At 39.9% G+C, this 280,874-nt stretch overlaps 2 protein-coding genes and 1 long non-coding RNA gene across 4 annotated transcripts; 1 reads left to right on the top strand and 2 right to left on the bottom strand.

Annotated features, from left to right (window-relative positions):
- Positions 1-114,837: 114,837 nt before the first annotated feature.
- LOC140210386 (natural cytotoxicity triggering receptor 3 ligand 1-like) lies at positions 114,838-121,893 on the bottom strand. The gene is made up of 5 exons (XM_072279304.1): positions 121,839-121,893; positions 121,345-121,653; positions 117,978-118,262; positions 117,489-117,585; positions 114,838-115,678 (listed from the first exon to the last, which is right to left on the bottom strand). Coding segments are annotated over exons 1-5 (747 nt in total). The 3' UTR covers positions 114,838-115,677.
- A 3,559-nt stretch (positions 121,894-125,452) lies between these two features.
- On the bottom strand, positions 125,453-138,334 carry LOC140210234 (uncharacterized). Its single transcript, XR_011889184.1, has 3 exons — positions 138,304-138,334; positions 126,604-126,912; positions 125,453-125,649 (listed from the first exon to the last, which is right to left on the bottom strand). It is a non-coding gene; the product is annotated as an uncharacterized lncRNA (long non-coding RNA).
- Positions 138,335-161,848: 23,514 nt separating this feature from the next.
- ogfod1 (2-oxoglutarate and iron-dependent oxygenase domain containing 1) lies at positions 161,849-275,962 on the top strand. Of its 2 annotated transcripts, XM_072279335.1 has the most exons (13): positions 161,854-162,365; positions 166,993-167,141; positions 167,979-168,025; positions 177,617-177,717; positions 182,759-182,875; positions 183,883-183,974; positions 184,756-184,884; positions 217,548-217,661; positions 218,238-218,317; positions 222,455-222,759; positions 248,594-248,722; positions 264,850-264,908; positions 275,506-275,962. In XM_072279335.1, the coding sequence occupies exons 1-13, from the start codon at positions 162,215-162,217 to the stop codon at positions 275,665-275,667; spliced, it is 1,635 nt and encodes a 544-aa protein (XP_072135436.1). In that variant the 5' UTR covers positions 161,854-162,214; the 3' UTR covers positions 275,668-275,962. The 2 variants fall into 2 exon arrangements, with proteins under 2 accessions (XP_072135437.1, XP_072135436.1); XM_072279336.1 differs by lacking the exon at positions 264,850-264,908 and having other exon boundaries at positions 161,849-162,365; positions 275,506-275,651.
- Positions 275,963-280,874: the final 4,912 nt, after the last annotated feature.

Here is a 280,874-nt window from a genome sequence, read left to right as displayed (position 1 = left end):
AAAGGTACTGACTGCAAACCGATTGGAAACATCTTAATATAACTCCCAACATGATCCTGAGATGTTTCACACCATTTATATCACTCAGGTGTTTAAGACAAAAAAGTTGATTTCTCTGTGAATGCAGTGCTTTGGCATTAAAAGTATAGCTTCAATTTTACTCTAAAGTACTGAAGGCAAACCTTATGGAAACATCTTAATATTACTCCCCACATGATCCTGAGCTGTTTGACTGCTGTTATATCACTCAGGTATTCAAGACAAAAAAGTTGTTTTCTGAGAGCATAATGTTGTTTAGCAATGAATGAAGTATACATTTCAATTTAACTCAAAGGTACTGACTGCAAACCTTATGGAAACATCATAGCATAACTCCCCACATGATCCTGAGATGTTTGACTCCTGTTATATCACTCAGGTATTCAAGATAAAAAAGTTGATTTCTCGGTGCACAGAGTGCAATCGCATTGAATAAAGTATACATTTCAATTTAACTGAAATGTACTGACTGCATCCTGATGGAAACATCTTAATATAACTCCAACATGATCCTGAGATGTTTCACACCATTTATATCACTCAGGTGTTTAAGACAAAAAAGTTGATTTCTCTGTGAATGCAGTGCTTTGGCACTAAAAGTATAGTTTCAATTTTACTCTAAAGTACTGAATGCAAACCTTATGGAAACAACTTAATCTTACTCCCCAGATGATCCTGAGCTGTTTGACTGCTGTTATATTACTCAGGTATTCAAGACAAAAAAGTTGTTTTCTGAGAGCATAATGTTCTTTAGCAATGAATGAAGTATACTTCCATTTTACTCAAAGGTACTGACTGCAAACCTTATGGAAACATCATAGCATAACTCCCCACATGATCCTGAGATTTTTGACACCTGTTCTATCACTCAGTTATTTAAAACAATAAAGTTGATTTCTCAGAGCAAACTGTTGTTTAGCAATAAGTGAAGTTTACATTTCAATTTTACTCAAAGGTACTGACTGCAAACCTTATGGAAACAACATAGCATAACTCCCCACATTATCCTGAGATGTTTGACACCTGTTGCAACACTCAGTTATTCAAAACAAAAAAGTTCTGTTCTCAGAGCATAATCTTGTTTAGCAATGAATGAAGTTTACATTTCAATTTTACTCAAAGGTACTGACTGCAAACCTTATGGAAACATCTTAGTATAACTCCCCACATGATCCTGAGATGTTTCACAGCTGTTACATCACTCAGGTATTCAAAACAAAAAAGTTGATTTCTCTGAGCAATCAGCGCTTTAGCAGTGAATGAAGAATACATTTCTGTTTTACTCTAAAGCACTGAATGCAAACCTTATGGAAGCATCTTAATATAACTCCCCACATGATCCTGAGATGTTTGACACCTGTTGATCACTCAGTTATTCAAGACAAAAAAGTTGTTTTCTCAGAGCATAATCTTGTTTAGCAATGAATGAAGTATACATTTCAATTTTACTCAAAGTTATTGACTGCAATCCTTATGGAAACATCTTAGTATAACTCCCCACATGATCCTGAGATGTTTGACACCTGTTACATCATTTAGGTATTCAAGACAAAAAAGTTGATTTCTCAGAGCATCCAGAGGCTTCAGCATTGAATGAAGTATACATTTCAATTTAACTCAAAGGTACTGACTACAAACCTAATGGAAACATCTTATATAACTCCCAACATGATCCTGAGATGTTTGACTCCTATTATATCACTCAGGTATTCAAGATAAAAAAGTTGATTTCCTCGGGGCACAGAGTGCAATCGCATTCAATAAAGTATACATTTCAAATTAACTCAAAGGTACTGACTGCAAACCGATTGGAAACATCTTAATATAACTCCCAACATGATCTGAGATGTTTCACACCATTTATATCACTCAGGTGTTTAAGACAAAAAAGTTGATTTCTCTGTGAGTGCAGTGCTTTGGCACTAAAGTATAGCTTCAATTTTACTGTAAAGTACTGAATGCAAACCTTATGAAACATCTTAATATTACTCCCCACATGATCCTGAGCTGTTTGACTGCTGTTATATCACTCAGGTATTCAAGATAAAAAAGTGATTCTCGGTGCACAGAGTGCAATCGCTATTGAATAAAGTATACATTTCAATTTTACTCAAAGGTACTGACTGCAAACCTTAATGAAACATCATAGCATAACTCCCACATGATCCTGAGATGTTTGACTCCTATTATATCACTCAGGTATTCAAGATAAAAAATTTGATTTCTCGGTGCACAGAGTGCAATCGCATTGAATAAAGTATACATTTCAATTTAACTCAAAGGTGCTGACTGCAAACCTAATGGAAACATCTTAATATAACTCCCAACATGATCCTGAGATGTTTCACACCATTTATATCACTCAGGTGTTTAAGACAAAAAAAGTTGATTTCTCTGTGAATGCAGTGCTTTGGCACTAAAAGTATAGCTTCAATTTCACTCTAAAGTACTGAATGCAAACCTTTATGGAAACATCTTTAATATTACTCCCCCACATGATCCTGAGCTGTTTGACTGCTGTTATATCACTCAGCTATTCAAGACAAAAAAGTTGTTTTCTGAGAGCATAATGTTGTTTAGCAATGAATGAAGTATACATTTCAATTTTACTCAAAGGTACTGACTGCAAACGTTATGGAAACATCTTAGTATAACTCCCACATAAACCTGAGATGTTTGACACCTGTTGCATCACTCAGCTAATTCAAAACAAAAAAGTTGTTTTTCTCAGAGCATAATCTTGTTTAGCAATGAATGAAGTATACTTCCATTTTACTCAAAGGTACTGACTGCAAACCTTATGGAAACATCATAGCATAACTCCCACATGATCCTGAGATGTTTGACACCTGCTTCTATCACTCAGTTATTTAAAACAATTAAAGTTGATTTCTCAGAGCAAACTGTTGTTTAGCAATAAGTGAAGTTTACATTTCAATTTTACTCAAAGGTACTGACTGCAAACCTTATGGAAACAACATAGCATAACTCCCCACATTATCCTGAGATGTTTGACACCTGTTGCAACACTCAGTTTTTCAAAACAAAAAAGTTCTGTTCTCAGAGCATAATCTTGTTTAGCAATGAATGAAGTATACATTTCAATTTTACTCAAAGGTACTGACTGCAAACCTTATGGAAACATCTTAGTATAACTCCCCACATGATCCTGAGATGTTTCACAGCTGTTACATCACTCAGGTATTCAAAACAAAAAAGTTAATTTCTCAGAGCATGCAGAGCTTAAGTTTTGATTGAAGTATACATTTCAATTTTACTCAAAGGTACTGACTGCAAACCTTATGGAAACAACATAGCATAACTCCCCACATTATCCTGAGATGGTTTGACACCTGTTGCATCACTCAGTTATTCAAAACAAAAAAGTTCTGTTCTCAGAGCATAATCTTGTTTAGCAATGAATGAAGTATACATTTCAATTTTACTCAAAGGTACTGACTGCAAACCTTATGGAAACATCTTAGTATAACTCCCCACATGATCCTGAGATGTTTGACACCTGTTGCATCACTCAGTTATTCAAAACAAAAAAGTTGTTTTCTCAGAGCAGAATCTTGTTTAGCAATGAATGAAGTATACATTTCAATTTTACTCAAAGTATTGACTGCAAACCTTATGGAAACATCTTGGTATAACTCCCCACATGATCCTGAGATGTTTGACACCTGTTACATCATTTAGGTATTCAAGACAAAAAAGTTGATTTCTCAGAGCATCTAGAGCTTCAGCATTGAATGAAGTATACATTTCAATTTTACTCAAAGGGTACTGACTGCAAAACATTATGGAAACATCATAGCATAACTCCCCACATGATCCTGAAATGTTTGACTACTATTATATCACTCAGGTATTCAAGATAAAAAAGTTGATTTCTCGGTGCACAGAGTGCAATCGCATTGAATAAAGTATACATTTCAATTTAACTCAAAGGTACTGACTGCAAACCGATTGGAAACATCTTAATATAACATGATCCTTAGATGTTTCACACCATTTATATCACTCAGGTGTTTAAGACAAAAAAGTTGATTTTTCTGTGAATGCAGTGCTTTGGCACTAAAAGTATAGCTTCAATTTTACTCTCAAGTACTGAATGCAAACCTTATGGAAACATCTTAATATTACTCCCCACATGATCCTGAGCTGTTTGACTGCTGTTATATCACTCAGGTATTCAAGACAAAAAAGTTGTTTTCTGAGAGCATAATGTTGTTTAGCAAAGAATGAAGTATACATTTCAATTTTTACTCAAAGGTACTGACTGCAAACCTTATGGAAACAACATAGCATAACTCCCAAATGATCCTGAGATGATTGACACCTGTTACATCATTTAGGTATTCAAGACAAAAAAGTTGATTTCTCAGAGCATACAGAGCTTAAGTTTTGAATGAAGTATAAATTTCAATTTAACTCAAAGGTACTGACTGCAAACCTTATGGAAACATCATAGCATAACTCCCCACATGATCCTGAGATGTTTTGACACCTGTTGCATCACTCAGTTATTCAAAACAAAAAAGTTGTTTCCTCAGAGCATAATCCTGTTTAGCAATGAATGAAGTATATATTTCAATTTAACTCAAAGGTACTGACTGCAAACCTGATGGAAACATCTTAGTATAACTCCCCACATGATCCTGGAGATGTTTGACACCTGTTACATCATTTAGGTACTCAAGACAAATAAGTTGATTTCTCAGAGCATACAGAGCTTCAGCATTGAATGAAGTATACATTTCAATTTTGCTCAAAGGTACTGACTGCCAACCTTATGGAAACATCATAGCATAACTCCTCACATCATCCTGAGATGTTTGACTCTGTTATATGACTCAGGTATTCAAGATAAAAAAGTTGTTTTCTGAGAGCATAATGTTGTTTAGCAATGAATGAAGTATACATTTCAATTTTACTCAAAGGTAGTGACTGCAAACCTTATGGAAACATCTTAGTATAACTCTCCACATGATCCTGAGATGTTTGACACCTGTTGCATCACTCAGTTATTCAAAACAAAAAAGTTGATTTCTCAGAGCATCCAGAGCTTCAGCATTGATAGAAGTATACATTTCAATTTTACTCAAAGGTACTGACTGTAAACCTTATGGAAACATCATAGGCATAACTCCCCACATGATCCTGAGATGTTTGACACCTGTTCTTTCACTCAGTTATTTAAAACAAAAAAGTTGATTTCTCAGAGCAAACTGTTGTTTAGCAATAAGTGAAGTATAGATTTCAATTTTGCTCAAAAGTACTGACTGCAAACCTTATGGAAACACCTTAATATAACTCCCAACATGATCCTGAGATGTTTCACACCATTTATATCACTCAGGTATTCAAGAGAAAAAAGTTCATTTCTCTTTTAATGCAGTGCTTTGGCAGTAAAAGTATATTCTTCAAATTTATTCTAAAGTACTGAATAAAAACCTTATGGAAACTTCTTAATATAACTCCCCACATGATCCTGAGGTGTTTCAGAGCTGTTATATCACTCAGGTATTGAAAACAAGAAAGTTGATTTCTCAGAGCAATCAGAGCTTTAACAGAGAATGAAGAATACATTTCCATTTTACTCTAAAAGTACTGAATGCAAACCTTATGGAAACATCTTTGTATATCTGCCCACATGATCCTGAGATGTTTCACAGCTGTTACATCAGTCAGGTATTCAAAACAAAAAAGTTGATATCTCTGAGCAATCAGTGCTTTAGCAGTGAATGAAGAATACATTTCTGTTTTACTCTAAAGCACTGAATGCAAACCTTATGGAAACATCTTAATATAACTCCCCACATGATCCTGAGATGTTTGACACCTGTTGATCACTCAGTTATTCAAGACAAAAAAGTTGTTTTCTCAGAGCATAATGTGTTTAGCAATGAATGAAGTATACATTTCAATTTTACTCAAAGGTATTGACTGCAATCCTTATGGAAACATCTTAGTATAACTCCCCAGATGATCCTGAGATGTTTGACACCTGTTACATCATTTAGGTATTCAAGACAAAAAAGTTGATATCTCAGAGCATCCAGAGCTTCAGCATTGAATGAAGTATACATTTCAATTTAACTCAAAGGTACTGACTACAAACCTAATGGAAACATCTTAATATAACTCCCAACATGATCCTGAGATGTTTCACACCATTTATATCACTCAGGTGTTCAAGACAAAAAAGTTGATTTCTCTGTGAATGCAGTGCTTTGGCACTAAAAGTTTAGCTTCAATTTCACTCTAAAGTACTGAATGCAAACCTTATGGAAACATCTTAATATTACTCCCCACATGCTCCTGAGCTGTTTGACTGCTGTTATATCACTCAGGTATTCAAGACAAAAAAGTTGTTTTCTGAGAGGCATATGTTGTTTAGCAATGAATGAAGTATACATTTCAATTTTACTCAAAGGTACTGACTTGCAAACCTTATGGAAACTTCTTAGTATAACTCCCCACATAATCCTGAGATGTTTGACACCTGTTGCATCACACAGTTATTCAAAACAAAAAAGTTGTTTTCTCAGAGCATAATCTTGTTTAGCAATGAATGAAGTATACATTTCAATTTTACTCAAAGGTATTGACTGCAAACCTTATGGAAACATCTTAGTATAACTCCCCACATGATCATGAGATGTTTGACACCTGTTACATCATTTAGGTATTCAACACAAAAAAGTTGATTTCTCAGAGCATCCAGAGCTTCAGCATTGAATAAAGTATACATTCAATTTAACTGAAAGGTACTGACTGCAAACCTGATGGAAACATCTTAATATAACTCCCAACATGATCCTGAGATGTTTCACACCATTTATATCACTCAGGTGTTCAAGACAAAGAAGTTGATTTCTCTGTGAATGCAGTGCTTTGGCACTAAAAGTATAGCTTCAATTTTACTCTAAAGGACTGAAGGGAAACCTTATGGAAACATCTTAATATTACTCCCCACATGATCCTGAGCTGTTTGACTGCTGTTATATCACTCAGGTATTCAAGACAAAAAAGTTGTTTTCTGAGAGCATAATGTTGTTTAGCAATGAATGAAGTATACATTTCAATTTAACTCCAAAGTACTGACTGCAAACCTTATGGAAACATCATAGCATAACTCCCCACATGATCCTGAGATGTTTGACTCCTGTTATATCACTCAGGTATTCAAGATAAAAAAGTTGATTTCTCGGTGCACAGAGTGCAATCGCATTGAATAAAGTATACATTTCAATTTAACTCAAAGGTACTGACTGCAAACCTTATGGAAACATCTTAATATAACTCCCAACATGATCCTGAGATGTTTCACACCATTTATATCACTCAGGTGTTCAAGACAAAAAAGTTGATTTCTCTGTGAATGCAGTCCTTTGGCTCTAAAAGTATAGCTTCAATTTTACTCTAAAGTAATGAATGCAAACCTTATGGACACATCTTAATATTACTCCCCACATGATCCTGAGCTGTTTGACTGCTGTTATATTACTCAGATATTCAAGACAAAAAAGTTGTTTTCTGAGATCATAATGTAGTTTAGCAATGGATGAAGTATACATTTCAATTTTACTCAAAGGTACTGACTGTAAACCTTATGGAAACATCATAGCATAACTCCCCACATGATCCTGAGATGTTTGACACCTGTTACATCATTTAGGTATTCAAGACAAAAAAGTTGATTTCTCAGAGCATCCAGAGCTTCAGCATTGAATGAAGTATACATTTCAATTTAACTCAAAGGTACTGACTAGAAACCTAATGGAAACATCTTAATATAACTCCCAACATGATCCTGAGATGTTTCACACCATTTATATCACTCAGGTGTTCAAGACAAAAAAAGTTGATTTCTGTGTGAATGCAGTGCTTTGGCACTAAAAGTATAGCTTCAATTTTACTCTAAAGTACTGAATGCAAACCTAATGGAAACATCTTAATATTACTCCCCACATGATCCTGAGCTGTTTGACTGCTGTTATATCACTCAGGTATTCAAGACAAAAAAGTTGTTTTCTGAGAGCATCATGTTGTTTAGCAATGAATGAAGTATACATTTCAATTTAACTCAAAGGTACTGACTGCAAACCTTATGGAAACATCATAGCATAACTCCCCACATGATCCTGAGATGTTTGACACCTGTTGCATCACTCAGTTATTCAAAACAAAAAAGTTGCTTTCTCAGAGCATAATCTTGTTTAGCATTGAATGAAGTATACATTTCAATTTTACTCAAAGGTACTGACTGCAAACCTTATTGAAACATCATAGCATAACTCCCCACATGATCCTGAGATGTTTGACTCCTATTATATCACTCAGGTATTGAAGATAAAAAAATTGATTTCTCGGTGCACAGAGTGCAATCGCATTGAATAAAGTATACATTTCAATTTAACTCAAAGGTACTGACTGCAAACCTAATGGAAACATCTTAATATAACTCCCAACATGATCCTGAGATGTTTCACACCATTTATATCACTCAGGTGTTCAAGACAAAAAAGTTGATTTCTCTGTGAATGCAGTGCTTTGGCACTAAAAGTATAGCTCCAATTTTACTCTAAAGTACTGAATGCAAACCTTATGGAAACATCTTAATATTACTCCCCACATGATCCTGAGCTGTTTGCCTGCTGTTATATCACTCAGGTATTCAAGACAAAAAAGTTGTTTTCTGAGAGCATAATGTTGTTTAGCAATGAATGAAGTATACATTTCAATTTTACTCAAAGGTACTGACTGCAAACCTTATGGAAACATCATAGCATAACTCCCCACATGATCCTGAAATGTTTGACACCTGTTGCATCACTCAGTTATTCAAAACAAAAAAGTTGCTTTCTCAGAGCATAATCTTGTTTAGCAATGAATGAAGTATACATTTCAATTTTACTCAAAGGTACTGACTGCAAACCTTATGGAAACATATTAGTATAACTCCCCACATGATCCTGAGATGTTTGACACCTGTTACATCATTTAGGTATTCAAGACAAAAAAGTTGATATCTCAGAGCATCCAGAGCTTCAGCATTGAATGAAGTATACATTTCAATTTAACTCAAAGGTACTGACTACAAACCTAATGGAAACATCTTAATATAACTCCCAACATGATCCTGAGATGTTTCACACCATTTATATCACTCAGGTGTTCAAGACAAAAAAGTTGATTTCTCTGTGAATGCAGTGCTTTGGCACTAAAAGTATAGCTTCAATTTCACTCTAAAGTACTGAATGCAAACCTTATGGAAACATCTTAATATTACTCCCCACATGCTCCTGAGCTGTTTGACTGCTGTTATATCACTCAGGTATTCAAGACAAAAAAGTTGTTTTCTGAGAGCATAATGTTGTTTAGCAATGAATGAAGTATACATTTCAATTTTACTCAAAGGTACTGACTGCAAACCTTATGGAAACTTCTTAGTATAACTCCCCACATAATCCTGAGATGTTTGACACCTGTTGCATCACACAGTTATTCAAAACAAAAAAGTTGTTTTCTCAGAGCATAATCTTGTTTAGCAATGAATGAAGTATACATTTCAATTTTACTCAAAGGTATTGACTGCAAACCTTATGGAAACATCTTAGTATAACTCCCCACATGATCATGAGATGTTTGACACCTGTTACATCATTTAGGTATTCAACACAAAAAAGTTGATTTCTCAGAGCATCCAGAGCTTCAGCATTGAATAAAGTATACATTTCAATTTAACTGAAAGGTACTGACTGCAAACCTGATGGAAACATCTTAATATAACTCCCAACATGATCCTGAGATGTTTCACACCATTTATATCACTCAGGTGTTCAAGACAAAGAAGTTGATTTCTCTGTGAATGCAGTGCTTTGGCACTAAAAGTATAGCTTCAATTTTACTCTAAAGGACTGAAGGGAAACCTTATGGAAACATCTTAATATTACTCCCCACATGATCCTGAGCTGTTTGACTGCTGTTATATCACTCAGGTATTCAAGACAAAAAAGTTGTTTTCTGAGAGCATAATGTTGTTTAGCAATGAATGAAGTATACATTTCAATTTAACTCAAAGGTACTGACTGCAAACCTTATGGAAACATCATAGCATAACTCCCCACATGATCCTGAGATGTTTGACTCCTGTTATATCACTCAGGTATTCAAGATAAAAAAGTTGATTTCTCGGTGCACAGAGTGCAATCGCATTGAATAAAGTATACATTTCAATTTAACTCAAAGGTACTGACTGCAAACCTTATGGAAACATCTTAATATAACTCCCAACATGATCCTGAGATGTTTCACACCATTTATATCACTCAGGTGTTCAAGACAAAAAAGTTGATTTCTCTGTGAATGCAGTCCTTTGGCACTAAAAGTATAGCTTCAATTTTACTCTAAAGTAATGAATGCAAACCTTATGGACACATCTTAATATTACTCCCCACATGATCCTGAGCTGTTTGACTGCTGTTATATTACTCAGATATTCAAGACAAAAAAGTTGTTTTCTGAGATCATAATGTAGTTTAGCAATGGATGAAGTATACATTTCAATTTTACTCAAAGGTACTGACTGTAAACCTTATGGAAACATCATAGCATAACTCCCCACATGATCCTGAGATGTTTGACACCTGTTACATCATTTAGGTATTCAAGACAAAAAAGTTGATTTCTCAGAGCATCCAGAGCTTCAGCATTGAATGAAGTATACATTTCAATTTAACTCAAAGGTACTGACTAGAAACCTAATGGAAACATCTTAATATAACTCCCAACATGATCCTGAGATGTTTCACACCATTTATATCACTCAGGTGTTCAAGACAAAAAAAGTTGATTTCTGTGTGAATGCAGTGCTTTGGCACTAAAAGTATAGCTTCAATTTTACTCTAAAGTACTGAATGCAAACCTAATGGAAACATCTTAATATTACTCCCCACATGATCCTGAGCTGTTTGACTGCTGTTATATCACTCAGGTATTCAAGACAAAAAAGTTGTTTTCTGAGAGCATCATGTTGTTTAGCAATGAATGAAGTATACATTTCAATTTAACTCAAAGGTACTGACTGCAAACCTTATGGAAACATCATAGCATAACTCCCCACATGATCCTGAGATGTTTGACACCTGTTGCATCACTCAGTTATTCAAAACAAAAAAGTTGCTTTCTCAGAGCATAATCTTGTTTAGCATTGAATGAAGTATACATTTCAATTTTACTCAAAGGTACTGACTGCAAACCTTAATGAAACATCATAGCATAACTCCCCACATGATCCTGAGATGTTTGACTCCTATTATATCACTCAGGTATTGAAGATAAAAAAATTGATTTCTCGGTGCACAGAGTGCAATCGCATTGAATAAAGTATACATTTCAATTTAACTCAAAGGTACTGACTGCAAACCTAATGGAAACATCTTAATATAACTCCCAACATGATCCTGAGATGTTTCACACCATTTATATCACTCAGGTGTTCAAGACAAAAAAGTTGATTTCTCTGTGAATGCAGTGCTTTGGCACTAAAAGTATAGCTCCAATTTTACTCTAAAGTACTGAATGCAAACCTTATGGAAACATCTTAATATTACTCCCCACATGATCCTGAGCTGTTTGCCTGCTGTTATATCACTCAGGTATTCAAGACAAAAAAGTTGTTTTCTGAGAGCATAATGTTGTTTAGCAATGAATGAAGTATACATTTCAATTTTACTCAAAGGTACTGACTGCAAACCTTATGGAAACATCATAGCATAACTCCCCACATGATCCTGAAATGTTTGACACCTGTTGCATCACTCAGTTATTCAAAACAAAAAAGTTGCTTTCTCAGAGCATAATCTTGTTTAGCAATGAATGAAGTATACATTTCAATTTTACTCAAAGGTACTGACTGCAAACCTTATGGAAACATATTAGTATAACTCCCCACATGATCCTGAGATGTTTGACACCTGTTACATCATTTAGGTATTCAAGACAAAAAAGTTGATTTCTCAGAGCATCCAGAGCTTCAGCATTGAATGAAGTATACATTTCAATTTAACTCAAAGGTACTGACTACAAACCTAATGGAAACATCTTAATATAACTCCCAACATGATCCTGAGATGTTTCACACCATTTATATCCCTCAGGTCTTCAAGACAAAAAAGTTGATTTCTCTGTGAATGCAGTGCTTTGGCACTAAAAGTATAGCTTCAATTTTACTCTAAAGTACTGAATGCAAACCTTATGGAAACATCTTAATATTACTCCCCACATGATCCTGAGCTGTTTGACTGCTGTTATATCACTCAGGTATTCAAGACAAAAAAGTTGTTTTCTGAGAGCATAATGTTGTTTAGCAATGAATGAAGTATACATTTCAATTTTACTCAAAGGTACTGACTGCAAACCTTATGCAAACATCATAGCATAACTCCCCACATGATCCTGAGATGTTTGACTCCTGTTATATCACTCAGGTATTCAAGATAAAAAAGTTGATTTCTCGGTGCACAGAGTGCATTTGCATTGAATAAAGTATACATTTCAATTTAACTCAAAGGTACTGACTGCAAACCTTATGGAAACATCTTAATATAACTCCCAACATGATCCTGAGATGTTTCACACCATTTATATCACTCAGGTGTTCAAGACAAAAAAGTTGATTTCTCTGTGAATGCAGTGCCTTGGCACTAAAAGTATAGCTTCAATTTTACTCTAAAGTAATGAATGCAAACCTTATGGACACATCTTAATATTACTCCCCACATGATCCTGAGCTGTTTGACTGCTGTTATATTACTCAGATATTCAAGACAAAAAAGTTGTTTTCTGAGAGCATAATGTAGTTTAGCAATGAATGAAGTATATATTTCAATTTTACTCAAAGGTACTGACTGTAAACCTTATGGAAACATCATAGCATAACTCCCCACATGATCCTGAGATGTTTGACACCTGTTCTATCACTCAGTTATTTAAAACAAAAAAATTGATTTCTCAGAGCAAACTGTTGTTTAGCAATAAGTGAAGTATAGATTTCAATTTTGCTCAAAGGTACTGACTGCAAACCTTATGGAAACTTCTTAATATAACTCCCAACATGATCCTGAGATGTTTCACACCATTTATATCACTCAGGTGTTTAAGACAAAAAAGTTGATTTCTCTGTGAATGCAGTGCTTTGGCAATAAAAGTATAGCTTCAATTTCACTCTAAAGTACTGAATGCAAACCTTATGGAAACATCCTAATATTACTCCCCACATGATCCTGAGCTGTTTGACTGCTGTTATATCACTCAGGTATTCAAGACAAAAAAGATGTTTTCTGAGAGCATAATGTTGTTTAGCAATGAATGAAGTATACATTTCAATTTTACTCAAAGGTACTGACTGCAAACCTTATGGAAACATCTTAGTATAACTCCCCACATAATCCTGAGATGTTTGACACCTATTGCATCACTCAGTTATTCAAAACAAAAAAGTTGTTTTCTCAGAGCATTATCTTGTTTAGCAATGAATGAAGTATACATTTCAATTTTACTCAAAGGTATTGACTGCAAACCTTATGGAAACATCTTAGTATAACTCCCCACATGATCCTGAGATGTTTGACACCTGTTACATCATTTAGGTATTCAACACAAAAAAGTTGATTTCTCAGAGCATCCAGAGCTTCAGCATTGAATAAAGTATACATTTCAATTTAACTGAAAGGTACTGACTGCAAACCTGATGGAAACATCTTAATATAACTCCCAACATGATCCTGAGATGTTTCACACCATTTATATCACTCAGGTGTTCAAGACAAAGAAGTTGATTTCTCTGTGAATGCAGTGCTTTGGCACTAAAAGTATAGCTTCAATTTTACTGTAAAGTACTGAAGGCAAACCTTATGGAAACATCTTAATATTACTCCCCACATTATCCTGAGCTGTTTGACTGCTGTTATATCACTCAGGTATTCAAGACAAAAAAGTTGCTTTCTGAGAGCATAATGTTGTTTAGCAATGAATGAAGTATACATTTCAATTTTACTCAAAGGTACTGACTGCAAACCTTATGGAAACATCATAGCATAACTCCCCACATGATCCTGAGATGTTTGACTCCTGTTATATCACTCAGGTATTCAAGATAAAAAAGTTGATTTCTCGGTGCACAGAGTGCAATCGCATTGAATAAAGTATACATTTCAATTTAACTGAAAGGTACTGACTGCAAACCTGATGGAAACATCTTAATATAACTCCCAACATGATCCTGAGATGTTTCACACCATTTATATCACTCAGGTATTTAAAACAAAAAAGTTGATTTCTCAGAGCAAACTGTTGTTTAGCAATAAGTGAAGTATACATTTCAATTTTGCTCAAAGGTACTGACTGCAAACCTGATGGAAATATCATAGCTTGACTCCCCACATGATCCTGAGATGTTTGACACCTGTTATATCACTCAGGTATTCAAAATAAAAAAGTTGATTTCTCGGTGCATAGAGTGCATTCACATTGAATGAAGTATACATTTCAATTTTACTCTAAAGTACTGAATGCAAACCTTATAGAAATATTATAGGATAACTCCCCACATGATCCAGAGATGTTTGACACCTGTTATATCACTCACGTATTCAAGCTAAAAAAGTTGATTTCTCGGTGCATAGAGTGCTTTGGCATTGAATGAAGTATACATTTCAATTTAACTCAAAGGTACTGACTGCAAACCTAATGGAAACACCTTAATATAAATGCCCACATGATCCTGAGGTGTTTGACACCTGTTCAATCACTCAGTTATTTAAAACAGAAAAGTTGATTTCTCTGTGAATGCAGTGCTTTGGCAGTAAAAGTAAATTCTTCAATTTTATTCTAAAGTAGTTAATTAAAACCTTATGGAAACTTCTTAATATTACTCCCTACATGATCCTGAGTTGTTTCACAGCTGTTATATCACTCAGGTATTCAAAACAAAAAAGCTGATTTCGCAGAGTAATCAGTGCTTTAGAATTGAATGAAGAATACATTTCAATTTTACTCTAAAGTACTGAATGCAAACCTTATGGAAACATCTTAATATTACTCCCCACATGATCCTGAGCTGTTTGACTGCTGTTATATCACTCAGGTATTCAAGACAAAAAAGTTGTTTTCTGAGAGCATAATGTTGTTTAGCAATGAATGAAGTATACATTTCAATTTTACTCAAAGGTACTGACTGCAAACCTTATGCAAACATCATAGCATAACTCCCCACATGATCCTGAGATATTTGACTGCTGTTATATCACTCAGGTATTCAAGATAAAAAAGTTGATTTCTCGGTGCACAGAGTGCATTTGCATTGAATAAAGTATACATTTCAATTTAACTCAAAGGTACTGACTGCAAACCTTATGGAAACATCTTAATATAACTCCCAACATGATCCTGAGATGTTTCACACCATTTATATCACTCAGGTGTTCAGGACAAAAAAGTTGATTTCTCTGTGAATGCAGTGCTTTGGCACTAAAAGTATAGCTTCAATTTTACTCTAAAGTAATGAATGCAAACCTTATGGACACATCTTAATATTACTCCCCACATGATCCTGAGCTGTTTGACTGCTGTTATATTACTCAGATATTCAAGACAAAAAAGTTGTTTTCTGAGAGCATAATGTAGTTTAGCAATGAATGAAGTATATATTTCAATTTTACTCAAAGGTACTGACTGTAAACCTTATGGAAACATCATAGCATAACTCCCCACATGATCCTGAGATGTTTGACACCTGTTCTATCACTCAGTTATTTAAAACAAAAAAGTTGATTTCTCAGAGCAAACTGTTGTTTAGCAATAAGTGAAGTATAGATTTCAATTTTGCTCAAAGGTACTGACTGCAAACCTTATGGAAACATCTTAATATAACTCCCAACATGATCCTGAGATGTTTCACACCATTTATATCACTCAGGTGTTCAAGACAAAAAAGTTGATTTCTCTGTGAATGCAGTGCTTTGGCACTAAAAGTATAGCTTCAACTTTACTCTAAAGTACTGAATGCAAACCTTATGGAAACATCTTAATATTACTCCCCACATGATCCTGAGCTGTTTGACTGCTGTTATATCACTCAGGTATTCAAGACAAAAAAGTTGTTTTCTGAGAGCATAATGTTGTTTAGCAATGAATGAAGTATACATTTCAATTTAAGTCAAAGGTACTGACTGCAAACCTTATGGAAACATCATAGCATAACTCCCCACATGATCCTGAGATGTTTGACACCTGTTGCATCACTCAGTTATTCAAAACAAAAAAGTTGCTTTCTCAGAGCATAATCTTGTTTAGCATTGAATGAAGTATAGATTTCAATTTTACTCAAAGGTACTGACTGCAAACCTTAATGAAACATCATAGCATAACTCCCCACATGATCCTGAGATGTTTGACTCCTATTATACCACTCAGGTATTGAAGATAAAAAATTTGATTTCTCGGTGCACAGAGTGCAATCGCATTGAATAAAGTATACATTTCAATTTAAATCAAAGGTACTGACTGCAAACCTAATGGAAACATCTTAATATAACTCCCAACATGATCCTGAGATGTTTCACACCATTTATATCACTCAGGTGTTCAAGACAAAGAAGTTGATTTCTCTGTGAATGCAGTGCTTTGGCACTAAAAGTATAGCTTCAATTTTACTCTAAAGTACTGAAGGCAAACCTTATGGAAACATCTTAATATTACTCCCCACATGATCCTGAGCTGTTTGACTGCTGTTATATCACTCAGGTATTCAAGACAAAAAAGTTGTTTTCTGAGAGCATAATGTTGTTTAGCAATGAATGAAGTATACATTTCAATTTAACTCAAAGGTACTGACTGCAAACCTTATGGAAACATCATAGCATAACTCCCCACATGATCCTGAGATGTTTGACTCCTGTTATATCACTCAGGTATGCAAGATAAAAAAGTTGATTTCTCGGTGCATAGAGTGCATTCGCATTGAATGAAGTATACATTTCAATTTTACTCTAAAGTACTGAATGCAAACCTTATAGAAATATTATAGGTTAACTCCCCACATGATCCAGAGATGTTTGACACCTGTTATATTACTCACGTATTCAAGCTAAAAAAGTTGATTTCTCGGTGCATAGAGTGCTTTGGCATTGAATGAAGTATACATTTCAATTTAACTCAAAGGTACTGACTGCAAACCTAATGGAAACACCTTAATATAAATGCCCACATGATCCTGAGGTGTTTGACACCTGTTCAATCACTCAGTTATTTAAAACAGAAAAGTTGATTTCTCTGTGAATGCAGTGCTTTGGCAGTAAAAGTAAATTCTTCAATTTTATTCTAAAGTAGTTAATTAAAACCTTATGGAAACTTCTTAATATTACTCCCTACATGATCCTGAGTTGTTTCACAGCTGTTATATCACTCAGGTATTCAAAACAAAAAAGCTGATTTCGCAGAGTAATCAGTGCTTTAGAATTGAATGAAGAATACATTTCAATTTTACTCTAAAGTACTGAATGCAAACCTTATAGAAACATCTTAACATAATACCCCACATGATCCTGAGATGTTTGACACATGTTATATCACTGCGGTATTCAAGATAAAAAAGTTTTTTTTCGGTGCGAAGTGTGTGTTGACTTTGAATGATGTATACATTTCAATTTAACTCAAAGGTACTGACTGCAAATCTTATGGAAACACCGTAATATAATTCCCCACATGATCCAGAGATGTTTGACACCTGTTCTATCACTCAGTTATTTAAAACAAAGAAGTTGATTTCTCAGAGCAAACTGCTGTTTAGCAATAAACGATGCATACATTTCAATTTTACTCAAAGGTACTGTCTGCAAACCTTATGGAAACATCTTAATATAACTCCCCACATGATCCTGAGATGTTTGACACCTGTTGCATCACTCAGTTATTCAAAACAAAAAAGTTGTTTTCTCAGAGCATTATCTGGTTTAGCAATGAATGAAGTATACATTTCAATTTTACTCAAAGGTATTGACTGCAAACCTTATGGAAACATCTTAGTATAACTCCCCACATGATCCTGAGATGTTTGACACCTGTTACATCATTTAGGTATTCAAGACAAAAAAGTTGATTTCTCAGAGCATCCAGAGCTTCAGCATTGAATAAAGTATACATTTCAATATAACTGAAAGGTACTGACTGCAAACCTGATGGAAACATCTTAATATAACTCCCAACATGATCCTGAGATGTTTCACACCATTTATATCACTCAGGTGTTCAAGACAAAAAAGTTGATTTCTCTGTGAATGCAGTGCTTTGGCACTAAAAGTATAGCTTCAATTTTACTCTAAAGTACTGAATGCAAACCTTATGGAAACATCTTAATATTACTTCCCACATGATCCTGAGCTGTTTGACTGCTGTTATATCACTCAGGTATTCAAGACAAAAAAGTTGCTTTCTGAGAGCATAATGTTGTTTAGCAATGAATGAAGTATACATTTCAATTTAACTCAAAGGTACTGACTGCAAACCTTATGGAAACATCATAGCATAACTCCCCACATGATCCTGAGATGTTTGACTCCTGTTATATCACTCAGGTATTCAAGATAAAAAAGTTGATTTCTCGGTGCACAGAGTGCAATCGCATTGAATAAAGTATACATTTCAATTTAACTCAAAGGTACTGACTGCAAACCTTATGGAAACATCTTAATATAACTCCCAACATGATCCTGAGATGTTTCACACCATTTATATCACTCAGGTGTTCAAGACAAAAAAGTTGATTTCTCTGTGAATGCAGTCCTTTGGCACTAAAAGTATAGCTTCAATTTTACTCTAAAGTAATGAATGCAAACCTTATGGACACATCTTAATATTACTCCCCAGATGATCCTGAGCTGTTTGACTGCTGTTATATTACTCAGATATTCAAGACAAAAAAGTTGTTTTCTGAGATCATAATGTAGTTTAGCAATGGATGAAGTATACATTTCAATTTTACTCAAAGGTACTGACTGTAAACCTTATGGAAACATCATAGCATAACTCCCCACATGATCCTGAGATGTTTGACACCTGTTACATCATTTAGGTATTCAAGACAAAAAAGTTGATTTCTCAGAGCATCCAGAGCTTCAGCATTGAATGAAGTATACATTTCAATTTAACTCAAAGGTACTGACTAGAAACCTAATGGAAACATCTTAATATAACTCCCAACATGATCCTGAGATGTTTCACACCATTTATATCACTCAGGTGTTCAAGACAAAAAAAGTTGATTTCTGTGTGAATGCAGTGCTTTGGCACTAAAAGTATAGCTTCAATTTTACTCTAAAGTACTGAATGCAAACCTTATGGAAACATCTTAATATTACTCCCCACATGATCCTGAGCTGTTTGACTGCTGTTATATCACTCAGGTATTCAAGACAAAAAAGTTGTTTTCTGAGAGCATAATGTTGTTTAGCAATGAATGAAGTATACATTTCAATTTAACTCAAAGGTACTGACTGCAAACCTTATGGAAACATCATAGCATAACTCACCACATGATCCTGAGATGTTTGACACCTGTTGCATCACTCAGTTATTCAAAACAAAAAAGTTGCTTTCTCAGAGCATAATCTTGTTTAGCATTGAATGAAGTATACATTTCAATTTTACTCAAAGGTACTGACTGCAAACCTTAATGAAACATCATAGCATAACTCCCCACATGATCCTGAGATGTTTGACTCCTATTATATCACTCAGGTATTGAAGATAAAAAAATTGATTTCTCGGTGCACAGAGTGCAATCGCATTGAATAAAGTATACATTTCAATTTAACTCAAAGGTACTGACTGCAAACCTAATGGAAACATCTTAATATAACTCCCAACATGATCCTGAGATGTTTCACACCATTTATATCACTCAGGTGTTCAAGACAAAAAAGTTGATTTCTCTGTGAATGCAGTGCTTTGGCACTAAAAGTATAGCTCCAATTTTACTCTAAAGTACTGAATGCAAACCTTATGGAAACATCTTAATATTACTCCCCACATGATCCTGAGCTGTTTGCCTGCTGTTATATCACTCAGGTATTCAAGACAAAAAAGTTGTTTTCTGAGAGCATAATGTTGTTTAGCAATGAATGAAGTATACATTTCAATTTTACTCAAAGGTACTGACTGCAAACCTTATGGAAACATCATAGCATAACTCCCCACATGATCCTGAAATGTTTGACACCTGTTGCATCACTCAGTTATTCAAAACAAAAAAGTTGCTTTCTCAGAGCATAATCTTGTTTAGCAATGAATGAAGTATACATTTCAATTTTACTCAAAGGTACTGACTGCAAACCTTATGGAAACATATTAGTATAACTCCCCACATGATCCTGAGATGTTTGACACCTGTTACATCATTTAGGTATTCAAGACAAAAAAGTTGATTTCTCAGAGCATCCAGAGCTTCAGCATTGAATGAAGTATACATTTCAATTTTGCTCAAAGGTACTGACTACAAACCTAATGGAAACATCTTAATATAACTCCCAACATGATCCTGAGATGTTTCACACCATTTATATCCCTCAGGTCTTCAAGACAAAAAAGTTGATTTCTCTGTGAATGCAGTGCTTTGGCACTAAAAGTATAGCTTCAATTTTACTCTAAAGTACTGAATGCAAACCTTATGGAAACATCTTAATATTACTCCCCACATGATCCTGAGCTGTTTGACTGCTGTTATATCACTCAGGTATTCAAGACAAAAAAGTTGTTTTCTGAGAGCATAATGTTGTTTAGCAATGAATGAAGTATACATTTCAATTTAACTCAAAGGTACTGACTGCAAACCTTATGGAAACATCATAGCATAACTCACCACATGATCCTGAGATGTTTGACACCTGTTGCATCACTCAGTTATTCAAAACAAAAAAGTTGCTTTCTCAGAGCATAATCTTGTTTAGCATTGAATGAAGTATACATTTCAATTTTACTCAAAGGTACTGACTGCAAACCTTAATGAAACATCATAGCATAACTCCCCACATGATCCTGAGATGTTTGACTCCTATTATATCACTCAGGTATTGAAGATAAAGAATTTGATTTCTCGGTGCACAGAGTGCAATCGCATTGAATAAGGTATACATTTCAATTTAACTCAAAGGTACTGACTGCAAACCTAATGGAAACATCTTAATATAACTCCCAACATGATCCTGAGATGTTTCACACCATTTATATCACTCAGGTGTTTAAGACAAAAAAGTTGATTTCTCTGTGAATGCAGTGCTTTGGCACTAAAAGTATAGCTTCAATTTCACTCTAAAGTACTGAATGCAAACCTTATGGAAACATCTTAATATTACTCCCCACATGATCCTGAGCTGTTTGACTGCTGTTATATCACTCAGGTATTCAAGACAAAAAAGTTGTTTTCTGAGAGCATAATGTTGTTTAGCAATGAATGAAGTATACATTTCAATTTTACTCAAAGGTACTGACTGCAAACCTTATGGAAACATCTTAGTATAACTCCCCACATAATCCTGAGATGTTTGACACCTGTTGCATCACTCAGTTATTCAAAACAAAAAAGTTGTTTTCTCAGAGCATAATCTTGTTTAGCAATGAATGAAGTATACATTTCAATTTTCCTCAAAGGTATTGACTGCAAACCTGATGGAAACATCTTAGTATAACTCCCCACATGATCCTGAGATGTTTGACACCTGTTACATCATTTAGGTATTCAAGACAAAAAAGTTGATTTCTCAGAGCATCCAGAGCTTCAGCATTGAATAAAGTATACATTTCAATTTAACTGAAAGGTACTGACTGCAAACCTGATGGAAACATCTTAATATAACTCCCAACATGATCCTCAGATGTTTCACACCATTTATATCACTCAGGTGTTCAAGGCAAGGAAGTTGATTTCTCTGTGAATGCAGTGCTTTGGCACTAAAAGTATAGCTTCAATTTTACACTAAAATACTGAAGGCAAACCTTATGGAAACATCTTAATATTACTCCCCACATGATCCTGAGCTGTTTGACTGCTGTTATATGACTCAGGTATTTAAGACAAAAAAGTTGTTTTCTGAGAGCATAATGTTGTTTAGCAATGAATGAAGTATACATTTCAATTTAACTCAAAGGTACTGACTGCAAACCTTATGGAAACATCATAGCATAACTCCCCACATGATCCTGAGATGTTTGACTCCTGTTATATCACTCAGGTATTCAAGATAAAAAAGTTGATTTCTCGGTGCACAGAGTGCAATCGCATTGAATAAAGTATACATTTCAATTTAACTGAAAGGTACTGACTGCAAACCTGATGGAAACATCTTAATATAACTCCCAACATGATCCTGAGATGTTTCACACCATTTATATCACTCAGGTGTTCAAGACAAAAAGGTTGATTTCTCTGTGAATGCAGTGCTTTGGCACTAAAAGTATAGCTTCAATTTTACTCTAAAGTACTGAATGCAAACCTTATGGAAACATCTTAATATTACTCCCCACATGATCCTGAGCTGTTTGACTGCTGTTATATCACTCAGGTATTCAAGACAAAAAAGTTGTTTTCTGAGAGCATAATGTTGTTTAGCAATGCATGAAGTATACATTTCAATTTAACTCAAAGGTACTGACTGCAAACCTTATGGAAACATCATAGCATAACTCCCCACATGATCCTGAGATGTTTGACACCTGTTGCATCACTCAGTTATTCAAAACAAAAAAGTTGCTTTCTCAGAGCATAATCTTGTTTAGCATTCAATGAAGTATACATTTCAATTTTACTCAAAGGTACTGACTGCAAACCTTAATGAAACATCATAGCATAACTCCCCACATGATCCTGAGATGTTTGACTCCTATTATATCACTCAGGTATTGAAGATAAAGAATTTGATTTCTCGGTGCACAGAGTGCAATCGCATTGAATAAGGTATACATTTCAATTTAACTCAAAGGTACTGACTGCAAACCTAATGGAAACATCTTAATATAACTCCCAACATGATCCTGAGATGTTTCACACCATTTATATCACTCAGGTGTTTAAGACAAAAAAGTTGATTTCTCTGTGAATGCAGTGCTTTGGCACTAAAAGTATAGCTTCAATTTCACTCTAAAGTACTGAATGCAAACCTTATGGAAACATCTTAATATTACTCCCCACATGATCCTGAGCTGTTTGACTGCTGTTATATCACTCAGGTATTCAAGAGAAAAAAGTTGTTTTCTGAGAGCATAATGTTGTTTAGCAATGAATGAAGTATACATTTCAATTTTACTCAAAGGTACTGACTGCAAACCTTATGGAAACATCTTAGTATAACTCCCCACATAATCCTGAGGTGTTTGACACCTGTTGCATCACTCAGTTATTCAAAACAAAAAAGTTGTTTTCTCAGAGCATAATCTTGTTTAGCAATGACTGAAGTATACATTTCAATTTTCCTCAAAGGTATTGACTGCAAACCTGATGGAAACATCTTAGTATAACTCCCCACATGATCCTGAGATGTTTGACACCTGTTACATCATTTAGGTATTCAAGACAAAAAAGTTATTTCTCAGAGCATCCAGAGCTTCAGCATTGAATAAAGTATACATTTCAATTTAACTGAAAGGTACTGACTGCAAACCTGATGGAAACATCTTAATATAACTCCCAACATGATCCTCAGATGTTTCACACCATTTATATCACTCAGGTGTTCAAGGCAAAGAAGTTGATTTCTCTGTGAATGCAGTGCTTTGGCACTAAAAGTATAGCTTCAATTTTACACTAAAGTACTGAAGGCAAACCTTATGGAAACATCTTAATATTACTCCCCACATGATCCTGAGCTGTTTGACTGCTGTTATATCACTCAGGTATTCAAGACAAAAAAGTTGTTTTCTGAGAGCATAATGTTGTTTAGCAATGAATGAAGTATACATTTCAATTTAACTCAAAGGTACTGACTGCAAACCTTATGGAAACATCATAGCATAACTCCCCACATGATCCTGAGATGTTTGACTCCTATTATATCACTCAGGTATTGAAGATAAAGAATTTGATTTCTCGGTGCACAGAGTGCAATCGCATTGAATAAGGTATACATTTCAATTTAACTCAAAGGTACTGACTGCAAACCTAATGGAAACATCTTAATATAACTCCCAACATGATCCTGAGATGTTTCACACCATTTATATCACTCAGGTGTTTAAGACAAAAAAGTTGATTTCTCTGTGAATGCAGTGCTTTGGCACTAAAAGTATAGCTTCAATTTCACTCTAAAGTACTGAATGCAAACCTTATGGAAACATCTTAATATTACTCCCCACATGATCCTGAGCTGTTTGACTGCTGTTATATCACTCAGGTATTCAAGACAAAAAAGTTGTTTTCTGAGAGCATAATGTTGTTTAGCAATGAATGAAGTATACATTTCAATTTTACTCAAAGGTACTGACTGCAAACCTTATGGAAACATCTTAGTATAACTCCCCACATAATCCTGAGATGTTTGACACCTGTTGCATCACTCAGTTATTCAAAACAAAAAAGTTGTTTTCTCAGAGCATAATCTTGTTTAGCAATGAATGAAGTATACATTTCAATTTTCCTCAAAGGTATTGACTGCAAACCTGATGGAAACATCTTAGTATAACTCCCCACATGATCCTGAGATGTTTGACACCTGTTACATCATTTAGGTATTCAAGACAAAAAAGTTGATTTCTCAGAGCATCCAGAGCTTCAGCATTGAATAAAGTATACATTTCAATTTAACTGAAAGGTACTGACTGCAAACCTGATGGAAACATCTTAATATAACTCCCAACATGATCCTCAGATGTTTCACACCATTTATATCACTCAGGTGTTCAAGGCAAAGAAGTTGATTTCTCTGTGAATGCAGTGCTTTGGCACTAAAAGTATAGCTTCAATTTTACACTAAAGTACTGAAGGCAAACCTTATGGAAACATCTTAATATTACTCCCCACATGATCCTGAGCTGTTTGACTGCTGTTATATGACTCAGGTATTTAAGACAAAAAAGTTGTTTTCTGAGAGCATAATGTTGTTTAGCAATGAATGAAGTATACATTTCAATTTAACTCAAAGGTACTGACTGCAAACCTTATGGAAACATCATAGCATAACTCCCCACATGATCCTGAGATGTTTGACTCCTGTTATATCACTCAGGTATTCAAGATAAAAAAGTTGATTTCTCGGTGCACAGAGTGCAATCGCATTGAATAAAGTATACATTTCAATTTAACTGAAAGGTACTGACTGCAAACCTGATGGAAACATCTTAATATAACTCCCAACATGATCCTGAGATGTTTCACACCATTTATATCACTCAGGTGTTCAAGACAAAAAGGTTGATTTCTCTGTGAATGCAGTGCTTTGGCACTAAAAGTATAGCTTCAATTTTACTCTAAAGTACTGAATGCAAACCTTATGGAAACATCTTAATATTACTCCCCACATGATCCTGAGCTGTTTGACTGCTGTTATATCACTCAGGTATTCAAGACAAAAAAGTTGTTTTCTGAGAGCATAATGTTGTTTAGCAATGCATGAAGTATACATTTCAATTTAACTCAAAGGTACTGACTGCAAACCTTATGGAAACATCATAGCATAACTCCCCACATGATCCTGAGATGTTTGACACCTGTTGCATCACTCAGTTATTCAAAACAAAAAAGTTGCTTTCTCAGAGCATAATCTTGTTTAGCATTCAATGAAGTATACATTTCAATTTTACTCAAAGGTACTGACTGCAAACCTTAATGAAACATCATAGCATAACTCCCCACATGATCCTGAGATGTTTGACTCCTATTATATCACTCAGGTATTGAAGATAAAGAATTTGATTTCTCGGTGCACAGAGTGCAATCGCATTGAATAAGGTATACATTTCAATTTAACTCAAAGGTACTGACTGCAAACCTAATGGAAACATCTTAATATAACTCCCAACATGATCCTGAGATGTTTCACACCATTTATATCACTCAGGTGTTTAAGACAAAAAAGTTGATTTCTCTGTGAATGCAGTGCTTTGGCACTAAAAGTATAGCTTCAATTTCACTCTAAAGTACTGAATGCAAACCTTATGGAAACATCTTAATATTACTCCCCACATGATCCTGAGCTGTTTGACTGCTGTTATATCACTCAGGTATTCAAGAGAAAAAAGTTGTTTTCTGAGAGCATAATGTTGTTTAGCAATGAATGAAGTATACATTTCAATTTTACTCAAAGGTACTGACTGCAAACCTTATGGAAACATCTTAGTATAACTCCCCACATAATCCTGAGGTGTTTGACACCTGTTGCATCACTCAGTTATTCAAAACAAAAAAGTTGTTTTCTCAGAGCATAATCTTGTTTAGCAATGAATGAAGTATACATTTCAATTTTCCTCAAAGGTATTGACTGCAAACCTGATGGAAACATCTTAGTATAACTCCCCACATGATCCTGAGATGTTTGACACCTGTTACATCATTTAGGTATTCAAGACAAAAAAGTTATTTCTCAGAGCATCCAGAGCTTCAGCATTGAATAAAGTATACATTTCAATTTAACTGAAAGGTACTGACTGCAAACCTGATGGAAACATCTTAATATAACTCCCAACATGATCCTCAGATGTTTCACACCATTTATATCACTCAGGTGTTCAAGGCAAAGAAGTTGATTTCTCTGTGAATGCAGTGCTTTGGCACTAAAAGTATAGCTTCAATTTTACACTAAAGTACTGAAGGCAAACCTTATGGAAACATCTTAATATTACTCCCCACATGATCCTGAGCTGTTTGACTGCTGTTATATCACTCAGGTATTCAAGACAAAAAAGTTGTTTTCTGAGAGCATAATGTTGTTTAGCAATGAATGAAGTATACATTTCAATTTAACTCAAAGGTACTGACTGCAAACCTTATGGAAACATCATAGCATAACTCACCACATGATCCTGAGATGTTTGACACCTGTTGCATCACTCAGTTATTCAAAACAAAAAAGTTGCTTTCTCAGAGCATAATCTTGTTTAGCATTGAATGAAGTATACATTTCAATTTTACTCAAAGGTACTGACTGCAAACCTTAATGAAACATCATAGCATAACTCCCCACATGATCCTGAGATGTTTGACTCCTATTATATCACTCAGGTATTGAAGATAAAGAATTTGATTTCTCGGTGCACAGAGTGCAATCGCATTGAATAAGGTATACATTTCAATTTAACTCAAAGGTACTGACTGCAAACCTAATGGAAACATCTTAATATAACTCCCAACATGATCCTGAGATGTTTCACACCATTTATATCACTCAGGTGTTTAAGACAAAAAAGTTGATTTCTCTGTGAATGCAGTGCTTTGGCACTAAAAGTATAGCTTCAATTTCACTCTAAAGTACTGAATGCAAACCTTATGGAAACATCTTAATATTACTCCCCACATGATCCTGAGCTGTTTGACTGCTGTTATATCACTCAGGTATTCAAGACAAAAAAGTTGTTTTCTGAGAGCATAATGTTGTTTAGCAATGAATGAAGTATACATTTCAATTTTACTCAAAGGTACTGACTGCAAACCTTATGGAAACATCTTAGTATAACTCCCCACATAATCCTGAGATGTTTGACACCTGTTGCATCACTCAGTTATTCAAAACAAAAAAGTTGTTTTCTCAGAGCATAATCTTGTTTAGCAATGAATGAAGTATACATTTCAATTTTCCTCAAAGGTATTGACTGCAAACCTGATGGAAACATCTTAGTATAACTCCCCACATGATCCTGAGATGTTTGACACCTGTTACATCATTTAGGTATTCAAGACAAAAAAGTTGATTTCTCAGAGCATCCAGAGCTTCAGCATTGAATAAAGTATACATTTCAATTTAACTGAAAGGTACTGACTGCAAACCTGATGGAAACATCTTAATATAACTCCCAACATGATCCTCAGATGTTTCACACCATTTATATCACTCAGGTGTTCAAGGCAAAGAAGTTGATTTCTCTGTGAATGCAGTGCTTTGGCACTAAAAGTATAGCTTCAATTTTACACTAAAGTACTGAAGGCAAACCTTATGGAAACATCTTAATATTACTCCCCACATGATCCTGAGCTGTTTGACTGCTGTTATATGACTCAGGTATTTAAGACAAAAAAGTTGTTTTCTGAGAGCATAATGTTGTTTAGCAATGAATGAAGTATACATTTCAATTTAACTCAAAGGTACTGACTGCAAACCTTATGGAAACATCATAGCATAACTCCCCACATGATCCTGAGATGTTTGACTCCTGTTATATCACTCAGGTATTCAAGATAAAAAAGTTGATTTCTCGGTGCACAGAGTGCAATCGCATTGAATAAAGTATACATTTCAATTTAACTGAAAGGTACTGACTGCAAACCTGATGGAAACATCTTAATATAACTCCCAACATGATCCTGAGATGTTTCACACCATTTATATCACTCAGGTGTTCAAGACAAAAAGGTTGATTTCTCTGTGAATGCAGTGCTTTGGCACTAAAAGTATAGCTTCAATTTTACTCTAAAGTACTGAATGCAAACCTTATGGAAACATCTTAATATTACTCCCCACATGATCCTGAGCTGTTTGACTGCTGTTATATCACTCAGGTATTCAAGACAAAAAAGTTGTTTTCTGAGAGCATAATGTTGTTTAGCAATGCATGAAGTATACATTTCAATTTAACTCAAAGGTACTGACTGCAAACCTTATGGAAACATCATAGCATAACTCCCCACATGATCCTGAGATGTTTGACACCTGTTGCATCACTCAGTTATTCAAAACAAAAAAGTTGCTTTCTCAGAGCATAATCTTGTTTAGCATTCAATGAAGTATACATTTCAATTTTACTCAAAGGTACTGACTGCAAACCTTAATGAAACATCATAGCATAACTCCCCACATGATCCTGAGATGTTTGACTCCTATTATATCACTCAGGTATTGAAGATAAAGAATTTGATTTCTCGGTGCACAGAGTGCAATCGCATTGAATAAGGTATACATTTCAATTTAACTCAAAGGTACTGACTGCAAACCTAATGGAAACATCTTAATATAACTCCCAACATGATCCTGAGATGTTTCACACCATTTATATCACTCAGGTGTTTAAGACAAAAAAGTTGATTTCTCTGTGAATGCAGTGCTTTGGCACTAAAAGTATAGCTTCAATTTCACTCTAAAGTACTGAATGCAAACCTTATGGAAACATCTTAATATTACTCCCCACATGATCCTGAGCTGTTTGACTGCTGTTATATCACTCAGGTATTCAAGAGAAAAAAGTTGTTTTCTGAGAGCATAATGTTGTTTAGCAATGAATGAAGTATACATTTCAATTTTACTCAAAGGTACTGACTGCAAACCTTATGGAAACATCTTAGTATAACTCCCCACATAATCCTGAGGTGTTTGACACCTGTTGCATCACTCAGTTATTCAAAACAAAAAAGTTGTTTTCTCAGAGCATAATCTTGTTTAGCAATGAATGAAGTATACATTTCAATTTTCCTCAAAGGTATTGACTGCAAACCTGATGGAAACATCTTAGTATAACTCCCCACATGATCCTGAGATGTTTGACACCTGTTACATCATTTAGGTATTCAAGACAAAAAAGTTATTTCTCAGAGCATCCAGAGCTTCAGCATTGAATAAAGTATACATTTCAATTTAACTGAAAGGTACTGACTGCAAACCTGATGGAAACATCTTAATATAACTCCCAACATGATCCTCAGATGTTTCACACCATTTATATCACTCAGGTGTTCAAGGCAAAGAAGTTGATTTCTCTGTGAATGCAGTGCTTTGGCACTAAAAGTATAGCTTCAATTTTACACTAAAGTACTGAAGGCAAACCTTATGGAAACATCTTAATATTACTCCCCACATGATCCTGAGCTGTTTGACTGCTGTTATATCACTCAGGTATTTAAGACAAAAAAGTTGTTTTCTGAGAGCATAATGTTGTTTAGCAATGAATGAAGTATACATTTCAATTTAACTCAAAGGTACTGACTGCAAACCTTATGGAAACATCATAGCATAACTCCCCACATGATCCTGAGATGTTTGACTCCTGTTATATCACTCAGGTATTCAAGATAAAAAAGTTGATTTCTCGGTGCACAGAGTGCAATCGCATTGAATAAAGTATACATTTCAATTTAACTGAAAGGTACTGACTGCAAACCTGATGGAAACATCTTAATATAACTCCCAACATGATCCTGAGATGTTTCACACCATTTATATCACTCAGGTGTTCAAGGCAAAGAAGTTGATTTCTCTGTGAATGCAGTGCTTTGGCACTAAAAGTATAGCTTCAATTTTCCTCTAAAGTACTGAATGCAAACCTTATGGACACATCTTAATATTACTCCCCACATGATCCTGAGCTGTTTGACTGCTGTTATATTACTCAGATATTCAAGACAAAATAGTTGTTTTCTGAGAGCATAATGTAGTTTAGCAATGAATGAAGTATACATTTCAATTTTACTCAAAGGTACTGACTGTAAACCTTATGGAAACATGACAGCATAACTCCCCACATGATCCTGAGATGTTTGACACCTGTTCTATCACTCAGTTATTTAAAACAAAAAAGTTGATTTTTCAGAGCAAACTGTTGTTTAGCAATAAGTGAAGTATAGATTTCAATTTTGCTCAAAGGTACTGACTGCAAACCTTATGGAAACATCTTAATATAACTCCCAACATGATCCTGAGATGTTTCACACCATTTATATCACTCAGGTGTTCAAGACAAAAAAGTTGATTTCTCTGTGAATGCAGTGCTTTGGCACTAAAAGTATAGCTTCAATTTTACTCTAAAGTACTGAATGCAAACCTTATGGAAACATCCTAATATTACTCCCCACATGATCCTGAGCTGTTTGACTGCTGTTATATCACTCAGGTATTCAAGACAAAAAAGTTGTTTTCTGAGAGCATAATGTTGTTTAGCAATGAATGAAGTATACATTTCAATTTTACTCAAAGGTACTGACTGCAAACCTTATGGAAACATCATAGCATAACTCCCCACATGATCCTGAGATGTTTGACACCTGTTGCATCACTCAGTTATTCAAAACAAAAAAGTTGCTTTCTCAGAGCATAATCTTGTTTAGCAATGAATGAAGTATACATTTCAATTTTACTCAAAGGTACTGACTGCAAACCTTATGGAAACATATTAGTATAACTCCCCACATGATCCTGAGATGTTTGACACCTGTTACATCATTTAGGTATTCAAGACAAAAAAGTGGATTTCTCAGAGCATCCAGAGTTTCAGCATTGAATGAAGTATACATTTCAATTTAACGCAAAGGTACTGACTACAAACCTAATGGAAACATCTTAATATAACTCCCAACATGATCCTGAGATGTTTCACACCATTTATATCACTCAGGTGTTCAAGACAAAAAAGTTGATTTCTCTGTGAATGCAGTGCTTTGGCACTAAAAGTATAGCTTCAATTTTACTCTAAAGTACTGAATGCAAACCTTATGGAAACATCTTAATATTACTCCCCACATGATCCTGAGCTGTTTGACTACTGTTATATCACTCAGGTATTCAAGACAAAAAAGTTGTTTTCTGAGAGCATAATGTTGTTTAGCAATGCATGAAGTATACATTTCAATTTAACTCAAAGGTACTGACTGCAAACCTTATGGAAACATCATAGCATAACTCCCCACATGATCCTGAGATGTTTGACACCTGTTGCATCACTCAGTTATTCAAAACAAAAAAGTTGCTTTCTCAGAGCATAATCTTGTTTAGCATTGAATGAAGTATACATTTCAATTTTACTCAAAGGTACTGACTGCAAACCTTAATGAAACATCATAGCATAACTCCCCACATGATCCTGAGATGTTTGACTCCTATTATATCACTCAGGTATTCAAGATAAAAAAGTTGATTTCTTAGTGCACAGAGTGCAATCGCATTGAATAAAGTATACATTTCAATTTAACTGAAAGGTACTGACTGCAAACCTGATGGAAACATCTTAATATAACTCCCAACATGATCCTGAGATGTTTCACACCATTTATATCACTCAGGTGTTCAAGACAAAGAAGTTGATTTCTCTGTGAATGCAGTGCTTTGGCACTAAATGTATAGCTTCAATTTTACTCTAAAGTACTGAATGCAAACCTTATGGAAACATCTTAATATTACTCCCCACATGATCCTGAGCTGTTTGACTGCTGTTATATCACTCAGGTATTCAAGACAAAAAAGTTGTTTTCTGAGAGCATAATGTTGTTTAGCAATGAATGAAGTATACATTTCAATTTTACTCAAAGGTACTGACTGCAAACCTTATGCAAACATCATAGCATAACTCCCCACATGATCCTGAGATGTTTGACACCTGTTCTATCACTCAGTTATTTAAAACAAAAAAGTTGATTTCTCAGAGCAAACTGTTGTTTAGCAATAAGTGAAGTATAGATTTCAATTTTGCTCAAAGGTACTGACTGCAAACCTTATGGAAACATCTTAATATAACTCCCAACATGATCCTGAGATGTTTCACACCATTTATATCACTCAGGTGTTCAAGACAAAAAAGTTGATTTCTCTGTGAATGCAGTGCTTTGGCACTAAAAGTATAGCTTCAATTTTACTCTAAAGTACTGAATGCAAACCTTATGGAAACATCTTAATATTACTCCCCACATGATCCTGAGCTGTTTGACTGCTGTTATATCACTCAGGTATTCAAGACAAAAAAGTTGTTTTCTGAGAGCATAATGTTGTTTAGCAATGAATGAAGTATACATTTCAATTTAACTCAAAGGTACTGACTGCAAACTTTAATGAAACATCATAGCATAACTCCCCACATGATCCTGAGATGTTTGACTCCTATTATATCACTCAGGTATTGAAGATAAAAAATTTGATTTCTCGGTGCACAGAGTGCAATCGCATTGAATAAAGTATACTTTTCAATTTAACTCAAAGGTACTGACTGCAAACGTAATGGAAACATCTTAATATAACTCCCAACATGATCGTGAGATGTTTCACACCATTTATATCACTCAGGTGTTTAAGACAAAAAAGTTGATTTCTCTGTGAATGCAGTGCTTTGGCAATAAAAGTATAGCTTCAATTTCACTCTAAAGTACTGAATGCAAACCTTATGGAAACATCCTAATATTACTCCCCACATGATCCTGAGCTGTTTGACTGCTGTTATATCACTCATGTATTCAAGACAAAAAAGTTGATTTCTCAGAGCATCCAGAGCTTCAGCATTGAATAAAGTATACATTTCAATTTAACTGAAAAGTACTGACTGCAAACCTGATGGAAACATCTGAATATAACTCCCAACATGATCCTGAGATGTTTCACACCATTTATATCACTCAGGTGTTCAAGACAAAGAAGTTGATTTCTCTGTGAATGCAGTGCTTTGGCACTAAAAGTATAGCTTCAATTTTACTCTAAAGTACTGAAGGCAAACCTTATGGAAACATCTTAATATTACTCCCCACATGATCCTGAGCTGTTTGACTGCTGTTATATCACTCAGTTATTCAAAACAAAAAAGTTGCTTTCTCAGAGCATAATCTTGTTTGGCAATGAATGAAGTATACATTTCAATTTTACTCAAAGGTACTGACTGCAAACCTTATGGAAACATATTAGTATAACTCCCCACATGATCCTGAGATGTTTGACACCTGTTACATCATTTAGGTATTCAAGACAAAAAAGTTGATTTCTCAGAGCATCCAGAGCTTCAGCATTGAATGAAGTATACATTTCAATTTAACTCAAAGGTACTGACTACAAACCTAATGGAAACATCTTAATATAACTCCCAACATGATCCTGAGATGTTTGACTCCTGTTATATCACTCAGGTATTCAAGATAAAAAAGTTGATTTCTTAGTGCACAGAGTGCAATCGCATTGAATAAAGTATACATTTCAATTTAACTGAAAGGTACTGACTGCAAACCTGATGGAAACATCTTAATATAACTCCCAACATGATCCTGAGATGTTTCACACCATTTATATCACTCAGGTGTTCAAGACAAAGAAGTTGATTTCTCTGTGAATGCAGTGCTTTGGCACTAAAAGTATAGCTTCAATTTTACTCTAAAGTACTGAAGGCAAACCTTATGGAAACATCTTAATATTACTCCCCACATGATCCTGAGCTGTTTGACTGCTGTTATATCACTCAGGTATTCAAGACAAAAAAGTTGCTTTCTGAGAGCATAATGTTGTTTAGCAATGAATGAAGTATACATTTCAATTTTACTCAAAGGTACTGACTGCAAACCTTATGGAAACATCATAGCATAACTCCCCACATGATCCTGAGATGTTTGACTCCTGTTATATCACTCAGGTATTCAAGATAAAAAAGTTGATTTCTCGGTGCACAGAGTGCAATCGCATTGAATAAAGTATACATTTCAATTTAACTGAAAGGTACTGACTGCAAACCTGATGGAAACATCTTAATATAACTCCCAACATGATCCTGAGATGTTTCACACCATTTATATCACTCAGGTATTTAAAACAAAAAAGTTGATTTCTCAGAGCAAACTGTTGTTTAGCAATAAGTGAAGTATACATTTCAATTTTGCTCAAAGGTACTGACTGCAAACCTGATGGAAATATCATAGCTTGACTCCCCACATGATCCTGAGATGTTTGACACCTGTTATATCACTCAGGTATTCAAAATAAAAAAGTTGATTTCTCGGTGCATAGAGTGCATTCACATTTAATGAAGTATACATTTCAATTTTACTCTAAAGTACTGAATGCAAACCTTATAGAAATATTATAGGATAACTCCCCACATGATCCAGAGATGTTTGACACCTGTTATATCACTCACGTATTCAAGCTAAAAAAGTTGATTTCTCGGTGCATAGAGTGCTTTGGCATTGAATGAAGTATACATTTCAATTTAACTCAAAGGTACTGACTGCAAACCTAATGGAAACACCTTAATATAAATGCCCACATGATCCTGAGGTGTTTGACACCTGTTCAATCACTCAGTTATTTAAAACAGAAAAGTTGATTTCTCTGTGAATGCAGTGCTTTGGCAGTAAAAGTAAATTCTTCAATTTTATTCTAAAGTAGTTAATTAAAACCTTATGGAAACTTCTTAATATTACTCCCTACATGATCCTGAGTTGTTTCACAGCTGTTATATCACTCAGGTATTCAAAACAAAAAAGCTGATTTCGCAGAGTAATCAGTGCTTTAGAATTGAATGAAGAATACATTTCAATTTTACTCTAAAGTACTGAATGCAAACCTTATGGAAACATCTTAATATTACTCCCCACATGATCCTGAGCTGTTTGACTGCTGTTATATCACTCAGGTATTCAAGACAAAAAAGTTGTTTTCTGAGAGCATAATGTTGTTTAGCAATGAATGAAGTATACATTTCAATTTTACTGAAAGGTACTGACTGCAAACCTTATGCAAACATCATAGCATAACTCCCCACATGATCCTGAGATATTTGACTGCTGTTATATCACTCAGGTATTCAAGATAAAAAAGTTGATTTCTCGGTGCACAGAGTGCATTTGCATTGAATAAAGTATACATTTCAATTTAACTCAAAGGTACTGACTGCAAACCTTATGGAAACATCTTAATATAACTCCCAACATGATCCTGAGATGTTTCACACCATTTATATCACTCAGGTGTTCAGGACAAAAAAGTTGATTTCTCTGTGAATGCAGTGCTTTGGCACTAAAAGTATAGCTTCAATTTTACTCTAAAGTAATGAATGCAAACCTTATGGACACATCTTAATATTACTCCCCACATGATCCTGAGCTGTTTGACTGCTGTTATATTACTCAGATATTCAAGACAAAAAAGTTGTTTTCTGAGAGCATAATGTAGTTTAGCAATGAATGAAGTATATATTTCAATTTTACTCAAAGGTACTGACTGTAAACCTTATGGAAACATCATAGCATAACTCCCCACATGATCCTGAGATGTTTGACACCTGTTCTATCACTCAGTTATTTAAAACAAAAAAGTTGATTTCTCAGAGCAAACTGTTGTTTAGCAATAAGTGAAGTATAGATTTCAATTTTGCTCAAAGGTACTGACTGCAAACCTTATGGAAACATCTTAATATAACTCCCAACATGATCCTGAGATGTTTCACACCATTTATATCACTCAGGTGTTCAAGACAAAAAAGTTGATTTCTCTGTGAATGCAGTGCTTTGGCACTAAAAGTATAGCTTCAACTTTACTCTAAAGTACTGAATGCAAACCTTATGGAAACATCTTAATATTACTCCCCACATGATCCTGAGCTGTTTGACTGCTGTTATATCACTCAGGTATTCAAGACAAAAAAGTTGTTTTCTGAGAGCATAATGTTGTTTAGCAATGAATGAAGTATACATTTCAATTTAAGTCAAAGGTACTGACTGCAAACCTTATGGAAACATCATAGCATAACTCCCCACATGATCCTGAGATGTTTGACACCTGTTGCATCACTCAGTTATTCAAAACAAAAAAGTTGCTTTCTCAGAGCATAATCTTGTTTAGCATTGAATGAAGTATAGATTTCAATTTTACTCAAAGGTACTGACTGCAAACCTTAATGAAACATCATAGCATAACTCCCCACATGATCCTGAGATGTTTGACTCCTATTATACCACTCAGGTATTGAAGATAAAAAATTTGATTTCTCGGTGCACAGAGTGCAATCGCATTGAATAAAGTATACATTTCAATTTAACTCAAAGGTACTGACTGCAAACCTAATGGAAACATCTTAATATAACTCCCAACATGATCCTGAGATGTTTCACACCATTTATATCACTCAGGTGTTCAAGACAAAGAAGTTGATTTCTCTGTGAATGCAGTGCTTTGGCACTAAAAGTATAGCTTCAATTTTACTCTAAAGTACTGAAGGCAAACCTTATGGAAACATCTTAATATTACTCCCCACATGATCCTGAGCTGTTTGACTGCTGTTATATCACTCAGGTATTCAAGACAAAAAAGTTGTTTTCTGAGAGCATAATGTTGTTTAGCAATGAATGAAGTATACATTTCAATTTAACTCAAAGGTACTGACTGCAAACCTTATGGAAACATCATAGCATAACTCCCCACATGATCCTGAGATGTTTGACTCCTGTTATATCACTCAGGTATGCAAGATAAAAAAGTTGATTTCTCGGTGCATAGAGTGCATTCGCATTGAATGAAGTATACATTTCAATTTTACTCTAAAGTACTGAATGCAAACCTTATAGAAATATTATAGGTTAACTCCCCACATGATCCAGAGATGTTTGACACCTGTTATATTACTCACGTATTCAAGCTAAAAAAGTTGATTTCTCGGTGCATAGAGTGCTTTGGCATTGAATGAAGTATACATTTCAATTTAACTCAAAGGTACTGACTGCAAACCTAATGGAAACACCTTAATATAAATGCCCACATGATCCTGAGGTGTTTGACACCTGTTCAATCACTCAGTTATTTAAAACAGAAAAGTTGATTTCTCTGTGAATGCAGTGCTTTGGCAGTAAAAGTAAATTCTTCAATTTTATTCTAAAGTAGTTAATTAAAACCTTATGGAAACTTCTTAATATTACTCCCTACATGATCCTGAGTTGTTTCACAGCTGTTATATCACTCAGGTATTCAAAACAAAAAAGCTGATTTCGCAGAGTAATCAGTGCTTTAGAATTGAATGAAGAATACATTTCAATTTTACTCTAAAGTACTGAATGCAAACCTTATAGAAACATCTTAACATAATACCCCACATGATCCTGAGATGTTTGACACATGTTATATCACTGCGGTATTCAAGATAAAAAAGTTTTTTTTCGGTGCGAAGTGTGTGTTGACTTTGAATGATGTATACATTTCAATTTAACTCAAAGGTACTGACTGCAAATCTTATGGAAACACCGTAATATAATTCCCCACATGATCCTGAGATGTTTGACACCTGTTCTATCACTCAGTTATTTAAAACAAAGAAGTTGATTTCTCAGAGCAAACTGCTGTTTAGCAATAAACGATGCATACATTTCAATTTTACTCAAAGGTACTGTCTGCAAACCTTATGGAAACATCTTAATATAACTCCCCACATGATCCTGAGATGTTTGACACCTGTTGCATCACTCAGTTATTCAAAACAAAAAAGTTGTTTTCTCAGAGCATTATCTGGTTTAGCAATGAATGAAGTATACATTTCAATTTTACTCAAAGGTATTGACTGCAAACCTTATGGAAACATCTTAGTATAACTCCCCACATGATCCTGAGATGTTTGACACCTGTTACATCATTTAGGTATTCAAGACAAAAAAGTTGATTTCTCAGAGCATCCAGAGCTTCAGCATTGAATAAAGTATACATTTCAATATAACTGAAAGGTACTGACTGCAAACCTGATGGAAACATCTTAATATAACTCCCAACATGATCCTGAGATGTTTCACACCATTTATATCACTCAGGTGTTCAAGACAAAAAAGTTGATTTCTCTGTGAATGCAGTGCTTTGGCACTAAAAGTATAGCTTCAATTTTACTCTAAAGTACTGAATGCAAACCTTATGGAAACATCTTAATATTACTTCCCACATGATCCTGAGCTGTTTGACTGCTGTTATATCACTCAGGTATTCAAGACAAAAAAGTTGCTTTCTGAGAGCATAATGTTGTTTAGCAATGAATGAAGTATACATTTCAATTTTACTCAAAGGTACTGACTGCAAACCTTATGGAAACATCATAGCATAACTCCCCACATGATCCTGAGATGTTTGACACCTGTTGCATCACTCAGTTATTCAAAACAAAAAAGTTGTTTTCTCAGAGCATAATCTTGTTTACAAATGAATGAAGTATACATTTCAATTTTACTCAAAGGTACTGACTGCAAACCTTATGGAAACATATTAGTATAACTCCCCACATGATCCTGAGATGTTTGACACCTGTTACATCATTTAGGTATTCAAGACAAAAAAGTTGATTTCTCAGAGCATCCAGAGCTTCAGCATTGAATGAAGTATACATTTCAATTTAACTCAAAGGTACTGACTACAAACCTAATGGAAACATCTTAATATAACTCCCAACATGATCCTGAGATGTTTGACTCCTGTTATATCACTCAGGTATTCAAGATAAAAAAGTTGATTTCTTAGTGCACAGAGTGCAATCGCATTGAATAAAGTATACATTTCAATTTCACTGAAAGGTACTGACTGCAAACCTGATGGAAACATCTTAATATAACTCCCAACATGATCCTGAGATGTTTCACACCATTTATATCACTCAGGTGTTCAAGACAAAAAAGTTGATTTCTCTGTGAATGCAGTGCTTTGGCACTAAAAGTATAGCTTCAATTTTACTCTAAAGTAATGAATGCAAACCTTATGGACACATCTTAATATTACTCCCCACATGATCCTGAGCTGTTTGACTGCTGTTATATTACTCAGATATTCAAGACAAAAAAGTTGTTTTCTGAGAGCATAATGTAGTTTAGCAATGAATGAAGTATATATTTGAATTTTACTCAAAGGTACTGACAGTAAACCTTATGGAAACATCATAGCATAACTCCCCACATGATCCTGAGATGTTTGACACCTGTTCTATCACTCAGTTATTTAAAACAAAAAAGTTGATTTCTCAGAGCAAACTGTTGTTTAGCAATAAGTGAAGTATAGATTTCAATTTTGCTCAAAGGTACTGACTGCAAACCTTATGGAAACATCTTAATATAACTCCCAACATGATCCTGAGATGTTTCACACCATTTATATCACTCAGGTGTTCAAGACAAAAAAGTTGATTTCTCTGTGAATGCAGTGCTTTGGCACTAAAAGTATAGCTTCAATTTTACTCTAAAGTACTGAATGCAAACCTTATGGAAACATCTTAATATTACTCCCCACATGATCCTGAGCTGTTTGACTGCTGTTATATCACTCAGGTATTCAAGACAAAAAAGTTGTTTTCTGAGAGCATAATGTTGTTTAGCAATGAATGAAGTATACATTTCAATTTAACTCAAAGGTACTGACTGCAAACCTTATGGAAACATCATAGCATAACTCCCCACATGATCCTGAGATGTTTGACACCTGTTGCATCACTCAGTTATTCAAAACAAAAAAGTTGCTTTCTCAGAGCATAATCTTGTTTAGCATTGAATGAAGTATACATTTCAATTTTACTCAAAGGTACTGACTGCAAACCTTAATGAAACATCATAGCATAACTCCCCACATGATACTGAGATGTTTGACTCCTATTATATCACTCAGGTATTGAAGATAAAGAATTTGATTTCTCGGTGCACAGAGTGCAATCGCATTGAATAAAGTATACATTTCAATTGAACTCAAAGGTACTGACTGCAAACCTAATGGAAACATCTTAATATAACTCCCAACATGATCCTGAGATGTTTCACACCATTTATATCACTCAGGTGTTTAAGACAAAAAAGTTGATTTCTCTGTGAATGCAGTGCTTTGGCACTAAAAGTATAGCTTCAATTTCACTCTAAAGTACTGAATGCAAACCTTATGGAAACATCCTAATATTACTCCCCACATGATCCTGAGCTGTTTGACTGCTGTTATATCACTCAGGTATTCAAGACAAAAAAGTTGTTTTCTGAGAGCATAATGTTGTTTAGCAATGAATGAAGTATACATTTCAATTTTACTCAAAGGTACTGACTGCAAACCTTATGGAAACATCTTAGTATAACTCCCCACATAATCCTGAGATGTTTGACACCTGTTGCATCACTCAGTTATTCAAAACAAAAAAGTTGTTTTCTCAGAGCATTATCTCGTTTAGCAATGAATGAAGTATACATTTCAATTTTACTCAAAGGTATTGACTGCAAACCTTATGGAAACATCTTAGTATAACTCCCCACATGATCCTGAGATGTTTGACACCTGTTACATCTTTTAGGTATTCAAGACAAAAAAGTTGATTTCTCAGAGCATCCAGAGCTTCAGCATTGAATAAAGTATACATTTCAATATAACTGAAAGGTACTGACTGCAAACCTGATGGAAACATCTTAATATAACTCCCAACATGATCCTGAGATGTTTCACACCATTTATATCACTCAGGTGTTCAAGACAAAGAAGTTGATTTCTCTGTGAATGCAGTGCTTTGGCACTAAAAGTATAGCTTCAATTTCACTCTAAAGTACTGAATGCAAACCTTATGGAAACATCCTAATATTACTCCCCACATGATCCTGAGCTGTTTGACTGCTGTTATATCACTCAGGTATTCAAGACAAAAAAGTTGTTTTCTGAGAGCATAATGTTGTTTAGCAATGAATGAAGTATACATTTCAATTTAACTCAAAGGTCCTGACTGCAAACCTTATGGAAACATCATAGCATAACTCCCCACATGATCCTGAGATGTTTGACTCCTGTTATATGACTCAGGTATTCAAGATAAAAAAGTTGATTTCTCGGTGCACAGAGTGCAATCGCATTGAATAAAGTATACATTTCAATTTAACTCAAAGGTACTGACTGGAAACCTGATGGAAACATCTTAATATAACTCCCAACATGATCCTGAGATGTTTCACAGCATTTATATCACTCAGGTGTTCAAGACAAAAAAGTTGATTTCTCTGTGAATGCAGTGCTTTGGCACTAAAAGTATAGCTTCAGTTTTACTCTAAAGTACTGAATGCAAACCTTATGGAAACATCTTAATATCACTCCCCACATGATCCTGAGCTGTTTGACTGCTGTTATATCACTCAGGTATTCAAGACAAAAAAGTTGTTTTCTGAGAGCATAATCTTGTTTAGCAATGAATGAAGTATACATTTCAATTTTACTCAAAGGTACTGACTGCAAACCTTATGGAAACATCATAGCATAACTGCCCACATGATCCTGAGATGTTTGACACCTGTTCTATCACTCAGTTATTTAAAACAAAAAAGTTGATTTCTCAGAGCAAACTGTTGTTTAGCAATAAGTGAAGTATACATTTCAATTTTGCTCAAAGGTACTGACTGCAAACCTGATGGAAATATCATAGCTTGACTCCCCACATGATCCTGAGATGTTTGACACCTGTTATATCACTCAGGTATTCAAAATAAAAAAGTTGATTTCTCGGTGCATAGAGTGCATTCGCATTGAATGAAGTATACATTTCAATTTTACTCTAAAGTACTGAATGCAAACCTTATAGAAATATTATAGGATAACTTCCCACATGATCCAGAGATGTTTGACACCTGTTATATCACTCACGTATTCAAGCTAAAAAAGTTGATTTCTCGGTGCATAGAGTGCTTTGGCATTGAATGAAGTATACATTTCAATTTATCTCAAAGGTACTGACTGCAAGCCTAATGGAAACACCTTAATATAAATGCCCACATGATCCTGAGGTGTTTGACACCTGTTCAATCACTCAGTTATTTAAAACAGAAAAGTTGATTTCTCTGTGAATGCAGTGCTTTGGCAGTAAAAGTAAATTCTTCAATTTTATTCTAAAGTAGTTAATTAAAACCTTATGGAAACTTCTTAATATTACTCCCTACATGATCCTGAGTTGTTTCACAGCTGTTATATCACTCAGGTATTCAAAACAAAAAAGCTGATTTCGCAGAGTAATCAGTGCTTTAGAATTGAATGAAGAATACATTTCAATTTTACTCTAAAGTACTGAATGCAAACCTTATAGAAACATCTTAACATAATACCCCACATGATCCTGAGATGTTTGACACATGTTATATCACTGCGGTATTCAAGATAAAAAAGTTTTTTTTCGGTGCGAAGTGTGTGTTGACTTTGAATGATGTATACATTTCAATTTAACTCAAAGGTACTGACTGCAAATCTTATGGAAACACCGTAATATAATTCCCCACATGATCCAGAGATGTTTGACACCTGTTCTATCACTCAGTTATTTAAAACAAAGAAGTTGATTTCTCAGAGCAAACTGCTGTTTAGCAATAAACGATGCATACATTTCAATTTTACTCAAAGGTACTGTCTGCAAACCTTATGGAAACATCTTAATATAACTCCCCACATGATCCTGAGATGTTTGACACCTGTTGCATCACTCAGTTATTCAAAACAAAAAAGTTGTTTTCTCAGAGCATTATCTGGTTTAGCAATGAATGAAGTATACATTTCAATTTTACTCAAAGGTATTGACTGCAAACCTTATGGAAACATCTTAGTATAACTCCCCACATGATCCTGAGATGTTTGACACCTGTTACATCATTTAGGTATTCAAGACAAAAAGGTTGATTTCTCAGAGCATCCAGAGCTTCAGCATTGAATAAAGTATACATTTCAATATAACTGAAAGGTACTGACTGCAAACCTGATGGAAACATCTTAATATAACTCCCAACATGATCCTGAGATGTTTCACACCATTTATATCACTCAGGTGTTCAAGACAAAGAAGTTGATTTCTCTGTGAATGCAGTGCTTTGGCACTAAAAGTATAGCTTCAATTTTACTCTAAAGTACTGAAGGCAAACCTTATGGAAACATCTTAATATTACTCCCCACATGATCCTGAGCTGTTTGACTGCTGTTATATCACTCAGGTATTCAAGACAAAAAAGTTGTTTTCTGAGAGCATAATGTTGTTTTGCAATGAATGAAGTATACATTTCAATTTAACTCAAAGGTACTGACTGCAAACCTTATGGAAACATCATAGCATAACTCCCCACATGATCCTGAGATGTTTGACTCCTGTTATATCACTCAGGTATTCAAGATAAAAAAGTTGATTTCTCGGAGCACAGAGTGCAATCGCATTGAATAAAGTATACATTTCAATTTAACTGAAAGGTACTGACTGTAAACCTTATGGAAACATCATAGCATAACTCCCCACATGATCCTGAGATGTTTGACACCTGTTCTATCACTCAGTTATTTAAAACAAAAAAGTTGATTTCTCAGAGCAAACTGTTGTTTAGCAATAAGTGAAGTATAGATTTCAATTTTGCTCAAAGGTACTGACTGCAAACCTGATGGAAACATCTTAATATAACTCCCAACATGATCCTGAGATGTTTCACACCATTTATATCACTCCGGTGTTCAAGACAAAAAAGTTGATTTCTCTGTAAATGCAGTGCTTTGGCACTAAAAGTATAGCTTCAATTTTACTCTAAAGTACTGAATGCAAACCTTATGGAAACATCTTAATATTACTCCCCACATGATCCTGAGCTGTTTAACTGCTGTTATATCACTCAGGTATTCAAGACAAAAAAGTTGTTTTCTGAGAGCATAATGTTGTTTAGCAATGAATGAAGTATACATTTCAATTTTACTCAAAGGTACTGACTGCAAACCTTATGGAAACATCTTAGTATAACTCCCCACATAATCCTGAGATGTTTGACACCTGTTGCATCACTCAGTTATTCAAAACAAGAAAGTTGTTTTCTCAGAGCATAATCTTGTTTAGCAATGAATGAAGTATACATTTCAATTTTACTCAAAGGTATTGACTGCAAACCTTATGGAAACATCTTAGTATAACTCCCCACATGATCCTGAGATGTTTGACACCTGTTACATCATTTAGGTATTCAAGACAAAAAAGTTGATTTCTCAGAGCATCCAGAGCTTCAGCATTCAATAAAGTATACATTGCAATTTAACTGAAAGGTACTGACTGCAAACCTGATGGAAACATCTTAATATAACTCCCCACATGATCCTGAGATGTTTGACACCTGTTACATCATTTAGGTATTCAAGACAAAAAAGTTGATTTCTCAGAGCATTCAGAGCTTCAGCATTGAATGAAGTATACATTTCAATTTTACTCAAAGGTCCTGACTGCAAACCTTATGGAAACATCATAGGATAACTCCCCACATGATCCTGAGATGTTTGACTCCTGTTATATGACTCAGGTATTCAAGATAAAAAAGTTGATTTCTCGGTGCACAGAGTGCAATCGCATTGAATAAAGTATACATTTCAATTTAACTGAAAGGTACTGACTGCAAACCTGATGGAAACATCTTAATATAACTCCCAACATGATCCTGAGATGTTTCACACCATTTATATCACTCAGGTGTTCAAGACAAAAAAGTTGATTTCTCTGTGAATGCAGTGCTTTGGCACTAAAAGTATAGCTTCAGTTTTACTCTAAAGTACTGAATGCAAACCTTATGGAAACATCTTAATATCACTCCCCACATGATCCTGAGCTGTTTGACTGCTGTTATATCACTCAGGTATTCAAGACAAAAAAGTTGTTTTCTGAGAGCATAATCTTGTTTAGCAATGAATGAAGTATACATTTCAATTTTACTCAAAGGTACTGACTGCAAACCTTATGGAAACATCATAGCATAACTGCCCACATGATCCTGAGATGTTTGACACCTGTTCTATCACTCAGTTATTTAAAACAAAAAAGTTGATTTCTCAGAGCAAACTGTTGTTTAGCAATAAGTGAAGTATACATTTCAATTTTGCTCAAAGGTACTGACTGCAAACCTGATGGAAATATCATAGCTTGACTCCCCACATGATCCTGAGATGTTTGACACCTGTTATATCACTCAGGTATTCAAAATAAAAAAGTTGATTTCTCGGTGCATAGAGTGCATTCGCATTGAATGAAGTATACATTTCAATTTTACTCTAAAGTACTGAATGCAAACCTTATAGAAATATTATAGGATAACTCCCCACATGATCCAGAGATGTTTGACACCTGTTATATCACTCACGTATTCAAGCTAAAAAAGTTGATTTCTCGGTGCATAGAGTGCTTTGGCATTGAATGAAGTATACATTTCAATTTAACTCAAAGGTACTGACTGCAAACCTAATGGAAACACCTTAATATAAATGCCCACATGATCCTGAGGTGTTTGACACCTGTTCTATCACTCAGTTATTTAAAACAGAAAAGTTGATTTCTCTGTGAATGCAGTGCTTTGGCAGTAAAAGTAAATTCTTCAATTTTATTCTAAAGTAGTTAATTAAAACCTTATGGAAACTTCTTAATATTACTCCCTACATGATCCTGAGTTGTTTCACAGCTGTTATATCACTCAGGTATTCAAAACAAAAAAGCTGATTCGCAGAGGAATCAGTGCTTTAGAATTGAATGAAGAATACATTTCAATTTTACTCTAAAGTACTGAATGCAAACCTTATAGAAACATCTTAACATAATACCCCACATGATCCTGAGATGTTTGACACCTGTTATATTACTGAGGTATTCAAGATAAATAAGTTTTTTTTCGGTGCGTTGTGTGCGTTGACATTGAATGATGTATACATTTCAGTTTTACTCTAAAGTACTGAATGCAAACCCTATGGAAATATATTAGCATAACTCCGCACATGATCCTGAGATGTCTGACACCTGTTTTATAACACAGTTATTGAAAACAGAAAAGTTGATTTCTCAGAGCAAACTGTTGTTTAGCAGCGAATGAAGTATATATTTCAAAGTTACTCGAAACTGCTGACTGCAAACCTTATGGAAACATCTTACTCTAACTCCCCACATGATCCTGAGATGTTTGACACCTGTTGCATCACTCAGTTATTCAAAAGAAAAAAGTTGTTTTCTCAGAGCATAATGTTGTTTAGCAATGAATGAATTATACATTTCAATTTTACTGAAAGGTATTGACTGTAAACCTTATGGAAACATCATAGCATAACTGCCCACATGATCCTGAGATGTTTGACACCTGTTATATCACTCAGGTATTCAAGATAAAAAAGTTGATTTCTCGTTGCATAGAGTGCATTCGCATTGAATGAAGTATACATTTCAATTTAACTCAAAGGTACTGACTGCAAACCTTATGGAAACATCTTAGTATAACTTCCCACGTGATCCTGAGATTTTTGACGCCTGTTACATCATTTAGGTATTCAAGACAAAAAAGGTGATTTCTCAGAGCATATAGAGCTTCAGTATTGAATGAAGTCTACATTTCAATTTTACTCTAAAGTACTGAATTGAAACCTTATAGAAACATTATAGCATAACTCCCCACATGTTCCTGAGATGTTTGACACCTGTTATATCACTCAGGTATTCAAGATAAAAAAGTTGATTTCTCGGTGCTAGAGTGCTTTGGCATTGAATGAAGTATACATTTCAATTTAACTCAAAGGTACTGACTGCAAACTTTATGGAAACACCTTAATATAACTCCCCACATGATCCTGAGATATTTGTCACCTGTTCTATCACTCAGTTATTTAAATCAAAAAAGTTGATTTCTCAGAGCAAACTGCTGTTTAGAAATAAATGAAGTAGACATTTCAATTTTACTCAAAGGTACTGACTGCAATCCTTATGCGAACATCTTATTATAACTCCCGACATGATCCTGAGATGTTTGACACCTGTTATATCACTCAGATATTCAAGACAATAAAGTTGATTTCTCTGTGAATGCAGTGCTTTGGCAGTAAAAGTATATTCTTCAATTTTATTCTAAAGTACTGAATTAAAACCTAATGGAAACTTCTTAATATAACTCCCCACATGATCCTGAGGTGTTTCACAGCTGTTATATCACTCAGATATTCAAAACAAAAAAGTTGATATCTCAGAGCAATCAGTGCTTTAGAATTGAATGAAGAATACATTTCTATTTTACTCTAAAGTACTGAATGCAAACCTTATAGAAACATCTTAACATAATACCCGATATGATCCTGAGATGTTTGACACCTGTTATATCACTGAGGTATTCAAGATAAAAAAGATTTTTTCGGTGCGTAGAGTGCATTGACATTGAATGATGTATACATTTCAGTTTTACTCTAAAGTACTGACTGCAAACCCTATGGAAATATATTAGCATAACTCCCCACATGATCCTGAGATGTCTGACACCTGTTATATCACTCAGTTATTCAAAACAGAAAAGTTGATTTCTCAGAGCAAACTGTTGTTTAGCAGTGAAGGAAGTATACATTTCAATGTTACTCTAAACTACTGACTGAAAACCTTATGGAAACATCTTAATATAACTCCCGACATGATCCTGAGATGTTTGACACCTGTTGCATCACACAGTAATTCAAAACAAAAAAGTTGTTTTCTCAGAGCATAATGTTGTTTAGCATTGAATGAAGTATACATTTCAATTTTACTCTAAAGTACTGAATGCAAACCTTATAGAAACATCTTAGCATAACTCCCCACATGATCTTGAGATGTTTGACACCTGTTATATCACTCAGGTATTCAAGATAAAAAAGTTGATTTCTCGGTGCATAGAAGTGCTTTGGCATTGAATGAAGTATACATTTCAATTTAACTCAAAGGTACTGACTGCAAACCTTATGGAAATACCTTAAAATAAATCCCCACATGATCCTGAGATGTTTGACAGCTGTTCTAGGTCTCCGTTATTTAAAACAAAAAAGTTGATTTCTCAGAGAACTGTGTTGTTTAGCAATGAATAAAGTATACATTTCAATTTTACTCAAAGGTACTGACTGCAAACCTTATGGAAACATCTTAATATAAGTCCCCACATGGTCCTGAGATGTTTCACACCATTTATATCACTCAGATATTCATGACAAAAAGTTGATAATTCTGTGAATGTAGTGCTTTGCAACTAAAAGTGTATACTTCAATTTTACTCTAAAGTACTGAATGAAATCCTTATGCAAACATCTTATTATAACTCCCCACAGGATCCTGAGATGTTTGACACCTGTTACATCACTTAGGTATTCAACAAAAAAAAGTTGATTTCTCAGAGCATACAGAGCTTTAGCATTGAATGAAGTATACATTTCAATTTTACTCTAAAGTACTGAATGCAAACCTTATAGAAACATTATAGCATCACTCCCCACATGATCCTGAGATGTTTGACACCTGTTATATCACTCAGGTATTCAGGATAAAAAAGTTGATTTCTCGGTGCATAGAGTGCTTTGGCATTGAATAAAGTATACATTTCAATTTAACTCAAAGGTACTTACTGCAAACCTAATGGAAACACCTTAATATAAATCCCCACATGATCCTCAGATGTTTGACACCTGTTCTATCACTCAGTTATTTAAAACAAAAAAGTTGATTTCTCAGAGCAAACTGTTGTTTAGAAATAAGTGAAGTATACATTTCAATTTTGCTCAAAGGTACTGACTGCAAAACTTATGGAAACATCTTAATATAACTCCCAACATGATCCTGAAATGTTTCACACCATTTATATCACTCAGGTATTCAAGAGAAAAAAGTTGATTTCTCTGTGAATGCAGTGCTTTGGCAGTAAAAGTATATTCTTCAATTTTATTCTAAAGTACTGAATTAAATCCTTATGGAAACTTCTTAATATAACTCCCCACATGATCCTGAGGTGTTTCACAGCTGGTATATCACTCAGGTATTCAAAACAAAAAAGTTGATTTCACAGAGCAATCAGTGCTTTACAATTGAATGAAGAATACATTTCTATTTTACTCTAAAGTACTGAATGCAAACCTTATAGAAACATCTTAACATAATACCCCACATGATCCTGAGATGTTTGACACCTGTTATATCACTGAGGTATTCAAGATAAAAAAGTTTTTTTTCGGTGCGTAGTGTGCGTTGACATTGAATGATGTATACATTTCAGTTTTACTCTAAAGTACTGAATGCAAACCCTATGGAAATATATTAGCATAACTCCCCAAATGATCCTGAGATGTCTGACACCTGTTATATCACTCAGTTATTCAAAACAGAAAAGTTGATTTCTCAGAGCAAACTGTTGTTTAGCAGTGAAAGAAGTATACATTACAAAGTTACTCTAAACTACTGACTGCAAACCTTATGGAAACATCTTAATATAACTCCCCACATGATGCTGAGATATTTGACACCTGTTCTATCCCTCAGTCATTTGAAACAAAAAAGTTGATTCCTCTGAGCAAACTGTTGTTTTGCAGTGAAAAAAGTAACATTTCAATGTTACTCAAAGGTACCGACTGCAAACCTTATGGAAACATCTTAATATAACTCCCCACATGTTCCTGAGATGTTTGACACCTGTTGCATCACACAGTAATTCAAAACAAAAAAGTTGTTTTCTCAGATAATAATGTTGTTTAGCAATGAATGAGGTATACATTTCAATTTAACTCAAAGGTACTGTCTGCAAACCTTATGGAAACATCATAGCATAACTCCCCACATGATCCTGAGATGTTTGACACCTGTTATATCACTCAGGTATTCAAGACAAAAAAGTCGATTTCTCAGAGCATACAGAGCTTTAGCATTGAATGAAGTATACATTTCAATTTTACTCTAAAGTACTGTCTGCAAACCTTATGGAAACATCATAGCATAACTCCCCACATGATCCTGAGATGTTTGACACCTGTTATATCACTCAGGTATTCAAGACAAAAAAGTCGATTTCTCAGAGCATACAGAGCTTTAGCATTGAATGAAGTATACATTTCAATTTTACTCTAAAGTACTGAATGCAAACCTTATAGAAACATCTTAGCATAACTCCCCACATGATCTTGAGATGTTTGACACCTGTTATATCACTCAGGTATTCAAGATAAAAAAAGTTGATTTCTCGGTGCATAGAGTGCTTTGGCATTGAATGAAGTATACATTTCAATTTAACTCAAAGGTACTGACTGCAAACCTTATGGAAAAATCTTAATATAACTCCCCACATGATCCTGAGATGTTTGACACCTGTTCTATCCCTCAGTCATTTGAAACAAAAAAGTTGATTTCACTGAGCAATCTGTTGTTTTGCAGTGAAAAAAGTATACATTTCAATGTTACTCAAAGGTACCGACTGCAAACCTTATGGAAACATGTTAATATAACTCCCCACATGGTCCTGAGATGTTTCACCCCTGTTACATCACTCAGGTATTCAAGACAAAAATTTGATTTCTCTGTGAATGCAGTGCTTTGCAACTAAAAGTATATACTTCAATTTTACTCTAAAGTAATGAATGAAATCCTTATGCAAACATCTTATTATAACTCCCCACAGGATCCTGAGATGCTTGACACCTGATATATCACTGAGGTATTCAAGATATAAAAGTTGATTTCTCGGTTCATAGAGTGCTTTGGCATTGAATAAAGTATAGATTTCAATTTAACTCAAAGGTACTGACTGCAAATCTTATGGAAACATCTTAATATAACTCCCCACATGATCCTGAGATGTTTGACACCTGTTCTATCACTCAGTTATTTAAAACAAAAAAGTTGATTTCTCAGAGCAATCTGCTGTTTAGCAATAAATGAAGTAGACATTTCAATTTTACTCAAAGGTACTGACTGCAATCCTTATGCGAACATCTTATTATAACACCCCACATGATCCTGAGAAGTTTGACACCTGTTATATCAGTCAGGTATTCAGGACAAAAAAGTTGATTTCTCAGAGGATACAGTGCTTTAGCATTGAATGAAGTATACATTTCAATTTTACTCTAAAGTACTGAATGCAAACCTTATGGAAACATCTTAGCCTAACTCCCCACATGATCCTGATATGTTTGACACCTGTTATATCACTCAGTTATTCAAAACAAAAAAGTTGATTTCTCAGTGAAATGCTGTGCTTTGGCACTAGAAGTATATACTTCAATTTTACTCTAAAGTACTGAATGCAAACCTTATGGAAACATCATAATATAATCCCCACATGATCCTAAGATGTTGACACTTGTTATATCGCTCAGTTATTCAAGACAAAAAAGTTGATTTCTCAGAGCATACAGTGCTTTAACATTGAATGAAGTATCCATTTCAATTTTACTTTAAAGTACTGAATGCAAACCTTATGTAAACATTTTAATGTGAATCCCAGCATGATCCTGAGATGTTTGACACTTGTTATATCACTCAGGTATTCAAGATAGAAAAGTTGATTTCTCGGTGCATAGAAAGATTTGGCATTGAATGAAGTATAAATTTCCATTTCACTCAAAGGTACTGACTGCAAACCTTATGGAAACATCTTAATATAACTGACCACATGATCCTGAGATGTTTGACACTTGTTGTTCAAAACAAAAAAGTTGATTTGTCAGAGCATACTGTTGTTTAGTAGGGAATGAAGTATACATTTCAATGTTACTCTAAAGTACTGACTGCAAACCTTATGGAAACATCTTAATATTACTCCCCACATGATCCTGAGATGTTTCACACCATTTATATGACTCAGGTATTCAAGACAAAAAAGTTGATTTCTCTGTGAAGGCAGTGCTTTTGCACTAAAAGTATATACTTCAATTTTACTCTAAAGTACTGAATGAAATCCTTATGGAAACATCTTAACATAACTCCCCACATGATCCTGAGATGTTTGACAGCTGTTATATCACTCAGGTATTCAAGACAAAAAAGTTCATTTCTCAGAACATACAGTCCTTTAGCATTGAATGAAGTATACATTTCAATTGTACTCTAAACTACTGAATGCAAACCTTATGGAAACATCTTAGCATAACTCCCCACATGATCCTGAGATGTTTGACACCTGTTATATCACTCAGGTATTCAAGATAAAAAATTTGATTTCTCGGTGCTTAGAGTGCGTTGGCATTGAATGAAGTATACATTTCAATTTTACTCAATGGTACTGACTGCAAACCTTATGGAAACAGCTTAATATAATTCTCCACATGATCCTAAGATGTTTGACACCTGTAATATCACCTAGTTCTTCAAAACAAAATAGTTGATTTCACAGTATATGCAGTGTTTTGGCAGTAAAAGTATATATTTCAATTTTACTCTAAAGTACTGAATGGAAATCTTATGGAAACATCTGAATATAATGCCCCATATTATCCTGAGTTGTTTGACACCTGTTATATCACTCAGCTATTCAACATAAAAAAGTTGATTTCTCTGTGCATACAGTGCTTTGGTATTCAGAGAAGTATGTATTTCAATTTTACTCAATAGTACTGGATGCAAAACTGAAGGAAACAAGTTGACATCACTCCCCATATGATTCTGAGTTGTTTAAGACTTGTTCCAACACTCAGCTCTTCAAGATAATAAAGTTGATATCTCAGGGCATACAGTGCTTTGGCATTAAAAGGTGTATGTATTTAAATGTTACTGAAAACTACTGACTGTATACCTAATGGAAACATCTTAACATAACTCCCGACATGATCCTGAGATGTATGACACCTGTTATATCACTCAGCTGTTCAAGATAAAAAAGTTGATTTCTCAGCGTATACAGTGCATTGGCATTCAAAGAAGTATACATTTCAATTTTACTCAAAGGTACTGACTGCAAACCTTATGGAAACATCTTAATGTAACTCCCCACATGATCCTGAGATGTTTGACACCTGTTATATTACTCAGGTATCGAAGACAAAAAAGTTGATTTCTCAGTGCATGCAGTGCTTTGGCACTAAAAGTATATATTTCAATTTTACTCTAAAGTACTGAATGCAGACCTTGTGGAAACATCTTAATAGGAATCCCAACATGATCCTGAGATGTTTCACACCTGTTATATCAGTCAGCTATTCAAGACATAAAAGTTGATCTCTCAGTGCATGCAGTTCTCTTGCACTAAAGGTATATATTTCAATTTTACTCTAAAGTAGTGAATGGAAACCTTATGGAAACATCTTAACATAACTCCCCAAATGATCCTGAGATGTTTGACAGCTGTTATATCACTCAGGTATTCAAGATGAAAAAGTTGATTTCTCAGTGCATACAGTGCTCTGGTATTCAGAGAAGTATGTATTTCAATTTTACTCAATAGTACTGAATGCAAAACTGAAGGAAACAAGTTAACATCACTCCCCATATGATTCTGATTTGTTTAAGACCTGTTACATCACTCAGCTCGTCAAGATAAAAAAGTTGATATCTCATTGCATTGGCAATGCTTTGGCATTTAAAGGTGTATGTATTTCAATTTTACTCAAAACTACTGACTGCAAACCTAATGGAAACATCTTAACATAACTCCACACATGATCCTGAGATGTTTGACACCTGTTATATCACTCAGCTATTCAAGATAAAATAGTTGATTTCTCAGTGTATACAGTGCATTGGGATTGAAATAAGTATACATTTCAATTTTACTCAAAGGTACTGACTGCAAACCTTATGGAAACATCTTAACGTGATTCTGAGATGATTGACACCTGGTATATCACTCAGCGATGCAAGATAAAAAAAGTTGATTTCTCAGTGCATAGAGTGAACTGGCATTGAATGAAGTATACATTTCAATTTTACTCTAAAGTACTGAATGAAATCCTTATGGAAACATCTTAATATAACTCCCCACATGATCCTGAGATGTTTGACAGCTGTTATATCACTCAGGTATTCAAGATAAAAAAGTTGATTTCTCAGTGTATACAGTGCATTGGGATTGAAATAAGTATACATTTCAATTTTACTCAAAGGCACTGACTGCAAACCTTATGGAAACTTCTTAACGTATTCCCCCCATGATTCTGAGTTGTTTAAGACCTGTTACATCGCTGAGCTCTTGAAGATAAAAAAGTTGATATCTCAGTGCATACAGTGCTTTGGCATTAAAAGTTGCATGTATTTCAATTTTACTCAAAACTACTGACTGCGAACGGAATGGAAACATCTTAACATAAGTCCCCACATGATGCTGACATGTTTGACACCTGTTATATCACTCAGGTATTCAAGATAAAAAAGTTGATTTCTCAGTGCATACAGTGCATTGGCATTGAAAGAAGTATACATTTCAATTTTACTCAAAGGCACTGACTGCAAACCTTATGGACACATCTTAACATATTCCCCACATGATTCTGAGATGATTGACACCTGTCATATCACTCAGCTATGCAAGGTTAAAAAGTTGATTTCTCAGTGCATAGAGTGAACTGGCATTGAATGAAGTATATATTTCAATTTTACTCAAAGGTACTGACTGCAAACCTTATGGAAACATCTTAATATAACTCCCCACATGATCTGAAATGTTTGACACCTGTTATATCACTCAGGTATTCAAAACAAAAAAGCTGATTTCACAGTATATGCAGAGTTTTGGCAGTAAAAGTATATATTTCAATTTTACTCTAAAGTACTGAATGGAAATATTATGGAAACATCTTAATATAACGCCTCATATGATCTTGAGTTGTTTGACACCTGTTATATCACTCAGCTATTCAAGATAAAAAAGTTGATTTCTCAGTGCATACAGTGCTTTGGTATTCAGAGAAGTATGTATTTCAATTTTACTCACTGGTACTGAATGCAAAACTGAAGGAAACATGTTAACATCACTCCGCATATGATGCTGAATTGTTTAAGACCTGTTACATTACTCAGCTCGTTAAGATAAAGAAGTTGATATCTCAGGCCATACAGTGCTTTGGCATTAAAAGGTGTATGTATTTCAATGTTACTGAAAACTACTGTCGGCATACCTAATGGAAACATCTTAACATAACTCCCCACATGATCCTGAGATGTATGACACCTGTTATATCACTCAGCTGTTCAAGATAAAAAAGTAGATTTCTCAGCGTATACAGCGCATTAGCATTGAAAGAAGTATACAATTTCAATTTTACTCAAAGGTACTGACTGCAAACCTTATGGAAACATCTTAACATAACTCCCCACATGATCCTGAGATGTTTGACACCTGTTATATTACTCAGGTATTGAAGACAAAAAAGTTGATTTCTCAGTGCATGCAGTGCTTTGGCACTAAAAGTATATATTTCAATTTTACTCTAAAGTACTGAATGGAAACCTTGTGGAAACATCTTAATATAACTCCCAACATGATCCTGAGATGTTTCACACCTGTTATATCAGTCAGCTATTCAAGACCAAAAAGGTGATCTCTCAGTGAATGCAGTGCTCTGGCACAAAAGGTATATATTTCAATTTTACTCTAAAGTACTGAATGGAAACCTTATGGAAACATCTTAACATAACTCCCCAAATGATCCTGAGATGTTTGACACCTGTTATATCACTCAGCTATTCAAGATGAGAAAGTTGATTTCTCAGTGCATACAGTGCTTTGGTATTCAGAGAAGTATGTATTTCAATTTTACTCAATAGTACTGAATGCAAAACTGAAGGAAACAAGTTAACATCACTCCCCATATGATTCTGATTTGTTTAAGAACTGTTACATCACTCAGCTCGTCAAGATAAAAAAGTTGATATCTCTTTCCATACAATGCTTTGGCATTAAAAGGTGTATGTATTTCAATTTTACTCAAAACTACTGACTGCAAACCTAATGGAAACATTTGAACATAACTCCACACATGACCTTGAGATGTTTGACACCTGTTATATCACTCAGGTATTCAAGACAAAAAAGTTGATTTCTCGGTGCATAGAGTGCGTTGGCATTGAATGAAGTATACATTTCAATTTTACTCTAAAGTGCTGAATGCAAACCTTATGGAAACATCTTAGCATAACTCCCCACATGATCCTGAGATGTTTAACACCTGTTATATCACTCAGGTATTCAAGATAAAAATGTTGATTTATCGGAGCTTAGAGTGCGTTGGCATTGAATGAAGTATACATTTCAATTTTACTCAAAGGTACTGACTGCAAACCTTATGGAAACATCTTAATATAACTCTCCACATGATCCTGAGATGTTTGACACCTGTAATATCACTCAGTTATTCAAAACAAAATAGTTGATTTCACAGTATATGCAGAGTTTTGGCAGTAAAAGTATATATTTCCATTTTACTCTATAGTACTGAATGGAAATTCTATGGAAACTTCTTAATATAACGCCCCATATGATCCTGAGTTGTTTGACACCTGTTATATCACTCAGCTATTCACGATAAAAAAGTTGATTTCTCAGTGCATACAGTGCTTTGGTATTCAGAGAAGTATGTATTTCAATTTTACTCAATAGTACTGAATGCAAAACCGAAGGAAACAAGTTAACATCACTCCCCATATGATTCTGAGTTGTTTAAGACCTGTTCCAACATTCAGATCTTCAAGATAATAAAGTCGATATCTCAGGGATACAGTGCTTTGGCATTAAAAGGTGTATGTATTTCAATGTTACTGAAAATTACTGACTGTATACCTAATGGAAACATCTTAACATAACTCCCGACATGATCCTGAGATGTATGACACCTGTTATATCACTCAGCTGTTCAAGATAAAAAAGTTGATTTCTCAGCGTATACTGCGCATTGGCATTGAAAGAAGTATACATTTCAATTTTACTCAAAGGTACTGACTGCAAACCTTATGGAAACACCTTAACGTAACTCCCCTCATGATCCTGAGATGTTTGACACCTGTTATATTAATCAGGTATCGAAGACAAAAAAGTTGATTTCTCCATGCATGCAGTGCTTTGGCACTAAAAGTATATATTTGAATTTTACTCAAAAGTACTGAATGAAAACCTTATGGAAACACCTTAATATATTTCCCCACATGAATCTGAGATGTTTGACACCTGCTATATCACTCAGCTATTCAAGATAAAAAAGTATTTAAGAGAGGTATGTATTTCAATCTTACTCAATAGTGCTGAATGCAAAACTGAAGGAAACAAGTTAACATCACTCCCCATATGATTCTGAGTTGTTTAAGACCTGTTCCATCACTCAGCTCTTCAAGATAATAAAGTTGATATCTCAGTGCAAACAGTGCTTTGGTATGTATTTCAATTTTACTCACTGGTACTGAATGCAAAACTGAAGGAAACATGTTAACATCACTCCGCATATGATGCTGAATTATTTAAGACCTGTTACATTATTCAGCTCGTTAAGAGAAAGAAGTTGATATCTCAGTGCATACAGTGCTTTGGCATTAAAAGGTGTATGTATTTCAATTTTAGTCAAAACTACTGAGTGCAAACCTAATGGAAACATCTTAACATAACTCCCCACATGATCCTGAGATGTTTGACACCTGTTATATCACTCAGCTATTTTAGGATAAAAAAGTTGATTTCTCAGTGTATACAGCGCATTGGCATTGAAAGAAGTATTCATTTCAATTTTACTCAAAGGTACTGACTGCAAACCTTATGGAAACATCTTAACGTTACTCCCCACATGATCCTGAGATGTTTGACACCTGTTATATTACTCAGGTATTGAAGACAAAAAAGTTGATTTCTCAGTGCATGCAGTGCTTTGGCACTAAAAGTATATATTTCAATTTTACTCTAAAGTACTGAATGGAAACCTTGTGGAAACATCTTAATATAACTCCCAACATGATCCTGAGATGTTTCACACCTGTTATATCAGTCAGCTATTCAAGACCAAAAAGGTGATCTCTCAGTGAATGCAGTGCTCTGGCACAAAAGGTATATATTTCAATTTTACTCTAAAGTACTGAATGGAAACCTTATGGAAACATCTTAACATAACTCCCCAAATGATCCTGAGATGTTTGACACCTGTTATATCACTCAGCTATTCAAGATGAGAAAGTTGATTTCTCAGTGCATACAGTGCTTTGGTATTCAGAGAAGTATGTATTTCAATTTTACTCAATAGTACTGAATGCAAAACTGAAGGAAACAAGTTAACATCACTCCCCATATGATTCAGATTTGTTTAAGAACTGTTACATCACTCAGCTCGTCAAGATAAAAAAGTTGATATCTCTTTCCATACAATGCTTTGGCATTAAAAGGTGTATGTATTTCAATTTTACTCAAAACTACTGACTGCAAACCTAATGGAAACATTTGAACATAACTCCACACATGACCTTGAGATGTTTGACACCTGTTATATCACTCAGGTATTCAAGACAAAAAAGTTGATTTCTCGGTGCATAGAGTGCGTTGGCATTGAATGAAGTATACATTTCAATTTTACTCTAAAGTGCTGAATGCAAACCTTATGGAAACATCTTAGCATAACTCCCCACATGATCCTGAGATGTTTAACACCTGTTATATCACTCAGGTATTCAAGATAAAAATGTTGATTTATCGGAGCTTAGAGTGCGTTGGCATTGAATGAAGTATACATTTCAATTTTACTCAAAGGTACTGACTGCAAACCTTATGGAAACATCTTAATATAACTCTCCACATGATCCTGAGATGTTTGACACCTGTAATATCACTCAGTTATTCAAAACAAAATAGTTGATTTCACAGTATATGCAGAGTTTTGGCAGTAAAAGTATATATTTCCATTTTACTCTATAGTACTGAATGGAAATTCTATGGAAACTTCTTAATATAACGCCCCATATGATCCTGAGTTGTTTGACACCTGTTATATCACTCAGCTATTCACGATAAAAAAGTTGATTTCTCAGTGCATACAGTGCTTTGGTATTCAGAGAAGTATGTATTTCAATTTTACTCAATAGTACTGAATGCAAAACCGAAGGAAACAAGTTAACATCACTCCCCATATGATTCTGAGTTGTTTAAGACCTGTTCCAACATTCAGATCTTCAAGATAATAAAGTCGATATCTCAGGGATACAGTGCTTTGGCATTAAAAGGTGTATGTATTTCAATGTTACTGAAAATTACTGACTGTATACCTAATGGAAACATCTTAACATAACTCCCGACATGATCCTGAGATGTATGACACCTGTTATATCACTCAGCTGTTCAAGATAAAAAAGTTGATTTCTCAGCGTATACTGCGCATTGGCATTGAAAGAAGTATACATTTCAATTTTACTCAAAGGTACTGACTGCAAACCTTATGGAAACACCTTAACGTAACTCCCCTCATGATCCTGAGATGTTTGACACCTGTTATATTAATCAGGTATCGAAGACAAAAAAGTTGATTTCTCCATGCATGCAGTGCTTTGGCACTAAAAGTATATATTTGAATTTTACTCAAAAGTACTGAATGAAAACCTTATGGAAACACCTTAATATATTTCCCCACATGAATCTGAGATGTTTGACACCTGCTATATCACTCAGCTATTCAAGATAAAAAAGTATTTAAGAGAGGTATGTATTTCAATCTTACTCAATAGTGCTGAATGCAAAACTGAAGGAAACAAGTTAACATCACTCCCCATATGATTCTGAGTTGTTTAAGACCTGTTCCATCACTCAGCTCTTCAAGATAATAAAGTTGATATCTCAGTGCAAACAGTGCTTTGGTATGTATTTCAATTTTACTCACTGGTACTGAATGCAAAACTGAAGGAAACATGTTAACATCACTCCGCATATGATGCTGAATTATTTAAGACCTGTTACATTATTCAGCTCGTTAAGAGAAAGAAGTTGATATCTCAGTGCATACAGTGCTTTGGCATTAAAAGGTGTATGTATTTCAATTTTAGTCAAAACTACTGAGTGCAAACCTAATGGAAACATCTTAACATAACTCCCCACATGATCCTGAGATGTTTGACACCTGTTATATCACTCAGCTATTTTAGGATAAAAAAGTTGATTTCTCAGTGTATACAGCGCATTGGCATTGAAAGAAGTATTCATTTCAATTTTACTCAAAGGTACTGACTGCAAACCTTATGGAAACATCTTAACGTTACTCCCCACATGATCCTGAGATGTTTGACACCTGTTATATTACTCAGGTATTGAAGACAAAAAAGTTGATTTCTCAGTGCATGCAGTGCTTTGGCACTAAAAGTATATATTTCAATTTTACTCTAAAGTACTGAATGGAAACCTTGTGGAAACATCTTAATATAACTCCCAACATGATCCTGAGATGTTTCACACCTGTTATATCAGTCAGCTATTCAAGACCAAAAAGGTGATCTCTCAGTGAATGCAGTGCTCTGGCACAAAAGGTATATATTTCAATTTTACTCTAAAGTACTGAATGGAAACCTTATGGAAACATCTTAACATAACTCCCCAAATGATCCTGAGATGTTTGACACCTGTTATATCACTCAGCTATTCAAGATGAGAAAGTTGATTTCTCAGTGCATACAGTGCTTTGGTATTCAGAGAAGTATGTATTTCAATTTTACTCAATAGTACTGAATGCAAAACTGAAGGAAACAAGTTAACATCACTCCCCATATGATTCTGATTTGTTTAAGAACTGTTACATCACTCAGCTCGTCAAGATAAAAAAGTTGATATCTCTTTCCATACAATGCTTTGGCATTAAAAGGTGTATGTATTTCAATTTTACTCAAAACTACTGACTGCAAACCTAATGGAAACATCTTAACATAACTCCACACATGACCCTGAGATGTTTGACACCTGTTATATCACTCAGCTATGCAAGATAAAGAAGTTGATTTCTCAGTGCATACAGTGCTTTGGTATTAAAAGTATGTATTTCAATTTTACTCAAAACTACTGACTGCAAACCTAATGGAAACATCTTAACATAACTCCACACATGACCCTGACATGTTTGACACCTGTTATATCGCTCAGCTATTCAAGATAAAAAAGTTGATTTCTCAGTGCATACAGTGCATTGGCATTGAAAGAAGTATACATTTCAATTTTACTCAAAGGTACTGACTGCAAACCTTATGGAAGCATCTTGATATGATTCCCCACATGATTCTGAGATGTTTGACACCTGTTATATTACTCAGGTATCGAAGACAAAAAAGTTGATTTCTCAGTGCATGCAGTGCATTGGGATTGAAATAAGTATACATTTCAATTTTACTGAAAGGCACAGACTGCAAACCTTATGGAAACATGTTAACGTATTCCCCACATGATTCTGAGATGATTGACACCTGTTATATCACTCAGCTACGCAAGATAAAAAAGTTGATTTCTCAGTGCATAGAGTGAACTGGCATTGAATGAAGTATACATTTCAATTTTACTCAAAGGTACTGACTGCAAACCTTATGGAAACTTCTTAAAATAACTCCCCACATGATCTGAGATGTTTGACACCTGTTATATCACTCAGGTATTCAAAACATAAAAGTTAATTTCTCAGAGCATACTGTTGTTTAGCAGTGAATGAAGTATACATTTCAATGTCACTCTAAAGTACTGACTGCAAACCTTATTCAAATATCTTAATATAACTCCCCACATGATCCTGAGATGTTTGACAGCTGTTATATCACTCAGGTATTCAAGACAAAAAAGTTCATTTCTCAGAACATACAGTCCTTTAGCATTGAATGAAGTATACATTTCAATTGTACTCTAAACTACTGAATGCAAACCTTATGGAAACATCTTAGCATAACTCCCCACATGATCCTGAGATGTTTGACACCTGTTATATCACTCAGGTATTCAAGATAAAAAATTTGATTTCTCGGTGCTTAGAGTGCGTTGGCATTGAATGAAGTATACATTTCAATTTTACTCAATGGTACTGACTGCAAACCTTATGGAAACAGCTTAATATAATTCTCCACATGATCCTAAGATGTTTGACACCTGTAATATCACCTAGTTCTTCAAAACAAAATAGTTGATTTCACAGTATATGCAGTGTTTTGGCAGTAAAAGTATATATTTCAATTTTACTCTAAAGTACTGAATGGAAATCTTATGGAAACATCTGAATATAACGCCCCATATTATCCTGAGTTGTTTGACACCTGTTATATCACTCAGCTATTCAACATAAAAAAGTTGATTTCTCTGTGCATACAGTGCTTTGGTATTCAGAGAAGTATGTATTTCAATTTTACTCAATAGTACTGAATGCAAAACTGAAGGAAACAAGTTAACATCACTCCCCATATGATTCTGATTTGTTTTAGACCTGTTACATCACTCAGCTCGTCAAGATAAAAAAGTTGATATCTCTTTGCATACAATGCTTTGGCATTAAAAGGTGTATGTATTTCAATTTTACTCAAAACTACTGACTGAAAACCTAATGGAAACATTTTAACATAACTCCACACATGACCTTGAGATGTTTGACACCTGTTATATCACTCAGCTATTCAAGATAAAAAAGTTAATTTCTCAGTGTATTCAGTGCATTGGGATTGAAATAAGTATACATTTCAATTTTACTCAAAGGTACTGACTGTAAACCTTATGGAAACATCTTAACGTAACTCCCCACATGATTCTGAGATGATTGACACCTGTTATATCACTCAGGTATGCAAGATAAAAAAGTTGATTTCTCAGTGCATACAGTGCTTTGGTATTAAGAGAAGTATGTATTTCAATTTTACTCAAGGGTACTGAATACAAAACTGACGGAAACATGTTAAGATCACTCCCTATATTATTCTGAGTTGTTGAAGACCTGATACATCACTCAGCACTTCAAGATAAAAAAGTTGATATCTCATTGCATACAGTGCTTTGGCATTAAAAGGTGTACTTATTTCAATTTACTCAATAGTACTGACTGCAATCCTAATGGAAACATGTTAACATAGCTCCCCACATGATCCTGAGATGTTTGGCACTTGTTATGTCACTCAGCTCTTCAAGATAAAAAAGTTGATTTCTCAGTGCATACAGTGCTTTAGCATTGAATGAAGTATACATTTCAATTTTACTCAAAGGTACTGACTGCAAACCTTATGGACAAATCTTAATATAACTACCCACATGATCCTGAGATGCTTGACACCTGTTATATCACTCAGGTATTGAAGACCAAAAAGTTGATTTCTCAGTGCATGCAGTGCTTTTGCACTAAATGTATATATTTGAATTTTACTCAAAAGTACTGAATGAAAACCTTATGGAAACACCTTAATATATTTCCCCACATGAATCTGAGATGTTTGACACCTGCTATATCACTCAGCTATTCAAGATAAAAAAGTATTTAAGAGAAGTATGTATTTCAATTTTACTCAATAGTACCGAATGCAAAACTGAAGGAAACAAGTTAACATCACTCCCCATATGATTCTGAGTTGTTTAAGACCTGTTCCATCACTCAGCTCTTCAAGATAATAAAGTTGATATCTCAGTGCAAACAGTGCTTTGGTATGTATTTCAATTTTACTCACTGGTACTGAATGCAAAACTGAAGGAAACATGTTAACATCACTCCGCATATGATGCTGAATTGTTTAAGACCTGTTACATTACTCAGCTCGTTAAGATAAAGAAGTTGATATCTCAGGCCATACAGTGCTTTGGCATTAAAAGGTGTATGTATTTCAATGTTACTGTAAACTACTGTCGGCATACCTAATGGAAACATCTTAACATAACTCCCCACATGATCCTGAGATGTATGACACCTGTTATATCACTCAGCTGTTCAAGATAAAAAAGTAGATTTCTCAGCGTATACAGCGCATTGGCATTGAAAGAAGTATACAATTTCAATTTTACTCAAAGGTACTGACTGCAAACCTTATGGAAACATCTTAACATAACTCCCCACATGATCCTGAGATGTTTGACACCTGTTATATTACTCAGGTATTGAAGACAAAAAAGTTGATTTCTCAGTGCATGCAGTGCTTTGGCACTAAAAGTATATATTTCAATTTTACTCTAAAGTACTGAATGGAAACCTTGTGGAAACATCTTAATATAACTCCCAACATGATCCTGAGATGTTTCACACCTGTTATATCAGTCAGCTATTCAAGACAAAAAAGGTGATCTCTCAGTGAATGCAGTGCTCTGGCACTAAAGGTATATATTTCAATTTTACTCTAAAGTACTGAATGGAAACCTTATGGAAATATTTTAACATAACTCCCCAAATGATCCTGAGATGTTTGACACCTGTTATATCACTCAGCTATTCAAGATGAGAAAGTTGATTTCTCAGTGCATACAGTGCTTTGGTATTCAGAGAAGTATGTATTTCAATTTTACTCAATAGTACTGAATGCAAAACTGAAGGAAACAAGTTAACATCACTCCCCATATGATTCTGATTTGTTTAAGAACTGTTACATCACTCAGCTCGTCAAGATAAAAAAGTTGATATCTCTTTCCATACAATGCTTTGGCATTAAAAGGTGTATGTATTTCAATTTTACTCAAAACTACTGACTGCAAACCTAATGGAAACATTTGAACATAACTCCACACATGACCTTGAGATGTTTGACACCTGTTATATCACTCAGGTATTCAAGACAAAAAAGTTGATTTCTCGGTGCATAGAGTGCGTTGGCATTGAATGAAGTATACATTTCAATTTTACTCTAAAGTGATGAATGCAAACCTTATGGAAACATCTTAGCATAACTCCCCACATGATCCTGAGATGTTTAACACCTGTTATATCACTCAGGTATTCAAGATAAAAATGTTGATTTCACAGTATATGCAGAGTTTTGGCAGTAAAAGTATATATTTCCATTTTACTCTATAGTACTGAATGGAAATTCTATGGAAACATCTTAATATAACGCCCCATATGATCCTGAGTTGTTTGACACCTGTTATATCACTCAGCTATTCACGATAAAAAAGTTGATTTCTCAGTGCATACAGTGCTTATTCAGAGAAGTATGTATTTCAATTTTACTCAATAGTACTGAATGCAAAACCGAAGGAAACAAGTTAACATCACTCCCCATATGATTCTGAGTTGTTTAAGACCTGTTCCAACATTCAGATCTTCAAGATAATAAAGTCGATATCTCAGGGATACAGTGCTTTGGCATTAAAAGGTGTATGTATTTCAATGTTACTGAAAACTACTGACTGTATACCTAATGGAAACATCTTAACATAACTCCCGACATGATCCTGAGATGTATGACACCTGTTATATCACTCAGCTGTTCAAGATAAAAAAGTTGATTTCTCAGCGTATACTGCGCATTGGCATTGAAAGAAGTATACATTTCAATTTTACTCAAAGGTACTGACTGCAAACCTTATGGAAACACCTTAACGTAACTCCCCTCATGATCCTGAGATGTTTGACACCTGTTATATTAATCAGGTATCGAAGACAAAAAAGTTGATTTCTCCATGCATGCAGTGCTTTGGCACTAAAAGTATATATTTCAATTTTACTCTAAAGTACTGAATGGAAACCTTATGGAAACATCTTAATATAACTCCCAACATGATCCTGAGATGTTTCACACCTGGTATATCAGTCAGCTATTCAAGACAAAAAAGGTGATCTCTCAGTGCATGCAGTGCTCTGGCACTAAAGGTATATATTTCAATTTTATTCTAAAGTACTGATTGGAAACCTTATGGAAACATCGTAACATAACTCCCCAAATGATCCTGAGATGTTTGACACCTGTTATATCACTCTGCTGTTAAAGACAAAAAAAGTTGATTTCAAAGTATATGCAGGACATTGGCAGTAAAAGTATATATTTCAACTTTACTCTAAAGTACTGAATGCAAACCTTATGGAAACATTTTAATATAACTCCCCACATGATCCTGAGATGTTTGACACTTGTTATATCACTCAGGTATTCAAGACAAAAAAGTTGATTTCTCAGTGCATACAGAGCTTTAGCATTGAATGAAGAATATATTTCAATTTTACTCAAAGGTACTGACCGAAAACCTTATGTAAACATTTTAATATAACTCCCCACATGATTCTAAGATGTTTCACACCATTTATATGACTCAGGTATTCAAGACAAAAAAGTTGATTTCTCAGTGAATGCAGTGCTTTGGCACTAAAAGTATATACTTCAATTTTACTCTAAAGTACTGAATGAAAACCTTATGGAAACATCTTAATATAACTCCCCACATGATCCTCAGATGTTTGACAGCTGTTATATCACTGAGGTATTCAAGACAAAAAAGTTGATTTCTCAGACATACAGTGCTTTAGCATTGCTTTAGCATTGAATGAAGTATACATTTCAATTGTACTCCAAACTACTGAATGCAAACCTTATGGAAACATCTTAGCATAGCTCCCCACATGATCCTGAGATGTTTGACACCCGTTATATCACTCAGGTATTCAAGATAAATAATTTGATTTCTCGGTGCTTCGAGTGCATTGGCATTGAATGAAGTATACATTTCAAGTTTACTCAAAGGTACTGTCTGCAAACCTTATGAAACATCTTAATATAACTCTCCACATGATCCTGAGATGTTTGACACCTGTAACATCACCTAGTTCTTCAAAACAAAATAGTTGATTTCACAGTATATGCAGAGTTTTGGCAGTAAAAGTATATATTTCAATTTTACTCTAAAGTACTGAATGGAAATCTTATGGAAACATCTTAAATAACGCCCCATATGATCCTGAGTTGCTTGACACCTGTTATATCACTCAGCTATTCAAGATAAAAAAGTTGATTTCTATGTGCATACAGTGCTTTGGTGTTCAGAGAAGTATGTATTTCAATTTTACTCAATAGTACTGAATGCAAAACTGAAGGAAACAAATTAACATCACTCCCCATATGATTCTGAGTTGTTTAAGACCTGTTCCAACACTTAGCTCTTCAAGATAATAAAGTTGATATCTCAGGGCATACATTGCTTTGGCATTAAAAGGTGTATGTATTTCAATGTTACTGAAAACTACTGACTGTATACCTAATGGAAACATCTTAGCATAACTCCCTACATGATCCTGATATGTTTGACACCTGTTATATCACTCAGTTATTCAAAACAAAAAAGTTGATTTCTCAGTGAAATGCTGTGCTTTGGCACTAGAAGTATATACTTCAATTTTACTCTAAAGTACTGAATGCAAACCTTATGGAAACATCATAATATAATCCCCACATGATCCTAAGATGTTGACACTTGTTATATCGCTCAGTTATTCAAGACAAAAAAGTTGATTTCTCAGAGCATACAGTGCTTTAACATTGAATGAAGTATCCATTTCAATTTTACTTTAAAGTACTGAATGCAAACCTTATGTAAACATTTTAATGTGAATCCCAGCATGATCCTGAGATGTTTGACACTTGTTATATCACTCAGGTATTCAAGATAGAAAAGTTGATTTCTCGGTGCATAGAAAGATTTGGCATTGAATGAAGTATAAATTTCCATTTCACTCAAAGGTACTGACTGCAAACCTTATGGAAACATCTTAATATAACTGACCACATGATCCTGAGATGTTTGACACTTGTTGTTCAAAACAAAAAAGTTGATTTGTCAGAGCATACTGTTGTTTAGTAGCGAATGAAGTGTACATTTCAATGTTACTCTAAAGTACTGACTGCAAATCTTATGGAAACATCTTAATATTACTCCCCACATGATCCTGAGATGTTTCACACCATTTATATGACTCAGGTATTCAAGACAAAAAAGTTGATTTCTCTGTGAAGGCAGTGCTTTTGCACTAAAAGTATATACTTCAATTTTACTCTAAAGTACTGAATGAAATCCTTATGGAAACATCTTAACATAACTCCCCACATGATCCTGAGATGTTTGACAGCTGTTATATCACTCAGGTATTCAAGACAAAAAAGTTCATTTCTCAGAACATACAGTCCTTTAGCATTGAATGAAGTATACATTTCAATTGTACTCTAAACTACTGAATGCAAACCTTATGGAAACATCTTAGCATAACTCCCCACATGATCCTGAGATGTTTGACACCTGTTATATCACTCAGGTATTCAAGATAAAAAATTTGATTTCTCGGTGCTTAGAGTGCGTTGGCATTGAATGAAGTATACATTTCAATTTTACTCAATGGTACTGACTGCAAACCTTATGGAAACAGCTTAATATAATTCTCCACATGATCCTAAGATGTTTGACACCTGTAATATCACCTAGTTCTTCAAAACAAAATAGTTGATTTCACAGTATATGCAGTGTTTTGGCAGTAAAAGTATATATTTCAATTTTACTCTAAAGTACTGAATGGAAATCTTATGGAAACATCTGAATATAACGCCCCATATTATCCTGAGTTGTTTGACACCTGTTATATCACTCAGCTATTCAATATAAAAAAGTTGATTTCTCTGTGCATACAGTGCTTTGGTATTCAGAGAAGTATGTATTTCAATTTTACTCAATAGTACTGGATGCAAAACTGAAGGAAACAAGTTGACATCACTCCCCATATGATTCTGAGTTGTTTAAGACTTGTTCCAACACTCAGCTCTTCAAGATAATAAAGTTGATATCTCAGGGCATACAGTGCTTTGGCATTAAAAGGTGTATGTATTTAAATGTTACTGAAAACTACTGACTGTATACCTAATGGAAACATCTTAACATAACTCCCGACATGATCCTGAGATGTATGACACCTGTTATATCACTCAGCTGTTCAAGATAAAAAAGTTGATTTCTCAGCGTATACAGTGCATTGGCATTCAAAGAAGTATACATTTCAATTTTACTCAAAGGTACTGACTGCAAACCTTATGGAAACATCTTAATGTAACTCCCCACATGATCCTGAGATGTTTGACACCTGTTATATTACTCAGGTATCGAAGACAAAAAAGTTGATTTCTCAGTGCATGCAGTGCTTTGGCACTAAAAGTATATATTTCAATTTTACTCTAAAGTACTGAATGCAGACCTTGTGGAAACATCTTAATAGGAATCCCAACATGATCCTGAGATGTTTCACACCTGTTATATCAGTCAGCTATTCAAGACATAAAAGTTGATCTCTCAGTGCATGCAGTTCTCTTGCACTAAAGGTATATATTTCAATTTTACTCTAAAGTAGTGAATGGAAACCTTATGGAAACATCTTAACATAACTCCCCAAATGATCCTGAGATGTTTGACAGCTGTTATATCACTCAGGTATTCAAGATGAAAAAGTTGATTTCTCAGTGCATACAGTGCTCTGGTATTCAGAGAAGTATGTATTTCAATTTTACTCAATAGTACTGAATGCAAAACTGAAGGAAACAAGTTAACATCACTCCCCATATGATTCTGATTTGTTTAAGACCTGTTACATCACTCAGCTCGTCAAGATAAAAAAGTTGATATCTCATTGCATTGGCAATGCTTTGGCATTAAAAGGTGTATGTATTTCAATTTTACTCAAAACTACTGACTGCAAACCTAATGGAAACATCTTAACATAACTCCACACATGATCCTGAGATGTTTGACACCTGTTATATCACTCAGCTATTCAAGATAAAATAGTTGATTTCTCAGTGTATACAGTGCATTGGGATTGAAATAAGTATACATTTCAATTTTACTCAAAGGTACTGACTGCAAACCTTATGGAAACATCTTAACGTGATTCTGAGATGATTGACACCTGGTATATCACTCAGCGATGCAAGATAAAAAAAGTTGATTTCTCAGTGCATAGAGTGAACTGGCATTGAATGAAGTATACATTTCAATTTTACTCTAAAGTACTGAATGAAATCCTTATGGAAACATCTTAATATAACTCCCCACATGATCCTGAGATGTTTGACAGCTGTTATATCACTCAGGTATTCAAGATAAAAAAGTTGATTTCTCAGTGTATACAGTGCATTGGGATTGAAATAAGTATACATTTCAATTTTACTCAAAGGCACTGACTGCAAACCTTATGGAAACTTCTTAACGTATTCCCCCCATGATTCTGAGTTGTTTAAGACCTGTTACATCGCTGAGCTCTTGAAGATAAAAAAGTTGATATCTCAGTGCATACAGTGCTTTGGCATTAAAAGTTGCATGTATTTCAATTTTACTCAAAACTACTGACTGCGAACGGAATGGAAACATCTTAACATAAGTCCCCACATGATGCTGACATGTTTGACACCTGTTATATCACTCAGGTATTCAAGATAAAAAAGTTGATTTCTCAGTGCATACAGTGCATTGGCATTGAAAGAAGTATACATTTCAATTTTACTCAAAGGCACTGACTGCAAACCTTATGGACACATCTTAACATATTCCCCACATGATTCTGAGATGATTGACACCTGTCATATCACTCAGCTATGCAAGGTTAAAAAGTTGATTTCTCAGTGCATAGAGTGAACTGGCATTGAATGAAGTATATATTTCAATTTTACTCAAAGGTACTGACTGCAAACCTTATGGAAACATCTTAATATAACTCCCCACATGATCTGAAATGTTTGACACCTGTTATATCACTCAGGTATTCAAAACAAAAAAGCTGATTTCACAGTATATGCAGAGTTTTGGCAGTAAAAGTATATATTTCAATTTTACTCTAAAGTACTGAATGGAAATATTATGGAAACATCTTAATATAACGCCTCATATGATCTTGAGTTGTTTGACACCTGTTATATCACTCAGCTATTCAAGATAAAAAAGTTGATTTCTCAGTGCATACAGTGCTTTGGTATTCAGAGAAGTATGTATTTCAATTTTACTCACTGGTACTGAATGCAAAACTGAAGGAAACATGTTAACATCACTCCGCATATGATGCTGAATTGTTTAAGACCTGTTACATTACTCAGCTCGTTAAGATAAAGAAGTTGATATCTCAGGCCATACAGTGCTTTGGCATTAAAAGGTGTATGTATTTCAATGTTACTGAAAACTACTGTCGGCATACCTAATGGAAACATCTTAACATAACTCCCCACATGATCCTGAGATGTATGACACCTGTTATATCACTCAGCTGTTCAAGATAAAAAAGTAGATTTCTCAGCGTATACAGCGCATTAGCATTGAAAGAAGTATACAATTTCAATTTTACTCAAAGGTACTGACTGCAAACCTTATGGAAACATCTTAACATAACTCCCCACATGATCCTGAGATGTTTGACACCTGTTATATTACTCAGGTATTGAAGACAAAAAAGTTGATTTCTCAGTGCATGCAGTGCTTTGGCACTAAAAGTATATATTTCAATTTTACTCTAAAGTACTGAATGGAAACCTTGTGGAAACATCTTAATATAACTCCCAACATGATCCTGAGATGTTTCACACCTGTTATATCAGTCAGCTATTCAAGACCAAAAAGGTGATCTCTCAGTGAATGCAGTGCTCTGGCACAAAAGGTATATATTTCAATTTTACTCTAAAGTACTGAATGGAAACCTTATGGAAACATCTTAACATAACTCCCCAAATGATCCTGAGATGTTTGACACCTGTTATATCACTCAGCTATTCAAGATGAGAAAGTTGATTTCTCAGTGCATACAGTGCTTTGGTATTCAGAGAAGTATGTATTTCAATTTTACTCAATAGTACTGAATGCAAAACTGAAGGAAACAAGTTAACATCACTCCCCATATGATTCTGATTTGTTTAAGAACTGTTACATCACTCAGCTCGTCAAGATAAAAAAGTTGATATCTCTTTCCATACAATGCTTTGGCATTAAAAGGTGTATGTATTTCAATTTTACTCAAAACTACTGACTGCAAACCTAATGGAAACATTTGAACATAACTCCACACATGACCTTGAGATGTTTGACACCTGTTATATCACTCAGGTATTCAAGACAAAAAAGTTGATTTCTCGGTGCATAGAGTGCGTTGGCATTGAATGAAGTATACATTTCAATTTTACTCTAAAGTGCTGAATGCAAACCTTATGGAAACATCTTAGCATAACTCCCCACATGATCCTGAGATGTTTAACACCTGTTATATCACTCAGGTATTCAAGATAAAAATGTTGATTTATCGGAGCTTAGAGTGCGTTGGCATTGAATGAAGTATACATTTCAATTTTACTCAAAGGTACTGACTGCAAACCTTATGGAAACATCTTAATATAACTCTCCACATGATCCTGAGATGTTTGACACCTGTAATATCACTCAGTTATTCAAAACAAAATAGTTGATTTCACAGTATATGCAGAGTTTTGGCAGTAAAAGTATATATTTCCATTTTACTCTATAGTACTGAATGGAAATTCTATGGAAACTTCTTAATATAACGCCCCATATGATCCTGAGTTGTTTGACACCTGTTATATCACTCAGCTATTCACGATAAAAAAGTTGATTTCTCAGTGCATACAGTGCTTTGGTATTCAGAGAAGTATGTATTTCAATTTTACTCAATAGTACTGAATGCAAAACCGAAGGAAACAAGTTAACATCACTCCCCATATGATTCTGAGTTGTTTAAGACCTGTTCCAACATTCAGATCTTCAAGATAATAAAGTCGATATCTCAGGGATACAGTGCTTTGGCATTAAAAGGTGTATGTATTTCAATGTTACTGAAAATTACTGACTGTATACCTAATGGAAACATCTTAACATAACTCCCGACATGATCCTGAGATGTATGACACCTGTTATATCACTCAGCTGTTCAAGATAAAAAAGTTGATTTCTCAGCGTATACTGCGCATTGGCATTGAAAGAAGTATACATTTCAATTTTACTCAAAGGTACTGACTGCAAACCTTATGGAAACACCTTAACGTAACTCCCCTCATGATCCTGAGATGTTTGACACCTGTTATATTAATCAGGTATCGAAGACAAAAAAGTTGATTTCTCCATGCATGCAGTGCTTTGGCACTAAAAGTATATATTTGAATTTTACTCAAAAGTACTGAATGAAAACCTTATGGAAACACCTTAATATATTTCCCCACATGAATCTGAGATGTTTGACACCTGCTATATTACTCAGCTATTCAAGATAAAAAAGTATTTAAGAGAAGTATGTATTTCAATCTTACTCAATAGTGCTGAATGCAAAACTGAAGGAAACAAGTTAACATCACTCCCCATATGATTCTGAGTTGTTTAAGACCTGTTCCATCACTCAGCTCTTCAAGATAATAAAGTTGATATCTCAGTGCAAACAGTGCTTTGGTATGTATTTCAATTTTACTCACTGGTACTGAATGCAAAACTGAAGGAAACATGTTAACATCACTCCGCATATGATGCTGAATTATTTAAGACCTGTTACATTATTCAGCTCGTTAAGAGAAAGAAGTTGATATCTCAGTGCATACAGTGCTTTGGCATTAAAAGGTGTATGTATTTCAATTTTAGTCAAAACTACTGAGTGCAAACCTAATGGAAACATCTTAACATAACTCCCCACATGATCCTGAGATGTTTGACACCTGTTATATCACTCAGCTATTTTAGGATAAAAAAGTTGATTTCTCAGTGTATACAGCGCATTGGCATTGAAAGAAGTATTCATTTCAATTTTACTCAAAGGTACTGACTGCAAACCTTATGGAAACATCTTAACGTTACTCCCCACATGATCCTGAGATGTTTGACACCTGTTATATTACTCAGGTATTGAAGACAAAAAAGTTGATTTCTCAGTGCATGCAGTGCTTTGGCACTAAAAGTATATATTTCAATTTTACTCTAAAGTACTGAATGGAAACCTTGTGGAAACATCTTAATATAACTCCCAACATGATCCTGAGATGTTTCACACCTGTTATATCAGTCAGCTATTCAAGACCAAAAAGGTGATCTCTCAGTGAATGCAGTGCTCTGGCACAAAAGGTATATATTTCAATTTTACTCTAAAGTACTGAATGGAAACCTTATGGAAACATCTTAACATAACTCCCCAAATGATCCTGAGATGTTTGACACCTGTTATATCACTCAGCTATTCAAGATGAGAAAGTTGATTTCTCAGTGCATACAGTGCTTTGGTATTCAGAGAAGTATGTATTTCAATTTTACTCAATAGTACTGAATGCAAAACTGAAGGAAACAAGTTAACATCACTCCCCATATGATTCAGATTTGTTTAAGAACTGTTACATCACTCAGCTCGTCAAGATAAAAAAGTTGATATCTCTTTCCATACAATGCTTTGGCATTAAAAGGTGTATGTATTTCAATTTTACTCAAAACTACTGACTGCAAACCTAATGGAAACATCTTAACATAACTCCACACATGACCCTGACATGTTTGACACCTGTTATATCGCTCAGCTATTCAAGATAAAAAAGTTGATTTCTCAGTGCATACAGTGCATTGGCATTGAAAGAAGTATACATTTCAATTTTACTCAAAGGTACTGACTGCAAACCTTATGGAAGCATCTTGATATGATTCCCCACATGATTCTGAGATGTTTGACACCTGTTATATTACTCAGGTATCGAAGACAAAAAAGTTGATTTCTCAGTGCATGCAGTGCATTGGGATTGAAATAAGTATACATTTCAATTTTACTGAAAGGCACAGACTGCAAACCTTATGGAAACATGTTAACGTATTCCCCACATGATTCTGAGATGATTGACACCTGTTATATCACTCAGCTACGCAAGATAAAAAAGTTGATTTCTCAGTGCATAGAGTGAACTGGCATTGAATGAAGTATACATTTCAATTTTACTCAAAGGTACTGACTGCAAACCTTATGGAAACTTCTTAAAATAACTCCCCACATGATCTGAGATGTTTGACACCTGTTATATCACTCAGGTATTCAAAACATAAAAGTTAATTTCTCAGAGCATACTGTTGTTTAGCAGTGAATGAAGTATACATTTCAATGTCACTCTAAAGTACTGACTGCAAACCTTATTCAAATATCTTAATATAACTCCCCACATGATCCTGAGATGTTTGACAGCTGTTATATCACTCAGGTATTCAAGACAAAAAAGTTCATTTCTCAGAACATACAGTCCTTTAGCATTGAATGAAGTATACATTTCAATTGTACTCTAAACTACTGAATGCAAACCTTATGGAAACATCTTAGCATAACTCCCCACATGATCCTGAGATGTTTGACACCTGTTATATCACTCAGGTATTCAAGATAAAAAATTTGATTTCTCGGTGCTTAGAGTGCGTTGGCATTGAATGAAGTATACATTTCAATTTTACTCAATGGTACTGACTGCAAACCTTATGGAAACAGCTTAATATAATTCTCCACATGATCCTAAGATGTTTGACACCTGTAATATCACCTAGTTCTTCAAAACAAAATAGTTGATTTCACAGTATATGCAGTGTTTTGGCAGTAAAAGTATATATTTCAATTTTACTCTAAAGTACTGAATGGAAATCTTATGGAAACATCTGAATATAACGCCCCATATTATCCTGAGTTGTTTGACACCTGTTATATCACTCAGCTATTCAACATAAAAAAGTTGATTTCTCTGTGCATACAGTGCTTTGGTATTCAGAGAAGTATGTATTTCAATTTTACTCAATAGTACTGAATGCAAAACTGAAGGAAACAAGTTAACATCACTCCCCATATGATTCTGATTTGTTTTAGACCTGTTACATCACTCAGCTCGTCAAGATAAAAAAGTTGATATCTCTTTGCATACAATGCTTTGGCATTAAAAGGTGTATGTATTTCAATTTTACTCAAAACTACTGACTGAAAACCTAATGGAAACATTTTAACATAACTCCACACATGACCTTGAGATGTTTGACACCTGTTATATCACTCAGCTATTCAAGATAAAAAAGTTAATTTCTCAGTGTATTCAGTGCATTGGGATTGAAATAAGTATACATTTCAATTTTACTCAAAGGTACTGACTGTAAACCTTATGGAAACATCTTAACGTAACTCCCCACATGATTCTGAGATGATTGACACCTGTTATATCACTCAGGTATGCAAGATAAAAAAGTTGATTTCTCAGTGCATACAGTGCTTTGGTATTAAGAGAAGTATGTATTTCAATTTTACTCAAGGGTACTGAATACAAAACTGACGGAAACATGTTAAGATCACTCCCTATATTATTCTGAGTTGTTGAAGACCTGATACATCACTCAGCACTTCAAGATAAAAAAGTTGATATCTCATTGCATACAGTGCTTTGCCATTAAAAGGTGTACTTATTTCAATTTACTCAATAGTACTGACTGCAATCCTAATGGAAACATGTTAACATAGCTCCCCACATGATCCTGAGATGTTTGGCACTTGTTATGTCACTCAGCTCTTCAAGATAAAAAAGTTGATTTCTCAGTGCATACAGTGCTTTAGCATTGAATGAAGTATACATTTCAATTTTACTCAAAGGTACTGACTGCAAACCTTATGGACAAATCTTAATATAACTACCCACATGATCCTGAGATGCTTGACACCTGTTATATCACTCAGGTATTGAAGACCAAAAAGTTGATTTCTCAGTGCATGCAGTGCTTTTGCACTAAATGTATATATTTGAATTTTACTCAAAAGTACTGAATGAAAACCTTATGGAAACACCTTAATATATTTCCCCACATGAATCTGAGATGTTTGACACCTGCTATATCACTCAGCTATTCAAGATAAAAAAGTATTTAAGAGAAGTATGTATTTCAATTTTACTCAATAGTACCGAATGCAAAACTGAAGGAAACAAGTTAACATCACTCCCCATATGATTCTGAGTTGTTTAAGACCTGTTCCATCACTCAGCTCTTCAAGATAATAAAGTTGATATCTCAGTGCAAACAGTGCTTTGGTATGTATTTCAATTTTACTCACTGGTACTGAATGCAAAACTGAAGGAAACATGTTAACATCACTCCGCATATGATGCTGAATTGTTTAAGACCTGTTACATTACTCAGCTCGTTAAGATAAAGAAGTTGATATCTCAGGCCATACAGTGCTTTGGCATTAAAAGGTGTATGTATTTCAATGTTACTGTAAACTACTGTCGGCATACCTAATGGAAACATCTTAACATAACTCCCCACATGATCCTGAGATGTATGACACCTGTTATATCACTCAGCTGTTCAAGATAAAAAAGTAGATTTCTCAGCGTATACAGCGCATTGGCATTGAAAGAAGTATACAATTTCAATTTTACTCAAAGGTACTGACTGCAAACCTTATGGAAACATCTTAACATAACTCCCCACATGATCCTGAGATGTTTGACACCTGTTATATTACTCAGGTATTGAAGACAAAAAAGTTGATTTCTCAGTGCATGCAGTGCTTTGGCACTAAAAGTATATATTTCAATTTTACTCTAAAGTACTGAATGGAAACCTTGTGGAAACATCTTAATATAACTCCCAACATGATCCTGAGATGTTTCACACCTGTTATATCAGTCAGCTATTCAAGACAAAAAAGGTGATCTCTCAGTGAATGCAGTGCTCTGGCACTAAAGGTATATATTTCAATTTTACTCTAAAGTACTGAATGGAAACCTTATGGAAATATTTTAACATAACTCCCCAAATGATCCTGAGATGTTTGACACCTGTTATATCACTCAGCTATTCAAGATGAGAAAGTTGATTTCTCAGTGCATACAGTGCTTTGGTATTCAGAGAAGTATGTATTTCAATTTTACTCAATAGTACTGAATGCAAAACTGAAGGAAACAAGTTAACATCACTCCCCATATGATTCTGATTTGTTTAAGAACTGTTACATCACTCAGCTCGTCAAGATAAAAAAGTTGATATCTCTTTCCATACAATGCTTTGGCATTAAAAGGTGTATGTATTTCAATTTTACTCAAAACTACTGACTGCAAACCTAATGGAAACATTTGAACATAACTCCACACATGACCTTGAGATGTTTGACACCTGTTATATCACTCAGGTATTCAAGACAAAAAAGTTGATTTCTCGGTGCATAGAGTGCGTTGGCATTGAATGAAGTATACATTTCAATTTTACTCTAAAGTGATGAATGCAAACCTTATGGAAACATCTTAGCATAACTCCCCACATGATCCTGAGATGTTTAACACCTGTTATATCACTCAGGTATTCAAGATAAAAATGTTGATTTCACAGTATATGCAGAGTTTTGGCAGTAAAAGTATATATTTCCATTTTACTCTATAGTACTGAATGGAAATTCTATGGAAACATCTTAATATAACGCCCCATATGATCCTGAGTTGTTTGACACCTGTTATATCACTCAGCTATTCACGATAAAAAAGTTGATTTCTCAGTGCATACAGTGCTTATTCAGAGAAGTATGTATTTCAATTTTACTCAATAGTACTGAATGCAAAACCGAAGGAAACAAGTTAACATCACTCCCCATATGATTCTGAGTTGTTTAAGACCTGTTCCAACATTCAGATCTTCAAGATAATAAAGTCGATATCTCAGGGATACAGTGCTTTGGCATTAAAAGGTGTATGTATTTCAATGTTACTGAAAACTACTGACTGTATACCTAATGGAAACATCTTAACATAACTCCCGACATGATCCTGAGATGTATGACACCTGTTATATCACTCAGCTGTTCAAGATAAAAAAGTTGATTTCTCAGCGTATACTGCGCATTGGCATTGAAAGAAGTATACATTTCAATTTTACTCAAAGGTACTGACTGCAAACCTTATGGAAACACCTTAACGTAACTCCCCTCATGATCCTGAGATGTTTGACACCTGTTATATTAATCAGGTATCGAAGACAAAAAAGTTGATTTCTCCATGCATGCAGTGCTTTGGCACTAAAAGTATATATTTCAATTTTACTCTAAAGTACTGAATGGAAACCTTATGGAAACATCTTAATATAACTCCCAACATGATCCTGAGATGTTTCACACCTGGTATATCAGTCAGCTATTCAAGACAAAAAAGGTGATCTCTCAGTGCATGCAGTGCTCTGGCACTAAAGGTATATATTTCAATTTTATTCTAAAGTACTGATTGGAAACCTTATGGAAACATCGTAACATAACTCCCCAAATGATCCTGAGATGTTTGACACCTGTTATATCACTCTGCTGTTAAAGACAAAAAAAGTTGATTTCAAAGTATATGCAGGACATTGGCAGTAAAAGTATATATTTCAACTTTACTCTAAAGTACTGAATGCAAACCTTATGGAAACATTTTAATATAACTCCCCACATGATCCTGAGATGTTTGACACTTGTTATATCACTCAGGTATTCAAGACAAAAAAGTTGATTTCTCAGTGCATACAGAGCTTTAGCATTGAATGAAGAATATATTTCAATTTTACTCAAAGGTACTGACCGAAAACCTTATGTAAACATTTTAATATAACTCCCCACATGATTCTAAGATGTTTCACACCATTTATATGACTCAGGTATTCAAGACAAAAAAGTTGATTTCTCAGTGAATGCAGTGCTTTGGCACTAAAAGTATATACTTCAATTTTACTCTAAAGTACTGAATGAAAACCTTATGGAAACATCTTAATATAACTCCCCACATGATCCTCAGATGTTTGACAGCTGTTATATCACTGAGGTATTCAAGACAAAAAAGTTGATTTCTCAGACATACAGTGCTTTAGCATTGCTTTAGCATTGAATGAAGTATACATTTCAATTGTACTCCAAACTACTGAATGCAAACCTTATGGAAACATCTTAGCATAGCTCCCCACATGATCCTGAGATGTTTGACACCCGTTATATCACTCAGGTATTCAAGATAAATAATTTGATTTCTCGGTGCTTCGAGTGCATTGGCATTGAATGAAGTATACATTTCAAGTTTACTCAAAGGTACTGTCTGCAAACCTTATGAAACATCTTAATATAACTCTCCACATGATCCTGAGATGTTTGACACCTGTAACATCACCTAGTTCTTCAAAACAAAATAGTTGATTTCACAGTATATGCAGAGTTTTGGCAGTAAAAGTATATATTTCAATTTTACTCTAAAGTACTGAATGGAAATCTTATGGAAACATCTTAAATAACGCCCCATATGATCCTGAGTTGCTTGACACCTGTTATATCACTCAGCTATTCAAGATAAAAAAGTTGATTTCTATGTGCATACAGTGCTTTGGTGTTCAGAGAAGTATGTATTTCAATTTTACTCAATAGTACTGAATGCAAAACTGAAGGAAACAAATTAACGTCACTCCCCATATGATTCTGAGTTGTTTAAGACCTGTTCCAACACTTAGCTCTTCAAGATAATAAAGTTGATATCTCAGGGCATACATTGCTTTGGCATTAAAAGGTGTATGTATTTCAATGTTACTGAAAACTACTGACTGTATACCTAATGGAAACATCTTAGCATAACTCCCTACATGATCCTGATATGTTTGACACCTGTTATATCACTCAGTTATTCAAAACAAAAAAGTTGATTTCTCAGTGAAATGCTGTGCTTTGGCACTAGAAGTATATACTTCAATTTTACTCTAAAGTACTGAATGCAAACCTTATGGAAACATCATAATATAATCCCCACATGATCCTAAGATGTTGACACTTGTTATATCGCTCAGTTATTCAAGACAAAAAAGTTGATTTCTCAGAGCATACAGTGCTTTAACATTGAATGAAGTATCCATTTCAATTTTACTTTAAAGTACTGAATGCAAACCTTATGTAAACATTTTAATGTGAATCCCAGCATGATCCTGAGATGTTTGACACTTGTTATATCACTCAGGTATTCAAGATAGAAAAGTTGATTTCTCGGTGCATAGAAAGATTTGGCATTGAATGAAGTATAAATTTCCATTTCACTCAAAGGTACTGACTGCAAACCTTATGGAAACATCTTAATATAACTGACCACATGATCCTGAGATGTTTGACACTTGTTGTTCAAAACAAAAAAGTTGATTTGTCAGAGCATACTGTTGTTTAGTAGGGAATGAAGTGTACATTTCAATGTTACTCTAAAGTACTGACTGCAAATCTTATGGAAACATCTTAATATTACTCCCCACATGATCCTGAGATGTTTCACACCATTTATATGACTCAGGTATTCAAGACAAAAAAGTTGATTTCTCTGTGAAGGCAGTGCTTTTGCACTAAAAGTATATACTTCAATTTTACTCTAAAGTACTGAATGAAATCCTTATGGAAACATCTTAACATAACTCCCCACATGATCCTGAGATGTTTGACAGCTGTTATATCACTCAGGTATTCAAGACAAAAAAGTTCATTTCTCAGAACATACAGTCCTTTAGCATTGAATGAAGTATACATTTCAATTGTACTCTAAACTACTGAATGCAAACCTTATGGAAACATCTTAGCATAACTCCCCACATGATCCTGAGATGTTTGACACCTGTTATATCACTCAGGTATTCAAGATAAAAAATTTGATTTCTCGGTGCTTAGAGTGCGTTGGCATTGAATGAAGTATACATTTCAATTTTACTCAATGGTACTGACTGCAAACCTTATGGAAACAGCTTAATATAATTCTCCACATGATCCTAAGATGTTTGACACCTGTAATATCACCTAGTTCTTCAAAACAAAATAGTTGATTTCACAGTATATGCAGTGTTTTGGCAGTAAAAGTATATATTTCAATTTTACTCTAAAGTACTGAATGGAAATCTTATGGAAACATCTGAATATAACGCCCCATATTATCCTGAGTTGTTTGACACCTGTTATATCACTCAGCTATTCAATATAAAAAAGTTGATTTCTCTGTGCATACAGTGCTTTGGTATTCAGAGAAGTATGTATTTCAATTTTACTCAATAGTACTGGATGCAAAACTGAAGGAAACAAGTTGACATCACTCCCCATATGATTCTGAGTTGTTTAAGACTTGTTCCAACACTCAGCTCTTCAAGATAATAAAGTTGATATCTCAGGGCATACAGTGCTTTGGCATTAAAAGGTGTATGTATTTAAATGTTACTGAAAACTACTGACTGTATACCTAATGGAAACATCTTAACATAACTCCCGACATGATCCTGAGATGTATGACACCTGTTATATCACTCAGCTGTTCAAGATAAAAAAGTTGATTTCTCAGCGTATACAGTGCATTGGCATTCAAAGAAGTATACATTTCAATTTTACTCAAAGGTACTGACTGCAAACCTTATGGAAACATCTTAATGTAACTCCCCACATGATCCTGAGATGTTTGACACCTGTTATATTACTCAGGTATCGAAGACAAAAAAGTTGATTTCTCAGTGCATAGAGTGCTTTGGCATTGAATGAAGTATAAATTTCAATTTAACTCAAAGGTACTGACTGCAAACCTTATGGAAAAATCTTAATATAACTCCCCACATGATCCTGAGATGTTTGACACCTGTTCTATCCCTCAGTCATTTGAAACAAAAAAGTTGATTTCACTGAGCAATCTGTTGTTTTGCAGTGAAAAAAGCATACATTTCAATGTTACTCAAAGGTACCGACTGCAAACCTTATGGAAACATCTTAATATAACTCCCCACGTGGTCCTGAGATGTTTCACCCCTGTTACATCACTCAGGTATTCAAGACAAAAATTTGATTTCTCTGTGAATGCAGTGCTTTGCAACTAAAAGTATATACTTCAATTTTACTCTAAAGTAATGAATGAAATCCTTATGCAAACATCTTATTATAACTCCCCACAGGATCCTGAGATGCTTGACACCTGATATATCACTGAGGTATTCAAGATATAAAAGTTGATTTCTCGGTTCCTAGAGTGCTTTGGCATTGAATAAAGTATAGATTTCAATTTAACTCAAAGGTACTGACTGCAAATCTTATGGAAACATCTTAATATAACTCCCCACATGATCCTGAGATGTTTGACACCTGTTCTATCACTCAGTTATTTAAAACAAAAAAGTTGATTTCTCAGAGCAATCTGCTGTTTAGCAATAAATGAAGTAGACATTTCAATTTTACTCAAAGGTACTGACTGCAATCCTTATGCGAACATCTTATTATAACACCCCACATGATCCTGAGAAGTTTGACACCTGTTATATCAGTCAGGTATTCAGGACAAAAAAGTTGATTTCTCAGAGGATACAGTGCTTTAGCATTGAATGAAGTATACATTTCAATTTTACTCTAAAGTACTGAATGCAAACCTTATGGAAACATCTTAGCCTAACTCCCCACATGATCCTGATATGTTTGACACCTGTTATATCACTCAGTTATTCAAAACAAAAAAGTTGATTTCTCAGTGAAATGCTGTGCTTTGGCACTAGAAGTATATACTTCAATTTTACTCTAAAGTACTGAATGCAAACCTTATGGAAACATCATAATATAATCCCCACATGATCCTAAGATGTTGACACTTGTTATATCGCTCAGTTATTCAAGACAAAAAAGTTGATTTCTCAGAGCATACAGTGCTTTAACATTGAATGAAGTATCCATTTCAATTTTACTTTAAAGTACTGAATGCAAACCTTATGTAAACATTTTAATGTGAATCCCAGCATGATCCTGAGATGTTTGACACTTGTTATATCACTCAGGTATTCAAGATAGAAAAGTTGATTTCTCGGTGCATAGAAAGATTTGGCATTGAATGAAGTATAAATTTCCATTTCACTCAAAGGTACTGACTGCAAACCTTATGGAAACATCTTAATATAACTGACCACATGATCCTGAGATGTTTGACACTTGTTGTTCAAAACAAAAAAGTTGATTTGTCAGAGCATACTGTTGTTTAGTAGGGAATGAAGTATACATTTCAATGTTACTCTAAAGTACTGACTGCAAACCTTATGGAAACATCTTAATATTACTCCCCACATGATCCTGAGATGTTTCACACCATTTATATGACTCAGGTATTCAAGACAAAAAAGTTGATTTCTCTGTGAAGGCAGTGCTTTTGCACTAAAAGTATATACTTCAATTTTACTCTAAAGTACTGAATGAAATCCTTATGGAAACATCTTAACATAACTCCCCACATGATCCTGAGATGTTTGACAGCTGTTATATCACTCAGGTATTCAAGACAAAAAAGTTCATTTCTCAGAACATACAGTCCTTTAGCATTGAATGAAGTATACATTTCAATTGTACTCTAAACTACTGAATGCAAACCTTATGGAAACATCTTAGCATAACTCCCCACATGATCCTGAGATGTTTGACACCTGTTATATCACTCAGGTATTCAAGATAAAAAATTTGATTTCTCGGTGCTTAGAGTGCGTTGGCATTGAATGAAGTATACATTTCAATTTTACTCAATGGTACTGACTGCAAACCTTATGGAAACAGCTTAATATAATTCTCCACATGATCCTAAGATGTTTGACACCTGTAATATCACCTAGTTCTTCAAAACAAAATAGTTGATTTCACAGTATATGCAGTGTTTTGGCAGTAAAAGTATATATTTCAATTTTACTCTAAAGTACTGAATGGAAATCTTATGGAAACATCTGAATATAATGCCCCATATTATCCTGAGTTGTTTGACACCTGTTATATCACTCAGCTATTCAACATAAAAAAGTTGATTTCTCTGTGCATACAGTGCTTTGGTATTCAGAGAAGTATGTATTTCAATTTTACTCAATAGTACTGGATGCAAAACTGAAGGAAACAAGTTGACATCACTCCCCATATGATTCTGAGTTGTTTAAGACTTGTTCCAACACTCAGCTCTTCAAGATAATAAAGTTGATATCTCAGGGCATACAGTGCTTTGGCATTAAAAGGTGTATGTATTTAAATGTTACTGAAAACTACTGACTGTATACCTAATGGAAACATCTTAACATAACTCCCGACATGATCCTGAGATGTATGACACCTGTTATATCACTCAGCTGTTCAAGATAAAAAAGTTGATTTCTCAGCGTATACAGTGCATTGGCATTCAAAGAAGTATACATTTCAATTTTACTCAAAGGTACTGACTGCAAACCTTATGGAAACATCTTAATGTAACTCCCCACATGATCCTGAGATGTTTGACACCTGTTATATTACTCAGGTATCGAAGACAAAAAAGTTGATTTCTCAGTGCATGCAGTGCTTTGGCACTAAAAGTATATATTTCAATTTTACTCTAAAGTACTGAATGCAGACCTTGTGGAAACATCTTAATAGGAATCCCAACATGATCCTGAGATGTTTCACACCTGTTATATCAGTCAGCTATTCAAGACATAAAAGTTGATCTCTCAGTGCATGCAGTTCTCTTGCACTAAAGGTATATATTTCAATTTTACTCTAAAGTAGTGAATGGAAACCTTATGGAAACATCTTAACATAACTCCCCAAATGATCCTGAGATGTTTGACAGCTGTTATATCACTCAGGTATTCAAGATGAAAAAGTTGATTTCTCAGTGCATACAGTGCTCTGGTATTCAGAGAAGTATGTATTTCAATTTTACTCAATAGTACTGAATGCAAAACTGAAGGAAACAAGTTAACATCACTCCCCATATGATTCTGATTTGTTTAAGACCTGTTACATCACTCAGCTCGTCAAGATAAAAAAGTTGATATCTCATTGCATTGGCAATGCTTTGGCATTAAAAGGTGTATGTATTTCAATTTTACTCAAAACTACTGACTGCAAACCTAATGGAAACATCTTAACATAACTCCACACATGATCCTGAGATGTTTGACACCTGTTATATCACTCAGCTATTCAAGATAAAATAGTTGATTTCTCAGTGTATACAGTGCATTGGGATTGAAATAAGTATACATTTCAATTTTACTCAAAGGTACTGACTGCAAACCTTATGGAAACATCTTAACGTGATTCTGAGATGATTGACACCTGGTATATCACTCAGCGATGCAAGATAAAAAAAGTTGATTTCTCAGTGCATAGAGTGAACTGGCATTGAATGAAGTATACATTTCAATTTTACTCTAAAGTACTGAATGAAATCCTTATGGAAACATCTTAATATAACTCCCCACATGATCCTGAGATGTTTGACAGCTGTTATATCACTCAGGTATTCAAGATAAAAAAGTTGATTTCTCAGTGTATACAGTGCATTGGGATTGAAATAAGTATACATTTCAATTTTACTCAAAGGCACTGACTGCAAACCTTATGGAAACTTCTTAACGTATTCCCCCCATGATTCTGAGTTGTTTAAGACCTGTTACATCGCTGAGCTCTTGAAGATAAAAAAGTTGATATCTCAGTGCATACAGTGCTTTGGCATTAAAAGTTGCATGTATTTCAATTTTACTCAAAACTACTGACTGCGAACGGAATGGAAACATCTTAACATAAGTCCCCACATGATGCTGACATGTTTGACACCTGTTATATCACTCAGGTATTCAAGATAAAAAAGTTGATTTCTCAGTGCATACAGTGCATTGGCATTGAAAGAAGTATACATTTCAATTTTACTCAAAGGCACTGACTGCAAACCTTATGGACACATCTTAACATATTCCCCACATGATTCTGAGATGATTGACACCTGTCATATCACTCAGCTATGCAAGGTTAAAAAGTTGATTTCTCAGTGCATAGAGTGAACTGGCATTGAATGAAGTATATATTTCAATTTTACTCAAAGGTACTGACTGCAAACCTTATGGAAACATCTTAATATAACTCCCCACATGATCTGAAATGTTTGACACCTGTTATATCACTCAGGTATTCAAAACAAAAAAGCTGATTTCACAGTATATGCAGAGTTTTGGCAGTAAAAGTATATATTTCAATTTTACTCTAAAGTACTGAATGGAAATATTATGGAAACATCTTAATATAACGCCTCATATGATCTTGAGTTGTTTGACACCTGTTATATCACTCAGCTATTCAAGATAAAAAAGTTGATTTCTCAGTGCATACAGTGCTTTGGTATTCAGAGAAGTATGTATTTCAATTTTACTCACTGGTACTGAATGCAAAACTGAAGGAAACATGTTAACATCACTCCGCATATGATGCTGAATTGTTTAAGACCTGTTACATTACTCAGCTCGTTAAGATAAAGAAGTTGATATCTCAGGCCATACAGTGCTTTGGCATTAAAAGGTGTATGTATTTCAATGTTACTGAAAACTACTGTCGGCATACCTAATGGAAACATCTTAACATAACTCCCCACATGATCCTGAGATGTATGACACCTGTTATATCACTCAGCTGTTCAAGATAAAAAAGTAGATTTCTCAGCGTATACAGCGCATTAGCATTGAAAGAAGTATACAATTTCAATTTTACTCAAAGGTACTGACTGCAAACCTTATGGAAACATCTTAACATAACTCCCCACATGATCCTGAGATGTTTGACACCTGTTATATTACTCAGGTATTGAAGACAAAAAAGTTGATTTCTCAGTGCATGCAGTGCTTTGGCACTAAAAGTATATATTTCAATTTTACTCTAAAGTACTGAATGGAAACCTTGTGGAAACATCTTAATATAACTCCCAACATGATCCTGAGATGTTTCACACCTGTTATATCAGTCAGCTATTCAAGACCAAAAAGGTGATCTCTCAGTGAATGCAGTGCTCTGGCACAAAAGGTATATATTTCAATTTTACTCTAAAGTACTGAATGGAAACCTTATGGAAACATCTTAACATAACTCCCCAAATGATCCTGAGATGTTTGACACCTGTTATATCACTCAGCTATTCAAGATGAGAAAGTTGATTTCTCAGTGCATACAGTGCTTTGGTATTCAGAGAAGTATGTATTTCAATTTTACTCAATAGTACTGAATGCAAAACTGAAGGAAACAAGTTAACATCACTCCCCATATGATTCAGATTTGTTTAAGAACTGTTACATCACTCAGCTCGTCAAGATAAAAAAGTTGATATCTCTTTCCATACAATGCTTTGGCATTAAAAGGTGTATGTATTTCAATTTTACTCAAAACTACTGACTGCAAACCTAATGGAAACATTTGAACATAACTCCACACATGACCTTGAGATGTTTGACACCTGTTATATCACTCAGGTATTCAAGACAAAAAAGTTGATTTCTCGGTGCATAGAGTGCGTTGGCATTGAATGAAGTATACATTTCAATTTTACTCTAAAGTGCTGAATGCAAACCTTATGGAAACATCTTAGCATAACTCCCCACATGATCCTGAGATGTTTAACACCTGTTATATCACTCAGGTATTCAAGATAAAAATGTTGATTTATCGGAGCTTAGAGTGCGTTGGCATTGAATGAAGTATACATTTCAATTTTACTCAAAGGTACTGACTGCAAACCTTATGGAAACATCTTAATATAACTCTCCACATGATCCTGAGATGTTTGACACCTGTAATATCACTCAGTTATTCAAAACAAAATAGTTGATTTCACAGTATATGCAGAGTTTTGGCAGTAAAAGTATATATTTCCATTTTACTCTATGGTACTGAATGGAAATTCTATGGAAACTTCTTAATATAACGCCCCATATGATCCTGAGTTGTTTGACACCTGTTATATCACTCAGCTATTCACGATAAAAAAGTTGATTTCTCAGTGCATACAGTGCTTTGGTATTCAGAGAAGTATGTATTTCAATTTTACTCAATAGTACTGAATGCAAAACCGAAGGAAACAAGTTAACATCACTCCCCATATGATTCTGAGTTGTTTAAGACCTGTTCCAACATTCAGATCTTCAAGATAATAAAGTCGATATCTCAGGGATACAGTGCTTTGGCATTAAAAGGTGTATGTATTTCAATGTTACTGAAAATTACTGACTGTATACCTAATGGAAACATCTTAACATAACTCCCGACATGATCCTGAGATGTATGACACCTGTTATATCACTCAGCTGTTCAAGATAAAAAAGTTGATTTCTCAGCGTATACTGCGCATTGGCATTGAAAGAAGTATACATTTCAATTTTACTCAAAGGTACTGACTGCAAACCTTATGGAAACACCTTAACGTAACTCCCCTCATGATCCTGAGATGTTTGACACCTGTTATATTAATCAGGTATCGAAGACAAAAAAGTTGATTTCTCCATGCATGCAGTGCTTTGGCACTAAAAGTATATATTTGAATTTTACTCAAAAGTACTGAATGAAAACCTTATGGAAACACCTTAATATATTTCCCCACATGAATCTGAGATGTTTGACACCTGCTATATTACTCAGCTATTCAAGATAAAAAAGTATTTAAGAGAAGTATGTATTTCAATCTTACTCAATAGTGCTGAATGCAAAACTGAAGGAAACAAGTTAACATCACTCCCCATATGATTCTGAGTTGTTTAAGACCTGTTCCATCACTCAGCTCTTCAAGATAATAAAGTTGATATCTCAGTGCAAACAGTGCTTTGGTATGTATTTCAATTTTACTCACTGGTACTGAATGCAAAACTGAAGGAAACATGTTAACATCACTCCGCATATGATGCTGAATTATTTAAGACCTGTTACATTATTCAGCTCGTTAAGAGAAAGAAGTTGATATCTCAGTGCATACAGTGCTTTGGCATTAAAAGGTGTATGTATTTCAATTTTAGTCAAAACTACTGAGTGCAAACCTAATGGAAACATCTTAACATAACTCCCCACATGATCCTGAGATGTTTGACACCTGTTATATCACTCAGCTATTTTAGGATAAAAAAGTTGATTTCTCAGTGTATACAGCGCATTGGCATTGAAAGAAGTATTCATTTCAATTTTACTCAAAGGTACTGACTGCAAACCTTATGGAAACATCTTAACGTTACTCCCCACATGATCCTGAGATGTTTGACACCTGTTATATTACTCAGGTATTGAAGACAAAAAAGTTGATTTCTCAGTGCATGCAGTGCTTTGGCACTAAAAGTATATATTTCAATTTTACTCTAAAGTACTGAATGGAAACCTTGTGGAAACATCTTAATATAACTCCCAACATGATCCTGAGATGTTTCACACCTGTTATATCAGTCAGCTATTCAAGACCAAAAAGGTGATCTCTCAGTGAATGCAGTGCTCTGGCACAAAAGGTATATATTTCAATTTTACTCTAAAGTACTGAATGGAAACCTTATGGAAACATCTTAACATAACACCCCAAATGATCCTGAGATGTTTGACACCTGTTATATCACTCAGCTATTCAAGATGAGAAAGTTGATTTCTCAGTGCATACAGTGCTTTGGTATTCAGAGAAGTATGTATTTCAATTTTACTCAATAGTACTGAATGCAAAACTGAAGGAAACAAGTTAACATCACTCCCCATATGATTCTGATTTGTTTAAGAACTGTTACATCACTCAGCTCGTCAAGATAAAAAAGTTGATATCTCTTTCCATACAATGCTTTGGCATTAAAAGGTGTATGTATTTCAATTTTACTCAAAACTACTGACTGCAAACCTAATGGAAACATCTTAACATAACTCCACACATGACCCTGACATGTTTGACACCTGTTATATCGCTCAGCTATTCAAGATAAAAAAGTTGATTTCTCAGTGCATACAGTGCATTGGCATTGAAAGAAGTATACATTTCAATTTTACTCAAAGGTACTGACTGCAAACCTTATGGAAGCATCTTGATATGATTCCCCACATGATTCTGAGATGTTTGACACCTGTTATATTACTCAGGTATCGAAGACAAAAAAGTTGATTTCTCAGTGCATGCAGTGCATTGGGATTGAAATAAGTATACATTTCAATTTTACTGAAAGGCACAGACTGCAAACCTTATGGAAACATGTTAACGTATTCCCCACATGATTCTGAGATGATTGACACCTGTTATATCACTCAGCTACGCAAGATAAAAAAGTTGATTTCTCAGTGCATAGAGTGAACTGGCATTGAATGAAGTATACATTTCAATTTTACTCAAAGGTACTGACTGCAAACCTTATGGAAACTTCTTAAAATAACTCCCCACATGATCTGAGATGTTTGACACCTGTTATATCACTCAGGTATTCAAAACATAAAAGTTAATTTCTCAGAGCATACTGTTGTTTAGCAGTGAATGAAGTATACATTTCAATGTCACTCTAAAGTACTGACTGCAAACCTTATTCAAATATCTTAATATAACTCCCCACATGATCCTGAGATGTTTGACAGCTGTTATATCACTCAGGTATTCAAGACAAAAAAGTTCATTTCTCAGAACATACAGTCCTTTAGCATTGAATGAAGTATACATTTCAATTGTACTCTAAACTACTGAATGCAAACCTTATGGAAACATCTTAGCATAACTCCCCACATGATCCTGAGATGTTTGACACCTGTTATATCACTCAGGTATTCAAGATAAAAAATTTGATTTCTCGGTGCTTAGAGTGCGTTGGCATTGAATGAAGTATACATTTCAATTTTACTCAATGGTACTGACTGCAAACCTTATGGAAACAGCTTAATATAATTCTCCACATGATCCTAAGATGTTTGACACCTGTAATATCACCTAGTTCTTCAAAACAAAATAGTTGATTTCACAGTATATGCAGTGTTTTGGCAGTAAAAGTATATATTTCAATTTTACTCTAAAGTACTGAATGGAAATCTTATGGAAACATCTGAATATAACGCCCCATATTATCCTGAGTTGTTTGACACCTGTTATATCACTCAGCTATTCAACATAAAAAAGTTGATTTCTCTGTGCATACAGTGCTTTGGTATTCAGAGAAGTATGTATTTCAATTTTACTCAATAGTACTGAATGCAAAACTGAAGGAAACAAGTTAACATCACTCCCCATATGATTCTGATTTGTTTTAGACCTGTTACATCACTCAGCTCGTCAAGATAAAAAAGTTGATATCTCTTTGCATACAATGCTTTGGCATTAAAAGGTGTATGTATTTCAATTTTACTCAAAACTACTGACTGAAAACCTAATGGAAACATTTTAACATAACTCCACACATGACCTTGAGATGTTTGACACCTGTTATATCACTCAGCTATTCAAGATAAAAAAGTTAATTTCTCAGTGTATTCAGTGCATTGGGATTGAAATAAGTATACATTTCAATTTTACTCAAAGGTACTGACTGTAAACCTTATGGAAACATCTTAACGTAACTCCCCACATGATTCTGAGATGATTGACACCTGTTATATCACTCAGGTATGCAAGATAAAAAAGTTGATTTCTCAGTGCATACAGTGCTTTGGTATTAAGAGAAGTATGTATTTCAATTTTACTCAAGGGTACTGAATACAAAACTGACGGAAACATGTTAAGATCACTCCCTATATTATTCTGAGTTGTTGAAGACCTGATACATCACTCAGCACTTCAAGATAAAAAAGTTGATATCTCATTGCATACAGTGCTTTGGCATTAAAAGGTGTACTTATTTCAATTTACTCAATAGTACTGACTGCAATCCTAATGGAAACATGTTAACATAGCTCCCCACATGATCCTGAGATGTTTGGCACTTGTTATGTCACTCAGCTCTTCAAGATAAAAAAGTTGATTTCTCAGTGCATACAGTGCTTTAGCATTGAATGAAGTATACATTTCAATTTTACTCAAAGGTACTGACTGCAAACCTTATGGACAAATCTTAATATAACTACCCACATGATCCTGAGATGCTTGACACCTGTTATATCACTCAGGTATTGAAGACCAAAAAGTTGATTTCTCAGTGCATGCAGTGCTTTTGCACTAAATGTATATATTTGAATTTTACTCAAAAGTACTGAATGAAAACCTTATGGAAACACCTTAATATATTTCCCCACATGAATCTGAGATGTTTGACACCTGCTATATCACTCAGCTATTCAAGATAAAAAAGTATTTAAGAGAAGTATGTATTTCAATTTTACTCAATAGTACCGAATGCAAAACTGAAGGAAACAAGTTAACATCACTCCCCATATGATTCTGAGTTGTTTAAGACCTGTTCCATCACTCAGCTCTTCAAGATAATAAAGTTGATATCTCAGTGCAAACAGTGCTTTGGTATGTATTTCAATTTTACTCACTGGTACTGAATGCAAAACTGAAGGAAACATGTTAACATCACTCCGCATATGATGCTGAATTGTTTAAGACCTGTTACATTACTCAGCTCGTTAAGATAAAGAAGTTGATATCTCAGGCCATACAGTGCTTTGGCATTAAAAGGTGTATGTATTTCAATGTTACTGTAAACTACTGTCGGCATACCTAATGGAAACATCTTAACATAACTCCCCACATGATCCTGAGATGTATGACACCTGTTATATCACTCAGCTGTTCAAGATAAAAAAGTAGATTTCTCAGCGTATACAGCGCATTGGCATTGAAAGAAGTATACAATTTCAATTTTACTCAAAGGTACTGACTGCAAACCTTATGGAAACATCTTAACATAACTCCCCACATGATCCTGAGATGTTTGACACCTGTTATATTACTCAGGTATTGAAGACAAAAAAGTTGATTTCTCAGTGCATGCAGTGCTTTGGCACTAAAAGTATATATTTCAATTTTACTCTAAAGTACTGAATGGAAACCTTGTGGAAACATCTTAATATAACTCCCAACATGATCCTGAGATGTTTCACACCTGTTATATCAGTCAGCTATTCAAGACAAAAAAGGTGATCTCTCAGTGAATGCAGTGCTCTGGCACTAAAGGTATATATTTCAATTTTACTCTAAAGTACTGAATGGAAACCTTATGGAAATATTTTAACATAACTCCCCAAATGATCCTGAGATGTTTGACACCTGTTATATCACTCAGCTATTCAAGATGAGAAAGTTGATTTCTCAGTGCATACAGTGCTTTGGTATTCAGAGAAGTATGTATTTCAATTTTACTCAATAGTACTGAATGCAAAACTGAAGGAAACAAGTTAACATCACTCCCCATATGATTCAGATTTGTTTAAGAACTGTTACATCACTCAGCTCGTCAAGATAAAAAAGTTGATATCTCTTTCCATACAATGCTTTGGCATTAAAAGGTGTATGTATTTCAATTTTACTCAAAACTACTGACTGCAAACCTAATGGAAACATTTGAACATAACTCCACACATGACCTTGAGATGTTTGACACCTGTTATATCACTCAGGTATTCAAGACAAAAAAGTTGATTTCTCGGTGCATAGAGTGCGTTGGCATTGAATGAAGTATACATTTCAATTTTACTCTAAAGTGATGAATGCAAACCTTATGGAAACATCTTAGCATAACTCCCCACATGATCCTGAGATGTTTAACACCTGTTATATCACTCAGGTATTCAAGATAAAAATGTTGATTTCACAGTATATGCAGAGTTTTGGCAGTAAAAGTATATATTTCCATTTTACTCTATAGTACTGAATGGAAATTCTATGGAAACATCTTAATATAACGCCCCATATGATCCTGAGTTGTTTGACACCTGTTATATCACTCAGCTATTCACGATAAAAAAGTTGATTTCTCAGTGCATACAGTGCTTATTCAGAGAAGTATGTATTTCAATTTTACTCAATAGTACTGAATGCAAAACCGAAGGAAACAAGTTAACATCACTCCCCATATGATTCTGAGTTGTTTAAGACCTGTTCCAACATTCAGATCTTCAAGATAATAAAGTCGATATCTCAGGGATACAGTGCTTTGGCATTAAAAGGTGTATGTATTTCAATGTTACTGAAAACTACTGACTGTATACCTAATGGAAACATCTTAACATAACTCCCGACATGATCCTGAGATGTATGACACCTGTTATATCACTCAGCTGTTCAAGATAAAAAAGTTGATTTCTCAGCGTATACTGCGCATTGGCATTGAAAGAAGTATACATTTCAATTTTACTCAAAGGTACTGACTGCAAACCTTATGGAAACACCTTAACGTAACTCCCCTCATGATCCTGAGATGTTTGACACCTGTTATATTAATCAGGTATCGAAGACAAAAAAGTTGATTTCTCCATGCATGCAGTGCTTTGGCACTAAAAGTATATATTTCAATTTTACTCTAAAGTACTGAATGGAAACCTTATGGAAACATCTTAATATAACTCCCAACATGATCCTGAGATGTTTCACACCTGGTATATCAGTCAGCTATTCAAGACAAAAAAGGTGATCTCTCAGTGCATGCAGTGCTCTGGCACTAAAGGTATATATTTCAATTTTATTCTAAAGTACTGATTGGAAACCTTATGGAAACATCGTAACATAACTCCCCAAATGATCCTGAGATGTTTGACACCTGTTATATCACTCTGCTGTTAAAGACAAAAAAAGTTGATTTCAAAGTATATGCAGGACATTGGCAGTAAAAGTATATATTTCAACTTTACTCTAAAGTACTGAATGCAAACCTTATGGAAACATTTTAATATAACTCCCCACATGATCCTGAGATGTTTGACACTTGTTATATCACTCAGGTATTCAAGACAAAAAAGTTGATTTCTCAGTGCATACAGAGCTTTAGCATTGAATGAAGAATATATTTCAATTTTACTCAAAGGTACTGACCGAAAACCTTATGTAAACATTTTAATATAACTCCCCACATGATTCTAAGATGTTTCACACCATTTATATGACTCAGGTATTCAAGACAAAAAAGTTGATTTCTCAGTGAATGCAGTGCTTTGGCACTAAAAGTATATACTTCAATTTTACTCTAAAGTACTGAATGAAAACCTTATGGAAACATCTTAATATAACTCCCCACATGATCCTCAGATGTTTGACAGCTGTTATATCACTGAGGTATTCAAGACAAAAAAGTTGATTTCTCAGACATACAGTGCTTTAGCATTGCTTTAGCATTGAATGAAGTATACATTTCAATTGTACTCCAAACTACTGAATGCAAACCTTATGGAAACATCTTAGCATAGCTCCCCACATGATCCTGAGATGTTTGACACCCGTTATATCACTCAGGTATTCAAGATAAATAATTTGATTTCTCGGTGCTTCGAGTGCATTGGCATTGAATGAAGTATACATTTCAAGTTTACTCAAAGGTACTGTCTGCAAACCTTATGAAACATCTTAATATAACTCTCCACATGATCCTGAGATGTTTGACACCTGTAACATCACCTAGTTCTTCAAAACAAAATAGTTGATTTCACAGTATATGCAGAGTTTTGGCAGTAAAAGTATATATTTCAATTTTACTCTAAAGTACTGAATGGAAATCTTATGGAAACATCTTAAATAACGCCCCATATGATCCTGAGTTGCTTGACACCTGTTATATCACTCAGCTATTCAAGATAAAAAAGTTGATTTCTATGTGCATACAGTGCTTTGGTGTTCAGAGAAGTATGTATTTCAATTTTACTCAATAGTACTGAATGCAAAACTGAAGGAAACAAATTAACATCACTCCCCATATGATTCTGAGTTGTTTAAGACCTGTTCCAACACTTAGCTCTTCAAGATAATAAAGTTGATATCTCAGGGCATACATTGCTTTGGCATTAAAAGGTGTATGTATTTCAATGTTACTGAAAACTACTGACTGTATACCTAATGGAAACATCTTAACATAACTCCCGACATGATCCTGAGATGTATGACACCTGTTATATCACTCAGCTGTTCAAGATAAAAAAGTTGATTTCTCAGCGTATACAGCGCATTGGCATTGAAAGAAGTATACATTTCAATTTTACTCAAAGGTACTGACTGCAAACCTTATGGAAACATCTGAACGTAACTCCCCACGTGATCCTGAGATGTTTGACACCTGTTATATTACTCAGGTATCGAAGACAAAAAAAGTTGATTTCTCAGTGCATGCAGTGCTTTGGCACTAAAAGTATATATTTCAATTTTACTCTAAAGTACTGAATGCAAACCTTGTGGAAACATCTTAATATAACTCCCAACATGATCCTGAGATGTTTCACACCTGTTATATCAGTCAGCTATTCAAGACATAAAAGTTGATCTCTCAGTGCATGCAGTTCTCTTGCACTAAAGGTATATATTTCAATTTTACTCTAAAGTAGTGAATGGAAACCTTATGGAAACATCTTAACATAACTCCCCAAATGATCCTGAGATGTTTGACACTTGTTATATCACTCAGGTATTCAAGATGAAAAAGTTGATTTCTCAGTGCATACAGTGCTTTGGTATTCAGAGAAGTACGTATTTCAATTTTACTCAATAGTACTGAATGCAAAACTGAAGGAAACAAGTTAGCCACTCCGCATATGATTCTGATTTGTTTAAGACCTGTTACATCACTCAGCTCGTCAAGATAAAAAAGTTGATATCTCATTGCATTGGCAATGCTTTGACGTTAAAAGGTGTATGTATTTCAATTTTATTCAAAACTACTGACTGCAAACCTAATGGAAACATCTTAACATAACTCCACACATGACCCTGAGATGTTTGACACCTGTTATATCACTCAGCTATTCAAGATAAAAGAATTGATTTCTCAGTGTATACAGTGCATTGGGATTGAAATAAGTATACATTTCAATTTTACTCAAAGGTACTGACTGCAAACCTTATGGAAACATCTTAACGTGATTCTGAGATGATTGACACCTGTTATATCACTCAGCTATGCAAGATAAAAAATTTGATTTCTCAGTGCATAGAGTGAACTTGCATTGAATGAAGTATACATTTCAATTTTACTCTAAAGTAGTGAATGAAATCCTCATGGAAACATCTTAATATAACTCCCCACATGATCCTGAGATGTTTGACAGCTGTTATATCTCTCAGGTACTCAAGACAAAAAAGTTGATTTCTCAGAGCATACAGTCCTTTAGCATTGAATGAAGTATACATTTCAATTGTACTCTAAACTACTGAATGCAAACCTTATGGAAACATCTTAGCATAACTCCCCACATGACCCTGAGATGTTTGACACCTGTTATATCACCCAGCTATTCTAGATAAAAAAGTTGATTTCTCAGTGTATACAGTGCATTGGGATTGAAATAAGTATACATTTCAATTTTACTCAAAGGCACTGACTGCAAACCTTATGGAAACTTCTTAACGTATTCCCCCCATGATTCTGAGTTGTTTAAGACCTGTTACATCGCTGAGCTCTTGAAGATAAAAAAGTTGATATCTCAGTGCATACAGTGCTTTGGCATTAAAAGTTGTATGTATTTCAATTTTACTCAAAACTACTTACTGCAAACCGAATGGAAACATCTTAACATAAGTCCCCACATGATCCTGACATGTTTGACATCTTTTATATCACTGAGCTATTCAAGATGAAAAAGTTGATTTCTCAGTGCATACAGTGCTTTGGTATTCAGAGAAGTATGTGTTTCAATTTTACTCAATAGTACTGAATGCAAAACTGAAGGAAACAAGTTAACATCACTCCACATATGATTCTGATTTGTTTAAGACCTGTTACATCACTCAGCTCGTCAAGATAAAAAAGTTGATATCTCTTTGCGTACAATGCTTTGGCATTAAAAGGTGTATGCATTTCAATTTTACTCAAAACTACTGACTGCAAACCTAATGGAAACCTCTTAACATAACTCCACACATGACCCTGACATGTTTGACACCTGTTATATCGCTCAGCTATTCAAGATAAAAAAGTTGATTTCTCAGAGCATACAGTGCATTGGCATTGAAAGAAGTATACATTTCAATTTTACTGTAAGGTACTGACTGCAAACCTTATGGAAGCATCTTAATATGATTCCCCACATGATTCTGAGATGTTTGACACCTTTTATATCACTCAGCTATGCAAGATAAAAAAGTTGATTTCTCAGTGTATACAGTGCATTGGGATTGAAATAAGTATACATTTCAATTTTACTCAAAGGCACTGACTGCAAACCTTATGGAAACATCTTAACATATTCCCTACATGATTCTGAGATGATTGAAAGCTGTTATATCACTCAGCTATGTAAGATAAAAAAGTTGATTTCTCAGTGCATTGAGTGAACTGGCATTGAATGAAGTATACATTTCAATTTTACTCAAAGGTACTGACTGCAAACCTTATGGAAACATCTTAATATAACTCCCCACATGATCTGAGATGTTTGACAACTGTTATATCACTCAGGTATTCAAAACAAAAAAGTTATTATCTCAGAGCATACTGTTTTTTAGCAGTGAATGAAGTATACATTTCAATGTTACTCTAAAGTACTGACTGGAAACCTTATTCAAACATCTTAATATAACTCCCCACATGATCCTGAGATGTCTGACACCTGTTATATCACTTAGGTATTCAAGACAAAAAAGTTGATTTCTCAGAGCACACAGTGCTTTAGCTTTGAATGAAGTATACATTTCAATTTTACTCTAAAGTACTGAATGCAAACCTTATGCAATCATCTTAGCATAACTCCCCACATGATCCTGAGATGTTTCACACCTGTTATATCACTCAGGTATTTAAGATAAAGAAGTTGATTTCTCAGTGCTTAGAGTGCTTTGGCATTGAATAAAGTATACTTTTCAATTTTACTCAAAGGTACTGACTGCAAACCTTATGGAAACATCTTAATATAACTCCCCACATGATCCTGAGATGTTTGACACCTGTTATATCACTCAGTTATTTAAAACAAAAAAGTTGGTTTCTCAGAGCATACTGTTGTTCAGCAATGAATGAAGTATACATTTCAATGTTACTCTAAAGTACTGACTGCAAACCTTATGGAAACATCTTAATATAACTGCCCACATGATCCTGAGATGTTTGACACCTGTTATATCACTCTGCTGTTAAAGACAAAAAAGTTGATTTCAAAGCATATGCAGAGCATTGGCAGTAAAAGTATATATTTCAATTTTACTCTAACGTACTGAATGGAAACCTTATGGAAACATCTTAGTATAACACCCCACATGATCCTGAGATGTTTGACACCTGTTATATCACTCAGCTATTCAAGATGAAAAAGTTGATTTTTCAGTGCATACAGTGCTTTGGTATTCAGAGAAGTATTTATTTCAATTTTACTCAATAGTACTGAATACAAAACTGATGGAAACATGTTAATATCACTCCCCATATTATTCTGAGTTGTTTAAGACCTGTTACATCACTCAGCACTTCAAGATAAAAAAGTTGATATCTCATTGCATACAGTGCTTTGGCACTAAAAGGTGTACTTATTTCAATGTATTCAATAGTACTGACTGCAATCCTAATGGAAACCTGTTAACATAGTTCCCCACGTGATCCTGAGATGTTTGACACTTGTTATATCACTCAGCTCTTCAAGATAAAGAAGTTGATTTCTCAGTGCATACAGTGATTTAGCATTGAATGAAGTATACATTTCAATTTTACTCAAAGGTAATGACTGCAAACCTTATGGAAAAATCTTAATATAACTCCCCACATGATCCTGAGATGCTTGACACCTGTTGTATCACTCAGGTATTGAAGACCAAAAAGTTGATTTCTCAGTGCATGCAGTGCTTTCGCACTGAAAGTATATATTTGAATTTTACTCTAAAGTACTGAATGAAAACCTTATGGAAACACCTTAATATATTTCCCCACATGAATCTGAGATGCTTGACACCTGCTATATCACTCAGCTATTCAAGATAAAAAAGTATTTAAGAGAAGTATGTATTTCAATTTTACTCAATAGTACTGAATGCAAAACTGAAGGAAACAAGTTAACATCACTCCCCATATGATTCTGATTTGTTTAAGACCTGTTACATTACTCAGCTCGTTAAGATAAAGAAGTTGATATCTCAGTGCATACAGTGCTTTGGCATTAAAAGGTGTATGTATTTCAATTTTAGGCAAAACTACTGACTGCAAACCTAATGGAAACATCTTAACATAACTCCCCACATGATCCTGAGATGTTTGACACCTGTTATATCACTCAGCTATTCAAGATAAAAAAGTTGATTTCTCAGTGTATGCAGCGCATTGGCATTGAAAGAAGTATTCATTTCAATTTTACTCAAAGGTACTGACTGCAAACCTTATGGAAACATCTTAACGTTACTCCCCACATGATCCTGAGATGTTTGACACCTGTTATATCACTCAGCTATGCAAGATAAAGAAGTTGATTTCTCAGTGCATACAGTGCTTTGGTATTAAAAGTATGTATTTCAATTTTACTCAATAGTACTGAATGCAAAACTGAAGGTAACATGATAACATTACTCCCCATATGATTCTGAGTTCTTTAAGACCTGTAACATCACTCAGCTCGTCAAGATAAAAAAGTTGATATCTCAGTGCATACTGTGCTTTGCATTAAAAGGTGTATATTTCAATTTTACTCAAAACTACTGAGTGCAAACCCAATGGAAACAACTTAACATAACTCCCAACATGCTCCTCGATGTTTGAACCTGTTAAATCACTCAGGTAACGAAGACAAAAAAGTTGATTTCTCAGTGCATGCAGTGCTTTGGCACTAAAAGTATATATTTCAATTTTACTCTAAAGTACTGAATGCAAACCTTATGGAAACATCTTAACATAACTCCCCACATGATCCTGAGGTGTTTGACACCTGTTATATCACTCAGCAATGCAAGATAAAGAAGTTGATTTCTCAGTGCATACAGTGCTTTGATATTAAAAGTATGTATTTCAATTTTACTCAATAGTACTGAATGCAAAACTGAAGGTAACACGTTAACCTCACTCCCCATATGATTCTGAGTTGTTTTAGACCTGTTATATCACACAGCTCTCCAAGATAAAAAAGTTGATATCTCAGTGCATACAGTGCTTTGGCATTAAAAGGTGTATGTATTTCCATTTTACTCAAAACTACTGACTGCAACCCTAATGGAAACACCTTAACATAACTCCCCACGTGATCCTGATATGTTTCACACCTGTTATATCACTCAGCTATTCAAGATAACAAAGTTGATTTCTCAGTGCACACAGTGCATTGGCATTGAAAGAAGTATTCATTTCAATTTTACTCAAAGGTACTGACTGCAAATCTTATGGAAACATTTTAATATAACTCCTGACATGATCCTGAGATGTTTGACACGTGCTATATCACTCAGCTATTGCAGACAAAAAAGTTGATTTCTCAGGGAATGCAGTGTTTTGGCACTAAAAGTATATATTTCAATTTTACTCTAAAGTACTGAGTGCAAACCTTATGGAAACATCTTAATATAACTCCCCATATGATTCTGAGTTGTTTAAGACCTGTTAGATCACTCAACTCTTAAAGATAAAAAAGTTGATATCTCAGTGCATGCAGTGCTTTGGCATTAAAAGGTGCAAGTATTTCAATTTTACTCAAAGGTAGTGACTGCAAACCTGATGGAAACATCCTTACATAACTCACCACATGATTCTGAGATGTTTGTCAGCTGTTATATAACTCAGCTATTCAAGATAAAAAAGTTGATTTCTCAGTGCATACAGTGCTTTGGCATTAAAAGAAGTATATATTTCAATTTTACTCTAAAGTACTGAATGCAAACCTTATGGCAACATCTTAATATAACTCCCCAGATGATTCTGAGTTGTCTAGGTGCTGTTATATTACTTAGGTATTCAAGATAAAAAAGTTGATTTCCAACTGCATACAGAGCTTTGGCATTGAAAGAAGTGTACATTTCAATTTTACTCAAAGGTGCAGATGGCAAACCTGATGCAATCACCTTAACATACCTCCCCACATGATTCTGAGATGTTTGACACCTGTCATATCACTTAGCTATTCATGATAAAGAAGTTGATTTCTCAGTGCATACAGTGATTTGGCATTAAAATACGTAATATTTCAATTTTACTCCACAGTACTTAACGCAAAACTGATGGAAACAACTTAACATCACTCCCCATATGATTCTCAGATGTTTGACAGCTGTTATATCACTCAGCTCTTCAAGATAAAAAAGTTGATATCTCAGTGCATACAGTGCATTGGCATTGAAAGAAGTATACATTTCAATTTTATTCAAAGGTACTGACTGCAAACCTGATGCAATCATCTTAACATCACTCCCCACATGATTCTGAGATGTTCAGGACCTGTTACATCACTCAGCTCTTCAAGATAAAGAAGTTGATATCTCAGTGCCTACAGTGCTTTGGCATTAAAATATGTAAGTATTTCAATTTTACTCCATATGCTGAATGCAAACCAGATGGAATCAGCTTAACGTCACTCCCCACATGATTCCCAGATGTTTGACACCTGTTATTATCACTCAGCTCTTCAAGATAAAAAAGTTGATTTCTCAGTGGATACAGTTCTTTGGCATAAAAAGAAGCATTTATTTCAATTTTACTCAATAGTACTGACTGCAAACCTGATGGAAACATCTTAACTTAACTTCCCACATGATTCTGAGATGTTCAGGACCTGTTACATCACACAGCTCTTCAGGATAAAGAATTTGATATCTCAGTGCATACAGTGCATTGGCATTGAAAGAAGTATACATTTCAATTTTGCTCAAAGGTACTGACTGCAAACCTGATGCAAACATCTTAGCATAACTCCTCACATGATTCTGAGATGTTTGAGACCTGTTATATCACTTAGCCATTCAAGATAAAAAAGTTGATTTTTCAGTGCATACAGTGCTTTGGCATTAAAAGAAGTATATATTTCAATTTTACTCTAAAGTTCTGAGTGCAAACCTTATGGAAACATCTTAATATATCTCCCCACATGATTCTGAGGTGTCTGAGAACTGTTATATTACTTAGCTATTCAAGATAAAAAAAAGTTGATTTCTCACTGCCTACAGTGCATTGGCATTGAAAGAAGTATACATTTCACTTTTACTCAAAGGTACTGACTGCAAACTTGATGGAAACATCTTAACATAACTCCCCAGATGATTCTGAGATGTTTGACACTTCTTATATCACTTAGATATTCAAGATAAAAAAATTGATTTCTTAGTGCATACTGTGCTTTGGCATGCTGTGCTTTCGTGCGAGCCCTTTGTGATGTCAGCTGAGGTCACCGACTGTGACCTCTCCGTTTCCAGATGCGATCGTTTCTCTGCGGTGAACCCAGCACCCAGGCAAGGGTGGACACACACCAGGTTCCCGCCGATCGTGCCTTTCCACCCTGTGCGTCTGTGGCCCGGTACTTCCCACCGACTTGTGAGAGACGCACCGCTTCCAGAGTCTTGTTACCTCGGGTGTCGTGTGTGTCCTGCCTTAGCAAACCTGTCCCTTTTTATCCCCCTGCTGGGGTATTGCCTGTCCATCACTTCAAACAGTTCAGAGTTCAAAGGGGAAGCCGCTCTTGACAGCTCTCCTTCCTTCGTTAACATCTCCAAATGCTGTTACATTGTTTTCCTTATCTCTCTCTCTCCTGAAGACAGGTGCAGACCAACTGCTGATTCCACTGGTGCCAGCACAGGACAGCTACATCTTAATCTACGTGTATTCTTGTCACACTTCCCCCCTTTAAGGATTTTTACCGGGGGGTAAAAATTACAAACATGAATACATTATTTGGTACACACAAATATACATCTTTATCAGCTATTTGGCTAATACAGTGAGTTTGAAGTTGTCAACACCTTGACAGACAGTCAGCAATCACATTTTCTGTCCCTTTTATATGTGTTATTAATAATCCCTTAGACCAGGCTCCAATTTAGCAAACTTCATAGTGGCCAGAAACACTGATGAATTGCGATCAATGTAACCTCTCATTGGGTGTCGTCCCGGACCACAATAACAAGGGTCGTCCCATTCCGACTTAGTTTTCTCTCGCAAGGGCTTAGTAGAAGGGGGAGGGGTAGTGACCGCAGAGTTATTGCAAAACTTCCTACAGTACCCCACCATCTCCAAGAGCCTTCTGAGGGCCCTCTTGTCTGTCGGGGTTGGGATGTCAGAGATAGCCCGCACTTTAGCTTGCATCGCTGCCAGCTGCCCCTGTGTCACCACAATTCCCAGATAAGTGACCTTCGTGTGGCCGAACTCATTTTTTTCAAGGTTCACTATCAAGCTGGCTTCAGACAGCCGTATTACATCGCCAATACACACCTCTGTGTTCGTCAGCCCTTTAGTCACTGAATTACTCATTCTATATGATTGTTGCTCGCTAGGCTGCCCTATTGTAACAAACACCACCCAACGTCCCAGTTCTTTGCATCGCCTCGGGACAATCAAAAACACGGGTGCGAGTCGTTTAATTACTTCTCCTAAAGAGTCGCTTTGTTCGGGGACCTTATCAGCAGACCTGGCCACAACAATAGCCTTCTCCCATCTGGTCGATACCATACTCATCTTTTCAAAATGGTTTTTTTCTCTTATCGGGGGGACCCTAGCTTCATTGATTTCCGCGCTAACACCGACTAGGTTTGTTAGCATATCAAAAGCCCGTGACCGTCTCAGTTCGCGTCGGTCATAATCAATAACATCCTTCCCCCTGGGCAGCCGGTAAACCTCTTTCATGATTCCACCAACTGTTTCCTCCAGCACCGCAAAATGTCCACTGGGGGGGGGGGTACCTTGTGGGCCAGGTTAAAAACCTCATCCCCATAACTCTTTTGCACCACCCCCCATTCCTCATCTGCGGGTACGGTACTTGGTTTCCCTTTCTTCCTTAGCACTTCCTCCTCCACCAAAACCATCAGCCCCTCGTCTCGCTCCTGCGCCTGCATAAATTCTTTCCTGGCTAATGCTAAGTTTGTCTCAGCTCCCTCACTAGCATACCTAACCTTTACTAAACTGAGGGCTGAATAGACTTTCCCTGCCTGTCTGCATTATTAAATTTCTTTCGATCCACACAGATCGGTACTATGCATCTGGCTTTGGAGCAGGAGGCAGTGTCCGCATACCAGTTGGTTATGACGTCAAACGCCTCCGTTCTCTCAAGTTGTGCTTGGCCTGTTCGTCAATGAGGTTGAATTGTAGATTTTCTCAAATAAAACAACATGAGACCTTTTATGTTGAAGAAAAACCATAGAACTCATTTATTGCCCTCCATATAAACTGAACACAAAGCCCCGTAAAGAGCATTTATGTAATTGCATTAGACCAGCCTCTTAAAGTGAAAATCCAACTCAACGTCGGTGATTATGAATTATGTTAATTTCCACCAACTACGAAACCCTATGCAGCCACCCTTCTCCCCACCCTACCAGAAAATTCACGAAAAGCGGCATTGTGAGCCTGTTTTGGATCCTATGTTCTATGGATGGAATAACAACAGATGCATCTGGCTCGTCCAGAGGTGTGTTGACATATTCATGGTCATGTCGTGACGCTGGGGCGGCACGGTAGCGAAATCCTCTAAATCTTAATCGGCCGGTTTAAGGCGCTCTGCCGAAATACGTTCAAGTTTACATTCTTATCTATGATAAAAGTCTATTCTTTCCGTTACAAAACATGTAAGTCTGTGATGGTGTGCATCATGGTGGACGGAAACAAATGATGCAAGATTTAAGTCAACAGCAATCCAAGGGTGCTGTACGCTATGATGGGAGATAGGAATAAGAATAGTTGAAAAGATCTGAATATACTGAGGAGGGTGGAGCGCTGTGAGAGGTCGGCAAGCGACACTAATAGCTATGGGCGTGTTGGAGAGCGGTGCGCCAGTAGAGTGGCGCTGGAAAAATCTCCTTTGGTGTCATCAAATGCCCTGGTGAGGTCAAACACTTAATTAGGAGCATTATCTTTAAGAACACTACACAAGGACAGCATATGTTCAGCAGTTCGCGGAATAAACCGGTGATAGATGTTCGCCAGAGACCGTGCCTGTCTGAAAATGGAGTAGCAGCAATTTTGTGCTGCTCTTAGTTTTGTTTCTCTCCCCCTGGTTTAAACTTCGAATTTTAATTTTCTTATTTGCTAATTCTTGAGTGGGGACAATTTGTCTATGTCTACGAGGAGTGGGAAGAACTTGTCTGAGCATAATGACAAAGGTAATGGGAAAGGAAAGATCTGATGAAACGCCACCATGGGCTGAAGATATCGTTCGGGCACTGAATTCAATTAAAGATCAGAATGGGTCAATTAAAGACCAACTGGAAAAGAATAGCAATGAAATGAAGTCATTTCTGGGAAAACTTAAAGACTTGGAAACTCAAGTTATTACACACGAAGAGGAACTGAAGATAACTAAGCAAAAATTGTTCGAAGCTACAACTCGTTTAGAAAGATATTAAAATAAGATTATAGACCTGGAAACTAGGTCTCACCGAAGGAATATACGAATCGTTGGGTTGCAAGAAGGAGCTGAAAATGGAGATTTAACTGTTTACTTTGGAAAGTTTTTCATACTTTATTTCCTACCATATTATCACAGCCGCCTACTGTAGAAAGAACACACAGAGCTTTTACTTCTAAATTTAAAGATCCAAATAAACCAAGATCTGTTTTGGTTTGTTTTTATCACTTTAAGATTAAAGATCGACAGGAAAGAAAACAGAGAGTTTTTAGATTTAAGGAATCTGGATCTGTTTTTATGAGGATTATCTGAAGGAGATAATGGAAAAAAGATCAAGATTTGCTCTGGTAATGAAACCCGCATATGATAAGAAACTGTTTCCTTCTTTGCGTTACCCGACAAGAATTAAAGTTTTTCCTCCTAACTCTCCTCCTCGTACATTTTTTGATCCAAAAGCCGCACTGGAGTTCATTCAAATTATACCTGCCGCCGCTACCGAATGAACTATCTGAAAGGTTATTTGGTTATCTGTATATTATTGGCATTTCGGAAAGAAGATTTATGAAGATTACTTGGATATTCCATTGAGAGACTAACACAAGAAAATAAGGAGATTTGTTCATTATTGCATATTATTGGATTTTCTTGGAAAGAAGATCTATGGTTCAAGTTTGACTGTTTAAATGGTCACACGTACATTCGACTGAGAAAAGAAGATAAAGGGACTTGTTTCTTTAACTGAATATCTGCTCTGATGTTCTTTTATGTTTCTTTCTTAATTAACTAATTGTTAGTTTTTCCTACTAATGGAGCTTCTTTCTATTTATATATTTAGGGGAGGGTTCAATTACTTATAATATTATTAATTGGCATTTTTGGAAATTTAGTTAGGTTAAATATGCTATCAATTTTTTTCTGCATTATTATAGCGTCTTATAAACGAATTTAAAGATGTTTTTATGGATTTAATGTTAAATTAAAAATGGCACCGTTTTTTTCTTTTTAAGAGATAACATTATTTTGGTTCCTTCTTGTTTAATAGATGCTGGAATGTAAATACTTTCCCTTGTTGAGACTTTATTGTTTTTCTTACAAGGTCAGTTGTTTTTTTTTTAACTGGGGGAGGGAGAGAAAATCCTTTTATTCTTTTCCTGTACAGACAGAGCGGTCCATGGCTTCGTATTCTATCATAAGTTTTTCTGGGCTTTGGGGGGAGGAGGGTGGGGTTACAGTTAGGAGTTTTTTCCCCATTGTGGTTCCGGAGCATGCGTGTTCTCTATGTAGTTGCATTCTTCATCGCCGCCATTTTTGATCATCCCGTATTGGTATGTGCTCTGCGCATGTGTAAAGTAGAATAAAATTATAGTATGGTATTTAAACGGATTCATGTAGTAAGTTGGAATGTACGCGGTTGGAATCATCCTATCAAACGAAAAAAGACGTTTAAAATTATTAATCGATTCCAACCTGATATAATTTCTGCTCAAGAAACACATATCAGGGCGGGAGATCAAAATAGAGTTTTTAGATGGTGGAGGAGTTTGCAGTTTCACTCCACTTCTCAGAGTAAAACTAAAGGCATGTCCATCTTTATTAAATCCAATACTCAGGAAGATATTGAGTCAGATTCTAATGGTAGATTTTTAATTATTAAAGGAGTGATCTGCAACAGAAAAGTTGTTTTGGTCAATCTGTATGGTCCTAAATTAGATGATCCTTCTTTTTTAAAAAAGGTATTTGCTTTACCGCCTGATTTAAATGAATATATGTTGATAATGAGCGTGGATTTTAACTGTTGTTTAAATCCTTTGATTGACAAGAGCTCAACCAATCAGCGACTTCCAAATCGCTCTGCGTCACTTATTAACTCCTTTTTGACCGATTTTGGATTGATCGAATTATGAAGGTATTTGCACCCTGATAACAGAGAATATTCTTTCTTTTCATATGTTTATAAAATTATTCGAGGATGGATTATATAATCGATCCCCGCTTCTTACCTAGTGTTAAAAATTGTGAATATGACACTATTGCTATATCTTATCATGTGCCTTTGAGCTTGTCTTGAATTTGATGATGTAATTCTTGGCCGTCCACCATGGTGCATGTCTCAGACATTACTGCAAAACTCCGACCTTGTCTGTTTCATTGAAACCTAGATAAAAGATTTTTTTCTTTTTAATGATACAGGGGGTACGTCCAAATTAATTATATAGCATTTAAAGCATTTTTACGTGGTCTGTTCATTTCTTATTCAGCTAAGCTTAAAAAACAGACTAATGCAGAATTAGATAAGATTTCAAAACAAATTAAAGACTTAGATAATATTTATGCAATTTCCCCTAATATTGATTTATTCAAACAAAGGGTGGAACTTCAATCACAATATAATCTAGTATTAACTCATCCCATTGAATGCGATTTGCTGAAGTTAAAGGGCCAATTTTATATGTTTGTAGACAAAAATAATAAACATCTCAATTAAAAACAGCTAGAGCCAAAAGGCAAATTTTGAAAATTCGTAGGAAAGATGGTACCCTGGCTTGGGAATATGAAGTAATTAATAAGATTTTTCAAGACTTTTATACTGAACTTTATAAATCTCAATGACCAGTAGATTCTTCTGAAATGAATGCTTCCTTATGAAAGATTGCTTTTCCTAAAATTTCTGTTGAGGATCAAAAAACTCTTGATGCCCAAATTACTGAAACCGAAATTCATGAAGCTGTTTTTTCAATGCAATCTGTTAAGTCCCCTGGACTTGATGGCTATCCTGTAGAATTTTACAAAAAAATTTGGAACATTTCTTTCTCTGTATATGTTGGAAATGTTTAAGGATTCATTTGTGAAAGGTGATTTACCCTCTACTTTCTATGAGGCTTCTATTTCTTTAATTAATAAAAAGGATGAAGATCCTATTGACTATGCCTCATGTGGATCTATTTCAGGACTGAATGTCGATGCTAAGATTATGTCAAAGGTAATGGCCAATTGGTCAGAGAATATTTTGGGTAAAATAACTTTTAATGATCAAACAGGCTTTATAAAGGGTCGTTATTCTTTTTCAAATGTTGGGAAACTATTTAAGGTTATATATTAGTCCTCTTTTAAAACTCCACAATGCGCCGTCTCTTTGGATGCTGTAAAAACGTTCGATCGAGTCGAATGGAAATATTTATTTAATGTTTTAGAGAAATTTGGCTTTGGTGTTAATACTAATAATTGGATTAGAATGATATATAAAGCTCCTATTGCTACTGTTGTCACTAACAACTGTAGGTCTCCTTTTTTCAGCTTTCACGGGGGACGAGACAAGGTTGTCCATTAAGTCCTTTGTTATTTAATTTAATATTAGAACCCCTTGATATTGCTGTACGTAAAGCTAAAAATATTCAAGGGAGTTTTGTGAATGAGACCATTCATAAGCTTTCTCTTTACGCTGACGATTTATTGGTTTATATATCTAATCCCGAGAAATCTATTCCTGCCTTGGTAAAATTATTCAATGAATTTGGAGATTTTTCAGGATATAAAATAAATTTTAGTATAAGTGAATTGTTTCCTTTAAATGAATCTGTCTCTATATATGATAATACTCCTTTCAAAGTCACGGATTCTTTTAGATATTTAGGTGTTATAATCACTAAAAAAAAAGGATCTTTATAAAGCCAATTTCTTTCCCTTGGTAGACTCTATGAATTATTTATTTAGTAGATGGAGTCCACTTACATTTTCACTTGTTGGTCATATCCATATAGTCAAAATGATGATTTTACCAATTTTTTTAATATTTATTTCAGAATTTCCCTGTTTTTTGACTAAGAAGTTTTTCGATCAGATTGATTCTATTATTTTATCTTTTATTTGGAATAATAAAAGACCAAGAATTAGTAAATGTCACTTACAAAAGCTGAAAAAGGATAGAGGTCTCACTTTGCCTAATTTAAGAATGTATTACTGGGCTGTTAATGTGCGATCCATGTCCTTTTGGTTAGAATGGGTTGATAAGAATGATCGGCCAATTTGGGTAGACCTGGAATTGAAAGCTGTGAAACAGCTTTATTCAACCTCGTTATTGGGAGTTGCTTTACCTATACAATTAGCTAAAGTTGCTAATTTAAACCTATACCCTATGATTAAGCATTCTTTATGAATTTGGCTCCAGTTCTGCAATTTTTTTAATCTTAAAAAATTTAAACTTTTTAGTTTAATTTATCGGAATTACTTTTTTAAGCCTCTTTAAGGATCCAGTTGTTTACTTTGGAAAAATAAATGTATTAATTCTTTTTTGGATTTATTTAAAGAAGATAGATTGATGTCTTTTGAACAATTAGTTGATAAATATTCTCTTTCATACTCACACTTTTTACAATACCTTCAAGTTAGACAATTTTTTACAGAAAATATTTAAGTAATTTTGCTGACATATTGGATGCTGACCTGTTAGACACTATTATAAGTACGAACCCTTCGATGAAGGGTTCTGTTGGAAGAATTTATATTTTTTTATTACAATGGGATAAGCATCCTTTATTTAAGATTAAACAAGATTGGGAAAAGGAACTCAATTTGACCTTTATGACGGTCAAATATTGTCAAATAATGTTGACTGTCCCTGATCAGACCAGGATTCTCCAAATGTCCATAGATCCTATCTCTAAGAATCTTTTCCAACAGCTTTCCCACCACAGATGTAAGTCTCACTGGTCTATAATTACCCGGACTATCCCTATTTCCTTTTTTGAGCAATGGGACAACATTCCCCTCCCTTCAATCCTCCGGTACCATTCCCGAGGACATAAAGATCCTAGCCAGAGGCTCAGGAATCTCTTCCCTCGCCTCGTGGAGCAATTAGATTCAAGGTAAACCTGAACTAGAGACATTGTTGGCGTACGGAGGAATGAGGACTTGAGGCCACAGTCAGGTCGACGTTGATGTTATTGATGGACAAAACAAGATGGGCGGAACCGTCTTTCTCTGTTCCTGCTCTGCATGTTGACCCAGCACGGTTGAAACGTGCGCAGGGAGCCGACAGGATTCGAACCTGTGACCTCTCGATAAGATGGATGCGATACCACGACACTATCGGCCCAGACAAGCGTGTAACCTGAATGATGAAGGTTGCAAAGCTCTAAGACATGGATGACCTGATGCATGATTCGCAGTAGTCTACTATGAAGCTGCGTCAAGTAGTTTGCAAAGTTAAAAGAATATCATTTTGGTTTTGAGGGAAAATAAATATAAAAATAGGAAGTAAGACTTCAGATGAATAGAGCATTTATACAGATGGCATCACGTCTGGAGCACCGTGAGCAGTTTTGCTCTCTTCTCCCTGCAGCCCCCGGAAAGGAGGTACAGGAGCTTACATGCCACAGCACCAAGTTGAGGAACAATTATTACCCTTCAACCATCAGGCTCCTGAATCAGCGAGGATAATTTCAATCACCTGAATAGTGAACTGAATTTACTAACTATGGACTCACTTTCAAGTACCCTATGACTTATGATCTCAGTATTGTTTACTTACTAAAATATCTATGATGATTACTATATATTTGTTTTGTGTGTATTTGCACAGTCTGTCTTATTTTGCACATTGGTTCTTTATCTTTCTGTTTGTATGCAATTTTCCATTGATTCTATTGCATTTGTGTTCTATTATGAACGACCGCAAGTAAATGAATCTCAGGGTAGTATATGGTGACATATAAGTGCTCTGAAAATAAGCTTACTTTGAACTGTGTACTTTAATTTAAGGGAAGTTGTAAATACGTTGGAAACAGCTCAGAGTGATCGTGGATGTAAATGATCAATAGACTGGGCGAGTAGTCAGATAAGGCATGTTTGACCGGTTAAGTATACATTCGCTGAAGTTTAGAAAAACAAAAGTGGAATTGATTTATATGTATGTGATCTGGAGGTGAAGGGGGGGGGGTAGTTCTAAAAAGGGTGGCTATGAAAAGCTTATATCCTCATGTGAGGAAAAATAAATTGCTCTCAGAGTTCCGCAAGTCTTTGGAACTCCTGAAACAAAACATTGAAAACAATATTTTTGAACGATTTGAAAGATTTGAATAAAATCTGCACTCAGAGGCAGGAATTCTTAAGTTACTGAGAGTGGGCGGGGTAAGGATTTGAATCTACAGTCAGATCAGTCACAATTTTGTTGAGTGACAAAACATGTTCCAGTTGCTCTACTTCTGCTTGTTGCTTTTCTTGTTGTCTGCAGAGCATTAAAGTTCCAGATATGGCATTGGAATCTCTGTCTTGTCAGAAGGTAAACTGTCTTCTCTATTGAGCCACCTCCAACCTCTCGTTGCAGCTAGTCATATTCAACATCCCCCATATTTTGTCTGAATCCCAAATCTACATGTTATTCTGTTCCCGGCACAGTTCTAAAATGTAGATTAGCATTGGCCATTTTATTAAGTACACCCTTACACCTGATCGTTAATGCAAATATCCAATCAGCCGATCATATGGCGCAAAGCGATGCATAAAAAGGTACAGATATGGTCAAGAGGTTCAGTTGTTGTTCAGACCAAATACCAGAATGGGGAATAAATAATTTTGACCGTGGAATGATTGTTGATGCCAGGCGGGATTATTTGGATATCTCAAAAACTGCTGTTCTCCTGGGATCTTCACACGCAACAGTCTCTCATGCTTAAAGAGAGTGGTGTGTAAAAGAGCACCCAGTGAACGGCTGTCTTGTGGGTGAAAACGTGTTGTTATTGAAAGAGTTCAGTGGAAAGTGGCTAGATTGATTCAAGCTGACAGGAGGTCGACAGAAACCACATATTACAATAGTGGTGTACAGAAGAGCATCTCTGAACGTACAACACGTCGATGTGGATGGTCTACAACAGCAAAAGATCTCGAACATACAAAAATATATTCCGTGGCTACTTTATTAGATACCTCAGTGGTAGTTAGTAAAGATAACACGCGATTATAATGTATGTATGGATGCGAATTCACATTCTCTGCTGACAGCCGCTCATTTAGATGTAGAGCAGACTTTACCGGAGAAACACCATTTCCTAATGAGTTGCTCGTTGATGAGCTGGTACCTAAAGGCCATTTCTTTTTTAACGATTATGAATTTGAACAACCGGCCTTCACCTTCCATCTAGGGTGGAACACGTGATTAAGCAAACCTGAAGAATTCATTTGCAATAATGGGCCAGGAATGCAACTTGAAATTTCCTGCTGCATTACAGCATATGTCGATTATTCAAGGACATTTTGATTGTCTCAAAATTTGAATAAGTTGCCATTTTGTTGTCACCATTAAGAAATAAATTTGACAAGAAAACGCCGATAATTTTTGACAAACATGCTGCCAGCGATACCATTCACATTTAAAACAATGTAAAGGGACAAAAACAAAGCTTTGCTTTTCTCCGTTTCAACTGGCATTTTTGTCCACATTTTCAGCACTGAATGGTGATTACTCATTTGCCGGCGGGCATTTCCGCCCAAGAATCAGCTCAAGGAAGGCTTAAGAGACACTTCAAAATCCTCCATTATCCTTCTTAACCACAACTACATTTAAATGAAGCTAGCAATTTATTGGGCCTGCGTTTGTTCATAGTTCACGTTATGGAAGATTGCTTCGATTATCAGCTTCTCGCCTTATTTAAAATCTGCATTCGTTCGTCTTTCTCGATAAATGCTGATGCGTTGCTGGAACTGGGAAGATGCATAGTGGCCTAAACCAATTTGTTAATTTCATGTCTTGTGGTCTGTAAAAGTAAATCACATCGTTCATTACTTTATCATGCAGTGATTACAGAGGCAATTGTACTTGAAACAAAATGGCAATACGTGTATTCTCAGATAATCAGCGATGCACTAACCATATCTTTTGTCCTTTTTAAATACTTCCTTTTTCTGATTTCACTTTCCTGCTGTAATACTTTGCTAAGGTCCTAGCCCACAAAACAATACTCGTTCTCATTTTGACATCCAACCTTTCATATGAACGTTAATACAAAGTAATTAAGTGAGCAGCTGAATGCTATGATCAAAGCAGCCTTTATGCAACCGACGCATTGAGATACTAATGTTGCAAATGATCATTTTAAGGATCGGCGACGGTCAAGTTGCTGTGTCCACGGGTTTTACAGTGAGCTTGTGCGAGTACTGGTAAGAAATTCTAGGAAATGGAGTTCGAGCAAAAGCTGACACCCCATACTTAATAATTGAAAGCTAAATCTTTGTTCCCTGCGTCTCAGATCGTCCTGTTTTGCAGTCACTTCAGTCTTTAGGTGAGTAACCTGAAGGCGAGGTACTTTTGCATCTTTAGAGGTATTATCAGGTGGTCATAATCTTGCAACGCAATTTATGGAGCTATCTAGATTGAAATTTCCCCTTTTTAATTTTAAAGTTAATTTTAATGAAATCATCAATCATCATCAAGCATAGATCCAAAGTAAGGCAAAAATATTGCTAACTATGGAAAAGGGCCAAAAGGGTGAAAGGGAATATATAACCTGTTTTCACTTCCGGACACGTAGATGTTTGAACTTTGCAGTTAATGTCCCAAAATATCATAGGATTTACACTATTGTAAAATGTTTGGAATCGGCATGTCAAGTATTTAAAACATTCCTGACTATCCACGAATACATGCAAAAGCTCCCCTTTAAGATCCACGCTCCACATCTTTTCACAAGCATTTAAAACTTATGAGCCATTTATATTCCTGAATGAATGCTCAACGCTGATTTACGAGGAAAGTTGAAATGCTCATTGTATGTATTTTGCAAATAAACAGTAAATGCAGTCAATCTGGCTTCTTTCTGTCCAGCGAAGTTCTAAAATTCTAATGAATTAACATGATATTTGCTTCTTTTACCAGTCTACCATCTTCAGAAACCAAGAAAAATCAGTTTCTTCTCCCTAAATTTGCTTCTCGCCTCATACCAAAGAGTTATACTTACTTCGAAAGGAAAGGGGAAAAACAGCCATAAATCAATAGGATGAACATCATATCGTGATGAAATCGATTTTATTATCCAAAGTAAGATCGTCTGAAAGTACTTTATGGAGGTGTGTAGCAATACCCGTTATTTCAATATTGTATTTTGTGGATTACGTTCGCCCTCTCGTTTCGTGAATTATATCCCCTTTGCCGATTTCGATTAGATCTTGAATTTGAATGAAAATGTAAATGGCTGATGTCACCGCAGCCATGTTATATATTCAAAATTATAATGGGAATTTAACGAGGGAATATTTATCGGTCGGCAATTAGCTATCAACTGATTTGAGAACAGAAAGTGATGACCTATTCATATTTTAATATATGGAGCTGCAATGATATAATAACAAGTTGTAAAACATAACCAACAACATATGGTTGTTTGTTGAATAAAATATTTGTATTTGATGATTTAGGTTTATTACCAGGCATCTGATTAATTTGTCAGGGACATGATACAAGTTAGGCCCGTTTCGTTCTAATATTTAATTTTGTTAAGCGCTGTTATCGTGTCATTTGGAAACAACAAGCTAGAAACGAAAGCATTGGAAACCGTAAGCAATTCTTACCATGTCGATTTGTTCTTCTGAGTCACCAAAATTACTGTCAGGACTAAAATTACCAATCCACCCACAGCACATCCGATAATCAGGATTTTATCTGCATCTTATTCAAGAGAGAAATAAGCAAATGTGAAGTGCATAACATAGAAACATAGAAAACCCACAGCACAATACAGGCCCTTCGGCACACAAAGTTGTGCTGAACATGTCCCTACCTTAGAAATTACTAGGCTTACCCATAGCCCATACAAAGAAATACATTTAGGAAAATAGCAACAACTCTGTGCCCTACATGATATATTCGCTACTATGTATCTTGTACATTCTTCTTTCATATGAATAAATACAGTTTAGTATATATATACAAAATTCTTAGTTTCTAAGAATTCTTATTTCTTAGCTCTATTCTTAGTTCGTATGAAATACTGTCGATATCCATCCTAATCTTGTTGAACCTGCAAAAACGATCCCTGTTACAACTGCTTGCAGCCTTACCTTTTTTGATGATGTAGCTGAGCGCCGCCGGTACCGTGAGCGTGGCATGTGATACCAAGCAGGTGTAAACAGCAGGTTTGGTTTCTTCCAAAAAACTGGAAGCTTCATACAACCCTTCCTCACTCCTGTTTTTCACAATTTCTATTCCGTTCAGTATTTCCTCATTATTTCTTCGCCAGGAGATTTCAATTTTTTCCGGATAAAACGCAGACGTTTTGCATTCTAGTCTTTGAGAACGCAACGAGGTTCCTTCAACGGGAACTATTTTCAAGGGTATAGGGGAAGCTTTAATAGAAAAGATATATTCGTTATTTTGGTTTTTTTGCATTGAATATCTGCTTGTTTATTTCGCATGAGAATGTCTATTGCTATTATTGTCACAATGGGGGCGTTGGGAACGGACCCAAATGCAAGACACAGACACTGAAGAACGTCAGACAGTTCCATCTCTGCATTGGGGTAGCTCCGAGTCTCAGTTCGGCCAGCAACCTCAGCTAGCTACGGAAACAGCCGGATCCCTACCTAGCTCTGAGTGGCTGGCAGCCACTCAGCTGGCCCGGGAAACAGCCGAATCCATACAGCAACGACAGTTCCGACTACCAACAGCAAGGCTCCATGAAGCGATGGTTCTCCAACACGGCTTGCAGGTGGCAGGTGGCCGCTCTAGCCTCTCCCCGGCAGGTTACTCCCAGGAAATCTTGACAAGACATACCAGCAGCCCACAGTCGACCCCAAGGCTACTTATATTCCAAGCTCAAAGATGGCAATCAAGTGCCTATGATTGACTCAATCAAAACAAGGGACAGTGGAAGACCTGGAGTCCTGACTCCACGGACAGGACCGTAAACCGGAATGCGGACTTCACGGACCGGACCATAACAATTATGACAAGTTACCGCACTGTGGTTTTAACCTTTTTTAGTTTATTCCTGGTTTCTAAACTACTCTACGGGAATCTAAAAGAATGATTTCAAGCAATACTCAAAGAATACGAATCTGGTAAGAAATGGTAACTTTCGAGCTCTGGGTCGCAGCTCTGTGGGAATGCCAGATGCAGCATGCGATCTGAGTTGACGTTAAATATCTTCTTAACTTCAAGGACCAAAATGTGTGAAAAATTGCCGTTATCTACAGGCACGTGTTAGGATGCAAATGGATGGAAGTCGGGCTCTCACAATTGTTTAGGCAGCATATTTGTGCCTGGGATGGTGTTGTAAGTTCGGGCAAGCTTTTCTTCCGAAAACGATCTGAGCGCTTGATACTCCTAATGGCATGAAAGTGTAATGCACGCAAACGTGTATTGTATGGAACATCGCATCCATTGAAATAAAGGGACAAAAGTGAAAGCGGAACTCCGTACACGTATTCTGCCACTCCTTCACTTTCTTCTGTATAGTCTGTTAGTAACGCAAAATTTTCCTGCGTAAATTGACAGGACTGTACGGTTGTCCATGGACATATAAGTTAGAGAAACACAAACGCAGAAAAGAACGAACTCGGTTTCTTCTTCAACAGATACAACATGTATTTGTCCTTGTCTAGACATTTAACAAAATATTGGATTCGTGATTTGAAGCAGTGCTCCTAAAGTAGGAATGGTGCTATACATTACATTGTGGGAGATTTGATAAATCTATCTTGCTGAAATGGAACAATTGCCTTTTAATGTTACATAATGGAAATAAAGGTCAATAGAACTACAACAAGACCTATACCTCTGTTTCATTGACTACACAAAAGGCTTTGACACAGTGAAACACCAAGTCATCATCAAAATGTTTAAGGATATTAATATCGACGGAAAAGATCTAAGAATAATCAAGAATCTCTACTGGCAACAAAGTGTATCCATACGGATGGAAAACGAGATTGGTGAATATCAACCAATAAAGCGAGGTGTCAGACAGGGTTGTGTTCCATCACCAGACCTGCTCTCCCTGTACAGAGAAAACATCATGAGAACCACACAAGACCCACCTGGAATTAGTATAGGAGGATACAATATCAACAACCTCTGTTATGCGGATGATACAGTACTGAGAGCAACCAGTGAAGTAAATTTACAGAAACTAGTATTACCATCAACACAGAGTGCGAAAGACTTGGCCTAACCTTAAACAAAAAGAAAACTGAAGTAATGGCAATACCAAAGAAACCTGATATCACAAGCTGTAGGATCGTATTGGGAAATGAAATCCTGAAGCAAGTCCACAACTTCAATTACCTTGGATCATGGGTAACATCTGATGGCAAATGCGAAACAGACATAAAAGCAAGAATAGCAATGGCAAGAACAGCATTTACAGAAATGAGAAACATCTTATGAGAAAATAGCAATTGATATCCGCCTTAGAACTCTCAGCTGCTACATTCTTCCTATATTGATGTATGGCTGAGGGTCATCGACCATCACAAATGCAATGGAAAAAAGAATCAATGCTGCAGAGATGTGGTTCCTTAGAAGAATGCTATGCATATCATATACGGACGGGATAACCAACGAAGAAGTTCTACAGAGAACGAAAACAAAACGTACATTACTTAAAAAAATCAGAAAACAGCAATCAAAATTCTTTGGACACATCATGCGAAAAGAGACATTAGGACATTTAGTTACAGCTGGAAGGAAAAAGCAGAGACAGACAGAATGAAAATGATAGATGGATTAATATCATGGTTAGAAACAGGGGAGGCAACAAATTCAATTCGGAGTGTCAGAGCCCGTGATGGATGGAGAGACGTGATCGCCCCCGTCGAACGGCAAGGCACCTGATGATGAATGGAAATACACAGGAGTTATAGTGTTTTGGATGAAAAGCTCTTTCCAATATCACGAGGATAAACGCAGATAGAAGTGCAGAATTGTAGAATGCGAATGGACAATTCTACTCCAAGCTGAAGTTAAAATAAAACAATCAAAAAGCATGGGTGTGTGTATGTGTGAATGTATGTGGTGTGTGTGTGTGTGTGTTTTGTGTGTGTCTGGCTCCATAGATGCAGGCCGATCTGCTTATTACTTCCAGCATATCTTGGTACTTTATCTACGTTTACAGTTAAGATTGCGTTAGGTGCCAGATAATATTGTCACATCATTTAAATTAAAGTTAATTCTGTGATTCATTTTGTAATATTCAGCACAAAGTGTGGCTTCGATTCAACATATATATTGCAGATATGACGAAGTCATACTTGAACGTTTTTTTAAAATTCTATTATTCCACTTGTATGCTTCACAATATACTTTTCAATGAATAAGATGAATTCAGCGCTACGGAATTTTTGTTGAGTTACACGATTTTCATTTAATGTCCAATATTTACTTGGTATGGGACTGAAAATATGGATTTCTCGCTATAAAGACTCTTACCGAACACAGTTAACTGCGTGCCACTTCCATTGCCAACAGATTGGTCCTGTTGCAGCACTTGGCAATAGTAAGTGCCGATATCTGTGACGGTCGCACCCAGCAGAGCAAATGTACCCCTGCCTTTGTTTACATTAAAGTGTTTCCTGGTGTCTGCTTCTATAAAATTCTTCTCGCCCTCTTTCCACCAATAAACATCACGAATGGCTTGAGATATCGGAAATCTGCAAAACATGGAAACGTTTTCACCTCGGAAGATGTGCAGATCCTTCGGGAATTGATCCACGTTGCCTGAAGTTACAGCAGCGACTACTAGAAAATAAACACGGCAGAGACAATAACCGAACATTGTGGACAAAGACAAAAAAGAAACACATAATATAGAATTAAAATTAAAGGCAGCGAGAAAAATTGAATATGTATTATAATTAAACTTGCAGTGCGCAATCAAGGTAGCATAACGAAAAACAGCCATCGATAATCAGAAGTAAGAATACCTTGCCAAATTGTGCCCAGAAGAACTATGTGTCGAACTGTAATTTCCGCAGACATACTCCAATATAAATGAACTGCAGTTTGGAATCAACGGTTCGGTGAATAAATAAAACTTCATCATCAAATGTATAAAACATTCGATTGCCACAAAAGGGTATCACGTGATAGCATAATGAATTTCGAGTATAGTTCTGTTTTGGGCAGAGGGCGGTGTTAGGGCTGGATCTCCTCTCACCATGTTGTAGTGTGACACCATAATTTCCTTTGGGAAAGGACCTATAAAGGACTTATCTATCTATCTATCTATCTATCTATCCATCTTGACTGTGTTTTATCCCAGTTACTTCCAACTACTTCAGAGGTAATAGTTTAAAAATCTACCTCATGTAATTAACTCTCCACTCGATTCTGAAGATAACCATACAACTTAGTAGGAAGGTGTCAGTGAAGGTATTTCTTCATACATGAATAGGTATGGTCCGACTAGTCATACGGGGTACCTATATGACACTGAGAATCAATTTGGCATTGAATCACTTTGCTTCAGTTAATTATAAAGAAGCAATAACACCTACCCAGTATTTAGTCTGAGGAACATATTTCTTTTTCATGACATATGTAAACCGACTCAATAATAGCGATCATAGAAAATGTTCTTTTGTTCATTTGAATTGAGATTCTTAATTCTGTAAATCATAAATATAATTTATTACCTTAATATTCACACATGATCCGTATGGTAGCTGTTAAGATTGTGTTAGGTGCCAGATAATCCGATCAACTAGGTAAAAACGTTGAAATAGAAATATTGTATCATTTCAATCAAAGTTAACTCTTTGAATTATTTTGTAATATGCACCACAAAGGAAAGTAGTGACTTCGATTCAACAAATGTATTGCAGATATAACTAACTCATACTTGAACGTTTTTGTCAAAATCCATTATTGCACTTGTATGCTTCACAGTATTGTTTGAGGTAAAGCCCGATACAATTCAATTCTACGGTTCACTCATATCATTTAATTGCTAAAGGAAAATTAGGTTGATATTTAAAGACACCTAAACAGTGCATCCAATGTTGTCTTGAACCCAAACTGCCTCTTCCCCTTCCATCTTCATTTTCACATTATGAAAATTTTCCTTTTCCTTTTTCTCTCTCTGTTTTTCAGTTATTTACCAGATAATTTCTGTCTCGTCCTCCCCCCAGTTTCCTCATGTGTAATTCTCCTTACTTCTCTTATGTTCTTGTAAACTCGTGAACTCTTGTGAACTCCACTGCTTCCTTAGGAATACTGTGAGTATTCAAGATGATAATTCCCATTGTCGATTTATTTCCTCCTGATTAATTGTTGAGTCGGTGGTGAGGAAGGCAAATGCAATGTTAGCATTCATTTCAAGAGCTCTAGAATAAAAGAGCAGGAATGTGATGCTGAGGCTTTATAAGGCACCTTGAGTATTGTGTACAGTTTTGGGTTCCTCATCTTAGAAAAGCTGTGCTGGCGCTGGAGTGGGTCCAGAGGAGGTTAACAAGGGTGATTCCAGGAATGAAAGGGTTATCATACGAGGAACGTATGGTTCTGGGTCTGTACTCGCTGCAATTTAGAAGGATGACCAGGATCTCATTGAAACTTTTCGAATGCTGAAAGGCCTAGACAGAGTTGATGTTTCTCATGGCAGAAGAGTCTAGGACAAGAGGGAACAGCCTCAGGATAGAGAGGTGTCCATTCGAAACAGAGATGTGGAAAAATTTCTTTAAACAGAAGGTGGTGAATTTGTGGCATTTGTTACCACGTGCAGTTGCGGAGGCCAGGTCGTTCGGTGTACTTAATGTAGAGATTGATAGATTCTTCAATGGACATGGCATCAAAGGTTAATAGAAGAAGGCCAGGAAATGGGGTTGAGGAGGAGAAGAAATGATCAGCCATAATTGAATGCCGGAGCAGACTCGATGGGCCAAATGGCCTAATTCTGCTCCTATGTCATATGGTCTTATAACTTCCAATGAAACAATGCTTCTGAGTAAAACATACGGGCAATTCATACAGCGTGCAATATGTTTAAACCTCAGTATCGGAGAACTGAGAATAATTTTTCTTCAGCAATTACCAGAAGGTTACTTATTTTGTTATTTGCGAAACGACAAAGAGCTTCAAACGTCCGCTCTATGGGACTGGTCTTTTGAAGGAAGATAGAAAATAACTAACTACCCTCTTCAGGTTCTGTTTTGGGAAAAATGATGAACCAATTAATATCTCATTTATGATCGCATACTAATGAGGACAATTAAACTGGTTTGAACATGTCTTACATTCTGCAAGACGTAGAGTTGTTATGATAAATTAACACTGCAATAAATTATGATTTTGGATTCTGAGCACATATGAAAACATACACAAACAAGGCATACAATATAGAGCTGCGCAGAATGTTATTTCAGTCATCTGTGTGTAATCTAATTGTCGGTTGTTTATCAGCTGGACTTTTGCATGTACTCCTCAAAGTGCAAGGATAATCCTTTTAGAGTTCTGTATTTTTTATACTGTGGATAATTTTGAATACATTTCTATGAATTAATCTTACAGTTTTTATCAATTTAGGGATACCGCGTAGTACCAGTTTCCAGCCCTTTGAGCAGCACCGCCCCAGCAATCCCCGATTTAATCCTCGTCTAATCACGGGACAATTTACAACGACATTTTACATGCAACAGATCACCAATTTTTGGGTTGTGGGAGGAAGCCGGAGCACCCGATGAAAACCCACGAATTCTACGGGGAGGAACGCACAATCTCCTTGGAGATGACGTTGGAATTGAACTCTGAAGTCTGATGCCCTGAGGTGTAATAACATGGCGCTAACCACTACGCTACCGTGGCCCCCATTAATTGACCCATTAGTTAACACGATGCCATTGAAAGATTTTCAATTAGCCTGATCCTGCCTGGTCGATATGACATGTGCAAACGAAGAACCAAGATAAGAAACAAAAAACGCCGTTGATAACAAAGCATACCAGATTTTAGGATGCTGAATTTAATGAAGACAGTGTTTATACGTGTAACCGCAAATTAGTTTTAAAATTCTCGACAGTGACCCTAACAAGTATCTGTTTTGGGTCTGTTTTGGGACTCGGGAGCGTTTTGCACACCGATTGTTTTTGTTTGTGAAGCAAAGTATTGTGATTATTAACCCCATTTTAAATCTTTGAATATAGCCTGATATGCCATTAAAATATGGACGATTTGCAGTTCTTTGAAATATTTATCAAAAATCTGTTGTTACGAAATAATAATAAGAATATTTGCATTCCCGTCAACATCGAGATGATTGACGGTACGCTACAATTAGTGGGCTGAACATAAAACATTAAGTAAATGACAAACAAGAGAAAATATGAAGATGCTGTAAACCCGAGGAACACCCACAAAATGCTGGAGGAACTCAGGAGGCCAGGCAGCATCTATGGAAAAGAAGCACAGTCGACGTTTCGGGTGAAACTCCGACTGCGCTTTTTTCCCCGTAGATGCTACCTGGCCTGCTGAGTTCCTCCAGCATTCCGTGGGTGAAGTAACTGACAAGACTGTATTTTCCAAAACCGATCTAATTGGCAATAAAATTGAGACAAGAGAATTTCGAGGCTGGAACCTGAACCAACACACTAAGCATTACCGGTATTCAGTGCGCCAGGCAGCATCAATGGGGTCGAGGCTCTTCATTTGCACTTCATTCACTCCAGCAAGAAAATTAGAGAGTGGGGAATTCCGAAATTAAAACTTTCAATCTTCATCCCTGGCCTTCTTTTGCTTTTATATCTGTTGGAAGTTTGAAACAATTCTTAAGGTTTTTTATTATTTAAATAACAATTTACATTTGCATACTTTGAAATTTAAATGATTCAAATACTTTACGAAATGTTTTGTCAATCTGGCCAAGAATAGAAATTGTCTCTCAAATTACCTCTCTGTTTTATCTGTGCGCGTCATTTAGCCATCCCAACCCCCTAGATATCATCTTATAATGGCAAACTCTTAAAATATACATAGACTTGTCATATAGAATTCTCCAAATATTTCCACGATCTCCAATACGGAGAATTGCTACAGATAACATCGTTCTGAAATGTTACCAATGCCACTAATGAGCTCTGCTGGGTTACCACTCACTACATATCAACACAATTGTTTATTACAGAAGAAAAAGTAAATGCAGAAGGCATTGGGAATAATCTATTGGTTCGGCAGCTTCTATAGAAAGAAATGTAGGCTAGGGGGCTTTCACCACGACATAAACACCGAAAATTTTAAATTGGCATTTTTCCACATTTGCTCCCTGAGTTAGTTGGGACTATAAATTTGTAACTTAAGGCATTTGCTTCCATCCGCTCCCAACCACCACCTCCTCACCTCTGTATCTTCACTGCCTTGCTTATTTGCATTTGACATTTATAAACATAATGAAACTTCGTGATCCTGGAACAAACTCCAAAAGGTCGCCAATTAGCTCATCAGTAAAATATGAATACATAGTCCCAAATCCCAATTCTCGTGCCTTATCGCTCTAACCATTTCTACATTCAACCTAAGGAACAAAAAAATCTGCAATTCTCATTTTGTTCATAGACTCTTCTGTGGAATATTTCCGATACTCTTTGACTATGTCGTATTAAATAAATGCACCATGATAAAATATATGGGTCCCATAAATTGCAATTATAAACTTTGTTTTAGTCAAGTTTTCTTCCTTATTTGAAGGGAAACATTGCAAACCTCTTGGCCTCGTTCCAGGTCTCTGTTCAGAGAGGCAACACCATTCTCTGCTTCAGCTGAAAATAATACATAATTTTTCCAACTAGTCGTTTTCATGACACATTAGTTCGGCGCATTAAGAGCGAGTTTTTTCTCCTGGTGTTGATTTTATTTTGCCAATTCCAGTTCTGAAAAAGAGTCTTGGCCCGACTGCATATTCATTTCCATAGATGCTGCTTGACCTGCTGAGTTCCTCCAGGATACTTGTGTCTGTTGCTCTGGATTTCCAGCAGCTGCAGAATATCTTTCGTTTATTCATTTTTATCCTGTCTAATACAGCAAATTACAATTATCTGATTTTCATAGAAAAATATAAGAATATTTTCAACAGGTATTTAACTGATATTAAAATGGCAGATATGTATTTGTTCTTGAATGATATATTGTGAGTACGGAGGCACATACTTCTTTTCAGTAGTTTTACAAGTAATTTATTTAAACTAACTTTCTTAACTTCACTTAAGCGTCAAACACGATAGCGTGAACAACTGCAACTTACTCGCTTAAGGTGGTGAAATTTCTGCCCACATGGAGTTTCCATGATGTCACCATCTAACTGTGGTTGCAGTTACTTTCTAGCGCTGTGTGTATTATCTCAATTTGCAAATAAATCTGTAGTGTGTTATTAGCTGAAGGCCATTCGGCTCATTATGATTCATCTCATCAGAACAAAGGTTTGTACTTGAGGTTTTGAAATCGCGGTTCACAATCAAAATGCGAAAATTTGTGCCACTTTCAATAAATCATATATACCTCCATCACGTCAGAATAAAGTAAAACACAATTAAACATGCACAGAGTATTGCACAATATATCGTTATGGGGCACAACAAGATAAAAACATTTTAAACAAGTTCAGATTCTGAGCCACTTAAGACATTTGAGCGAGCCGTTGAAGCCACAAAAAAAGTTAGATTACCAAAAGGACATAACTTGCAACAGCACGTAATCTGTTGCACTAGAAGCCCCAACACACTAGACCACAGCTACACTGCGATAAGGAACGCCTATCGTTCCCTCCCGAGACTGCATTTTGGCAAGTCGGATCATTTGGCTGTACTCCTACTACCTGCATACAGACAGAGCTCCAGAGATCAAGACAACTGAGAGGTGGTCGCAGGTCGCTGGGGGACAATTATAGGATTGTCTTGAGCCCGCGTTCAAGAACTTAGCTGAGGACCTGAATGATTACATCAGGGTCGTAATCGACCTTATTAAACCTATAGCAGATGACGGTGTCCTCACGAAATCGTTTAGGGTTTCCCTAATCAGAAGCCTTGGATTACCAATGAAATCCTGAATCTCCTGAGAGTCAGATCGGAGCCATTTAAGTCTGGCGATCAAGAATGCTGCAAGAGCTGCAGCTATAATCTCCGGATAAAAAATTCTGGGACGAAGTAGAGATTCCGGACTAGCCTGGAATCAATGAGGGATGCTAGACAGCTGTGCCATAACTTCCTAGAGTCCAAGGGAGGCTTGGAACGGCTCATCTCAACTCTTAAGTCCATGATTAAAGCACATTGTGTGAGAAATGGGAAAAATTGAGATGAGGAGGTTCCCCTACTCTTAATTATTGTTGGAGATTCGATTCAGAAGGCAGTGAAGGGTAGTTTGTTGGAACTTGTATTCAGTTACAGGGCAAAAGGACCTTTGACCCTACTTAGAGAACTATGGTCTGATTTAGAAATATGTGTCAGTGTGCTTAATTCTGTTTTAAAATTCTGGGAAAGATTTAGTAGGCTTTGTGACTTTGCCAAGGAAAGTTTACAAAATGGTCGAGTCAAAATAAGACATTTGTTTGCTAGAATTGCAGCTGGGAGAATTGTTATGGAACAAAATGGAGTCATGGAAGCTGATAAAGGAGTGGAAAAGCATGTTTACCCACTGAATCTAGACTCACTGAGATGTCAGAATTCCATTGTTTTGAAAAATATTACTGATAAGGTCCAGCAGTTGGACCCAAAACCACAAAAGCAAGTAAAAGGACTAACTGGCATTTTGAAATGGTGCACAGTTGTAGTGCATCACGTCATTATGAATTCAGCCCGGCCTATGAAACGGCATCTTCACAGAGCGAACTTTGAGAAAAGTAAAATGGTTGAAGAAGAAATTAGAAATAGGAAAGAACAAGGAAAGAGAATGGATGACTGTATTGATAGAGTGGGGAAGGCTAAATACCTTGTTAAGATTGACTTGTTAAAAGGATACTGGGGTGTTCCTTTAACAGAGAGGGCTAAAGAGATTTAGGCATTTGTGACACCATCTAGACTGTATGAGTACAATGTTTTACACTTCGGGATGGAAAGTCCTCCAGGGACATTTCAAAGAATGATCAATTCTGTGATTGGAGGGTTAGAAAGCACAGGGGTTTATATCAAGGATTTAGTGGTCTGGAATGACACATGGGAAGAGCATATTGCAGCTGTAGAAAAACAGTTTGACAGACTTTTCAAGGCCAATCTTACTGTGAACCTCACTAGAAGTGAGTTTGGCCATGCCACAGTTACATATCTGGGTTATGTGGTAGGCCAGGGCCAAATGGCTCCTGTGCAGGCCAAGGTTCAAGCTGTTGCTGAAGTTCCTGTTCTGATGGGCAAGGAAGCTTTAAGAAGGTTTTTAGGAATGGTTAGGAATTATTGTAAGTTAAGTAAGAACTTTGCTGACATCGCTCTCCCCCTAACAAAACTCCTGGGGAACAGTGAAAGATTTGTATGGAATGACCTTTGCAAGGAGGCATTTGAATGTCTGGAAACCATCCTGTGTGGAACCTTCCTCTGAGGAAGGGGAGTGTGAGGGGATCCTGAAGTGCCCCTATTAACTGTGCTTTTGAAGAGAGGGAGAGGGAGAGGGAGAGGGAGAGGGAGAGGGAGAGGGAGAGAGAGATTAACAGTTGAACTGTCAGTTTAAGGCCCTGGAAGTAACTTTGGATTTCTACTGAGTTTGGAGTTGGAGACAGCACCGAGCAGCTCGAAAGTTGCTATGGTGACCGAAGGCAGGTTGTTGATACGTCTTCAAGGACAGTTTGCCTGCTTGCATTTCTTCACAGACAAAGGAAGGAGGGATTATTTGAATGACAGGTGGCACCCAGTACGGTGAGATAAAATAGGAGGTCAGATGATACAGACCTCAGACACATGTTCTGGACACTGAATGAGTATTGTTGTGCCCGCAGGAAAAGTGGGTTTTGGAGGATCGATCAGGCAGATCGATCTGTCACTCTAACAGTGGAAAGGAGGAAAAGGGGTTGACTGCTGGGGAGTTGTCCATGTGTCCACCCTCACCTGGGGGATAGCTCCACAACAGAAAACCGGTCCCCTTTGTTGAAGTCACAGTCAGTGACTTTTAAAGGATTTCGAAGGACAGCAAGAAGATCAATGGCGTCAGCTCACCTGAAGACTCAAATCTCTCCCTCTCTCTCTCCATCACTACTCAACTAAAGACCACGAACTGAACTGAATTTTACTCATCATCGTAAGACTGTATCTTTTTACCCCTAGACTGAAAGAAGCTTGGTTTTTCATACATATATTTCCACACTTACTGATATACTTGCTTATATATATAATCATTGCTAACCTGTTTGATTTACCTTCATTTATATCACTGTATTGCGTAGTTACTAATAAATATTATTAGTTTATAGCAATACTGGACTCCAAAGTGTTTTCCATCTCTGCTGGTACTTTATTCCCATCACGGGGTACATGACACTTGTCATTGTCTTCTGTAGACTTGACTATTCTGATGCATTACTGGACAGGTGCACTTTTTCTACACAGCAAATGGGCGAGAATTCAGAAAATATCGCACAGAAAATTTAGATCCAATTCCATTCATCCTGACGATTTTTTAACCAGTCTAGGAATTCAATAACTGTAATTTAAAGTCTCAATCCACTGCCTGAATCCATGACTCCCGATCCTTACATTTTTTCATTTCTATGATCTGTGCCTTCAGCAGTCCCGATTCAATACTTCTGCTGTACAACTAATTGCTATGCATTGAAGTCCTGGAATTGCCATCCTATTATTTTAAACTTAATTTCACAATTATTTTTAAATTATTTTTCTTAAAGCCCCACCCCACACCTACTCACTTCACAGCGTTTGATTATCTGTCAAATACTGAATTAATGGGCCCAGGCACAAGTTTTGCTTGCAAAAACTTTTAAGTGTGTTTGAATTTTGGTAGGTTACATGCTCTACACAAATACAATGTTTTAAGTCATCCCACCGGACTTCATTTGGCAATATTGGCTTCGGAATGATTACTCGCAATTCAATGCCTTGCACAGCGAATGTTGCACTGTGAATGCGGCTTACGTATACATTTTCTCCCGGTGTGGGCATCTATCCATCTGAATTTCTATTATAGGTTTAATCTACTCAACCGATTCCAGCTGCAGACACTTCCAGTCATACCTTGTTCGATGACGTAGCTGACTTGGAGTACTGTGCTCAGTTCTGGTTGCCTCAGTACATGAAAGGATGTGGAAATCCATAGAAAGGGTGTAGAGGATACTTACAAGGATGTTGCCTGGATTGGGGGACATGCCTTATGAGAATAGGTTGAGTGAACTTGGCCTTTTCTCCTTGGAGCGACGGAGGATGAGAGGTGACCTGATAGATGAAGATGATGAGAGGCATTGATCGTGTGGATAGTCAGAGGCTTTTGCCCAGGGCTGAAATGGCTAGCACGACAGGGCACAGTTTTGTGGTGCTTGGAAGTAGGTACAGAGGAGATGTCAGGGGTAAGTTTTTTTTTTTATGCAGAGAGTGGTGGAGTGCGTGGAATAGGCTGCCAGCAACGGTAGTGGAGGCGGATACAGACTCTAGATAGGTACATGGAGCTCAGAAAAATAGAGGGCTATGGGTAACCCTAGGTAATTTCTAAGGTAAGGACAAGGTTGGCAGAGCTTTGTGGCCCGAAGAGCCTGCATGGTACTGCAGGTTTTCTATGTTTCTAGGTTTCCTATCAAGTCAGCACTGGGGAAGCTACAATATACCAGGCAGATGTAAACGTCTTTACCCCAGGAAGGATGCACTACTTCCAAAAAACTGAGAGCCCCGAACAATCCATCCGCACTTCTGTTTATCATGGTTTGTATTCTGGTCAGAATTTCTACATTATTTCTCCACCAGAAGATTTCTAGTTTCTTTGGATAAAACGCAGCAGTTTTACACATTAGTTCAGGAGTTCCTTCAACTGCAGCAATGGATTCGGAGGAGCTGAAATATAAAGCATATATTGTATGTTGATACAAGAGACTGCAGATGTTAGAAATCTGGAGTAATGCACAAAAGAGCTGGAGGGCCTCAGCAGATGAGGCACACCTATGAAAGGATATGGACAACCGAAGTTTACAGTCTTGACCCTTCATCATTTCCATTCATAGAAACTGCCTGATCTACTTCGTATTTTATGTTTCCTTGCAACCTACTCACCAACTGCATCTCAGTGTGGTATGGCAATTGTTCCATATCAGACCGCAAAGCACTCCAGCGTGTGGTGAAAACTGCCCAGCAGATTATCGGCACCCAATTGCCCACCATCGAGAACATCTACCGTAAATGTTGGGCAGGGCGAAAAGCATTACCAAGGATGCACCTCACCCTAACCATGGACTTTTTACTCTCCTCCCATCCAGTAGGCGCTACAGGAGCCTCCGCTCCTACACCTGCAGGCACAGGAAGAACTTCTTCCCTGAGGCTGTGACCCTGCTGAACCTCACATCACAGTGCTCAGCAGTATTGCACCCATATTGTACTGTCTCGGTACTTTTATATTTGTGTGCTGTGGCACTTACTTTTTATTGCATTTCATTGGGTTTTTATCTGTACTCAGCACAATGATAATATAGTTGAATCTAATCTAATCTAATATATGAAACTTACTAATGTCTGCATGATGATCAGAGAAGACACCAAAGTTGAGAACTGGCATGGAAAATCTTGCATACTATTTTAGTTATAGATGTATTTCTGTGTTAATTTTACATCAAGGCTTTCTTTTCGACATTTGATTTTTTTTTGCAAGAATCTGTGCAACGAAATGTGGTACAGCTCAGATTCGAGTTGGAAACATGAGTACATTTTACACCTTGGGTCTGATCATTTCACTGGATGGTGATTCCTCTGACTTTCAACCCCACGATGCTATCTCCCTTACCAAACAGCCCCAACAGAACTCACTGCAGATATCTGCATAGCACTCTATTTCCTTTTTTTGTTGTTGTAGTTGGTCAGGAGAAGTACATGCTACTGATAATTTGCAACAACACATTAACTTTGCATTTTAAAATGCCAGAAAGTTTCCCGGTGAATGCATTAGCAGGGTAAACGCTAGACATTATATTGTTACACATATTCTGAGGGCAGCTTGTTGACATAAGACCCATGAGACCATACGAAATGTGAGCAGCATTGGGCCAAAGGGCCCATCTGCTCTGTCATTCCATCACAGTTGATTTATTACCCTTCTCAAACCATCTGCTCTGCCATTTCATGATAGTTGCTTTATTATCCCTCTCAGCCCTACAGTCCCACATTTGACATGACATCAAAAATGTTCACAAACTTGTATAAATGTGTAGTGGAGAGTACATTGACTGGCTGCATCACAGCCTGGAATACAAACGCTAATTACTTTGAACAGAAAATCCTATAAAAGGTGCTGGACTCAACCCAGTACATCACGGGTAAAGGCTTTCCCAACCACTGAGCACACCATCATGAAATTCTGTTGCAGGAAAGCAACATCTATAATCAGAGATGCTCACCACCCAGGGTATGTTTTTTTCTCACTGCTTCCATCAGGTAGAAAGTAGAAGCCTCAGGTCTTGCACCACCAAGTTCAAGGACAGTTACTACCCCTCAACCATCAGGCTCTTGAACAAAGGCGGATAACTACACTCACTTGCCCATCCATTGAGATGTCCCACAAACAAATATTTCACTTTAAGTACACTTTATCATGTTACTTCATGTTCTCGGTATGAATTGCTATTTAATTATATTTGCAATTGCAACGTTTGTTGTCTTCTATACTCTACTTGTTCTTTCATTGATCCTTATGTAAATACTCAGATTTGCTGAGTCTGCCTGCAGGAAATGAATCTTGGAGTTGTATGTGGTGACATACTTTGATAATAAAATATACTTTAAATTGAACTTTAGACCCTTAGTCCTTAGCCTTTCATACCCTTGTTTTTAAAAACCCTGTTTTAAATATACTCAATCACTTGGCTTCCAAGCTCTCTATGGCAATAAGTTCCAGGAAGTCACCAATTTCTGGCTCAAGAAATTCCTCCTCGTCTCTGTTTTAAAAGGACATCATCGTATTCTGATGCTGTGCCATGTGGTCTCAGCATCCCTCACTACGGGTATTATTCTCTCCACATCCTCTCTATCTGGGCTTTCAATATTTGATAGGTTTCAACGAGATTCCCTCCCCCCCCCCCCCCCCCAGTTCTTCTAAACTCCAGTGTATACAAGCCCAGAGCCATCAAACGCTCCTCATATTTCATTCCTGGAATCATTCTCGCAAACATATTGCCGCGATTTCATTTCGTAGATTAATGGCCTGAAGCTGATGGCAATACTCGAAGTGTGGTCTGATGAATTCTTTATTAAACCTCAGCATTACATCGTTGCGTTTATAGTCCAGTCCTCCCGAAATAACTGTACCATTGCATTTGCTTTCCTTACCATCAACTCATCATGTAAGTTGAACTTTAGGACATCCTGCACGAGGGCTCCCAAATCTCTTTACAGTTCCCATTTCTGATTTTTCTCCCATTTAGAAAGTAGTATACTCTTCTATTCCTTCTGCAAAATTGCATGACCATACACTTCCCAGCACTATATTTCATCTACTACCTATTTGCCCATTTTCTTAAACCATCTAAGTACTTCTGCAGATTCATGACTTCCTCAACACTATCTGCCAATGTAGCTATCTTTGTGTCATAGCAAAATTGCCCACAAAGCCATTAATTTCATCAACCAAATCATTGGCATGTAACATAAAAAGAAACGGTCCCAAAAACAACCCCTGTCTACCAGCACTAGTTACCGACAGCCAGACAGAAAAGGCTATCTTTCACCCCTGCCAGTCTGACTATCTTCTGTCTACGCTAGTATCTTTACTGTATTACTACGTGTTCTTATCTTGTTCCGCAGCCTCCAGTGTGGCATCCTGTTAAAGGCCTCTGAAAATCCAAGTAAATGACATCCACTAACTTTCGTCTACTCAGCCTGTCAATTCCTTAAAGAATTCCAGCAGATGTCTCAGACAAAATTCCCACTGAAGGAAACCATGCTGACTTCGGCCTAATTATCATGTGTCTCAAAGTACCCCGAGAGCACATCCTTAATAATGAGGCCAACATCTTTCCAGCTGTTGAAGTCAGGTCTATACTTTTCTATATTTGTCTCCCTCCCTTCTTTGAGAGTTTTGCAATTTTCCAGTCCTGCTGAACCATACCAGTTGCGATTGATTCTCGAAACATCATGACGATTGCCTCAAGAATCTCTTCAGATGCCTCTTTCAGAAGCCTGAGGTGTAGTCCATCTGGTCCAAGTGACTTATCACTCTCCAGACTTTTCTGCCTCCCAAGCAGCTTCCCTTAGTAAAAGCAACTACACTCACTCCTGCCCCCTGGCACTCTTGAATTTTTGCCATACAGCTGGTGTCCTCCAGAGTGAAAGCTGATTCAAAAGACTTACTGAGTTCGTCGGATATTTCTTTGTCTCCCATTACTCCATTATCATTTTCCAGTGATTCAATATCTGCTCACGTCTCTCTTTTACATTTTATATACCTAAAAAATTCTTTTGATATCCTCTTTAATATTATTGCCTAGCTTACCTTCATATTTTATATATTACCCCACCACCACGTTTCAGCCTTACCTGCCCTTTGCAAATAGATCTGGCGCTTAGATCAATAAGGCCCAGCTCTCGGTTGAGGTGGACAGGCCCCGAATCTGCCTCTCTTTGGCTCCACTCGGTCCTTGAATAAGCCTCGACCTCGCCCGAAATTCGCCTCAACCCATGCACTGTGACCCTTGATTCAGCCTCACCTTCGCTTGCCTCTCATTGTGGTGATCCTTTACCATATCTTCTTTTTTTAACCAGAAAAAGTGTTATTAATAAAATATTTAGTTCTCATTCTTCACAAAAAAAAGAAAATCTGCAGATGTTGGAAATCCAAGCGGCACACACAAAATGCTGGAGGAACTCAGCAGGCCAGGCAGCATCTCCTCCTCGGCTTTTTTTCTTCAAAGGTTCTTGGCCTGAAACGTCGACTGTACTCTTTTCCATAGATGCTGCCTGTCTTGCTGAGTTCCTGCAGCATTTCGTGTGTGTTGCGTGTTTGAAATTCTTGTTTCGTTAATCACCAGTAAGTTGTCACTCACCCTCAGCAGTGCCATCTTTTGCCTCCTCCACACATCGTAAAACTTCTATGGCATGTATGTATCCTATGCCTTCTGAACTGTTCCCAGAAACTCCATTCATTGCTGTTCTGCCATCATCGCTGCTTGTTCTCCCTTCCAATTAACTTGGGCCAGCTCCTCTCTCATGCCTCTGTAGTTGCGTTTTTTTCACTGTAATACTGATATATCTGATTTTAGCTTTTCCGTTGCAAACTGCAGTGTGAATTCTATCATATTATGATCATTGCTTCCTAACGATTCCTTTGAAATTGCATTTATTAGACAACACCCAATCCAGAATTGTCTTTCCCTGGTGAGTTGAACCACAAGTTGCTGTACAAAGCCATTTCATACCATTCTACAAGTTACTTCTCTTGGTATCCATCACCAACCTAACTTCCCCAATCGATATGCATTGCCTTTTGCAGCATTGCCCTTTTTACATGCCTCTTCTATCTTCTGTCATAAGTTGTACCCCACATCCTGGCTACTATTCAGAGGTCTGTATATGACTCCTATTGGGGTCTTTTCACTCTTGTAACTTCATCTACAAGTATTCTATATCTTCGGATCCCATGCCACCTTCTTCTAGGGATGTCATTAGATTTTTTGTATTGCCAGTTGAGCCACTCTGTCTACCTGTTTGTCTTCTTGATACAGTGTGTTTCCTTGGTGTGTGTAAGCTCCCAACTATGATCAGTGATGCACATAATGTCACACCTGACAGTTTTTAACTACACTACAAGATCAGCTACCATTGCATTGTGTACATTCAAATATAACATATTCACCTTTGTTTCCATTTATCCTCCTTGTTTCACTTCAATTCATTTCACTGACTGCAATTTTGCTCTATCATCTGGCTATCCTTCTTTTAAGTCTCAGTACACACTGCATTTACCTGCATACTACCAGTCCCATCCTCAGCCTTATCACTCCAATTCCTCTCTTTACTTTTGCATAAAGTGCTAGATGTAGGATTAAATCTAGGGAGGAGTTTCTGAACTTATTGTCATTGTCTTTCCTTGGTGAGAAGAAATCTGGTCTTCTACCACAGTTATCCTTTTCAAATAAAATACAGACATCTACTTCAACATCTTGTTTGCGAAGCAGCTCTAATTCTAGATCGAAGTTACTTTCTCAGCATTCAACCCTTTTCTTAAGCCCGTTCACTGAACAGAATGAGCTGAGAGCCCTCCAATCCCTAAAGAAAGTCCTTGATGTTTTGCATGACAGTAATATATGCCAGAGTCAGCAACATTCACATTCAGAAGGATAAATATCACTCTTTCCCTTTCTACATTAAATTGTTTTCTACCATCTTGTTGTATTAATGTTTATTGTCATCCTCCCACCAATAAATATCAAAAGTATTCTGTAAAATGGGAATCTTGCAGAACATGGTAACTTCTGCACCTCCAGCGACTTCCAAGTCTTTTGGAATTTGAGAGACCCTACCCGAACTTACTTTCACAGCTACCAGAAATAAAGCAAAAAGGGGTGAGTTTAGATATATATCAGAAAATGAAAAGAATAAATGGATTAAAATATAAAACAAAATGAACGATTTAGACTAAACAAGTTAAATCGTAATTCATGAACGATACACACATCTCAGCGCACCATGCCAAACAAAAGCAAATAGAGCCATATACCAAACGGCCGACATGTTAAAAAAGTAAGTTCTCCACTTGCTGTAAATTAAGTAATATCTTTCTAGGTTTGTCAAATCCATAGGATTTTGTAAGGAAATGTATCAACCATGTGATTATGTCGTTGAATAACACATCACTAACGGCCTGCTTGACTCTTCACGAGGGTACAAATCTCTCCAAGCAAACAACTACTTTCATAGAAACAGAAATATAGAAAACCTACAGCAAAAGACAGGCCCTTCGGTCCACAAAGCTGTGCCGAACATGTCCTTACCTTAGGAATTACCTTGGATTACCATAGCCCTCTATTTTTCTGAGCTCCATGTACCTGTCCAGGAGTCTCTGAAAAGACCCTATCGTATCCGCCTCCACCATCATCGCCTGCAGCCCATTCCATGCACTCACCACTCTCTGCGTAAAAAAACTTACCCCTAACATCTCCTCTGTACCTACTTCCAAGCACCTTAAAACTGTGCCCTCTCGTGCTAAGCATTTCAGCCCTGGGATAAAGCCTTTAACTATCCACACGATCAATGCTTCTCATCATCTTATACTCCTCTATCAGCTCACCTCTCATCCTCTGTTGCTTCAAGGAGGAAAGGCCGAGTTCACTCAACCTATTCTCATAAGGCATGCTTCCCAATCCAGGTAACATCCTTGTAAATATCCGCTGCACCCTTTCCACTTCCTTCCTGTAGTGAGACGACCAGAACTGAGCACAGTACTCCAAGTGGGGTCTGACCAGGTTCCTACATAGCTGCAGCATTACCTCTTGCTCCTAAATTCAATTCCACGATTGATGAAGGCCAATACACCACATGCCTTCTTAACCCAAGAGTTAAACTGCGCAGCTGCTTTGAGCGTCCTATGAACTCAGACACCAAGATCCCTCTGATCCTCCATACTGCCAAGAGTCTGATCAATACAATATTTTGCCGTCATATTTGACCTACCAAAATGAACCACCTCACATTTATCTGGATTGACCTCCTTCTGCCACTTCTCATCCCAGTTTTGCATCCTATCAATGTCCCGTTGTAACCTCTGACAGCCTTTCACACTATCCATAACACCCCCAATCTTTGTGTCATCAGCAAATTTACTAACCCATCCTCCACTTCCTCATCTAGATCATTTATAAAAATCACGAAAAGTAGGGGTCCTAGAACAGATTCCTGAGGCACAATACTGGTCACCGACCTCCATGCAGGATATGACCCGTCTACAACCACTCTTTGCCTTCTCTGGGCAAGCCACTTCTGGATCCACAAAGCAATGTCCTCTTGGATCCCATGCCTCCTTACTTTCTCATGGTCTTTCATGGGATACCTTGTCAACTGCCTTGCTGAAATCCATATACACTACATCTACTGCTCTACTTTCATATTATGCCTCTTCAAATGTTCATAAATCCTGCCTCTCACAATCTTCTCCATCAACGTACCAACCATTGAAGTAAGACTTACTGGTCTATAATAGTCTACTTTCATACCCTTTATCGATATGTTCCCCTCCTTCTGATTCTGATTATAATGATTAGCCGAGAGCCGCGGATATTTCCTCACTATATTATCCAAGAATCCTATTCAGCCAGAAGTAGGAGCAATGAACAGGAGCTAATTATTCAGTACTTGTGGCTACGCGTGCTTCTATTGTCCCTCAGCTATCAGAGAGTAAGTCTTGAAGTCAGTGGAATGGAACTAAGACTAATGATTCTGCACGTTGTTATAACCAGCAACAATAGAGATGAATTTGAGTCGAGTTTTTATAAAATAAACAACATTTATTAACTTCTACTCAAAAACATGGAACAGTAAACAAACGATTAACTTAAAATGGATAGTAGCAGCGTTATGCGTCTATTGTGATCAAACAGTCAAACTTAAAGACAATTTTTAACAGATCTTATTAAAACACTTAAGTCTTAAGGTGGTAATTGGATGTCCGAACAATTCCTGAAAATACTCGAGAGGAGAGACTTCCCAAACCAGCTTTCGAACAGTCCGTGAAGTAAAGACGTCATTGCTGACGCAGCTCCTGAGTCGAAATGCCTTCTCCAAAGTTATGACGCAGAATACAATTTCTCAACGTAACTGACCTTTCAATAAAGTGATCATCGCACAACCCTTACCGTGCGTGCCACGTACGAACGATTCCAAATGCACCGAATGCTGCTGGTTAACACCAAATACTTTTAGAGTTCGTTCGGAGTTGGGGATTCTTCACTCTCACTCTTTCTTCTTCTCCGATGACGTAACTACCAACGCTAGTTACCAAAACGTACTATGCAACAACTGCGGTTTCCCCTTTTATACTAGTTGAAACATACCATCACGTGACATCACATCACCCCATTTCAATAACATACTCACGGGATATGTAACAACATGCACTACTCTACAGCTTGTTCACCTTGAACCCAATTTCAATTTTTACTCATTCTTCATATTGCTGCAGAGACACTGTTAGGTAAGGAAAATCTATTAATGTCTGCAATGGAACTTCAAGGCGATACTAGCTACAATGCCCCTATACAATATCTATATATAGTGTATACTTTTTCTCTACATATGTGCCGTATGAGAAAGGAGCATGCATAAGAGAGAAAAAACTTGCAGAATTCTGTATAAGTATATTATACTGTTGGTGTCTGTCCCAAATCTTCTCTAGGCTAAATTTGGTGATCTGCTCTGTAGGTGAAATCGTTTGCTGACACCGTTCCTAACTCTCACTCGGTTCCTTGTGTAAATCTTTAATATTGGCGAGGGATAGCTGGCCTGCTAATCACATCGAAAGTCATTCTGGTGTTCTAGCGTTCCTTTGACAAACAGCCGGAATCTATGTTTTGCAAGACTATGAGAACACTTCCTGCATTTTCGCAGAAAATTTTATTATTCTTAACTTGGGTACTTTATTTACTGATTTTGCTTTAAGGGGAATAGCATCCGACAGTTTAATTTGTTCACTTGTCTAATGTGCATTGCCTCCTTTGTTCTCTGCTGTATCTTTCTTCAAAAGCGTAATGGCTACATCGGATAACGATATTTCATCAGAGCCCCGAAAGGGAAAACTTCGCTTAACTCACTTTTCCGTATAAAGAAATAGTTGATTGTGATGTTTAAGATCACTCAACTTTAAGAATTAGTGAACATCAACAGTTCTGTTTTTATCGCTGTCCTATTTATTTCATAACTTCATCGGCCTCATTATCACCTTTTCGTTGTGCTTTCGGTACCTCCTTCAGCCAAGTAGACTCCATAACAAGACAATTTATCCCCCCTTGTACGAGAGGCAAATTCTGATGAACTATTGATTATTGTGGGGGCTAAAGAGTACAGATATTTCTAAAATTATGATACTTTCCTTCATTACTGAAGCCTAGAAATTAACTAGGTTCTGCTCCAATAAGTGAGTCTGTTACTTCTGAGGATAGTTGTTATAGGTAACGCCCGGGCAGAGATTAACAAGGGAAACTTGTAATTTCCACATAGGCAGCTTCAAAGGTCAAGATTGGACCAGGGTCAGTGAAGCGACGAGACGGCGGTTCTACTAGCCAGGTTGCTGTGTCGCTCAATTCTGTTGAAGGATTTCATGCCTCAAATAGTTTCTCATCCGCTTCATGCAGATGCTGCCTAATGAGTGTTTCCAGAATATGCTACTTTACTTCAGATTTCCCGAATCTGTGTTTTATTATTTTTTTTTTCTTTCGCGCAATAGAGGAGGTTTATTTACCTGCGGAGTTCTCGACACTGATTAGCCGGAATTTGCCAAAATCTGAATAACTGAGGCTGAATAATCAATCAAGATACCCAGATAAAGAATGAAAATTTGCATCGAGCAAGCACTCTGTTGACTTACTGTACACGATTGTTTTTTATTTATATTCGATTTTTTATGTTTGGACTCCGGACAAGAAAGAATGTGACGAATGGCATTTATTCGAATGTCTTTGTATAGTCTTTAAAATATCAGTTGCATGAAGTAGTTAAATATGACTAAATTTTATTTAAACTGGCCCTACAACGTCACTCTTCTCTTTTTCTCATAATTTTGTGTATACTTTTCAAATCCTATTTTTATACAAGTCAGAGCAGATTGAAGCAAGAGGCTATTCATCAACATTTTTTTAAATGAAGGGATCTCCCCACTAACTTATGCCGTGAAGATAGAGGAGCGAAGTACCAACCAGGAGTGTCTATGAATTTAGTACATTCACATGGGTGAAAGTGCTCAAACCGTGGTAGCGCAACAGTTAGCGCGATGTCATTACAGCTTGGGGCGTTCCGCAGTTCGGAGTTCAGTCGCCTTTTGTTAGGAGACTGTACATCCTGCCCATGGAATACGTCGGTTTTCCCTGAGTGTAGAGACGTATCGATTAGGTTAATGGTTCATTGTAAATTGCCCGTGATTGGGTTTGTCGGGAATGTAAGTGCGGTGAGACTTCAAGGGCAGTATGGGCCTTCTCCGCGATCTATCAATAAATAAAAAAAATAACTAAATTGCACGTATTTTTAGATTTTAATAATTATGTTAACAATATAGAAACATAGAAACCTACAACACAATACAGGCTCTTTGGCCCACAAAGATGTGCCGAACATGTCCTTCCCTTAGAACTTACCTAGGGTTACGCCTAGTCCTCTATTTTTCTAAGCTCCATGTACCTATCCAAGAGTCTCTTATTAGATCCTATCGTATCCGTCTCCACTACCGTCGCTGGCAGCCCATTCCACGTACTCACCACTCGCTGCGTAAAAAACGTACCACTGACATCTCCTCTGTACCTACTTCCAAGCACCTTAAAATTGTGCTCTCTCGTGCTAGCCATTTTAGACCTGGGATAAAGCCTCTAACTATCCACACAATCAATGCCTCTCATCAACTAATAAACCTCTGTCAGGTCTCTTCTCATTCTCCATGCTCGGAGGAGAAGAGGCTGAGTTCACACAAACTATTCTCATAAGGCATGCTCCCCAACCCAGGCAACAGCCTTGTGAATCTCCTCTGCACCATTTCTATGGCTTCCACGTCCTTCTTGTTCGCTTAACTCACCAGAACTGGTGCACAGTGCACAGGCGACCAGAACTGAGCACAGTACTCCAGTGAACTACATCCGCAACTGTCTAATCCTCTGGAACCTCTCTCGTCCCCACTGATGATGCAAAGATCATCGCCAGAGGCTCAACATTCTCCTCCCTAGCCTCCCACAGTAGCCTGGGGTACATCTTGTCCAGTGCCGGTGACTTATCCAACATGATACTTTCCAAAAGCTCCAGCACATCCACTTTCTTAATATCTACATGCTCAAGCTTTTCTGCCCTTTTCTGTAGTGAGTACTGAAGGAAAGTATTCATTGAATACTTCTGCTATCTCCTACGGTTCCATACACACTTTTCCACTGTCACACTTGATTGACCCTATACTCTCGGGTTTTCTCCTCTTGCTCTTCACATACCTGTAGAATGCCTTGGGGTTTTCCTTAATCCTGTCTGCCAAGGCCTTCTCATGGCCCCTTCATCGCTCTCCTAATTTCTCTTTTGAGCTCCTTCCTGCTAGCCTTATAATCTTCTAGTTCTCTATCATTACCTAGTTCTTTGAACCTTTCATAAGCTCTCCTTTTCTTCTTGACTAGATTTACAACATTCTTTGTACAGTACGGTTCCTGTACCCTACCATTTTTTCCCTGTCTCATTGAACTGTACCTATGCAGAACCCCACACAAATATCCCCTGAACATTTGCCTCATTTCCTCCATACATTTCCCTTAGAACATCTAATTTATGCTTCCAAGTTCCTACCTGATAGCCTCATATTTCCCCTTACTCCAATTAAGCACTTTCCTAACTTGTCTGTTCCTATCCCTCTCCAATGCTATGGTAAAGGAGTCACTATCTCCAATGCTATGGTAAAAGATCACTATCTCCAAAATGCTCTCCCACTGAGATAACTGACACCTGACTAGGTTCATCTCCCAATACCAGATCAAGTACAGCCTCTCCTCTTGTAGGCTTATCTACATACTGTGTCAAGAAACCTTCCCCAACACACCAAACACACTCCATCCTATCTACACCCCTCACTCTAGGCAGGAAGATAACAATTGATATTTCAGAAATTAAAATCTCCCACCACAACAACTATCTTATCATTACATCTTTCCAGAATCTGTCTCCCTATCTGTTCCTCGATGTTCCTTTTACTATTGGGTGGTCCATAAAAAACACTCAGTAGAGCTATTGATCCCTTCCTTTTCCTAACTTCCACCCACAGAGACTCAGTGGACCATTGCTCCATGACTTCCTCCTTTTCTGCAGCGTGACATTGTCTCTGATCGGCCGTGCCACACCTCCACCTCTTTTGCCTCCTTCCCTGTCCTTTCTGAATCATCTAATGCCTGGCACTCTAAGTAGCCATTCCTGCCCCTGAGCCATCCAAGTCTCTGTAATGGCCACAACACCATAGTTCCAAGTACTAATCAATGCTCTAAACTCATCGGCTTTGTTCATAATACTCCTTGCATTAAAATAGACACATCTCAAACCATCAGTCTAAATGTGTTCCTTCTCTATCACATGCCTATCCTCCCTCTCGCACTGTCTCCAAGCTTTCTCTATTTGTGAGCCAACCACCTCTTCAGTGTGTTTCCCACTCCCCAGCGATTGTAGTTTAAATTTCCCCCAATAGCCTTTGTAAACCTCCCCACCAGGGTATCGGTCCCTCTGGGATTCATGTGCAACCCCTCCTTTTTGTACAGGTTGTGCCTGCCCCAAAAGAGGCCCCAATGTTCCAGAAATCTGAATCCCTGCCCCCACCTCCACGCATTTATCCTCCACCTCATTCTATTCCTATACTCACTGTCACGTGGCACAGGCAGTATTCCTGAGACTACTATCTTTGTGGTCCTGCTTCTCAACTTCTTTCCTAATTCCCTGTAGTCTGTTTTCAGGACCTCCTCCCTTTTCCTACCTATATCGTTGGTACCAATATGTACCACAACCTCTGGCTGTTCTTCTTCCCACTTCAGGATATCATGGACGCGATAAGCAACATCCCGGATCTTGGCACCTGGGAGGCAAACTGCCATCCGTATTTCTTTCCTGTGTTCACAGAATCGCCTGTCTGACTCCCTACCTCTTGAGTCCCCTGTCACTGCTGCCGTTCTCCTCCTTTCCCTACGGTTCTGCGTCACAGGGCCAGACTCTGTGCCAGAGTCTTCTCCCAGGTAGGCCGTCCCCCCAGACAGTACTCAAGCAGGTGTACATTTTGTTAAGGGGGAGAGCCACAGGGGTACTCTCTAGCCTCTGACTCCTGCCCTTCCCTCTCCTGACTGTTACCCACTTACCTGTCTCCCGAGGTCCTAGTGTGACCACCTGCCTATAGCTCCTATCTATCACCTCCTCACTCTCCCTGACCAGACGAAGGTCATCGAGCTGCATCTCCAGTTCCTTAACGTGGTCCCTAAGGAGCTGCAGCTCGACACACCTGGCGCAGATGTGGCCGTCCGAGAGGCTGGGAGTCACCAGGATTTCCCACATCTGACACCGACCACAGAGCACCTGCCTCCTGTCTGTATTCTACACAGGTAACCTACTTTGCCTCGACCCGTTATCGCCGATGCCCTGTTGAACCAAATCCTTGTACTCCGTCACCTGCTCCTTTGACGCCCGCTCTTTAAAGCTGTTTCCTTTTAAAGTCTTCTCACTGCTCTAACTGGCTGATGTCCACAGTCGTGCAGTCATGCCTTGATCAAACCGCGAACGAATAACCGTCTACTGCTCTGCCTTCATCAATATGATGAAATCTTTGAGTTGGGACTTGGAGGGATTTGGTTCCGTGCCTACACTATCATAAACAAGAACGTTCGGATCTCAAGATCCATTCCAAGCATTCCTGTCCGTTTAGGATATACTGCTGCAAGTTTGGAAGACTTCTGTTCTCTTAAATGACAGTGAATGTCTCATTGTCACCCCGCATCCTTCTGTTCCATTCTGGGCAACTAGGAATGAGAGATTTCCTGGTAAAGATTTCAGTGACAGTTTGAGGACTTTCTTGACTGTTTGCTCTATTCACCTTGTATTCACTTGCTCTGAAAGTGCTCGGATGAGTGCTTCATTCCAAAGTTTGGGATCGGAGATACTAACAATTCGGCCTATTCATTGGAACCAACTGAGTGTAATGGGGCTTCGATGCCATGAATGGTGGCATAGCAGACAGAAAATAAAAACAACCCAAGCAGTTATTCTAATCTTACCTGTTGACTTGGAGGATTTCACTGGAACACCACTGGTGGTATCTGTCTGGGAATACTGGCAAACCAAACCTAAGAAGAGACCAGGAGAATTGGAATACTGCTCCCCAATAGGCCATACATTGTTGCATTTGAGGTTCTCATTTTCAAAATCCCTTTACTCAGAACAATAATCCTTATAATGGTCGAAAACCTTGGGATTTTCTGTATTAGTATGCCGTCACAGAAATTCAAAAGTCATTGGAGTGGTTTTCCTCATATCCAGTTTATGATTTAATATTGGACTTATCACAGGGGAATTCTCAGGACCAGGACTTTGGACATATTGTTCCACACTTTGATCTTATCAAGAAAAAAAATCTCACCAATTTTTTGCAGATGCAAAATATTTTCAGCGAGCGCTTGAATGAAAGGAACAGACATGGAAGCCTTAAGCGGTGATTTTTTAATATAAGATGTTAATTCAGCATTTGTCTTTCATTCTCTAATGGTAGTCTGATTTAAATTTATTTCAGTGTCAAAAAACATAATTAGAGTGGAGAAACGCGCAGGATCTGACAAGAAGCCCCCTTGAATCTTCTGGGAGGCTAGTGCAGAAATTGCAGTCTTTAGCAGAGATACTTAAAGCATCCTTCACCGCGGTGAAATGCCGGAGGATTTGCGGATAGCTAATATCATTCTTTTGGTTAAGAAAAACTGAAAGAATATAGGGAAAATTATAGGCTGATGAGCTTGACACCAGTACTGGGTAAGTTGACGAAAGCTATTTCAGGGAACCGGTTATATACACTCTGTGGATACCTTAAAAGTACCTGCATGTACCTAATAGGATTGCCACTGAGTGTATGTTTGTGCTCTTCTGCTGCTGTATCGCTTCCTCTTCAAGGTTCAACGTGTTACGCGATTGGAGATGCTCTTCTACACACTGCTGTTGTAACACATGGTTATTTGAAATTACTGACGCCTTCCAATCAGCTTGGACCCGTCTGGCCATTCTCCTTTGACCTTTCTCATTAACAAAGGTGCTTTCGCCCACAGAACTGCCGCTCCCTGGATATTTTTTGTTTTGTTTTTTGCACCATTTTTTGTGAACTCTAGAGACTGTTGTGCTGAAAATCCTAGGAGAGCAGCAATTTCTGCAATAGTCAAACCACCCCGCCTAGCACCAGCAATCAAGTCACGATCAAAGTCACTCAGATCACATCTCTGCTCCATTCTGATGTTCGGTCTGAACAGCAACTGAAGCTCTTTACTTTATGTATTGAGCTGCTGCCACATGATTAGCTGATTAGATACTTGCATTAACGAGAACGAATACAGGTGTACATAATAAAGTGGCTACTGGATGTAAATACTGTATTTGAATAGACAGGGACTGATTAAGGGGAGTATTAGGAACATGGCTTTGTGCACAGTCGGTTGCATCTGACCAATCATAGAGTTGTTCTAAGAGGTTACCAGGAAAGTTGATGAACAAAAGGCAGTGGATGTTGTCTACATGGAATTCAGCATGCCTTTTGATAAGGTCCTGCATGGGAGTTAGGTCAGAAAGTTTCAGTTGCTCAACATTCAAGATAGGGTAGTAAATTGGCTTAGACATTGGCTTCATACGAGAAGCCAGAGAGTGATTGTAGATGGTTGCTTATCCAACTAAAGGTAACTGGTGAGGTACCACGGGAATCGGTATTGGGCCTGTTATTGTCTGTCTTGTTTATTGTTTGTATTGTTTATTGGATGATAATGTAATAAATTTGTGGATGACATTAAAAGCAGTGAACAGCAAGGAACGGTATTATCAAAACTTGCAGTGGATGTCGACTGACTGGAAGAATGGGCTGAAAATGGCAGATGGAATTTAATGCATACAGGTGTGAGATTTACACACTGGGTAGAGAAACCAGGGTAGAACTTTCTCAGTGAATGGTAGGGCGCTGAGGAGTGCTGTGGAAGAGAGGGGTCTGGGAATACAGATTTAAAATTCATTGGAAGTGGCATCACAGATACATAAGGTTGCAAAGTGTGTTTCTGGCATATTGACCTTCATAAATCAAAATATTGAGTACAGAAATTCAAATGTTTTGATGAAGTGGTAAAGGATGGATGGTGAGACATAATCTGGAGTATTATGTGCAGATAGATAGGGTAAATGCAAGCAGTTCTTTCCTTTAAGATTGGGTGATATGAAAATGAGAGCTTATGTGTTAAGGGTGTAGGATAAAATGTTTAATGGCAACATAAGGAGGAACTTCTTCACTCAAGTGGTGAGAGTGTGGAGCGAGCTGCCAGCAGAAATGATGAATGCAGATTCGATTTCAACATTTAAGATAAGTTTGTATAAGTACATGGATGGGAGAGGTATGGAGGGCTTGGTCTACGTGCAGGATAATGGAACTGGGCATAATAATAGTTCGGCACGGACTAGATGGGCCAAAGTCTCTTTCTGGGCTGTAGTTCTATATGATGCCATGATTCTAAATTTTGCATATGATATTATTCTGGTCTCCACTTTTATGATGGCAGACTTTTAAAAAAATATATCCTAACCAGTGGGAATTTTACCTGTGTTTTTAACAAGATTTATTACATTTCCTTAGTTTATGTTTTTGTTTAAATCGAAGTTAGGATCAAGCGCTATTGGATTGCCAGTGACCGCAAAATCCATGCTGGTATCCATGGCACCTGTCCTAAGGAAGGCTTGGATAGTGTAGCGTATTCCTTCTGAACATTAGAATCTGAGGGCTGAACATACAGATCTTTATACATGTATTAAGAACATAAATAACATAAATCATCAGAGTCCTTTTGGCAAAGCATGTGAGTCTAGAACTAGAGAACACAAGTGTAATGTGAGAGTAGCGACACTTAAATTAAATCTGAGAGGTTTGTTTCTCAAAGTATGGTGATTACCTGGAACTTGTTGTCAGAGGCAATGGTAGAGGGAGACACATTTGCAGTCTTTGCAATTCATTTGGGGCCAAATTCAGTCAAATGGGATTAGTATGGATAAGCATCATGTTCAACAACCTTTCTGTGCTGTACAATTCTTTGATACTACAATAACATAAAAGACACTGGAAATACTGTACTCTGTAGGTCAGATAATATCGTGCAAAAAGAAACTGAAGGGCCATCATCTTTCTTCAGGTCATCTACCTCTATCTCTAAATACGCTTCAGTCAGCACACATGTTCTCTGATGCGTAGAGGATTTTCAGAATTTCCTATGTTTTTCTTGACTTGCAACATATGCAGCATCTTACTCGCCTCCTCCTCCTAGTACTTACTGTCATTGCTAAACTGATGTTCCGATATTGGCTGAAATCTGAAGTGCATGAACTTATCTAAGCATTTGTAAATGCACTAAAACGAGTCGGTTGAAGAGGAAACTCCCTAGGCCTGAAATTTACTATTTCTTTCTATTTTTAGTACATACTCCTTACAACCTGCTTTCTACTCATAATGTCTAAACGATCCAGGAGAGATGAGGGGCTTGATGAGGGGTATTGGCCCGAAACGTTGACTCTTTATTTACCTCTATGGATGCTGCCTGACATGCTGAGATCCTCCAGCATTTCATATGTGCTCCCCATCCAGAGGAACAGATTATCTCGAATACTCAATGCACTCATTTGTGTTAATAGATATTTACGTTGAATTTTGTCAACTTTTATTGGAAGTCTGTATTGAGAGCACGTAAAACTGTAAAATTCATAGGTCCAGGAATATCAATGAGTTCATAGGTCCAGGAATTTGAAATACGCAATGGAACATGAGCACATTTTTTCCTGCATTTATTGTCCTGATATGAAGTACTGTATCACAAATTGACTAATCCAACCCATTCTACTGTTATGATATAAATGTGACAAAATGTCTAAAGGCACTCATGTTTCTCTCAGGTTAAAGTAACCGCATTCTTTAGTCAATCAAAGACAGCATAAAAGAGCTATCAAATCATAATCTGGATTTTATAATGACTCTTACTTGATAGATTGAACTAGGCAAGATTAAGGAAGTTAAAAGTGGTATTTAACCTGTATCAAGATAATTCCTTTTAGTATCTTATTGAATTATGAGGATCAGGATTTCAAACACATCGCTTAAGTTACATCTTAGCAATTCATTTAAACGCCGAACAGGCTGCAGCCTTTAACACAGAATATTTCCATGACGTCATCAGCAGATTTGCGGCGATATTCTCGTCACCTTGTGTCTTTATTGGATCGAACTACAAATGAGTTGGTAGTAAAATCATTAGTTTAAAAAAAAGTTGAAAAAATGCGCATTTGAGCAATAGTAATTTCGAATTATAAACAGAAACCTAAAATATTTGGCACGAGAAGACGCATTCCTCCATCAGAATGGATCAAAATAGAATGTATTTAAAATGAAACCTAATAAACCATAAAGGAGACAAACTCGCAGACACGGACAAATGCACTTTCATACATTTAAACATTGATGTGAATCACAGAAACACGTACAGCATCACCTTTGATGTACACAGCAGTTTAACATTATCAAATGCAATCGATGGGGTTTTGAAATAATATAAAGTGTTGTATCTAAACAGTTAAACAAAAAGCAAATTCCAATGAGCGCGATTTTGTAGGAAGAGGCGGAGATTTCGGGACACACAATCGGTATGTTGCCTCCCAGATGCCAGGATCAATGAGGTCTCGGGTCGCGTCCATGGCATTTTGGAGGTGGGGGAAGGGAGGAGCCAGATTCCTGGAATATATTGGTACCAATGACCACAGGAAGGAAAAGCAAAGAGGTCCTGAAGAGAGAATTTAGGGAGCTAGGCAGAAAGCTGAGAAGCAGGACCTCTGGGGTAGTAATTGCTGTATTGTTGCCTATGCCACGAGCCAGGACAGTAGAAATAGGATGATTTGGCAGATAAGTACATAGCTAAAAGCTGGTGCAGGGGACAGGGATTAACGTTCTTGTATCATGGGGATCTCTTTTTGAGGTATGGCATGTAGAAAAGTGCCTGATTGCACCTGAGCCCAAGGGGGTACAATATTCTCACAGGCAGGTTTGTGAGAGCTGCTCGGGGTTGTTTAAACTAATTTGCGAGGGGGTGGTGGTGGTGTGGGAACCGAAGTGAAGTGGCTCAGGATAGGTCGGTTTGTAAAAAAGCAAAGAAAGCTTGCAGTCAGACTCTAGGGTAGGGCAAGCAGATGATAGGACAAAATTGCAGTCAGCAGGGTGATTATCAGTACATTAGGGATACAGAATCAAAAAGGGTAGTGAATACAGTAATCAAAGTGTTATATCTCAATAGACAGAGTATAAGAAATAAGGTGGACGATTTTGTTGCACTCAACACAGTAGCCCCTCAGAGCTGTGTACTAAGTCGCCTCCTTCCCTCCCTGTTTACCCATGACTGTGTCGCCACCCACAGCTCTAATCTGCTAATTAAATTTGCCGACGATACTACATTGATTGGCCTTATCTCAAACAGCTGCGTCAAGAAAACAACGTCATAGAAACAAAGGAGCTAGTTATGGATTACAGGAGGATAGAGACGGGCCAACCCCTATTGACATCAATGGGGTTGATAGGGTAAACAGCTTTAAGTTCCTCAGCATCCACATCACCGAGGACCTCACGTCACCTGTACACACCAGCTGTGTGGTGAAAAAGGCACACCAGTGCCTCGTTCACCTCAGACGGTTGAGGAAGTTTGGTATGGGTCCCCAAATCCTGAGAACTTTCTACAGGGGCAGAATTGAGAGCATCCGGACTGGCTGCATCACTTCCTGGTATGGGAACGGGACCTCCTTTAATCGCAGGATTCTGCAGAGAGTGATGCGGACAGCCCAGCGCATCTGTAGTTGTGAACTTCCCATGATTCAGGACATTTACAAACATAGGTGTGAAAAAAGGGCCCGAAATATCATTGGAGACCCGAGTCACTCCAAGCACAGTCTATTCCAGTTGGTACCATCTGGGAAACAGTACTACAGCATAAAAGCCAGGACCAACAGGCTCCGGGACAGCTCCTTCTTCCAGGCCATCAGACTGATTAACTCACGCTGATTTGAGTGTATTTCTATGTTACACTGATGGTTCTATTTATTATAAATTATTATAAATTACTATGATTGCACATTGCACATTTAGACAGAGACGTAACGTAAAGATTTTTATTCCTCGTGTATGTGAAGGATGTAAGAAATAAAGTCAATTCAATTCAATACAGATTGCCAGGTATGATGCTGTGGCCATCACTGAATCATAGCTGAAGGATGGTTGCAGTCTGGAGTGGAATGTCCAAAGTTACACCTTGTATGAGAGGGCTAGGAAGGCAAGCAGAGAGAGAGAGTGGCATGGATTTACTGGTAAAAAAATGGCATCAAATCAGAAGAAAATTGTGCCATAGGATCCGAACCTCTTTGATTGGGCCTTAATCCCCTCGTCTGATTTCCAATCATTCCCAGTTCCACTAATTACAGCACACCTGGTTCCCATTAGCGAACATAGGACAAAACTCAGGCGGCAGAGCATGCTTTGCCAATTCGTTAGTCGACTCTAGTGTGAGTAAAACTCGTTTCCTGATTCCTTGGAACTGTCAGTTCTAAGCTCTGCATCATTTCCTAGATACTCTCCGTGAACCTTGTCTCCATGTAAAGATACTCCTGGATACTGGTTCCCCGTTCGCGTCGGTACTAACACCTCATGACTCTACTTCCGCACCTGTGTCCTACACTTCGGTTCGTCCTTAGCCTCGTCCTTGCAACAGCTGCACTCTTGTGCCTTTCTTTCCCGTTGCTTGACTCCGGCCGAGAGGAATTACGATGTTTGGAACCGGGAACTTCTGGCCGTCAAGGAAGCCCTGGAGGAATAGCGACGCAGGCTGGTGGGGGCAGAATATCCATTCTTGGTCTGGACAGATCACCAGAACCTCTCCTACATTCAGGATGCAAAGAGACTCAACCCTCTACTCCACACGGTTCAATTTCATCCTCGCCCATCGTCCTGGCAGCAAGAATACAAAGACCAACGCGCTCACCTGGCTGTTCGTTGGATCTGAGGTCAATGCCGATCCACACCCATTCCTCCTCGCTCATGTATTGCTGCTCTGGTGATCTGGAGAATAGAGACAGAGGCGAGGGCCGCCCAACAGTTGCCCCCAAGCCCAGATGAGGGACCTCCCAATTGGCTGTTTGTTCCTGCTGTGGTGCATTCCAAAGTGTTGGAATGGGGTCACTCTTCCCATCTAGTTGGACAATCGGGAATTCAATGGACCCAGGAGTTTTTAAAGAGTCAATTCTGGTGGCCATCTATGTCCCAGGATGTCCACGACTTTGTATCTGCCTGTTCCACCTGCGCTCGCAGCAAGACATCACGCCAGCGTCCTGTGGGTCTCTTGTGTCCACTGCCTTTGCCCCACCGCCCCTGGTTCCAGCTTTCAGTGGAATTCATCATCGGGCTGTCCCCGTCTAATGGAAAAGCCACAATTTTGGTCGATGTGGATCGATTTTCCAAGGCTGCACACTTCATTGTCCTCCCCAAGCTCCCATCTTATGGTTCAACATGTGAGCAAGCTCCATGGCTTTCCTCAAAACATAGTGTCTGATCGTGGATCACAGTTCACTTCCCGCTTTTAGAAGGCTTTCTACTCTCTTGTAGGAGCCACGGCCAGCCTCTTGTCTGGTTTCCACGCCTAATGCAATGGTCAGACCGAAAGAGTGAACGGGAGGTGGAGGCAACCCTGTATCCTGGAGCTCCCAACTGGTTTGGGCAGAGATCGCCCACAATAACATTCAGTCGTCTTCCACTGGTATGTCTCCCTTTGAATGCTAGAAGGGATTTCAGCCCCCTCTCTTCCTTCATCAGGAGATTTATGTAGCAGTTCCGGCTGTTGAATAGCTGATCCAGCGCTACAAGCGCATCTCCAGACCAGCCGGGGCTTCTCTGCTGTGGGTCCAGAAACAGCATTCCCAGCAGGCTGATTGGCTCCGTCGAGAGGTAAGGCCATTCAAGCCAGGAGAGGAGGACTTCTGAAAGTCGAGAGCGGCAAATTGGCACTGGGCTACTTGGGACCGTTTGTAGTGAAAAGTCTGTCGACAAGGTGTCGTAAAGATTGTTTAGCAGCATCCCTGAAGACCAGCCAGTGTTCCTTCTTTTCCAGCTCAAGCCGGTTGCTGCCTCACCTCTGGCCCAAGTCACACCACCTGGTAGATAATTCCCTTGTTTATACGGCGCAGTGCCTCCTGGCATATTGATACACCAAAAGATCAAGGCATTTTGCTGTCTGTACAGGAATGAAATAGTGCTGAGGAGCTACCTACTGATTTCATAGCTTGGGTGTCATGGTGCAATGGATACTTAAGAATGGTGCAGATTGCAAGATTATTTCATTAGCGAATGGACTAGTGACATAATGTTCACAAGGCAACCACTGTACAAAAGACACTTGTAGTGATAAATGATAGAATTAATTAATTTTCATATACAAAACATTTTGCAGCCGAATGACCACTTTTATAGTGTCACTGTCACACTGTCAGAAAAAGAATCTTGTACAAAGTGGTGAAATGATACTAGCTGAAGTAATGAACAGAAAGTGAAACATAGGATGAGGTGTGCAATTTGTTGTGATGTGGGACAGGTCATATACTTTACAATTACAGTGGTTGCTGGCATTTTTAGTTTCTTAATAAAGATAGCAGGTTGAGAACATTTTTAAATATTATTGAGAAGTTTTTGTTAGTTTATTCAAAGCAAATGGGAGAGCTTGAAGCAGGAGAGCTTAAAGCACAGCCAGTCTTCATGCCGTTTAGCCTTAAGTAACTGTTAATTGAAGTGATGAGATGCACTTCTGAATATTGCTTTTCTGACTCAGCTAAGAGAACAACATTGCAGATAAATATTTAGAACTAACAATTTGATGGAGGTAAATGTAGCCATTGACGGGAAAGTTCTGGTGATACATGTATAGTTAAAACTGATTTTTTATTAATATGTATGTTAATATAATGTTGTTTCTTATTAGTCAGATGATCTCAGGAGAAGGAAAGAGTACCATATCTCAGCGCTAAGGTGAGTTGCTGTGAACCAAGAGCTAATCCTCTTGTGGAGCCCCAAGTTCAGTTCATTGAGACTTTCAACAAGTTCTAGAAATGAGTGTAGGAAATGGGACCCAGAGAATCAAAAGGAAATATAATGAATTTTAAAGAGAAGTGGAAATAGGTCCTTGGTGAGTTTGGAGGAACATAGAAAAATGAGACTGCAGTGTATTTGAAGAGAATATAGAAAGAAATGCCCCAGTGAGACAGATGCCCTACTATTGGGAGTTTTGATCAATTAGGTACCAATTATTAGAGTTTTACCATATTCCTTAGTGTTCACCTCATCACTACTGCTGGCACTACCACAATTTGTGTCATACCATCTCTCATAGTCACAGTACCTTCACAGATCTTACCTGCCAGGTGTCTTGGTACGTATTGGTACCAATGACATATGAAGGAAAAGCAAAGTGGTCATGAAAAGAGATATTAGAGACCGAGGTAGAAAGCTGAGAAGCAGGACCTCCAGGGTAGTACCTTCTGGATTGCTGCCTGTGCCAAGTGCCGTTGAGGGTAGAAACAGGATGATATGGCATATTAATGTTTGGCTGAGTAGCTGGTACAGGGGCCAGGGCTTCAGGTTCTTGGATCATTAGGATTCCTTCCGGGGGAGGTATGACCTGTTCAAAAGTGATGAGTTGCATTGAATCTGAGAGGGACTAATATTCTCATGGGCAGGTTTCTTAGAGCTGTCAGGGAGGGTTTACACTAATTTGTTGGGTGGGAACTGGGGTGAAGGTCCTCAGGATAGGACGGATGGTAAGAAAGTAAAGGTTGCCTGCAGTCTGACTGTCAGGAAGGGCAGGCAGATGAAAGGACAAAATTGCATCCAACAAGGTGAGTATCAGTGGATTAGGGATACAGAATCAAAAAGGGTAGCAAATGCAGTAGTCTTTAAGTGTTATATCTCAATGCATGCAGTACAGGTGATCCCCACTTTTTGAATGTTCGCTTTACGAAACCTCGCTGTTACAAAAGACCTACATTAGTTACCTGTTTTCGCTAACATAAGGTGTTTTCACTGTTACGAGAAAAGGCAGCGCTTGAAAAAGGCAGCGTGCAGCCAAGCTCCTCCCCCGGAACTGCATTCTAACCGGCATTGCTTAAACAAGTGCCTGTGAGCAGCCGTTAGCAAGCTGAGTTCTAAGGTATCGGAAAAGCCTAAAAGAGCTCGTATGGGTGAAACACTTAGCATAAAACTAGACATAATTAAGCCTTTTGATCGTGGTGAACAAAGTAAGGAGAAAGTGAGTTTGGCTTGTGGAAGTTGAGAAGATGATGTTGAAGAGGTTTTGGCATCTCATGACCAAGAACTGATAAATGAAGAGTGATGCAATTGTAAGAGGAAAGGATAACAATGGAAACCAAATGCAGTAGCAAACGGACCGAAAGTGAAGTCATCCAGGAACTGAACGTGAAGCAACTGCATGAGATGATAGAAAAATGCGCGAGGCTAAGCAGTCAAGTATACTGTCATTTTTCAAGCCTTCCACATCAGCCACAGCAGACAACGAACTTTGACCTTTGACATTAAGGCAGGCAGACATAAAAGAAGTTGACCTGCCTGCCCTGATGGAAACAGACGATGATGAGATGACACCCCAGTGGTCCCAACCTCTGGGCCGTGGACCGATACATTGCCGCGGAGAATGCAGCGGTAGCCGGGACGCACCCAAGACATCTTTAAGAAAAAAGCTGAAATAGACATGCTAATTAATTAGGTGCTGCCTGGCACATAAATATTGGCCCAGATCAGAGGACATTGCCGATTGCATTGCCTCTGATCTGGGCCGACATTTATGAGCCGGGCGGCACCTAATTAATTAGCTTGTTTATTTCGGCTTTTTTCTTAAAGATGTGCTGGGTGCGTTCTGGTTACCGATGTACCACTGCATGCTTCACGGCAATGTATCAGTCGGCGGCCTGGAGGTTGAGGTCCACTGCACCACCCCAACCTCCGACGACTCAGCATCATCAGTGTGCTTGGCGCTATCTTCCCAATTCCAGTAAGTGATACTACACTGTACATACATTATTTCTACTTTATATAGGCTGTGTATTTTTATGTGTTATTTGGTATGATTTGGCAGTTTCATAGCTTCAAGGTTACTGGAGAGAGTGTTTCTGCTGAGAGCGCTTGCGTGAGATTTTCGCTACAGAGGACAATGCGGCAATAATTGTAGAAAAGTACTTCTACTTTATATAGGCTGTGTATTTATCATATCATTCCTGCTTTTACTATATGTTACTGTAGTTATTTTTTGGGTCTGCGAACACTCTCAAATTTTTCCTACATAAATAAATGGTAATTGCTTCTTCACTTTACAACATTCTGGCTTACGATCCGTTTCATAGGAACGCTCTACCTTCGGATGGCGGGGGAACCTATATAAGAAATAATCTTGTTACACTATTACAGATTGTCAGGTATGGTGTTGTGGACGTCACTGAATCGTGGCTGAAGGATGGTTGTAGTTGGAAGCTGAATGTACAAGGTTACACATATCGGAGGGATAGGAAGGTAGGCAGAGGGGTGGCATGGCTCTGCTGGTAAAGAATGGCATCAAATCAGTAGAAAGATGTGACACAGGATCAGAAGATAGAAACATAGAAAATGTACAGCACAATACAGGTCCTTTGGCCTACAAAGCTGTGCCAAACATGTTCTTACTTTAGAACTACCTAGGCTTACCCATAGCCCTCTATTTTTCTAAGTTCCATGTATCCATCCAGGAGTTTCATAAAAGATCCTATCATTTCTGCCTCCGGCAGCCCGTTCCATGCAATCACGACACTCTGCATATAAAAAAAAACCTACCCCTGACATCTCCTCTGTACCTAGTTCCAAGTGTTGTAGCATGGGTGAAATCACCGGAGAGACAGAGTCACTGGTAGATACAAAGCAGCTTCTTTATTTGACACAAAAAGGTACAGCAGGCATCATACGGATGGAGACACTTTCAGTAGAAAGGTCTGCTAGCCGAATGTGAGCTCGATATTTATATGCTAAATACTGTCTTTGAAACTACAGCATCTGGTCACACTACGGTGCCAGAAGCATCTGGAATTCATACCTTTTAGGAAGCACATTGTTGTGGACTCAATCCACAGTACTTTGTCCAATAGAAGTCTGGTGGCCAAAGTCATTAAGTGTAAACGAATCACCTACCCAAAAAAAACTCACTCTAACAGTCTCTCCTCTTGGCCCTCCTGGACAAAAATCAAATTTGTATCAGGAAAGGCCAACCTAGGACATCTGCTCAAACAGGGCAGTAAAAAATGCCCTGTCTCAAAATTCCCCCTGAATTTTATGTACCTTGATATCTATCCTAACATTACCTAATTGCTACCTACCAAATGTTAAGCAAAGAGGCTATTCCACGTCTTTAGAAATGCAGCTCCTTTCGTGTGCCTGCCGGCTCTTTCCCTGCAAGCTGACTGCAACTTAATCACATTCCTTTGTCTTCAGCCCTTTATCCTCTCATCGCTGAAACTCTCCTTCCAGGAGTACCCACAGGCTCTCTCATCGATGTACAGGAAGGGGTAGGGGTGGCCTCTATGTAAACATCTGCAAGGACCACTCCCCGGTGGCACCCCCTTCTGAAATGTCCGGTCGAGTGCTGGCCCAACTGCTGAAAAGGGCCCAGCTCCTCAGACTCGGGGTGACTGCTTTCAGATGCTGTGTGCAGTCTGAAATGCTATCAAAGTGGTCCTGACGTCTGTTTTAAATTAAAAATTCCTCCCCATCTATTTCCCAATAATTTTCTATACTATGCTATAAAATTAATAATCTACCTTCAGCAGCCAGCCTTCTTTACAGAGTACCATCGTCATCATATCTTAGCAGGCTATTCATGGTTTTCCAACATGCTCTCAGTGTCTGCTGCCACGCTCTCAGCGTTTTCTGCCTTTGCGTTTTCTCTGGATATGTTTTCATCAGCTGTGGTCAGGTCTGACATGGTCGGCTGGTGTTTCTCTCTTAGGTTCTCTGTAATTACATGGCTACTGGGTACACTTGGTTCCCTGCTCTGTCTGTGGGAGCAACAAGAGGGTGAGTCATACGTTTTAACCTGGGTCCAGTGTTTCCACTGGCTGCCTCGCCGAGTCTGCACACAGACACACGTATCAGTGGTTAAGAGTACCGTCTGTGGTCCTATCCACTTGGGGGCAAACCCCGGCCTTTCCGGCAGCACCCTTATCATAACTTGGTCGCCGCGCTGTGGAAGGACTATCCCCTGTCCCCCTGGCTCTCTCTGATCAGCTATTTGCTATTGTTGTTTCACTTGGTCGTTTAATACTTCAAGTTGGTTACAAAGGTCTTTTATGTATTGTGTCATTCTATCCCTGTAAGCCCCAGGCTCCCCGCAACCCATAATTACCCCATAAGGGAGTCACATTATTCACCCCATCAATAATTCGTAGGGGCTGAGACCCAACATGCGGTTCGGGGTTGCACGCAATCTCATCAGGATTCCTGGTAATACATCAACCCATGTCTTTCCTGTCTCAGCTATTGCTTTGGCTAACGCATTCTTGATTGTTCTACCATTCTTGATCCTTTCTACCATCCCTGAACTCTGGGGGTGGTAGGGTACGTGGAACCGTTGTTGAATCCCTAGCAGTCGACAAATTCCCTTCATCACTTTCCCCGTCAAATGTGCTCCCTGATCTGAATCCACCTGAACTGGGGTTCCCCACCTTGGGAGGATTTCCTGAACTAGGATCCATGCAGCAGTGCGGGTGGTGCAGTCCCTTGTTGGGAAAACCTCTACCCACCAGGTGAAGTGATCCATAATTACTAGCAGCTTTTCCCCCTGCTTTTTGGCAGGAGCCCTATGTAGTCTATCTAGATGTTTTCCCAGGGTCCCCTCTGCCGAGGTTGATTTGCCAGCGGTAGTTTTCTGCCCTTACCAGGGTGATGCTGGGCACAAATGATACAACGGCGGCAGAATTTCTCAACATCCCCGCCCATCACCAGTCCTGCCGGAGGGTTTTGATCATGCTTTGCCTTCCCTGATGCATCGCCCCGTGATATAACTTTAGTAGTATCTGTCTAATACAGGGTGGGGCCACTGCAACTCTTTCTTCCCCGTGTGTCCAGCACCAATCTGGTTCCTCCTTTGCTCCTTTTCTCCTCCACTTTTCTTTCTCTTCTGCCTCTACCTCTTCATATAATTTTACTAAGCTGGCTTCTGTCGTTTCCTTCTGCACACCTACAATTTCAATTGCCTCTTGTTCCCCTGCTGTTTTATTCGCAGTAATGTCTGCCCTCAGAGGTACTGGGAAAACATCCAGATAGACTTCACAGGGCCCCTGCCAAACATTTGTGAACATTCAAAAAGGTAGTGCTCAGGAACAGAAGAAAAAAAAACACAATATCATAGCATGTGAGACCTTTCAACCTGAAGTCTCTAATATAATGAGTGATCTTTCTCTGGATAATTATAAAATCTATGTTTGCATGTCCTCAGGGTATTATGTATATTTATGTATTCCACCCTATATAAAGTACTTAGAATGATGTTGGATTAAATATACATTTAATTACATCTGGGTGAATTCTAAGAAGTAAATTATTCCATTGACTGGAAAGACAGTGGACTAGGAAATATTTACTAAAAGAGAAACAATGCTAATGTTTCACACTGCTAACCTTTGATCAGAATTGAGAAAATATGTTAGTATTAACGTATAGAGAATATGGGGCAAAGACAATGGGGATATTTGGATATAGCAAGAACTGAATTATCCAGGTGATTCTATTGGTTATAAAGCCACCATGTTAATATGTATTAATGAAGATAATTGGGGAGGTGGAACTAAACACACACAAAAATCCCAAAATGCATAACAGAGCTAAGGCCTGATACTGAATAGAGAGTGCTAAAAATGTCCAACCCATTTGGGAGTTCTCTGTGGTGCGAGACTGATTTGTTTTCCTGAGTTAGTCCCATTTGCCTGCACTTAGCCATATCCCTCTCAGCCTTTTTTATGTGAGAACTTTCTCAAATGTATAAACTTTGTAATTGTATGCAACTTTTTCACTTCCTCTGGTACCTCATTCAGTATACCAGCCACTATGCGAGAAAGTGGTGGATATGCATATTAGGTTCTGTTTATATCTCTGCCCTCCATTTTAAACATACCCTCTATATTTCGATTCTCCTGCCACAGGGAAAATGACCTGTAACTATCCCAGTTATCTTTGCCCCTCATTATACTATAATTCCTAATAAGTTAATCTTATGACCCCCTTTGCTCCAAGGAAATCATCCCGGCCTGTCTATTCACTGAAGCCCTTGGTTTCTGCAACATCTCTCTGAATCTTTTCTGCACCTTCACCAGTAAAATGCCTTGTGCAATAAAAATAAAGAAAATCTTCGCCAACTTCTCTACCTGTGTCACCACTTTCAGAGATCTATGCACCTGCACCTTTAGATTGCTACGTTCTACAATACTCAAGAGCCATGGCACTTACTTCCGCTTGATTTAACTTCCCAAAATGCATTACTTCAAAGGTCCAAGAGTTCAAAGGTATAATTTAACGTTAGATTTACTTCATATGTTTCAGTTAAATTCCATGGCAGATGTTTATCAATTATTATGTACATAACTGGTCCTCCTTTTTCTCAGAATGGTAAAATGTCTTATCATAGCGTTCTTCCATTCTTTTTACTACTTCTGCGCAGACACTATTGCATCGCACCAATTGACAAGCTTTCTTCTTGCCATCTGAGAGGAGGTAGAAGATCATGAAGGCGATACGCAACGATTTAGGAACAGCTTTTCCACAATTAGATTTCAGAATACTTCATGCATCCATGATTTCCCCTCATTTTCCACTATTTTTGTTTTGTAATTTATAATATTTTTATGTCTGCTGCATCGAAACAATAGATTTAACGTCGCATTCGTCAGTGATAATAAGCCTGAGATTCTGCCGAAGCTGGTAACACAAGAAAAACCTGATTCAGATTCTCCCAATAGGGGCGCTGCAGAGCCAGCGCAATTCTGGTGACTGCAACAGTATCTGGTTTTTAAGTGGCGCTCTTCAGGAAGTGACGGAGATGCGGCGATACTGTTCTGGTGATGCCGGGTAATGTAGTTAAGTTAAAACGTGTGCCGGAGTTAGAGCATTTGAATTGTCGTCTGGCATGAGCTTAAAGAGGCTTCGGGTTGAGTCTGAGAATGGGGGTCGAAAAAAGAGGCAGCTGAAACTGGAAGTTGCAGAATTCAATCGGTTGTTGCTGGAAACGAAGGAGCGAGTGAGCGAGGCCTGGAGTCGGGGGCTCGAATATTCACACGGTAAGGGGGAAGGGCCCCGGAGTCTGGGCTGCAACTCACAAGCTGCACAGAGGGCCATATCGCGACGGCATTCAGATCTGTGTGTACCTAGTCTGGGCTGACGTTTCATTGCCGAGAAATACATTTTTAAAAAGACGCAAGAAATAGATGGACTAGTGGACACAACCCTCCCGTGAAACTATTTCACCAACAATGTCACGATGAAACAGATGACTGATAGTTTATTCCTGCCTGATCTTTTGGGATAGAGAATTCCAAAGATTTATTATACTCTGCATAATAAATCATTTCAATTCTAAACAATCAGTCATTTATTTTGATACTTCTCCCACTAGTTTCAAATTCTAAAGCTGCTTGTGATCTATTTTGCCAACCTGTCAATGAATCTTAGCAGATCAGGCAGCATCTATTCCACTCCATGGATGTTGCCTGACTTGCTGAGTTCCTTCAGCATTTGTGTGTTGTCCTGGATTTCCAGCATCTGTAGAATCTCGTGTGTTTATCGAAGAATCTTGCATGATCAAATGAAATTTCTTCATTCTTCTAGTCTCTTTGGCATTGAATCCCACAGATTTACCATCCTCTGAGTTCTAAAATTGTAATCTGTAGCTGTGCCCTCAGGTCCTATACTCTCCTATTATTGGAGACATTCTCTCCGCCTCTAGTCAATCTGGGCATTTCAATATTCAGTAAGTTTCAATGAGATGTCCTCATTCTTCTAAACTCCAGTGAGTACAGATCCTGAGTCATCAAATGCTCCTCATTTATTAACCCTTTTGTTCCTGGGATGTTTCTTGTGAACCTTCTCTCTGGACCCTCTTCAATGCCAGCTTTCTGAGCTATGGGGCCCAAAATTGCTCACAACATTCCAAAGGTGGCCTGACCAATGACTTATAAAGACTCAGCATTGCATCCTTGCCTTTTTATTTTAGTTGTCTCAGACTGAGTGCTAACATTGCATTTGCCTTCTGTATTACTGACGGAATAGGGAACTCAATACAAGGACTTCCAGGTTTTTTGAATTTCTTCTGGAGAATCTATCCTGGACCCAACACACTGATGCAATCATGAAGGCTTTGTTGTGAATTTGAGGAGATTCAGTATGTCAGCAAATACTTGCAAATTTCTGTGCATGTACAGTACAGAGTGCTTTCAAATCTCTTACTAGCTCTTCCTACGGTTAGTCCTGACGAAGGGTCTCGGCCGGAAACGTGGACTGTACCTCTTCCTAGAGATGCTGCCTGGCCTGCTGCGTTCACCAGCAACTTTGATGTGTGTTGCTTGAATTTCCAGCATCTGTAGAATTCCTCTTGTTTACAGTACAGAGTATTCTGATTGATTGCATCACAGCCTGGTATGGACATGCCAATGCACAGGATTGCAAGGGACTGCAGAGGGCTGTAGAGCCAGTCAGTTCCATCATGGGTACAATCTCCACAACATAGATGCCATCTTCAATATACAGTGCCTCAACTAGACAGCATCTAACATTAGGAATCCTCAGCATTGAGACCCACAAGTAGAACAGGTCAAAAGCTTTTAAGTTCCTCGGGGTCACTATCACAAATGACCTGACTTGGTCCAACCAAGCGGAGTCCATTGCCAAGAAGGCCCACCAGTGCCTTTACTTCCTGAGAAAGCTAAAGAAATTTGACCTGTCCCCTAAAATCCTCAATAATTTTTATAGATGCACTGTAGAAAGCATTCTTCTAGGGTGCATCACAACGTGGTATGGAAGTTGTCCTGTCCAAGACCGGAAGAAGCTGCAGAAGATCGTGAACACAGCCCAGCACATCACACAAACCAACCGTCCTTGGACTCACTTTACACCGCACGTTGTCGGAGTGGTGCTGCCAGGATAATCAAGGACACGACCCACCCAGCCAACACACTTTTCGTCCCTCTTCCCTCCGGTAGAAGGCTTAGGAGCTTGAAGACTCATATGGCCAGATTTGGGAACAGCTTCTTTCCAACTATGATAAGACTGCTGAAGGGATCCTGACCCGGATTTGGGCCGTACCCTCCAAATATCTGGACTGCCCTCTTGGGTTTTTTTGCACTACCTTACTTCCCCTTTTCTATTTTCTATTTATGATTTATAATTTAAATTTTTTAATCTTTACTATTGATTTGTACTCCAGGGAGCATGAAGCGCAGAATCAAATATTGCTGTGATGATTGTATGCTCTAGTATCAATAGTTAGGTGCAATAAGGTATAAAGCCTCCTCACTGCTAGCATTGGGGATGAAGTACAGGATCCTGAGGCCCCACACTCATTGATTTAGGAACTGCTTCTTCCCCTTTGATATCAGATTTCTGAACAGTGCACAAATCCATGAATGCTACCTCATTTTACTGCTTTTGCGCTAATTATTTATTTTTGTATTTATAGAAACCACAGAAACTACAGCACAGAAACAGTCCTTTTGGCCCTGCTTGGCTGTGCTGAACCATTTTCTGCCTAGTCCCACTGACCTGCACATGGACCATATCCCTCCATATACCTCCCATCCATGTATCTGTCCAATTTATTCTTAAATGTTAAAAAAGAACCGGCATTTACCACCTTGTCTGGCAGCTCATTCCATACTCCCACGACTCTGTGTGAAGAAGCCCCCGCCTGATGTTCCCTTGAAACTTTTCCCCCCTCACCCTTAACCCATGTCCTCTGGGTTTTTTTCTCCCCTTGCCTCAGTGGAAAAAACCTGCTTGCGTTCACTCTATCTATACCCATCATAATTTTATATACCTCTATCAAATCTCCCCTCATTCTTCTACGCTCCAGGGAATGAAGTCCTAACTTATTCAACCTTTCTCTGTAACTGAGTTTCTCAAGTCCTGGCAACATCCTTGTAAACCTTCTCTGCACTCTTTCAACCTTATTTAAATCCTTCCTGTAATTTGGTGACCAAAACTGAACACAGTACTCCAGATTCGGCCTCACCAATGCCTTATACAACCTCATCATAACATTCCAGCTCTTATACTCAATACTTTGATTAATAAAGGCCAATGTACCAAAAGCTCTCTTTACGACCCTATTTACCTGTGACGCCACTTTTAGGGAATTTGTATCTGTATTCCCAGATCCCTCTGTTCTACTGCACTCCTCAGTGCCTTGCCATTAACCCTGTATGTTCTACCTTGGTTTGTCCTTCCAACATGCAATACCTCACACTTGTCTGTATTAAACTCCATATGCCATTTTTCAGCCCATTTTTCCAGCTGGTCCAAGTCCCTCTGCAGGCTCTGAAAACCTTCCTCACTGTCTACTACACCTCCAATCTTTGTATCATCAGCAAATTTGCTGATCCGATTTACCACATTATCATCCAGATCATTGATATAGATGACAAATAACAATGGACCTAGCACTGATCCCTGTGGCACACCACTAGTCACAGGCCTCCACTCGGAGAAGCAATTCTCTACTACCACTCTTTGGCTTCTTCCATTGAGCCAATGTCTAATCCAATTTACCACCTCTCCATGTATACCTAGCGACTGAATTTTCCTAACTAACCTCCCATGTGGGACCTTGTCAAAGGCCTTACTGAAGTCCATGTAGACAATATCCACTGCCTTCCCTTCATCCACTTTCCTGGTAACCTCCTCGAAAAACTCCAATAGATTGGTCAAACATGACCTACCACGCACAAAGCCATGTTGACTCTCCCTAATAAGTCCCTGTCTATCCAAATGCTTGTAGATTCTGTCTCTTAGTACTCCCTCCAATAACTTGCCTACTACTGACGTTAAACTTACTGGCCTATAATTTCCTGGATTACTTTTCGATCCTTTTTTAAACAACGGAACAACATGAGCCACTCTCCAATCCTGCAGCACCTCACCTGTAGACAGCGACATTTTAAATATTTCTGCCAGGGCCCTTGCAATTTCAACACTAGTCTCCTTCAAGGTCCGACGGAGCACCCTGTCAGGTCCCGGGGATTTATCCACTTGAATTTTCCTCAAGACAGTAAGGACCTCCTCCTTTTCGATCTGTACAGTTTCCATGATCCCACTACTTGTTTACGTATAATCATTATTACGTCTTTTCTCTCTTTCAAAGATCTTTAGAAAGTCATTCATGCCTTTATAGCCTCCCGCTTAGACAACTCTAACTCCCTGTATACTGGGATTAGTCAGTCGTCCCTGTCCTGCCTGCAACTGGTCCAGGCTCCTGACAGGTGCTCGGAAGAGGGACCATATTACTCCTATCCTGGCCCCTCTCTACTGGCTACCAGTATGGTTTAGAATTGATTTTGAGGTTCTCCTGTTTGTTTTTAAAACCCTAAATGGGCTGGCCCCCTCTGAAATCGCAGACCTTCCAACCCCTTATTCTACTTCCAGGTCCCTCAGGTTGGCTGACTTGGGGCTCCTGGCTGTCCCACGATCTAAATTTCAGTTCAGGGGTGACCGCGCCTTTGCTGTTGTAGCCCTTAGACTGTGGAGCAGCATTCCCCTCCCTATCACATCTGCCCTCTCCATTGACTCTTTTTAAGTCCAGGCTCAATTTTTGCAAAGCATCTCAGTTGAAAGAGTAACATGCATACATCTAATTTTTTGCAGCCTGGCTGCTTCTTGACAAGATATTTATCTCTGCCTTTGTGCCTTCCTTTACAGAGTGTGGTCTGCTGGTCAGTGCTCAGCCATTTACGCACTGTGTGGTACCTAATTTCATCCAGAGTCAGTCATTCCTGACAGGGCTTCAAAATGAACTTCTGCAACTAAACTTTCATGAAAAATCCAATGATCTCTACAAATTTAAGCAGGTGAGAAGCAGTTTTTGCAGGGAGAAAATGGAAAGGTTGCTTGTAGAAAGAACAAAATGAAATTGATACCCCAAAAGATCAAGGCATTTTGCCGTGTGTACAGGAATGAAATAGTGCTGAGGAGCTACCTACTGATTTCATAGCTTGGGTGTCATGGTGCAATGGATACTTAAGAATGGTGCAGATTGCGAGGTTGTTTCATTAGCAAATGGACTAGTTGCATAATATACACAAGGCAGCCATTGTACAAAAGACACTTGTAGTGATAAATGATAGAATTAATTAATTTTCATATACAAAACACTTTGCAGCCGAATGACCAATTTTATCGTGTCACTGTCATACTGTCAGGAAAAAAATCTTGTACAATGTTGTGAAATGATACCAGCTAAAGTAATGAACAGAAACTGAAACATAGGATGAGTTGTGCAATTTGTTATGTGGGGACAGGTCATGTAGTTTACAATTACAGTGGTTGCTGGCATTTTTAGTTTCTTAATAAAGATAGCAGGTTGCGAACATTTTTAAATATTATTGAGAAGTTTTTGTTAGTTTATTCAAAGCAAATGGGAGAGCTTGAAGCAGGAGAGCTTAAAGCACAGCCAGTCTTCATGCCGTTTAGCCTTAAGTAACTGTTAATTGAAGTGATGAGATGCACTTCTGAATATTGCTTTTCTGACTCAGCTAAGAGAACAACATTGCAGATAAATATTTAGAACTAACAATTTGATGGAGGTAAATGCAGCCATTGACGGGAAAGTTCTGGTGATACATGTATAGTTAAAACTGATTTTTTTATTAATATGTATGTTAATATAATGTTTTGTTTCTTATTAGTCAGATGATCTCAGGAGAAGGAAAGAGTACCATATCTCAGCGCTAAGGTGAGTTGCTGTGAACCAAGAGCTAATCCTCTTGTGGAGCCCCAAGTACAGTTCATTGAGACTTTCAACAAGTCTAGAAATGAGTGTAGGAAATGGGGCCCAGAGAATCAAAAGGAAATATAGTGAGTTTTAAAGAGAGAAATGGAAATAGGTCCTTGGTGAGTTTGGAGGAACATAGAAAAATGAGACTGCAGTGTATTTGAAGAGAATATAGAAAGAAATGCCCCAGTGAGACAGATGCCCTACTATTGGGAGTTTTGATCAATTAGGTACCAATTATTAGAGTTTTACCATATTCCTTAGTGTTCACCTCATCACTACTGCTGGCACTACCACAATTTGTGTCATACCATCTCTCATAGTCACAGTACCTTCACAGATCTTACCTGCCAGATGTCTTGGTACGTATTGGTACCAATGACATATGAAGGAAAAGCAAAGTGGTCATGAAAAGAGATATTAGAGATCGAGGTAGAAAGCTGAGAAGCAGGCCCTCCAGGGTAGTAACTTCTGGGTTGCTGCCTGTGCCAAGTGCCGTTGAGGGTAGAAACAGGATGATATGGCATATTAATGTTTGGCTGAGTAGCTGGTACAGGGGGCAGGGCTTCAGGTTCTTGGATCATTAGGATTCCTTCTGGGGGAGGTATGACCTGTTCAAAAGTGACGAATTGTACTGAACCCGAAGGGGGCTAATATTCTCATGGGCAGGTTTGTTAGAGCTGTCAGGGAGGGTTTAACTAATCTGGGTGGGAACTGGAGTGAAGGTCCTCAGGATAGGACTGATGGTAAGAAAGCAAAGGTAGCCTGCAGTCTGACTGTCAGGAAGGGCAGGCAGATGAAAGGACAAAATTGCATCCAACAAGGTGAGTATCAGTGGATTAGGGATACAGAATCAAAAAGGGTAGCAAATGCAATATTCTGTAAGTGTTATATCTCAATGCATGGAGTATATGAGATAATCTTGTTACATTATTAGAAATTGTCAGGTATGATGTTGTGGCCATCACTGAATCGTGGCTGAAGGATGGTTGTAGTTGGAAGCTGATTGTACAAGGTTACACACTGTATCGGAGGGATAGGAAGGTAGGCAGTGGGGTGGCGTGGCTCTGCTGGTAAATAATGGCATCAAATCAGTAGAAAGATGTGTGATAGGATCAGAAGATAGAAACATAGAAAACATACAGCACAATACGGGCCCTTCGGCCCACAAAGCTGTGCCGAACATGTTCTTACTTTAGAACTACCTAGGCTTACCCATAGCCCTCTATTTTTCGAAGCTCCATGTATCCATCCAGGAGTCTCCTAAAAGACCCTATCGTTTCCACCTCCACCACCGCTGCCTGCAGCCCATTCCATGCATTCATGACTCTCTGCATAAAAAAACACTTAACCCTGACGTCTCCTCTGTGTGAATTCCCACACCCCGTACCGCTCTGTTTTACCTCCTCCCCAAGATCCACAGGCCTGACTGTCTCGATAGACCCATAGTTTCTGCCTGCTCCTGTCCCACCGAACTTGTATCTGCCTACCTCAACACCATTTTGTCACCCATAGTTCAGTCCCTCCCCACCTACATCCAGGATACATTCCATGCCCTCCACCTCTTCAATAACTTCCAGTTCCCCGGTCCCGACCGCTTCATTTTCACTATGGATGTCCAATACACCTCCATTCCCTATCAAGAAGGCCTTAAAGCCCTCCGCTACTTTCTGGACAATAGACCTCACCAGTTCCTCACCACTACTACGCTCCTCTGGTTGGCGGAACTGGTACTCGCACTTAATAACTTCTCTTTTGGCTCTTCCCACTTTCTTCAGAGTAATGGTGTAGCTATGGGAACTCGCATGAGCCCCAGCTATGCCTGCCTCTTCGTTGGTTATGTGGAACAGTCTGTGCTCCGAACCTATTCTGGTACTGCTCCCCAACTTTTCCTTCAGTACATTAACGACTACATTGGTGCTGCTTCCTGCACCCATGCTGAGCTCGTCAATTTCATCGACTTTACTTCAAAGTTCCACCCACCCCTCAAATTCACTTGGTCTATCTTGGACACTTCTCTCCCCTTTCTCGATCTCTTGGTCTCCATCTCTGGAGACAGACTGTCCTCTGACATCTTCTACAAGCCCACTGACTCTCATAACTACCTCGACTATACCTCTTCCCATCCTGCCACATGCAAAAATGCCATTCCCTATTCCCAGTTCCTCCATCTCCGCCGCATCTGCTCCCAGGATGAGGCTTTCCATTCCAGGACATCTCAAATGTCCTCTTTCTTTAAGGATCGTGGTTTCCCTTCTGCCGTCATCAATGATGCCTTCACCCGCATCTCCTCCATTTTCCACACTTCGGCCTTCACCCCATCCTCCCGCCACCACAATTGGGACAGAGTTCCCCTTGTCCTCACCTACCACCCCACCAGCCTCCGGATCCAACACATTATCCTCCGCAACTTCCGCCACCTTCAAGAGGACCCCACCACTAAGTACATCTTTCCCTCTCCATCCCTCTCTGCTTTCCGGAGGGATCGGTCCCTCCGCGACTCCCTGATCCACACGTCCCTCCCCACGGATCTCCCACCTGGCACTTATCCCTGTAAGTGTAAGTGCTACACCTGTCCCTACACCACCTCTCTTGCCACCATTCAGGGCCCCAAACAATCCTTCCAGGTGAGTCAACACTTCACCTGTGAGTCTGTTGGGGTCATATATTGCATCTGGTGCTCCTGGTGCGGCCTCCTCTACATCGGTGAAACCTGACACAGATTGGGAGACTGCTTCATCAAGCACCTCCGCTCCGTCTGCCACAACAGACAGGATCTCCTGGTAGCCACCCACTTGAACTCTGCTTCCCATTCCCATTTGGATATGTCCATACATGGCCTCCTCTACTGCCATGATGAGGCTAAACTCAGGATAGAGGAGCAACACCTCATATACCGTCTAGGTAGTCTCCAGCCCCTTAGTATGAACATAGAATTCTCCAACTTCCAGTAATTCCCTCCCCCTACCTTCCCGTATCCCTATTTCACTCTGCCCCCTCCCCCAGCTGCCTTTCACCTTTCCTGCCTGTCACCTCCCTGCCTCCCCTCCCCCACCCCTTTTATCTTTCCCCTTACTGGTTTTTCTCCTGGAACCTACCATCCTTCTCCTTCCCACCCTCCCCCCACCTTTTTTATAGGGCCTCTGCTCCTTCCCTCTTCATTCCTGATGAAGGGTTCCGGCCCAAAATGTTGACTGATCATTTCCACGGATGCTGCCTGACCTGCTGAGTTCCTCCAGTGTGTTGTGAGTGTTGCTTTGACCCCAGCATCTGCAGAGTATTTTGTGTTTGAGATGAGAGTGGATATGGGACCGCTAGAAAATGAAGCCAGAGCAATAATAACAGGGTACAAGGAGATGACAGATAACTAAATGAGTAGTGAGTCATCGGTCTTCACTGTGGGAAGATACCAGCAGTGTGCCAGATGTTGAAGGGTGTGAGGGAAGGGAAGTGAATGCAAGGGAGAAGGTGCTCAAAAAGCTGAAAGAACTAAGTGTACATAAGCTGCCAGGACCAGATGAACTGCACACTAGGGTTCTGAAAGAGGTAGTGGTAGAGATTGTAGAGGCATTTGTAATGATTTTTCAAAAATCATTGGATTCTGGCGTAGTGCCAGAGGACTAGAAAATTGCAAATGTCACTACACTCTTAGAGAAAGGAGGAAGGCAGCAGAAAGGAAATTATAGACCAGTTAGCCTGACCTGAGTGGTTGGGAAGATGATGGAGTCAATTGTTAAGGATGAGGGGATGAGGTTATAGAGCACTTGGTGACATAGGACAAAATAGGACAAAGTCAGCATGAAACATATATTGGAGTTCTTTGAGGAGATGAGAGGGATGTAGTGGCTGTTGTATATTTGGACTTTCAGTTAAGAGCCCATGGTTACTATCATGGTTAGAGCATTGGCTGATTGGTTGGAGGCAGCAAGTGGGAATAAAAGGACTGTTTTCTGGTTGACTGCCAGTTACTGGTGGTGGTCTGTAGGGGTCAGTGTTGGGGCTGCTTTTTATGCTGTATATCAGTGATTTGGATGATGGTGTATAACCACTCTGAGTCGGTGAGTTGGAGTTGCGATAAAGAGATTTATTCAAACTTTGTGGCCTGCTTTAAAGCCTTCCCATTCCCGCCCTCCCTGGGGCGGGATTGCTGTGGTGAATGCATATTCCCAGATCCTTTCTGCGCGCGGGATTTTCCCCCTGCTGGTGAAGATGGCCTGGCGCCCTTTTTGGGGCCGGCCCTCTGCCTGCGCACGCTGTTGTGAGCCGGTTCGTGTGTGCCAGAAAGTGGGTCACCACATAACCCCCCCCCAGAACCGGCGATACCTCCCCCAATGTCCACAGTCTGGATCGGCCTCTGTTTGGGAGGTCTGCCCCTGCGCTGCGGTGCCTGAGCCTGGACCGGCTGCGCCAAGTCCACATGGGCCGGTTTGAGTCAGTCCACCGTGAAAACCTCCCCTCTCCCCCCAATGTCCAGCACGAACGTGGACCCGTTGTTCCTGATCACCTTAAACGGCCCCTCGTAGGGCCGCTGTAGCGGTGCCCGGTGTCCGCCCCATCGTACAAAAAGAAACTTGCAGTTCTGCAGGTCTTTGGGTACGCAGGTCAGGCTCTGTCCGTGCTGTGAAGTGGGTATGGGGGCCAGGTTACTGAGCCTCTCCCGTAGTCTGTCCAGGACTGCTGTGGGTTCTTCCTCTTGCCCCTTGGGGCTGGTATGAACTCTCCTGGGACGACCAGGGGTGCGCCGTACACCAACTCGGCCAACGAGGTGTGCAGATCCTCTTTGGATGCCGTGCGGATTCCGAGCAGGACCCGGGGAAGTTCGTCCACCCAGTTAGGCCCTTCCAGGCGGGCCATGAGAGCCGATTTCAGGTGACGGTGGAAGCGCTCCACTAGTCTGTTCGACTGTGGGTGGTAGGCAGTTGTGTGGTGTAGCTGCAATCCTAAAAGGTTGGCCATAGCCGACCACAGGCTGGAGGTGAACGGGGCGCCCCTGTAGGAGGTAATGTGGGCCGGTACCCCGAAGCGGGCTACCCAGGTTGCGATCAGTGCTCGGGCACAGGATTCGGAGGTGGTGTCGATGAGCAGGACTGCCTCTGGCCATCTGGTGAACCGGTCTATGATAGTTAGGAGGTGCCGCGCTCCTCGCGACACTGGCAGGGGCCCCACGATATCCACATGAATGTGGTCGAACCTCCGGCGGGTGGGTTCGAACTGCTGCGGCGGAGCCTTGGTGTGCCGCTGCACCTGGGCCGTTTGGCACTGCATGCACGTTTTGGCCCATTCACTGACCTGTTTACGCAGCCCATGCCATACGAATCTGTTGGAGACCAGCTGGACGGTTGTCCTGATGGAGGGGTGCGCTAAGTTGTGAATGGATTCGAAAACCCGCCGGCGCCAGGCTGCTGGGACGATGGGGCGGAGTTGGCCGGTAGCTACGTCACATAGTAGGGTCCTTTCACCTGGGCCTACGGGGAGGTCTTGGAGCTGCAAACCGGAGACTGCAGTCCTGTAACTGGGGATCTCAGCGTCTGCCTGCTGTGTTTCTGCCAGTGCTGCATAGTCCACCCCCTGGGACAGGGCCTGTATGGTCGGTCTGGAAAATGCGTCTGCCACGACGTTGTCCTTTCCCGAGACATGCTGGATGTCCATCGTGTACTTGGAGATGTAGGACAGATGTCGCTGCTGGCGGGACGACCGGGGTCGGACACCTTCATGAACGCAAAGGTAAGCGGTTTGTGGTCTGTAAACGCGGTGAAGGGCCTACCTTCTAAGAAGTACCTGAAATGCCGGATTGCCAGGTATAGTGCCAATAGCTCCCGGTCGAAAGCACTGTATTTGAGTTCCGGTGGTCGTAGGTGTTTGCTGAAGAACGCCAGGGGTTGCCAACGACCCTCTGAGTTGTTCCAGCACTCCACCGACTGCTGTGTTGGACGCGTCCACTGTGAGGGCAGTAGGAACGTCCGTTCTGGGGTGCACTAGCATCGCGGCGTTTGCCAAGGATTCCTTGGTTTTAACGAAAGCGGTTGCGGCCTCTTCATCCCAGGTAATGTCCTTGCCCTTACCCTTACCCGCTGAGGGGAGGAAACGGTGGTAGAAATTCACCATACCCACGAATTTCTGCAGGCCTTTGATTGTGTTGGGTCGGGGGAAGTTGCAGACTGCGTCTACCTTGGCGGGCAGCGGGATTGCCCCATCTTTAGTAATCCTGTGGCCCAGGAAGTCGATGGTATCGAGTCCGAAATGGCATTTGGCTGGGTTGATTGTAAGGCCGAATTCGCTCAGGTGGGAGTAGAGCTGGCGGAGGTGGGACAGATGCTCCTGCCGACTACTGCTGGCTATGAAGATGTCATCCAAATAGATGAATGCGAAGTCCAGGTCGCGTCCCACCGCGTCCATTAGCCGCTTGAAAGTCTGTGCAGCATTCTTTAGACCAAACGGCATTCGGAGGAATTCAAAAAGTCCGAACGGGGTGATAAGTGCTGTTTTGGGGATGTCGTCCGGATGTACCGGGATTTGATGGTATCCCTGGACGAGGTCTACCTTGGAAAAGATCCTTCGTAGGTTTGCTGCGAAGTCTTGAATGTGTGGCACAGGGTAGCGGTCTGGCGTTGTAGCCTCGTTCAGCCTGCGGTATTCACCGCATGGTCTCCAGCCCCCCGTTGCCTTGGGCACCATGTGCAGGGGGGAGGCCCATGGGCTGTCGGACCGTCGTATGATCCCCAATTCCTCCATCTTCTTGAACTCCTCCTTCGCCAGTCGGAGCTTGTCCGGGGGAAGCCTTTGAGCACGGGCGTGGAGGGGTGGTCCCTGGGTTGGGATGTGGTGCTGTACTCCGTGTCTGGGCATGGCTGCCGTGAACTGCGGTGTCAGTACTGATGGGAAATCCGCCAGGACCCTGGTGAATTCATCGTTGGGCAGCGTGATGGACTCCAGGTGTGGGGCTGACAACTTAGCTTCACCCAGGAAGAATGTTTGAAAAGTCTTGGCGTGGACTAGTCGCTTCCCTTGCAGGTCGACCAGCAGGCTGTGGGCTTGCAGAAAATCTGCCCCCAGGAGTGGTTGGGCCACGGCGGCCAGTTTGAAGTCCCACGTGAACCGGCTGGAACAGAACTGTAGCCGCACCGTGCAGGTGCCGTAGGTTCGTATTGTGCTGCCATTTGCGGCCCTCAGTGTGGGTCCCGGTTCTCTGTTGCGGGTGTTGTAACTCTTTGGAGGTAAGACGCTGATCTCTGCTCCTGTGTCGACCAAAAATGGACTGCTTGTCCCAGACATACAGGAGGCTGTCCTGATGGCCAGCCGCTGTAACCATCAGTGGCGGCTGGGCCTTGGCATTTCCCGGGAATTAGCAGGGTGGTCTACAGCAGCGGGCCTCTGTGCCCCACCACTGGTGGTAGAAGCACCATTGTTCGTTGGGCTCTGCTGCCGGGCCTGGTCTGGTCTGTCGTTGGGTACGCGGCTTGGTGATCTGTGTGACGGATGCCCCTCTCTCCTTGGCATTCCACAACACATCTGCTTGGGCCGCCACCTCCCGGGGGTCGCTGAAATCTGTGTCGGGCAGCAGCAGGCGTATGTCCTCGGGCAGTTGCTCCAGGAATGCCTGCTCAAAAAAGAGGCAGGGTTTGTGTCCTTCAGCCAGGGCCAGCATCTCGTTCATTAATGCTGACGGCAGCCTGTCTCCCAAACCTTCCAGGTGCATTAAGCGGCGTGCTTGTTTGCGCCGTGAGAGTCCTAAAGTCCTTATGAGCAGGGCTTTGAATGCTGTGTATTTGCCGTTCTCTGGGGGTGACTGTATAAACTCCTCAACTTGTGCAGCAGTCTCTTGGTCGAGAGAGCTTAGCACGTAGTAGTAGCGAGTGGACTCCGAGGTTATCTGCCGAATATGGAATTGTGCTTCTGCCTGTTTCAACCACAGATGGGGTCTCAGCGGCCAAAAGCCTGGCAGTTATAACGAAACTGCGTGAGTAGATGCGGCGTTGGTCATCTCTGGCCCAAATATTGTTTGGGTTGTCGGGGTCACCAAATGTAGCGGTGCGCTACACACAGCGCTAGAAGAACCGCACGGAGTCGGTGAGTTGGAGTTGCGATAAAGAGATTTATTCAAACTTCGCGGCCTGCTTTAAACCCTTCCCGTTCCCGCCCTCCCTGGGCGGGACTGCTGTGGGGAGTGCATATTCCCAGACCCTTTCCGTGTGCGGGATTTTCCCCCGGCTGGTGAAGGTGACCTGGCGCCCTTTTTGGGGCCGGCCCTCTGCGCTGTTGTGAGCCAGTTCGTGGGTGCCAGAAAGTGGGTCGCCACAATGGAATATTTGGCTTTGCCAAGTTTGCAGATGATATGAAGATTGGTGCAGGAGCAGGTGGTGTTGAGGAAATAGATAGGATGCAGAAGGACTTAGACAGATTAGGAGACTGGGCAAGAGTGGCAAATAAAATACAGTGTTGGAAAATGCATGGTCATGGACTTCGGTAGTAGAAATAAATGTGCTGACTATTTTCTAAACCTGGAGAAATCCAAAAATTTGAGATGTCAAGGGACTTGTGCAGAACACAAGGTTAACTTGCAGGTTGAGTTGGTGGTGAGGAAGGCAAATGCAATGCATTCATTTGAAGAGGTCTAGAATGCAAAAGCAGGGATGTGGTGCTGAGGCTTTACAAGGCACTGGTGAGGCCTCACCTTGAGTATTGTGAACAGTTTTGTGCTCCTCATCTAAGAAAAGATGTGCTGGCAATGGAGTGGGTGCAGAGGAGGTTCACAAGGATGTTTACAGAAATGAAAGGGTCATCATACGAAGAACAATTGGTAGCTCTGGGACTGTACTCTTTGGAATTTAGAAGGATGAGGAGGGATCTCATTGAAGCTTTTCTAATGTTGAAAGGCCTAGACAGAGTAAATGTGGAAAATTTGTTTCCCATGGTGGGGGAGTCCAAGACAAGAGGGCACAGCCTTAGAATAGAGGGGCGAACATTTAAAACAGAGATGCGGAGAAATTTTTTTAGTCAGAGGGTGGCGAATTTGTGGAATTTGTTACCGCAGGTAGCTCTGGAGGACAGGTCATTGAATATAATTAAGGCAGAACTTGATAGGTTCTTGTTTGAACACGGCATCAAACATTGCGGGGGGGAAGGCCAGGGAGTGGAGGTGAAGAGGGGAAAAAAGGATCAGCCATGATTGAATGGCGGAGCAGGCTCAATGGGCCAAATGGCTGAATTCTGCTGCTATGTCTTGTGGTCTTTGGAGCTTGCTGCCTTTCCTGCTGACTCTGCAATGTAATAATTTTATTAATTTCAACTTTCTACAGTTCTAATGATAGGTAATCCATCAGAATTGTTTCATATACCACGAATGTTGCCAAATCTGTGTATTTCCAATATTTTCTGTTTTTATTTTGCCTTGTAATATATCATTATTTCAGAGTTACATATTGTTCACTTGTAATTTTTTTTTATCCAATCAGTGTTTAAATTTAATTGAACATGTGATCTAATGTGTTTAGTTGAGATTAAGCTGTTTATTTTTTTTCTCTCTCTCTTCTCCTCTCCTCCCCCCTCTCCCAGGAAAATACTTTATGAAGACTTTCGTATGTTGCTGTCAGATATTGTAGGTGTACAACTGGAAAACACAGTTGATATATCCTGCACTAAATATGAATACACAGGTATGAAGTGATAAATGTAGAATGTGGGACATATCAGGGACATTGATTGCATGTCATTTTACAAAATATAGAATCTGGTATTGGTGATAATTGGTTACATGCTATTTTCCTTTGTCTGCAGCCAATGTTGTATTATGTGGTGTATGGTGTCACAGTTGAAATGTTTTCAGCATATACATTTCATTAGCTCTGTGATATATACAGCGTGAACATTTTTGTTTTAATTGCAGATATCCACGTAATGTTTTACACTGGGAGTAATCTGGTGTATCAAAGCAGTGATGCAAAGCAGATGTGATGATACATTATCTTACCTGATACATTACAGAATGGGGTGGAAATATTTCATATAATTCAGTTGAGACTGCTTTAAGAATGGCGCTTTAAAATTATCAGAGGGTCAAATATGCAGACATCCCACCTCTCCCGGAAGTTCCGGGAGTCTCCCGCATATCGATAGTGGCTCCCTGATGCCCGCAAATTATACACAATATCCTGGAAATAGATTTTTTTTGAGAGAGAGCGCGTGAGAGAGAGAGAGCGCCATGGCAGAGTGTTCGAAAAAAAGAAAATATAAAACGTATGTCACCCCAGACTACACTAAAGTGTACTCCTGCCCAATAGGGGTCAAAAATAATAAGTGTTTGCAACAGTGACTTTTCTATTGCCCATGGTGGGCTAAGACTGTAAAAGACATTTTGAGTTTAACAGGTGTCATTCGTTCATTAGCATAGCTAACGTTATTTAAACCAGCTGGCTAGCTGCTAAGGAGCTACTCTATTGTAGACATCCCACCTCTCCCGGAAGTTCCGGGAGTCTCCGGCAAATTGAAATGAGTTTTTGCAGGGTGGGATGTCTGAATATGGAAGTTCTCAGGCAAAAAAAAAGTTCTAAGTTGTTTTGGATGCTGTATTTATTTAATGTACTGGGCGTGCCTGAAGAAAAGTACAGTTCACATAGAATAATGTTTTGTATGTTCATCTGACTGAAAGCCTGGCAAAACCTGGGTTTTTGATAAAGGAGATGGGCTTGTGCTCTGTCACATAATTTAGAATGTTACAAAATGTTCTGTATACTTTGATTTAAAGTGCTTGACTTGCTAGGTAGTTAAATTTGATGCAGGAAGGGGTCAATAACTCTGCTGGATGTTTTTTATAGACCACCCAATAGTTACAGGGATGTCGAGCAGCAGATAGGGAGACAGATTCTGTAATAATAGGGTTGTTGGGGGGGGGGGGGGGCGAGATTTTAATTTGCCAAATATTGATTGGCATCTCCCTACAGCCAGGGCTTTAGATGGAGTGGAATTTGTTAAGCGTGTTCAGGAAGGTTTCCTGACACAGTATGTAGATAAGCCTACAAGAGGAGAGTCTGTACTTGATCTGGTATTGGGAAATGATCCTGGTCTGGTGTCAGGTCTCAGTGGGAGAGCACTTTGGAGATAGTGATTACAATTCTTTCTCCTTTACCATAGCATTGGAGGGGGATAAGAACGGACAAGTTAGGAAAGTGTTTAATTGTAGTAAGGGGAAATATGAAGCAATCAGGCAGGAACTTGGAAGCATAAATTGGGAACAGATGTTCTTAGGGAAATGTATGGCAGAAAAGTTCAGGGGATATTTGCATGGCGTTCTGCACAGGTATGTTCCAATGAGACAGGGAAAGGATGGAAGGGTACAGGAACCGTGGTGTACAAAGGCTGTTGAAAATCTAGTCAAGAGAAAAGAAAAGCTTACCAAAGGTTCAAAAAACTGGGTAATGATAGAGATCTAGAAGATTATAAGGCTAGCATGAAGGAGCTTAAGATTGAAATTAGGAGAGCCAGAAGGGGCCATGAGAAGACCTTGGCAAGCAGAATTAAGGAAAACTACATTCTACAAGTATGTGAAGAGCAAGAGGATAAGATGTGAGAGAATGGGATCAATCAACTGTGATGGGGAAAAGTTTCTATGAAACCAGAGGAGATAGCAGAGATACTTAGTGAATATTTTGCTTCAGTATTCACTATGGAAAAGGATCTTGATGATTGTAGAGATGACATACAGCAGATTGAAAAGCTTGAGCATATGGACATTAAGAACGAGGATGTGCTGGAGCTTTCAGAAATCATCATGTTGGATAAGTCTCCGGGACCGGATGAGATGTAGCCCAGGCTACTGTGTGAAGTGAGGGAGGAGATTGCTGAGCCTCTGGCAATGATCTTTGCATCATCAATGGGGACAGGAGAGGTTCCGGAGAATTGGAGGGTTGCAGATGTTGTTCCCTTATTCAAGAAAGGGAGTAGAGATAGCAGAGGAAATTACACACATCAAAGTTGCTGGTGAACGCAGCAGGCCAGGCAGCATCTCTAGGAAGAGGTACAGTTGACGTTTCAGGCGGAGACCCTTCGGTACCTCGGCCTGAAACGTCGACTGTACCTCTTCCTAGAGATGCTGCCTGTCCTGCTGCGTTCACCAGCAACTTTGATGTGTGTTGCTTGAATTTCCAGCATCTGCAGAATTCCTGTTGTTTGTAGAGGAAATTACAGACCAGTGAGTCTTACTTCAGTGGTTGGTAAGTTGATGGTAAAGATCGTGACAGGCAGGATTTATGAGTATTTAGAGAGGCATAATATGATTAGGAATATTTAACATGGCTTTGTTAAAGGCAGATTGTGCCTTATGAGCCTGATTGGAATTTTTTTGAGGATGTGACTAAACACATTGATGCAGGTAGAGCAGTAGATGGATATGGATTTCAGCAAGGCATTTGATAAGGTACCCCATTATTGAGAAAGCAAGGAGGCATGAGATCCAATTGGACCTTGCTTTGTGGATCCAGAATTTGCTTGGTTGTAGACGGGTCATATTTTGCATGGAGGTCGGTGAGCAATGGTGTGCCGCAGGGATCTGTTTTGGGACCATTTCTCTTCGTGATTTTTATAAATGACGTGGATAAGGAAGTGGAGGGATGCATTAGTAAATTTGCTGACGACACAAAGGTTGGGGGTGTTGCGGATAGTGTGGAGGGCTGTCAGAGGTTACAGCGGATAGTGTGGAGGGCTGTCAGAGGTTACAGCGGGACAAAACTGGGCTGAGAAGTGGCAGATGGAGTTCAACCCAGATAAGTGTGAGGTGGTTTATTTTGGTAGATTAGATATGATGGCAGAATGGTAGGACTCTTGGCAGTATGGAAGATCAGAGGGATCTTGGAGTCCAAGTCCATAGGACACTCAAAGCTGCTGCGCAGGTTGACAGTGAATTGGCCTTCATCAATTGTGGGATTGAGTTTAAGGGCCAAGAGGTAATGTTACAGCTATATAGGACCCTGGTCAGACCCCACTTGGAATACTGTGCTCAGCTCTGGTCACCTCACTATAGGAAGGGTTCAGAGGAGATTTACAAGGATGTTGCCTGGGTTGGGGAGCATGCCTTATGAGAATAGGTTGGGTGAACTCGGGCTTTTCAGCTTGGAGCGGTGGAGGATGAGAAGTGACCTGATAAAGGTGTACAAGATGAGAGATATTGATCGTATGGATAGTCAGAGGCTTTTTCCCAGGGCTGAGGTAGCTAACACGAGAGGGCACAGTTTTAAGGTGCTTGGAAGAAGGTACAAGAGAGATGTTGGGTAAGTTTTTTTACTCAGAGAATGGTGAGTGTGTGGAATGGGTGGTGGAGGCGGATATGATAGGGTCTTTTAAGAGACTTCTGGATAGGTTCATGGAGCTTAGAAAAATAGAGGGCTATGGGTAAACTAGGTAATTTCTAAAGTAAGTACATGCTTGGCACAGTATTGTGGGTCTAAGGGCCTGTATTGTGCTGTAGGATTTCTGCTTCTATAGTCATGAGGTACATAATTGCTTAATTTGCTTTCGGATTTGGTAAGGTGATCAGGTCACCATAGATTTTTCTCTCATGCACTCAGAGCTATTTGCGCCTTTCGCAGGCTGTGTTTTCCATGAATGGGAATATTATGGCTAGACGCATGGTCATTGTATAAAGCTTGACCACTGCCAAGGTTGTGACTCCGACTTGGTTGTTTCTTTAGGTTTGTTGGGATGGTTTGGGGGCAACACACAAAGTTATGGACAGGTTAGGGTTTTGGTTCAGAGATGAGGAGTCGGGCAGAAAATGATGGACCAGAGCGAGGAGCCAGAGTTCAGGTCCACAGTAAAAGGCTGTGAATGGATGTCGGGATAGCAGGCACTGAGGCTTAGACCAGTCATTCCTGTGGTCAGTCTTATGGATGAGAAGGTTGGTGACCCTGAGGTTGGTGAGAGTCCAGGGATTGAAGGTCTGTGCGGGCAGGAGGCACGAGTTCAGTGAGACTTAATATATTTAAATTATGGCTGTGATGCATTTTGCTGTATGTTTCAATGTACATGTGAAAACTAAATGAATCTGAGTTTTGGTTACAAAAAAAAAGCCTGATAATGCAGGGAAGAGTTGATGTTTAGTTTGATCAATGTATTGTACAGAGAAAGCTGCATATGTAGCATTGTTGAGTCAACTGAATGGTATTTTCATGTGTTATGCCCTCTTGAATAATCTTTGTGACCCTTTAGATTGCAATAAACTGGTTCTTCTGTAGGAAACAGTGGTTGTCATTATTGCTAGGCCTTTTTTTCTTTCAAGGGACTTTAAACAATCTTTAGAAAAACATTGTATCCCTGTGTATTGCCTGGTCCAATATTTACACATATTATTGCTGTGAGTCTAAACTTGTTGGTGAACAGCTTAATTAATGACAAGGCAATTGCAGCTGTTTTATTGCCTGTATATTATATAGTAGAGGCCATTGAACTGAAAGATGACGACAGTTTGTAGATTATGTTGCTCAGATCAAAAATAATACAGGTTCGCATTGGATGAAGGAAGCTGCTGGGATTCAGCAACTTAGTGTACAGAATGTTGGATGTTACCAACCATTAAAAAAAAAACTGCATATTTAGAAGTAAAGTTGTTTAAATGAAAAATGAAATACTCAGCACTTGTACCCATTCGATTTAGTCTAATCAAGCATTATTAAGGTAGCAACTGAAATTTTGAACCCAATGTTACAGATGTGTTGCTCTGTCATGATGATGAGTTGGAAGGACGAAGAATAGCGTTCATCTTGTATCTTGTACCTGAATGGCAAGCAAGTGATGGTGGCACCTTGGATCTTTATGATGCAGATGGTGAGAAGTGTCTACAATGTTTCTTTGCCTTATGCTACTTTAGCTGCTTAGGCTGACTTGAAACTATGTAGAAGGAATGCCTTTCTGATATTCATTAGGGCATTGGGTATGTTTTGTGCTGAATTGTAATTTTGGTTCTCAGTAATGAATAATACAGATATCTTGACAATGTTCTGAAATCAAGTGTATACAAGTATATGTTACTGTGATAATAATGGATTATGAAGTTCATATTTATTTTGGGCCTGCAATACGGTAACTGGGACCTGCAGACTCGTGCCTGTATTTAATGCAGGTTTTCAGAATCATAATGACTATTGTGACAGAAAAAAATTTAAAAGGAAGGAACAAACATTTATTTAATTATGATGGTCCTTTTTATTATTTTTCCAAGCCTTTTTTTTCATTTAATATGAAAGTCTCTCTTTAAATATAGAAGTGACTGGTTAGTAAATTAAAAATTTATCCATGGTCTATGGATCGGCACAAGAAAGTACCATTCAAAGTACTTTCATCAGTGTTGATCCAAGAAGACACTATCCAGGACAAAGCAGTTCACCTGATTAGCATCCCATCACCTATATTGAACTTTCAGTCCCTTCATCAGCATACTGTAGTTGTCACACATTATCTGTGAATTGTAATGCAATCACTTGCTAGGTTACTCATATTTCACCTCTAAACCCATTACCTCTACCAGTCATAAGGTAACAACCCTGTGCGTGCAGATTCAGCACCAATTTGCCTCCATTTGTTGTGGAAATGTATTGTGTCTACTTCACCATGTGATTCTAAATCAAGAAACTCCCTCCCCTAGAATGTTATAGGAGTGCCTTCACTATTTGACAGACTTCCGCTTGGGGAATCAGGGCAGAAGATGTGGGTGCATGATTGTGTTGTGTGTGTGTTGGAAGTGGCTTTTGGGCAAATATAAAGTGATATACTGCTTTTATCACTTGGACATTGCAGACTTACCATTATGCTTTTGAATTACTTGTCTGTTACAGACCACAACCAGCCTCGGCAAATTGCCAAGTCATTAACTCCTTCCTGGAACACATTAGTTTTCTTTGATGTTTCCTCAGTCTCTCATCATCAGGTGCGGATGTGATTAAGTTTGATGTAAGCTAAGTGTGGATAGACAAATACAGTACTTCTCAGTTAAATACTTTACAGACCTCTTGTAAAGTTTCCAAGTTTCCATTAACTTGGTTTAAAGGGGTTGTAACAAGTATTCTGTGATTGGTGTGCTTTTGCAATATTCTAGAATGTTATGAGAGTAGGAATCCCTTTGCTTTTATGTACAGAATGCCAGTGAGGTCAGGCTGCATCCTTGTCAGCCAGCACCCAGTCTTGCAGACAGGGATGCATCCTCTGACTGTGGATAATCCTGTTGAACTGACAGTAAGCAATGAAGATAACAAAGATTTGACATGAAGCTGTGCCATCTGGTACGTGGATGATAGCTAATAAGTAGCATAAAATCTGGTGCTGCCAAGTCTTAACTGTGCATTGCTTCCTAAAGGCATGTGGGAATGCTGTCCCAAAGATGTGGAAGCTTGGAGGTTTCAATTCTCACTTTGCACTTTTTCACTCCCAAGGCAGTAAATTGGGGTTTGGACTATAGCCTCACACCTTCTCTTGTCCAGGCACTCAGCTTCAAGCCTCCTGATTTACTGTCAGCCTGGCATTTTTGTTAACCAAGCAATCTTTACACGTGCATTAAAAACAACTGCCAGTCTTTGAAAAGGTGAGGGACATTTAATTCCCATATAACAACACTGGCTTGTTGTTGAAACTATAAATAGCTTATTTTCTTTGAGATGTATAACACCACTTGCTGTGCTTTGGCATTGACTGCTGTATGCTTTACCTGCCAGGTATCTGAAGTTTTGGTGGAGGGCAAGTGCCGCCTTTCTGTCAGTGGCTGGTTCTATGGGCAATCGTTGGAGAGGCCCCCTCGTTATATCGAAGCTCTTTCTCCTCGAATGCCCCATATTGCATGTGATGTAAGTCAACATCTATCTTACTATCTCATTGTTGTTATCAGGTACACACAGAAAAGATAAAACCATTGCTTGGATCCAGAGTAAAGCCTCTCTAACTCTGTCCAAGGACACACTTCAATTGCTCTGAAGTATCAATCTGATATTTTCCTTATAGTTTCAGCAACCTTTGAAGCCTTGTTAATCAGAGCTATTTTGTTCTAAATCAGTACTACAGCAGTAAGGGTTAACAAGTCATGATTGTTTTATTTACTGAACCTTGTATAATACCCACCCTTCCTTCATCAAATTCCTCTTGCCCACCAGTTTGCAGAGTCCACATATAGCTAAAGAGCTACAGGTTTCCCCAGCCATCCGAAGGTAGAGCGTTCCTATGAAACGGTTCGTAAGCCGGAATGTCGTAAAGCGAAGAAGCAATTACCATTTATTTATATGGGAAAAATTTGTGAGCGTTCGCAGACCCAAAAATAACCTACCAAATCATGCCAAATAACACATAAAACCTAAAATAACAGTAACGTATAGTAAAAGCAGGAATGATATGATAAATACACAGCATATATAAAGTAGAAATACTTCTCTACAATCATTGCCGCACTGTTCTCTGTAGCGAAAATCTCATGCAAACGCTCTCGGCAAAAACACTCTCCAGTAACCTTTAAGCTATGAAGCTGCCAAATCATACCAAGTAACACATAGAAATGCACAGCCTGTATAAAGTAGAAATAATGTATGTACAGTGTAGTATCACTTACCGGAATCGGGAAAACATTGCTGGGCACACTGATGATGGTGTGTTAGGCTGAGTCGTTGGAGGTTGGGATGGTACAGTGGACCCCAACCTCCCGGCCGCCGACCGATACCAATCCGCGAAGCATGGAGCGGTGCAGCAGTAGCCGGGACACACCCAACACATTTTTAAGAAAAAAGCTGGAACAAACAAGCTAATTAATTAGGTGTCGCCCAGCACGTAAATGTTGGTCCAGATCAGAGGCGACGCAATCGGCAGCACCTAATTAATTAGCTTGTTTATTTCGGCTTTTTTCTTAAAGATGTGTCGGGTGCGTCCCAGCTTCCGCTGTATTCTCCGCGACCGGGCTACTGCTGCATTCACTGCGGCAATGTATCGGTCCGTGGCCCGGATGTTGGGGTGGTGGGACACTGGGGTGTCATCTCTTTCTATTAGGGCAGGCAGATCATCTTCGAGGTTTGACGTCTGCTGTGGCTGATGTGGAAGGCTTGCTTGACTGCTTAGCCTCACGCATTTTTCTGTCATACAGTTCTTTGTAAGCACTCAAACCATCTTACAAATATGCCCTAAACCGACGTACCCTTTCAAAATTAAAGTCGTACTTTATCATTGCAGCGAACATCTCACGCAGTTGCTTCACGTTCAGTTCCTGGACGACTTCACTTTCGGTCCGTTCGCTATTGCATTCAGTTTCGATTGTTATCCTTTTCTCTTCCAATTGCATCAGCTCGTCATCTATCAGTTCTTGGTCATGGGTTGCCAAAACCTCTTACAACGTCATCTTTGTCAACTTCCACAAGCCAAGCTCACTTTGTCCTTCATTCACCACGATCAAAACGCTTAATTATGTCTAGTTTTACGCTAAGTGTAACACCCTTACGAGCTCTTTTAGGCTTTTCCGATACCTTAGAACTCATCTTGCAAACGGATGCTCACAGGCACGTGTTTAAGCAATGCCGTTCCAGGGGAGGAGTGGCTGCTCGGGGCGCGCTGCCTTTTTTCGTAACAGTGAAAACACCTTCTGTTATTGAAAACGGAACTAATATAGGTCTTTCATAACAGTGAGGTTTTGTAAAGCAAACGTTCGAAAAGCCGGGGACACCTGTATATTGATACTCACTGTTGTGGATGCAAATCTGCTTGTCTGGAGGGTAGACAACAAAGAGAAGTACCCAAATTCCCAAAGAGATAACAATTTCTCCAGTTTTTTAAAAGCTAACACATCCACTCATCTGTTTGCCTAAGCCAAATGCAGCATGAAATTGTAAATTTTATTCCTTAGAGCCAAAGAGTAATACATCATGGAAACAAGATGACCCATGTCTCTAAACATTTCCTATCAATATACCTGTAATGCTGGAGAAACTCAGCAGGCCAGGCAGCATCTATGGAAAAGGGTACAGTCAACATCTCAGCCTGAAACCTCTTCCTATAGATGCTGCCTGGCCTGCTCTGTTCACCAGCATTTTCTACGTGTTGCTTGAAATTCCAGCATCTGCATATTTCCTTGTATTAGAAACGTAGAAACATAGAAAATAGGTGCAGGAGTAAGCCATTCGGCCCTTTGAGCCTGCACCGCCATTCAGTATGATCATGGTGATCATCAGTATGAGAATCGGAAGAGCAAATCTGCAGAGAGATAGCAGGCAACTGCAGGAAACATAAAGTTGTGGTGGTAGGGGATTTTAATTTTCCATATATTGATTGGGTCTCCCATACTGTTAGGGGTCTAGATGGTTTAGAGTTTGTAAAATGTGTTCAGGAAAGTTTTCTAAATCAATATATAGAGGGACCGACTAGAGGGGATGCAATATTGGATCTCCTGTTAGGAAACGAGTTAGGACAAGTGACAGAAGTCTGTGCAGGGGAGCACTTTGGTTCCAGTGATCATAACACCATTAGTTTCAACTTGATCATGGACAAAGATAGATCTGGTCCCAGGGTTGAGGTTCTTAACTGGAAGAAGGCCAAATTTGAAGAAATGAGAAAGGATCTAAAAAGCGTGGATTGGGACAGGTTGTTCTCTGGCAAGGATGTGATTGGTAGGTGGGAAGCCTTCAAAGGAGAAATTTTGAGAGTGCAGAATTTGTATGTTCCTATCAGGATTAAAGGCAAAGTGAATAGGAATAAGGAACCTTGGTTCTCAAGGGATATTGCAACTCTGATAAAGAAGAAGAGGGAGTTGTATGACATGTATAGGAAGCAGGGAGTAAATAAGGTGCTTGAGGAGTATAAGAAGTGCAAGAAAATACTTAAGAAAGAAATCAGGAGGGCTGAAAGAAGACATGAGGTTGCCTTGGCAGTCAAAGTGAAGGATAATCCAAAGAGCTTTTACAGGTATATTAAGAGCAAAAGGATTGTAAGGGATAAAATTGGTCCTCTTGAAGATCAGCGTGGTCAGCTATGTGTGGAACCAAAGGAAATGGGGGAGATCTTAAATAGGTTTTTTGCATCGGTATTTACTAAGGAAACTAGCATGAAGTCTATGGAATTGAGGGAAACAAGTAGTGAGATCATGGAAACTGTACAGATCGAAAAGGAGGTCCTTGCTGTCTTGAGGAAAATTAAAGTGGATAAATCCCCAGGACTTGACAGGGTGTTCCCTCGGACCTTGAAGGAGACTAGTGTTGAAATTGCAGGGGCCCTGGCAGAAATATTTAAAATGTTGCTGTCTACAGGTGAGGTGCTGGAGGATTGAAGAGTGGCTCATGTTGTTCCGTTGTTTAAAAAAAAAGATCGAAAAGTAATCCCGGATATTATAGGCCAGTAAGTTTAACGTCGGTAGTAAGTAAGTTATTGGGGGGAGTACTAAGAGACAGGATCTACAAGCATTTGGATAGACAGGGACTTATTAGGGAGAGTCAACATGGCTTTGTGCGTAGTAGGTCATGTTTGACCAATCTATTGGAGTTTTTCGAGGAGGTTACCAGGAAAGTGGATGAAGGGAAGGCAGTGGATATTGTCTCCATGGACTTCAGTAAGGCCTTTGACAAGGTCCTGCATGGGAGGTTAGTTAGGAAAATTCAGTCGCTAGGTACACATGGAGAGGTGGTAAATTGGATTAGACATTGGCTCAATGGAAGAAGCCAAAGAGTGGTAGTAGAGAATTGCTTCTCCGAGTGGAGGCCTGTGACTAGTGGTGTGCCGCAGGGATCAGTTCTGGGTCCATTGTTATTTGTCATCTATATCAATGATCTGGATGATAATGTGGTAAATTGGATCAGCAAATTTGCTGATGATACAAAGATTGGAGGTGTAGTAGGCAGTGAGGAAGGTTTTCAGAGCCTGCAGAGGGACTTGGACCAGCTGGAAAAATGGGCGGAAAAATGGCAGATGGAGTTTAATACAGACAAGTGAGGTATTGCATGTTGGAAGGACAAACCAAGGTAGAACGTACAGGGTTAATGGTAAGGCACTGAGGAGTGCAGTGGAACAGAGGGATCTGGGATTACAGATACAAAATTCCCTAAAAGTGGCGTCACAGGTAAATAGGGTCGTAAAGAGAGCTTTTGGTACATTGGCCTTTATTAATCAAAGTACTGAGTAAGAGCTGGAATGTTGTGATGAGGTTGTATAAGGCATTGGTGAGGCCGAATCTGGAGTATTGTGTTCAGTTTTGGTCACCAAATTACAGGAAGGATATAAATAAGGTTGAAAGAGTGCAGAGAAGGTTTACAAGGATGTTGCTGGGACCTGAGAAAATCAGTTACAGAGAAAGGTTGAATAGGTTAGGACTCTATTCCCTGGAGCGTAGAAGAATGAGGGGAGATTTGATAGAGGTATATAAAATTATGATGGGTATAGATAGAGTGAATGCAAGCAGGCTTTTTCCACTGAGGCAAGGGGAGGAAAAAAACCAGAGGACATGGGTTAAGGGTGAGGGGGGAAAAGATTCAAGGGAACATTAGGGGGGGGGGCTTCACACAGAGTGGTGGGAGTATGGAATGAGCTGCCAGACGAGGTGGTAAATGCAGGTTCTTTTTTAACATTTAAGAATAAATTGGACAGATACATGGATGGGAGGTGTATGGAGGGGTATGGTCCGTGTGCAGGTCAGTGGGACTAGGCAGAAAATGGTTCAGCACAGCCAAGAAGGGCCAAAAGGCCTGTTTTCTGTGCTGTAGTTTCTATGGTTTCTATGGTTCTATGGCTGATCATCCAACTCAGAACCCTGTATACTTTCTCTCCATGCCCCCTGATCCCTTTAGCCACAAGGGCCATATCTAACTCCCTCTTAAATATAGCCAATGAACTGGCCTCAACTGTTTCCTGTGGCAGAGAATTCCACAGATTCACCACTCTCTGTGTGAAGAAGTTTTTCCTAATCTCGGTCCTAAAAGGCTTCCCCTTTATCCTTATACTGTGACCCCTCGTTCTGGACTTCCCCAACATCAGGAACAATCTTCTTGCATCTAGCCTGTCTAATTCCTTTAGAATTTTATATGTCAAATACGATCCCCCCTCAATCTTCTAAATTCCAGCGAGTATAAGCCCAGTCGATCCAGTCTTTCTTCATATAAAAGTCCTGCCATCCCAGGAATCAATCTGGTGAACCTTCTTTGTACTCCCTCTATGGCAAGGATGTCTTTCCTCAGATTAGGGGACCAAAACTGCACACAATACTCCAGGTGTGGTCTCACCAAGGCCTTGTACAACTGCAGTAGAATCTCCCTGCTCCTGTACTCGAATCCTCTTGCTATGAATGCCAACATACCATTTGCCTTTTTCACCGCCTGCTGTACCTGCATACCCACTTTCAATGACTGGTGTACAATGACACCCAGGTCTCATTGCAACTCCCATTTTCCTAATTAGCCACCATTCAGATAATAATCTGTTTTCCTGTTCTTGCTACCAAAGTGGATAACTTCACATTTATCCACATGAAATTGCATCTGCCATGAATTTTCCCTCTCATCGAACCTGTCAAGTCGCCCTGCATCCTCTTAGCATCCTCCTCACAGCTAACACTGCCGCTCAGCTTCGTGTCATCCGCAAACTTGGAGATGTTGCATTTAATTCCCTCGTCTAAATCATTAATATATATTGTAAACAACTGGGGTCCCAGCAGTGAGCCTTGCCACTAGTCACTGCCTGCCATTCTGAAAAGGTCCCGTTTATTCCCACTCTTTGCTTCCTGTCTGCCAAACAATTTTCTATCCAGATCAATACCTTATCCCCAATACCGTGTGCTTTAAGTTTGCACACTAATCTCCTGTGTGGGACCTTGTCAAAAGCCTTTTGAAAATCCAAATATACCACATCCACTGGTTCTCCCCTATCCCCCAGTTACATCCTCAGAAAATTCTATAAGATGCGTCAGACATGATTTTCCTTTCACAAATCTATGCTGACTTTGTCCGGTGATTTCACCGCTTTCCAAGTGGGCTGTTATCACATCTTTGATAACTGACTCTAGCATTTTCCCCACCACCAATGTCAGGCTAACCGGTCTATAATTCCCCGGTTTCTCTCCCTCCTTTTTTAAAAAGCGGGGTTACATTACCATCCCTCCAATTCTCAGGAAGGAATCCAGATTCTAAAGAGTCTTGAAAAATGATCACCAATGCATCCACTATTTCTTGGGCTACTTCCTTAAGCACTCTGGGACGCAGACCATCTGGCCCTGGAGATTTATCTGCTGTTAATCCCTTCAATTTACCTAACACCACTTCCCTACTAACATGTATTTCCCTCAGTTCCTCCATCTCACAAAACCCTTGGTCCCCTACTATTTCCAGAAGATTATTTATGTCCTCCTTAGTGAAGACAGAACCAAGGTAGTTATTCAGTTGGTCTGCCATGTCCTTGTTCCCCATGATCAAGTCACCTGTTTCTGACTGTAAGGGACCTACATGTGTCTTAACCAATCTTTTTCTTTTCACATATCTATAAAAGCTTTTAGTCAGTTTTTATGTTCCCTGCCGGCTTTCTCTCAATCTTTTTTTCCCTTTCCTAATTAGGCCCTTTGTCCTCCTCTGCTGGCCTCTGAATTTCTCCCAGTCCTCAGGTGTGCTGCTTTTTCTGGCTAATTTGTATGTTTCTTCTTTGGAATTGATACTATCCCTAATTTCCCTTGTTAGCCACGGGTGCACTGCCTTCCCTGGTTTATTCTTTTGCCAAGCTGGGATGAACAATTGTTGTAGTTAATCCGTGCGATCTTTAGATGCTTGCCTTTGCATATCCACCGTCAATCCTTTAAGTGTCATTTGCCAGTCTATCTTAGCTAATTCACGTCTCATACCTTCAAAGTTACCCTTCTTTAAGTTCAGAATCTTTGTTTCTGAATTAACTATGTCACTCTTCATCTTAATGAAGAATTCCACAGTATTATGGTCACTCTTACCCAAGGGGCCTCGCACGACAAGATTGCTAACTAACCCTTCCTCATTGCTCAATACCCAGTCTAGAATGGCTTGCTCTCTAGTTGGTTCAGAAAACCATCCCGCATACATTTCAAGAAATCCTCTTCCTCAGCACCCTTAGCAATTTGGTTCACCCAATCTATATGTAGATTGAAGTCACCCATTATAACTGCTGTTCCTTTATTGCACGCATTTCTAATTTCCTGTTTAATGCCATCCCCAACCTCACTACTGCTGTTAGGTGGCCTGTACACAACTCCCACCAGCGTTTTCTGCCCCTTAGTGTTATGCAGCTCTACCCATATCGATTCCACATCCTCCAGGCTAATGTTCAGTGCATTTACCTTATTTATGCCCCTCATCATCTCCTACACCTTTTATAAAGTCATCCCTCAGTCTCCTACACTACAATAAATAAAGTCCTTCTCTGCCCAACCTCTTCCTATAAGTTTTAATGATTTCCTTCCCGTATCAAGGTAACCAAAACTATACAGTAGTTCAGGTGTAGCCTCGCTAACAGTTTGTATAACTACGTTGGACCATCCCAGTGTGTATGCTCAGTACCCTGACGGATGAAGGTCAGCATGCCAAGCACCTTTTTTTCCGTTGCCCTAGCTACCTGTGACACAACTTTTGATGAAATAGGTAGTTGTAATCTTAGGTCTTCCTGTTCTACAACACTTCCCAGGACCCTATTAATTACTGTGAAACTCCTTCCCAAATTGCAACACCTTGCACTCATCTGGATTGAATGCCATTTGCCAGTCGTCAGCTCGCTTACCTAACTATAGAAGATCCCCTTGTAATGTTTGGTAACTTTCTTCATTCTCTGCAGCAATTTTTTTTTTAGTGTCAAACTTACTAATCATGCGTTGTACATTCTCAGTCAAATCATTTTGACTGAGAATATAAAGAATGTAAAAAGAATCTTAAGAAAGAAATTAGAAAAGCTAAGAGAAGATACGAGGCTGCTTTGGCAAGTAAGGTGACAATAAATTCAAAGGGTTTCTACAGTTATGTTAGTGGCAAAAGGATAGTGAGGGATGAAATTGCTCCCTTGGAGAATCAAGAGTGTACGGCTATCTGCGGAGCCAAAAGAGATGGGGGAGATTTTGAACAATTTCATTTCTTCAGTATTCACTAGGGAGAAGGATATTGAATTGTGTAAGGTAAAGGAAACAAGGGTAGTTATGGAAAGTATGACAATTAAAGAAGAAGTAGTACTGGCGCTTTTAAGGAATATAAAAGTGGATAAGTCTCTGGGTCCAGACAAGATATTCCCTACGACCTTGAGGGAAGTTAGTGTGGAAATAGCAGGGGCTCTGACAGAAATATTTCAAATGTCATTGGAAACGGGGATGGTGCCGCAGGATTGGCATATTGTTCATGTGGTTCCATTGTTTAAAAAGGGTTCTAAGAGCAAACCTGGCAATTATCGGCCTGTGAGTTTGATGTCAGTGGTGGGTAAATTGTTGGAAAGTATTCTTAGAGATGGTATATATAATTATCTGGATAGACAGGGTCTGATCAGGAGCAGTCAACATGGATTTGTGTGTGGAAGGTCATGTCTGACAAATCTTAATTGAATTTTTTGATGAGGTTACTAAGAAAGTTGATGAGGGTAAAGCGGTAGATGTTGTCTATATGGACTTCAGTAAGGCCTTTGACAAGGTCCCACACAAGGTTAGTTAGGAAGCTTCAATCGTTAGGCATTAATATTGAAGTAGTAAAATGGATTCAGCAGTGGCTAGATGGGAGACGCCAGAGTGTAGTGGTGGATAACTGTCAGATTGGAGGACGTTGTTTAGCGGTGTGCCTCAGGGATCTGTACCGAATTACAGGAAAGATGTCAATAAAATTGAGAGAGTACAGAGGAGGTTTATTAAAATGTTGCCTGGGTTTCATCTCCTAAGTTACAGAGAAAGGTTGAAGAGATTAGGTCTTTACTCTTTGGAGAGTAGAAGGTTGAGTGGGGACTTGATAGAGGTGTTTAAAATTATGAGGGGTATTGATAGAGTTGACGTGGATAGGCTTTTTCCATTGAGAGTGGGGGAGATTTGAACAAGAGGACATGAGTTGAGAGTTAAAGGACAAAAGTTTAGGGGTAACATGAGGGGGAACTACTTTACTCAGAGAGTGGTAGCTGTGTGGAATGAGCTTCCAGCAGAAGTGGTTGAGGCAGGTTTGATGTTGTCGTTTAAAGTTAAATTGGATAGCTATATGGACAGGAAAGGAATGGAGGGTTATGGGCTGAGTGCAGGTCGGTGGGACTAGGTAAGAGTTCAGCACAGACTGGGAGGGCCGAGATGGCCTGTTTCCGTGCTGTAATTGTTATATGGTTATATGATTATTTATCGAAATGATGAATAACAGTACATCTAGCAGTAAGCTCTGTAACATACTGCTAATCACTGACCTTCAGTCCAAAAAAAAAACCCTACTGTTACATAGAACATAGATCAGTACAGCACGGTACAGGCCCTTCAGCCCACAATGTTAAACCCTGCCTCCCATATAACCCCCCCCACCTTAAATTCCTCCATATACCTGTCTAGTAGTCTCTTAAATTTCACTAGTATTACCCTCTGCATACTACCATTGAGCCAATTAGGGAACTCTCCCTGCTCCACCTAAGTATCAACTGCTTAGCCTGGGCAATATGTCCAATTACCCAATTCGAGCTCAACGCCTTATGTGTCCTACACGCAGGGGTGCAGTGCTGGAGCTGTATGAGGGGTGATTGATAAGTTTGTGGCCTAAGGTTATACAGCTGTCCTTACATGCACTTGCAGTTCAACTCTGAGTGATTATGTAGAAAGTTTGAAGTTAATAACTTTTGTGGTATTTCTGTTTCAGGTAATTGAAAATTGCTAGGTTTTCTAAAATTGACTCCTTCCACCTTTTCAATCACCCCTCATATGTCACACCCAATTTGTGTACCTGCTCATTTCATGTACCTGGCAAATTCCTTGCCCCGTTCATGTAATGAGCAGGTACAGAATTTGGGTGTGAGTGTGTGTGTGTGTGGGGGGGGGGGGCGGGGGGGGAGGTGGGGAGGGGATCTCAATCACACCCAATACATATGCGTTTGGGAACTCCGGTCAAAATTTCTGTTACTGTGAATAGCTAAGCGAGTAAAAGATAAACTGATTTCCAAAAGGCATAAAGTTAAAGATGACACATTTCTTTAATATTTTAAGCAAGAAACATTTTTATTTCCATCTTTTACAGTTTCAAAATAACAAAAAAGGAAAAGGGCTAGAAGCAAAAGTTAGGGGACCCTGTATGGCAGTCCTTAGTTTCATCCCCTTGGCAAGTATCACATCTTGTGAACGCTTTTTGTAGCCAGCTAAGAGTCTTTCAATTTTTTTTTTGAGGGATTTTCATCCACTCTTCCTTGCAAAAGTCTTCCACTTCTGTGAGATTCTTGGGCTGTCTTGCATGCACTGCTCTTTTGAGGTCTATCCACAGATTCTCAATGATGTTGAGGTCAGGGGCCTGTGAGGGCCATCGCAAAACCTTGTTTTGGCACCATCGCTTGTGCCTCTTGAGGTAGTCCAGTGTGGATTTTGAGGTGTGTTTAGATTCATTATCCTGTTGTAGAAGCCATCCTCTTTTCATCTTCAGCTTTTTTTTACAGACAGTGCGATGTTTGCTTCCAGAAATTGCTGGTATTTAATGAATTCATTGTTCCCTCTACCAGTAAATGTTCCTTGTGCCACTGGCTGCAACACAAGCCCAAAACATGATCTATCCACCCCTGTGCTTAGTAGTCGGAGAGGGGTTCTTTTCATGAAATTCTGCACCCTTTTTTCTCCAAGCATACCTTTGTTCATTGCGACCAAAAAGTTCTATTCAAAAGCTTCAAAGGAACATCCAAATAAGCCTGATGCATTTTGGAAACAATTCCTGCGGATTGATGAAGTTAAAATAGAACTTTTTGGCCGCAATGATATATATATTTATGAATGAATAGGGCTTCTTATAATGTTAAGCACTAAACCAAGATGAAAGAAATATATGAATTCCAGAGTTCCACAGAAATATAGTGATAGTTAAGACTTTAACAAGATTATAGCCTATCACTACATTTGTGTATAACTGGTACTATAAAACATATAATACTTAATTTAATAATATGACAAAGTATTCCACGGTTGCACTCACGAATTATCATAAAATATAATTATCAAGCAAGTAAAGAAAAAGACGGTAATCATATATATTACGAATTTAAAGTAATTACCTACTTACCAAATGCCACCAATGAGAAGTTTCACAATAATTTCCACAAAGGGTCAGGCGTAATATGTGTTCGGGGGTCTGAAGCAACTCTTGTCCTGGTGTCATCTGCTGATCTGTGGTACCGCAGCCATGATGTGACATACGGCTCAAGATTCCACTGAATTAGAGGAGGTCTGTGTAGTTTAACAAACTGATACATGATCTATGAGAATCCTTGAGTGTGGTGTTGGTGTTGTTGTTGTTAAGTTCATGTGACTGAATCCTCTCTCACACTCAGCAGTACTAATAGGAATAACTTGTGAACAGCTCAGTAATGGGCGTAAATCTTGGGGGATGCGGCATCCACGATCCTCCACATAATCTCTGAAGGCAGTTATTACAGAGGAAGAAGAAAGCATAAACCTCTTACAGAGAGATTATATTGCAGCTTCTCCATAATTAGGTGGTATTCCAGCAGGTCAGTTATCTTTATCAAGGACACACATTTCATTTAGCAGGGATTTATACATACTTTGAGGTTTAGAAGTTTGAGAACCTTTCAAAGATGTTACCCTGAACATACGGTGCTGCAAATTGTTTATAAGGCCAGTAAGAAACTGCATATGATTAATGGAGGCAATTTTGTTGTTGCTTGTTAAGGTAATTTCTCCAAACTTCCCCTTTTCAACTGCCTCTTAAGCTTCTAGGGTTTTTGTACCAAGTTGCTCGTTCAGTCCATGCAGTGATCTTATGCTCCGTTGGATCAGCTTGTCTGCATAAACAATCATAGTAATGCTTTTCTGTAAACCCTCTGACAGTAAACCAAGTTCATGCAACGTGTCATACATTAGAGTTAAGTCCAATAGAAACTATTCTGAAGAGAGTCTTTTCAACAGACCTTCATAGGTTTTTCTGTCACTCCCAGATCTTGTTTCATCCTTCATTGCTTTTTCAAAATGAAAACACAGTGCTTCATAATTTTGCTGAAACTGTTCGAAACGAGCTAGCTACCCACCTGGTGCCCAGAACACAGCCTATTTTGCAAATTTGTTCTAGTTGAGAGGCACATTCAGGCAGTTCCTTTTGATTTAGTGATGATCTACTGTAAACAGTATAATTTGTCCATAAATGATTGAAAATGATTTATTCCATGAACTTCTCTCACTGAATTACCTACTGCAAGTTATAATCTGTGATTAAGACAGTGCCAAATTATCACATCAGGGTAATGTTCGTTGAGAATTGTAGCAACACCAGATTTGACACCAAGAATAATGTTTCCCCCCCCCCACATCACTAGCAAATGCTACATGGTTCTGTTTCAAGTAAGAGTCATCAAACCCATGGTTATTGAGACAGTTCAATAGATGCTTAGTAATAGTTGCAGCTTTCTGAGCAGGCAATTCAATTAGATCCAAGAACATAAAATGGGGATCATCTTCCTTATCACTTTCACATTTCAAATAAACTATTCGGGCGGTCTTAATGCTCTGCCTGGTTGATTCATCAATGAGAACAGAAAATTTGCCATTTAGTGCTTGATATGCTGGCAAATTTTTTCATATTAATGGCTATGTGATTAATTATCTCTGTAACACTAGTGCGGGAATACAGTCCAATTCCAATGTCAATACCATTAATTTTGAAAGTTCCAATAAGCCAAAGTGATCAGAGTATGGTCTGTCATTCTGAGATGCCAGTCCTGACGAGGGATTCCGGCCCGAAACGTGGACCGATCTTTTCCACGGATGCTGCCCGACCTGCTGAGTTCCTCCAGCGCGTTGTGTTTGAGATAAATAATATGCTGAACAAAAAATTGAACAAGTTACCTTTAGATGCGAAGCATTCATGGTGTCACATAATTTTCCAAGAGCATCTTCACTAGCTATATTTTCAAAACTTAAAGCAGCAGTGTGAGCTTTTGATAGTTTGTGATCAGCAATTTTTTTTCTGCGAGACTTCAAGCAGGTACTTCGATCGGCTCCGTAATAGGATACTTGATAGATCTGCCATTCATTTGCCACCTGAACCGGATGTGCAGTTCGTGTCAGAGCTGCAACTAAAGGAAGTCAGAGAGGTCGTCCACAAAGCAAGGGCAAGCTCAGCTCCAGGACCAAGCAACACCTCGTACAAAATGTACAAGAACTGCCCCAAACTCCTGTGTCTGTGGAAGATCCTGAGAATCTTCTGGAGAAGGGGGAAGATCCCAGAACAGTGGAGAGTGGCTGAAGGGGTGTGGATCCCGAAGGAGGAAAATGCCACCCAGATAGATCAGTTTCGCATCATCTCCCTGCTGTGTGTCGAGGCGAAGATCTTCTTCAGTGCAGTTTCTAACAGGCTGTGCACCTACCTAGCAAAGAGCACCTATATTGATACATCAGTCCAGAAGGGTGGCACTTCAGGGATGCCGGGCTGTCTGGAGCACATCGGTGTGGTGACACAGCTCATCAGGGAGGCCAGAGAGAGCAAGGGCAACCTGTCAGTGTTGTGGCTCGACCTGGCAAATGCATATGGCTCCATTCCGCACAAGCTGGTGCAGCTCACACTGACCAAATATCACGTCTCCAGCAGAATCAGAGACCTTATCGCTAATTATTACAGCAACTTCAGGATGAGGGTCTCTTCAGGAGCAATTACATCAACCTGACACAAGGTGGAGGTCGGCATCATCACAGAGTGCACTATCTCAGTGATACGGTTCTCCCTAGCCATGAACATGCTCACAAAGTCTGCTGAACCAGAGTGCAGAGGACCTGGAATGAATTCCGCTCAACGGCAACCACCTATCAGGGCACTCATGGATGACCTCACAGTCACCACAGAATCAGTCCCAGGCTGCTGGAGGATTCTGCAAGGGCTCGAAAAGCTAGTGGAGTGGGCCCGGATGCGTTTCAAACGTGCCAAATCAAGATCGATTGTGCTGAGGAAAGGGAAGGTGGAGAACAAGTTCCGGTTCAGCATCACAGGCACAGCCATCCCAACCATCACAGAAAAGCCAGTCAAGAGCTTAGGCAAAGTTTTTTGACAGCTCTTTAAGGGACACAACATCCATTCAGGCAACCTGCACCGAGCTGGATGGCTGGCTGAAATCTGTGGACGTCTGGCCTACCTGGGAAGTTTAAAGCCTGGGTGTATCAGCATGGCATCCTTCCCAGAATCCTGTGGCCCCTCCTCGTCTATGCAGTTCCGATCTCGACAGTTGAAACCTTAGGGTTAGCAACCACCTCAGGAGATGGCTGGGGCTGCCAAAGAGCCTGAGCAGCATCACACTCTATGGACACCACAACAAACTGCAACTGCCCTTCAAATCCTTGGAGGAAGAATTCAAGGCAACAAGAGCCAGAGAAGTGCCAGAGACCCGAAGGTGGCTAGAGCAGGGATCCAAGTAAGTACTGGCAGGAAGTGGAGGGCAGAGGAAGCTGTTCAGGAGGCAGAGGCGAGGCTGCGTCACAGGAGGCTGGTGGGAGTGGTCACGAGGCCAAGCTGGGCTAGGATCCTTTCCAACTCCCCAAATGGACACCAGAGGGAAGGAAAGGCGTCGTCTAGTTCAGGAGGAGGTGAGAGCAGTAGTGGAGGAGATGAGAGCCTGCAAGGCGGTGGGAATGAAGCAACAGGGAGCTTGGACAAGATGGGAGAATGTGGTTGAGAGGAAAGTGACCTGGGCTGATCTTTGGAAAGCCGAACCACACTGCATCCAATTTCTCATCCAGGCAGTGTACGATGTGCTTCCAAGCCCATCAAACCTGCGCACATGGGGCAAGGCAGAGTCATCTGTGTGCCCACAGTGCTCCAAGCGAGGAACCCTGGAGCACATCCTCAGTGGCTGTGCAAGGGCACTTGGTGAGGGATGGTACAGGTGGAGGCATGATCAGGTCCTGAAGACCACCGCTGAAGCTGTCAGCACAGGAGTTGAGTGGGCAAAGCGGTCCCGACCCTCCAAGCAGACCGTTGCCTTTGTCAGAGCTGGGGAGCAGCCAATACCTGCCAAAGGAACATCTGCAGGCATTCTGACCTCTGCAAGGGACTGGCAGCTGTTGGTGGACCTCGAAGGGCAGCTGAAATTCCCCAACCATATCGCAGCCACCACCCTGCGACCAGACATTGTCCTAGTGTCTGAGTCTACTAAGCAAGTGGTGCTGCTGGAGCTGACAGTCCTATGGAAAGATAGCTTGGAGGAGGCCTTTGAAAGGAAGCTCTCCAAGTACGCAGGACTGGTCAGCAACTGTCAGCAGGCTGGATGGAGAGCGAGGTGTCTCCCAGTGGAGGTTGTTTGTAGGGGATTTGTAGCCCATTCTTTAGTTAGAGCCTTCAGCATTTTGGGCATCGAGGGAGAGAGGAAGAGGAGAGCCATCCGCAGTACCACTGATGCGGCAGAGGGGGCCTCAAGATGGCTGTGGCTCACAAGAGGGGAGCCATGGAGTCATAAGTAGCTAGCCATCTGGACACAAGCTGGGGTCTGATCAGCCCCGGCTGGGTCACCTGGAGGGGGTGGTATGAAGTTGAAAGACCTGAAAGACCCGAAACACCCGATGATTCCAGGAACATCACTGAAGATGTGTCCAGAAGCATCAATAGATGTATGTACACAGCTGACAGCCTCAAACCCTTAGAAGTGAAAAGTGATTGCTTTTGTTTGCAGTTGCACATACTTTACGCCCAAGTTTATCATCCTTGGAGTCTAACCAGGGATAAGTTTCCTTCTTTTTCTTCCACATTTCTTCAGTCCAAACATCTGAACAGGGACACAAGTCTGACTTCGAAGGACCATTACTTTCAGAACTGCATTTGGACCCGGTTAGAAAATTTGAACTAGAAGCTGGCGAAACACAGCTTTTGTCACTTTTACTGTTATCAGTCTCTTGTACGTTATTCTTGTTAGGCTCCTCAGTTTGTTTACGAAAGAAAGAAGTTAACATTGTTTGCTTAGGGTTGTTAGTGAGGAAAATTTACTTTTGTATTAGCAAGTAATCCACGGACCACCACAGATGTAGCCTTACTAATACGACTGAGTCAGCGCTTACAGTGTTCCTAAGCAGGTATAAAAATAACACAAATAAAACAAGTAAGCTTTTTACACTTATAGCCACCTAAATTGGAACCAAGTAATCAAGTATGAAAAAAGAACGTCTAATGAACTATTGCTAAAGCCACGGATATTGCTGAATATTAGTATCAAAACCAGTGGGTTGGCAACTCTGCCTTGTACCGTTTCTCTCGCAGAAATGGTTGGACAGGAAGTGTACCTGTGAATGTCAATACTCACAATATCGTCACACATTGGGTATTACATGGTTAGACCAATACAGATCCTGTTTAGTCTTTAAATATATAAAAAGTTAAAGAAACTTGAATCTTTACATATTATTAGCGTATCTATATGGATAAAAAATATCGTATCTTGGAAGTGACAAATGTTAATGGGAGGAGAGCAACCATTTGGGAGGTTTGGAAATGTGTTTCGTCTTGTTCATTGCCTCACTAAAAAAAACTAAATTCACTTTATCCACGTGTAGAAGAGGATTTTGGATGATTACCTTGAATATTTCATCAAAATCAGGCTGAAGATAAGCAAGAAGTGAATTTTTCTGTCATTATTTTCGACTTTTAACCTTAAGTTTCATTGTTCATTCTTTGCTTAATATAGCTGCTACCTGGAATCCAATGGTACTCATTGGAAAGAGCGGAAAAAATGCTCACACTTGTCATTCCTCGGCTGGAGAGAGACTGAGGATCTGTGAAATGGTGGGAGGCTGCAGCAGGGTATGCTGCGAAATTAACGGGTCGAGCGAAGATGAATTTCACAAATACTGAAATAAAGAACAGTCACAGCTCCAGGATTTCACCAAAAAGATCAAATGTCCTATCCTAATGCTATTAGTGGTATTTTCCCCACCAGCCACCAAACTCTCTCCCCAAACCCCGCTTCCGTAAAATTCCCTCTATTTAATATGCGGCTGCTGTTAAATTCCCTGCTTGTTTATTTTGACTTTTTTTTTTTACAGAGGTGCCGGAGCGGTGCTCCAGTGAGCTCCGGCAGCACTGCACCCCTGCCTGCAGGTCTATTGCAAGCAATGTGAAGAAACAGACAACAAAAGAATTGCAAATAGAATTTAATGTCATAATTCCTCTCAACAAAGAAAGTGATTCAGCTCACTGACTACTAGTTCTCGAAGCAGTTCTGTTAATCCTATTCCTCCACTTATTTCTTGATAATCTATTTTTCTTCTCATATTCAACATTGATTTGTGGCCAAGTGGTTAGGACGTTGGTCTAGTGATCTGAAGGTCGCTAGTTTGAGCCTCAGCTGAGGCAGCGTGTTGTGTCCTTGACCAAGGCATTTAACCACACATTGCTCTGCGACGACACCAGTGCCAAGCTGTATCGGCCCTAGTGCCCTTCCCTTGGATAACACTGGTGGCGTGGAGAAGGGAGACTTGCAACATGGGCAACTGCTGGTCTTCCATACAACCTTGCCCAAGCCTGTGCCCTGGAAACCTTCCAAGGCGCAAATCCATGGTCTCACGAGGCTAACGGATAAGAAGAAGATTCAACCTTCTCATTCTCATACTCTTCCCAACCAAATGTGAGGTAATTTCTAGCAGCCAACTAACATTTCATTGGGTTGTGGAAGAAAACAGGAAATGGGAACATCTCGGAAGACCTATGTGGTCACAGGATCAGCATGCAAATGCCAGAAGGACAATAACAAAGCTCATTTGAACCGGTACAGCTAACAGAGCTATGAGGCTGCAGCTCTGTTAGCTGTACCAGTGGCTTTCATTGGATTTGATTTAAATATTTTGAATGTGTATAATGTCTTTTTAGATTTTTAAAGTTTTAAATATAATTCTAATTTTATATTTTGAGTAGTAATTTTACTTTTGTCTGAGTATTTATATTTGTTTGTTGGTGTCAAACACATTCAGAAATGATTAGTGTAAGCCACAATTTTGACAGCTGTGTAGATTAGCTCATTATCTGTGAAACCATTATGGTGGTTGATCTTGTTTCTAATCAGAGGTGCCATCCTACACTTGATTTCTTCTGTCAGCTGGAAGCTGTCAGAAAAAGTGTGTTCCAAGGGCAAGTGACAAGGAAGTTTAGGCAGCTAGGCCAATGTGTCAGTGGAAGATTTTGTAGAATTGTTAGGATTATTTAAAGTCTTTGAAATGGTAAAATTTTCGAAAGAATTTCACAGCAAAATTATTAAAGAAAACTTAACACTGAACATGTGCTTTTGGTAGCTTGCCTTCATATCGTGTGAAAGACCTGGATTTAAAGAACCTCTTTGAAGAAAGAAGTGTAGAATCAGAATTTCAGCATTGGTATCACATACCAATAAGGAGCATCATAATAGGGAAGAAGAGAGAGGTAAAACAAAAAAGGAGAAGGCGTCTGAGCTTGACATCAGCTGCAGGAAGGATGCGGAATCTAATTTTGAGGAAAATTAATTATGCAGTTTAATAAAACAGAAATCATGATGGATACATTTGTTGGAGACTTTTGAAGATTAACCAAATAGAATAAATAATAGGAGTTATCTGATATAGTATATTTGGATTTTTCTGAATTTCATAATAAAATGCCACACAAGCGGTTATTAAGCTACCTGAGATGCACAGGTTTAAGTGTGATATGAGTGTGGAGAGAGAACTGATAAACACAGAGGAAGCTGAGTGAAAATAAATAAATAGATCATGTACATGTTAGGAAATGGTGACAAGCAAAATGCCATTCACAATTGATGTCAATGATTTGGCTGAGGAAACCAGATGTATTTACTGTATGTAATTCTGCTGATGATAGCTCGGTGGCAATGATGGCTAAATGAATAGCAAGCTATTTACAGGTAGAATATATTGTGGAAAAAATTGGTAGAAAAAAATAGCAAGTTTTAGAATTCTAGAAACCTACTGCACAATACAGGTCCTTTGGCCCACATTGCTGTGCCGAACATGTCCTTACCTTAGAAATTACCTACGGTTACCCATAGCCCTCTATTTTTCTGAGATCCATGTACCCATCCAGAAGTCTCTTAAAAGACCCTATCGTATCTGCCACCATTGCCAGCAACCCATTCCATGCACTCACCACACTCTCTGTGTATATTAAAAAAAAACAACTTACCCCTGACATCTCCTCTGTACCTACTTCCAAGCACCTTAAAACCGTGCCCTACCATGGTAGCCATTTCAGTCCTGGGGAAAAAGCCTTTGACTATCCACACGATCAATGCCTCTCATCATCTTCGACACCTCTATCAGGTCACCTCTCCTCTTCTGCCGCTCCAAGGAGAAAAGGCCGAGTTCAGTCAACCTATTCTCATCAGCCATGCTCCCAAATCCAGGCAACATCCTTGTAAATCTCCTCTGCATCCTTTCTATGACTTCCACATCCTTCCTGTAGTGAGGTGACCAGAACAGAGCACAGTACTCCAAGTACTCTAGGGTCCTATATAGCTGTAACATTACCCCTTGTCTCTTAAACTCAATCTCATAGTTCATGAAGGCTAATGCACCGTATGCCTTCTTAACCAGAGTGTCAACCTGCTCAGTAGCTTTGAGTGTCCTACGGCCTCGGACCCCATGATCCCTCTGATCCTCTAAACTGCCATACCATTATTACTATATTCTGCCATCATATTTGACCTACCAAAATGAACCACCTCACACTAATCTGGGTTGAACTCCATCTACCACTTCTCAGCCTGGCTTTGCATCCTATCGATGTCCCGCTCTGACCTCTGACAGCCCTCTACACTATCCACAACACCCCCAACATTTGTGTCATCAGCAAATTTACTAACCCATTCCACCACTTCCTCTTCCAGGTCATTTATAAAAGTCACGAAGAGAAGGGGTCCCAGAACAGATCCGTGAGATACACCACTGGTCACTGACCTCCATTCAGAATATGACCGATGTACAACCGCTCTTTGCCTTCTGTGAGCAAGCGAATTCTGGATACACAAAGCACGATCCCTTTGGATCCCTTGCCTCCTTACTTTCTCAATAGCCTTGCATGGGGTACCTGATCAAATGCCTTGATGAAATCCATATACACCACATCTACTGCTCTACCTTCATCAATATGTTTAGCCACATCCTCAGAAACTTCAATCAGACTCATACAGCACGACCTGGCTTTGATAAAGCCATGCTGACTATTTCTAATCATATTATGCCTCTCCAAATGTTCATAAATCCTGCCTCTCAGGATCTTCTCCATCAACTTACTGACCACTGAAGTAAGACTCACAGGTCTATAATTTCCTCGGGTATCTCTTACTCTCTTTCTTGAATAAGGGAACAACATCTGCAACCCTCTAATCCCGTCCCCATTGTGGATGCAAAGATCATTGCCAGAGGCTTAGCAATCTCCCTTGCCTACCACAGTAGCTTGGGGTACATCTCATCCGGTCCTGGAGACTTAACCAACTTGATACTTTCCAAAAGCTCCAGCACATCCTCTTCCTGAATATCTGCATGCTCAAGCTTTTCAGTCCACTGTGAGTCATCTCTACAATCACCAAGATCCTTTTCCGTAGTGAACACTGAAGCAAAGTATTCATCTCTGCTATCTCCCCTGGTTCCATACACATTTTTCCACTGTCCCACTTGATTGGTCCTATTCTCTCATGTCTTATCCTCTTGCTCTTCACATACTTATAGAATGCCTTGGGGTTTTCTTTGATCCTGCTCGCCAAGGCCTTCTCATGGCCCCTGCTGGCTCTTCTAATTTCATTCTTAAGCTCCTTCCAGCTAACCTTATAATCTTCCAGATCGGGGGCCCTCAACCTTTTTTGCAACGCGGACCGGTTTATTATTGACAATATTCTTGCAGACCGGCTGACCGGGGGTGGGGGTGTAGGGTTGCCAACGGACAAGAGTAGCAGTCAAATATGTTGTGTTTACACCGAGAAAGACTACAATGACCATGATGCCTTGCGCGGGCACCAGTTCGCATGCGTGTATATGCCGATTTTTTTTTTCTACAAATTGTTTTTGGCGATTTTATTCGGGGGGGGGGGGTGTTAATCACAACCAGAATATAGTTGATAAGTGGCTAATACACTCAATTTCGTTTCTAAAAGGGTTTATCTAACGAATTTAATATTAAACACACAGCGCATATTTCCTTGCATGAATATACAGGGATAAGTCAAGTATCAGGGGAGGACAGGGGAACTTGAAGTAAGTGTTGAACGAACTTCCAGTAGAAGTGGTAGAGGCAGGTTCGATATTATCATTTAAAGAAAAATTGGGTAGATATATGGACAGGAAAGGAATGGAGAGTTATGGGCTGAGTGCAGGTCGGTGGGACTAGGTGAGAGTAGCATTCGGCACGGACTAGAAGGGCAGAGGTAGCCTGTTTCTGTGCTGTAATTGTTATATGGTTATATAAGTCACTTATAAGTCAATAGCATCATAACATTTTAAGTAACGTTTGGATATTAAACACACAGCGCATATTTTCCCCGTATGAACGTATAAAATCATTGCAACACACCAATATTGCTGAATCAGTGGGAGCCCTGGGCTTGTTTTCCTGCAACAATACAGTCCCATCGAGGGGTGATGGGAGACAGTGATACTCGAAGGGGGTTTCTTATGTCCAGTCTATTCCGCAATTTAGTTTTCATTACATTCATTGCAGAGATATGTTGGAAATGGAAGCAACATTTTCAGTGCTTTTGTGGCTATCTCAGGATATTTAGCCTTGACTTTGATCCAGAATGCCGGCAGAGATGTTATGTCAAACATACTTTTCAGCCCGCTGTTATTTGCAAGCTCGAGGAGTTGATCTCCTTCCCGCGCTGACATGGATGACACGTGGGTAATGACCTCACGTGCGTTCAAGCTCAACAGTGGCTGTGACAGGGAATGAGGAAAGGTGCAGCTGACTCATATCGTCAAATCACATCGTTTCCTCGCGGCCTGGTAGCACATGCTTTGCGGCCTGGTGGTTGGGGACTACTGTTCTAGATCTCTATCATTACCTAGTTTTTTGAACCTTTCGTAAGCTTTTCTTCTTCACGAGCTTCTCAACAGCCTTTGTACACCACAGTTCCTGTACCTTACCATCCTTTCCCTGTCTCATTGAAATGTACCTCATTGGAAGGTCAGGTCACTCGTCACCCAGTACTACCTGTCACATGGTTGGGTGGTCGGCGACTAAACCGGCTCCCCCACCGGCCTGGTGAGGAGGATGGCAGGACAAAACAAAAGATCTGTCAAAGGGCGGATGAACCCTCTCATAGGGTCAACGGCCATCTAGCAAACACGTGCCGTGAAGCACGGAAAGGGCATCCCTTGCATCGAAGCTTGGACTGGCCATTCACTGCAACAGAACTTCCCCTAGCCGTCTCGGACCCCTGGATCCGGGAAGGTATGTCGAGAGGGTGGGTCTGGACCTGTACATCCCCCTACTCACCTGAAATCCATTCGTGCACACGCTGTTTCCTCCTGATGAGTGGGGTATAACCCCACTAAGTGACTGAAAGAAACCATTGTCATCCTGTGGGATGGATAGCCAGAAGAAGAAGAGAAATGTTCCTATGCAGAATGCTACGCAAATACCCTGAACATTTGCCACATTTCTGCCGTGCGTTTCCCTGAGAACATCTGTTCCCAATTTATGCTTCCAAGTTCCTGCCTGATAGCTGCATGTTTCCCCTTACTCCAGTTAAACACTTTCCAAATTTGTCTGTTCCTATCCCTCTCCAATTCTATGGTAAAGGAGATAGAATTGTGATCACTGTCTCCAAAATGCTCTCCCAGTGAGAGACCTGACACCTGACCAGGTTCATTTCCCAATACCGGACCAAGTACAGCCTCTCCTCTTGTAGGCTTATCTACATATTGTGTCAGTAAACCTTCCTGAACACGCCTAACAAATTCCACCCCATCTAAACCCCTTGCTGTAACCCCTTGATGGCAATCAATATTTGGGAAATTATAATCTCTCACCATGACAACCCTGGTATTATTACACCTTTCCAGAATCTGTTTCCCTATCTGCTGCTTGATGCCCCTGTTACTATTAGGTGGTCTTTAAAAAACACCCAGTGGAGTTATTGAGCTCTTCCTGTTTCCAACTTCCACCCACATAGATTTAGTGGACAATCCCTCCATGACTTCATCCTTTTCTGCAGCCGTGACACGAACTCTGACCAACAGTGTCATGCCCCCACCTCTCTTGCCTCCCTCCTTATCCTTTCTAAAACATCTAAAGCCTGGCACTCTCAGTAACCTTTCCTGCCCCTAAACCATCGAAGTCTCTGTAATGGCCACAACATTATAGCTCCAAGTACTGATCCACGCTCTAAGCTCATCGCTTTGTTCATGATGGTTCTTGCATTAAAATACATACGTCTCAAACTATCGGTCTGAGTGCATCTCTTCTCTATCACCTGCCTAACCTCCCTCTTGCACTGTCTCTACGCTTTCTCTATTTGTGAGCCAACTGCCCCTTCCTTCGTCTCTTCAGTTGAGTTCCCACCCCCAGCAATTCTAGTTTAAACTCTCCCCAATAGCCTTAGCAAACCTCCCTGCCAGGATGTTGGTCCCCCTCGGATTCAAGTCACGCCTGCCCCAAAAGAGGTCCCAATGATCAATGGATCTGAATCCCTGTCCCCTGCTCCAATCCCTCAGCTGCACATTTATCCTCCATCTCACTCTATTCCTATACTCACTGTCGCGTGGCACAGGCAGTAATCCCGAGGTTACTACCTTTGACGTCCTGCTTCTCAGCTTCCTTCCTAACCCCCTGTAGTCTGTTTCCAGGACCTCCTCCCTGTTCCTATGTATATCGTTGGTACCTATATGTATCATGACCTCTGGCTGTTCACCTTCCCACTTCAGGATATCGTGGACGCAATCAGAAACATCCCGGATCCTGGCATCTGAAGGCAAACTGGCATCTGCATTTCTTTCCTGTGTCCACAGAATCACCTGTCTGACCCCATAACTATCGAGTGTCCTATCTCTGCTGCCTTCTTCCTTTCCCTGCCCTTCTGAGCCACAGGACCAGACTCTGTTCCAGAGTTGCGGCCACTGTTGGTTCCCCCAGGTAGGCCGTTCACCCCCGAACACTATCCAAACGGGAGTGCTTATTGTTAAGGGGGACAGCCACAGGGGTAATCTCTCATATCTTCCACTTTGCACCTGTCTTCACTAGGGAAGACGCAAACAATCTCCCAGATATAATAGTGGCCAAAGGACCTAGGGTAATGGATGAACTGAAGGAAATTTACATTAGGCAGGAAATGGTGTTGGACCCCTCTCCTGACAGTTACCCACTTATCTATCTCTCGAGGACCCAGTGTGACTACCTGCTTATAGTTATCACCACCTCACTTTCCCAGACCAGCCCAGTGTTGAAGGTTGAACCTTGAAGGAGTCTTGAACAAGTATTCCTAAGTCCCTTTGCACCTCTGATTTCTGAATTTTCTTCCTATTTAGAAAATGGCCTACATCATTATTTTTCCTACAAAAGTGCATAACCCCACAATTTCCAGTGGTGCATTCCATCTGACTCCTTTTTCCCACTCTCCCCACCTGTCCAAGTCCTTTTGCAGACTTTCTGCCTCTGTATCAATCCCTGTTCCTCCACTTATTGTGGTATCTTCTGCAAAAACTTTGATGGCACTACTGAACGTGCACAACACCTCACTGTAAGTACAAAGTGCAAGATTCACCAAAACACATTACTAATAATACCTTCTCTGAAGTAAATTGTGCTCAACTACCACTGCAAATATTCAAGAGGCAAGCGGAGGCGAAACTGATTGGAACGATGGACCATGCAGGTGCATCGCAAAGGCAAGGGGCAGCGTGTTCAAGACAGGGTTGCTGCCGCTTTTGGACTGAATGATTTGGAGAGGAGTCGATGTAGAAGAGTTTTGATACCTGCCCACCTAACCCGGGTGCGAGGTTGGGTTGCTCTATGCACCAAGCTGATTTGGTGCAATCAAGAAGGGCTGTGGGCTGTGCGGCCCAAGTATGTCGCTGTGGCAGGATCTAGCTCCTAGATTGAGGCACCAGATCAGATTTTTGGCCTTTGTATCTCTTTTTCCCATGCCCTACTCTTTTTCCTTAGTACCCATGCCTCAGTATGTGTGGGTTCAGAAGGTTCAAACATTTCCAGTGCTTTTTTAGATTCACCGGTACAGTGAGACACCACTGTCTTCAACCATCTATTTGAGGCATCTGGTCCTAGATGGTCCCGCTCTAATGCTGTTCCATACACCCCTTGGAACACAGTCCATAAATGGGATACAGTGGGATGTTCACCTCTCCCCTGGTAACATTTGGCTAGCGTCTCTACTGCTTCTCCTCTGTTGACATCCATAACAGTCATTATTGTGTTTTACAGTTCCTCACTTGTGCCCCCACCATGTCGTTGAATATCGGGCAAGCCTAAGTGCATATTTGGATGTAAACACATTATAATTAATTTCTTTTCCTCAGAGTCATCTAGGCCACGTATTACTCACGGATGACTAGTTGCTTGGAAAGTCCCTCGAGGATCATCTCCGAGCACACATGTCCCGATATCCTTCGCATTACCTCTAAGCTGTTGTATCCTGAACAGTGTGGTTCCCCCTCTCTGATAGTAACTAGGGGTGCCAGTCATGCAGATGTTACACCGGCTCCCATTGGTAAGTTGTCAGTGGGAGTTCCTCGGGAAATGATGCTTTGTTATTATCATAACTGTATTTAGTAGTGACATCGGCTAAATCATGCCAATCATTTTCACCTTTTTCAGATCCAAAAGCACATATATTTACTCGCTGTCCTGCAGTCTTTTGAATATGCTTTAGACACCTTTGCATGATCACCAGTGTTACTCTTCCTTTCCTGATTTCTCAATCAGCACAGGAAAGCAGTCTTTAAATTATCTCACTGTTTCTTTAATCCTTCCACTTCATCCTTCGCTAGTTCGGCTACTTCCTCTAGTTTACTTTCTTCTTTCAGTAATTTCTCACACTTCAACTGAAACTGGTTTATATGCATCAAGTCCATACCTTTCTAACCCTGTCAATCAATAACTCATTCTCTAAAGGTTTCTACCTCCTTTTGGAGCCTTTTGTGATCTCTTTCTAATGTATCTTGTTCAGCTTCTGCTTTATGCTGATATTCTAGAATTTCCTGTTGTAACCTATCTCGCTCAGCTTCAGCTTTTTGCCGACATTTGTTTTCTGATTCTACTCTGTGCCATTCTGTCTGAGCATTTTGTTGTAATTCAATCAAATCCTCAATTAAACAGCCAACTGCTACTGGTTTTTGTAATTGTTTAAACTTCCTGCTCAACAGCTTCCTTTGGCGATTTTCCACAGGATGTCAACAGCAGTTTTCTCTTCACAGCCAGGGTGACTCACAAGCTCCTCATATTGTGGCCACTTTCCCAACACGTATTTCTGAAGGTATCCCCTTCAATCAAAACAATCCTAGATTTTTGGACTTGCAGAATTTCCTGAATTCTTCATCCTGGGTTAGTAACCGCTAACTACCCAGCCTTAGATCTCTCTGTATCTCACCCAGGTGGTCCAACTCGACTCTCCCATTGACCTAAGAGATTTATCCTCGAACCCAGCAACTAAACCTTCTAATGGGAAAGTGCTGCCTGTTACTGGAGTTCTTTAAGGACATAATTAGTAAAAGTTGGCTTGCAGGTGCAACAGGTTATTAAGAAGGCAAACGGAGTATTGGCCTTCATTGCTGGAGGGATTGAATTCAAGAGCAGGGAGGTCATGCTGCAACTATACACAACACATAATTATAACATACAGTTACAGCAGTGCAAAGCAATACCATAATTTGATGAAGAGCAGACAATGCGCACGGTAAAAAAAAGTCTCAAAGTCCCGATCGAGTCCCCGATAGCAGGCGGCAAAAGGGAGAAACTCCCTGCCATAAACCTCCAGGCACTGACAACTGCTGATGCATTGGAAGCACCCGGCAACAGCTGACACTGAGTCAGTCCATCTGAAAACTTCGAGCCTCCAACCGGCCCCTCCGATACAGCTTCCCGAGCGCCATCCTCTGCCAAGTGCCTTCGACCTCGGCCCGGCCGCCAAAACAAGCAAAGCCGAGGATTTCGGGGCCTTCTCCTCCGGAGATTCCGGACCACACGGTAGCAGCGGCAGTGAAGCGGGCATTTCAGAAGTTTCTCCAGATGTTCCTCTGTACTCTCACGTCTGTCTCCATCAAATTAGAATTGTGCACGGTACCCTACTTGACAGATTACAGATATCATTCACTGGAGAGGCTGCGCGCGCTGCAACGCGCCGCCATCTTCTCCTCCTCCTACATTGTAAATGATAAATTGGAAATTAATGTTTTGTGCTTCATGGAGACCTGGCTGACGGAGGAGATACCGGATCACAGGATCATGCCACCGAGCCCTCTGGGTTCTCTCTGTTCCACGCAGGCAAGTCTAAAAGCCTCTCAGGGAAGAGTAAAAGAGATGGGGTATGCTTCATGGTCAATTATGCTTGGTGCGATCCCTGTAATGTGCATGCCCTCAAATCCTTTTGTTCCCCGGAACTGTGTAGACCTTACTGGCTGCCTAGGGAGTTTATGGCTCTTATTATCACAGCTGTGTGTATTCCGCCGCAGGCTGATACTGACCTGGCTCTCACGGAATTGTACGAGATCATCAGCACCCTGGGCACTAACATCCAGAGGCTACCTTCATTGTTGCCAGTGACTTTAATAAAACGTCATTGTCTAAAGTCTCTCTGAAGTTTTGTCAACACGTTCAGGTGAGCACATGTGGAGATAGCATACTCGACCACTGCTACTGTCTCTTCCACAACACTTACAAAGTGCTCCTCTGCCTGCTTTTTGGAAAGTCGGATCACTCCTCTATCTTGCTGTTGCCAAGGTACAGACAGAAGCTGAACAAGAGGTGGCCATAGTTAAAACCGTCCACTGTTGGTCTGACCAATTGGCCTACATGCTACAGGACTGTTTTGATGACATCATCTAGGATGTCTTTCATGATGAGGGTGTCTCCAAGTTCACGAAAGGGGTCATGAGTTTCATCCGGAAGTGCACCAAGGATGTTGTCCCACAAAAATTGTCAGAGCTATCGAAACCAGAAACCCTGGACCAACAGTTCCGTGCGAGTAGCACTTACCACGTGACACAGACCTTACATTGCCGGTGACCAACAGGAACTCATGAAATGTGCAAAATCATCAAGGCAGCCAACCGACAATACAGGGACAAGATCCAGATGCAACTCTCCACCAATAACACATGCAGCAATTGGCAAGGCCTGCACAGCATCACAGAATTCAAAGCTAAATGCAGCATCGCTGTCTCTCTCCCAGATGAGCTAAATCTTTTTTACGCTCGATTTGATGTTGCCAACACTGAGCCCCTGAGGAGAGCTGCGGAAGAGGCCTGCAAGTTGGTCATCTCTGAGGATGAAGTACACAGGTGTTTCCAACAAGTGGACAGTCGCAAGGCTGCAGGACCGGATGGCATCCCAGGGCAGGTACTCAAAGTGTGCACGCCACAGCTGGCAGTGTATTTACAGACATTTTTAATCTCACCCTCTCCCCAACTAGAGTGCCCTCCTGCTTCAAAACATCCACCAATGTTCCTTGACCTAAAAAGACCAAGATATCATGTCTGAACGACTGGCGTCAATAATAAGCAAATGGTCAAGGACTGTATCTGCAGTATGCTGCCACCCACACTGGACCCCCCTACAATTTGCCTACTGACACAATTGATTGACAGATGATGCAATAGCGACAGCTCTACACACTGTCCTTACACATCTGGAGAAAAAGGATGCTTATGTGAGAATGCTGTTTTTAGGCTACAGTTCAGCATTCAACTCGATAATTCCTTCCAGGCTCGACAAGAAGCTCAGCGACCTCAGCCTTCACCCTGCCTTGGGTAGCTGGATCCTGGACTTCCTCTCAGATTGCTGGCAGGTGCTAAGAGTGGGCTCTGCCCCTCTGACCCTCAACACAGGTGCCCCTCGGCTGCGTCCTATTCTTTTACTCTCTAAATACCCATGACTGTGTTGCCACCCACAGCTCCAATCTACTAATTAGATTTGCTGACGATACTACATTGATGGGGCTAATCGCAAATAATAACGAGGCAACCTACACAGAAGAAGTCATCACTTTGACACAGTGATATCAAGAAAGCAAACTCTCCCTCAATGTCACTTGAACAAAGGAGCTGGTTGTGGACTATAGGAAGAATGGAGACAGGCTAACCCCTATTGATATCAATGGATCTAAGGTTGAGAAAGTGAACAGCTTTAAGTTCCTTGGCATACACATCATCGAGGATCTCACATGGTCTGTACACACCAGCTGTGTAGCGAAAAAGGCACGACAGCACCTCTTTCACCTCAGATGGTTGAGGAAGTTTGGTATGGGCCCCCAAATCCTAAGAACTTTCCACAGGGGCACAATTTAGAGCATCCTGTCTGACTACATCACTGCCTCATGTGGGAACTGTACTGCCCTCAATCGCAGGACTCTGCAGAGAGTAGTGTGGACAGTCCGGAGCATCTGTAGATGTGAACTTCCCACTATTCAGGACATTTACAAAGATAGAAAGATAGGTGTATGAAAAGGATCAATGGGGACCCAAGTCACCCCAACGACAAACTGTTTCAGCTGCTACCGTCCAGGAAACAGTACTGTAGCATAAAAGCCAGGACCAACAGGCTCTGGGACAGGTTCTTCCACCAGGCAATCGGACTGATTAATTCATGCTGATACAATTGTATTTCTGTGTTATATTGACTGTCCTGTTTTACATTCTATAATAAATTACTGCACATTTAGACAGAGACATGAAGTAAAGATTTTTACTCCTCTTGTATATGAAGGATTCAAGTAATAAAGTCAATTCAGTTCAATTCAATTTCAATTCCAGTTCTTCGAGCTGTGACATGATAGATATAGCACAGAAATTTTCCCTGTTTGGAGTGTCTGGACACAAGGGGCATAGTCACAACATAGTCAGTCTTCTAGGACTAAGATGAGAAGAGTTTTTTTTTAAAGGTGCATTTGTTTGGTGCAAACAAGCCAATTGTGGTTTGATGTTAAGATATTGATAATTTTAGGGTAAGGGTATGGGCCTGATGGTGAAAAATAGATTAAATATAATCTTGACAATGATGTAGCATTTTGAATTGTCTGTTTTTGCTTCTTACAAGAAAACAGCAGGAAGTTCAAAACTAATTTTGATGAAAGTACCTCCTACCCAAGATAATCTTATAGTTCCCACACCCCGCACTTCCTGTTTGTACCTCCTACCCAAGATCCACAAACCTGCCTGTCCTGGCCGACCTATTGTCTCTGCCCCACCGAACTCATTTCTGCATACCTCGACACGGTTTTATCACCCCTTGTTCAATCCCTTCCGACCTATGTTCGTGATACTTCTCACGCTCTTAAACTTTTCGATGATTTTAAGTTCCCTGGCCCCCACCGCTTTATTTTCACCATGGATGTCCAGTCCTTATATACTTCCATCCCCCATCAGGAAGGTCTCAAAGCTCTACACTTCTTTTTGGATTCCAGACCTAATCAGTTCCCCTCTACCACCACTCTGCTCCGTCTAGCGGAATTAGTCCTTACTCTTAATAATTTCTCCTTTGGCTCCTCCCACTTCCTCCAAACTAAAGGTGTAGCTATGGGCACCCGTATGGGTCCTAGCTATGCCTGCCTTTTTGTTGGCTTTGTGGAACAATCTATGTTCCGTGCCTATTCTGGTATCTGTCCCCCACTTTTCCTTCGCTACATCGACGACTGCATTGGCGCTGCTTCCTGCACGCATGCAGAACTCGTTGACTTTATTAACTTTGCCTCCAACTTTCACCCTGCTCTCAAGTTTACCTGGTCCATTTCCGACACCTCCCTCCCCTTACTGGATCTTCCTGTCTCTGTCTCTGGAGACAGCTTATCCACTGATGTCTACTATAAGCCTACTGATTCTCACAGCTATCTGGACTATTCCTCTTCTCACCCTGTCTCTTGCAAAAATGCCATCACCTTCTCGCAATTCCTCCGTCTCCGCCGCATCTGCTCTCAGGATGAGGCTTTTCATTCTAGGACGAGGGAGATGTCTTCCTTTTTTAAAGAAAGGGGCTTCCCTTCCTCCACTATCAACTCTGCTCTTAAACGCATCTCCCCCATTTCACGTACATCTGCTCTCACTCCAACCTCCCGCCACTCCACTAGGAATAGGGTTCCCCTGGTCCTCACCTACCACCCCACCAGCCTCCGGGTCCAACATATTATTCTCCGTAACTTCTGCCACCTCCAACGGGATCCCACCACTAAGCACATCTTTCCCTCCCCCCCCCCCCCGCATTCCGCAGGGATCGCTCCCTACGCAACTCCCTTGTCCATTCGTCTCCCCCCATCCCTCCCCACTGATCTCCCTCCTGGCACTTATCCTTGTAAGCGGAACAAGTGCTACACATGCCCTTACACTTCCTCCCTTACCACCATTCAGGGCCCCAAACAGTCCTTCCAGGTGAGGCAACACTTCACCTGTGAGTTGACTGGGGTGATATACTGCGTCCGGTGCTCCCGATGTGGCCTTTTATATATTGGCGAGACCTGACGCAGACTGGGAGACCGCTTTGCTGAACATCTACGCTCTGTCCGCCAGAGAAAGCAGGATCTCCCAGTGGCCACACATTTTAATTCCACGTCCCATTCCCATTCTGACATGTCTATCCACGGCCTCCTCTACTGTAAAGATGAAGCCACACTCAGGTTGGAGGAACAACACCTTATATTCCGTCTGGGTAGCCTCCAACCTGATGGCATGAACATCGACTTCTCTAACTTCCGCTAATGCCCCACCTCCCCCTCGTACCCCATCTGTTACTTATTTTTATGCACACATTCTTTCTCTCACTCTCTTTCTCCCTCTGTCCCTCTGAATATACCCTTTGCCCATCCTCTGGGTCCCCCCCCCCTTGTCTTTCTTCCCGGACCTCCTGTCCCATGATCCTCTCGTATCCCCTTTTGCCTATCACCTGTCCAGCTCTTGGCTCTATCCCTCCCCCTCCTGTCTTCTCCTATCATTTTGGATCTCCCCCTCCCCCTCCAACTTTCAAATCCCTTACTCACTCTTCCTTCAGTTAGTCCTGACGAAGGGCCTCGGCCTGAAACGTCGACTGCATCTCTTCCTATAGATGCTGCCTGGCCTGCTGTGTTCACCAGCAACTTTGAAGTGTGTTGCTTGAATTTCCAGCATCTGCAGAATTCCTGTTGTTTGATGAAAGACTAATGCTTTGTGACATTTTTCCTTACCATGTTTCAGGAAAAAATTCTTTATGAATGGATCAATCCAATTTACATGGATATGTCAACCCAAGCTAATATCCAGGAGCAGTTTGAAGAAAAATCTGAAATTCTTCTAAAGAATTTTTTCAAGGTATGTGTTCAGCCTAAGATTAAGTCAGTTCAATTTAGAACAAGCCTTGAGGGTATGAACAGAAAAATAGACGTGATTATGTCACGCTTACCAACTATTTTTTGGCATAAGTTCATTTCTTTGTTGAAATGTCAGTTTATGATGTCTTGTTTTCCACCATTTCTACCTCTGAACCCGTACATATTGGAAAAAAAATGCATCTACACGGAAGCTGTGGTTTTAGGTTTCCCAAAAGTGCTTCACATCCAGTGACGTATTCTTGTAGTGAAAATGAAAGAAACTCCAGATACAGGAAATTTGACATTAAAGCAGAAGACGTGAAAATACTCATCAGGTCCATCCATATCTTTGGGAAGATGAGACCTGACCTGCTGAGTAGTTCCAACACTGTTTCTCTTTATTTCATGTATCCTTCCTGTATGTAAGTTATGTAGAGAAATGTTCCATTTTAATTTTGTGTGGTAAGCACCCTAACACTGCAATAATGGCCATATTACCAAAGTCAGTAATCGCTTTTAATGAGTGGGTACCACTGAGTGTGATTGTAACACAAATGTACTTTCTGCACTTGATTAGAAAGAAAAATTCCAGATGATATGTGAGGCTGTATCTAACCCGAAGATTAAATGGAAGAGAAGAGGACCGGCCAACAAAAGGTAGTTCGATCAGAACTCTGAAAACATTGCCATTCATGAATCTTAATGCTGTTGAATGATTAAAGATGCTTATCAATTGTATACTTTGCTCCAAAACGTCTGTACACAATTTGCAGCAGGCTTTTCTATAACTCTGCATCACTCCAAAACAACTAGGGCACCTAATCTAGAATGGAAGAGAAGGACAAAGTTGCCACACTTGCAATTCACTTTGGGAATGGAAAAATTGCTGTTTGTACTACAGAGTTAAAATTATAGGAAGTTAAAAGCTAGGGGCTTGACTTTGACACCTTGTCTAAAGTTTCATTGTTCACTACAGTATGGTCTTTGCATAATGCACAATTGTACAATTAAAAACCTTTCATACTGGTTTCTTCTGGTTTAAGATGGCGCTGATGACTACTTGCCGGTAGCGAACATGATGATGATGATGTCGACTCAGGCCTGAGAGGCTAGCGTTGGGCATTTTCATGCCTTACAGGGCGCCGAACAAAAGACTGTGTGGCGTGCCACTCCTCACAAAGACATTTTGGAGTATTTTTCTTTATTTTTATGAGGTCGAGTGGTGAGCTCAACACTCAACCCGGCACGGATGGAAAACATACTCAGGAATGGCCCGACTGGATCTGAACCCGGGAACCTCCATTCCGGAGTCCGGCGCTGATGTCACTGTGCCACCAGCTGACCTAATGAAAGAAAGAAAACTGTTTACTACTTTAGTAATAATACTCTTTCGGGTAAATGGGTTCAACCCGGAGAAGTGTGAGGTGGTACACTTTGGAAGTGTTATGTAACCGGCAACAATGAATATTAATCGAGACAGATTTTATAAAAACAACCAAACATTTATTAAACACGTATAAATGATAAGGGAAAAAAAACAAAGGAAAACTTTAACGGGAGGTTAAACAGGTACGCAGCCGTTCATCAACTCCACTCGGCTCTGGTTCTTAAAGCGTTAAATGCAGAAACAGTTGTTAAAGCGATACAGTCAGATATAGTTCTTAAAACGATAACTTCGAAAGTCCACCAGTTTTACACATTCAATTGGGAGAGACTTCTCTGGAGAAGGATTTCTTCACAGACGCACCTTTACTGCCGGTTCTGTCCACAAGATTCCCGACGCCGAAAATAAACAGTTTAAGTCGACTGACCTTAAACTCCTTTAGAGAGTGAGAACCTTTTTGCATGAACTCATTGCCCTGTTGCAGGAGTTATCTCGATGCAGGTTCTCTTCAACGAAGACTCAATAAGGTCGATCCTTTATTAAACTGCCAAACGATGCCAACTTCTCTCGATCCTTCACTTCGATGAATTCTTCACTCTCCCTTCAAAACTGTCGGAATTGAGTAAATTGGCACTTCCAGCCAAAATTTCCAGTCCAAATACAATATCTTGTAAGAGAACGCACCTTCCGTTTTAAAAATGAAACTGCGTCACAAAAACAAACACGCGACAGAAACGGAGGCACAACACGTTCTACCTGGAAGTCTACAAACTCAAAAACCAACTGCGTCACCTGGGTTGACCCTTATATAGTCACGGGGCACATGTCATCACGTGATCTCACATCGGCAGGAAAATCACATCAGGTGACCTCCAAAAGACCATTACATTATTCTCACAAAAAAGCCAGATTTCCTTGAGCATGTAACAGAAGAACAAACTCCAAGGCAGAGTACAAAGTAAAAGGTAGGATACTTTGTAGTGTGGAGGAGCAGAGGGATCTGGGGGTACTTGTCCACAAATCCCTGAAAGTTGCCTCACAGGTAGATAAGGTAGTTAAGAAAGCTTATGGGGTGTTAGCCTTCATAAGTCGAGGGATAGAGTTTAAGAGTCACGAGGTAATGATGCAACTCTATAAAACTCTGGTTAGGCCGTACTTGGAATACTGTGTCCAGTTCTGGTCGCCTCACTATAGGAAGGATGTGGAAGCATTGGAAAGGGTACAGAGGAGATTTACCAGGATGCTGCCTGGGTGAGAGAGTATGCATTATGATCAGAAATTAAAGGAGCTAGGGGTTTACTCTTTGGAGAGAAGGAGGGTGAGAGGAGACATGATAGAGGTATACAAGATATCAAGAGGAGTAGATAGAGTGGACAGCCAGTGCCTCTTTCCCAGGGCACCACTGCTCAATACAAAAGGACGTGGCTTCAAGGTAAGGGGTTGGGAAATTCAAGGGGGATACTAGAGGAAGGTTTTTCACTCAGAGAGTGGTTGGTGCATGGAATGCACTGCCTTAGTGGTGGAGGCAGATACACTAGTGAAATTTAAGAGACTACTAGACAGGTATATGGAGGAATTTAAGGTTAGATTAGATTAGATTATGAGGACACGCAGTCCTCTTTTATTGTCATTTAGTAATGCATGCATTAAGAAATGATGCAATATTCCTCTGGTGTGATGTAACAAAAACAGAGGACAGACCAAGACTGAAAAACTAACAAAACCACATAATTATAACGTATAGTTAGAACAGTGCAACAATACCATAACTTGATGAAGAACAGTCCATGGCTCAGTCAAAAAGTTCAAAGTTTCTTGAAAGTCCCACATCTCACGCAGACGGGAGAAGGAAGAAAACTCTCCCTGCCATGCCTGACCACAGTCCGACTCTGAGTCATACCGAGCACCATGTCTGTCCGAACGTTTCGGCTTCAGCCTCGGTCGCCAGCAGCAGGCAAAGCCGGGGATTTTGGGGCCTACCCTTTGGAGATTCTCGATCGCACAGTAACAACAGCAGCGAACCAGGCATTCCAGAAATTTCTCCAGATGTTCCTCTGCTTGTCACGTCTGTCTTCATCAAATCAGAATTGTCCACGGCCCCAATTTAACAGATATGATATCATTTTCACTGGAGAGCTACGCGCACGCGTTGCGTTGCCACCTTCTCCTCCTGCCTCAGTGGGGGGAGGAGGGGTGGGGGGGTTATATGGGAAGCAGGGTTTAAGGGTCGGCACAACGTTGTGGGCCAAAAGGCCTGTACTGTGCTGTACTATGTATGTTTAAACGATGACTGAAAACAGTAGCCTTTAACTTCCCTTTTGGCGTTGAATTGTTGAAACACCTGTATGACCTGGCATTTTTGCAGTAAGAACATTTTTGCCATGTCTCAAACGCACAGCACGATTGCGACATGGCATGTACAGGCCAAATCAAGGTGGTGGGACCCAGGTCTGAGAGTGAGGACTGAGCCATTGTTTGGTCATTGGTGGAGCCAGCTTGGAGGCGATTCACTGCGGCAGAAGCAAGGTGAAGTGAGGCAGAGTTGACGCAGCGAGACCAGATAATGAGGAAAGACCAGGTTTGATCGATTTAAATGCTGGGCCGAATTCAAAATGTCAGGTACAGGCTGAATCGAGGCAACAGGGCCCTGTCCCGAGAGCATATCGAAGCTACAGGGCCTGTGTTCGACAGCAAGGAATGGCCCAAGGTTTGATTTAAGTACCAGGCCAAATTAAAGGGGGCAGGTATGGGCCAAATTAGGCAGCAAGGTGCAGGCTGTAGACTATATTGAAGTGGCAGAGCCCAGGTCCTATGGTGAGGAATGACCCAAGGTTTGGATAATTTAAGTATCGGGCCATACTGAAAATGTCAGGGTGTCAGGGCCAGACGCGAGGGACGTCTGGTTCAGCTTGCTGCTCCGCAAGGTTCACTCATCTCTGCACTGAACTGAGGCTGTGGCCTAAAAAAAAATGTTACTGGGTTCCCTATAGTGAATACTGGCTTCATGGATATGGACTCACTTCCCTGAACTTCAGTTGTTTGCTTGCTTTTGTTGTTTGCATGATTTTTATTTTCTGCGTGTTAGGTGTTTGATGGCCTTTTGTTTTAAATGGATCCCAATGGGATTCTTTGTTTTGTGACTGCCTGTAAGGAGACAAATCTAAAGCTGTATATAATATACATACTTTGACTTTGTCTTTGGTCTCTGCTGTCATCTTTTGTTGCTATAACGTGATGCTGCCTTTTCTTTATAATATAAGCTAACTTAAGCTTGTGCTCTTAGCAGATGGATTGCCAACATTTGAGGTGAACCTTGAAATAAGTGACATACCTGGTTATTGTTGATGCCTCAGACCTTTCATTTACTAGAAACATGAAATATTCTCTGATTGTGCCTCTTTGTTTTATAGATGCTATGATCAAGCTGAGGAAGATGGTCTTCCTGATATTCTTGCTGAATGTATGAATCTGTTTCGTTCTGAGGCCATGTTCCTGCTTCTATCCAATTTTACTGGCTTAAAACTGCATTTCCTCGCAGCCTCAGATGATAGTGATGAACACGAGAATGAACTGGAGATGTCTAGTGGAAGTGAACATCCATGTTCCAGCAATGAAAAGTGTGGCAATTCACATTTAATGTATATTGAAGGCAATGACAGCAGAGGAGAAATAAAAGTTGAAACAGAAAAAACAATGCCGGGGGATGGTTCACAAGGTAAGATATCACAGAGTCCTGATGGAGGGCTTTGCCCAAAATGTCTGCCTGTCTCTTTATTCCTTTCATAGATGCAGCCTGACATACTGAGTTCTTCCAGTATTTTGTGTGTATTACTCTGGATTTACAGCATTTGCAGAATCTCTTATGTGTAAGATTTATTAAATAATTTAGAAATTGGCATCTTCTGTAATGAATACAGAATGAGACCAGTAGGTCTAGTTTGCAAGGCAAAGGCCAAACAAGAAATGGATTCAGCTTCCCTTCCCTGAAGTATATTGAGGAACCAGATGAGTGATTGCAACTGTCCCATAATTTCATGTCACTAATTCTAATACAGTGTGAGTAACCCTTACCTGAAATGGTAGGGGCCAGTAGTATTTTGGACTTTTTTCAGATTTTGGAGTATATAATGATCTCATTAGCTTTAGATTGCCATCATTTCAGGCTATGAATTTATGTGCTGCTGGTAAGCAGTCTTTGTCTTATATTTGTTCATCACACATATGTACAACAGTCAAGAATTATACTGCTACTATAATGAGAATAAAATGTGTGCGGGGTAACAAAAGCAGCACAGCAGCATCAGGAGAATACCTGAATCAGTTGTTGAACAACAACAAACAGCAACAGGCTTTTAGTCTCCACCTACGATGTCGTGTTTTGAGTAAAGGGTTATAGTACAATACACTTGTATTTTACTTTCGGTGTTATGTAAGGTATAAAAGCAATCAGCATCATAAATTTGTTCCGATTTTCATGATTAGCGATCACATTTAAAAATTTAATGCCATGCCTTTTCTTAAATTTCTGCAACCAGCCTGCTGAATATTCAGTTACCTTCAATTTTCAGTTCGCCGTGATAATTCTGTTTGCTTCATGATTAGCATACCGTTAAATGGCATGTATTTGGTCCGATGCTGATGAATCTATTCTTTGTATACACGATTGATGTCACTTGAGAAGCTTCCTAGAGTTTTGGTGGAATTTTCCATTTGTGACATCATGTCAGCAATCAAAAAAAAAAATCAGATTTTGGAAGTTTTCAGATTTTGGAATTTCAGAAAAGGGGTCCTCGACCAATACTGCATTTGTATTGTACATGTACTTATAGTAATTAACTTAATCTAAATTGTCCAACTGCTTGGTGTAATTTAACCCATCAAGACTTGACCCAAATCAATTTTTTGATCCTTTCATTAAATAAATCAATATACTCCCATTGCTTTTGTATAGAGTTGCAGACTAGATTCATTGAACACTACATTAGAGAAACAGGCCATATTCACCTGCCTCATCCCATCAATTTGCAGCCGGCTTTGTAGCCCTCCATACCCTTCCCATCCATGTATCTATCTAAACTTCTCTTAAATGTTGAAATTGAGCCCACATCCACCATTTCCACTGACAGCTTGTTCCACACTCACCACTTCCTAAGTGAAATTCCCCCTCATATTCCCCTTAAATATTCCACCTTTCATCCTTAACCTATGACCTCTAGTTCCAGTCTCACCCAACTTCATTGGAAAAAGCCTGCTTGCATTTACCCTATTTATAGCCCTGATACTCCGGGATACCTCAATCAAATCTCCCCTCATTCTCCTACACACCAGGGAATAAAGTCTGAACCTATTCAACCTAACTCGGGTCCTCAAGCCTTGGCAACATACTTATAAATTTTTTTCTGTACTGTTTCATATCGGATTGACGGGAGAGACAAAATAAGATGAACAATTGTCAATGACCTATGAATGAAATTAGTAAACATTGGAATACATTCTGTGAATTTCAATGGATGATTTAGATTACGTTTGCAAGTCAGGTCAGAAGTTCCAGCATGTCAGAAATCTGAACAAAAATCCAACCAGCTGAATGTTTCCAATATTTTGTGATTTTTTTTTCTTTAAATTTCTAAGTGTCTCAGTAGCATACCAAAATATCTCATGTCCTGGTCATGTACCAAGTCAAAAATAATTGTATGAATTAGATGATATTAGTGAAGTTGTTGAGACCATTACTGGATTTTAACCAAAGGAAAGTTAGTATAATGCAGGTTTTGCATTGTGTCTAATATTGCTGACTTTTAATTCAGTGAGAAATGTAACTGGGTGAGTTCAACACCAGTGTCATATCCAAACTGTTCATTATTCAGTGGCAGATTAGATTATAATTCTTCCTTCACTGTGGAATTTCAGAAATCAGTTTGTGATTGATGAAGGCAAGGAGAAATGTTTAATGGTGACTTGTGTCGGAGGGTGAGGGAAGTACTTAACTGCCTGAATACAGATTGAATAGGTGAATAGGAGACTGAGTTCGAATGACACTCAGTTCCCTGTGGATATGTAGCCAGGAAGGTTAATTTAAATCAGAGGCATGGAGACGCTGACAGAAGTTGAATAAGATATTATCAAGGCAAATCAAATGACATTCAGACTCAAATATTGATATTGTCAGGGAATTCAAAACAACACTCGGACCCAGATATTCAGTTGCCTTTGATTTCCGTGACCACCTGAGAATCGTCTCTCAGAGAGCGGTGATTCTGAATTATACAGTTCATAATCCTCCCTTTTCAGACAGCTACAGACTTCAAGTCAAGGTTTCCTGATTAGGTAAATGGATGTAACAATCCAAGCATTTGTGAGACTGAATAAAAGTGACTTTTCATAACATGCCCTGCAGCTGGGTGAGGCTGGGTAGCAATTAGCTCAGTGTCTTGCTAAAATGTTTTAATAATACTTGGTTTTCCACACTGCTTTTTATCTTGTGACATTTTCTGTTCCCTTCTACTAGAATATTCAGCAATCACATATTATCATTAACCCCTTAAGTTCCTTCATAGTCCCCTCCTTGACCACCCTGATCAATTTCTCCTTCCTGAAAGGGTGGCTCCTAAGAGGTCACATGGCAAGGGAAGCTTCCTCATCATATTTGGGGTCATGTATCTTAATTGCTATCCGGGAAACTTTTGGTAACCTGGGTGTTTCGTAAAGGCAGGAAACAGGGGAATGTCCAAGGCACCGCAGTAGCCCTACTATCAAGTTTATTAGAAATAGAATTAACAAAATGCCTCCAGATAGCCACCATCTCTCTTCGAGGTTGTAATCATGAAATTCCTTTCCTATTTTCCTGATTTGTTCTACACTTTTCTGTATCAGGCAGGGGTGTCAAACTCATTTTAGGCCACGGGCCGGATTGGGCAAAATGCGACTTCATGCAGGCCAGATCAGTTGTGCACGCGTGCATGCTCCCACAGCTTTCGTTGCCTTCGTTTTTTCAAGCTGCTTTCATGTATCTCAGTCTCTGCTATAACTACAAAGTGCTTCACTTTACGAATTTCATTTCTTATGAAGAAGATTGCCTAGCAAGTATTATTGTTATGATTGGTATTAGCTTGCAGTCACAGGCTGCAAGAAAGTTGTGATGAGAGAGAGAAAAAATGATGCTATTTTGGCTAAGATTGTTTTGGGAGCCTCACCCTCTCCATTAATAAACCATTTGAAATCTTTAACATTAGCAGACACAAATGTAGACCTAACAAAACAAATTGTAAATGTAGGCTACACAACTGCACCTAAATTTTATTAGCCTGCTTCCAGCAATCAAACTCAGACAATAAACACAGTTAGCCTCTATTTTTTATTGAAGTGATCACATTTACAATAATAGAATAGTCAGAAAATGAATGAATCACAATATGATGACAATCAATATTTCATAATGCATTTTGCTTACATGTCGCAGTGCATCGAACAGTGTCACTCATTTTTCACTTGCTGCTTCCAGACACCTGACACCTCTTGGCTTTAACTAGCCTGTCAACATCAGGGACCAGGTTTCTGGGCTGTTGTGATTTTGATAATGTCATTTAGATGTCTGTGTGTCAGCTGCGAGCGCAGTTGGGATTTGTTAATGTTAAAGATTCAAGGTTTTGGATCATTGGGACCTCTTTTGGCGCAGGCGTGACCTGTACAAAAAGGACGGGTTACATTTGAATCCGAGGGGGACCAATATCCTGGCGGGGAGATTTGCAAAGGCTACTGAGGTGACTTTAAACTAGAATGGTTGGGGGGAGGGAATCAAATTAAAGAGATTAGGAGAGAGGAGGTTAGTTTACAAATAGAGAAAGCAGGTAGACGGTGTGTGAGGGTGGATAGGCAGGGGACAGAGATCAGGAGCAATCAGACCAAAGATATAGGGGACAAGGAAGAAAAAGATAACAAAGTTGTTTGCTCCATTAAGGATAAACAGAGAGTAGGAGGTGGAGAGTTTCTTAAATGCATCTATTTTAATGCTAGGAGCATTGTAAGAAAGGTGGATGAGCTTAGAGCATGGATTGATATCTGGAAATATGATGTTGTAGCTATTAGTGAAACGTGGTTGCAGGAGGGGTGTGATTGGCAACTAAATATTCCAGGATTTCGTTGCTTCAGGTGTGATAGAATAGGAGGGGCAGGAAGGGGAGGTGTTGCATTGCTGGTCAGGGAAAATATAACGGCGGTGCTCTGGCAGGATAGAGTAGTGGACTCGTCTAGGGAGGCTATTTGGGTGGAATTGAGGAATAGGAAAGGTTGTGATGCTTATTGGGGTTTATTATAGTCCACCTTATGAGGACCGAGAACTGGAGGAGCAAATTTGCAAGGAGATAGCAGATATTTGTAGTAAGCACAAGGCTGTGATTGTGGGAGATTTTAATTTTCCACACATAGACTGGGAAGCCCATTCTGTAAAAGGGCTGGGTGGGTTGGAGTTTGTCAAATGTGTGCAAGGTAGTTTTTTTGGAGCAATACATAGAGGTACCAACTAGAGAAGGGGCAGTGTTGGATCTCCTGTTAGGGCAGGTGACGGAGGTATTTGTTGGGAAGCACTTCGGGTCCAGTGATCACAATATCATTAGTTTCAGTATAATTATGGAGAAGGATAGGACTGGACCTAGGATTGAGATTTTTGATTGGAAAAAGGCTAACTTTGAGGAGATGCGAAAGGATTTAGAAGGAGTGGATTGGGACAATTTGTTTTATGGGAAGGATGTAATAGAGAAATGGAGGTCATTTAAAGGTGAAATTTTTAAGGATACAAGATCTTTATATTCCTGTTAGGTTGAAAGGGAAGGTTAAAAGTTTGAGAGAGCCATGGTTTTCAAGGGATATTGGAAACTTGGTTCGGAAAAAAAGAAGGATCTTCAATAAATGTAGGCAGCTTGGAGTTAATGAGGTGCTTGAGGAATATAAAGAATGTAAAAAGAATCTTAAGAACGAAATTAGAAAAGCTAAAAGAAGATACGAGGCTGCTTTGGCAAGTAAGGTGAAAATAAATCCAAAGGGTTTCTACAGTTATGTTAATAGCAAAAGAATAGTGAGGGATAAACTTGGTCCCTTAGAGAATCAGAGTTGATGGCTATGTGCGTAGCAAAAAGAGATGGGGGGGATTTTGAACAATTTCTTCGGTATTCACTAAGGAGAAGGATATTGAATTGTGTAAGGTAAAGGAAACAAGAAGGGTAGTTATGGAAAGTATGACAATTAAAGAAGAGGAAGTACTGGCACTTTTAAGGAATATAAAAGTGGATAAATCTCCGGGTCCCTACAAGATATTCCCTAGGACCTTGAGGGAAGTTAGTGTGGAAATAGCAGGGGCTCTGACAGAAAATTTCAAATGTCATTAGAAACGGGGATGGTGCCGGAGGATTGTCGTATTTCTCATGTGGTTCCATTGTTTAAAAAGGGTTCTAAGAGTAAACCTGGCAATTATCGGCCTGTGAGTTTGACGTCAGTAAATCGATGGAAAGTATCCTTAGAGATGGTGTATATATAATTATCTGGATAGACAGGGTCTGATTAGGAACCGTCAACATGGATTTGTGCGTGGAAGGTCATGTTTGAGAAATCATTTTGAATTTTTTGATGAGGTTACTAAGAAAGTTGATGAGGGTAAAGCGGTAGATGTTGTCTATATGGACTTCAGTAAGGCCTTTGACAAGGTTCCACACAAGGTTAGTTAGGAAGCTTCAATCGTTAGGCATAGATGGGAGACGCTAGAGAGTAGTGGTGGATAACTGTGTGTCAGATTGGAGGACGGTGTGTAGCAGTGTGCCTCAGGAATCTGTACTGGGTCCAATGTTGTTTGTCATATATTAATGATCTGGATGATAGCGTGGTAAATTAGAATAGTAAGTATGCAGATCATACTAAGATAGGTGGCGTTGTGGATAATGAAGTAGGTTTTCAAAGCTTGCAGAGAGATTTAGGCCAGTTAGAAGTGTGGGCTGAAAGATGGCAGATGGAGTTTAATGCTGAAAAATATGAGGTGCTACATTTTGGTAGGACTAAGCAAAATAGGACATACGTGGTAAATGGTAGGGCATTGAAGAATGCTGTAGAACAGAGGGATCTAGGAATAATAGTGCATAGTTCCCTGAAGGTGGAATCTCAAAGGCATTGGTAAGGCCAAATTTGGAGTATTCTGTACAGTTCTGGTCACCGAATTATAGGAAAGATGTCAATAAAATTGGGAGAGTACAGAGGAGGTTTACTAAAATGTTGCCTGGGTTTCATCTCCTAAGTTACAGAGAAAGGTTGAACATGTCAGGTCTTTATTCTGTGGAGCATAGAAGGTTGAGGGGGGATCTGATAGAGGTGTTTAAAATTATGAGGGGGATTGATAGAGTTGACGTGGATAGACTTTTTCCATTGAGAATGGGGGAGATTCAAACAAGAGGACATGAGTTGAGAGTTAAGGGGCAAAAATTTAGGGGTAACACGAGGGGGTACTTCTTTACTCACAGAGTGGTAGCTGTGTGGACCGAGCTTCCAGCAGAAGTGGTTGAGGCAGGTTCGATGTTGTCGTTTAAAGTTAAATTGGATAGATATATGGACAGAAAAGGAATGGAGGGTTATGGGCTGAGTGCAGATCGGTGGGACTAGGTGAGAGTAAGAGTTCGGCACGGACTAGAAGGGCCGAGATGGCCTGTTTCCGTGCTGTAATTGTTATATGGTTATTAAGGAGAACGCCTGCTCACAGAGGTATGTTGTCCTGAACATGCAAGGGATCTTTGAGGCAAAGTCTGTCATCTTGCGGTACATTGGTCCCAGGTATTGATAGAATGAGTCCAGACCCACAGTCTCAAATTTATATTTCAAAGCCGAGTTACACTGAATTTCAGTTAGTTCCATTTGGAGTTCCTCCGGCACATCGGATGCTGCGTTGACGCAAACGGCGAGCATAATAGTGAGAATTCTGTCTTGAGCTGATTGAAGACTTGGAAACGATTCTGAAACTCACTTTTGAGCCATGATATTTGTCCTTGTACCTGTCCATGTTGTCATTATTCCCATGAGCGACACGCACAGACTGCAAAGAGGGGAAATGAGCTAGGTTGCTCCGGGATAGTTGCATCTCCCACAGGCCTAATTTAATTTGAAAGGCACGAATGCTGTTGTAGTATTCCGTATCAGGTTTGTTGCGGCCTCGCATGTTAACATTAAGCACATTTAAGTGCTCTGTTATATCCACAAAAATACAAGATCATGAAGTCAGTCTGGGACATCCAACTATTGTTTTCTAAGTACACGAGTGGGTGAGGTTGTAAGTCTATATTCAAAACCATTGAAATAATATCAAAAATATCTTTCCAATATTTTTTCAACAAAGGACATGACCAAAACATGTGAGTTAAAGAAGCTATCTTGGAATGACATCTATCACATATAGGATTTATATAAGGGTAATAACAAGATAATTTATCTTTGGACATATGAGCCCTGTGCACTACTTTAAACTGTATCAACGCATGTTTAGCATATATAGAGGATGAGTTAACTAATTGAAGAATTTTTTCCCATTTTTCAATCAGTACAGTAATCTTAAGTTCTCTTTCCCAATCAGTTTTAATTTTATTAGATATATCAGGACATAAATTCATAATTATATTATAAATAATTGCTACAACACCTTTCTGAAAAAGATTTAAATCTAAAATTTTTTCCAAAATATCCATTGGATATAAATGTGGAAAATTAGGAGAAACAGTAATTAAAAAGTTTCTACCTGTAAATATCTGAAAAAGTGAGATCTAGGTAAATTATATTTATTAGATAGTTGTTCAAAGGACATAAAACAATTATCCAAAAATAAATCACGAAATCGTACTATACCTTTGGTTTTCCAATCTAAATAAGCTTGATCCATAGTGGAAGGTTGAAAAAAGAAATTAGATATAATAGGACTTGCTAAAGTAAATTGGTTTAACCCAAAATATTTTTGAAATTGAAACCATATACGTAAAGTATGCTTAACTATTGGTTTATTCATTTGTTTATACAATTTAGAAAGAATAAAAGGAAGCGAAGTCCCTGAAACAGGAACCTAATGAAAACCCTTGTAAAGAATTACATTCAAGATTTACCCAGTGTGGACTTGAAATTACATCCAAGTCCCGTAACCAAAATTTTAAGCATCGAATGTTAATTGCCCAATAGTAAAATCTAAAATTTGGGAGCGCTAACCCCGCCTCTTTTTTAGATTTCTGTAAATGCCTTTTACCTAACTTGGGGTTTTTGTTCTGCCATATATATGAGGAAATTTTTGAATCAACATTATCAGAAAAAGGATTTTGGAATAAAAATTGGTACTGATTGAAATACATATAAAAATTTAGGCAAAATAATCATCTTGATAGCATTGATCCGACCGATCAGTGACAAAGACATTGGTGACCATTTAGTAAACAAAAGTTTAATCTGATCAATTAAAGGTAAAAAATTAGCTTTAAATTAAACCTTTATGCTTTTTTGTGATTTTAACCCCTAAATATATAAAAGAGTCAGTAACCAATTTAAATGGTAAACATCCATAAATAGGAACCTGCTTATTTAGGGGAAATAATTCACTCCTATTAAGGTTCAATTTATAACCAGAAAAATTACTAAATTGAGCCAACAAAGATAAAATAACAGGAATTGATTTCTCCGGATTAGAGATGTATAATAACAAATCATCTGCATAATGATAATTTATGTATTTCATTTCCGTGGGTAATACCAAAAATGTTGGGCAAGTCTCGGACAGCAATTGCTAAAGGTTCAAGGGCAATATTAAATAATAAAAGGCTAAGAGGGCATCCTTGTCTAGTACCGCGAGATAGACAGTAAAAGGGAGATCTTTGGTTATTAGTACAAACCGAAGCTAGAGGAATATGATATAACAGTTTAATCTAGGATATAAATATCTGACTAAAATTAAGTTTCTCGAACATACTAAATAAAATGGCCATTCAACTCTATCAAAAGCTTTCTCAGCATCTAATGAAATAATACATTCCGGAGTGTTAAGTGAAGGGGTATAAACAATATTAATTAACCTCCTGATATTAAAAGATGAATAACGGTTTTTAATAATTCCTGTTTAGTCCACAGAGATAATTTGAGATAATACCTTCTCTAGCCTAGTTGCTAAAATTTTTGGAAAAATCTTTGAATCTACATTCAAAAGAGATATCGGTCTATATGATGCACAATCAGTAGGATCTTTATTCTTTTTAACAATTAAAGAAATAGAAGCTTCATAAAACGATTGTGGTAATTTACCTAAACTGATTGTTTCTTTGAATATCCTAGACAACCAAGGAGAGAGAATAGAGGAAGAAGACTTTAAAAAATTCCACTGTAAAATCATCCGGAATTCATTGATGAGATTACAGCTGTTATTTCTTCCTCTGTAATAGGAGTTTGTAATGTTAAATAGTCTTTGGGTGATAATTTCGGTAAATTCAATTTTCTTAGAAAATCATGCATGATGTTAAAATCATAAGGAAAGTCAGAATGGTATAAAGAGGTATAAAATTCTTGAAAGGTTTTGTTTATCTCGTCATGATCAACTGTCAAAGTATCATCATATTTACGTATCTTAGTAATTTGACGTTTAACCAAAGTAGATTTCAATTGATTAGCTACTAATTTATCCGACTTATCACTATGAATATAAAACTCACTTCTAGTTTTCGTTAATTGATTTTCGATCGAGGATGTTAATAGTTCCATTTGGAGTTCAGCTCTCTGTTTATAAAGCTCCTTGCTAGGAGCAGTAGCGTTTTTTTTTATCAATTTCTTTAATTTTATCAACCAACAAAAGTATTTAATTCTTACTACGTTTTTTTCAGACCAACAGAATAGGAAATAATCTGTCCACGAATATAAGCTTTAAAAGCATCCCATACTGTCCGTTGGAAATTTCTTCTGTAATATTAGTTGAATAGAAGAAACCTTTATAAACTTAACAAAGTCCAAGTCTTGAAGCAAATTAGAATTAAATTGCCATTGTCTATTAGTAGAAAAAGTATCCATTAACTTAATAGAAAGTTTCATTGGAGCATGATCCGAAATGGCAATAATGTCATAATTGCAATCAATTACAGATGGAATTAATCGAGAGTCAATAAAAAAGTAGTCAATTCGAGAATAAGAATGATAAACATGTGAAAAGAATGAGAATTCTTTTTCCTTTAGGTGTAGAAATCTCCAAATTTCTGAAATCCCAGAATCAGTCATAAAAGAGTTGATAAGAGTAGCCGACTTATTTGGTAGAGCCGGGCTACCTATGGATCTATCCAACATGGGATTTAAACATAAGTTAATGTCACCACCCATTATCAACATATACTCGTTTAAGTTAGGAAAGGAAGTGAATAGGTGTTTAAAAAATTCAGGATAATCCACATTTGTAGCATAAATGTTAACCATAGCAACTTTTTTATTTAAAAAGTAACCCAGTAATTAATAAGAATCTACCACTAGGATCTGAGATAATGTCTTGATGAGTAAATGTAATTGAAGAATCTATAAAAATTTAAATGCCTTTGACTTTGGCTTGGGAGTTGGAGTGGTAAGGTTCTTTTTTCCAAAACTTAAAGAAGCGTTGATTGTCCTCTTTCCTCACATGAGTTTCTTGTGCAAAAATAATGTGAGCATTCAGTCTTTGGAATACTTTGAAAATCTTTTTCAGTTTTATTGGATGATTTAAAGCATTTGTATTCCAAGAGACAAAATTAATAATGTGAGCCATAGTTTAATGGTAACCCTTTGGTATATAAGGGGTTAACCATAACGTAAACTCATGAGGTCGGAAGAGGAATAAATATTCAGAGCGAAACTGGAAATCACGACACTACAGACATCTTTGTAGTACTAAATCAGCCCAATAGAAAAAATTAATAAAAAAGGAACTCCCCCACCCTCCACCCCTGAAATCCCCGAACTAAGCCAGAGAAGGCTGAAGAAGGAACTAACTAGTACTAAATCTAACCCCATTTCTGCAGGTGGCAACTCCAAAAATATAGATTATAAAGAAGACCCTCCGAAATCCAATTACTCGCGAAAGAAAAAAAAATTTAGATGAGTTGTAAAAAAAAATACCTACACTACTAACCACAAACAAGAATCTTGAAGTTGTAAAAAACCTTCTTCATACAGTAATTGAGGGTTTATTTTTTTTTTTAAAAAACACCTGAAAAAAAGAGCCGATGCTGAAAGCGTGGAACATTAATTAAAGGATGGTGTCCATATCAGATGGGTAGTTCTCATCCAAAAAACTTCGAACAGCACTTGTGGAATGGAAGACATGACGAGATCCGTCGGAAAGAGAGATTCTTAGATGTGCACGGTACAATAATGCCCGTTTAAGATTTTTTTGATAGCATTCCGACATCAGAGGTTTAAAAGCCAATTCCCCTTTCATCATTTCTGGACTGTAGTCTTCAACTAAACGGAAGGAATGTTGTCGATATTTAATCATACCTTGCCGGTGGGCAATACGGATAAGTTGTTCTTTAACACTAACATAATGGAAACGGAGACGGCCTCGGTCTCAATTCGGCAGATGCCGATTTTGGATTTGGTATACGATGGACGCGGTTGAGCAATGGAGGATCGTTGCGAAATACCGAACTAAACGCATCCTTTAAAAGTTGAGAAAAGAATATTGAAGGGTCTCCATCCTCAGCATCCTCAGGGAGACCAATTATACGTAATTTCTGTCTTCTAGATCGATTTTCAAGATCAATAACCTTGGATTTAAAATGTTCCAGTTGCTTAGTGGTCGAAACTAAATTCTGCTCCAAATTCTCGATTTTTAAGTCAGTCTTCCAAGATTTGGTATCCAGTTCAGAAATTTTACTTCGATGTTGTTTGACTTCACAATCCAAGAATTTCAGAGATTCCATGATTGACTTTGTCTTCTTTAAAACTTTGACATTGTTGTTCAAATTTTTCAGCTAAGTTTTGACGTTCATCAAATTTTTCCTCTTAAAAACTTCATCATAGTCTCATAGGATAGCTTCGTTTGTTTAGAATCACCTTTTCTGTTTGCTCTGTTCCCATCGGAATCTTTCCCGTCTTTTGTTTTAGATCTTGTACCCCTGATCACCACCCCCTTTCCCAAGACAGCCAGAGTGCACCCGATCACCACCTATCCAATAAGTCCCATTCGCAGTCCATGGGACCCCCATTTACTTCGGTCCATAAAACTGCTTCTATTCCCCTTACACCTTCTGCACAATCACGTGTAACATCGGGATGGCGGGATTAGTCAAATTATAGAGGGGACACCACCATCCCTCAAACTGATTGTCTTGGGGAAAGCTAATGGTTGCATTACTGGGTCCTCGTAGATGATGTGGAGATACTGGAGGTTGATAGTGTGCCCCAATCTTTGATATATTACTGTTTTTCCTGAAGAACCAGGATCTAAACTACCCTTTCATATGGAACCAATAGACTTTGATCTAGTTTTGATTAAATGGGTTGGGTACTAATGCTAAGGCCATGCAGATCCAGCAACTTGATAAGTTTTTGCAAGATGCATATTTATACATCATACACAAAAAAAAGTATTAGGTAGTGGGTGTGCTGTGTCTCCCTGTTCCTCCCATACCCCATCCACCAATGTTCCTTTCAATCCTGTCAGTATCAGCAGGAGGATCCTTATTCTGGCTAGAAATTGATGGGTATTTTGGCTTGCATTCGGTGCCAGTTGGGTCTTCCTTCAAGTTTGAGTGCTATCTTGGTGACAAACAGCACTAGGAATGGCCCCTTCCACTTAGGAGAGAGGTCCCTTTTCATTGTCTTTATATACACCGTGTCTCTTGGATTAAAAGGATGGGTATTTCCTTCACCTGGCTGAGGTAGGGCTGCTTCTACTTGCTTTTGGTTCTTCCTGACTGCCTCTCCAAGGGCCTCTACCGTTTCTGTAGTTTTCTCATCAGTCCAGATTAAAGGTATATTTTCTCCTCCTATTGGGGGCGGGGGGGGCGCCAGGAACCTGCAGACATAGGTTGTCCCATTAGGAATTCAAATGGGGTTAATTTGGTGCTCCTATTAGCAGGGTTCCGCAAGGTACAGAGGACTACCAGTAAGGCCACAGGTCATTTTAGTCCAGTGTCCTGAAAGGTTTTCGTCAAGGTTTCTTTTAATACACCATTCGTTTTTTTGCTACTAACCCAGAAGACTGTGGTTGGTATAGGAGATGATACTCCCAACTAAATCCTAGGGCCTGGCTCAATTCCTTTATCAACTTCCCTGTGAAGTGTGTACCCCTATCACTGTTGACTTGGTAGACAACCCCAAAGCAGAGGATAGTCTCTCTCATGAGTGTCTTGACCACAATCCTAGTATTATTTTTGTGAGTCGGGAAGGCTTCTATCCAGAGAACGCGTCCATTGTTTCCAATATTTAAACTGTTCCCCGGCCAATTCCTGGAGAGAAATGATGGTGGGTGGAGAGGCTCGAGCCACAGCCTGCAGGAAAACCTCTCCAATGGCTGCATCCGCAGCTGCATTGCCAACAGCAGCAGGGTAGTTGAGTTGGTGTGAGCTTCGCACTGGATTATTGCTAATCTCTATGGCATCTGTACTACATGTAAAAGATTGGTAAATAGGTGGGCGTCTTGGATGAGTGGGCCCAGAGACGCTTCCACAGAGTACCGAAGTCATTGACCACACCAAAAGCGTAATGGGAGTCTGTCTAGATGTTCGTGGTATTACCGGCTGCCAAAATGCAGGCTCAGGTAAGGGCGAGCAATTTGGCTGCCTGGGTCGATGTTCCTGAGGGAAGAGATGCAGTCTCCAGTGTCTCAAACAGCATTGCTACAGCATATCATGCCAAAATGGAGTGGACATTAGGCTTACAAGAGGACCCATCTGTGAAAAGGATTAGGTCTGGGTTGTCTAACGGAATGGAGTGGAGGCCTAGTTGGGATGAGGTTACCAGAGTAGAAGGGTTAAATGCTGGGGCACGCTTAAATGCGAGATTGAGTTTACCAAGGAGCATGACCTCGTAGCCCATCCGGCGAGCTATGGTGAAATGTTGGGTTGCCACCGAATTGAGTTTTGTAGCACCGCATGGGGTGTCAAGACCATGCATGAGTGGTCAAGGATTAGCAAGGTTGCCCTCTCAACAATTAGCGCCGTGGTGGCCACTGCTCAGAGGCATCAGGGTGTTCCATGGACTACAGGGGGCAGGAGAGTCAAATAGTAGGCAGTGGGTCTTTGAAGTCCTCCAGGTTCCTGCATGAGGACAGCGCATTAGGGTTAGGATGAAACCCTCCTTCTTGTTCACATAAAGCTGAAAAGGCTCTGTGTGGTCTGGCAGACCAAGAGTAGGGACCTGCAGCAGGGCGTGGCATAGTGCGGTGAAAATGGCCTCACTTTCCTTGGTCCACGGAACGGTGTCTGGCGCCTTCTAGGCCCGTGCCTCCCGGAGGAATGCGTCAGGGGTTCTATACTCCCTGACCCACTGACGACAGTAGTTGGTTATGCCTAGGAAGGTCATTAGCTGCTTCTTCTTTGAGGGCCGAGGTATCTGGACGATAGCAGCTGTGCGCTCCGGCCAAAGTCTTCTGAAGCCTCCCTAGAGTATGTAGCCTCGGTACGTAGCCATTAATTAGCAGTACTGAGGTTTAGATAGAGAAGCACGGTGACCCCTTGTAGCTAGGTGATTCAGAAGAACGATTGAGTCCTGTCTGCAAATATGCAGACTCGTGGAAGCCAGCAACAGGTCATCAGTGCACTGCAACTACATCATTTCGTCCGAAAGGGGCAAATCAGCCAGGTCATCACAGGCAGCTGCCACATAAATTGCTGGACTTTGTGTGTATCCTTGGGGAAGAGACGTCCAAGTGTACTGCTGGCCGTTGTAGATGAGGGCGAAGAGATATTAGCTACCTTGTGCAAGGGGATGGAGAAGGCAGAACATAAGTGACCACTGTGACTCTGCAAGGGAATAGAGGTCAATATAATATTGACATCTGGCAACACCGACGAGATGGGTTGTACTATCTGGTTAATAGCCCACACGTCTTGCATGAAGTGACACTCTTCAGGTTGCCCTGGTTTTGGCACTGGCAGAATGGATGTATTGCAGGGGCTTTGTATTGGTCGGAGAACCCCTTGGTGGAGTAGGGTCTCCACCACTGGTATAGACTATAGGTGCAGGAGTAGGCCATTTGGCCCTTTGAGCCAGCACCGCCATTCACTGTAATCATCCGCTATCAGTATCCAGTTCCTGCCTTATCCCCATAACCTTTGATTCCACTATCTTTAAGAGCTCTATCCATCTCTTTTTTGAAAGCGTCCAGAGACTTGGCCTCCACAGCCTTCTGGGGCAGAGCATTCCATATATCCACCACTCTCTGGGTGAAAAAGTTCTTCCTCAACTCTGTTCTAAATGGCCAACCCCTAATTCTTAAACTGTGGCCTCTGGTTCTGGACTCACCCATCAGCGGGATCATGCTTCCTGCCTGCAGCATGTCCAATCCCTTAATAATCTTATATGTTTCAATAAGATCCCCCCTCAGCCTTCTAAATTCCAGAGTATACAAGCCCAGTCGCTCCAATCTTTCAACATATGACAGTCCCGCCATCCCGTGAATTACCCTTGTGAACCTACGCTGCACTCCTTCAATAGCAAGAATGTCCTTCCTCAAATTTGGAGACAAAACTGCACACAGTACTCCAGGTGTGGTCTCACCAGGGCCCTGTACAGCTGCAGAAGGACCTCTTTGTTCTTATACTCAATTCTCCTTGTTATTCTCCAGTATGCCATTAGCTTTCTTCACTGCCTGCTGTACTTGAATGCTTGCTTTCAGTGACTGATGTACAAGAACACCTAGATCTCGTTGTGCTTCCCCTTTTCCTAACTTGACTCCATTTAGATAATAATCTGCCTTCCTGTTCTTACCACCAAAGTAGATAACCTCACAGTTATCCACATTAAACTGCATCTGCCATGCATCTGCCCACTCACCCAGCCTGTCCAAGTCGCCCTGCATCCTCATAACATCCTCCTCACATTTCACACTGCCACCCAGCTTTGTGTCATCGGCAAATTTGCTAATGTTACTTTTAATTCCCTCATCTAAATCATTAATGTATATTGTAAACAGCTGCGGTCCCAGCACTGAACCCTGCAGTGCTCCACTGGTCACTGCCTGCCATTCCGAAAGGGACCCGTTAATCGCTACTCTTTGTTTTCCGTCAGCCAGCCAATTTTCAATCCATGCCAGTACTCTGCCCCCAATACCCTGTGCCCTAATTTTGCCCACTAATCTCCTATGTGGGACTTTATCAAATACTTTCTGAAAGTCCAGGTACACTATATCCACTGGCTCTCCCTTGTCCGTTTTCATAGTTACATCCTCAAAAAATTCCAGAAGATTAGTCAAGCACGATTTCCTCTTTGTAAATCCATGCTGACTTGGCCCAATCCTGTTACTACTATCCAGATGTGTCGTAATTTCATCTTTTATAATTGACTCCAGCATCTTTCCCACCACCGACGTCAGGTTAACCGGTCTATAATTCCCTGTTTTCTCTCTTTCTCCCTTCTTGAAGAGAGGGACAATATTAGCCACCTTCCAATCCACAGGAACTGATCCTGAATCTATAGAACATTGGAAAATAATTACCAATGCGTACCCTGGGATGCAGACCATCAGGTCTCGGGGACTTATCAGCCTTCAGACCCAACAGCCTATCCAACACCATTTCCTGCCTAATATAAGTTTCCTTCAATTCATCCATTACCCTAGGTCCTTTGGCCACTATTACGTCGGGGAGATTGTTTGTGTCTTCCCTAGTGAAGACAGATCCAAAGTACCTGTTCAACTCGTCTGCCATTTCCTTGTTCCCCATGATAAATTCACCCGCTTCTGTCTTCAAGGGCCCAATTTTGGTCTTAACTATTTTTTTCCTTTTCACATACCTAAAGAATCTTTTACTATCCTCCTTTATATTCTTGGCTAGTTTACCTTTGTACCTCATTTTTTCTTCACGTATTGCCTTTTTAGTTACCTTCTGTTGCTCTTTAAAAGTTTCCCAATCCTCTGGCTTCCCACTCGTCTTTGCTATGTTATACTTCTCTTTTATTTTTATACTGTCCATTACTTCCCTTGTCAGCCACGGCCTCCCCTTACTCCCCTTAGGATCTTTCTTCCTCTTTGGAATGAAGTGATCCTGCACCTTCCGCATTATTCCCAGAAACACTTGCCGTTGCTGTTCCACTGTCATCCCTGCTAAGGTATTGTTCCATTGAACTTTGGCCAGCTCCTCCCTCATAGCACCATAGTTTCCTTTGTTCAACTGTAATACTGACACTTCCGAGTTTCCCTTCTCCCCCTCAAATTGTAGATTAAAACTTATATTATGGTCACTACCTCCTAATGTCTCCATTCCCTTGAGGTCCCTGATCAAATCCGGTTCATTGCACAACACTAAATCTAGAATTGCGTTCTCTTTGGTAGGCTCCAGTACAAGCTGTTCTAAGAATCCATCTCGGAGGGACTCCACAAACTCCCTTTCTTGGGGTCCAGTACCATCCTGATTCCTCCAGTTTACCTGCATGTTGAAGTCCCCCATAACAACCGTACCTTGTCCCCCATACCTTTTAAGGTATGATTCCTTACAAGGCTTCTGGTGACAGGTGGTACTAATGGATGGAAGGCAGGCGGCAGTTCCTTTACGGGACTACGTGGTGAGCGGCCATGGCCTTGACTAGTTCCACATGATTTTTGTGTTTTGCCCAAAATTCCGGATCTACCCAACTAAGGTCTGCTGGCCAGGGGGTGGGGGCTGATGGCAAGCAAAAATTACCTCCCCCCCGCTCCCGCCCCCACCCATAGTTGTCACTATAATTTCCAGAATCTGAAGTGAAGAAGTGGACTCCAGGAGTAAAGCATTGGCTGGGTGACATGTCAGCTGGCACTTTCTTTCCTGTGGGCCCTAAGGCCCTAGGTCTTTGAGTGAAATTGGGGGTTTCAGGGCGAGGGACACATGCATTGTCGAGGGCTGTGCCTCAACAAACAACTGGCTTTGAGTGTGTTCAATGCTGAGTCCAAGTTGACTTCCGCGGCCAGCGCTTCCAGACCAAAAGTAACAATTCCTCTGAAGGTAACTGATCTGAGCTTCCCTCATGCGCAAAGACCAGTTTTTGATAATCGTCATCTGGGTCAGGATCGCGAAAGGTACCGTGCAACATAGTGGCAGCACAGCAAGTACTTACAAATTCCTCACATACCCTTTCCCTTTTATTCGCATTAATATGTCCTGCCACAGCCAATTTCCCCACCAGCGACCTTCTATGTGTCAGGCTTATAATGCCACCTGAGTAGCAGGGACCCCACTGTTTGATACATCATCGTGCGAAGCTCAGGGAACTTTTTATCATGTAACTCAAGAAACAAGCCTTTGGGGGTGCAGTGGATAATGATGTTCAATTTATAAAGGGCCTGCAAGCCTAACAGACAAACTCAACAGGATCATAAACAGAATGGACCATGGGGACTCTGGATGTCCCCACAGTAGTGACAGTTTCCGAACTTTTTGGGAGTACCACAGAAGAGCTTATAGAAGGCCACAGATAATTGAATTGAATTGGCTTTATTTCTTACATCTTCACCTACATGAAGAGTAAAAATCTTTACGTTACATCTCAGTCTGAATGTGCAATTTATAGTAATGTGTACTAAATGGTATGTACAACAGAACAGTCAGTATAGCTTAGAAATACAGTTGGGTCAGCGTGAATTACTCAGTCTGATGGCCTGGTGGAAGAAGCTGTCCTGGGGCCTGTTGGTCCTGGGCATTCTGATCGTCTAGGGGTATTCTGGCATTGGACTGCCCAAGTATCCTTAAAACGAGCTATAAAGTCCGCAAGGGATTCTCCTTTTTTTTTCTGTAGACATCGGGTAACGTAGCCAAAATCCCCGTGTTGTCGGGCTGTTATTAAAATGGGTTCCCTTACCTCAACGACCCACTGTTCCGTGGCTTGTCTTACATTGCCCCCTCCGATGATTCCCAGTCGCCTTCTGGGTTCTGTCTGGGAAGGAAGAATATGCTTTCGGTCCCTGCTGAAGAGGTTACATATATAACCCTGAGGAGTGCACGCAAATACCTGGGCAGGGGCTGGAAAATTTAGCAGGTCTGTGTGAGCCAATTATGAAACACCACTGGTTTTCTTAGCGGGTCAGGGGCATCACTAATCATATTCCGTACCTCAGCTGGGGTCCAGGACTTCAGCATTATGATTTCTCCCACCATTATTCAGGGAACCTGACTGATATCTCCCCAACTAGAGCTATCAGCTGCCTCAGCTCTTATTCCCTTTGATTTTGTTGTCTGCCTTGTCTGTTGCTGGCTAATTCGGGGAACCGACACAGAGTGCACCTCAGCAGGTGATTGTTGAAGCCGCTGTTGGGTGGCTGCAGCTACTTGAATGATCTCAGCGAGGTCTTGAGATAAATCATACTAGGGAGGGGGAGGAGGCAGAAGGAGTCCGCAACTGTGGGTACAGACCATTGGCGAGTCCCAGAGCCACGGCCGTCAGCGTCGTGGGTTTTAGAAGTAAATTCTTCCTTATGTTTCATTTTAGGTGGTTGGTATCGATTGGCCACTTCTCCCCATTTATTAAAACACCATATCATATAGTCGAGGTCTCAAGTGGAATCCCCGCTACCTGAATCAGTTGTGTCCTTCCAATATTTTATTTTTACCAGGTCGAAAGAACCTCCATAAGGCCAATCCCCTTGACTTCAACCATACAAATCGCTAGAATATGTAACAGAGTACCTGTTTCCAATCAAACCTTATCAGCGGGCGATCCCAGCAATTTCTTTGCCTTCTTGTACTTTTCAATATTTTTCATGATAATGTTGTTTATCGGTATTTTCGTTTTAGGATCACTCAGGCATTGCTCATGAGGCACCATTCTCGCTGGTTTACCTGGTCAACTTACCAGGATGGTTACCCATCTTTTTCAGTCTTATATCTTACTAAACAAATATTAATATATTCCTATGTCCCAGTTATCTCCCTGCTGATTATGACAATGAACATCTGGGTCACAAAAGGATCAGTTACATTTTAATACAATTTTAAATTCCAAAGTTCCCTGTCCCTTCTCCCAGTTTCTGTCTTATTTACCCTAACTCAGCAACACTGGTCACCGGCTGGTAAGGGTCAACCTTGTCTACCACATTCCCGAGTCCTGAATCTCATCTTTTAGGGCAATCTAATGGCCAACCTTGTCTAGCACAGTCCCAGTGCTGAATTCCATCTTTTGGGGCAATCTCATGGGTGGCTGCTTTCCCTTCCAAGGGGCCAATTGTTTGCTATATCCTGTTTAAAGGAATCCCATCCTCATCGCCAATATTGTCGGGACAAATCAAATAACATTCGGACCCAACTATTGGATATTGTCGGGAATTCAGACCAACACTTGGACCTAGATATTCGATTGTCTTTTATTTCCGTGGCCACATGAGAATCGTCTCTGAGAGCAGTGATTCTGAATTATGCAGTCCATAATACGCCCTTTTCAGACAGCTACAGACTTCAAGTAAAGGTTTCCTGATGAGGTAAACAGATGTAGCAGTCCAAGCATTTGTGAGACTAGCTTCTCACAACAAGCCCTGCAGGGGGAAGGGTGGTTTGCAATTTGTTCAGCATCTTACGGTATGTTGAAATAATATTTAGTTCTCCATACTCCCCTTTATCGACATTTTCTGTTCTCTTCTGCAAGAACATTCAGCAATCACACATTATCACTAACCCTCTAAATTCCCTCATAAAGTTGATGTTGTAGCGGTGTGCTACACACAGCGCTAGAATAACCACATGGAGTCGGTGAGTTAGAGTTGCGATGAAAGAGATTTATTCAAACTTCGCAGCCTGCTTTTAAAGCCTTCCCATTCCCGCCCTCCCTGGGGCGGGATTGCTGTGGGGAATGCATATTCCCAGACCCTTTCTGCGCGCGGGATTTTCCCCCTGCTGGTGAAGATGGCCTGGCGCCCTTTCTGGTGCCGGCCCTCTGCCTGCGCGTGCTGTTGTGAGCCGGTTCGTGTGCGCTAGAAAGTGGGTCGCCACATAACCCCCCCCACAGAACCGGCGATACCTCCCACAACGTCCACCGTCTGGATCGGCCTCTGTTTGGGAGGTCTGCCCCTGCGCCGCGGTGCCTAAGCCTGGACCGGCTGCGCCAAGTCCACATAGGCCGGTTTGAGTCGGTCCACCGTGAAAACCTCCTCTCTCCCCGCAATGTCCAGCACGAATGTGGACCTGTTGTTCCTGATTACCTTAAACGGCCCCTCCTAGGGCCGCTGTAGCGGTGCCCGGTGTCCGCCCCGTCTTACAAAAAGAAACTTACAGTTCTGCAGGTCTTTGGGTACGCAGGTCGGGCTCTGTCCATGCTGTGAAGTGGGTATGGGGGCCAGGTTACCGAGCCTCTCACGTAGTTTGTCCAGGACTGCTGTGGGTTCTTCCTTTTGCCCCCTTGGAGCTAGTATGAACTCTCCTGGGACAACCAGGGGTGCTCCGTACACCAACTCAGCCGATGAGGTGTGCAGATCCTCTTTGGGCGCCGTGCGGTTTCCGAGCAGGACCCAGGGAAGTTCGTCCACCCAGTTAGGCCCCTCCAGGTGGGCCATGAGAGCCGATTTCAGGTGACGGTGAAAATGCTCCAGTAGTCCGTTCGACTGTGGGTGGTAGGCAGTTGTGTGGTGTAGCTGCGATCCTAAAAGTCTGGCCATAGCCGACCACAGGCTGGAGGTGAACTGGGCGCCCCTGTCGGAGGTAATGTGAGCCGGTACCCCGAAGCAGGCTACCCAGGTTGCGATCAGTGCTCGGGCGCAGGATTCGGAGGCGGTGTCGCTGAGCGGTACTGCCTCTGGCCATCTGGTGAACCGGTCTATCATAGTTAGGAGATACCGCGCTCCTCGTGACACTGGCAGGGGCCCCACGATATCCACACGGATGTGGTCGAACCTCCAGCGGGTGGGTTCGAACTGCTGCGGCGGAGCCTTGGTGTGCCGCTTCACCTTGGCCGTTTGGCACTGCATGCACGTTTTGGCCCATTCCCTGACCTGTTTACGAAGCCCATGCCACACGATCCTGTTGGCGACCAGCCAGACGGTTGTCCTGATGGAGGGGTGCGCTAAGTTGTGAATGGATTCGAAAACCCGCCAGCACCAGGCTGCTGGGACGACGGGGCGGGGTTGGCCGGTAGCTACGTCACATAGTAGGGTCCTCTCAACTGGGCCTACGGGGAGGTCTTGGAGCTGTAAACCGGAGACTGCAGTCCTGTAACAGGGGATCTCAGCATCTCCCTGCTGTGCCTCTGCCAGCACTGCATAGTCCACCCCCTGGGACAGGGCCTGTATGGTAGGTCTGGATAGTGCATCTGCCACAACGTTGTCCTTTCCAGAGACATGCCGGATGTCCGTTGTGTACTCGGAGATGTAGGACAGATGTCGCTGCTGGCGGGACGACCAGGGGTCGGACACCTTCGTGAACGCAAAAGTGAGTGGTTTGTGGTCTGTGAACGCGGTGAAGGGCCTACCTTCTAAGAAGTACCTGAAATGCCGGATTGCCAGGTATAGTGCCAATAGCTCCCAGTCGAAAGCACTGTATTTGAGTTCCGGTGGTCGTAGGTGTTTGCTGAAGAACGCCAGGGGTTCCTAGCGACCCTCGATGAGTTGTTCCAGCACTCCACCGACTGCTGTGTTAGATGCGTCCACCGTGAGGGCAGTAGGAACGTCTGTTCTGGGGTGCACTAGCATCGCGGCGTTCGCCAAGGCTTCTTTGGTTTTAACGAAAGCGGTTGCGGCGTCTTCGTTCCAGGTAATGTCCTTGCCCTTACCGGACATAGAGTGAACAGGGGGCGCATGGTTCAGGCTGCTGAGGGGAGTAAACGGTGGTAGAAATTCACCATACCCACAAATTCCTGCAGGCCTTTGATTGTGTTGGGTCGGGGGAAGTTGCAGACTGCGTCTACCTTGGCGGGCAGCGGGATTGCCCCGTCTTTAGTAATTCTGTGGCCCAGGAAGTCGATGGTATCGAGTCCGAACTGGCATTTGGCTGGGTTGATTGTAAGGCCGAATTCGCTCAGGTGGGAGTAGAGCTGGCGGAGGTGGGACAGATGCTCCTGCCGACTACTGCTGGCTATGAGGATATCGTCCAAATAGATGAATGCAAAGTCCAGGTGGCGTTCCACCGCGTCCATTAACCGCTGAAAAGTCTGTGCGGCATTCTTTAGACCAAACGGCATTCGGAGGAATTCGAAAAGTCCGGACGGGGTGATAAGTGCTGCTTTGGGGATGTCGTCCGGATGTACAGGGATTTGATGGTATCCCCGGATGAGGTCTACCTTGGAAAAGATCCTTGCGCCGTGTAGGTTTGCTGCGAAGTCTTGAATGTGTGGCACAGGGTAGCGGTCTGGCGTTGTAGCCTCGTTTAGCCTGCGGTAGTCACCGCATGGTCTCCAGCCCCCAGTTGCCTTGGGCACCATGTGCAGGGGGGAGGCCCATGGGCTGTCGGACCGTCGTATGATCCCCAATTCCTCCATCTTCTTGAACTCCTCCTTCGCCAGTCGGAGCTTGTCCGGGGGAAGCCTTCGAGCACGGGTGTGGAGGGGTGGTCCCTGGGTTGGGATGTGGCGCTGTACTCCGTGTCTGGGCATGGCTGCCGTGAACTGCGGTGTCAGTACTGATGGGAAATCCGCCAGGACCCTGGTGAATTCATCGTTGGACAGTGTGATGGAGTCCAGGTGTGGGGCTGGCAACTTTGCTTCACCCAGGGAGAACGTTTGAAAAGTCTTGGCGTGGACGAGTCGCTTCCCTTGCAGGTCGACCAGCAGGCTGTGAGCTCGCAGAAAATCCGCCCCCAGGAGTGGTTGGGCCACGGCGGCCAGTGTGAAGTCCCATGTGAACTGGCTGGAGCTGAACTGTAGCCGCACCGTGCGGGTGCCGTAGGTTCGTATTGTGCTGCCATTTGCGCCCTCAGGGTGGGTCCCGATTCTCTGTTGCGGGTGTCGTAACTTGTTGGCGGTAAAACGCTGATCTCTGCTCCGGTGTTGACCAAAAATCGGCGTCCCGACTGCTGGTCCCAGACGTACAGGAGGCTGTCCTGATGGCCACGCCGTAGCGATCAGCGGCGGCTGGGCCTTGGCGTTGCCCGGGAATTTGCAGGGTGGTCTACAGCGGCGGGCCTCTGTGCCCCACCGCTGGTGGTAGAAGCACCATTGTTCATTGGGCTCTGCTGCCGGGCCTGGTCTGGTCTGCCATTGGGCATGCAGCTTGGTGATCTGTGCGACGGATGCCCCTCTCTCCTTTTTGGCATTCCACAGCACATCTGCTCGGGCCACCACCTCCCGGGGGTCGCTGAAATCTGCGTCGGACAGCAGCAGGCGTATGTCCTTGGGCAGTTGCTCTAGGAACGCCTGCTCAAACATGAGGCAGGGTTTGTGTCCTTCAGCCAGGGCCAGCATTTCGTTCATTAATGCCGATGGCGGCCTGTCTCCCAAACCTTCCAGGTGCATTAAGCGGGCAGCTCATTCGCGCCGTGAGAGTCCAAAAGTCCTTATGAGCAGGGCTTTGAATGCTGTGTATTTGCCGTTCTCCGGAGGCGACTGTATAAACTCCTCAACTTGTGCAGCAGTCTCTTGGTCGAGAGAGCTCAGCATGTGGTAGTAACGAGTGGACTCCGAGGTTATCTGCCAAATGCGGAATTGTGCTTCTGCCTATTCCAACCACAGACGGGGTTTCCGCGGCCAAAAGCCTGGCAGTTGTAACGAAACTGCGTGAACAGATGCAGCGTCGGTCATCTCTGGCCCAAATATCGTTTGGGCCGTCGGGGTCACCAAATGTAGCGGTGTGCTACACACAGCGCTAGAATAACCACACGGAGTCGGTGAGTTAGAGTTGCGATGAAAGAGATTTATTCAAACTTCGCGGCCTGCTTTTAAAGCCTTCCCACTCCCGCCCTCCCTGGGGCGGGATTGCTGTGGAGAATGCATATTCCCAGACCCTTTCCGCGCGCGGGATTTCCTCCGGCTGGTGAAGATGGCCTGGCGCCCTTTCTGGGGCCGGCCCTCTGTCTACGCGCGCTGTTGTGAGCCGGTTCGTGTGCGCTAGAAAGTGGGTCGCCACAATGTCTTATTTTTGACTGCAGGAAAAGGTTGGCTTCATTACTTAGGCTGAATAACTATCAATACAGTTGGCACAGGTGGTTCCCAGTTGATTGCTGGTGGCATGTGGGCATGCTGACTTTGTGCTTCAAAGTGATATCACTGAATAAAGTACAAATAAAAATCAGACAAGAAAGTTGTAGTCGTAGGTCATCCGGCAGGTTTTTTAAATACACCTGAGTAGCACTACCATTTGTGTGCTGGCCATGACATCTAAGTAAAATGTGGGTAAGACCAAGAATTTAAAAACAGCTGGAGACTGGTTCTACACATACTGAATAAACAGCAAATAAAGAATGTAAAAGTACATCAATCATGTTTTTCTTTTACAGAGCCTGGTGTCGCTGTTTGCCGAGGAGAACTACGATATTGGAAAAATGGATACTACACACTTATACATAACACCAATATGGAAAACACAGAGTTTTCCCTGGACCTGTTGTTGAGCTGTGGCTGCAAAGGTAAGTGTCAATGATTTTAGACTACAACAAATGCATTACTCATCTAGTGTGATTTTGATTAACTAGTGGTTTTGGGATCTGTGTTGTACAGCAACTGGACATCATCAAGGAGGCTGACCAACCATTGACTTTAAAGCCTATCACAGAGTGCCGTTTAGGAAAGCAAAAATTTATACTAACAGTCTACTTTTCAGAGAATAGTACAGCACAGTACAGGCCCTTCGGCCCACAATGTTGTGCCGACTCTCAAACCCTGCCTCCCATATAAACCCCCACCTTAAATTCCTCCATATACCTGTCAAGTAGTCTCTTAAATTTCACTAATGTATCTGCCTCCACCACTGACTCAGGCAGTACATTCCACGCACCAACCACTCTCTGAGTAAAAAAACCTTCCTCTAATATCCCCCTCGAACTTCCCACCCCTCACCTTAATGCCATGTCCTCTTGTATTGAGCAATGGTGCCCTGGGGAAGAGGTGCTGGCTATCCACTCTATCTATTCCTCTTAATATCTTGTACATCTCTATCATGTCTCCTCTCACCCTCCTTCTCTCCAAAGAGTAAAGCCCTAGCTCCCTTAATCTCTGATCATAATCCATACTCTGTAAACCAGGCAGCATCCTGGTAAATCTCCTCTGTACCCTTTCCAATGCTTCCACATCCTTCCTATAGTGAGGCGACCAGAACTGGACACAGTACTTCAAGTGCGGCCTAACCAGAGTTTTATAGAGCTGCATCATTACCTCACGACTCTTAAACTCCTTCCCTTGACTTATGAATGCTAACACCCCATAAGCTTTCTTAACTACCCTGTCTACCTGTGAGACAACTTTCAGGGATCTATGGACATGTACCCCCAGATTCCTCTGCTCCTCCGCGCTACCAAGTATCCTGCCATTTACTTTGTACTCTGCCTTGGAGTTTGTCCTTCCAAAGTGTACCACCTCACACTTCTCCGGGTTGAACTCCATCTGCCACTTATCAGCCCACTTCTGCATCCTATCAATGTCTCTCTGCAGTCTTCGACAATCCTCTACGCTATCTATAACACCACCAACCTTTGTGTCGTCTGCAAACTTGCCAACCCACCCTTCTACCCCCACATCCAAGTCGTTAATAAAAATCACGAAAAGTGGAGGCCCCAGAACCAATCCTTGTGGGACACCACAAGTCACAACCCTCCAATCCGAATATACTCTCTGCACCACGACCCCCTGACTTCTGTAGGCAAACCAATTCTGAATTAACCTGGCCAAACTTCCCTGGATCCCATGCCTTCTGACTTTATGAGTAAGTCTACTGTGTAGAACCTTGTCAAATGCCTTACTAAAATCCATGTAGATCACATCTACTACACTACCCTCATCTATATGCTTGGTCACCTCCTCAAACAACTCTATCAGGCTTGTTAGACACGATCTACCCTTCACAAAGCCATGCTGACTGTCCCTGATCAGACCATGATTCTCTGAATGCCCATAGATCCTATCTCTTAAGATTCTTTTCCAACAGCTTTCCCACCACAGATGTAAGGCTCACTGGTCTATAATTACCCGGACTATCGCTACTACCTTTTTTGAACAGGGGACAGCATTCACCTCCCTCCAATCCTCCGGTACCAATCCTGTGGACAATGAGGACATAAAGATCCAAGCCAGAGGCTCAGCAATCTCTTCCCTCGCCTCATGGAGCAGCCTGAGGAATATTCCGTCAGGCCCTGGGGACTTATCCGTCCTAATGTATTTTAACAACTCCAACACCTCCTCTCCCTTAATATCAACATGCTCCAGAACATCAACCTCGCTCACATCCACAGACCCCAGGCACATCTTCCCACCCTTATCTCTAATGGGTCCTACCTTCACTCCTGTCATCCTTTTGTTCTTCACATAATTGAAGAATGCCTTGGGGTTTTCCTTTACCCTACTCTCTAATGCCCCCTTCTTGCTCTCCTCAGCCCCTTCCTAAGCTCCTTTCTTGCTACCCTATATTCCTCAATCGACCCATCTGATCCTTGCTTCCTAAACCTCATGTATGCTGCCTTCTTCCACCTGACTAGATTTTCCACTTCACTTGGCACCCATGCTTCCTTCACCCTACCACTTTATCTTCCTCACCGGGACAAATTTATCCCTAACATCCTACAAGAGATCCCTAAACATCAACCACGTGTCCATAGTACATTTCCCTGCAAAAACATCATCCCAATTCACACCTGCAAGTTGTAGCCTTATAGCCTCATAATTTGCCCTTTCCCAATTAAAAATTTTCCTGTCCTGTCTGATTCTATCCTTTTCCATGATAATGCTAAAGGGAGTGGTGGTCACTGTTCCCCAGATACTCACCCACAGAGACATCTGTGACCTGACCTGGTTCGTTACCTAATACTAGATCTAGTATGGCATTCCCCCTAGTCGGCCCGTCAACATACTGTGACAGGAGTCCGTCCTGGACAACCTAACAAGCTCTGCCCCGTCTAAACTCTTGAAACTAATCAGGTGCCAATCAATATTTGGGAAGTTAAAGTCACCCATGATAGGAACCCTGTTATTTTTGCACCTTTCCAAAATCTGCCTCCCAATCTGCTCCTCGGTAACTCTGCTGCTACCAGGGGGCCTATAGAATACTCCCAGTAGAGTAACTGCTCCCTTCCTCTTCCTGACTTCCACCCATACTGATTCAAAAGAGGATCCTGCTAGATTACCCACCCTTTCTGTAGCTGTAATAGTATCCCTGACCAGTAATGCCACCCCTCCTCCCCTTCCCTCCCCCCATCCCTTTTAAAGCACTGAAATCCAGGAATATTGAGAATCCATTCCTGCCCTGGTGCCAGCCAAGTCTCTGTAATGGCCACTACATCATAATTCCATTTATGTATCCAAGCTCTCACCTTTGTTCCTGATGCTTCTTGCATTGAAGTACATGCACTTTAGCCCTTCTACCGCACTACCTTTACACCCTTTATTCTGCTTCTCTTTCCTCAAAGCCTCTCTATATGTTAGATCTGGCTTTACTCCATGCACTTCTTTCACAGCTCTATCGCTCCGGGTCCCAACCCTCTTGCAAATTAGTTTAAACCCTCCCGAACCATGCTAGCAAACCTACCTGCAAGGATATTGCTCCCCCTCGAGTTCAGGTGCAACCCATCCAATCTGTAGAGGTCCCACCTTCCCCAGAAGAGATCCCAATGATCCAAAAATCTAAAACCCTGTCCCCTGCACCAACTCCTCAGCCACGCATTCAACTGCCATGTCCTCCAATTCTTACCATCACTATCACGTAGCACTGGCAGCAGTCCTGAGAACGCCACCCTTGAGGTCCTGTTCTTCAGCCTTCTGCCTAGTTCCTAAAACTCAGACTTAAGGACCTCATCCCTCTTCCTGCCTATGTCATTGGTGCCAACATGTATCACGACTTCTGGTTGCTTTCCCTCTCATACCAGGATGTCGTGCACCCAGTCAGAGACATCCCGGACCCTGGCACCTGGGAGGCAACAAACCATGCGGGTGTCCTTCTTATGCCGACAAAATCTCCTGTCTGCTCCCCGGACTATAGCGTCTGCAATGACGACAGTTCTCCTCTTCTCCGTCCCACCCTTCTGCACCACAGGGTCAGACTCAGTGCCAGAGGCCCTGCCACCGTGGCTCACACCTGGTCGGTCGTCCCCGCCAACAGTATCCAGGACACCAATGGTTCTGAAAGAGGTAGCTGCAGAGATTGTGGAGGCATTTGTAGTTGTCTTCCAAAAATCACTAGATTCTGGCAAAGTTCCGGAGGCCTGGAAAATTGCAACTGTCACTCCACTCCACCCCTCAAGAAGGGAAAGCAGCAGAAGAAAGGAAATACTAGGCCAATTAGTCTGACTTTGGTGGTTGGGATATGTTGGAGTTGATTGTTAAGGATGTGGTTTCAGGGTAGACAAAGGAGATTCAGTGGATGTTGTGTACTTGGATTTTCAGAGGGCTTTTGTCAACGTGACTCACATGAAGCTGCTTAAGTTAAGAGCCTATGCTATTACAGGAATGGTTCTAGCATGCATAGAGCATTGGCTGGTTTGCAGGATGCAAAGGGTAAAGGATTGCTGGTGCCTGTTGGTGTTCCACAGGGGTCTGTGTTGGGGCCATTTCTTTTTAAATTGAATGTAAATTTGCATTTGGAGGACGGAATCAATGGCCAGGTTTGAGGATGATACAAAGATAGGTGGAGGGGCAGGTAGTTTTAAGGAAGCAGAGGGACTGCAGAAGGATTTGGACAGATGGGCGAAGAAGTGGCAGATGAAATATAGTGTCAGTAGGTGTATGGTCGTGAACTTTGGTCAAAGAACTAAAAGTGTACATTATTTTTTAATTGGAGAGAAAATTCAAAAATCTGAAGTGCAGTGGGACTTTGCAGATTGACTTGGTGGTGAGGAAGACAAATGCGATATTAGCAATCATTTGAGAGAACTAGAATATAAAAACAAGGATGTAATGTTAAGGCATCATAAGGCACTGCTGAGACCTCACAGTGAATTGTGACCAGTTTTGGTCATCTTATCTATGAAAGAGTGTGCTGATATTGGAGAAGGTTCAAAGGAGATTCATGAAAATTAGTCCAGGATTGAAGAGTTATCATATGAGGATTGTGTGGTGACTCTGGGCATGTACTCACTGGAATTTAGAAGAATGAGTGGGGATCTCATTGAACCCTATCAAATCTTGAAAGGCCTTGATAGAATAGATGTGGGGAGGATGTTTCCTATGGTGAGGGAGTCTAAGACCAAGGGACACATCCTCAGAATAGAGGAATGTCCACTTAAAATGGAGATGAGGAATTTCTTAAGGCAGAGAGTGGTGAATCCGTAGAATTCGTTGCCATAGGTAGCTGTGGAGGCCAAGTCATTGGTAATATTAGGCAGAGGTTGATAGGTTATTGATTGGTCAGGGCATGAAGGGCTATGGGGAGAAGGTAGGAGATTGGGGGTGAGAGGGAAATAGATCAGCATGAAATGGAGCAGACCCTAGGGGCCAAATGGCCTATAGCTGCTCCTATGTCTTATTGCCTTATGATCTTATATTAAGCAGAAAAATGTAGAGAGCTGTGGAGGTGAAAATGGTGGACCTTTTATAAGACCATAAGACAGAGGAGCAGATTTAGGCCATCTGGCCCATCGAGCCTGCTCCGCTATTCAATAATGGCTGAACCTTTTTTTTGCTTCTCCTCAACCCCAGTTCTTGGCCTTCCCCCCGTAACCTTTGATGCCAAATCTAATCAAGAATCAATCTCTACCTTAAAAATACCCAACAACCTGGCCTCCACAGCTGCATGTGGCAACAAATTCCACAAATTCACCGCCCTTTGGCTAAAGAAATTTCTCTGCATCTCAGTTTTGAAAGGGCGCCCCTCTATCCTGAGGCTGTGCCCTCTTGTCCTAGACTCTCCCACCATGGGAAACATCCCTTCCACATCTACTCAGTCTGGACCTTTCAACATTCAAAAGTTTTCTTTCTTTCTTTTTAAATCTTTTTATTAAATTAGTACACATAACACATAGTAGGGTTATATTGTTATGATATAGATATACAAGAGGTATTAATACAAAAAAAACAATGAAAACAATATCTGTTAGTTAAAAAAATAACAAGGTAATATAATTGTATACAACAGGAATTCTGCAGATGCTGGAAATTCAAGCAACACGCATCAAAGTTGCTGGTGAACGCAGCAGGCCAGGCAACATCTCTAGGAAGAGGTACAGTCGACGTTTCAGGCCGAGACCCTTCGTCAGGACTAACTGAAGGAGGAGTTAGTAAGAGATTTGAGAGGGGGAGGGGGAAATCCAAAATGATAGGAGAAGACAGGAGGGGGAGGGATGGAGCCAAGAGCTGGACAGGTGATTGGCAAAGGGGATACGAGAGGATCATGGGACAGGAGGTCCGGGAAGAAAGACAAGGGGGGGTAGGGGAACCCAGAGGATGGGCAAGGGGTATAGACAGAGGGACAGAGGGAGAAAAAGGAGAGTGAAAGGAAGCATGTGTGTATAAAAATAAATAACAGATGGGGTACGAGGGGGAGGTGGGGCATTAGCGGAAGTTAGAGAAGCGGATGTTCATGCCATCAGGTTGGAGGCTACCCAGACGGAATATAAGGTGTTGTTCCTCCAACCTGAGTGTGGCTTCATCTTTACAGTAGAGGAGGCCATGGATAGACATGTCAGAATGGGAATGGGATGTGGAATTAAAATGTGTGGCCACTGGGAGATCCTGCTTTCTCTGGCGGACAGAGCGTAGGTGTTCAGCAAAGCGGTCTCCCAGTCTGCGTCGGGTCTCGCCAATATATAGAAGGCCATATTGGGAGCACCGGACGCAGTATATCACCCCAGCCGACTCACAACAGAATGGGAATGGATCTCCCCCTCCCCCTCCCACTTTCAAATTTCTTACTAACTCCTCCTTCAGTTAGTCCTGACGAAGGGTCTCGGCCTGAAACGTCAACTGTACCTCTTCCTAGAGGTGCTGCCTGGCCTGCTGCGTTCACCAGCAACTTTGAAATATAATTGTATGCTAGTTTTCCATATAACAGTAGAGAGAGAAAAAAATCCCCCCAAAAAAAACTACCGTGCCACTAAGCTACAAAGCAAAGCCATAGGCTAGCTAGATAAATAGTAAACATAACCAGATTAAACAATCACGCCCTCGAACTCAACCTCCATTAATAGCAGATAAAATCCACGAAGGGAGTATATATATGATCAGAGAGAGAAAAAATAATTACATTAAATGAAAATATTGAATAAAAGATCTCCAGGTCTGTTCAAATTTAACTGAAGTATCATAAAGATTACTTCTGATTTTTTCCAAATTTAGACACAGAATCGTTTGAGAGAACCAGAAAAACGTGGTTGGGACATTAATCTCCTTCCAATGTTGTAAAATACATCTTTTCTCCATTAAAGTAAGAAATGCAATCATTCTACGCGCTGAGGGGGATAAATTACTAGAAGTTTTAGGTAATCCAAATATAGCAGTAATAGGATGGGGAGAAATATCACTATTCAAAACCTTCGAAATAATATTAAAAATGTCTTTCCAAAAAGTTTCCAGAGTAGGACAAGACCAAAACATATGGGTCAAGGAAGCTATCTCTCCATGACATCTATCACAAAGAGGGTTAATATGAGAATAAAAACAAACTAATTTTTCTTTAGACATCTGTACTCTATGGACAACTTTAAACTGAATTAAGGAGTGTTTGGAACAGATGGAGGAAGTATTAACTAGTTGTAAAATATGAGCCCAGTCATCCGCCGAGGTAGTGAGGCCCAATTCCTTTTCCCAGTCGGTCCTAATCTTATCGAAAGGAGCTGTCTTAAGTTTGATGATAATATTATAAATAATAGCTGTTACACCTTTCTGACATGGGTTAAGGTTAATGATGGTATCTAAAATATTTGTAGGGGGTAACGCCGAGGGGAAGAAAGTATGGTATTTAGGAAATTTCTAACTTGCAAATATCTAAAAAAATTTGTTCTTGGTAAATTGTATTTGTTAGATAACTGTTCAAAAGACATAAGGGAACCATCTGAAAATAAATCCAAAAACCATGATATACCATTAGTCTTCCAAATTTGAAAGGCATGGTCTGTAGAGGAAGGGAGAAAAAATATATTGCCGATAATAGGAATCGCTAGCACAAATTGATTAAGATCGAAAAATTTTCGGAATTGAAACCAAATGCGTAAGGTATGTTTAACTATCGGGTTGCAAACCTGTTTATAGCGTTTCAAATCGGAAGGAAGAGAAGAACCTAATATAGAGCCAAGTGCATAGCCTTGAACAGAATGTAATTCCAAAACTACCCATTTGGGAATGGACAGTGTATCTTCATCAAGTAACCAAAATTTCATGTGTCGAATATTAATTGCCCAATAATAAAATCTAAAGTTAGGTAATGCCAAGCCTCCATCTCTCTTAGCTTTCTGTAGATGTATTCTACCCAATCTCGGATTTTTGTTTTGCCAAATAAATGAAGAAATTTTCGAGTCTACTTTATCAAAAAAGAATTTTGGAACAAAAATTGGTAAAGCCTGAAATATATACAAAAATTTTGGCAGAATAAACATCTTGGCAGCATTAATACGACCAGTCAAAGTTAAATAAAGTGGAGACCATTTAAAGGAAAGTTGTATAATATGGTCAATTAAGGGTAAGAAATTAGTCTTAAATAAATCCTTACGTTTAAAGGTAATTTTAAACCCAAGATATGAAAAATGATTATTAACTAATCTAAACGGCAGGTTCTGATATAAGGGAACATGCTTATTAATAGGGAAAAGTTCACTCTTATTAAGATTTAATTTGTATCCTGAAAAAAGACTAAATTATGCTAATAAATCTAAAGCTGCTGGAATAGATTTTTGAGGATTAGAAATATATAAAAGTAAGTCATCAGCATAAAGTGATACTTTATGAGACTTTGACCCACGAGTTATGCCAATAATGTTATGAGATTCTCGAATAGCAATTACAAGGGGTTCTAATACAATATCAAATAATAAAGGGCTAAGAGGACAACCTTGTCTGGTACCTCGAAAGAAAGGAAAAAAAGGTGAATTCAGAGTGTTAGTACGAACTGAGGCCATAGGGGAGTGGTATAACAATTTGATCCAGGATATAAATTTCGGGCTGAAGTTAAACATTTCAAGCACCTTAAATAAGTAGGGCCATTCGACCCTGTCAAAGGCTTTTTCAGCGTGAAGGGAAATGACGCATTCAGGATCATTTAGTGACGGGGTATAGACAATATTTAAAAGTGTACGAATATTATAAAAAGAGTAACGATTCTTAATAAAACCCGTTTGGTCTTCCGAAATAATATGAGGAAGTGCTTTTTCTAGCCTATTTGCTAATAATTTAGAAAAAATCTTAGAATCAACATTTAACAAGGATATTGGTCTATAAGATGCACATTGGGTGGGGTCTTTATCCTTCTTTAGTATTAAAGAAATCGATGCTCTATAAAAGGATTCTGGTAGTTTACCAAGTTTTAATGAGGCCTCCAGAATCCTGGATAACCAGGGGTGCAAAAAATTTAAAAAATTCCACGGTAAACCCATCAGGGCCAGGAGCTTTCCCCGAATTCATAGAGAAAATAACATTCTTAATCTCATCAGTAGTAAAGGAAGATTCTAACATAGAGGATATATCATGTGTGATCTTAGGGAAATCTAGGTTGTCTAAAAAGTAACGCATATGTTTAGAATCTGATGGAGATTCTGATTGATATAAAGAGGAATAAAAATCAAAAAAGGATTGATTAATCTCAGGTTGATCAAATGTTAGTTGATCTTTTTGATTATAAATCTGATTAATTTGAAATTTAGTGGAGTTAATCTTCAACTGATTAGCCAACAGTTTACCCACTTTGTCACTATGTATATAAAATTCACTTCTTGTTTTCATTAATTGATTTGCAATAGAGGACGAAAGTAATAAACTGTATTCCATTTGAAGTTCAGTTCTTTGTTTATACAGCTTCTCAGAAGGAGCTGTAGCATATTTCTTATCTATTTCTTTAATCTTGTCCACAAGAGCAAGCTCTTCCTTCTTCAACCTTTTCCTCAAAGCAGCAGAGTACGAAATGATCTGGCCACGAATATAAGCTTTAAAAGTATCCCAAAGAGTATTCATAGAAATATCGTCTGTACTGCTTATTGTAAAAAAAAAATCAATCTGTTCATTCATAAAGTTAACAAAATCCAAAAATCAAAATCCAAATCCTGAAGCAACAGCGGATTAAAATGCCATTGTCTATTATTTTGCGTACTGGCCAATAATTTAATAGAAAGCTTAAGTGGAGCATGGTCCGAAATGGTTATAGTATCATATTCACACTTAACTACTGAAGAAATAAGACGAGAGTCAATAAAAAAAAATCAATTCTTGAGTAAGAGTGATGAACGTGTGAAAAAAAGAAGTCTTTTTCCTGGCGATGCAGAAATCGCCAAATGTCCGTCGACCCCAAATCTGAGAGAAATGAATTAATCAAGGTTGCAGATTTATTGGGAAGTGTCCGTGTAGGGGCCAAGCGGTCCAATAATGGGGATAAACAGGTATTAAGATCTCCACCCCAGATTATTGAAAACTCATTCAAATTCGGGAACAAATTAAATAACGAATTATAAAATTCCTGACAGTCCGAGTTTGGAGCATAAACATTAACCAGAACTACTTTTTTATTAAAGAGTAAACCACTAACCAGTAAAAATCTACCATTCGGATCAGAGATAATATCCTGTTGGACAAATGTAATTGAGGGATCTATGAAAATAGAAACTCCTGGAATTTTGGCATTGGAATTCGAATGATAATGTTGACTCTTCCAGAACTTAAAAAAAACGTAATCTGTCCCCCTCCGCACATGGGTCTCTTGTAAAAATAGAATATGTGCTTTAAGTCTCTGGAATACTTTGAAATTTTTTTTCCTTTTAATAGGATGATTAAGACCATTAGTATTCCAAGAGACAAAATTAATAGTAGAATCCATAACACCTAAAGTCAATCCTCAAGTAAGGGGAGGATTGACAATAGGTTCAACCCACAAACCCGGAGAGGGAACAGAGTAAACATGAGAAACCGAGAGAGAGGACGCGAAAAATACATCAATAATATAAGTGTAGCCCAAGAAGAAAAAAACTAAAAAGTGAAGCCCCCCCCACCACCCCCACCCCAAAAGCCTAAAGCTAAATCTAAGATAGACTAGCCAGATAGAAGCAAGCACTAAATCTACCCCCATGACTTCCGATAGACACTCAATAAAAAAGTATAAAAGTAAAAAGATCAGTTAAAGTTATAAAACAGTAGAAAAGTAAAAAAAAGTCAAAAAGTACACCGATTAAAACGAAAATGATATAATACAAAGAAAAAATATATGTATATGTATATATAAAAAAACCATTGACATACAACAAACCTTAAAATTAGGAAAGGAAAAGAAATATCTACATAGACTAGGGAACAAAAAAAATTACGAGGTTTAAGGCCTCCAGGTAGGTGGGAAAAATGATGCTGTGGGAGTGGCCACCCAGAATCCCCAGGGAAGAAGAAGGAATGACACAGGTAGAAAAAGAATTTGGCAACCATATTAATTAAACAAAAAAAACATTTCTGCCCTCAGATAGAGCAAATAAAAGAAATAAAAACCCAAAAAATTAACAGACTCAAATCAGACACTGATAATTTAATAGTATGATTAGGATGTTGAAGGCGAATGTTGATCCAGGTAACTGTGGGCATCCAACGGAGAGTCGAAAAAACAGGAAGACCGATCAGACAATCGGATCCTCAAACGTGCGGGATATAGCAGCACAGGTTTTAAATCCATCTTGTAGAATTCGGCCAGCACAGATCTGTAACGAACACGTTGGTCGCAAACCTGTTTGCTAAAATCCTCCACCAGTCGAAAACGGAGATCCGAGAAATCAATGTAGCCTTTAGGTCGAGCAAAACGAAGCAACTTTTCCTTGTCTTGAAAATAATGAAAACGTAAGATAACATGCCGAGGTTTGTCTGACTTAGACAAGTATAATGGGACTCTGTGAGCCCTATCCAATAGTGGTGGTTGATCAGGAAACACAGTGGGAAATGAATCTTTTGAAAGTTGAGAGAAAAACTGAATAGGGTCTTCAGATTTGCAGATTCCCGGAGGCCAATAATCCTTACGTTTTGACGACGCATTCTGCATTCTAAATCAGAATTTTTAAAGGTGAGGAATTCAAGTTTTTTCTTCATTGTAGTAATTGTTTTTTCAATTTTTCCGATCTTAAGATCATTCTGTTGCATATAAACTTGGAGATTAGATATAGCAGTCTGATGTTCCATGATACTTGTTTTCATATTATCAATTTCATCGATGATTCTCTCCAGTTTAGATGAAATCTCTGCACAAATCAAATCCGAACCGGAGGGGGGTTGGTAGCTTTCGGTCTGACAGGAGATTTGCCATTTTTCCCGTTCTTAGACATACCGGACCTTAAAAACATCCAAGTATAAATGACAATCCACAGCAAGGTATTGTAAAGGTCGGTGCCTTAAAAGTTAGCTTAAGTGTAGCTGATCATAGGATAAGAATCAGAGGTAATGGAGCAGATCTAGAAGAGGACCTCACTCCATGAACTCCACCGGAAGTCTTCTCAAAAGGTTTCAATGAGATATTATGAATTGGATGCTGAAAAAGGAGAATCTTGGGTATTCTGGATAGATGAACTTGAGGTGGCAGAAGATGCAATTTTCATTTTTTTTATGATTCAGTTGTCTTCGGGGTACCACAGTAGCATAGCAGTTAGCGCAACGATATCACAGCCCCAAGCAGCTCATTTCAGAGTCCATTACCAGCGCTGTTCTGTATGGAGTGTCTGTGTGTCCTACCTTTTGAATGAGTAGGTTTTCCCCAGGTGTTCCAATTTCCTCCCAGGTCCAAAGACGTACTGGTAGGTTAACTGGTCATTGTAAATTATCCCATGATTAGGTTTGGGTTAATCGGGGTTGTCAGTGGCTGCTGGGGCAGTGTAGCTGGAAGAGCCTACTCCGCACTTTTATCGCTAAATAATTAAAATAAATTTCCAATAAACGATGGAACTGCACACTTCAGAAGACATTGTTTACTTCAGTGAGCTTGAGTACCTCCCTGGACACATACCTTGCATTGTGATTTTGTATGTAGCCCTCTCCTTTTGATTACTTTCACTCCTCCTCTAACCCTGATTCTCAAAATATGACCATTGTGTGCAAAAGCTAGCATTTCTCCTTTACTGTATAATTTTAGCCAACTACTGAAACTAAATAGTTTTGCAATGCCAATGGTTGGCAACCGTTAACAGTACTTGATTATAAATATTGCTGATACAATTATAGATATAACTTGGTTTGTGGAAAATTGAATTCATGATTCCACAAACTAGTAGGAATTTTCTTATCACATGTACTTTCAAAAATCAGAATAATGCATAGGTTTTAAGTACCATCCTCTTTTTATCGGAAATGCAGTATATTTGTTACATAGAAACGTAGAAAATAGGTGCAGGAGTAGGCCATTCGGCCCTTCGAGCCTGCACTGCCATTCAGTATGATCATGGCTGATCATCCAACTCAGAACCCTGTACCAGCCTTCCCTCCATACCCCCTGATCCCCTTAGCCACAAGGTCCATATCTAACTCCCTCTTAAATATAGCCAATGAACTGGCCTCAACTGTTTCCTGTGGCAGAGAATTCCACAGATTCACCACTCTCTGTGTGAAGAAGTTTTTCCTCATCTCGGTCCTAAAAGGCTTCCCCTTTATCCTCAAGCTGCGACCCCTCGTTCTGGACTTCCCCAACATCGGGAACAATCTTCCTGCATCTAGCCTGTCCAATCCCTTTAGGATTTTATATGTTTCAATAAGATCCCCCCTCAATCTTCTAAATTTCAATGAATATGAGCCTAGTCGATTCAGTCTTTCATCATATGAAAGTCTTACCATCCCAGGAACCAATCTGGTGAACCTTCTTTGTACTCCCTCTATGGCAAGGATGTCTTTCCTCAGATTAGGGGACCAAAACTGCACACAGTACTCCAGGTGTGGTCTCACCAAGGCCTTGTACAACTGCAGTAGTACCTCCCTGCTCCAGTACTTGAATCATCTTGCTATGAATGCCAGCATACCATTTGCCTTTTTCACCGCCTGCTGTACCTGCACGCCCACTTTCAATGACTGGTGTATAATGACACCCAGGTCTTGTTGCACCTCCCCTTTTCCTAATCGGCCACCATTCAAATAATAATCTGTTATCCAGTTTTTGCCACCAAAGTGGATAACCTCATATTTATCCACATTAAATTGCATCTGCCATGAATTTGCCCACTCACCTAACCTATCCAAGTCACCCTGCATCCTCTTAGCATCCTCCTCACAGCTAACACTGCTGCCCAGCTTCGTGTCATCTGCAAACTTGGAGATGCTGCATTTAATTCCCTCATCTAAGTCATTAATATATATTGTAAACAACTGGGGTCCCAGCACTGAGCCTTTCGGTACCCCACTAGTCACTGCCTGCCATTCTGAAAAGGTCCCGTTTATTGTCACTCTTTGCTTCCTGTCTGCCAACCAATTCTCTATCCACATCAATACCATACCCCCAATACCATGTGCTTTAAGTTTGCACACTAATCTCCTGTGTGGCCAACTGCAAACAGTGATATTACCAGGATTGATGATGCTAAAGGTTACCAAAATAATGCAATATTTCTCTAGCCAAAAAAGATATTGGAATTATATCTGTGATGCCAGTACAATTGGTATATTTTTATTAGATGGTGATTTTGGGGATGGTATCTAATCTCTCTTTAATTGAATGGCATTACAATTACCTTGGGTGATTTCTTCAAACAATCGCCCTCAATGTTACAATCAACACTTGATTTCTAATGTCTTTTGAGGTGGAATTTCTCAGATAACTTGGCTCTACCCTAGTATATAGCAATATACTTCTGTAATAACTATACATGTAATAAATGGTGGTTTTGGAACAAAGTTTATTAATTACATTGTATTAAGAACTGAGAGGCCTCTACTACTAGCCTAAACAGGTTGGGTTGGGAACCCCTTGCTGTGAAGCCATGAATTAGATTGTGCCCCTAGAATGCTTGCATTTGGTTGCAGTTTCTAGGACGAGGGAGATGTCTTCCTTTTTTAAAGAAAGGGGCTTCCCTTCCTCCACTATCAACTCTGCTCTTAAACGCATCTCCCCCATTTCACGTACATCTGCTCTCACTCCATCCTCTCGCCACCCCACTAGGAATAGGGTTCCCCTGGTCCTCACCTACCACCCCACCAGCCTCCGGGTCCAACATATTATTCTCCGTATCTTCCGCCACCTCCAACGGGATCCCACCACTAAGCACATCTTTCCCTCCCCCCCCCCCCTGCATTCCGCAGGGATCGCTCCCTACACAATTCCCTTGTCCATTCGTCCCCCCCATCCCTCCCCACTGATCTCCCTCCTGGCACTTATCCGTGTAAGCGGAACAAGTGCTACACATGCCCTTACACTTCCTCCCTTACCACCATTCAGGGCCCCAAACAGTCCTTCTAGGTGAGGCAACACTTCACCTGTGAGTTGACTGGGGTGATATACTGCATCCGGTGCTCCCGATGTGGCCTCTTATATATTGGCGAGACCCAACGCAGACTGGGAGACCGCTTTGCTGAACACCTACACTCTGTCCGCCAGAGAAAGCAGGATCTCCCAGTGGCCACACATTTTAATTCCACATCCCATTCCCATTCTGACATGTCCATCCACGGCCTCCTCTGCTGTAAAGATGAAGCCACACTCAGGTTGGAGGAACAACACCTTATATTCCATCTGGGTAGCCTCCAACCTGATGGCATGAACATCGACTTCTCTAACTTCCGCTAAGGCCCCACCTCCCCCTCGTATCCCATCTGTTACTCATTTTTATGCACACATTCTTTCTCTCACTCTCCTTTTTCTCCCTCTGTCCCTCTGAATATACCTCTTGCCCATCCTCTGGGTCCCCCCCCCCTTGTCTTTCTTCCCGGACCTCCTGTCTCATGATCCTCTCGTATCCCCTTTTGCCTATCACCTGTCCAGCTCTTGGCTCCATCCCTCCCCCTCCTGTCTTCTCCTATCATTTTGGATCTCCCCCTCCCCCTCCAACTTTCAAATCCCTTACTCACTCTTCCTTCAGTTAGTCCTGACGAAGGGTCTCGGCCTGAAACGTCGACTGCACCTCTTCCTACAGATGCTGCCTGGCCTGCTGCGTTCACCAGCAACTTTGATGTGTGTTGCTTGAATTTCCAGCATCTGCAGAATTCTTGTTGTTATGGTTGCATTTGAATTGATTGCCTCTATGGGATGGTTTGCTTAATAGATTTGCTGATTCGCTTAGTGGCGGAGACAAGTATATTGAGGGCAGGGTCCAGTATGCGCTACATACACCACTACCCTATTCAATAATCATTGGACAACATTACTGGATACCTAGCTTGTCCAAGCCATGGTGGGAGAGAGAAAAACAAAGTATTGGAAAGTACCAGCAAGTGAGTTTATTAGAAAATATTATCTTGTGTGCATTTCTGCTTTCAGACTGGCATGAGGAATTTGGTGGTGTCACTTCATACATTGCAAAAGGGGAAGATGAAGAGGTATGAACTAAATTCATTCAAATTCTAATCTGAGAAGAATTTTGAAAAACTTGCATTCTTGCGGATATCCAAAGGATATTTGAATTAATAAAATAAGTGTAATGAATGCTAGGGTGCCTAAGACTTTTGCACAGTACTGTACTTGCCATTGTGGAGTGGAGAGTAAGTTTGTAAATCTGGCAGGAGCAAAGGATGTTGGGTATGGCGAAGGTGGAGTGCCGCGGGAGGGGTGTGGGACAGGTGGCAGGGAAGAAATGCCAGGGTCGGTGGAGGTGGTGTCGGTATAGACACATCCAGCCTTAAAACACCAGATAAGGTCATTTAATTCCAAACAATTGGCTTACAGAATGTCCGTCTAGTGCTTGCTGCTCCCTCTTCTCTCCCTTTCTGGCTTTGCAATGATGATTCCCTTCTCTTCTGCTATTCTCAACGATGACCCCCTCTCCCTGCCCCCTTCTCACTTTCAGTCCACAATAGAAAATACGTATCAGAATCAGGTTTATTATCACGCATGTTTTTGTGGCAGCAGTACAGAGCAATACATTAAATTACTACAGTACTGTGCAAAAGTCTTAGGCACCCTTTCTCTGTGTGTGTGTGTGTGTGTGTGTGTGTCTGCCTGCCTGTGCCTGTGTCTGCACCTGCCTGTGCCTTAATCTGCTTGTGCTTGTGGTTGCCACTCTCTTTGCTTGTCTCTCTCTCTCAATCTCTCCCTCTCTCACACACACACACTCTCTCTCTCTCTCTCTCTCTCTCTCTCTCTCTCTCTCTCTCTCTCTCTCTCTCTCTCTGTGTGTGTGTGTCGCTCTGTCTCTGTCTCTCTCTCTCTCTCTCTGCCTCCCTCTCTGCCTCCCTCTCTGTCTCTCTCTCTGTCACTCTCTGCCTCACTGTCTCTCTCTCTCTGCCCCTCTCTCTTTTTCTCTGTCTGTCTTTCTCTCGGTCTCTGTGTTTGTGTCTCTCTCGCTCTCTTGCGTTCTCTCTCTCTCTCTCTCTCTGTCTCTATCTCTGTGTCTCTGTCTCTCTATGTTGCACTGTCTCTCTGGCTCTCTCGCTCGCTGTAAAGCGACGGGAATACTTGTTCAAGAATCCTTCAAGGTTCAGCCTTCAACCCTTCAACCTTTGTCTGGTCTGGGAAAGTGAGGACGTGATAGACAGGAACTATAGGCAAGTAGTCACTGGGGCCTCGAGAGACAGATAAGTGGGTAACACGCAGACACGAAGCAATCTGCAGATGCTGGAAATTCAAGCAACACACACAAAAAATAGGAAGAAGTACAGTCGACATTTCGGGCTGGAACGTCGACTGTATTTCGTCTTATAGATGCTGCCTTTCCTGCTACGTTCACTGGCATTTTTTGTGTGTGTTAAGTGGGTAACAGTCAGGAGAGGGAAGGGTAAGAGGGAGATATGACAGAGTACCCACGTGGCTGTCCCCCTTAACAATAAGTACTTCTGTTTGCGTACTGTTCAAAGGAACGGCCTACATAGAGGAAGCAATAGTGGCCATGCCTCTGGAACAGAGTCTGGCCCTGTGGCTCAGAAGGGTAGGGAATGGAAGAAGGGAGCAGTGATAGGGGACTCTGTAGTTGGGGGGTCAGATAGGCGATCCTGTGGATGCAGGCGAGAAACACGATGGTAGTTTGCCTCCCAGATGCCAGGGTCTGAGATGTTTCTGATCGCGTCAACGATAGCCTGACTTGAGAAGGTGAACAACCGGAGGTTGTGGTACATATTGGTACCAACAACATAGGTAGGAAAAGGGAGGAAGTCCTGAAAACAGACTACAGGGAGTTAGGATTGAAGTTGAGAAGCAGGACGTCAAAGATAGTAATCTCGGGGTTACTGCCTGTGCTATGTGACAGTGAGTATAGGAATAGAGTGAGGTGGAGGATAAATGCATGGCTGAGGAATTGGAGCAGGGGGAAGTGATCCAGAGTTCTGGATTACTGGGGTTGCACTTGAACCTGAGGAGGACCAATATCCTGGCAGGGACGTTTGCAAAGGCTATTGGGAAGCATTTAAACTAGAATTGCTGGGGTTTGGGAACCGAATTGAAGAGACAGAGGAAGGAGCTTTTGGCGCACAGATAGAGGAAGCTTGGAGACAGTGCGAGAGGTAGCATAGGCAGGTGCTAGAGAAGGGATGCACCCAGACCAATGGTTTAAGATGTGTATATTTTAGTGCAAGAACCATCATGAACAAAGTGGGATGAGCTTAGACCGTGGATCAGTACGTGGAGCTATAATGAATAATTTACTTCAGTATTCACTATGGAAAGGGATCTTGGTGATTGTACTGATGACTTGCAGTAGACTGAAAAGCTTGAGCACGTCGATATTAAGAAAGAGGATGTGCTGGAGCTTTTGGAAAGCATCAAGTTGGATAAGTCGCCATCACTGGATGAGATGTACCCCAGGCTATTGTGGGAGGTGAGGGAGGAGATTCCTGAGCCTCTGGCGATGATCTTCACATCATCAATGGGGACAGGAGAGGTTCCGGAGGATTGGAGGGTTGCGGATGTTGTTCCTTTATTCAAGAAAGGGAGTAGAGATAGCCCAGGAAATTATAGACCAGTGAGTCTTTCCTCAGTAGTTGATAAGTTGATAGAGAAGATCCTGAGAGGCAGGATTTATGAATATTTGAAAGTGTATAATATGATTAGGAATAGTGGCTTTGTCAAGGGCAGGTCGTGCCTTAGGAGCCTGATTGAATTTTTTGAGGATGTGACTACACACATTGATGAAGGAAGAGAAGTAGATGCAGTGTATATGGATTTCAGCAAGGCATTTGATAAGGTACCCCATGCAAGGATTATTGAGAAAGTAAGGAGGCATGGGATCCAAGGGGACATTGCTTCGTGGAACCAGAACTGGCTTGCCCACAGAAGACAAAGAGTGGTTGTAGACGGGTCATATTCTGCATGGAAGTCGGTGACCAGTGGAGTGCCTCAGGGATCTGTTCTGGGACCCTCACTCTTGGTGATTTTTATAAATGACCTGGATGAGGAAGTGGAGGGATGGGTTAATTGCTGATGACACAAAGGTTGGGGGTGTTGTGGATAGTGTGGAGGGCTGTCAGAGGTTACAGCAGGACATTGATGGGATGCAAACCTGGGCTGAGAAGTGGCAGATGGAGTTCAACACAAATAAGTGTGAAGTGGTTCATTTTGGTAGGTCAAATATGATGGCAGAATATAGTATTAATGGTCAGACTCTTGGCAGTGTGGAAGATCTGAGGGATCTTGGGGTCCGAGTACACAGGACGCTCAAAGCAGCTGTGCAGGTTGACCCTGTGGTTAAGAAAGCGTACGGTGTATTGGCCTTCATCAATCGTGGAATTGATTTGAGGTGCCGAGAGGTAACGTTGCAGCTAAAAAGGGCTCTGGTCAGTCCCCACTTGGAGTACTGTGCTCAGTTCTGGTTGCCTCACTACAGGAAGGATGTGGAAGCCATAGAAAGGGTGCAGAGGAGATTTACAAGGAAGTTACCTGGATTGGAGAGCATGCCTTATGAGAATGCAGAACATAGAATAGTACAGCACAGTACAGGCCCTTCGGCCCACAATGTTGTGCCGACCCTTAAACCCTGCCTCCCATATAACCCCCTACCTTAAATTACTCCATATACCTGTCTAGCAGTCTCTTAAATTTCACCAGTGTATCTGCTTCCACCACTGACTCAGGCGGTGCATTCCATGCACCAACCATTCTCTGAATAAAAAACCTTCCTCTAATATCCCCCTTGAACTTCCCACCCCTTGCCTTAAAGCCATGTCCTCTTGTATTGAGCAGTGGTGCCCTGGGGAAGAGGCGCTGGCTGTCCAGTCTATCTATTCCTCTTAATATTTTGTGTATCTCTATCATGTCTCCTCTCAACCTCCTTCTCTCCAAAGAGTAAAGCCCTAGCTCCCTTAATCTCTGATCATAATGCATACTCTTTTAACCAGGCAGCATCCTGGTAAATCTCCTCTGTACCTTTTCCAATGCTTCCACATCCTTCCTATAGTGAGGCGACTAGATCTGGACACAGTACTCCAAGTGTGGCCTAACCAGAGTTTTATGGAGCTGCATCATAACCCTGTGACTCTTAAACTCTATCCCTTGACCTATGAAGGCCAACAGCCCATAAGCTTTCTTAACTACCCTGTCCACCTGTGAAGCAACTTTCAGGGATCTGTGGACATGTACCCCCAGATCCCTCTGCTCCTCCACACTACCAAGTATCCTGCCATTTACTTTGTACTCTGCCTTGGAGTTTGTCCTTCCAAAGTGTACCACCTCACACTTCTCCGGGTTGAACTCCATCTGCCACTTATCAGCCCACTTCTGCATCCAATCAATGTCTCTCTGCAATCTTCGACAATCCTCTACACTACCCACAACACCACCAACCTTTGTGTCATCTGCAAACTTCCCAACCCACCCTTCAACCCCCACATCCTGGTCATTAATAAAAATCAAGAAAAGCAGAGGTCCCAGAACCGATGCTTGTGGGACACCACTAGTCACAATCCTCCAATCTGAATGTACTCCCTCCACCACGACCCTCTGCTTTCTGCAGTACCGTGTGGAACCTTGTCAAATGCCTTACTAAAATCCATGCGGATCACATCCACTACACTATCCTCATCTATATTCCTGGTCACCTCCTCAAAGAACTCTATCAGGCTTGTTAGACACAATCTGCCCTTCACAAAGCCATGCTGACTCTCCGTGATCAGACCATGATTATGTAAATGCCCATAGATCCTATCTGTAAGAATTTTTTCCAACAACTTTCCCACCACAGACATAAAGCTCACTAGTCTGTAATTACCCTGACTATCCCTACTACCTTTTTTGAACAAGGGGACAACATTCGCCTCCCTCCAATCCTCCGGTACCTTTCCCGTGGACAACGAGGACATGAAGATCCTAGCCATAGGATCAGCAATCTCTTCCCTCGCCTTGTGGAGCAGCCTGGGGACTTATCCGTCCTAATGTATTTTAACTACTCCAACACCTCCTCTCCCTTAATATTAACATACTCCAGAACATCAACCTCACTCATATCGTCATCAAGTTCCCTCTCATTGGTGAATACCGAAGTGAAGTGTTCATTGAGGACCTCACTCACTTCCACAGTCTCCAGACACATCTTCCCACCTTTATCTCTAATCCGTCCTGCCTTCACTCCTATCATCATTTTGTTCTTCACATAATTGATGAATGCCTTGGGGTTTTCCTTTACCCTACTCGCCAAGGCCTTCTCATGCCCCCTTCTTGCTCTTCTCAGCCCCTTCTTAGCCTCCTTTCTTGCTACCCTATATTCCTCAATAGATCCATCTGATCCTTGCTTCCTTGTCTTCATGTATGTTGCCCTCTTCCACCTGACTAGATTTTCCACCTCACTAGTCACCCATAGTTCCTTCATCCTAGCATTCTCTATCTTCCTCACCGGGACAAATTTATCCCTAACATCCAGCAAGAGATCCCTAAACATCGACCACATGTCCATAGTACATTTCCCTGCAAAAACATCATCCCGATTCACACCCGCAAGTTCTAGCCTTATAGCCTCATAATTTGCCCTTCCCCAATTAAAAATTTTCCTGCCCTCTCTATCCTTTTCAATGATAATGTTAAAGGCCAGAGAGCAGTGGACACTATCCTCCAGATTCTCCAGATATGTTGAGTGAAATCGGCCTTTTCTCCTTGAACGACAGAGGATGAGAGGTGACCTGATAGAGGTGTATAAGATGATGAGAGGCGTTGATCCTGTGGATAGTCAGAGGCTTTTTCCCAGGGCTGAAATGGTTGCCACAAGAGGACTCAGGTTTAAGGTGCTGGGGAGTAGGTACAGAGGAGATGTTAGGGGTAAGTTGTTTACTCAGAGAGTGCTCAGTGTGTGGAATGGGCTGTTGGCCGCAGTGGTGGAGGCGGATACGATAGGGTCTTTTAAGAGACTTTTGGATAGGTAGCTTAGGTAAGCCTAGTAATTTCTAAGGTAGGGACCTGTTCGGCACAACTTTGTGAGCCGAAGGGCCTGCATTGTGCTGTAGGTTGTATATGTTTCTATGTTGTGGCCATTACAGAGACTTGAATGGTTCAGGGGTAGGAATGGTTACTTAGAGTGCCAGGTTATAGATGTTTCAGAAAGGACAAGGAGGGAGGTGTCACGTACCCCGTGACGGGGATTAAGAAACCAGCAGAAATAGAAAACATTTTGGAGTCTTGTATTGCTATAAACTACTAATATTTATTAGTAACTACGCAATACAGTATTATCAATGTAAATAAATCACACAGGTTAGCAATGATTATATGTAAAAGTAAGTGTGGAATATATATGTATGAAAACCAAGCTTCTTTAAGTCTAGGGGTAAAAAGATACAGTCTTATGATATTGAGTAAAGTTCAGTTCAGTTCAGTTCGTGGTATGTAGTTGAATAGTGATGGAGAGAGAGAGAGAGTGAGTTGCGTCTTCAGGTGAGCTGTTGCCGTCGATCTTCTCGTCGTCCTCCGAAATTCTTTACAAGTCACCAACTGTGACTTTAACCAGGGGGACTGGTTTTCTTGTGATGGAGCTATCAAGGGTGGACAACTCTCCACCAGTCAACCCCTTCTTCACCGCTGGAATAGCAATTTGGATCGATCCACCTGATCGATCCTCCAAAACCCACTTTCTCTGCGGGCACAACAATGCTCATTCAGTGTCCAGATCATGTGTCCGAGGTCTGTATCATCTGACCTCCCATTTATTTCTCTGTGCTGAGCATCACTTGTCATTCAAAGAGTCCCTCCTTCCTTTGTCTGTGAAGAAATGCACAAGCAGGCAACAAGTCCTTGAAAGTAACATCAATAATGCCCTGTCGGTCACCATAGCAACTCTTGAGCTGCTCGGTGCTGCTCCAACTCCAAACTCAGTAGAAATCCAAAGTTACTTCCAATGCCTTAAAGTGACAGTCCAACCATTAATCTTTGTGTCTCTCTCTCTCTCTCTCTCTCTCTCTCTTTTCAAAAGCAACATATCGGTGGTAAACAACTCTCTCTCTGTCTCTCTTCAAACAGTTAATAGGGGCACTCCTGGATCCCCTCACAGAAGCAAAAGAGTTGGGGTTGTGGCACTGCTAATCAGAGTGCTGATCGTGTCACGGCTGCAGAAAAGGAGGAAGTCATGGAGAGATTGTCCACTGAGTCTCTGTTGGTGGAAGTTAGAAACAGGAATGGGTCAATAACTCTACTGGATGTTTTTTTATTGACCACCCAATAGTGACAGGGACATCGAGGAGCAGATAGGAGGACAGACTCCGGAAAGATGTAATAATAACAGGGTTGTCGTGGTGGGAGATTTTAATTTCCCAAATATTGATTGGTATCTCCTTAGAGCAAGGGGTTTAGATGGGTTGGAGTTTGTTAGGTGTGTTCAGGAAGGTTTCCTGACACAATATGTAGCAAAGCCTACAAGAGGAGAGGCTGTACTTGATCTGGTATTGCGAAATAAACTTGGTCAGGTGTCAGTTCTCTCAGTGGGAGAGCATTTTGGAGATAGTGATCACAATTCTATCTCCTTTACCATAGCGTTGGAGAGGGATAGGAACAGACAAGTTAGGAAAACGATTAATAGGAGTAAGAGGAAGTATAAAGCTATCAGGCAGGAACTTGGAAGCATAAATTGGGAACAGATGTTCTCAGGGAAATGTACGGCAGAAATGTGGCAAATGTTCAGGGGATATTTGCATGGCGTTCTGCAATGAGACAAGGAAAGAATGGTAAAGTGCAGGAACCGTGGTGTACAAAGGCTGTTGAAATTCTAGTCAAGAAGAAAAGATTACAAAAGGTTCAAAAAAACTAGGTAATGATGGAGATCTAGAAAATTATCAGGCTAGCAGGAAGGAGCTTAACAGTGAAATTAGGAGAGCCAGAAGGGGCCGTGAGAAGGCCTTGGAGAGCAGGATTAAGGAAAACCTGAAGGCATTCTACAAGTGTGTGAAGAGCAAGAGGGTAAGACGTGAGAGAATAGGACCAATCAAGTGTGGGAGTGGAAAAGTGTGTATGGAACCAGGGGAGATAGCAGAGATACTTAGTGAATACCTTGCTTCAGTATTCACTGTGGAAATGAATCTTGGCGATTGTAGGGATGACTTACAGTGGACTGAAAAGCTTGAGCACATAGACATTAAGAAAGAGGATGTGCTGGATCTTTTGGAAAGCATCAAGTTGGATAAGTCTCTGGGACCAGATGTGATGTACCCCAGGCTACTGTGGGAGGCAAGGGAGGAAATTGCTGGGCCTCTGACAATGATCTTTGCATCATCAATGGTGACGAGAGAGGTTCCAGAGGATTGGAGGGTTGCAGATGTTGTTCCCTTATTCAAGAAAGGGAGTAGAGATAGCCCAGGAAATTATAGACCAGTGAGTCTTACTTCAGTGGTTGATAAGTTGATGGAAAAGATCCTGAGAGGCAGGATTTACAAGCATTTGGAGAGGCAAAATATAATTAGGAATTGTCAGCATGGCTTTGTTAAATGCAGGTCGTGCCTTACGAGCCTGATTGAATTTTTTGAGGATTTGACTAAACATATTGATGAAGGTAGAGCAGTAGATATAGTGCTTATGGATTTCAGTAAGGCGTTTGATAAGGTAACTTATGCAAGGCTTATTGAGAAAGTAAGGAGGCATGGGATCCAAAGGAACCTTGCTCTGTGTATCCAGAATTGGCTTGCTCACAGAAAGCAGAGTGGTTGTAAATGGGTCATATTCTGGATGGAGGTCAGTGACCAGTGGTGTGCCTCAGGGATCTGTTCTGGGATCCCTTCTCTTTGTGATTTTTATAAATGACCTGGATGGGTTATTAAATTTGCTGATGACAGAAAGGTTGTGGGTGTTGTTGATAGTGTGGTGGTTACAGCGGGACGTCGATAGGAAGTAAAACTGGGCTGATAAGTGGCCGATGGCATTAAACCCAGGTAAGTGTGAGGTGGTTCATTTTGGTAGGTCAAATATGATGGCAGAATATCGTATTAATGGTTAGACTCTTGGCAGTGTGGAGGATCAGAGGGATCTTGGGGTCCAAGTCCATAGGACACTCAAAGCTTCTGCGCAGGTTGACCCTGTGGCTTTAGAAGGCTTCCGGTGCATTGGCCTTCATCAGTCGTGGAATTGAATTTAAGAGCCGAGTGGTAATGTTACAGTATATCGCACCCTGGTCACTTGGAGTATATTGCTCAGTTCTGATCACCTCACTACAGGAAGGATGTGGAAACTATAGAAAAGGTGCAGAGGAGATTTGCAATGATGTTACCTTTATTGGGGAGCATGCCTTATAAGAATAGGTTGAGTGAACTCGGCCTTTTCTCCTTAGAGCAGCGGAGCTTGAGAGGTGACTTGATAGAGGTTTATAAGATGATGAGAGGCATTGATCGTGTGAATAGTGAGAGGCTTTTTCCCAGGGCTGAAATGGCTAACACTAGAGGGCACATTTTTAATTTGCTTGGAAGTAGGTACAGAGATGTGAGGGTTAAGTTTTTTTACACAGAGAGTGGTGAGTGTGTGGAATGAGCTGCTGGTGACAGTGGTGGAGGCGGATATGATAGGGTCTGAAGAGACTCCTGGATAGGTACGTGGAGCTTAGAAAAATAGTGGGCTATCGGTAACACTAGGTAATTTCCAAACTAAGTACATGTTCGGCATAACATTATGGGCCAAAGGGCCTGTATTGTGCTGTAGGTTTTCTATGTTTCTATGTCTTTATTCCCTGAAAGTGGTGTTGCAGAGTGTTAGGGTTATGGAGAAGGCACATGCTGTGCTTGTCTTCATAAGTTGGGATATACATGTACAGAATAGAAAAGTTGGGATATTATTGTTGCAACTTTATGAAACATTGGTTGGGTAGCTCTTAGAGTATTATGTGCATTTCTGTGTGCCATATTCTAAGAATGATATGGTTGTGTTGGGGAGAGTGCAGAGAAAATTTGGCTTGGATACTGCCTGGATCAGAGAACTTTAATTACATGGACTCAGATTTGTTTTCTTTGCAGCAAAGGATGCTGAGTAATAACCTGATAGAGATGTATGAAATTATTAGCAATATAGATAGTAATCATCATTTCCCCATGGTAGAAAGGATTAAATACAAGCAGACATAGGTTTATGGTGAGAAAAGCAAGTTTCAGAGGTATTTGAGACAAAAATATTTACACAGTCATTGTTATCAGGAACTTGCTGTCACAGGAGTTGGTAATTAATTTTGCGTACAATTTTGAATAAATAAGTTCAAATTGAAAGTTTCAACTTCAAAATTTGAAGAGACACTGAAATAAGCCAAGCAAAGAAGGAAACGGACATGACGTGGATAAAAGGAATTAGAGCAGTTTGCGTAAAGGTTGAGATGCATACAGTGGGCTGAAGAATCCATTTCTGCTCAGAACTATAAGACTGTATGACACACACATTAACAAACAAGTACCAAATCTCAGTGGAAAAAATGCAGCGTCCTGGGGATGCCCCTCTGTTCTTTTCAAGAAGAAAGAAAAGTAGTGAGATTGAGAGAAGGAAAATTAATCAAATGTCATCTTGCTATAAAAAAATTCATTCTCACTTGCTAATGTTGCATTTCAGTTACTTACCCTTTGTCCAGAAGACAACGCATTGGCATTGATCTACCGCGATAAAGAAACGCTGAAGTTTGTGAAACATGTTAACCAGAGGAGCATCAGTCAGTGTAACTGGAAGCATGTCGAGAAGGGGTTCTGGGACTTTTCCTTTGTATATTATGAGTGATGGCACATCTGCCTTTCTTAAGTTGTTGCGTCTAATATGGCATGGCGCATATTGCCATTGTTTTCTAGATGAGAAGATTTTGTAGCAACATGTGTCAGGTCTTTCCAAGGTCTAATATATAATGGTTGCATTTGGATTTCAGATGGGCTGCTAATTGGCTTTTCCAGAAATTTGTTGACTTGAATGAGGGACTTATTAGGCCTGGGAAAGGTACTGTTGAAGTCTCAAATTCATATAATTCTTTGAAATTTATTTTGTGGTCTTCATTTCCTGATTAAAAATGTGTTTGAAAAAATCTGAAGTAAGCCTTCCTTAATTTCTTGCATCTTATGTTGACTGCATTTTGCCTTGTGTTTTCCCTTGTACCTTGATGATAATAAGGAATACAGTGGCATCTTTTACAGGTTACATCCCTTATAAACTCATGACCGGAAGGGACTTGAGAGGATTAGAGGAGTTTTTAGGATTAGATTTGTCAAAACCTGAAATCAGTGGGATTGTTTCAGAAAAGTGAGTACAATAATTGGTAGCAATAGTGAAAGAGGCCAATTATGTGGCAATCCACCAAATAGGAAAGAAAAAGAAAAAGCAACAAAGTAAAGCCTACTTTGACTCAAAAGTTAGTCTCATTAAATTAAGCCCAGGACAAAGAGTGATGATTAGAATACACCAACTCACCTCATTTTAAAATCCAAGGCTTGCAGGGCCCTATGAAATTATAAACAAAGCAAGTCCTTCAGTGTACAAAGTACTGACTTATCCAGATATAAGTGGGTGGTACCATATTAACCAGCTGAACTTGGTGGGGGAGAAACAGAAATGTTATCATCATTGGCACATAACAATTGGTGTACATGATAGCCCTGATTTGGGAGACTTGAGGATGGAACAACTGTTCCAAGAAGATGGAGACAGGTTGTGTCAAGGAGATGATTTTCAGTTCCCTCATCCTGAGAACCAAGGGAGTTTTGTTAGAAAATCAAAGGAAAATGAAAATATGTCAGTGCTTCTCTCTCCTATCCTGAAACAAAATGGATTGAGGAAAAATGGATGCCTTGAGTCCAAAGACATTTGGGAGTCCAGATTGGAAGGTCTAGAAAAACAAAATATGGACTTAAAATAATTTAAGATTTAAAATGGAAATAAGAGCAGATATTACTCTTGTGTGTTTCAGGTTTAACACAACATGAAGAAAATAATGTATTTTGCTGTGATGACATTAACCATGGTCAGTCTTGTTCCAGAGCCAGTATAGCAGGCAAATGTATCAACAGTAATATTGCTTAGAAAGCGTTCAGTGAAACAAAAACTTATCTTCTCATTGGACATTGGTAATATGGTCAAACAAAGGAGAAAAGGAGGACTCCAATTTGTATCATACACAGTAATAAAAGAGAGCTTCAAGATCCAACGAACTGATACAGATGATTATCTGTAGCACTATGTTGTTACTCAGTTGTCACCGATTCTTCACTTGACTGCAGCCTGGACACATGGAAGAGGCAAGGAAAATAATCCATGAATGGACTCAACACACTAAAGTGATTGAAACACATGCTGATAAGTCAAATGAAATAATGAGTGACCTAGGCTCAGTTTTGGAATTGGGGGACAAATGTTCAAATACATCCATGGGTAAGAATAGTACCACTTGCTGCTGTTATACTAATTTCAAGTACGCTGATAAATGTATTGCTCAATGTGTATCAACTGAGAAGATGGAAGGCTGAAATAATGATGTGAAGTTCACAACTATAGATGCGCTGGGCTGTCTGCACTACACTCTGCAGGGTCCTGCAATTAAGGGAGGTACAGTTCCCATACCAGGCAGTGATGTAGCCAGTCAGGATGCTCTCAATTGTGCCCCTGTAGAAAGTTCTTAGGATTTGGGGTTCCATACCAAACTTCCTCGACCATCTGAGGTGAAAGAGGCACTGTGTACAGACCACGTGAGGCCCTCAGTGATGTGGATGCCAAGGAACTTGAAGCTGTTTACTCTCTCAACCCCAGATCCATTGATGACAATAGGGGTTAGCCTGTCTCCATTCCTCCTGTAATCCACAACCAGCTCCTTTGTTTTTGCGACATTGTGGGAGAGGTTGTTTTCTTGACACCACTGTGTCAGAGTTGACTTCTTCCCTTTAGGCCACCTCGTTATTGTTTGAGATAAGGCCAATCAGTGTAGTGTTGTCGGCAAATTTAATTAGCAGATTGGTGCTGTGGGTGGCGATACAGCCATGGATATACAGGGAGTAAAGGAGGGGACTCTTACAACCTGCTTGTGATCTGACAGGAAGTCCAGGATCCAGCTGCACAAGGCAGGGTCAAGGCCGAGGTCTCTGAGATTCTTGTTGAGCTTGGATGGAATTGGAGTTCCATGGTAGTCCAATGATCTTCTGAATGAGAGGAGGATAATGATCCTAAGATAAATATCTTTGGATCAAGAGGAGAGAGAATTTGGCCAGAAAAAACTACAGTCTAATCAAGAACAGGAGAAGCAGACAAACCAGTTGTCTTTGTTTCCCCCTATTTTGTGGACTCTGAACTGATTCTTGCTCTGGGATAATCTGATCAGGGTAATTGAATGTGGACACAGGAAGCTTCAGGGAATGATCTGCTAAACCTGAGACCATTCTCAGACAAGTAGCTAATAGTTATTAAAGGGCGTGGACTCTGATTCTTGCTCTGGGACAATCTAATGAGAGCAACTGAATGTCAACATGAGGAATTTCAGGTAATAACCTGCTAAATCTGAGACCATTCTTGGAGGAGTTGCTACTTATTATATACAAATGTAATTGCCAGGCCTACCAAATGTGCAATCTGTAATCTCAATCTGTCTGGGATGCTTCATTTAACTGGCTTGGACCAGTCAGAGTTGAAAGACTCAAATACACAAGGCTGGGGTGGGCAGTAACTTAAAATGTTGTAGGTTGTAGCCCTGTACATTGACCAGCAGGAAGGTGACCCAGGTAGGTCAGGTGATCTTGAGTCAATGGGTTGGAGATTCACCAGTTCAATTGATGAGAAACACGACAAGGGTCAGGAGCTCCAAATAACTCTCCAGCGACCAGAGACCAACCATCACGGATAATGAGGACCGCACGGGCATGTGGAGATTAGGACCACGAGGAACGCCTGGCCAGTGTAGACTCTTTTCCCAGGTAATACCTTTTTCTCTTCGCTGACTGTTCATGGAGGGTCATGGATTCTAGTTGGGTGCACACAGGTGGAAGGTTTGTGAACCCACCTGCTGTTTAGTCAAAGTTACTTGTCAGTAAATACAGATTTTCTGTGCCTCACTGATCATTGTTATAAGGGTGATTCTTGTAACAAGATGGATTGGAAGTGCTGTGGCTGTGAACTGCTCTGATAGCTGTTGTCTCTGCAAATTTTGCAGCATTTTTGCCCTGCTATTATGATGAACTGAGATCGAGGCTTGGGCCTACTCCAGCTGCTTTGGGGAGCAGATCTAAGGATTCAATCTGATTCAAATGCTGTAGTTTGTATGGTGTGTGTTTGTGTGTTTTTTTTTCTTCGGTCTTTCTCAGCACAGTGGTTATAGTCTATCTTTTTTTAAATTGGGTTCTTTGGGTTTCTTGCTTTGTCTGCCTGTAAGCAAACAAATGTCAAGGTGCAAACACGGGGAATTCTGCAGATGCTGGAAATTCAAGCAACACACATCAAAGTTGCTGCTGAACGCAGCAGGCCAGGCAGCATCTCTAGGAAGAGGTACAGTTGACGTTTCGGGCCGAGACTCTTCGTCAGGACTAACTGAAGGAAGAGCTAGTAAGATATTTGAAAGTGGGAGGGGGAGGGGGAGATCCAAAATGATAGGAGAAGACAGGAGGGGGAGGGATGGAGCCAAGAGCTGGACAAGTGATTGGCAAAAGGGATACGAGAGGATCATGGGACAGGAGGCCCAGGGAGAAAGAAAAGGGGGAGGGGGGGAAACCCAGAGGATGGGCAAGGGGTATAATCAGAGGGACAGAGGGAGAAAAAGGAGAGAGAGAGAAAGAATGAGTGTATATAAATAAATAACTGAGGGGGTGGTGGGGCATTAGCGGAAGTTAGAGAAGTCAATGTTCATGCCAATGTTCAGGCTACCCAGAAGAAATATAAGGTGTTGTTCCTCCAACCTGAGTGTGGCTTCTTACAGTCGAGGAGGCCTACTGTAAAGATGAAACCACACTCAGGTTGGAGGAACAACACCTTGTGTTCCGTCTGGGTAGCCTCCAACCTGATGACATGAACATTGACTTCTCTAACTTCCGCTAATGCCCCACCACCCCCTCGTACCCCATCTGTTATTAATTTATATACACACATTCTTCTCTCTCTCTCTCCTTTTTCTCCCTCTGTCCCTCTGACTATACCCCTTGCCCATCCTCTGGGTTTCTCCCCCCCCCTTTCCTTTTCCCTGGGCCTCCTGTCCCATGATCCTCTCATATCCCTTTTGCCAATCACTTGTCCAGCTCTTGGCTCCATCCCTCCCCCTCCTGTCTTCTCCTTTGGATCTCCCCTCCCCCTCCCACTTTCAAATCTCTTACTAGCTCTTCCTTCAGTTAGTCCTGACGAAGGGTCTGGGCCCGAAACATCGACTGTACCTCTTTCTACAGATGCTGCCTGGCCTGCTGTGTTCACCAGCAACTTTCTTTGATAATACATGTACTTTAAATCTTTGAAAGTTGGTCATAATGCCAATGTTCTTACATTGTCTGGCCTCTGAGCATTGAGAATAAGTTCTATTGTTGTTCTGAATTGAGTCAGAATATGTAAATAAGACCATAAGATATGGGTGCAGAATTACACCATTTGACCCATTGAGTCTGCTCCAATATTTCATCATGGCTGATGCAACTTCCCTCTCAGCATTGATCTGATGCACTTTCCCCATATCCCTCACGCCCTGACTAATCAAGAATCTATCAAACTCTGCCTGAAATGTACCCAGTGACTTAGCCTCCTTGGCTGCCTGTGGCAACAAATCCACAGATTCACCGCTTTCTGGCTGAAGAAATTCCTCCTTATCTCTGTTCTAAAAGGATGCCCCTCTATTCTGAGGCTATGTCCTCTGGTCTTAGACTCTTCTCCCCCCACCCCCTACCACCAGTAGGAAACATCCTCTCAACATCCACTCTGTCTAGGCTTTTCAACGTTTTCAATGAGATGTCCTCACATTCTTCTGAATTCTTGTGAGTAGGGGC

This window comes from Mobula birostris, chromosome 15 (assembly GCF_030028105.1).
Source record: "Mobula birostris isolate sMobBir1 chromosome 15, sMobBir1.hap1, whole genome shotgun sequence".
Taxonomy (NCBI): Eukaryota; Metazoa; Chordata; class Chondrichthyes; order Myliobatiformes; family Myliobatidae; genus Mobula; species Mobula birostris.
This window is presented reverse-complemented; position numbering and strand designations above follow the sequence as displayed.

Bases quoted from the DNA above. Each gene is read 5' to 3' on its own strand.
- LOC140210386 (XM_072279304.1), bottom strand. From the start codon at position 121,893: ATGTCTGCGGAAATTACAGTTCGACACATAGTTCTTCTGGGCACAATT. The intron at 121,654-121,838 runs GTATTCTTACTT...TTTATTTTCTAG, and splicing joins TCTGGGCACAATTTGGCAAG to TAGTCGCTGCTGTAACTTCA. The intron at 118,263-121,344 runs GTAAGAGTCTTT...TTTCTATTAAAG, and splicing joins CACGCAGTTAACTGTGTTCG to CTTCCCCTATACCCTTGAAA.
- ogfod1 (XM_072279335.1), top strand. From the start codon at position 162,215: ATGAGCTTAAAGAGGCTTCGGGTTGAGTCTGAGAATGGGGGTCGAAAA. The intron at 222,760-248,593 runs GTAAGATATCAC...TTTCTTTTACAG, and splicing joins GCCGGGGGATGGTTCACAAG to AGCCTGGTGTCGCTGTTTGC. The intron at 264,909-275,505 runs GTATGAACTAAA...GTTGCATTTCAG, and splicing joins CAAAAGGGGAAGATGAAGAG to TTACTTACCCTTTGTCCAGA.